At 37.6% G+C, this 208,783-nt stretch overlaps 3 protein-coding genes across 10 annotated transcripts; 2 read left to right on the top strand and 1 right to left on the bottom strand.

Moving 5' to 3' along the window:
* Positions 1–722: 722 nt before the first annotated feature.
* LOC128866637 (uncharacterized) lies at positions 723–44,521 on the top strand. Of its 5 annotated transcripts, XM_054107527.1 has the most exons (5): positions 723–941; positions 1,057–1,107; positions 2,192–2,263; positions 40,410–41,185; positions 41,255–44,521. In XM_054107527.1, exons 4-5 carry the CDS (start codon positions 40,568–40,570, stop codon positions 42,353–42,355), a joined length of 1,719 nt encoding a protein of 572 aa, XP_053963502.1. In that variant the 5' UTR covers positions 723–941; positions 1,057–1,107; positions 2,192–2,263; positions 40,410–40,567; the 3' UTR covers positions 42,356–44,521. The 5 variants fall into 5 exon arrangements, with proteins under 5 accessions (XP_053963502.1, XP_053963503.1, XP_053963501.1 ...); XM_054107528.1 differs by lacking the exon at positions 1,057–1,107; XM_054107526.1 differs by having other exon boundaries at positions 723–1,107.
* Positions 44,522–63,968: 19,447 nt separating this feature from the next.
* Positions 63,969–68,009, bottom strand: LOC128865992 (uncharacterized protein K02A2.6-like). The gene has a single exon (XM_054106442.1). The coding sequence runs from the start codon at positions 68,007–68,009 to the stop codon at positions 63,969–63,971; it is 4,041 nt and encodes a 1,346-aa protein (XP_053962417.1).
* Positions 68,010–85,977: 17,968 nt separating this feature from the next.
* Positions 85,978–207,663, top strand: LOC128866636 (uncharacterized). Of its 4 annotated transcripts, none has more exons than XM_054107523.1 (24): positions 85,978–87,011; positions 91,221–92,329; positions 145,123–145,214; positions 167,110–167,177; positions 170,735–170,870; positions 172,964–173,035; positions 175,430–175,574; positions 177,832–177,887; positions 177,966–178,217; positions 178,290–179,840; positions 185,545–186,753; positions 186,838–187,104; positions 187,173–187,294; positions 188,108–188,213; positions 188,294–188,439; positions 190,207–190,326; positions 194,732–194,847; positions 195,122–195,241; positions 196,236–196,303; positions 196,370–196,733; positions 198,638–199,055; positions 199,152–199,226; positions 202,674–202,787; positions 203,769–207,663. In XM_054107523.1, exons 2-24 carry the CDS (start codon positions 91,477–91,479, stop codon positions 203,872–203,874), a joined length of 6,576 nt encoding a protein of 2,191 aa, XP_053963498.1. In that variant the 5' UTR covers positions 85,978–87,011; positions 91,221–91,476; the 3' UTR covers positions 203,875–207,663. The 4 variants fall into 4 exon arrangements, with proteins under 4 accessions (XP_053963498.1, XP_053963499.1, XP_053963497.1 ...); XM_054107524.1 differs by lacking the exon at positions 85,978–87,011 and having other exon boundaries at positions 90,680–91,621; positions 91,715–92,329; XM_054107522.1 differs by lacking the exon at positions 85,978–87,011 and having other exon boundaries at positions 90,680–92,329.
* Positions 207,664–208,783: the final 1,120 nt, after the last annotated feature.

The raw sequence follows: 208,783 nt of genomic DNA, 5'->3' as shown, positions 1-208,783 counted from the left end.
AGAACGGGTAGCCGCCAACCCGTTACCCGCTGTCCCCTCACTCGTCGATGTCCATATGAGGACGTTGTGTAATTGGGGAATTACCACTTTTAGTTGTTGTTTTAATATTATACTCACGTTAAGCAATTCCTTAATGACAATACACTTTTAATGACATAATTATGATTAAATATATAAATTACTTTTCATTTCACTTCAAGAGTCACAAGCTTCTTAAATGAAATCAAATTTAACCAGAGAAATTTAACAAATACCGCTGCCCTCGAGTTCAAATTTCTTTTGACATATAGTAGTTGCAGGGTGTTTCAGATGTTTTATATATGTAGTGTGTTTGCGATTTTTTTGCGAGGTAAATTTTAAAACGTTTCTTGTGCGCCTACTGATATCACTTCACCAATATTGTATTTAATTTACAATACTATGTTTATCAGTTAAATGATAAATGCATGCCTTGGTTTATAAACTTTATTGCCGATAAGAATTTAAGTAAAAAAAATGCGGAATATCATGTTTTTGTAGCATTTCTAAAGCGTTTCAAGCAGTGTGGCAATACCAGTGAGCACAGAAATCTAATATATAAACCATTTGCTTAAAGCATTCTTGTAGATGTCGCCTTTATCGCTTTTTCCATCATTGCTTTTCGCTACTCTTTCTTCCACTCCTCAACAGCCACTGTTCGCTTAATTTACGCTTTTCACATGTTCATCCACAACAAATGTCAACAGCGCTCAGCTGTCAACTTCCAAACGAAATCAATAATCGCCTTTCAAAGTTGTTAATTCGATTTCAGTAATTTTCTGATGCGAAAAAATAAATTTTCCAATTTGAAAGAACTCTTTTCCAACTAAATAAGTGGCCGGGTAGCGGGCGAAAATCGTGCGCACGCCGGGCGCCGTGTGAAACGTGAAATATTGTGGAGTTTTGTGCGGTGTTGTGTTTAAGTGAGGAAGAGTAAAAATTGTTTACATTTTTTTTTTGTTGTTCAGCTGCATTCAAAAGGATTTAACACAAATAGCTTGATTAGTAAATCGTATGCTTGTTGGCTTTAATTTTCAGATGTTTCATCGTTACAAGAATAACTCTTGAAATGCACATTTACAACAGCAGGTAGGAAAAATATTTGGCATTCACACAGTTGCTACAAATGCATACGAGGTGGTTGTATTGGCAGTGTGTAATGGGTATGAGGGCGCAGCAGCAGCACCAGTAGTTAATAGTTTTAATTAGCCTATACAAGGTACGCGCAACCGCCAGTCTAACCATTAATTACACAGCCTAGTGGTACCGACCATAAAAGTTACCTTGCATATTTTCACGCAGCTTGTCAAGTTACTGTGCGGACGGAGTTGGTCCGCAAAGGTGAGCTGTAGCCGTTCCCCATATTTTGGACCTGGTCGACAACAAGCGGTCGTGAGTGTATGCAACTAATACAATCTGCGCTAAGAATTAAAAGTTCCAATTTCATAAAGTAGGATCAGTGTAAGGCGGCGAGTAGTCCAGGTGGCGCCATAGTTGCTGTTATTTTCGTTCTGCCACTAGGCCACCTGCGTTCTTCATGGTTGGACTGCTTCATTTTCGTAAATATTTACAATGCCAGGGAGCGCCGCGGTAAAAGGAGGGGAGAATCTAAATACCACGGATAGCTAAGTAATACAGATATGGTTATGTGTGTGTGCTCCGAAATATGTCGAACAGTTCGCCAACCGCTAAAGCGAGCAGCTGCTGTTTGATTTCGTATGCGTATAGGTGATTGTGTGGCGAAATGGTCTCATCATGTACTAAATTTAAAATGTGTTCTTATTTTTGCACAACACCACACATCCCCGCCTCGTGCGACCCTACAGCGCTGCTTGCGCCCGAAATGGCACGTTGCGGCGTCGCACAGCCAGTCAGCTGTACGCTATGCTGTGCAGTGCAATAAGATGAGTGCAAAGTATGCTGCAAGCGGAACGATATCGTATTTACATACTTACGTACATATGTATATAATATGTGTGTGTGTTCGTATGAAATTTGTTGTTTTTTTAGTGTAGTTTGCTATTATTTTATTAATTTAGCTAAACATTACACGCCAACACCCCTTTAACCTCGTCTCGTCTCTGCTATATTGAATTTTACGCTCATTACTTGCCCCGATGTGTACATTTATGACTTTCATTAGCAATCGCTTTTGTTCTATTTATCTTTGCAGAATCATCATGTCTATCGGCATCAACGCATGATGTGCACACCGGCACCCAACTATTGTCTGAGTCTGAAATAAGTAAGTGTCACCTATGTATGTATGTGTATGTATGTCGCACAATCTGACGCATGACAAACGCAATACAATTCAAACGAACCCAACCAATACCCGAAAATCTAACAAACCCACATTTGACGTATCAATTGGCATAGCAGACGATCGCATAGTGAATTATTTTCTTAATATTTGACATAAATTTTAATAAATGGCGAAAAGCTGCTTCTGCTAAAGCTTGCATCGTGGCTTTTTATGGTTATAAGGAAATATATATTATTAAATATGGCAACTATGGTTAAATGCAGCTAAGGCTTTCATGGGGTGCAAACGATGAGCAGGGAAATCCAAAGATGGATTTACACCATTATAATTAGGCCAACGATACTGTTAAAACAACAAACAACAACAAAGCCAACGATAACGCCGATAACGTTTCCACGACAGTCGGTTCTACGTTACCGAAACGGCCCGGATTTATATCCGGCCAAGGACTGTCACTCCAGCAGCATTCCCCGTAAGTATGGGGAATGTTTATGCTGCTACAACAACAACAACATAACGCCGACGAGATCCAGGACAAAACGAACAGACACCTCCTGGACCAGCCAGTGTTTAGACAGCCATTAAACGACATTCACCGGCAGACCATCACCACCTTCTTAAGCTCCCGACCTTCGAATGCACGCATCGGAGTCCAACCACCACATACGGCAGATGAAGAGCTCCAGCTGCCTCGCGAGACCCTCGAAATTCTGGCCCAATTGCCTCCTGGCTACTGTAGCAGGTTAAACTCCTTCTTATCTAGAATTAACCCCGACAACCAAACATATGTCCAGCATGTGAAGGCACCCCGCACAACACTAACCACCAACGTTCCCACGACAGTCGGTTCTACGTAACCGAAACGACCAGGATTTATATCCGGCCAAAGACTGTCACTTCAGCAGCATTCCTCGTATATCCACGGGAAATGTTTATGCTGCTACAACAACAACAACACTAACCACCTTTTCACATGCCCCATCAAACCCACTCATCTAACACCCCTCTCCCTCTGGACCCAACCTGGCGAAACACCAAGTTTCCTCGGCCTACCTTTAGCTGAGTTAGATGAAGACGACCGGTGATATATACTATACTGACAGGGCTTGGGCTTGTATTACTGCTACAACAACAACAACAACAATCAACGATAACCGCTCTATCGACACTGCGGGTAGGTCTGACTAAGCTTCAGCGACCAGGCTGTGTATGAAGCATGGCGCCAATGCGAATCTGCCCAAGAGCTGCATTTGAGATGGTTCTCGAGTTAGCACCGCTTCATATAGTAGTTTTCAGCGGTCAGCCAAGCGTTCCTTATTTAACATGACTGGCAAAGAATTTGGCAAATGGTGCGTGATGCCATCCAGAATGTTGTCCTGGAACCGTTCAGGCTGTAGCCCCCACTTGCCCAACTCTGCTAAGATGTTGCCACAAATGTTATAAATTTGAGTACTGGCTCAGCGTTGAACTGACCATTAAGCCAAATTGCAGTACACCTGTCTTTGAAAAGAAACTCCAAGAGTGCACTGAGCCTTTCTCGCTTTTTCACTCCGGAGAATCTCAAGTTTCGTCCACTAAATCCACGGCGTCTGTCTCTTCCACCTAGACGAAGGAAGTCAAACTACAGTTAGAGGTAAAAAATGATAACTCATCTATACCGTCAGTAAACAATCCCAAAATTTTGGCAGTCACCTTGGATAGTTTGCTCTCCTTTTCTGTGCACACAATCGCAGCTGCTACGAAGGTCCAAAACTGCAAACAAGGTCCTCAAATCGCTGGTCGGCACCTGATTCCAAAACGCTCTTTTATGTAACTTGGTTGCAACAAAAATTATTAAATGGCATAGAAAATCGTATCAAAAAGTCTAAAAAATTGCTTACAAATTTAAATACTTCTTAATAAAAAAAATGTATTATAGCTAACAAAACTATTAAAAATATTAGTTAGTGTAAATTTTCCAAGATATTATTTTCTATTTTTTTGTCGAAATTCTATTGTTTTAATGTTACCACAAAAATTCTAATATGGCATAGCAACCCCGCTAAAACGCTTAAGCAAAAAAGACCAAGCACTCACACCATCCCACGCTTGACTGCCTGTCAAACTCACGCCAAGAGTGCTTGTCAAAAATTAAGAAGAAGAAGAGTGCTTTTACTAATATTTCTGTACAATGTACATGCCCCCGGTTACGACAGCCAATCAGCTGTTGCTTTCAAATTGGCTGAGAGCCGGTGAAAGATCTTATATTGATCACACCTTCGGAATCTTTTTTACCATGTACAGAAACGAAATTTACTAGGAGTGTACAATCGCACCAGGATCATACTTGTGACCACTTGTGAATACCTGGAAATGAGGCAGCTGGTACACTGGCTGTGGCCTCGCTACTAATAGGACTCCAGCTCTTCTTTGTCTACCATAAACATTGTATACATCCCCTCTCTCTATCCTTTCTACTGTAATATATCCGAGTGTAGTACAATGGCCTTCCTGACAGAGTGCTTGGACTTGTCCAACCCCCACAAATCTAATCTGATCTGATATAATCAAGAAATAGCTTAGCTAAAGAGCTAAGAGCTAAGCTAAGCCTACGCCAAACCGGCCGGCACCAAACCATGAGGATAAATATTTATTGGGGAGCACAATTAAAAAAAATTTAGACATCTGCATTAGCCGAGTACTCCAATACACCTTCTCGAATCCCCTGCCATATTGAAAAGAACGAGTAGACATCTTGACCTGGTACGATCAGAAGAAAGGCACATACATACACTCAGCATCACCCAGTTCCACTTTAGGTTTACTGAGGGAACTGGGTTTGGATGAGGCATTGTTATATGAAAGACTTTAAGGTCGAAGTGCAAACCTTCAATTATTCTGATTCTAATTCTATGGTTAATATTAGGTTGCTCAATAAGTGTTACGGTTTGATAAGAGAGGGCGTTGCAACTAGCCACAGTTTTTTTGTTATGCTGGTGCACTCTTCATATGAACGTAGGTGAAGTTTCATTTCAATCTGTTAATTCCTGCCTTGTTTACAAGCCATTTAGTGTCGGCGTGTCACAGTATTTTCTACAATGGACAAAACCCAAGTTTCGTGCAGTGATTGAATATTTATTTTTGGAAGGCTTAAAAGTAATAGAAATTTATGAACGAAGCCTGAAAGTAGATAAGAACTTTTCGCCATCAATTCTCTTTTCTTAGCTTCACAGCCCGTGGTGGACCATAGCTTCATCAACCATTTTTCTCCACTTTATTCTATCCATGGCTTCATCTCTCCAGTTGTGTACGTGCATTTCCTTAAGCTCAGATTCGACGTCATCTAACCACCTCCTTCACAGGTACCCTCTTTTTCGTTCGCCATAAATTAGTACAGTAGAAAACTGGGTTACTCAAAACGTGGTCGTACAAGCCTTGAAGACGATCCACGTCAAGAACGTCCAACAGGATGTGAACAACAACACACCAGAAATCGTAGAAAAAATACTGGAAATCATATTGGAAAATCCTCGAGTGACTGAAAGAGGTTTAGTAGAAGCCCTAGGCAGCTCATTGGGCAGTGTAAGCAATATTTTGACTTAAGTATTGGGTTTCAGAAAGCTGTGTGCACAAAGGGTGCCGCATTCGCTAACAATGGCACAAAAACTGTGACTTTCTCAGCAACATTAAGGCGATTTCGAAAGGACAAAGTGGGTATTGTGCGTCGATTCATCGCTATGGATGAGACTTGTGTCTATCACCATGATCCTAAATCAAAACAAAAAGCTAAAGAGTGGCGTGAGCCTGGTTTTTCGGCTCCGAAACGAGTTCGTATTCAGAAATCGTCCAAGAAGGTGTTAGCATCAGTTTTTTGGGATGCGAAGAAATTTTGTTTGTGGATTACTTGTAAACTGGTAAAAAAATAAATTCTGAATATTATTGAAACCTTTTAGACCAGCTGAAGGACCAAATTCGGGGGAAAAAAAAACACAGTTTGCGAAAGAAAAAAATTCTGCTTCATCAGGACAAAGCACCGCGTCACAATCGCATTTCCACAGTGGCTAAAATCCATGAATTAAAGTTCGAATCGTTGGAGCATCCACTGTATTCACTAGATATGGCGCTTAGCGAGTTCCATCTGTGACCACACCTAAAAAAATGCATGCGGGAAAAGCGTTTTTCATCAAATGATGAGGTCATTGGCGAGATATGGAAACGCATTTTGCAGCCCTTACAGATTCTCACTGCCGGGCTGAAATTCATAAATTGGAATCTGTATTGATGTTCAGGGAGTCTACAGGGGAGTCACTTTTTTGTCGGTATGTAAACGCTGAATAACTTCGGCATTTACCAACCGATCGACTTCACGCATACATGTTTTCGATACGTCAATTCAGTACAACATCAACCATGGATCGCTTTACACCGACACAACGCGCTGAAATAGTGACGCTAAACATCGAAAATAGTCGTTCTATTGTTCTAACTCAACGCGCATATCGCAAAAAGTATCGCCGCAAACAGGCACCTTCTGACAATACTATTCGTCGTTTGGTGTCGAATTTTTTTGAGCACGGGACGGTAGGAGATCGTCAACATGCCGTTCATCAACGACCAAGACGTACCAATGAACTTGTTGAAGAAGTGAGGCAGAGCGTTGCCCAGTAACCAACAGTGCCGTATCGTCGTCGCGCTCAGCATTTTGGCGTCAGTGAAACCACATTTTAAAGGATGATTTCATTGATTTGTTTCCGTATAAAGTGCAATTGACACACAAAGAATATTTTCCGACAGTCCATTCACGTCGCTTGGAATACGGCCAAACAATCGCTCGAATAGTTGACACTGAACCCGATTTTTGGAAGCAAATTTTAATGACTGACGAGGCACATTTTAATGAGTGAAAAAACAAAATTGCCGCATTTGGGGAACTGGGAATCTACACGAGATCCATGAAACGCCATTGCATGACCGGGAAGTAACTGTTTGGGTGGGTCGAAACCATCATTGGGCCATATTTAAACCGAGAAAACGAAACGGCCGATGAAAACCGATATCGATGGATGTTGGCTCATTATGTCTGCCCGCAAATGCGTGAGAAAAGTTTAGGCGGTTACTGGTTTCAGCAAGACGGTGCGCCATGCCACACTGCGAATGCAGCAATTGAGCTTCTGCATCGAAAATTCCCGGGACGTCTAGTGTCAGAAAGAAGCGACATCGACTGGCCCCCCAGATCCCCTGACTTAACCCCTGGACTTCTTTTTGTGGGGTTATCTGCAAAGTAAGGTTTACGCCAACAAACCGCAGACTATCGACCAGCTTAAGGCAAACATTCGAGCCGAAATCGACGCTATAAAACCCGAAATGCTTGACAAGGCGATGAAAAACTCAGAAAAAAATCGCAATTTGTGATTGTGAAGGCGACCACTTGATTGATACGAGTATTGTATTAAAAAAATAGTTTTAATAAGTTGTAAATAACCAAACGAAGTAAAAATACTTCACTTATACAAATCAGCCTTTTTTTCAAAGTTAATCAATGTTTTCATACCGACATAAATGATGGCGCACCCTGTATACTAGGGTGGGTCGATTTAAAAATCGCTCATTGATCTGTGAAAATTGTATTCTAGGGATCAAAATAAGAAACTTTGCCGAAGGAACCATACCTCTAAAACGAATTCTGATGTCCCCCAATTTGGCTCGAACGAAAAATCCCCCTTTGACCCATTTAGAGTGCTCCAATCGAGTCCAAATGTATGACCGACCCCCACTTACTTTAGACGGCCGATCCACCCATGCCAGTGGCACACCTCCTGGAACTCCCCTGGGGGGTTCCCCATACAATCATTTCAAAATATCACCATTTTTGGCCTTTACATGAGAAAAGAAACTAAAAAGTTCGACCCAAATTGGGGGACATCAGAATTCGTTTTAGACGAATGGTTCCTTCGGCGAAGTTTCTTATTTTGATCCCTAGAATATGATTTTCACAGAGCAATGGGCGATTTTTTTGCCTCCCCACAAATCGACCCGGCCTACTGTATACTGAATACAAAAGTGTATTTCAAACCATAAAACTGTGTTTTTTTTTCTTATCAAACCACAAAACTTATTGAACAACCTAGTAATGGGTATAACACATGTATAATACCTATTTCAGTTTTTTTTCTGTCTGGGAAACCGTCAAGTGATTGCTATCTGAAGTGCGGGATTTACATATCTTTATGCGGCCACAGACTGTAGACGCAACAGAATTCGCCAAATATCGCTCGAATAACTAGTTTTGTGTACATGTTTCACAAAATCGCACACTGTTTCCCATTCGTACGCTGCAATGCCACAGCTAATCTAATATTTTAGTGCTAATTCTCGCCTAAAGGTAGCGAAAACAGCAAGAAGCCAATCCCTATACCCATACATATGCACGTATGTATGTATGCACATAAATACAAACAAAAATGTGCAAGAGTACAAACACATACACACACACATTTGTACAAAATCGAACGTAAATATTGTTTAGAACAGAATAATCAGCTCGCCTGTACATTATCAAAGCGAAATAATTGAAGAAGAAATTAAATAAAATATGCTATGGCAAGTGGGAGAAGGTGTGAAGGTGTTGTTGTTAGCAAACGATTGTTTTATGGTTTTTCTAGAGCAACACACAATCACACAAACCTACTTGTTTATATACACCCAGTCGAACGGGTGGCGCTGTGCTGATATGAATCACTTGAAACGCATTGTGATCGAGTACGCGCAGAGGTGAATACGTGCCGATATCGACGCGGAAATCAACTAACGCGCTTAGATAGCCGCTAAGGATAATAGCGCCATAAACCGTTATCGGTGGAAGGCTTTAAAAACCGATCCAACGCGTAAACTGAATTTTGTAGATTTTTTTTTGAATGTAAATAAGTTTTTTTCGGTGTTAAGAAACTTGCAAGTGCATTAATGACACAAGAAGTTTATTGAAAGGTATCGGCAAATAGTTTATTGTTTAATTGAAGTTGAGTGAAGTGAGAAAACAAAACACGTAGTTTCCATATGTCAATGTGTATGAAAAGCTCTGAAATTCCACGCGCGCTCTGAGGTAAATACTGTGAGGGCAAGTACTTGTATATAACTTATAAAAAAAAAAAAAAAAGGCACAAAAAACAAAATCAAAAAAAATTCTAAACAAAGGTTAAATTTGCAAAGGTTTATTATTAAGCTCGCGCGCATGAGGCTTCCAAGTGCGGCTTATGCTGCCACTGCTTATTGATAAGAAACTAGAGGTGTTCAACTGAACGTCTAAATTTACAAAACTGTGAGAATTAAGCTTTTACGCAATTATGGTTAAACTCTGAAAATGAGCCCGGCAAACACTGTTTTCGTATTTTCACGGATGGCTCCAATACCGTGCACGGTTCCGGCTCTGGTGTCTCCAGCGTGGAATCCAGCGGGACAAAACTACACTTTGCTCTTGGAATGTACGCATCTGTGTTTCAAGCGGAGGTCTATGCTGTTCAAGAAGCAATGAACTTTGTTGTGGAAAACAGAGGTGGAGAGGCGGATCTGTACAGGGTTGCCAATTTTCGACGGACCCATCTCGCAACCCTGTATCTTTTAACAGAGACGTCAGATCGCCTAATGACATACCGCGTTGGAAGCGTCAGTCCAAGCAGATTTTTACGATGGAACAGTACACGCCACGCGAAGTGAAATTTACATTCAACAAAAGAAGTCAATTGTGAAAACTCAACGTGCGTATAAAAAATTAAATAATGTGAAAAGTGCGCCTTGTAAGCACACCATTAAACGTTTGTACGAAAGGTTTTCGACTGGTGATGCTCTTTCTAATCTTCCTCCTATTTGTGGCCTGCGTCTTGATGTTGTTTCGCAAATAGAGGGACCTACAGTTCCAAGCCGACCCCGAACGGCAAATATTTTTTATGAGGAGCTTTTTCATGGCAGAAATACACCCGGAGGTTTGCATTGCCTGCCGAGGGGCGACCGTAGTTAGAAAAATGTTTTTCTTAATTTTGGTGTTTTCACCGAGATTCGAACCTACATTCTTTTTTGATTCCGAATGGTACTCATGCACCAACCCTAGCAGAAATTGTTTGCTATGCATTTGCTGTACTCCTTGGACGGCAGCATAGCGGCCTCGTTGTGAAGGTGCTGCAGGGGGACATCAGAAGACATCCCGTGCAGTATTTTGTCAGGTCTGGAGGTTTGTCCACTGCGTATGACTGGTGCCAGACGGCCAGACGGGCGCTGCATAACTCATTGCTTATACGGCATTTTACTTGTATTCAAAAATTTGTGTTTTTAAATATTTTTTGTTTTATTTTAATTTTTTTTTTTATTTGTTATTTTTTATTATAATTTTTAAATTTTTTTTATTTATTTTTATTTTATTTTTATTTTTTTTTTTTTTATTTATTTATTTTTTTTTTATTTTTTATTTTTATTATAAATCCAGCGACCAGACGGGCGTTGCGTAATTCAGAACCGACCGGCCAAATGCTTAAAATGTGCTTTGCTTATGCATTTTACTTGTATTCAAAAATTTGTGTTTTTTAATATTTTTTTTTATTTTTTTTAATTTTTATTTATTTATTAAAATTTGTTTTTTTTGTAATTTTTATTCATTTTTATTATTTTTTTTATTTATTTATATTTTTTTATTTATTTTATTATTTTTGATTTATTTTTTTAATTTATTTTATATTTTTTTAATTTTTTAACATTTTTTAAAACATTTTTTTACATTTTTTTTTTAATTTTTTTCTTGCGTTTTTTAATTTGTTTATTTTTGTTTTATATTTGTATTGTTTCTTTTATTTTTTTTTTATTTAATATATTTATTTTTTTTTATTTTTATTTATTTATTTTTTCTTTTTGTTTTTATTATAAATCTCTGTCAGTGCGATACAGTTACCGCTCGTCTTCGTCTAACTCATCTAACGGCAAACTTTCTCTGTCTGCGGTTATTTCTATGGCTTTTTAATTAAACTATATATTTTTTTTTCATGTAATAAATAAATTTTATTAAAGTTCTACTAAGAAAAAAAAACAGATCATTGCACTTGTATTCGAAAATTTTGTTTTTAAATATTTTAATTTTTTTTTTTATTTATTTATTTTTGTATTTTTTGTAATTTTTATTACCATTTTTTTATTTATTTATATTATTGTATTTTTTTATATTTTTATATTTTTGTATTTACTTCATTATTTTTTATTTATTTTTTTTATTTATTGTTTTTATTTTTTTTATTTAGTTGTTTTTAATTTGTTTATTTTTTTATATTTTTATTTTTTTTAAATTATTTTTTTTTTATTTTTATTTATTGTTTTTACTTTTTTTACTTTTTTTTTATTTATTTTTATTTGTTTTTTTTTATTTTTATACATTTTTTTGTTTTTATTATAAATCCCGGTCAGTGCGTTGCAGTTACCGATCGTCTTCGTCCAAATCATCTAGCGGCGAAATTTCTTTGTCTGTGGTTATTTTTATCGCTTTTGAATTATACGAAAAAAATTTTTTTTCATGTTATCAATCAAGTTTTTGAAAGTTCTACTAAGACACAAAAAAGCAGATGATTCCATATTTAAATTCTCACCCTTACCTGTTCATCCCACGAACTTTTTGACCCACCCTCGGATGCCATTATATCTGTACATTAAGCGCACTCGATTTTGCCGATTATTTCAAACTTTTTGTTTTTTCATTTCTATATTTTTTGTACAATATTTTTAAGCTGGTTGCTTTTAATCTTCAGTAATCTCCGTTGCAACTTTCTAGCGAACGTTTTTGTGCAACAAATGAATCCTAATTCTTAATTACCCCATTCGAAAAGAGCTATTTTACGAAAATGATGTACCCAACATGCCCTTCCAGCGTTTTCGAGTCGCTCTACTTTTCCCGTCTAAATCCATCTAAATTCGTTACCTTCGTAATCCATAAAAACTTAAAATAATTGCACATAATTTTTCATTTACAAAATATCAACAAATAAAATATTGCAAAAATGCAAATTCTGTGAAACATTAAACACAGAAATTATTTACAATCGCTGTGCGCTACTCAAAGTGATGCATAACCATCACACCTCGCAGCCATCGCTGCCGAGCGTAGCCGTAAAAACATCGATGCATTGTTTATAGAACTGCGTCTGTCTGCGATGTTCGTGGCGCATTTCTCCATAAAATGCCAACCGCACGCTGCAACAGGTAGTATGTGGGATAAGATCAAGGGCAAACAATGCACAATTCTTTGCGCTGGCACAAAGGAGAACCCACACACACCACATCACTATATAGTGCACACACATACACACGTGTCCATATGCTGCTACATGCATGTAAACACATGAAATGTTTGCTCAATAGCTTTCTGCTTGCATTAGCAGGCTGTGGCACCACCCACATGGAAATACTGTTACTGAATTCACAATAAATGCGCTCGCATGAAGGCCCATTCAAGTTGTGGCCACACAAAGCTCGTTGCAATGCCGACAATACATTTATGTAATTTGTTTACCTGTTTATACGAAATGAGTTTACTGGAAAATGACTTTTATTGCCGTTGCCGTCGACCTTAAGCAATGGAATCTTGAAATCTTGAAATATGGAAATCTTGTGGAATTTGAGTTAAGAAACTCAAATGAAATATATTTTGAGCTCAAGGAAAGCAGTTGAATTATGAAAGCGTAATTTCATTGTATTTAGTTTATGGAGAGTGGAAGGCCGATTGTATAGAGATGTGAGTTTGGCGGGGAAATAAAATCCATAATTTTCTCGGTAGCTGGCTGTAGTGATCGATATCTCGTAAAGTAGCGATCAAGGAGTTTAAAGTTTATGCTCGTTGTCAAGGTGACATTGCACACTAGAAAAAATTCTTTTGCTGTTTTTTGTTTTTTTCCATTCAGTTGTGAGTTGTAGGGCGTTAACAATGGACAACAACAAAGAGAAAATTCGGTAAATTTTACATTGTTTTTTTGATAAATGGGGAAATGCAAGTCAAGCTGCCGAAATTTTGAATGATGTTTATGATGTCGATACTGTAAAAACTTCTTCTTTCTTCTTCCTTGGCATGACAATCCTGGGTGCACCACTGCTTCTGCGATACTATAAGAACTAATGTAAGAACTACTTGAGGCCCGTCATTAGATGCTCTGGTTGGTCTACCACCACTTGATGCTTTCATCCAAGGAGAGGCCTTGAAGGCCATCTGCAGGCTGAAACACAATGAGAATTGGTACGGCCCCTGTCCGGCATTGGAAAACAGAGAAGGCATGGACTTCGATCCAACGATTCTCTCCATGCCATCCAGAGTTGTGTTTGAAACGAGGTACAGTATGGTGCTCCCAGAGGCTCAATTGCGGTGAAACTCTGAAAATGAGCCCGGCAAACACTGTTTTCGCATTTTCACGGACGGCTCCAGGACCGAGCACGGCTCCGGCTCTGCGGTCTACGTGGAATCCAGTGGGACAAAACTACACTTTGCTTTTGGAATGCATGCATCTGTGTTTCATGCGGAGGCGTATGCAGCTCAAGAAGCGATGAACTTTGTTGTGGAGAACAGAGGTGGAGAGGCAGATCTGTATGTGTCTGCAGCGACAGCTAAGTTGCGCTTATGGCCTTAGACAGGACCCCAACCACATCAGGGATAGTCGAGGCCTGTAAATCCAGGATGAACTATGTCGGTAGACATAATAGGCTGATGCTAACATGGGTCCCGGGTTGCTAACGTGGGTATCGTGGATAACGAGACCTTTGACTCCTTAGCTAAGATGGGCTCTGGGCCAAAAAAGCCGTTCTGCCACTCCCTTCTGCAGCCATCAAAGCCACGGTTAGCAAATGGGTTACTACAACCCACAAGCGAGCTTGGCAGGCTGAGAGAGGCTGCAGATGTACTAAACTGATTTTACATGTCATGTCCGACCGACTGTCGCAAATCCTCCTTCTGTCATTAAGCAGAAGAGACTGCAGATAGCTGGTTGGACTGATGACGTACCACTTTCTGGAGGGCGAAGCACATGGAAGAGGTAGGCATCTCAGACAGAGCACTCTGCCCAGCACATGGAGAAGAGGATGAGACGGCGGACCACTTTCTGTGCGTCTGCCCCACCTTCGCTCGAATCAGGCTTGAGGTCTTTGGCACTGATGTGTTAAGAAGCGACCATCTTGGCTCCTTGGCACCAAAAGATCTACTCAGATTGCTTCGGAGGTGGGGTAGATTTAAAGAAAATTAAAAAAGGAACCCGAGGGCAGTACAATGGGCTTAATTGTGTCTGAGTGGTGTACTTGCTAGTTGTTCCGACAAAACAAAACAAAAAAGAAATGAAAGAACTAATTACGTGCAATTTTGGCTTCGTCGATTCCGTTCGTTCATTTTTGATGTTAAAGAAAATGTTGAAAATAAAATCACAGAAATAAACGAAGTTGACCTGCATTTTAGTAGTCGCAGTAGCATCGCATCACAATACGCCAAATCTTGGAAAAGACCCATGAAAGGAGAATCGACACACACCATCTTTTCGTCGACTTCAAAGCTGCATTCGACAGTACGGAAAGGAGTTACCTGTATGCCGCTATGTCTGAATTTGGTATCCCCGCAAAACTAATACGGCTATGTAAGATGACGTTGCTCAACACCAGCAGCGCCGTCAGAATTGGGAAGGACCTCTCCGAGCCGTTTGATACCAAACGAGGTTTCAGACAGGGTGACTCGCTGTCGTGTGACTTCTTTAACCTGATGTTGGAGAGCATCGTACGAGCCGCAGAACTTAATCGCTCAGGCACAATATTTTATAAGAGCGTACAATTGTTGGCGTATGCCGATGATATTGATATCATCAGCCTTAACAACCGCGCTGTTAGTTCTGCCTTCTCCAAACTGGATAAAGAGGCAAAGCGAATGGGTTTGGTGGTGAACGAGGACAAAACGAAGTACCTCCTGTCTTCAAACAAACAGTCGGCGCACTCGCGTATCGGCACCCACGTCACTGTTGACAGTTATAATTTTGAGGTCGTAAAAGACTTCGTGTATTTAGGAACCAGCATTAACACCGATAACAATGTCAGCCTTGAAATCCAACGTAGAATCTCGCTTGCCAACAAGTGCTACTTTGGACTAAGTAGGCAATTGAGCAGTAAAGTCCTCTCTCGACGAACAAAATTAACACTCTACAAGACTCTCATCATGCCCGTCCTAACGTATGGCGCAGAAGCTTGGACGATGACAACATCCGATGAAGCGACGCTTGGAGTGTTCGAGAGAAAGATTCTGCGTAAGATTTTTGGACCTTTGCACGTTGGCAACGGCGAATATCGCAGACGATGGAACGATGAGCTGTATGAGCTTTACGACGACATAGGCATAGCGCAGCGAATAAAGATCCAGCGGCTTCGTTGGCTGGGTCATGTCGTCCGAATGGATACAAACGCTCCGCCTTTGAAAGTATTCGATGCGGTACCAGCTGGTGGTAGCAGAGGAAGAGGAAGGCCTCCTCTGCGTTGGAAAGATCAGGTGGAGAAGGACTTGGCTTCACTTGGTGTGTCCAATTGGCGCCGGTTAGTACGAGAAAGAAACGACTGGCGCGCTTTGTTAATCTCGGCCAAAATCGCGTAAGCGGTTATCGCGCCAATTAAGAAGAGAAGAAGTAGCATCGCCCAGAAACTAAAGATCGACCATAAAACAGTTTTAAACCTTTTACGCAAAAATAATGGATTTCTTTTTCCCCAAACCATATTAGCGGTCGCTAAGAGTCCTTTTTCTTCCTCTGCCACCACCAACTGGCACCGCCTGGAACACTTTCAGAACCGGGGCGGTTGTATCCATTCGGACGACATGATCCAGCCAACGTAGTCGCTAGAACTTTGATCGCTGCGCTATTTCTATGCCGTCGTAAAGCTCATCGTTCCATCGCCTGCGATATTCGCCGCTGCCAACGTGCAAAGGTTCAAAAATTTTCCGCAGAATCTTTCTCTCAAACATCCCAAGGGACGCCTCATCGGATGTTGTCATCATCCATGCTTCTGCGGCATACGATAGGAGGGGCATGATGAGAGTCTTGTAGAGTGTTAGTTTTGTTCATCGAGAGAGGACTTCACCACTCAATTGCCTACTTAGTCCAAAGTAGCACTTGTTGGTAAGAGAGATTCTCCGTTGGATTTCAAGGCTCACATTATTATCCACTAGAGAAACTTAAAACAGTCAATTCTTAGTGGTACGCAACCATTTGTTTGCCTGAAATTTTCGGAGACTTAAGGAAAACCAACCGTCGAAGATAAGACCAATCGAGCTTCACCAGGACAATGCGAGCTCTCACGTATCGGTTCACTCTAGAGAGGTTTTGAGCACTCGAAAGATCGAGTTAATGGCAAGGCTTAGCAGCTAATCATATCTTTTTCTGCCCGAACGTCAAAAATAAAATGCAAGGCCAACGTCTTTTAACGCCTGACGAAGCTGTTGAAGCGTTTAAATAGCCCGTTTGGAAGGTATCCACTTCTGACTGGCAAAAGTGCTTTTGAAAATTCATTCAAGTGAATGCAGAAGTGCATTGACTTCTAAGGGGAATATTTTGGAAAAACAATAAAGCCAAATTCCTTATTATTTTGCTGTGTTTTTAGAAGGCATCCCTCGTACCATTTCTCAGAGTTTAGTTTTATTGGCGCAGCAGTCAGCTCACATATCCCAGGTTATTGGGATACTCTCTAAATTATTACCTAAAATTGTCACCACCCAAATACTTGTCAAGCAATCGGCTAGAACTCGCTTTAAAATTCCAATAAATCAACTAATGACATGCTAATACACTTTTGTAAAAGAAAACAGTAGGCGAAACCAGTGGGGTGCAAGCGAAAGGGTGTGCCGGCTGTTGTGCGAACATCCAACAAAGTGGCGATAGCGGACTGGTCGCTTGGTCTTTCATTGACTTCACTTTATTCAGTGCCCTTTATTGAGTTCATTTTAGATATGCAGAAAGCGATCCTTTGTAGTTAACGGAAAATATTCGCTTGTATGCTTCTGTGTGTGTGTGTGTGTGCTTGAGTGCCTGTGTGCAAGCGTGCAAAGATCCATTTGAAAAGGCGCAAAGCACAACAATGCAATTATGATTTATGTTTGTAATTGCGTTACGCTTTGTGGTCGACTTAATAAAAGTATTTGTAAGTGTGTGCATACTCGCAGAAGTTAGTTCGTATTTGTTCGTAAGTTAATTTCCATTCTTCATATACAGCGCCTTTACATACATACAAGCGTTTTGTTGTAATGTGCCAAGCACATCACACAAACAAATGACCGGAAATTTGATTAGATCTGATAAAAATTTTGTATTAAGTTACTTGAATAAGTTTTATGCCGCGTAAAATGAATATGCATCTAAGTATGTACGTACATATACATACGCAACATTGTGCTTGCTCTGAACTACCTTACCATCAGTTCGCTTGATTCTCGTCCTTTAATTTTTTATTTTCAATGTTAGCAACTGATATTTTTTATATGATGATGTCTCAGGAAATGCCAATGGACGGCCTTTTCATTGACAATAAAGCAGTAAATGAACTGCTCAGCCCCTGCTCTGAACCAGTTACTGAACTAGTTCATAATATCCATAAAAAAATCTAGTTCAATTTGCGGTTAAAGTTGAAAGTTTTAGGCGAATAAATATGTTTATTTATATTTTATATATTTTTTTTCAAAAAATTCTACACAAAAAAATACATATTTTCTCGATTATTTTTTTTTTAAGTATATTTTATCTTAAGCTATTATGAAAAAATAAAAAAAAAAAACAATTAAAAAATTAAAAAAAAAATATTAAAAAATTATAAACCAAAAATTTTAAAATTAAAAGAAAAAAATGAAAAAATTAAAAATAAAAAATTAAAAAAGTAAAAGAAAACAAATTAAAAAATTAAAAAAAAACATAATATCTCACAAAATTTCGCCATATTTTTCAAGATTGAAACAATCTCAAAACTATAAAATTTAAAGCACCAGTTTTCTTAGTTTGCGTTTTTTTTCTTAAAATTTTTCTTATTTTTTTACATATTTGCCCCACAAACAATTGAAAAAATATTTAAAAAATTAAACAAAAAAACCAAGATAAAAAAAATTCTACCATATTTTTTCAACATGAAATAAATCTCAAAATTGTAAAATTTGGTTTAGTTTTTTTTTTAATTTAGTAGGATTTCAAAAAATTTTTTAATAAATAACAAATTGAAAAAAAAAAAATTGAAAAAACTAAAAAAAAAAATTAAAAAATTAAAAAAAAAATTAGAAATTAAAATAAAAAATTAGAAAAAAATTAAAATATTTCACTTATTGTTCAACATTGAATAGATCTCAAGATTATAAAATTTTGTTCAAAATTTTTTATTAGTTTATTTCTCTTTTTATTAATTTTAGTATTTTTTTTTTAAGATATCTTAAAAAGTAAAAAAGAAATTATTAGTTATTATTGTTATTTTTTATTAGTTTGCGCTTGTTTCTTAAAATTTTGATTATTTTTTTACATATTTGACCCACAAACAATTGAAAAAATATTTAAAAAATTAAAAACAAAAAAATAAAAATATTAAAAAAAAAATTAAAAAATTAAAAAAAATGAAATTATTTCAATTCGAAAAATTTTTTCATATTTTTCAACATTGAATAAATCTCAAAATTATAAAATTTTGTTCAAAATTACTTCTTTTTTTATTAATTTTAGTATTGTTTTACATATTTCACCCATAAACAGTTGACAAAATACTTAAAAAATTAAAAAAGAGAAAATAAAAAAAAGTTAAAAAATTAAAAAAAAAAAAATTAAAAAATTAAAAAAAAAAAATCAAATTAAAAAATTAAAAAAAAAAATAAAAATAAAAAAAATGAAAATATTTCACTTCGAAAAATTTTACCATATTTTTCAACTTGAATAAATCTCAAAATTATAAAATTTTGGTAAAAATTGTTTATTAGTTTGCTTCTTTTTCTTAATAATTTTATTATTTAACAATTAAAAAAAAAATTAAAAAAAAGATTTAAAAAAAATGTAAAAAAAGTTAAAAAGAAAATATTTCACTTCGAAAAAGTTTACCATATTTTTCAACATGGAAAAATCTCAAAATTATAAAATTTTAAGTCAAAACTTTTTATTACTTTGCTTCTTTTTTTTAATAATTTTATTGTTGTTTTACATATTTGACCCATGAAGAATTCAAACATACTTAAAAAATAAAAAAAACGAAATTAAAAAAAAAAATTAAAAAAAAAGTAAACAAAATTTAAATATTTCACTTCGAAAAATTTTGGTCAAAATTTTTTATTAGTTTGCTTCTTTTTCTTAATAATTTTATACAAACTATTAAAAACAAAATTAAAAAAAAATTAAAAAAAAAAATAAAAATAAAAAAAAATGAAAATATTTCACTTCGAAAAATTTTACCATATTTTTCAACATTGAATAAGTCTCAAAATTATAAAATTTGGTGAAAAATTTTTATTAGTTTGCTTCTTTTTCTTAATAATTTTATTATTTTTTTACATATTTGACTTATGAACAATTGAAACAAATTAAAAAATTAAAAAAAAAATTAAAAAAACTTAAAAAAAAATTAAAATATTTCACTTAGAAAACTTTTACCTTATTTTTCAACATGGAATAAATCTCAAAATTATAAAATTTTCCTAAATTTTTTTCTTATTTTCCTTCTTCTTTATTAATTTTATTATTTTTTTACAATTGAAAAAAATATTAAAAAAAAACCCAGAAAAAAAAATCGAAATTTTTCATATTTTCATTTCAAAATTATTAAATTAAAGCAATTTTTCTAGTCTATTTCTTATTATACTCAAACCTACAAAGAAAATCAGTTTTTAGATTAATTGACGACAATGCCCAAAATATTGGATTACCTGACATAAGTTCGCTCCACTGTCAAAAAAAAAAAAAAAAAAAAACACTTACCCTGTATTTGCATTTGATAAATAACCTTCTTTGTCATTTTTCATAGACTTGTATCAACTGAATTTGTCACCAGCTCTCGCACCCATTGCACGCAAGTAAAGTAAGTAGTGAACGCGAGCCAATATCCAGCAGCACTCATACGCCCTGTCACACCACACTTGCACCCGTTCGGCTGCATATCAACATCATCGTAAACTGCAGCTGGAACAATTGGGTGGCCACCAGCCACCAGTCTTTTGCTGCTTTCTATTTGAAAAACACAAAAGTGCGCTAGCTAATATTTGTACACTTGCATGTATGCATGTGTGTGTGTGTGTGTGTTTGCATTTGTATGGGCAAGTGACATTTTGTTGCTCATAAAGCAGGTCGTATATTATTTGTCATTGCCATGAAATATGTGCCTACATACACACACAAACACTCGTAGTAATACTTTCCTTTTGATTTGCTACGCACCTCCGAGTACTTCTAAGCGAGTCACTGTGTGCGAAGCGCTTGTAACAGCAATAGATGGAAAAAGGAAAATACTCCATCAAGAAATAAAAGAATAACGAAAAAAACACACAAAAGTACATTAATGGAAGACACATATTTTGTAATGTTCAGCGCGACGGTGATGACCAACAGCTAATTATGGCCCGCACGTTTGTTAGACACTTTGGGCCACACTCCTTCCTCTGGATCCATAGCTCTAGCTAAGGACAGCAGCGCCACTTTTGTGCTTTTTGTCTAAGCTAAAGCGTATCCTTTATGGAATATATCTCGTATTGTCCTTGTAGGTTGGTTTTAGACTCATCCATCTCTTGTTATTTAGTTTTTTGGCAACTCAAATGGCTGTTAGCCTACATACGAGTAGGTAGTAGCTGCTTTTGAGCTCAAGCCTGGCAAAAAGGGTAGAGGCGCAAGTAGCTCTAACAACTACTCGACTGTTAGGTGTTTCGTTGGTTCCGAACTGCCTCACTTCCTCACTTCCTTGCAGCAGCAGCATTTGAATGCACATATTTTTGCTGTTGTTATTGCTCTTTAGTGGCTATTTATAGTTACAGCACAAGCGGTCAGTGTGTTTTGCTGGCGCTCGTCTTTTTGTTTATTACACTTTTGCCATTTAGCCTGTACGAGGCGCCCAAGCGACTTTTGTTTTGAGATGCATGCGCCCATGTGTGCGTGTGCGTGTGTGCGCATGTAGCGACATTTGCTGAGCAGCGCTCGCCGAGACAATAGCACTGAGGCTTTGGCGTGCAGCAACCATGCACAATGCCCACAAAAACAATGTCATGGCATGTTTTACAACAGCAACAGGAAAAAGTTCGGTTTGAGTGGCGCTACAAGCATACTCGTGCATTGTGCCATACGGAGACGCGTAAGTGTGTATGCACTTTTATGGCGCTCGAAATGTGTGACCCCAAGAGGGGCTGTGGTGTCGCCAAAGACATGGCTCATGTAAAATGCAATAAATACGTCGGTCCACTTGATTTAAAGATGGGCTATCTATCGTTGTAGCTGGTCGTCGTAGCCGCGTCTCGACAGCGCCGCCGTTGATGTCGTGCCCGTTAGGGCGAATCGATGGACTTAAAGAAAAACAGGAAAAAACAAATTTTTAATAAAAATATAATATAAATAAAAATTTTGTTTTTAATCAAAATTTTTTTTTATCAGATGGGTTTAATAAAAAGTACAAAAAAAAATTTACCAAAAATTTCAAAAAAAAATTTATGAAAAAAAATGTTGAATCAAAAAAAAAATTTGGATTAAAAACAAAATTTTTATTTTTATTATATTTTAATTAAAAATTTGTTTTTCTTTAAGCTTACCGAGCGTTAGTTTACTTTATTTTTGTATTAAGTAAAAATAGTTTTTTTTTTTATTTAGTAAACATTATAATTTTTTATTTAGTAAAAATCTTTTTTTTTTTATTAAGTAAAAATCATTTTTTTACAGAGTAAAACTTGTTTTATTTAGTAAAAATAATTTGTTTTTATTTAGTAAAAATCTTCTTTTTTTATTAAGTAACAACACATTTTTTTTTTAGTAAAACTCCTTTGTTTGACTTAGTAAAAATAATTTTTTTATTTAGTAAAAATCATTTTTTTGTATTAAGTAAAAATAGGTTTTTTTTATTTAGTAAAAATTATTATTTTGTATTTAGTAAAAATAAATATTTTTTTTATTTAGTAAAAATCAGTTTCTTTATTTATAAAAACCCCGAAGGAGCACCAAAAAACTAAAGTTCACAGGCTCCTTCAATGAGACACGAAAATTGGAGCTTAGATTTTTTTACCATACCTTCTGCGATCTCAAAAGAAGCGCCTTCACAATTCAGAATTAACTTAAAACTAAGCTTAAACTGTACCCTTAATCCGCTGGCGCTAGACGCAGGGTTGGCACTTTCCAGGTCTAAAGCCACACTGATAAGGTCCAATCAGTTGGTTGACGGTGGGCTTCAGCCTTTCACACAATACGCTCGCTAGAACCTTATAGGCGATATTTAGAAGACTAATCCCGCGGTAATTGGCACAGATTGCAGGATCGCGCTTCTTATGGATTGGGCAGAGCACAATTAAATTCCAATCGGCAGGCATGCTTTTATCCGAAACATAGAAGCTGATGCATGCACCTTACGAGCTTCTCGCCGCCATGTTTGAATAGCTCAGCCGGCAGTCCGTCGGCGCCCGCGGCTTCGTTGTCCTTTAGCCGCGTTACTGCTATTCTCATCTTGTCACGGTCGGGTAGCGGAACGTCAATTCCGTCTTCGATGATTGGGGTATCGCGATCTTCACATTCTCTGTGACAGGTGCAGCTATCACTGTTTAACAGGTTCAAGAAGTGTTCTCTCCATAATTTGAAATTGCTCTGTACGTCAGTCACCAGTTCGCCGTCTTTGTTCTTACAGAAAAACGCCCCGGTCTTAAAACCTTCTGTAAGCCGCCGCACTTTCTGGTAGAATTTTCGGGCCTTGTTCCTGTTGGCCAGCATCTCAAGCTCCTCGCACTCACGTATTTCGGCCTCTCGTTTCTTCTTTCGGATAATACGTCTCTCTTCCTTTTTTAGCTCTCTGTAGCGATCCCATATGGCTCGCGTTGCGCCCGATCGCAGCGTGGTTCAGGAGGCAGCATCCTTTATTTCTGCGTAATTACTTAGCGTACGATTTTTTGTGCTTAAAAATAGTTTTCGTGCTTAAGAATTGTTTGTGTTTTTTTTTGTTCTCTTATTTCGAGATGCCCGAGATGGCTTTAAAATGGCTTATGTCCTTTTCGTACTGTTTGCTTTTCGATCCACTCTAATATACATACACACATAAACAAACATAGAAATGCAGTATCCGCTTAACTATGTAAATACTTTTTTTTTTCACCCCTTTATGCATTTTTGCCTTGTAGTATACCTAGTATATCCATATGGCCCGCTCTATTTAGTTCAGCAGCGTCAGTGATAAACTGCTTTCCTCAGTCCGCCTTTTATTGGAAAAATATTTTGCACACAAAGCAAGCGTGAGAGCAGCGGGAGAGTGAGCTAGCGGGATTGATAGTGCGCACGATTGTGTGACGTCTGCTTATGCGAGTAGGTTATGTGTGATGGTGTGCGTAAGTTTTAGTAACAGCACCAGCAAGTACCGCTTGACGTTTGGCCTGTGGCCTCGCTCTTGAACGTTAACTTGTTTGTTTCTCATACCGGCTGTGGTATGCCCGAGTAGTCGTATGTATGCACATACAGATGCGTTGTTTCCGATGGATTCGCCACGCCAATATTCTTAGTTGCAATAAAATGGCAAAACACTTTGCATTTACTGCTTATAACAGGCGAGTGGCGGTGACGAAACCCAGCAAAGTTAAGCGCTCCCATGGAAGGCATCAATTTTGTTTTTCTTGAGGTGCCAGTGTTGAGAAAGTCCGATTGGACTGATAGTAGTTCTTATCTATATTTAGATCACTTGCGATAGCATATGCAGTCCCTGATTCCCTACGATGTTGTGAAGCTCATTCGAGGGCAAATGCTTTGACGATGCAATGAAATGAGCCAATGGATGACCTTTTAGTTAGACCTGCGCGAGTCCATTCCAAGGGATTTAGACATTGCACTAAAATTTTCAGAAAACTGGGTTTTTGTAGGCTCAAGTACCATAAGAAGTAAACTGAATCGATTTTGAAAAAATATAAAAAAATTCAGATTTATTCAAGGATGAAAATTTTGCTCAGAGTATTTTCAAGTGAAATGTCTTCGGTACTTTTCAACAGTTTTATATCGATAAGATAAAATATACTATGTACTTGAAAAATGTTCGTCAGTAGTGACATGGATCCCAATATGCGAATACTTTTCGTCAGGAGGTGCTTTGTTTTGTTTTGATATCGTTTACCGACCCACTTCTTTTGCCTACTTTGCCTAGCTTGAGAAAGATGCGCTGACAACCCCAGCGTGACCCGATTAAGTGAAAAAAAAACAAAATTTTTTTCTCAGTAGCAAAATTGTATGAATTGTGCTATGAACTGCAGCCTCGCTCATCCAAAAAATATGGTTTCTTGCTACCATTTCCTATTTTGAAAAAATGAAAAAATGGAAACTAACAGTTTGATGCAGTTTTGTAAAATGGCAGCAATCAGCGGTTTTTTCGCACGAAAATGTTCCACAGTCGGTTCTTCGTAATCGGAACGATGCGGATTTATATCCGGCCAAGGACTTTCGCATGAGCATCATTTCCCGTATACTCGTATGTATGGATAATCAGATTATCGTATTTTGTTTGGGCTGCAATTGAGAATATGTGATTGCGTTAGTGACCATTAATAAGAGACCAAACGGTTACTACACTTCACCAAGAAAACAGCGAAGTGTGCTTTGCTTCAACGTTCAAACCTGAGAAAAAGTATTGTTAGAAGGTCCCACGAATACTAACGACCGAGCGCACGCAAAAACGAAGAAGACAACCGGCTTCAGTTGCAGAATTTATTCAAGTGATCGCTTAGTTCTAACATTTATTATGTCAACGACTAGATATAGAAAGGTAAAACGGAGGAATCGCAAAGAGAGAGAATTAAAGATGTGTTTGGGTGCAGAGTTGCCAAATCGTCACTATTCAACAAGTATATTAAAGCGCTCCATTGCCTCGCCATTTGCGAAAATCATACATCTTCCGAGAGGGTGATGAATTTGGCCCCACCTTGCAATGCCAGCGACAGTTTATTGACATTCTGAGATAGGTGTCTTCACGGTCACGGTCTTCACGGTTCCAAGATGGCTCTGTTTCCTTAAAATTCTCGAATACAGCTATTGTTTTTCAAGCAGAAGTCTTTGCGATCCTGCAGACATGCAAAGTGCTTAGGGAACGTGGGAGCGAGGGAGATATTATCATTCTTTCCGATTATCAAGCCGCGATCAAGGCTCTGGCGACGCCATGGTTCATAACGAAATTAGTAAACTCCTGTAAGGAGGAGATCAAATCTCTTGGGTGGAGAGGTAACATTTCTCTGATCTGGGTTCCAGGACATAGGAACATAGCGTGAAATTAAATATATCATCAACTTGACAGGAAGGTGACTGAACTGGTTTCAGAGAACTCTTCCGGTTATCGGCATCCCCCTAACTATTGGTAAAGGGGAGTCCCACAACTTATTTCTGAGGAAAGCGCAGTTCCATTTCTTCGTGTGCTATCTCGAAACTCCTGTGGTCCCGGATCTCAGTACAAAAGGCGCAGGACCCTGACATTCCTGAGGACTCCATGTCATTTAATTTCCAAATTCGTAGCTGTGTTTACCGGCCGATCGGCATACACGCAGAAAAGCTAGGTTTACCATTAAACTCCCATTGCAGAAGCTGTGGGGACCTTTCAGAGAAGGAACCTGTTGAGCACTTTCTCTGTAAATGTCCGAGTTTGACAGCTAGGCGACTAAGGTCGCTGGATGCTCCTTTCTTCGGTAGCCTGGGACAGTGCGCCAACCTAAATCCCATTAATCCTTTCCATTATATCAACAGCTCTGGCTGGCTGCAGATATCTGCCTGTTCGAGATCTTGCTTTGGTGTTACTTGGGTACAGCCAGTCTGGTACTTCATTCATTTCACCTGCCTGCCTGAGATAGATCGGTCTCAATGGTGTACTTTAGTTCGAGCATTGTGGGTGACCGACAATTTAGTATTATCGTTTTTAATCTTTAAAAGGGTCACATAAATTCTTTAATCAGGCAGGGTGTCCTTTTTAACAAAACAAAGAACAAGAACAAAATTTAATTATTGCTTTTATTTATCGATATTTCTTACTCAATTAGAAGTTATCTCAAGGAAGTGTTTTTTATGTTTAAACCGGCTTTGAGCTAAAAACACAGGCGATTGCTTTAAAGAGCCAAACAAATTTATTATATTATTTTTTTGAACTGAAACTTCTTAGGCGTCGATGGACGAGCGAGAATGGAGAGTAAAATTTCATGGCCATGCAACGTTTTGGGCATTTTCGTTCCGCGAGAGAGAAAAAAATATAACGTAGAGGAAAAGGAGAGAGAGAGCTATACCTTAGATATACTTTAGGCTATTTTGCTTAAGTTTTTCCTTGTGGTTGCTAATTTCTAGTAAGAAATAACACTGCCTACTTTTTGGCGCTTGTTTGTTGGTGCAAACTTGTAGGAAATATATTTTTGGTGCCTACTTTTTGACGTTATATTTCCTTGGTACCTACTGTTTGGGGTGTTTTTTGGTCCCAGTTTTTATTTTATTTATTTAATATATGGAAAATAACAATAAATTATTATTTTACAAAAAAAAAGGAGCACTAGCTCCCAGCTTTTTTGGTGTTTTGTTTTGTGCTTACTTTTTGGCGCTTATTTCCGTTTCCTGGCTAGTGCTTGTGCGTACTATAAAGTGCTATCCATTCCGGCGTTGGATTTATTGGTATTGCCTTGCGATAATTTGTGCCGTTACTGCGGTCCCGGAATCGCTGCGTTTGTGCGGGTGATAAACGCTCGGAGTAGTGCGCGTTGTTGCCACGGTTTGCGTCCGGCGTTTACCTACACCGGTCAACCCTTCTCCGATTTTTGTAAATTTTGTCTATTTGCTTTCTCTGCAAACGTTGTGAATTTATTTAGATATATATTCTTTCTCTCTCTCTCTCTCTTTCATTCTTTCTCGGGTCTCTCCCTCTTTCTTTGTCTGCCTTGAAAGCTTCACTTCTGTTATGTATACAGTAGATTCTGTTTTTATGCGGTATATACGTTCCGCAAGAAGCAGCATAAAAAAAGCTACCAGTTCTATAGTAAAACTGTAGATACGTTTCAAAAGTGCTAAGAACCGCATAAATCTGAAATAGTTAAATAAAATCGCATAAACAAAGAATTGTATTTTTGAAAATTATATCTTTATTTAAGGGGGAAGTCTACTGTGACAAGGGAAAAAACAGGCTTATTTTCCGGATTTTATTTCTAACAAAATATTGCTCGTACATAAAATCTATTTAAACTCTTATCTTTATTATATATTTAAGTTTTTGAAAAAAAAATTTTAAGTCAAAATATTCAAAATGGCCGCTGTGGCACTTCTGCAAGCGCAGGTCCGCTTTTCTTAGGTGCCTAAACGGTGTACATGAAATCTTACGTTTCGGTGATCTAAAACAAAAAAACAAAATATTGTTATCATATACATAGTATTGACTCTCGTCTGACGTAGGATTATGTCGATAAAAAATTTTGGCGTTGAAAAACAAATTCTTGAAATTTTTTTCTTTTTTTTGCCTAAAATTGATGTTACTATTGTTTATAACAATTTAACAAATAACGATATCAAAAAAATCCTATGTCAGACGAGAGACACTATTACAGAGAATATATAATTAAATTTTTAAGCTGATTCATTTATCAGAACTCGAGATATCATTTACACCGTATACAAAAACTTAGTTTCGAGAAAAATGCGTTTAAAGTTTCAGTATAGCAGGTACGCGCTTTGGAGCGCTTCGGGAAAAGGCCGAAATTTCAACGAAGAAAAATTTAGCCAGCTGTAAAACATATTGTACCTTATTTAAGAGGGTTCAAAGTATTTTTTAAGCTAATAAAAAAAAAATCGATTTTTTGAAAAATTCACAGTAGACTTCCCCCTTAAGAAACGTCAGAGTCGAAAAATAAATTTACATCGTCAGAAATACATAGAATCAGTCAATACCCGCCTTCGTTTAGGTTTTGGCGTAAAATCACATCCTTCACTTGAGGAAATGTATACGCCTGATCTGAATGGTGATGCAGCCGGTTCCATACTTGTAGGGTCAGCATTTTTGAAGTAATCTGTGATGAGTTTTTGCTTAACTGGTTTAGAATCTTGTTCATATGTACAATTCCCGATAGGTCGACATGCATTTTTTAATTTTTTTAAAAACCGCACTATTTCAAAATCGCATAAAAAAAAACCGCATAAAAACAGAATCTACTGTACTACGCTACACGCATTTTTTTATATTTATTTTTTTTATTTTTTTTTTTTTTGTTTTTGTTATTTTTTTGTTTTTTTATTATTTTTTTTTATTATTTGTTTTTTATTAATTTTTTTATTTACAAAATTTTTTTTAATATTGTATATTATTATTTTTTTATTATTTTTTTATTTATTTTTTATTATTTTTTTATTATTTTTTTTATTATTTTTTTTGTTATTTAAAAAAAAAATTTCTTTTTAATATTTTTTATTATTATTATTTTTATTATTAGTTTTGTTTTTATTATTCGTTTTTCTATTATTATTTGTTTTTTTATTATTTTCTTTAATTTATTTTTTTTTTATTTAAAAAATTTTTTTTTTCAAACTAAATATTTAGAGGCCGTTAAAAGTTCTATATGGGCTCGTAGCTAAAAATTACAGCCTTAATATTTATTCACAGTACTTTAGATCGCCTATCCACTAGGTTGTGAGTGACGTTTATGTCATTGTTTTCTTGTTAAATGCCAAAGGAGTGTCAACGCGTACAATCCAACTTCGTGCGTCTCCTTTCTCCCCCGTTAAATTATTCTTGCGCCACTCGCGTGCTGCCTTCGTCCTAATCCTCGCTCGTGTCCTATTGTTGGTATTGTTGCCACCATTGCCACTTGCCGTTGGTGCTGTCTTCGTTGCTGTCAACTGTCTACTGACTATTGTCATGCCATAACGTATTGTCGATTTGTATATTTCCGTGTGCGTGTCATGCATATTCAACTAAATATTTGATGGCATTTGTATGGGTGTGCGTGTATGTATATGTATGACATGTGTAGAAGCACGTTGGTGTGCATGTGGGAGCATAAGGTTGCTTATATGTACACACACAGGCGCACACACACGCGTATATTCATGTGGCTGCATGCGTCCTTCACTGTTTATTGCGCTTTTTGCGTCATTCGACCGCAGCCAGTAAACAGTTGGTCGGTCGCCGGTAGCGACTTGATTTGGTTAGAGCGCGTGAATGCCGTTTTTTGTACATTGGAACAGTGGAGAGTTAGAGCATAGACTACATGTTGGACGATAACAAAAACAAAATAAGAAATTTTGCTGTGAAGCAACAGTAAAAAAGAAAGTTGCCGACAGGCCAAACGTCCACAAATGTTCGCGAGGACAACATGAAGTAATAAATTTCCGGTTAGTGTACGCTTTCAAGTGGTTATCTTTCTTTGTGCGGCTCATGCTTTTGCTTGCGGTCGCTGCTATTGTTGCGCAGTTCGACGTTCAATGCGTGTATACTCACACACACACACACACACACATAGGTGACTGGGTGTGCAACTTTTTATCAACAGTTTGGACAGCAGTGAACAGTTAGAAAGGTTTAAAAAGTGTTTTTTTTTTCCTGTTTTTGAGCTTGTCGCTTTGCATATTGCCAATGTCAATTCAATTTACTCGAAGTGGGCGGAAAACAAGACATTTTTGTACTTAAAGTGATTACAAGTAGCTATATGCGTGTATTTGTAAAGGGTGCAGTGGGTGTGGCAGCGGCCAATGTAAATTTGTCATGTTGGACAAGTTAGTTGTCAACTTGTGGGAGTGTGTGGAGTTGGGGCACCCTTGGTGGCTGAGTTGGTTATATACAGGGTCTTTCGTATGCAAGTTTCAATTTTAAATTAAAATAATTAAACAAACATTTTGAGTGGGAATTTCTTGTATGTGGAGAGTCCATAATTTGTGAATGGCAAATGATATCTTGATGAGATTTAAGGCATAATTGATGCTTTCCTCTAGGTGCGTGACTACAATTCGGAATTCAGAGAGAACGTAGGTTCGAATCTCGGTGAGACACCAAAATGAAGAAAACGTATTTTCTAATAGCGGTCGCCCCTCGCCAGGCCAAGGCAAACCTCGGAGAGTATTTCTGCCATGAAAAAGGCCAAACACCCAGAAAGGGTATACGCGTCAATTATATTTATATATATTGTTGCAGAATTTATACCTTCCGAGAATTTCATTTGCGATCGGGTCGTTCTCTGGATGTACACCATAGTGGTTCTGCCAGTTTACGCGTACGGACGCCTGGTTTGGTGGGAAGCTCTTCAGAAGGGCTATAATGACACTAAACTGGGGAGGAGGTGCAAAGTACTGTTTGTTTTGGCATCACTGAAGCAAGTAAAACTTGTCCCAGTGCAGCCCTTAATGTCGGTAGGCAATCTTTCAAGAGAGATGGAATCATTTTGAACTTCGTACAGATCTCTCTATTCGCAAACTGGAGTTTGAGGGTCGTACCAGATCAATCTTTCTAAGTAGGCAGGATTGGAACGAGGGGAAAATCTGCACCGCAGCTGGCACCTCTGTTGTTGTTATTGTAGCAGCATAGACATTGCCTATACATATGGGGAATGCTGCTGGAGTGATAGTCCTTGGCCGGGTCGTTTCCGTAACGTAAAACCGACTGTCGTGGCATCTCTGTCTTTATTGACGGGTTTTCTCCAAATCAGCGAACTTTTCTATTTCCTTAAAACTGCCGAATACTGCTAATGGTTTTCAGGCAGAAGTCTTTGCATTCCTGCAAGAATAGAAAATGCTTAGCGAACTTCAGAGCAGAGAGAGATATACACATTTTTTCCTATCGCAGTTTATCAAGGCTATGGTGACGTGATGCTGCAGTTCCAAATTACCTATGAGGAGGATATCAAATTTCCTGGGTGTGCAAGAAACATTTCTTTGATCTGGGTTCCAGGACATAGGAACGTAGAGGGCAATAAAATTGCTGACGAGCTTACCAGCAAAGGGACTGAAGAAACCTCCTATCTGGCTATCGGCATCCGCTGACTGTTGTTAAAGGGAAAGCCTGTGCTCGCAGTACAATAGACCCAGGATTTCGAAACTCCTGAGGACTACACGCCATTCAATTTCCAAAGCTGCATTTATCGGCCACTGGACGATCGGCACTCACGCAGAGAAGCTATGCTTACCATTTAAACCCCATTGCAGAAGCTGTGGAGACCTTTCAGGGAAGGAGACTGTTGAGCAGTTTCTCTGTAAATGTCCGGGTTTGGCAGCCAGACGATTAAGGTCACTGGGTGCTTCTTTTTTCGACAGTCTGGGACAGTGCGCCAAACTAAATTCCATCAATCTTCTCCATTACATCAGCAGCTCTGGCTGGCTATAGATATCTGCCTGTTGGAGGTCTCACAATGGCATCAAAATGGCGCTTTGGTGCTACTTTGTGAAGTGCCAGAGTGGTAATTCAACCATTTCACGTGCCTGCACCTACCTATTGCTTGTCTCGTGAAGCTGTGTCGCATGTTCCGCCAACGTGCTAGTGACATCAAATCTGTGCTTGTGTCCAAATCATCAACAATAGACCAAAACAGTGTTGCCTCGATATCGCGATTCTTCTGTGGTAAACGCATTTCGCCGCTGTTATTCAATGTTTTTACGAGCAATTTTTTCTATTGATCGGCCCGCACGAAAGTGCATCAGTATTTGTATGCCTTGCGTAAGTACAAAACCCTAGGACAGAGGCATGCCTTTTTTTCGATTCCTTTCGGAAGAGCGTCAAGTATGCTTCTAAACCTAGATAGACCGGACTTACGTACTCTCACTGCATACTGTACGGGGCATTATAGACTTCTTTGTCATGTCTGGAAATTAGTATTGGTGGAAACGAGCGTCTGCCGTTGTTGCCTGTTGGGCAATGAAACACCAGCTTGCATCCTTTGCGAAAGTGCAGCTCTCACAAGATGGGGTGATGGGGGAGATGGGGTGACTCTAAATTAGTAGTGATGTGGAAGAAAAACCCATACAAGAGCAAATTCAAGATCAAGTTCAGTAAGAGCCTTCAATTATAGGATTGCAGTCAAGCGGAATAGATCACATTAGCGAAGGCAGTGCATTAAAGGCCCAATAAAATTCACTAAGTAAAGAAGCAACCGATTCAAATGTTTCCTTTAAATTTTTAATTCCGATGTATGTTAGGCGGTGAGAAAAACTGCAGGTAAAATGTGTACCTAGTTTCCCAGATCTACAATTTTCGTAGTTGATTTTAATTATTTTTATACTTAATCGAATTCATTTTAGCAAATTGTGGACTTTGACTGTTGTCAACACAAACCGAATTTCAATACTAAAAAAATGCGAAACTTGAAACACCCTGTTAATAAGTGTACATGCATGTCGGACGAGTAATAATATGAAATTTCAAGAATCTAAATGTGTTGAAAGTTGTCTATCTACATAACTAACACACACATATCCATATATATATTAATAAAATAAATAAAAATTCTGAAGGGAGACTATTTTTTAAAGATAGTGTTGAAATTTCTGTTTTTAAGTGAGTGAAAAAAAATTTCCATATTTAAGTATTTATGGGTGAAAGCGACGATAGCGAAGCAAATTGAAAATCAGGTGTGACACAGAAATATATTCCAAAAAAAAGGTGTGGAAGTGGGCTTATTACGCGCTCTGCACGGGAGTTTCATTTTATTTACTTTATTTTATGTTTTAAATTGTAACAAAAATGTGTATAATTTCATTATTCTTACATTTCTCTTATACAGAAAACTATTATTAGGTGGTAGCTACAAAATTATGGACATACCATGGATTTAAAACAATTCACAAAGCGGGAGTAGTGGTCCAAAATTGTCTATAGCAGAGTTGTTGTTAGAGACAACCTAAGAATCATAGGCATCTTGTCAAGTTAGTGAAGAAAAGGAAAAGAATTTTCATACGTTTCAAAAGAGCGAGGAGTAGGTTTTGTATCACTCAATTGATTTGTTGATTTTGTGAGCTTCATACGATTACCACCGGATGCACCTTCTGCTCTTACTGCATCATCAAAAACTTATAAAATGTCTGTGATTCGACGTGTTATCGCTGAGCAGTTCGATGCTTGGCCATTCTGAGTCTACATACCATATTTTGTGTAAATGGTTTAGTTAGAAAAGTTACTGAAAATTTACTCAAGGAACACGAACATTTGGTCAATGTGGCTATCTCGTCGCAGGCCATTGAACAGTCTTGTGCGCGACTATCATTTATTGGGTGCCGGAATCGAAATCGCTTATACATGAAATATCGGATGATAAATGATCGAGGCAGGTAATAAAGAACCTCCGAGTGCATTTTTGCCATGAAACGTTAACGTTCATTAAAATCATCTGACGTTCAGAGGTGGCATAAAATTGTAGGTTACTCCATTTATAGAAGAAAAAAATCAAGGCCCATATCACAAGTTGGAGGATAAATTCGACTAAATGGCTATCAAGAGATGCTGCTACATGTACACCTGCCTTCACCCACATATTGCAAAATTTTGACTATTTTTTTCATAAATTTTTTTTTTCATAAAAATATTTTTTTTTAATAGTTTTTTCATAAAAATTATTTTATTTCATAACTCTTTTTTTATTTTGTTTTTTTAATTTTTTTTTTTAATTTTTTTTTTTAATTTTTTTTCTTATTTTTCGTAAGAACTATGTTTCTCATAAAAATTTTTTTTTTATAAAATTAATGAAAAAAAATATTATAAACATCTTGCTAAGTTTTGACATTTATATACCTATTTGTTATCTCAGTTTTTTTTGTTTATCAAAATAATTTTTTTCACAAAAATATTTTTTTATAAAATTCGTTTTTTTCTTCAAAATAATATTTTCATAAAATTAAAAATATTTTTTAATATTATTATTTACATAGGTTTATTTTTTATAAAAATAATTTCACCACAAAAATGATTTTTGCATAAAATTAATTAAAAAAACAATGTTATAAACATCTTCCAAAGTTTTGACATTTTTTCATTTGTTATTTAAGTATTGGTTTTTTTGTTTTTTATAAAAATTTTATACAAATTATTTTCTTCATAAAAATAGTTTTTTTATGAAAATTGTTTGTTTCATAAATTTTTTTAATATAATTAATTTTTTTTATTTTTCATAAAAATTATTTTTTTTATTCTATAAAAAAGTGTTTGTCATAACAATACTTTTTTTGTCATAAAAATAATATAAACATGTTGCAAAGTTTTGACATTTATTCGTTTGTTATTAAAGTTTTTTTTTAATATATTAAAATAATTTCATTCACAAAAATATTTTTTTTAATAAATTAATTTTTTTCTTAAAAATAATATATTCATAAAATTGATAATATTTTTCAATATTACTATTTTATAGGTTTATTTTTTATAAGAATAATATTTCTCATAAAAATAATTTTTTCATATAATTAATTAAAAAAAGAGGTTGTCTGTAAAGTCGGTTTACTGACGATAATTTAACGTGATAACGTCATAAGAAAATACTGATTGAATGGTTGCATTTTCAAAAGAAAATTTTAATTTTATTTGTTTGATAGATATTTTGTATGGATATAGAGAATGAGTTAACATTAACATAACATAATATAACATAACATAACATAACACAACACAACACAACACAACACAACATAACATAACATAACATAACATAACATAACATAACATAACATAACATAACAAAACATAACATAACATAACATAACATAACATAACATAACAAAACATAACATAACATAACATAACATAACATAACATAACATAACATAACATAACATAACATAACATAACATAACATAACATAACATAACATTACATAACATAACAAATTACCCCGTATTAAAGCACTTATCAACAGCTTTCATTTGATACCCATATTGTACATACACAACCAAAGGTTAGCCGGGTCCACGTTTTGACCTATACCTCGAGACCCCAGTCACGGAGCGGCATGAAAAATACTCTGTACTAAAGCATTCACCAACAGCTTTCATTTGATACCCATATTGTACATACACGTCCGAAGGTTACCCGGGTCCACGTTTTGACCTATATCTTGAGACCCTATCTACCAATAGGTATTCAAACTATACGGAAATCATCTTCAATACCTACTTAACAATGTGTGTAAGTTTGGTTTAATTAGGTTCAAAGACACGGCGGGTCCACGTTTTGGCATATATTTCGAGACCCTAGTCATCAATAGGTATGAAAACTACCCCGTATTAAAGCACTTATCAACAGCTTTCATTTGATACCCATATTGTACATACACAACCAAAGGTTACCCGGGTCCACGTTTTGACCTATATCTCGAGACCCCAGTCAAGGAGCGGCATGAAAAATACTCTGTACTAAAGCATTCACCAACAGCTTCAATTTGATATCCATATTGTACAAACACATTCTAGGGTCCACGTTTTGGTCTCTATCTCGAGACCCTAGTCACGGAGCAGCATGAAAAATACTCTGGACTAAAGCATTCACCAACAGCTTCCATTTGATACCCATATTGTACATACACATCCGAAGGTTACCCGGGTCCACGTTTTGACCTATATCTCGAGCCCTATTTCCAAAATAAAATATAATCCATGTTACTCGTGGATGATGTAGCTTTCGAATGGTGAAAGAATTTTTAAAATCGGTCCAGTAGTTTTGAGCCTATTCATTACAAACAAACAAAGTTTTCCTCTTTATAATATTAGTATAGACAACATATCTTATAAGGTATATGGTAAATATTAAAATACATTTTTTCCTTCATATATAATAAAAAAATTAATAATTATAACATTAAAACAACAGGTATTATTAACAAACTTGGTTTTATGTTAAATTCTTCAAGTGAATCAAATTAATAATAATCAATAAGAAGGCATATGCAAATACAAATACGTGAATTTATATATGTACATTTGCGCATATACATACATACATATATACGCTCACTTAAGTAGGAGAGAGCAGGATGTCGAACGTTGCCGTTCGTTTGCTTTGTTTGCTTTGTCGTTCGTTCCGCCCTTTCGCTTGCAGTTCATTCAATGCAATGAGCAAGGTAACGGCAATGAGCAAGGTAACACTAATATGAGAAAGGTAACACTAATGAGCAAGGTAACTACATATGAGCAAGGTAACGACACATTTTTTCGTGCGTGCAGCCTGTTAAATCGAATTATAAGACGTTATCACGTCAAAAATTAAACAAAGTTTTGACATTTATTCATTTGTTAATAGGACTATGAATAAGTTCGTGCGGTTTTACCACAGATGGCGTAACTTGATTATTATTCCATCGATCCACATTTCCAAACATTCATTGGAGAGCTACTGTCGTAAGGCACAAACGTCAGTATAAGTTTTTTATTTGAAGCGTAAACAACAATATTTTTACCACACTTGAAAATGTCGAATTTCGTGCCAAATAATGTGTTTTTGCGGGGAATTCTTCTTCATTATTTTAATATGAAGAAAAAAGCAGCCGAAAGTCATCGTATCTTGGTGGAAGTTTATGGTGAGCATGCTCTATCTGAGCGAACGTGCCAGAAGTGGTTTGCACGCTTTAAAAGTGGTGATTTTGGCTTGGAAGACGAAGAACGCGAGGGTGCGCCGCCAAAGTTCATGGATACCGAATTGGAGGAATTGCTCGATCAAGATCCGGCTCAAACGCAAGAAGAGGTTGCAAAAACTTTGGGAGTTGATCAATCAACCATTTCCAAACGTTTAAAAGCCATGGGAATGATCCGAAAGGTAGGCCATTGGGTGCCGTATGAATTGAAGCCAAGAGACGTTGAACGCCGTTTTATGGCATGCGAACAACTGCTTCAACGGCACAAAAGAAAGGGTTTTTTGCATCGAATTGTGACTGGCGATGAAAAGTGGGTCCATTACGACAATCCAAAACGTCGGGCAACGTATGGATACCCTGGCCATGCTTCAACATCGACGTCGGCGCAGAATATTCATGGCCTGAAGGTTATGCTGTGTATCTGGTGGGACCAGCTGGGTGTTGTGTATTATGAGCTACTGAAACCGAATGAAACGATTACGGGGGATGTCTACCGACGACAATTGATGCGTTTGAGCCGAGCACTGCGAGAAAAACGGCCGCAATACGCCGATAGACACGACAAAGTTATTTTGCAACATGACAATGCTCGGCCACATGTTGCACAAGTGGTCAAAACATACTTAGAAACGCTCAAATGGGATGTCCTACCCCACCCGCCGTATAGTCCAGACCTTGCGCCATCCGATTACTATCTCTTCCGATCGATGCAACATGGCCTGGCTGACCAGCACTTCCGTAATTACGATGAAGTCAAAAAATGGATCGATTCGTGGATTGCGGCAAAACCGACCGAATTTTTCACAAAGGGAATCCGTGAATTGCCAGAAAGATGGGAAAAAGTAGTAGTAAGCGATGGACAATATTTTGAATATTAAATTTGTAACCATTTTACGTCAATAAAGTTTCAAATTTCGAAAAAAAACCGCACGAACTTATTCATAGTCCTATTATTAAAGTTTTTTTTTGTTTTTTTTTATACAAATTATCTTCTTCATAAAAAAAAAAGGTTTTTTATGAAAATAATTTGTTTCATAAATATTTATTTTTTATATTTCATACAAATTGTTTTTTCGTAAAAATAATATTTGTCATAACAATATTTTTTCATAAAAATAATATAAACATATTGGCCAGTTTTGACATTTATTCATTTGTTATTTCATTGTTTTTTATATATTAAAAATAACTTTTTTCTAAAGATAATGTTTTTGATAAAAATATTTTTTTATAAAATAAATTTTGTTTCTTCAAAATAATGTTTTCATAAAATTAAAGATATTTTTTAATAACATTATATTTATAAGTATATTTTTTATAAAAATAATTTTTTATAATAATAATTTCTCCATAAAAATAATGTTTTTCCAAAAAAGTTATTTTATAGTTATTATTATATTTTGGGCAAATTTTAAGTAGCTTAAGAATCGCGTTGATTCTTAAAACTTCTTTCGCTTGTGCATTTTTTCAATATAAAAGAAATTAGGAAAATTCTCGAAGATTGTATAATACAATAATTTGAAACCATATTAAGGATGCATTTTTAATAAAACAAATTAATAATAAAAATAAGTCTCATAAAATGATTAACTACTCATAATGGAGCGCTATAGAATTGCGTTAAAAATTTGAACTCTTCTGTATGCGGCAACAGTTTGTCAATTATCTTTCCTTTGTATGCCTTTTCTTTCAATCTCGAAGCAGACTTAAATCTGTAAATCAGGCAGAATTGCTTCAGATTGGCTTCATGCTGCCCCTTGACTAAGTGGGATCGTCCTGCCATTTGTATTAGTAGTTTCTCATTGCCAAAGACTCGGGCTTGCGGGATATGCTATCTACATCCATTGGGTTCTCGAAAAGACTTTCAAAGATATGGATGATATTTTGTACTCAGATAATATTTTAACTTTCTCAGTTTATTCAGGGGGGTTTTCACTGATACCAGACGTATTTGGTTGTTACCTTTTCAGCGTATTTAAAAAGTAAATAAAATATAATAAATAAAATAAAGAATTTTTTTAATAGCTTCTCATTATGGAGATAAAAATCCTGGTATTTGAGTCTGCTTCAATCTGGAAATATTGGATTAGAGGTGCATAACATACCTTTTACTTAAGGGGTTATACGCAGTTATGACTTTCAAAAAAATCGATTTTTTTATTGCATTTTTGTAATGTACATATATTCAAAAGTATACGCACGAAATTTGAAGTAGATCTAAGCAATACTTTCGGAGTTATACCTAAATATGTAGAGATGCCTCGGCACGTTTTAAGGTAGGTATTGAAACTTTAAACGTGTTTTTTTCAAAACGGAATTTTTCAAGTCGGTGTACACGATATCTCGAAAACGGCTTGTTTGATCGGTCAATCGTTTTAACTCAATCTTTAAAGATACATTTTCTAGTAATTAATCGTTCCTTTTGTAAATCTGATACTTATTTTCCATTTTATAATCAATTTACGGCCAAATTTTAACGTAAAAATCGAAATCATTTCTTTTAAAAGCTGCCATTTTGTGAAAATTCACTATTTTGATTAGCCGAACGATTAATTACTAGATAATCTAATATATTAACAAAATTTGTTTGGTTTTTTGATTTCAGATAATCCAATCCTGAGTTACGATGTACACCGTAAATCGTCTTTTTTTAAAGGAGGTTCCAGAAATCGTCTGCAGCGCGCTCTATAATCAACATTTTCATAAATAAAAAATTTTCTTACGTTCTTGAAGGATGCTTTTATAACCGCCAAAAATTTTCAAATTAAAATATTCTGAAGTTTCTTCAGGATAAATCCTTGACAACCCGTCTTTTATTTGCTTCATAACTGCGTATAACCCCTTAAATAATAAAAACCGAGCAACGATCGTTCGCCCAGATATTTTGTGCTTCTTACTTGTATACGTGAGAATGGTGAAATGGTTGAAGTGCCTGTCTAGCAATCCTCAAGTATCACTAAAGCTCCGTTTTGACGGGACGTAAGGGTTATATCTTACTGATTCTTTTTTTGTTTTATTTAAGTTTAATTATTTCCGTAAATATTGGATTTCTCAAAATTATTGAAAAACATTGCAGAAGCAGTTGTGTCGAATAAGTTCTGCAAGCTACAACCGAAAAACTAGCTCAGATCTCTTAATCTCCTTATCGAGTCGTTTCCACTTAGGTGGTTAAATACGCTAAGAAAGCTTCTGGATGTGCAGGAAACTAAGCACTTCAAGCAAATCATTAAATCACAAATAAGTTATGTTGCACTAAGTTTGATTTAGTCTAAAACAGTTTGTAACGCCAAACATCAAAATCTATATCTTATTCTTAATGTCACGGCGTTTTAGTCACATTTTGTTAAGTCACTGCATATTCCCCATGGCGTATGAGTAACATTTTGATTTCCTTCTATTTTGCAGAGTCGAATGCCAACTGCGAATCAAGCGACAACAATGTTGCTAGCGCAAAAACAACAAAACCAACTACCACAGCTACAACAACAACTACAAGAACAAAAACAAGAACAACATAAACATAAACAGCAGCCGCAACAACGACCCACAACACTTCCACATCGATGCAGCAGCAACAGCAACAACAACAACAGCTGCTGCAACAACAACACCAACACCAGCAGCAGCTGCAATTGCAGGCGACGCAAAAGCAATCACAGGCGCAGCAGTTAACCAACAACATAATATTGCTGCGCGGCGCACGCAACGAAAACGGCCAGATTGTCATCCAGAACAAGCATGGCATAATAAGCATCTTTAATGAACAACAACAACAGCAGCAGCAGCAGCAACAGAAAATCGATAAGACAAGCGTTGCTGCGACACTGACACAGTTGCCCACAGCCACAACTGTTGCACGCAAATCAATACAAACAACAACAACTACACCAACAAAAACACTAATCGGCAACACCAAAAATGTTGCATATGTTGCCAAAGAGACAGCGACGACAACAACCCAAAGTGTTGTTGGTGCTGGCGCTACAACCGTTACTGGTGGTGGCGTCAGCAGCAGTGGCGGCAACGGCAACGGCGCTGGTGCTGGCAATACAACCAACACAATTCTGCTGCAAACTCCCATCAATGCAAGCCAACTGGAATCGGTGTTGTTGCACACAGCCAATATGAAGAAATCGTCAACCACTGCAACAGCCGCAGATCGTCAGTATCTCTTCAAAACGGTAAGTTTCATAAGCTGCTTGCGGTAATTGTCAGAGTTGAAATTTCTAAGCAACTTTACGTTTTTACAGGCCTCGCGCAGTCTCAGCACCGATAGCAATCGCTTAGGACGCGCCTCCGAAAGTGGCAGCTTGGGCAGCGGCAGTTTGAGCAGCGCCAGCAGCAGCAGCAATAGCATCGCCAGCAAAGCGCCATTTGTGCTGCAAACACTTAAACGATTGGAGAAGTCCCAATCCATACTAGTCATACGCAATCCATCTGCCTCATCGGTGGCTGCACTCACAGCTTCATCTTCCGCCTCCTCACTTTCCACCGTGTCCACGGCAAATAACAACATAGCGCATGTTGCCACATCGACAAGCGTCGATCGTGTAGCCACTGCTGGCTCAGCGCAAGCACTGTTTCCAGCCTCTTCGGCTTCCGCAACCATTGCGGGCTCAACGCTTTCGTTGTCCTCCGCCCATGTGGCCGCACCAACGCAGACGATTAGTGTTAGCACCAATACACAGACGGGCGCCGTGAGCTTCACACGTGTCACGAAAAGTCAACAAACTACAGGCACGGCTGTGGTGTCATCTACAGCTACAACAACAACAAAGCTTGGCAATATCACTGTGAATCGCGCTGGTGGCGCCCCATCAGTTGCAATGACAACGAAGACGGCGCTGCCAGCTGCTGCTGCCGCCGCCACAAATACCACAACTTACTTGCGTTTGGCTAATGCAACAACAGTGTTTGCCAACAATAACGGTACCAATCATAATAGTGCGTCCGTCAATGGTGTGGGTGTGGGCAAAGTGGTGGTTGTCAGTGGTAGTAAAAGCCACAATGCGATTGCGGCAAGTAGCAACAAAAACGTTGGCACGAGCGGCATGAGAATTGTTGACACACAGGCACAACAACAACAACAACACCAGCAAACTCAACTATGTCTGTCCGATGTGCAGTTGAAATTGGATACGCGCGCTGGCGGTGCTGGCGGTAGTGTCGTCATTTCAGCACCACAGCAGCAGCAGCAGCAACAACAAACACAACAACCGCAAACTGTGACGACTGTTGTACATCAACAACAGCTGCAAATACAACAGCAGCAACAAACAGCACAGCAGCAGCACCAGCAAAAAAATTCAGTGTCAAATGCGCCTCGCGGGAGCGGTAAGTCCAACAGCTGATTTTATTTGTTTTACAACGATTTCTATTTTTATTCCCTCCCTGCATTTGTTTTGCTAACAATTTGGGCGGTTTACGGTGTTGGTCAATAACAAACACAACAAAACAAAAATATAATAAATATGACTCCCATACAAGTCGCACCTGCCCGCTCAACTCTGCAACTATACAAAAAAAAAATACCCCTGTCAGCCATTAGAAATGCTTTGTTGTCTATTTGGACAATGAAGTGCCACTTGGGAATTTTCTATTCGCACGTTTGGCTATTTGTTACTGTTCTAGGAGTCCGCTGATTTACACGGGTTCGGTTTACTTCGGGCAAGAACACTTTTTTCTTGTGTTTGCCCTTTTTTTGGTTTCTCTATTATTTACTTCTTTATTAGTGTGATTTTGTGGCTGTAGGTAAGAGATTTGTGTACGAAAGAAAAATGTAAATAAATAGTGGAATTGTGACACCACTTCCCTACTCCGCTCAGACATTTAGCTTTCATTCAGTGACTAGACATTCTTCATTCCTATTCTGCGCTTTCTGAAAACACTCTGCGCTCTACGTGAGCTTTACGTGTTCGGCATACGTGGGTATAATTCAATTAATGCGAATAAACCTTCCCTCAGGCGAAATGATCTAAGCAGCAAGCAATCAGCAGCAAATGCGTCGACATTTTACTTTGAAAAAATGTAGCAGATCCAATTCCAGAAGGTTGGGACTTATGAAGGTTGTTCAAGAATCCCTGCCTAACCACTCAGCCAAGTTTCATTAAGGCCCTCGCCTCATTTGAAATGGTGTTTTTTGGGTGTTTCTTGAAAAGCGTGTAAAACGGAAACGAAAAAAGATTTTTTATTTTTGTTTTCAGTATTGTATTTTTTGGTCCATTGTTAAAAAATAAAAAAAAATTTTGGCCATACGAGTTTCGTTCAAAAAGTTGTCAGCCTTTAAAAAATAGTCTCCCAAAAAAAAAAAAACAAAGGTTTGTCACTGGCGAAACGGATTTCGCGACTCACAGGTGTCTGAAATCGAAAAGACAAAAAGGTTCTTGTTCAATGAATTTCTATCAAAATTTCACGTTTTTGCATCAGAGTATTTAGAAAAATTTCGAGTATACAGGGGTAAAGCCCAAGCAATTTTGTTCGGCTACGATTTTTGACAGTTCTTTTTACTGTTTAGTTTTGTTACCTTTTTGTTTAGTTATCTTTTAGAAAAAAATCGTTATATCAAGTAAATCAACGACACCTGGCATCAGCGTGAACTTGATTATACCGGATTACCGGCGACTCTTTCCGATGCTCTGACACTCTCAGCTGTCTTTATCATTTCTCAAAAATAACTTCCTTTCACACGAATTATGTTTTTGTAATATTTCAATTCCTAACGCAAATCGTATTTGCGTAACATTTTGGCTTTTTCAACTTTTTCGTTGTACTGTCTGATGCTATTGTAAGTAAATTAAGAAGAATTAGAAAGGCATTCCAAAGTTCCATAGAGTCGGTCGGTATGCGTGCAGCTTTTTAATTTCCTAATTCATTACCTATCCACCGTTGATTGTACTCTGAGTGAATTCATTCTGCTTGATGTAGCAACAGAAAAAGTTTTGCTTAAGTGTTTGCGGTTCATTGATATGCAGTTGGTGGTTTCTTGAAAATTTGCTGAGTTCGCTGTTGTGTATTTACACCTCAGGGAACAAATTGCACTTGAGTGGCTGGGAAGCGCAAATTTGTTTCGTTTGCCACTTCCGACATTTGTTAACTGAAGTTCATTGATTTCTTTTTCTATTTTTTCTATTGGAACTGCTAAGTACATAAGTATATATGGAATTATTTGTTTGAAGAGTTTGGATGTGAAAAAATTGAGATGAAGCAGGGCAAGTACTGGAGAATATAAGTGTGCACCTATAATTTTGCCGAAGTGCAGAATGGGATGAGTGTCTCATGAAATGGGTTTCAAAATAAAATGAGATGAAATGAAGTAAAATAAAATAAATTTATGAAAAAATAAAATGAAATGCAGTGAATAGCAAGATATAAAATAAAACATAATTAGATTAATAAAACTTAATAAAATAAAGTGAAGATGAAAAAAATAATTAAGATAAAATACAATAAAAATCAAATTAAATTCAATGAAATTAAATATATTAAATGAAATAAATTAGGATTATTAAAGTAAAATTACAAAATTAAAAAAGACATATACAAAAAAGAACTAAATATAAAAATAAAAATTAAGTGAATTGAGACAAAAAATAGTAAATAAAAAAAACTGAAAAAAGAAAATAAATAAAATAAAGTATATAAATAAAAAGAAGTGAAAAACCAAAATAAATCAATAAATACAAAAAAAAAAATACAAAACAAAAGCTATAAATTAAAAAAATTTTAAAAACAAATAAATAAATAAACAAAATTAAAAAAAAAAAAAAATGAAAATAAATAAAAAAAGTAAATAAGACATACTGAAATTAACAAAACTAAATTATATAAAATAAAGTAAGATGAAATAAAACAAAATAAGATAAATTACCATAAAAATCATATTAAGCAGAATAAAATAGCACAATGTAGAACAAGAATAAAAATAAGCAACAAAAACAAATTAAATACAATAAAAATAGAACAAAATTTACTAAAATAAAAACAAGAAATAAAATTAATAAAAAATAAAAAAGTACAAAAGAATTAAACCAATTAATATAAAATACGATAAGAAATATAACACAAAAACAATAATAATAAAATAAGCAAGAGCGAAAGAATACAATAACGTAAAAACAATCAAAGTTGAACAAGAACTGAATAAACAAAACAAAAAATTATAATCAGAATAAAAATAAAATGAACTGAAAAAACGCAAGAAAATGCAAATAAAAAAACGAAAAAAAGAAAAAATTTTTAAGTGTAAAAATAAAAAATGTTTATAAGTGAAAACTAAAAAAAGTAAATTAAATAAAAAACAAATAGAAATTAAGCGAAAAGGAATTTAAACATATTAAAATTAATTCAATCAAAAATAAAAAAATCAATCTAGAAAAACTATTCGTATCGTAAGTCTGCCGATAATTTCTTTTTTTTTTAACTAATGGGTGACCCAAGTTTTATTCTATCTTCGAAAGCCCGTAAGTGGCATTTATTGCAAAACTTTCGTTTAAGAAATAGACTTGAAGGTGGAGGTGCTTCATTACCTCCAAAGAGGCGAGTGGCAACAATTTTTCTTATATTTTTGACGTTTCAGATAGTTTCGCTCTTACTTCCCATCGACTTTTACGTTATTTTCATTGCTACTCAAAGTGGAATCAGGTTAAAGGAGGTGCGCCTCTGGAGGCAATCTCTCAAGGGATATGATAGTATTAGAACGAGAAGAAATCTGCACCGAAGCTGATGCAGCTATCCCCACTGACGAGAGATGAAATCGGGAATTGGAGCAGGGGTTTTCTCCAAATCGGGCAATTTCCTTAAAACTGCCGAATACTGCTTGTGTTTTGCAGGCATGCAAAATGCTTAGGGAACGGGAGAGCAATGGAGATTTTAACATTTTCTCCGATAGTCAAGCCGCTATCAAGGCTCTGACGACGCCATGGTGCAGATCCAAATTAGTCAACTCCGGTAAGGATAACCCCAGTGCAATAGACGGAGAACTCAGAAAGTCCTGGAGACTCCACACCATTCAATTCAAACTCGGTCATTAGACGATCGGCACACACTCGATAAAGCTAGGTTTACCATTTAATCGCCAATGCAGAAGCTGTGGGGACCTTTCAGAGAAGGATACCGTTGAGCTCTTTCCCTGTAAATACCCAGGTTTGGCAGCTAGATGAGGTGTCTCACTGGGTGCTCTTTTTTCCAACAGGCTGTGGCAGCGCTCCAACATAAGTCCCATTAATCTTTATGCCGGAGTGGTACTTCAACCATTTCACCTACCTACTGGAACACGAAAGAACAAATTAAGTCCATGTCCCTTATCTTAAGTTATGTTATTTCATGAGTTTTCGAATAATTATTACTTCCTCTTGCTGGATATATATATGTATATATACAATTGGTGCGTACACCCAATGGGGTGTTTGGCCGAGCTCCTCCTATTTGTGGTCTGCATTTCGATGTTGTTCCACAAATGGAGGGACCTACAGTTTGAAGCCGACTTAGAACGGCAGATATTTTGTATGAGGAGCTTTTTCATGGCAGAAATACACTCGGAGGTTTGCCATTGCCTGCTGATGGGCGACCGCTATTAGAAAAAACTTTTCCTGCATTTTGGTCTTTCACCGAGATTCGAACCAACGTTCTCTCTCTGAAATATGAAATGAAATATAATAAAATAAAATAATATTTATTAAGCGAAGCGAAATAAAAATAAAATATCTAGCCGACGTCCCTGGCAGCCAGTACTTCAGGTTTACGTATAGCAATTATTTATAATTGTTTGTCCTTAAATAAATAAAAAAATTAAAAATAAAACAAAAATGGAAATAACATCAAACAGAACTAATTAAATTAAATGCGATGAAAATAAATTGGTTCGGTTTTAATTAATTTAATTATTTTATTTAAACTAATTTTTTAAATTTTCCTTTTTCATTGCATTACATTTTTAATTTTTTAATTAATTTCTTATAGTTTTTTACATGTTTTTTACTTTAGTTGCGCAATTTGTTTCATTCTTTAACTCGAACGTTAACCACTTTATTTGCACTTCTGCCGCCACACTTAAGCACCAAAATCTGTGCTTGGAAATGCAAATTGTGACTTTTAACACCCTCTAAAATATGTTGATGTTAATCTTTCAGCGCATTGTCAGCTCCTTCACGCTTGTATCGAGTTTCAAATTGTCCTTTGGCCATTGGGAATTGGAATCTTTGCAAGGATAATGTGGCATGTTTATTTGCTATGTCCCACACACACACTCACACACACACATAAGCGACAGCAGAGACTCGAACAGGACAGGGCTAAAACCAATTCACATGTGCTCGTGCAAAATTCTTTTGGGGCTTGGCAAGCGCGCATGATGAGACCACCCACTCACAGGGCACAGCTGACAGCAAGCAGACAACAGACGATGTTAGTTTGTTGTTGTTATTGTGTTTGGTTGTATTGGTAGTTTTTCCGATTTGTCGATTTGGCATTTGCGATTACGCTCAATTGACAACTTCACTTGTGCTCGAGTGCAAGTGGCGCAAGTGATGGCGGGAAGGGCGGGTAGGGGTGGACGACTGGCAAACGGCATCAAGAGCCAACTGAGAAGTGTTAAGTGGCAAGTGACAGAAGCGCCTACAGGCGTCATTGAGCAACGTTATGCTGATGCTTTCAGAATTTTCACTTTGTCGTCGTTGTGAAAATTCGACGATCTCGAAGATTTTTGTGCTGACAAGCAATAAAAATGGTGTTGAAAAACGATTGCAAGGAAACGAAATGTGTGAGAGGCAAGTGGCAATGCCACAGAGATTGAGCAGCTGCTTCAGTGAATGCAAGTGGTGGATGGGAAATTCATGAAATGCTTTGAAATCACTTACTAATATCGCTTACTTGAGTATTGCGTCTATAATTCACTGCAAGCGCGTTTGTTGAGTGTACTGCGGAAGGCTCCATGTGTGTGTGTGTGTGAGTATGCGTGTGTGTACATAGGTAAGTGGGTGGGCACCCTTTTGGTGGGTGTTGCAGTTGTAATTTTTGGCTTTGGCACAGCTTGGCGCGATTCTTATCATGCGCTGCTTGTTTTCGCCAAACTCTCTCTCTCCCTGCTCAAGGTAAGTGCAATGTGCTAGGTTGGAGGAGTTTCAAAAAATGCAACATAAAATAAAATTAAATAACTGCTGTTATTGATAAAACACTAACTCTTGTTTAACACGCCGCTGCCTCTCACCGTGCCTTTGACCGTGGCGAATGGTGAATTGTTTTAATTTTTAGACATTTAAAGTTTCCAAGCATTCAAACATACCCGCGTCGTCTATGTATGTATGAATGTCTAAAGCATTTATGTAGATTTCCACTAGCACATATACAGTCATATCTCTAACCTTCAATCGCATATGTTTTGCTGCTGGTAATGCCTGCCTTTATGCATATTTCAAATGTTACGTATACGTACCCGTGCTCGCTAACTCTTTACTCACTACCAACTGCTGCGTGCGTAGTGTTTCACTTTTAATTTTGTTGGTTTTTATTTTTAGTTGCTAAAAGTAGCAGCAAGCAAATGAGTATAAAAATCTAGTTGTATAACTCTCAAATGTTTTATTTATTTGCTTTTTTGTGAGTTATATAAATGCACAAAATTTGGCAGTAGATCAGTTGCATCTAAGAGATATGCAGGCCAGTGCCTGGTAGTGCAATAGGTAAGCATTGACCTCCGTAATTCTCTCATTCACTTATTTGCACGGTGTTGACGAACTAATGCCCGCCCTGTAGGTAAAATAAATGCAAATCACAGAGCCGGTAATGTTACACAGTGCAACAAATTAGAAAAAAAAAAAATTTAAACCTGACGTCTCATAGTACTTTTCTGATATGTTATAGAAAACTAAAATTAATGTGTTTTTCCATATATGTGTATCGATATTTGTTTAAATTTTATCGATATTTTTTTTTAATTTTATCGATATTTTTTTAATTTTATCGATTTAAACTGAGGTCTCGTTGCACTTTCCTGATACTTTAAATAAAACCAAAAGACACGTGTGCTTCCAAATATGTGTATTGATATATTTTTTAATTTAATCGATATTTTAAAATTGTATCTATAATTTTTTTTAGTTTTATTGAATTAAACTGAGGCCTCATTGTACTTTTCTGATATGTTATAGAAGAGTAAAAGGCACGTGTGTTTTCAAAAATGTGTATAGATTTTTTTTTTAATTGTATCGATTTTTTTTAATTTTATCGATATTTGTTAATTTTATCGATTTAAACTGAGGTCTCACTGTATGATACTTTTCTGATATGCTATAGAAAACAAAAATACTCGTGTTTTTCCAAATATGTGTATCGATATTTTTTAATTTTATCGATATTTGTTTTTATTTTTATCGATTTAAACTGAGATCTCATTGTACATTTCTGATATGCTATAGAAAACTAAAATACACGTATTTTTCCAAATATGTGTATCGATATTTCTTTTAATTTGATCGATATTTTATTTTAATTTTATCGATATTTTTTAAAGTTTATCGATATTTTTTTTTTATTTTATCGTTTTATTTTTTTTTTTATTTTGTTTAATTCCACGCCACCTCAAAGTTTACAGTTCTCATCGAAATCTGTTGAATTAAAAAGAAATTTTGGAACTACATATTTCATCCATAAAATTAGTAATCTTCTTAAAGTTTTGCTTATAAAACAAAAATTATTAGGTGGGTTTTCGTGTTCTATAGATCTCAAATTAGAGTTGAATTGGAATTAAATATTTAATCAACATTTCAGCATAAGATTTAAAAAATTTTAAATATTTTCGGATGATTTCAAAAACGGTTGCTGTTCAGAGTTTCAGACGAAATCCGAACTTTAATATTTGAAGTGGCAGAAAATTAAAAAAAATATCGATAAAATTAAAAAAAATATTGATAAAATTAAAGAAATATCGATAAAATTAAAAAAATTATCGATCAAATAAAAAAGTTATCGATCAAAGTAAAAAAATTATCGATATACATAAAAAACACGTGCCTTTAAGTTTTCCATAGCATATGATAAAAGTACTAAGCTACCGATACAAATATTTGGTAAAATACGTCTCTTCTTCTCTACCATAGCCTAACAGAAAAATACTAGGTGACCCCATGGGTTAAATTTTTTGTATTTTGTTATACAGTGTTATTTATATATTTTCGTGCTTTTCATTATTAATTTATTTTATTTGCAAATTAGCAATGCCCAGTGCTCCTAATATCTAAAAGGACTTCAAACTTAAATTTGAAAAAGACGAGCCAAGAAGCATCGAGATATTAGTAACTCCTAAGAAGAAAATCAAGGCTAAAAAACGCATTATATTCAAAGTCCTAGAAAGTAAAAATACTGATAGTCAAGGAGGAAAAGAAAGAAGTGACAGCGAGAAAGAGCAAGGATAGAATAGAGGCAGAGACAGCCAGGCCTTTGGCAAATCGGAAAATGTCCTCCAGTTTGGGAAATATCCTCCAGTTTCTCATGGCATCGGAAGCTAAGATTCGTAGCCTTGCGCAAAGTCAGGACACTCACAGAGAAAGTGCTCAGTGGTATCCGTCTCTTCTAAGCAAGGCAGGGTTCGCAATGATTCCAATGGTGGTCATATCCTGAGCCCACGGATTGTGTCCTGTAATAATACTGGCATCAAGCGAACGCTTATTCTTCCAAGTTTTAGCAGAAAGTTCAACAGTTTTCGTGTCACAAAACACTTTGCAGTTCTGCAGCGTTCTAAACTGGATCATCGCTAGAAGCTATGTAATTTACATACGTAATATGATTCTGATAATAGGCTTTGGTCCTTATGAGGTAATCGCTTGTCCGCAGTTGGCCAATTCAACGGCAATTTTATTGCCTTGCGCACCTCAGTGTCCTGGAATTCATACAAGTACTTGCTTTTTCACTCTTGCAACAAAATGAAGCTGCTTCTTACATTCTTGAACAATATTTAAGGCTTGCTTTGCGTTCGCCAGGGCCTGCAGTGCAGCCTGACTTTTATAAAAATACTCCAATCTGTTTCCCGCACAATCTGCTCTCAATTATCCATTCTGCTCCTATCAGAATGGCAAAAATTTCTGTTTGGAAAACAGTTGCCATTCCTCCCATAACCTAGTTATCCTTATTACTATCGTTTAAGTATCATCTGGCTCCGGAGCCTATTTCATTCTTGGACCCATCGGTAAAGAAAATATCCGTCAAACTTTCAGGGAGGATTGCATTCTGGATTGCTCCATTGTGTGACATCAAATTTCTTTCCAAATGAAACTATGGGTATCAGGTCGTCTTTAGGTGCCAAAAACAGTGGTACTGCTCAGATATCAACTTAAAGATTTCTCTGTGTCGCGAAGTTCCGTTTTCGTACCAGAAACCATATTTATGAAGTCTAAGCATTGCTTTTATTACTTCCTCTAGTATCTTAAGATCCATGGAGAGCAAATCAAGCATAGCATTTAGGGCATCGCCGGTGGTTGTACTCATGGCACCCGTAATGCGTAAACATACACTTCTTTGCAGCCTGTATAGTTCCCGGAGTGTTAAGTCTACACTCTTGAGCTCAAGCTGGCAACTTTTGCAAGGAGGAGATCAAATCGCTTGGGTGTGCAGGTAACATTTCTCTAATCTAGGTTCCAGGACATGGGATCATAGAGAGAAATGAAATCGCTTGTCAGGAAGGGGACTGAATTGGTCTCAAAGACCTCCTACCCGGTCATCGGCACCTCAGGACTGTTGTTAAGGGGGAACTGCACAAACTATTTTTGAGGAAAGCGCAGAAAAGATAGAGTTCCATTTCTTCATGTGCTATTTCGATAACCCTTTAGCGGCAGTACAATAGACCGAAGACTCAAAAAGTCTTGCGGACTCTACGCCATTCCATTTCCAAACTGAAAGCTGTATTTACAGGTCATTAGACGATCAGTAGGCACGCAGAGCAGCTAGGTTTACCATTTAACCCCGATTACAGAAGCTGTGGGGACCTTTCAGAGAAGAAGTCTATTGAGCATTTCCTCTGTAAATGTCTGGGCTTAGCAGCCTGACGATCAAGGTCACTGAATACTTTTTTCTTCGACAGCCTATGGCAGTGTGCCAAGCTGTATCCCATCAATCGTCTACATTACATCAACAGCTCTGGCTGGCTGTAGATAACTGCCTGTTGGAGGCCTCATAATGGTATTTTAGTGCTACTTGGGGAGTGCTCGAGTGGCACTTCAGCCATTTCATCTATCTACCTACCTAGCGTATCTCTGCAAGAGCCTGCGATGGTTGAGTGTGTTCGCGCATGAATACCTTTTGTGGGGTCCGGCTTCGAGGCGTATTGTGAACATGAAATATCAAATGCTGAGATCGAACAGCTAATATCAAATCAAAACAGTGGGGGTTTCGCTAAAGCTCAGCGGCTGAGATGGCCTGAATACTTACTCAGAATGAACGACCGCAGAATTGCGAAAAATACCTTCTACTCTCTTATTATGGACATTAAAAAGCGTAGAAGATCGCCAAGAAGATGGGCAGTCCTATAAATGCTAGGAAAAGCGACGCATTGAACCGAGTCGTATGGCGCGGGCTTGTGAAGGATTCACTGGCTCACTCCAAGCTGATGAATTCAATGCTTCCAAATATTTCTCACTTGGCTTGCGCCCGTTGTTACCTTTGCTATTTTTCGCAGATTTCTTATTGTTTTTATTTTTCATTGTTATTTTCCAAAATCTTTTATTTATATTATTTTGTGTGCCTACAGTTTGCGCTTAACTTATTTTATTAGTTGGCAAAGTGCATAATGGCGTCGCAGGGAGCGCTCCAAAGCGTTGGCGGCGTGCAAAACAACACCACTCGGACGCGCCACACACCCGTATGCGGGCCATGGAATCGCTACGAATTGGTGCTTAATTTGCCAACCATTCGCGTTGAACATTTAGGACAGAGCTAACATTTGAACAACCTTACATTTGTTTCGCTCAACAGTGCAATTTCTACTGCGCTTTGTTTTGCTCTTAATTTGCTTTTGTCTTGTCACTCAGTGGTTGGCGGTCGGCGACGCGCACTGGGTTCGGGGGTTTTGCGAGTTTCGAAACTTTTTAAAGTTTACATAAATGATTTTTTTTTTGCTCGTTTTTATTGCTTGCGCTTTCTTCGTCGACGTTTTGGTATCTTCTGCACTTGATGCACTTTTTAGGCTTGTTGTTGTTTTAGATATTTTTTCTGAATCTTTTTTTTTAATGCTTTTGCGCTTGTAAAAAATCAAAATCTACTTTTGTGTGCATACGACTGAGTGTGTGTGTGTGTGTGTGTCGGACATGTTATTTGGCAAAGTTTTCTCCCTTGTCCGTTTGCAATTCCACGCTCGTTTTTGAGTTGTTTCTGTTTCTTCTTGTTTGTTTTTTTGTTTTGTGCTTTGCTTTGTCCTGTGCGCTTTGCGCTTTGTGTATTTCCGGCGCATCGAAATGGAACAGTTGGCTCCTGGTACTAGGTTACACTTGTCTGCTAATTAGATATCACTCGGCTTAATTTGTAATTTCTCACCCTACCCCCTCCGCACCATTTGCGCTTGTTAGTATTTCTGTGAGTTTTCTTTTTGCAACTATTTCGCTCATCGCTAAAGAATTTGAAATATTTTTTATGTTTGCCTGTACAAACTTAGCGTTCACTAAGCCGCTATGAAAAAAGAAGTAAAAAAATATGACAACATTACACATCAATTACTTACACTGTGTTGCACTGATGTGCATATTAACCTTTCGGAAGAGTTCAAACACACACATACACGCGCACATGGCCTACACCTACACACGTACAATGTGAGCAGTTTGAGCTGTGAACTGTTTACTTTCTTGTTTGCTTTAATCTGTATTTTTATATTCTCTTTTTAATATCGGAATCAGTTGTGAGCCGCCTTCTGACACTTCGAAATAGAGATTTTCACAAGGAGTTGGGCGTTGCCAGCTAATTTACTTCTCTCGTGGCAGGGCGTGTTCCACTTAGTAGTTCACTAAATTGCTTTTCACGTAATGATTGCAATTACAAGTTGGTGTTCTCGCTCTGAAACTTGGCCTGGTTTAATTACGTTTGGATTTTTTTTTTCAACTTTCAACTTTTGGCTCTAAAGTGTGAATAACAAAATTATTAAAATTTTCAATAAATGGCAAGGAATAGTGAAATGAATGGTGGAGTGGTAAAACTGCAAATCCCTGCATTTTGTAGGACACAGATCACGAATTGCAAACGAAACTCGAGCTAACACGTAAGATTGCATACATATACACAATTACAAATACAACTACGTATTGGGTTGGCGAAAAAGGTATGTCGTATTTGTGATCGAAATTTGACGCTTTATTTAACGTACTTAGAATTATCCGATTAAAGTCAAATATGCCCCGTTTTGTTCGCAAACTTGTTGCCATTTAGAAGGCAACTTCATTGTCGGCCCTTTATAAAACCCCCCCTCCTTATTTGCAAAAAACTCAGACAACCAGTTTTCGCAAGCCTCTTTTGAGGCCAACTTGGTATCACCAAGGGCGTTTTGCATGGACTGGAAGAGATGATAGTCACTTGGTGCCAGGTCCGGACTATATGGTGGGTGCGATAGGACATCCCATCCGAGCTCCCGTAGCTTCTGGCGGGTAATGAAAGATGTGTGAGGACGAGCTTTGTCCTGGTGTAATACAACACCATTCCTATTGACCAATTCTGGCCGCTTCTGGTCAATCGCCTGCTTCAAACGGTCAAACCATAGTGGATAATGCCCTTCCAATCGCACCAAACACACAGCAAAACCTTCCTGGCGGTCAATCTGGGCTTGGCGATGGTTTGGGCCGGCTCGCCGGTTCTCGACCACGATCTTTTTCACTTGGCATTGTCGTACGTGATCCACTTTTCATCGCCAGTCATCATCCGCTTCAAAAATGGGTCAAGTTGGTTCCGTTTTAGCAGAGAATCGCAAGCGTTGATTCGGTCCAAGAGATTTTTTTGCGTCAACACGTGTGGTACCCAAACATCCAGCTTTTTTTGGAATCCAATCTTCTGCAAATGGTTCCAAAGGGTTTTGTGGTCTACACCTAGTTCCTGACTAATCGAGCGAATGCTCACATGCCGGTCTCTTTGGATAAATTCAACGATTTTATCAGTCTCTACGTCAATTGGCCTACCAGTACGGGGTGCATCTTCCACATCTACTACACCAGAACGAAACCGATCGAACCAACGCTGTGCTGTGCGAATCGTTAGAGTATCAGGACCATAAACTTCACAAATTTTTGCCGCCGCCTTCGTTGCATTTTAAAATATGACGAGTTTCTTGCTTGGTGGACTCCATCTTTGACGCGCTATAACTTAAGACTGAAACGTACGATCACAACACTGTCAAAGAGACACTTGTAGTACAGATTGTCGTCTTCAAATCCCCGTTTAGTGTGACCCGATGCAATAAGTACAACGCAAGATATGTTTAAATGTCGCGCTCAATTGACAAAATACGACATTACTTTTTCCCCAACCCAATATAAACGACCTGTGTGTACGGTACGTACCTATGAAATGAGACTTTTTTCAAACGTTTATTAACAAAAAAATGGTTACAAATTTAATCTTCAAAATAATTGCCATCGCTAGCGACGCATTTTTCCCATCTTTCAAGCAATTTGTGGATGCCGCGCTAAAAAAATTGGCCGTCTTTGGCCGCAAACCAATCATCGAGCCATTTTTTTGCTTCTTCGTGAGAATTGAAGCGCTGCTCGGAAAGTGCGTGGTCCATCGATGCAAACAAATGATAATCGGAAGGTGCCAAGTCTGGTGAATAAGCCACATGCACCAGCGGTTCCCAATCGTACGTCTCCACTAATTCCCGAGTCGTTCTTGTTCAAGAAAAATTACTTTGTGACACCGATCGGCATATTCTGGGCGTTTTCGGTGTATAGCGCTTCAAATCGGCCATTGTCGATGGTAGGGTGCACCGTCCACTGTTTCACCTGGTTTTAATAGCTCGTACCAAATCATACCCCGTTGATCCCAGAAAACACACAGCATTGCCTTGCGGCCGAAGCGATTTGGTTTGGCCGTTGTTTTTGGCTTGTGGCCGGGCGGACCATACGATCGTTTACGCTTGCGATTGAAAAAAATACACCCATTTTTCATCACCCGTAACGATTCGATGCAAAAAAGACTTCCTTTTGAACCGGGAGAGCAGCATTTCACAAGTGGTTTCGAGATGTCCGCAAATCGTAGTTTGAAGGCACGAAATTCGACATTTTTAAGAGCGACAAAAATGCATTGTTGTATGAAACGTAACAAACAATGAACTGAATACTGTTGACAGATGACAGACGAAAAAAGCAGACATTTGGGAAGGTTTAAATATACTTCTAGCGACATCTATGGACTAATAGCTGAAAGTCTCATTTCATAGGTAGACTGCGTTAAATAATTCTTAATGATTTCTTTTATTTAATTTTAATAAGATTTTAAAGCAAATATAGTTCAATCCCCTACAAAATCCATATAAATCCAAGTGTTAAACTTTGTACAAGTTAAAAAATAAAAATTAAAAAATTCCCATCAAAATTTCACACATTTTTATCAGAATTTTTAGAAACATTTCAAATTTGATGGCTCATTAAATTTTACCGCTTGAAGTGCAAGTTACTTCTTCTTGATTGGGGCGATGACCGCTTAAGCGATTTGGGCCGTATTCGTTTCTCTCTCATGCTAACCGGCGTCAATTAGGGGCACCAAGTGAAGCCAAATCCACTTCCATCTGATATTTCCAATTCAAAGGAGGGGGAGGCCTTCTCTTCCTCTGCTACCAATTGCTGGTGCCGGATTGAATGCATTCAGAGCCGGAGCATTTGTATGCATTCGGACGACATGCCCCAGCCAACGAAGCCGCTGCATCTTTATTCGCCGCAATTTTGTCTAAGTCGCCGTACAGCTCATTGTTTCATTGCCTACGAAATTCGCCGTCACCAAGGTGCAGCATCATTTTCATAGCATCGCAGTTCGAAGTGAATCACTGCTTCCGTTACAATTCACCCCCACGTCACTCAGTCATCAGTCTTTCGTTTGATATCAGATATGCTCATAGCTCTAAAGTCACCTTCGATGACATCTCTCTCTCTCTTTTAGAGTTCTATCGTTGCTCATTCGTAAAATGTGACCGTACCGTCGAATCCTTTGCGCTTTGATGTACCTGATTCCATTTATATATATATATGTATGTGTATCTATAGTTGGGTCGTGCACCCTTTTTGGGTGTTTGGCCGAGCTCCTCCTCCTTTTTGTGGTGTGCGTCTTGATGTTGTTCCACAAGTTTCACAGTTTCAAGCCGGTTTCAGTTTTTTATGGCAGAAATACACTCGGTGGTTTGCCATTGCCTGCCGAGGGGCGACCGCTATTAGAAAAAACGTTTCCTTCTTTTTGGTCTTTCATCTTTCCATTTTCTCTGTGAATTCCGAATGGTAGTTGGCTGATTACATTTGCACCTCTGATAAATGTGACTAACTCGTCGTTGTATCGAATGCGTTAAGTACCGTCTTCAAGTCGTACAGATTCATATATTTTCTCAGAATTTTTCTCTCAAAACTATTTGGAAAACAAGGCGCAAAAGTCGCGAAGTATGCCGCAGAATCTTTTTCTCAATCATTCCAAGCGACCCTTCATCGGATATTGTCATCGTCCACACTTCTGCGCCATACGCTAGGACGGGCATTATCAGAGGCTTGTAGAAAGGCCTACTTAGTCCAAAGTAGCACTTGTTGGCAAGAGAGATTCTCTATTGGATTTGAATGCTGATGCTGGTTCGTTAATAAACGCAGTGTCTTATTTCTTCAATATCATAACTGTCAACTGATTGTTTGATAGGAGATATATTTAGTATTGCGTTTTGTGTTCGTTCACCACCAGACCCATTTGCTTTGCTTTTTCATCCAGGTTAGTAAATGCGGAACTAAAATCCAGGTTACTACTGCCTTGGATGTCAATATCAATCAGCCTTTAAGCTCTGCGGCTTGCACATTCTTTTTCAGCATGAGGTTAAAGGGTCTAGACGACAACGAGTCACCCTATCTGAAATCTCGTTTGGTATCAAATCAAGGCTCGTTTCCCAATTCTGACGGAATGGTTGGTATTGCTTAGCGTCGCTTTGCACTGTCTTATTAGTTTTGTGCGGGTACCAAATACGCAACTCCTTTTCGTGCTGTCGATTGAAACCGTAGATGGTTTTGAAATCGACGAAAAGATGGTGTCTGTCGATTTTCCATTCATAGGTCTATTCCAAGGCTTGGCGTATTGTGAATATTTGATCGATTATGGATATCCATGTCTAAAGCCACACTGATAAGGTCCAAACAGTTGGTTAATGGTGTACTTCAATATTTCCCCCAATACCCGCGCTCGAGCCTTACACGGCGGGCAAAACCAAAAGAGAATTCGTAAAGTTGAAATAACAAAAATCGCTCTATATGAACACGGTCTAATGAAACTCTCTTGGGCGGAATCATTGAAAATATTGAGTTATACCAGTTTTATGAGGTATAACCATACTTGCTAGCAGCGAATATGGCTCGATAAGTTTCTTGTAGCTTTCGCATGCAAAGTTTTCGTCAAGCGAGCAGAGCCCCAACATAGCGAACAGAGAGTAGTGCTTTCGTCATCATCAGAGTGTTGAGTTATCATCCGCGGTTTTGCTTGCGTCTTCATTGGGGAAGGATTTTTAAGTGGTCAAAATCCTCAAACTCGGCGCACAATCAGACATCCTGAACTGTTTCGCCTGCTCACATTCGCGCGCTCTCGAACGGATGTTCGGAAGCTACCCAGAAGGTATTTGGGTGAAGCCCGGAAATTGTGAGCTGCTTGAACCGTCTGTAGAAAAATCGTGCTGGTCACTTTCAGGTGAATGTCAATTAGAGACTTTTTCCACTTGCGAGAACTTGTGTTGCAAACACCCAACAAAAAGATCGCAACAAGATTCGTGCATTTCGTCTTCAAGTGCGTATCTGCCGAAAATATAAAAACGCTATGAACTTATTCGCCAATCCAATAGTTTTTCATTTGATACGCGCTTGTTTTCACCATCGCACGAGAGTAAGCAGTTTTTTTCACTCTCGGCAACATTGGGCCTCGTCATGCGTTGGTTTCGTTAATCTGTTTTGATTTCTGACAGGGTAGCTGATTAGCCTGCCGTTACCAGTCCTAAGTAGTGGGAATGCCCACCTATCGTTGCTTAGGAACAACGCCTTCTTACTGCTTAGAGCGCCATCTGTGTTTCACATTTTTCTGCCAGAAGGAACGCGCAGATGGTTGAGGACTTCGCTAAATTTGGTGTGTCTGCGCTATTACCGCGGTTTCCCGCTTCCTCTTGCTGGCGCCACTGATGCAAAGGATAAGGTTTTGGGTTTGAGGAAAGAGATTTGTTTTTTGTTTAGATGAAAGGAAATTTCCTTTCCAGGTAAATTTGGAAAAGTGCGCGGACCGTGCTTTACGTGGGATTCGAATACACAACCTCTGGGATGGCAGGCTAGTGCTCTTACGCTAGACTACCGAGTGTGAAGTATGCACGTGTCGACCGAAAATGTTGTGCATTTGCTGGATTCAGGAACGGGAATAACAAAAGAGGTCCGCCGGTATGGTGCCTTGAGGGATGCCTGCATTAATTGTCTTGATGTTTGACTGTGCTAGTCCAGGCTATCGATCATTGATAGAGGCTTCTAGTAGAGCTGTAAGCTGCATCGGAAGTATTGTATTGACGCATTTTTTTCTAGAGGTTCTTCTATTGTATGTACTAGTCTATGCTTTTGGTCTATCGTAGAGATATTCTCGCTAAACCCAAACTGGTGGGTAGGTATGGCTTCTTTGAGCGCATAAATTTCTTCTGAGCGGGTGGCAAAAAGCTTACCCTACAATGGAAGTAACGTAACGTAGGGCCGATAAGTGGCTGCATCATTTGCATTTTTTCCTGGTTTGGGAATCATTGTAATTTCCGAGAATTTCCACTGCAGAAAACTCAATGTTTCAGGTCAGTCCATAAGTTCGTGCGTATTTTACCCATAATTTCACTTTTGTTGATATGATAGCTCAGAGGTTAAATTCATCGCATGGAACAGTTCACAGGCACCTGGTTCAGTTGGGAAAGGTTTCAAACCAGGGAAAATGGAATCCGCATAGACTTTCCGTCGCCAATCTTCAGCAGAGAGTGAATGTCTGTTCTCAGCTGCCGCAACGGCTTGAAAATTAAAGTTTTTTGAACCGTATCGTTACTGGTGATGAAAAATGAGTCCTTTACAATAATCCTGTTCGCAAGCGCCAATGGATAGATAAAGATGAAACACCAGAACCGACTACTAGAGATGGCCTTCACCCCACGAAGATTCTCCTGTCTATTTGGTGGGATATGGCCGGTATTGTTTATTATGCACTTCTGGAACCTAGCCAGACGATAACTGCTGATTATTATTCCCATCAGCTATCAAACCTGAATGAGGTTCTTAACAAAAATCGACCGTCTTTAGTGAATGGACGCAAAGTTTTGTTTCACCACGACTACGCAAGACCTCATACCGCAAGGCAAACATTAGGCAAGCTGAACGAGCTCGGATGGGAGCTAATGCCGCAGGCATCATACCTTCCGGATATTGCACCTTGTGATTATCACCTTTTCTGTGGACTTCAATCCCATATGAGTAACAAAAACTACTCCTCAAAAGAGCCTATAAAAAGGGATATCGAAGCGTATTTTGGCTCCAAGGACAAACAATTTATTGAGCAGGGAATTAAAAATTTGCCTAAACGTTGGGAAGACATTGTAAATAATGAAGGGAAGTATATTATTGATCATAGATTGATTGTTGCTGCCACAACAAATCTGCGGAGGGCAGCAGAAAACCTTTGCAAAAACCTTGACGATCAGTGTAAGCGAATGCCCTGAGAATGAAAGGCGTTTTGTGGTCTTAGAGCCACACATTCAAAAGCTGTACTTATTTACACAGCCAAAATGATCATCAGCTGATCATCATGGCGTTAAATTTAGTAGGAACTAACTTGGTACATTTTTTTTATTAGCTTTTTTTTAGATTCTCTCGCCTCTTTAATGCTTTGCACTGAGCGGTAATATAAACAAATTTTAAATAGAATCTAACTCAGTACATTGCTTAATAACGTAGAGCGTTGAATATGCAATCAATCTACCTTAAAAACACCAAGAAACTGAAACTATTTCGAAAATTCTCGATGTGCTTCATTCGAAAAGATCTAATTTATTTACCTACCATTTCATCGAAGCATTAATTTTGTTGGCAATGAAGTGCTATAATCATAATGTAATCATGTGTAATCATCGACATACATATGCACATAGCCGAGCAGGTAATACATTTCCATTATAGTCTTCGTAAATGTTTATTTATGTACCAACATCGATAGTGGCAATCGCAATGCTAATTTTCTGCTGTTGGTAAATTTGCGTTTTTGGCAACTTAATCGACGGCCATTCATTTCACTTCATTAATGATATTGCATTTATAAATTACACTATCAATAAACAATAATCCACTCCAGCAAAAACGAAAAAAAACAAAAAAACGAAAACAAAAAAGAGTTTCCTAACTAAAGGCAGTTCGATGTACCGAAATAGTGTCGATTAGCTTCACCTACCATAAGCAACAACAATTAAGGTTAGCACTTAAATAGGCTTAATACATATTTATAAACATGACGAAATACAAACATACATACACACATACATACATACATACATACACATATACATATATACATACATACACGTATACATACATACATATAAACATAAAAATCCACAGCCTTACACACACTTGCCGCTCGCTGGATATCTGGACTAAAATTACCCAAAACGGCGACCTCATTTTCACATAAAATGCTAAAATAAACAACAACAAATGGCAATTTAATCAAAGCCGTTTTGGCCATAGTCGAAATATTTTCCCATAGTTGTTGTTTTTGCTTTTAGAATTGTTATTTTAGCTATTTGCTAATAAAGTTATTTTCATTTTGTTGTTGCGCTGCATGGAGTTTGTGATTAGTTGTTGACTTTGCTTCTGCTGGCGCGCATAGCTGAAAAGTCATAAAATTAAATCTTTCCTCAATTTACTTTGCATTAAATGTAAACAAAAATTAACAGCAATACACACACATACGCACACATGCACAACTGCTTCTGCACATACAGCAGTCCAATTAGGCACCATCTCATTTTCATAGTCGTACAATACGACACTCGTCGACAAAAAAAAAAAACCACACACACAAGCAACACTTGTGATCATAATTTTGATATGTAAAATTTTTAATTCAATTTTAACTAATTTTTAATTTAAAATTATTTCATTCTTTCATAACATTCTTTCAACAGAGTTTGTGTGAAATTCAGAAAAATTCAGCAAAATTTCCAAGTTTGTCATCAGAAATTGGCATCTAATTTTTCCCATTTAATTCTAACTAATTTTTATTAAAACCCTTATTCATTATTGAACAAAAGCCACATGAATCAAATTTCCAAAGTTTGTGCGAAATTTAGAAAAATCCTTCAAATGTACATTCAAATTTCCAAGTTTTTATTCTAGATATTTAAGAAAAATATTTTATTATGCAGTTTTACAGCTAATTCAATTTTAGTATAATAAAGTGAAAGTTTTAAGGGGTTATACAGTACCAGGCCATTGAATTATGACCGATGATAAAAATTACAAATTTATGGCTTTGAGAGCGAATAAAAAGCAAACGGTTTTAAAGCATTTAAAAAAGTTTACATTTTTGGTTAATGGTAGTAAAGGGTTAAGGTATGGGCCTTTAGCACTGCGTCCATATTGATCTATTGTGCACCCTATGCTGTCTATTGACTGTTAAGTATGCTTATGACTTGTACCAGCTCCTTCTGAGGGAGCGATTGTAGGTCTTCATCTGTAAGCATGAACTTGTTTAAAATCTTTTGCCTTCTATGATGAGATGTTCTATAGACTCCTCATCTTCGCAGCAAAACCTGCAGGTGCTGGTGTTAGTTATGCCTAATTTATGTAAGTGTTTGTTGCTGGTGAAGGGACCCGTGAGGGCGCCTGTGTCTAAGACCCTCTACGTTGTTCCAATGCTGATTTAATAGAGTTTTGGCCCAGTATTTTACTTTTTGTTTTAGGCTTTTTCTGTTAAATCCAAACATGGGACTAGGTCCGATAAAATTTACATCTGCCCCTTTTTTGGCTTGAAAGTCTGCCTTTTCGTTGCCGTCATATCCCTCATGTCCTGGTACCCGAATTAATGAGACATGCCAGGTTATTGAGTGCCTTGTGGCATTCTAAGAGAGTTTTTGAGTTGTAGGTATAGCTATCTAAAGCTTTTAGAACTGATTGGCTGTCCAAGAGTATTCTAATCTTTACTCTCTTGTAGTTTCTACGTTCCATGATGTTTGCTGCTTCCATTATTGCGTATTATTCCGCTTAGAAGATGGTGGTGTCCCTGGTGAGAGTGAATGATTTGTGGATTCTGGGCCCCACTACTCCTGCTCCTACACCATAAGGTGTTTTTGATCCATCAGTGTACCATTTTTGTGAATCATCATTCATCCATTTCGGGTTTGTTTTCCACTCGATCCTCTCAGGAAAGGTAACTGTGTATCCTTATGTGAAACAGGTGGTCTGAGACTTGAGCCATGCGTATGGTGTTTTTGACTTTATTTAGGATACTTAGCTGACCGGTGAGGCTGCCTAATTTGAAATTTTCTTTCATCTGTAGCATGAGTGCTTGCGTAGCTGCTTCCTCTTGGATTGCTATATGAAGTGGTGGGAGATTAAGGAGTGCTTCTGTTATGTATTGAACGTATGATATTTATTAAAAATGAAACTGTATAATTCTTGTATACATATGTATGCAGTGTATGTGTAAAATATTGGAATCCGCGGACAACTTGTTCGGTCGGTGTCTCAATTACGTCTGTCTTTTTCTCATACATGACACCCCTTAACACCCAGAGGCGGAGTAGAATTGTGGGGCCTGTCGCTCGCGCTTCGATCTGCGCGGTTCTTCCGGTGTTGGCGATGACGAGGCGACAGGCTGTAGATTCGTTGATGGTCCTGGCGATTGAGTCTCCACGACGTGACCAGAAGTACTTGAATCAACTTCATCAGATGATTGGATTGTGCTGGCTTCGACGTCTTCGGTTGACAGTATTTCGCAGTCGGAATCTTCTGATGCCACCCGACTACGAAGCTGGTCCTGATGTCGTTTGATGACCCTAGAGTCGTTCAACCGAACCTCATAAGATATAGGCCCAGTCTGATTTTCCACCAGGCCCTCGATCCATCTCGGGCCCGTCGAATGATTACGAACCCATACTGGACTGCCTGAAATAAAAGGTTTAGTACTGACAGGGTCGGTGACCTTACCGTAAACTATTTCTTGAGGTTGAATTTTGTCGAAATAAGTTTTCAGCTCACGATTGAACAGTAGCTCAGCAGGCGAGCGGTTCGTTGTTGAGTGCGGGGTGGTGTGTTGGTTGAACAAATATCTAGCCAGGCTGAGATCGATGTTTATGCCAGGCTCTGCTTTCTTCAAATAATTTTTGGTACTTTGAACCATTCGCTCCGCCTGCCCGTTTGTAGAGGGATGGAACGGTGCAGAACGGATATGTCGAATTAGATTGTTCTTCATAAAGTTCCTAAACTCCTCAGATGTGAAAGCTGTTCCGTTGTCCGACACGAGCTCATCAGGTAGCCCATGCGAGGCGAATATTTGGCGTAACACCTTAATAGCGGCCGCTGAAGTAGTTGAATTAACTACGGCCACTTCAAGCCACTTAGAGTAGGAGTCGATGAGTATGAAGAATAATTTGCCTCGAAAAGGACCTGCGAAATCCACATGCAGGCGGGACCATGGACGTTTTGCAGATTCCCAGTGGTGCGTTGTTGTTTGGGGTTGATCGTTGCGATTTTGTTGACATGAACTGCATTTCTTCACAACGAGTTCGATTTCCGCATCGATGTTCGGCCACCAAACATAACTTCGAGCAACGGCCTTCATTTTGACGATGCCAGGATGTGGTGCATGAAGAGTTTTCAAAATATACCCTCGAAGAGTAGACGGGATTACAGCGCGGTTTCCCCAAACTAGACATCCTCTATTTGCACTGAGTTCAGTTCGACGGCAAAAGTATTGATACAGCTTATCGGAGCGGTTGATTTTGCTGGGCCACCCCCTTAACACCCAGTTGAAAACTTTGGAGAGCTCCGGATCCTTAGAAGTTTGAGAGGCAATCAGCTGCGCGCTGACAACTGGTTTTGCCGATATTTCTACCATGAGAATGTCTTCGGTCGTCGTAGACTCTGCTTCAGACAGCATTGGACAACGGCTCAAAAAGTCTGCATTGCCCATTCTAAGACCAGCGCGGTGTACCAAATTGAAGTTGTACGCGCTGAGAAAAATTGATCGACGAAGCATTGTGTTCGAAATTACGTTGGGGACCGGTTTTGTTGTGGTGAAAATTCCCAAGAGTGGACGGTGATCGGTGACAAGCGTAAAAAATTTGCCATATAAGTAGTTGTGGAATTTCTTCACTCCAGAGACGAGGGCGACTGCTTCCCTATCTATCTGTGCGTAATTTCGTTCTGCCTTCGACAGCGTCCTTGAGTAGAATGCAATGGGTTTCTCCGACCCGTCTGCTAACCGGTGGCTGAGAACTGCTCCGAGTCCGTACGGCGATGCGTCACAAGTGAGCACTAAGGGCAAGTTCTCATTGTAATGGATAAGCACATTATCTGATGCGATCAGCCTTTTAAGCGTATTGAAAGCGGTTTCGTGTTGCTCTTTCCAAGTCCATCGAGCACTTTTGTCGAGCAAGCGGTGAAGCGGCTCAGCGATTGTTGCTTTGTTGGGTAAAAAGGCGTGATAAAAGTTGAGTAAGCCCAGAAACGCTTGGAGTTGCTTCTTGTCCTTTGGCGATGGTGCTTCATGAATGGCCTTGATCTTGTCATGTGAGGGTCGTATACCGAGATTGTCCAGTTTAAACCCCAAAAATTCGATGGATGGCACACTAAACTGGCACTTGTCCTTGCGCAAACGTAGTCCGGCCTTGTCGAAACGTACAAATATTTGTTCCAGTCTGTTTGCGAGCTCATCTTCCGATTTACCCATGACCACGATGTCATCAAAGTACGGCAAGACGCCAGGAATGTTTTGCAAAACGTTTTCGATGCAGCTTTGGAATATACCGGGTGCTGATGAGATGCCAAACTGCAGCCTGGTTACCTTGAATGCGCCTTTATGCGTTGACACGGTTTGCAGGAGTGATGAACGCTCATCAACCACGAGCTGTTGGTATGCCTGTGCCAAATCAATTTTTGCATAAATCGATCCACCTTCAATCGAAGCCAAAAGCGTGCTAACGGCTGGAATTTGATGGCAGTGTGGCTTAATTGCCTTATTCAGCGTCGATTTGTAGTCACCGCATATACAGATGGAACCATCTTTCTTTACCACGGGCACTATTGGCGTTGCCCAATCGGAGTATTCCACAGGCTCCAAAATACCTTGACAACATAAGCGATCGATTTCTTCTTCCACGAGGCCCTTAATGGCGAAGGGTATACGGCGTGGAGGCAGTCTCACGGGCGGCACCGCCGAATCGATTTGTAAAGACACTGGTGGTCCTGTGTAGCGACCAAGATCTGTTGAGAATAAATGATCGTATTTCTTCAGAATGGCTTTGATGCTGAGACCACTGTTGACGGCAAAAACTCCTTCTATACGTATGCCCAGTGCATCGAACCAGTTGCAACCAACAAGATTAGAGCCACCACTGTTTGCGATGATTAGCGGCAAGTTGTCAATTTTACGGCGGTTGTAATAAATTGACACATCGATGATCCCCTTGACTGGGATGTGGTTGCGTTGGTAATCGCTAAGATCCAAATCACACTTGGAAAGATCTGGCCTTCTGTTGGACCAGACGCTATTGAACGTAGATTCCGTCATGATGGTCACAGGCGACCCAGAATCCACTTCAAAAATACATGTGCTGCCATTAATCGTAACTGAGATCGACTTCTTCTGATTGACCAAGGGCGTGATCTGATTGACATTCTCTCGACGAGATGATTTTTTCCGCATTGAAACTGAACGAGCATTTGTTGAGTTGGATGAAGACGCTCTGTGTGAATTGACATTCGACGCGCTGCGGCAGGCTCGCTGCAGATGCCCCTTAACTCCGCATGCGTTGCAAAGTGATTCACGATATGGACACTGCTTACGAGGGTGTGATCCACCACAACCATTGCATGACAGCTGCTGGTTTCTGTTGACGGCGTTTTTTGTTCGTGTACGAAAACGATTGTCGTTGACAACATTAACTGGTTCACTGGGGTGCCTCATAGCCATAGCACTGATGGCTGCTGCCTCATTCGAAAGTGCACGTTCGATAACCTTTTGCACTGTTAGATCCTTTTCTGCCAGTAAGCCTTTCTGCAGTCCTTCGTCCTTCATGCCACATACAAAACGGTCGCGAAGCATGCGGTCGAGTGCCGTACCGAAGTTGGAGTCCACTGCCAATGTGCGCAATGCTGCTATGTAATTACTGACAGACTCGTCCGGATATTGATCACGTTTGTGAAAATGATAATAGGCCGCAATTTCGGATGGACGTGGTGAAAAATGGTTGGTTAGAATCGTTTTTATATCGGGAAGATTCAGATTACTAACCTGCTTTGGTGACGCCAATGATGCCAAGAGGTCGTAGAGTGACGCTCCGGCCAATGTGAGGAATGCTGCCTTTTGACGACCTTCCTCTTGTACATCATTAGCCAGAAGGAACAAATCGAAACGCGCCATATACGTTGACCATTTATTTGGATGATTTAAATCAAATGGTTCCAAATTTCCAACTCCAGCCATGTTGACTCGTTTGACCTCTTGCAAAATAACTCGTTCAGTCTTCACAGTGAATGTGCTGCTATCAGTTGAGGAATGCGAATCACCGCTACTTTTTATTTGTTTTCCGTTACGATCCATGTGCTCTCAACGAGAGCTGACTTGCGACTTTTTTCTGATCCAATTTTTATGACTTCAAAATATTCTTTGCGAATAAGGCGACTTAACACAAGGTTGTGTGAATGTCAGTGCATTTTTGTATTTGCAAACGGTTCCTGCAAATTCAATGTCCTTGTTGTTGTGTGCCGGTAGGTTTTGTCGATATGCTTTGTTTCACTTTTCGAGTGACTTACGCGCAATACGTATGTACATATAGTATATGTGTATGTTGTTTTTATTATATTATGTATTATATTATTGTACACATCCCATCCTCGTCGCCAGTGTTATGTATTGAACGTATGATATTTATTAAAAATGAAACTGTATAATTCTTGTATACATATGTATGCAGTGTATGTGTAAAATATTGGAATCCGCGGACAACTTGTTCGGTCGGTGTCTCAATTACGTCTGTCTTTTTCTCATACATGACAGCTTCCATGCCAGCTGTTGGCGTAGTTCTCATAGCCCCTGTGATGCATAGGCAAGCAAGCCTTTGTACTTTTCCCAGTTTGGTTACCGCTGTTTTTTGAATAGATTTGCTACACCATACTAGTGCCCTACTATAGTATGATTGGTCTAACCACCAGGATCTCCCTAGTAATTTTTGGTTGTCCACAAAGATTTCGGGGCTTTTTTTGTTATATTATTTATATGTGACTCTCAAGTGAGTTTTTTATCTAAGGTTAAACCTAGATACTTGACCTCTGCCTTTAGTTCTATCACTGTTTCATTTATTTCCCATATAGGAAACTCCAACTTTCTTTTTCTTGTGAATGGGATAATTGTGGTTTTGTTAGGGTTGATCGACAGCCCCTCCTTTTTACACCATTCCCATGTTGCGTTCAAGGCATTTTGCATTAAGTCTGTTAGTGCCCTTTCATGGTTGCCTTTTCTTATAACAGATATGTCATCTGCATAACCAATGGTTATAAATCCCTTATTATTTAGGTGCTGCACCAAGTCATCAACCAGTAGGGACCATAGCAGTGGAGAAAGAACTCCTTGCGGACATCCCTTTACTGTTTTTACATTAAGTTCAGCTTGGCCTAACGAGGCTTTAATAATCATCTGATTAAGCATTTGGCTTATCCAATGTGTTAGTATAGGGTTTGCATCTCTTTTCTCGAGTGCTGTTTCCATGGATTTGTCATTTGCGTTATCGAAGGCTCCCTCTATGTCCATAAAGGAACAGAGGGCTTGACCCTTGGAAGCACACAATCTTCAGAATATCGTTCTCCGGCTCTTCTGCGAACAAAATTTGGTGTTTTTGTGACCGCTTCCAATCGGCATTCATCGCTGAAGATGATCTGTAAGAAGAAAAACATAACCACAAAAAAGTGTGATATTCACATCTTCTTACTGCTATTTGACAAAGAAAAAAAATGTTTTTTTAAACTCCCTTTTTTCCAATATTCCACGTTGAAGTCTTTGTGAAGTTGTGCCCAAAGTTTCCGCCGATTTCGCATACATGGTGCCAGTTTTGGCTTTTTTGCTGGTCGTCTGCAAAAAATTCCATTTTCGTATAAGCATCGTCGTAACGTTCTTTCCGAAATATTTGCTCCAGATTCCTGAACCTCTCTTAAAATCATCCGACTTGAAGCATTTCTGTTCCAGACAAGTGTTTGGACGGTTTTGTGATCCTGCCTGGTTGAGGTGATGCGTTCAATTTGCGGCGACAATTTTGGCGATTGTTTGAAGTTACCGCTAAAATGTTGTTGGTATTTTTCAACTTTTTGGCAACATTTACCACAGACGCCTTAGATATTCCAACGGTTCTTGCTATGTCTGCATAGCTCCGTTTCTTCTTGGCTTTCAAAAGAACTGCAATTTGTTGCTTTTGTCCCGATGTCAAATCCGACTTTCAGCCAATTTTCTAAAAAAAAACTGGATAAATTAAAAAAAATTATAATCCACGTGACAAATTCAAAAGATATGTATATTTTGTACTTACTGTTGTTATATTTTAGATATATGAATATTCGCTTTTCAGACGATCTCAATTAGTTTTTTTTATGCTCTTCACACAAGATCGAATTAATTCGCACTGGCACTTGCACTCTTAACTTTTTACATATAAGCAAAAAAACTTATCCTTTTCTAATCGTCGCAGGCCAATTGACCGGAAATTATTAAAAACATCTAAGAACAGGTTAAAACCCCTTAAAACCTTTTTTATTTGGAAAAGCCCAAATTAGATTGAAAATTTTACCTGATATTTGAAGTTTTCAGAAAAAATGCCATCGGTCGTAATTCAATGGCCAGGTACTGTACTTGAATTACTTTGCTATTGCAGAAAGCGGCTCCTTGCCACTTATTCCAATATGACAATGCCTGTATATATTATACGTAAAATTAATTTTTTTATGTATGTGTTAAAGTGTTTTGATAACAAATTCTATGTAAAATCTTGACTGTCACGTTTCTAACGCACAGACCGAACGCATGGAATGGTTTCTTGTCTACTGACCTGTTGATAAGAATATCGATTATTTTTCACCCAATACAAGTTGATGAAGTCTTATCTTCCAGTGCCTACCTATGCCACTGGATCGGCAAAAATACGTTCGCTTCTTTTGGCAGTGGCGATTTTTATTTAAATTGACATTTTCACAGCAATTTTAACATTTTGAATTGGAGAATATTGCCGATTACTACAGCGTACAAAAGGTTCAAATAATCGGTGCGATTGCGTGAAAAATGCGTATGATTGATAGAAATGTGAACATACTTTGAGAAATCTAATAATTTTATTTTTATTTTATATTTTAGAAATTTTTTTTCGGAAGTACACCAAAGAAAAACTCAAACATATTTTTCCAAGCGATAGTACTAACTAAATGTAGGCTCGATACGCGCCAGTGGTGACATCTCTCTGAGACTAGTATACCCTCGTATAAATATTCACTCATAAATAATATTTTCTTCTTCGTTATCTCTACTTTTAAAAGCAAATTAATTATTTTATGGTGAGTATGGTGAATATTGTGAATAATGGTGAATATATATATATACGCGTACACCCTTTTTGGGTGTTTGGCCGAGCTCCTCCTCCTATTTGTAGTGTGCGTCTTGATGTTGTTCCACAAATGGAGGGACCTACAGTTTCAAGCCGACTCCGAACGGCAAATCGTTTCTGTGAGGAGCTTTTTAATGGCAGAAATGCACTCGGAGGTTTGCCATTGCCCGCCGAGGGGCGACCGCTCTTAGCAAAAACGTTTTCTTCATTTTGGTCTTTCACCCAGATTTGAACCTACGTTCTCTCTGCGACTTCCCAATGGTAGTCACGCACCAACCCATCCGTGGTAATTAATTTATATTTAAGAAATGTTATTCGATTGTTATTTAAAAAATAAGCTAATAATAAATAATTATTAAAAACGCTATTTTGTTAAAACAAAGAAAAAAATTTTAACAATTATACAAAAAAAAAAAGATTAAAAAAAAATAATTGAAAAAAGGAGAAAACAATTATAATAACAAAAAAATAAAAAATTGAACAAAAGAAAAATGGTTTTAAATTTTAAAAATTAAAAAAAAAAAATTTTTTTATCGAAAAAAGATTAAATTAAAAACAAAATGACAAAAAAGTTCAATTGAAAAACAAATTGAAAAGTAATAATAATAAAAAAAGCTTTGTGGAGAAGAATATTATTTTAAGCAATCAAAAAAATACAATTTTTAATTAAAAACAAAATTAGCAAAAATAAACGTAAAAAAATTTTGAAATTAAAAAAAAAGTTACAGAACAAAATTAAAAGTTGAGTTGAAAACAAAATTAAAAACAAAATAATAATAAAAAAAATTTTTGCGGAGAGAACAGTGTTTTACATTTTGCAATAAAAAAAAAATTAATTAAAAACAAAATAAAAAAAAACAAATTTAAAAAAATGTGGAAAATAAAAAAAAAATTCTAAAAAAAAAATTTTAATTTTTTTAGGAAAATTCTTTTTTTTAGATTTGTTTTTAAGTTATAATAAAAAAAATCTAAAACATTTTTTTGTAATTTGGTTTTTAATTTAAACTTAAAATAAATTTTGTTATTGATAATGTTTTTAGTTTATAATTAAAAAAATTTTGTTTTTCATTTTGTTTTAATTTAAAATTAAAAGAAATTTTATGTTTCATTTTTCAAACTTAAAAAACAAAAAAAAAGTTTAATTGAAAACAAAATTAAAAAAAAAAAATAATAAAAACAATATTGTGGAGAAGAAAACTTTTTGCAATCAAAAGAAAATAAAATTTTTACATAATTATAAACAAAATTAGAAGAAATGAATGTACAAAAATTTTGACACAAAAAACAAATACAAGAAAAATTAGAATATTTTTAGAAAAATGGTTTTTCATTTTTTTTGGGAATAATGGTTTTTAATTTTTTCATAAACTTGTTTTTAATTCTGAATAAAAAAAAGTAAAGTAAGTAAAGTAAAGTACAAGTAAAAGAATTTTTTCTCTGTTTTTTTTTAATTTAAACGCCTTAAAAAAATTTAAAATTAAAGTTTAATAAATACACAATGAAGAATTAAAAAGAATTGTTTGGGGAAGTATTTATTTAGTTTTTGCTTACGCAACAAATTTAACTAAAATACAATTTTTTTTTTCACCTCAGTTGGACTTTAGTGAGTCACAAACCAGTTTACGCCAGATAGGTGCTTCTGACTTATTCGCATTGCTACTCGCATTGAGCTGATTGATTGCTCTTGCTGCGTAGGGTCCAGTTAAGAAGTTTAATATTTTTTCAATCAATGCAATACAAAATATTTATTTATTTTTTTCAATTAAAACCAAAATTAAAACGCTCCTTTACATTCTCATATACACACATACACGCACATCTACCCACCGTTGTGACCTCGTACTATTTCCTTAAGTGTCAACAGGAGGACATTTGTCCTTGCGCATAAATATTTGCAGTGCAACTTGATTAACATTCCACGGTTGGCTGGTAGGCAGGCAGGCAGGCAGCCAGGTGAGCAGGTATACACGCACGCATATCACACATCTCTGCATAAATATTTATTCAGCATGTGTGTGTGTGTGTGTGTGTGTGTGTGAGGAGGGCACGCAGTTTGCCAAGTGCCATGGAATGCACTTTAAGTGCTGTCAACGAGCATTAACTTGGCGCTACCGCACACATTCCACACGCTCGTGCGGCATTCCACATAAATTCCACTAACGAAAAAAGGCGCGCAAAATGTACTCAAGTGTACGAGGAAGTAAGTGGCAGTATCGCAAGTTGGCTTGCAGTAAACAGAAAAATAAAAACAAACAATCAACGAGAAGGAGTTTGTTTGTCAACAACTTTGCCGCTTGTCACGTGACACTTGTTGTTATTGTCTTACTGCTGGTGGTAGTGGTGGTAGTGGTGCAGCTACTGTTATTTCTCCTGCTAATGCTATCACTGTTGCTTTTATTGTTATTGCCGTGTAATCATTCACTTCCTTGTTGCTTGTTATTGTTATTGTTGCTCCGTTTGTTTGCTATTGCGATTTCTAGTTGTGTAAGCTAGTTGTGGTTGTTGTTGTGGGGAAGGTGGTGCCCAAATGTTGTTGTTAGAATACACTACTGCATGCTTACCATGCAGCAGCAACAACAAATGCGGCCAGTCTACGTTTTGCACGCTGCTCTTGGCCAATGCGCAGGACACTAAAATCAACCCTTCAAAATGTTTAGATTTTACAAAATGTGAATGTGCAAACAAGAACTAAGCGAGTCGAATGAAAAAAGGCGGGAATGGGTTGTCTTAAGCAGCGAACAAAATACATCGTGATACATGGTGTGAAGGTGTGTGTTTTTGGCCCAAAAGGTGTGCGGTAGAGGTGGGGGCGTATGAGTGATTCTTTGGGTTTGAAAATTTAGAAAAATAAATATAAATATAATATTATATTATATCAGAAAAAAAAATAAAAAAAGTTAATATAAATATAATGTAACAAAAAAACCAAAAAAATAAAAAAAGGTAATATAATAAAAAAAAAATAAATATAAATAAAAAAAAAATTATAAAAACAAAAAGTATATCAACTAATTTATATCGATGTTCGATTTTCACGAAATCTGCCAATTTTCAGTGGTTTTTTGTTTTTAGATAAAGTTTTAAAAGTAAAATTAAATGTTCGAGAGCAGTTAAAAAAGTTTGATTCGATTTATGTATAATTTTTTAATATCGTAAAAACGTTTTAGCTAAAATTTAACAATAAAAAAAGTTCCTAGAATAGTAAAATAAATGAAAAGGTCAGTCCATAAGTTCGTGCGTTTTTTAAAGGTGGTTTATAAAATTATTAAATAAGATGTTTAAAGTATTTATTAATCAATAATATCTTTTCCTTCATTATTTACAATGTCTTCCCAACGGTTAGGCAAATTTTTAATTCCCTGCTCAAAAAATTTGTTTTCCTTGCAGCCAAAATACGCTTCGATATCCCTTTTTATAGCTTCTGTTGGGGATTACTTCTTGTTACTCATATGGGATTGAAGTCCACGGAAAAGGTGATAATCACAAGGTGCAATATCCGGAGAGTATGATGGATGCGGCATTAGCTCCCATCCGAGCTCGTTCAGCTCGCCTAATGCTTGCCTTGCGGTATGAGGTCTTGCGTTGTCTTGGTGAAACAAAACTTTGCGTCTATTCACTAAAGACGGTCGATTTTTGTTAAGTGCCTCATTCAGGTTCGATATCTGATGGGAATAATAATCAGCATAATAATAAACGAAATTCTGGTTTGGTTCCAGAAGTTCATAATAAACAATACCGGCCATATCCCACCAAATAGACAGGAGAATCTTCTTGGGGTGAAGGCCATCTCTAGGGATCGGTTCTGGTGTTTCATCTTTATCTAACCATTTTTCATCACCAGTAACGATACATTTCAAAAAACTTTCATTTTCAAGCCGTTGCAACAGCTGAGAACACACATTCACTCTCTGCTGAAGGTTGGCGACGGAAAGTCTATACGGAACCCATTTTCCCCGCTTTGAAACCTTTCCCAATTGAACCAGGTGCCTGTGCACTGTTCCATGCGATGAATGTAACCTGTGAGCTATCATATCGACTGTCAAATTTGGCTCAGCTTCCACGAGTTCGAGCAAGGCGTCGGAGTTAAAGACTTCAGGACGACCAGCGCGCCGGGCATCCTCCACGTCGCAGTTACCACTTCGGAATTTTGAAAACCACTTTTGCGCAGTCCTTACCCTCACGGTATCCTCTCAGTGAACAGTGTTTATTTCTGCAGCAGCAGTGGTTGCATTTTTACCACTTTTATAAAAAAAATACAGAATATGCCTCTTATACGCGTTCGAAGATTACATTTTATTTTTTAAGAACACGTGCTTCTATCCGCTACTAAAATCACTTGTTGGATGCACAAAATATCAAAGAAAATATAAATAGTTCCGTTATATTCCGCGAATAATTTTTTGTTACAAAAATCGTACGGAAGTGAAATTATGGGTAAAATACGCACGAACTTATGGACTGACCTGATATTATTTCTTTTTTTTCATTTTTATATTATTTTCTTTTTTAATTTTTTTTATTTTTATTTCTTTTTTCTTGTTTTATTTATTATTAGTTATTGATTATTTATTACCATAGGTTTTGTTATTATTAAGATTTGTTATTTTAATTTATCAACTGTTAAAATAAGGTTTTGGTATTGAAATTGTACAACACAATTGTACAACACATTTTGACAGCCTGACAAATTCGAAAATTGATTCTATTCTATTCTATTCTATTCTATTCTATTCTATTCTATTCTATTCTATTCTATTCTATTCTATTCTATTCTATTCTATTCTATTCTATTCTATTCTATTCTATTCTATTCTATTTTTTAATGCATTTGATTTTTAATTTAATTTTTTTTTTTTTCAAACTAATTTTTATTTTATTTTTTTTGTTTTTTCTTAAACCTCCATTAATTTCTAAACTAAATACCATTAATCAAATTATGCTTCGCACTTTGGCCAACAAGTATGCAATAATGATGATATGTAATAAGAATAATAATAAAAGGAACTTTAAACCAGCCCCCAAACCACACTAACACGCGCGCAATGCCGTTGCTTCGCATTCCGTTGGTTGGTGTGAAGTTATGTCCTTGCACAACACTAGCGCCATCTCGCTCTGTGCAATCGCAATGCAATCACGAGACGCTTGCACACGTGCTACACGCTGTAAATCTCCGTGTGTGTGTGTGTGTGTGAGAGTGTGGCTGTGGTGTGCCTACACTTGTTTGTTGCAAATTGAACGGCGAATCCTTTCTTGGCTGCCGCTTTGGCGGTTTTAGTTTCTAGACTCTAGCCTCGCATGCAGGACGCTTTGCTGCTGCTCGGCAGGACAACCAATATCGGCGCGTTCGTATGCATGTCGTCGTATTCGTGCGCGAATCGTCAAGCGAATGTAGTAGTAACGGTAAAATGCGAAACACGCTCGGTCACTGTTTGAAATGTTAACGGATTTGAGCATTTGAAATAGCTCAAAAACATGAATTTTCGCAGTTGAAATGAGAAAATATAAATGAAAAAATTATTTCGCCAAGAAACATCAGTGAATTTATAAGTTAATAACTTTGTTGTTAATGCGACGACAGCGCGTAAAAGTGAACTTCATTCAAGTTACTGAAAATGTAGAAAGAAAAAAAAGAAAGCAAATAATTCTAAACTTACGCGCAAAACGCTAAATTCGTAAGCTAAATAAATATTTAAATGTTGTGTTGTAATTCTTTTCCAACTTGATGTGTTTACAACTACTAAATGTTGTTGTTAATATGCTTTCTTAGTTATTGTTGTCTTTCTTGGTGTTAGCATAATAACATACATACATACACACATGCAAATATAGAAATTTTGTTTATAGATGTAAATGTGAAGGCTCTAAGCTCATAAATATTTGTGTCTTTCCATGTCGTTTATCTTTGTTATCAATGTCTCTTGAATAAATATGAAATTCTGAAAATTTTGTAACTCTAATAGCTAAGTTATTTATGTAGAGCTAAGTTATTTATGTAGCCTTCTACACTAGAAACTCAACAAATTACGTGTCTATGTAATTATCAACTTATTTTGTTTTTCTTTTACCTCTGCTCATCAGCATCTGTAAGACAAACACAACTCTGTAGAGGACAAAAAAAAAATAACATTTGCTTAAGGGCTAAAAAAAAAATATTAAGAAATATTACATTAAAAAAAGGAAATAATTTATAAAAAAAATTATTAACTAAATAGGCATACACAGATTGTAGTCACGTTTTTGATACAAAAACTAAAAAACAAGAAAAAAAAATTGTACGGTTAGTAAACAGAAGCAGAAAAATATTTAGCTAAAAGAGATAAGAAAATAATGAGAATAAGAAAAGAAGCATCTTAAATTTATCTTTCTGAAATACGTACAGTATTGCACAAAACTTCAGCAACTTTTTTTTGCGACGCCATAAATGCCTCAGGGCTTCTTCAAATAGTGAACATAACTTTAGGTTGTTTTTTATTTGATTGTTTTTTCTATATTTTTAAATTTTTTGTACGTTTTTTTATAATTTGAAATTTTTTATTGTTTTTATTGTTTTGAATTTTTTTAAATTTTTTTTAATTTTTTTACGTTTTTGTAAAATTGGGAATTTTTAATTTTTATATTGTTTTGAATTTTTTTTAAACAAAATTGCAGCAACTTTTTTTGCAACGCCATAAATGCCTCAGGGCTTCTTCAAACAGTGGATATGTGAACATAACTTTAGGTTTTTATTTTATTGTTTTTCCTATACTTTTTAATTTTTTTATTTTTTTTCGTTTTTTTATAATTGGGAATTTTTAATTTTTTTTTTTTATATTTTTTTTATTGTTTTGAATTTTTTTTAACAAAATTGCAGGAACTTTTTTTTGCGAGACCATAAATGCCTCAGGGCTTCTTCAAATAGTGGATATGTGAACATTGGTTATGGTGATAGTCGCTCTGCACGCCCAACTCACTTAGACCTTACAGGTCCGTATGTGAACATAACTTTAGGTTGTTTTTTATTTTATCGTTTTTATATTGTATATTTTTATTTTTTTCGTTTTTTGTATAATTTTTAATGTTTTTTTTTTTAGTTTTTTTTTAGTTTTTCTTTTAATTTTCTTTTTTATTTTTTCGAATTTGTTTTTTTAAGTTTTTTTGACTTTTTTATTTATTTTTTAATTTTTATATTTTTCTCTTTTTTTCTTTATTTATTTTATTTTCTTAATTAATTTTTTTTATTTATGGTTTTTATTTATTTCTTTTATTTATCGTTTTTCAATTTTTTGTTTTTTTATTTATATTATTTTCTAATTTTTATATTTTTTTAATTTTTTTCTTTATTTATTTAATTTTTTAAATTTTTTGTTTTATTTATTGTTTTTTATTTTTTTATTTCTTTCTAATTTTTGAAGTGAAACTTCTTAGGCGTGAAACTTTTAAGGCCATGCAACGTTTTGGGCATTTTCGTTCCGCGAGAGAGAAAAAAAAAATATATCGAAAAGGAAAAGGAGAGAGAGAGCTACACCTTATATATCTTAGATGTTGGTGCACACTTGTAGGAAATATATTTTTGGTGCCTACTTTTTGGCGTTATATTTCCTTGGATCCCACTGTTTGGGGCGTTTTTTGGTCCCAAATATTTTGGTGTTTTTTGTTTTCTTTTTGTGCCTAGTTTTTGGCTCTTTTCCCCGTTTTCTGGCTAGTGCTTGTGCGTACTACGAGTATAAAGCGATATTCATTCCGGCGGGGGATTTATGGGTATTGCCTTGCGGTAATTTGTGCCGTTGCTGCGGTCCTGTAATCGCTGCGTTTGTGCGGGTGATAAACGCTCGAAGTAGTGCGCGTTGTTGCCACGGTTTGTGTCCGGCGTTTACCTACACCGCTCGACCCTTCTCCGTGTTTTGTAAATGCTGATTCATTATATTGTATATATGTTGAGTTAGTCGCTCTGCGTGAGACTTCCCAAGCATTTAACTACTGTATCAGCTACTGACTCGATTCCCAGATCGCGTTCCAAGTCGTGGGTGTGGCTATGCCATGGTGCGTTAATAGCGTAGCTCAAAATTTTATTATGAAACTTTTGTGTTGTCATAATGTCGCTTGATTTTGAGCCACCCCATAGTTATATGCCGTATATACGGGCCTAAAAACTTGTTTATAGAAGAGCAGCTTGTTGCGAGTTGATAAGGCGGATTGTCTGCCTAATGCATTTGGCGAAGTTTTATTTCCAGTTCCTCTTTTTTCTTTTTCACGTGTTCAGTCCATGCAAGCTTCGCTTGTAGTGCAATTTCAAAGTATTTAGCAGCATTTGAGCAAAGCCGCTGTCTTGTGAGACTCCAGCTTTAATATCTTTGAGTTCAGAAAATGCGCAATCTAGTTTGACACGGAAGAAACGTGCAAACAAGCATGACTTCATTATATAATAATATTCTTTTGGTAGAATTGTGCTGATTTTTCGGAGCAAGCCATCATTACACACCTTATCAAAAGCCTTCGTTACAACCCAAACAAAGACGGCCAAACAAATTTTCTTTTCTTTAAATGCATTTTCGATGATGCGGGTTAACCCGGGCACGGAATCCAAATTGACGTGTGGGTATTATTTTTTTTTTTCAAGGGTGTTATCAATACGCTTTATGAAGTAATGCAGCTTTCTCATGAGTTTTAAGAGCGTTGGTGATAATTAAATTGGGCGTTATGACGTGACATCGTTCGCTAGCCTGCCGGATTTTAAAAACATAATCACTTCAGCTACTTTCCAATAGATCGGGACGAATTTTAATTTCAGAATGGAATTCATTACTGTTTGTTTGTATGGGTTAGTTTTTAAGAGAAGCTGATTTAAAATTTCTGCAGTGATTATTTCCTATTTCCTTGTCCGTTATTAAAAATACCGCAAGTGATCAATGTCTGCGTTTTGTGGTGTATTGTTAGGCGACATAGTATCAGCGAGATTGTGATAAAAAACTTTGCATTTATCGCTGTTTGTTTTAGCCCATGCGTTGCTAGGTGTGTAATTTTCGGAAAGAATTTGTTCTTTGTTGCTATTCAGTTTCTCTTGGAATAATATAATTTTCTTTTACATTTATTTGGCCATGGAATATAAATCAAGACTGAGTCTCGGAAAAAAAATTCAATTCAATTCATTCATATTTTACTTAAACTACACTTGTGTTCACATAATTAAGTCACTTTCTCTTAATTCTTAACTTCGGGTTTATTCAAAATAATCTCCTCTGGCCCCGATACACTGTTTTGTACGATCTAAAAACAGGGTTTCAGGTCATTGACCGGAAAGTCCTTCAGGATGTCGGTACAAGCCTTTTGGATGGCCTCTACAGACGCAAAACGTTTTCCTTTCATGACCAAATGCAATTTTCCGAATAGGTAGAAGTCACAGGGAGCCATATCAGGCGAATATGGAGAGTGATTGATGGTTAAAATGCGATTTCTAGTCAAAAACTCAGTCACAAGAGTGGATCGATAAGGTGGCGCATTATCACCCAATAAGCGCCAGCTTCCTTTTTTGCGGTATTCAGGGCAAATTCGACGAATGCGATCCAACAAACGCTCACAACGGGAAGATAGAAAATTGCATTGACGGTTTGGTCTGTTGGTACGAACTCCTTGTGGACAATTCCTTTGGAATCGTAAAAACAAATGAGCACCGACTTAATTTTTGACTTCTCCAAGACCGATTTTTTGGGTGGTGGCTCGTCTGGGGCCTTCCATTCAGCACTTTAATGCTTTGTTTCAGGTTCACGTTGGAAACGCCACGTTTCATCACCAGTTACATTGTTATAAAGGAAGTTCTCGTCTTTTCTCGCCTCATCAATGAGGTCTTCTAAAAATATAAAAAAAAAATAAAAATTAAAAATATAAAAAAAATAAAATAAACTAAAAATATAAAAAAAAATAAAATATAAACTAAAAATATAAAAAAAATAAAAATTTAAAGTATAAAAAAAATAAAAAAAATATAAAAAAAAATTAAAAATATAAAAAAAATAAAAATATAAAAAAAATAAAAATTAAAAATATAAAAAAAAAAAATTAAAAACATAAACAAAAAAAAAATTTAAAGTAAAAAAAAAAAAACATAAAAACTAAAAATATAAAAAAAAAATAAAAATTAAAAATATATAAAAAACAATTTAAAATGAAAAAAAAGATATTAAAAAAAAATATAAAAAAAATGTTAAATATTTAAAAACACCGTGTCTGGTAGTGCCGTATGCACCTCAAAACCAGTTATCGCTATTGTCAAATAAGTTGCTGAAGTTTTGCACAATAGTGTTTGTGTGTGTGCTTGCTACTTCTTAATTATTCAGGTGAATTTTGTCAGTTTTTGCTGAAACCTAAAAAATTTAAAATACACAGACATTTAAAGTGAAATATTATGTCCATGACTCACCTATTCAAATGTTATGTTTTTATCAATCAAATTCAATCAAACTCCGCACAACCATAACGTCCTTGGTTTTATTGTTATTCGTTTTTGTATTTATATCTTAAATGTTTTAGCCTTTACCGAACTACGCAGTTGTGATCCAATGAGTGTCTTTCCTAATGTGAACCTTCTTGTTTTGATTTCTAAATGTTGTTTATATGTTTATGGCGTTTTTATGTATTTTACGAGGTTGTTTTTTTATATTTTGTGCGCAACAATGAATGATCGGGATATCAAATAATAATGAAAATGGCTTTATTGCTTTTCAAAATATTCTCCTTGGCAGGCAACTTTTGCATTCGCTTGAATAAATTTTTAAATCACTTTTGCCACTTAAAAGTGGATACCTGTAGAAATTTTTAGATCAATAAACTTAAAAGTTTCCTCCGAAAAAATTCTGGAAAATTCGCTTCTTTGTGGCCTTCTAACTGTATATAATCCCTTAAAGGCTTTAAAAGCTTCTTCAGGCATTGAATAACGTGCACCTCGCATTTAATTTTTGATGCTCGGGAATAAAACGAAATCAGTAAGTGCCAAATCAGGACCGTAAGGCAATCTTACCAAAAGTGTAAAATCAGTGCTAATTCGATCTGTTGAATGCTCAAAAACTCTCTTGTTTGAGCCGTTACGTGAAAGTTCGCATTGTCCTGTTGAAGAATGAATCGTTCATTCAACGCAAAAGCGCAAAATATAAAAGGCAACCTTAGTAAATGTTTGTTAATCGTTGTTAAGTGTTTTTAAAGGTTTTTATGCATTTTATATAAATTTTAAGAAAAATCGATGTGAACTTAATGTGTACTTATACCTTATAAGATCTATGTCTATCTATAATATTAGCCCTAAAGTGAAGAAAATATTCCATTTTATATTGAAACAAGTTTTTTTAACCAATTCTGGTTAGTCAATAGTTGTCAATATATTTTATTTATATGTACGTTTCGCTCATCGTGCATCGCTTTATCCTGGAATTTGTTTATGGTGTGCGAATCGGGGAGTTAAATTTTCTACAGATATATATAGCCCGTGCTATAAGCATGTCCGATTCGCAAAGCGCCTACGGACTATAATCACCCCCATCACTCATTTCTGTCAGTTCCCCGCGGGACCCACATTGATGGCGTCCCTTCATAGGGCAGGTGAAAAACAATTGAAATTTGAATTGGTGAGATTTGGTGGTTCCTAACTCACTCAGGCTAAAAAGCCCATTGTATTTAGAGCTCTGAAAAGAGGGTAGATAGTCAAGGGGGAAAGGAGAAAAGTACCAGAGAAAGAGATAGGAAAGAATAGAGACAGAGACAGAGGTAGTTACTCCTGTGAGAATTTTCCAGATTCTTTGGTAAATCTGTAAATATCCTCCAGTTTTAGAGAGCGAATATTATTCATTCTCACGACATCGGAACCCAAAACTCGAAGCCTTACTCTAGCAAATGCGGAACACTCACAGAGAAATTGCTCAGTGCCATCCGCTTCTTCCAAGCAAGACAGGCAAATCAAGTCCTCAATGATTCCAATATTGGTCATATGCTGACCCCATAGGTTGTGTCCTGTAATAATACCGACCATCAACCGAACGTCTTTCCTTCCAAGTTTTAGTAGAAAGTTTGACACTTTTCTGTTCAGACTTGTCACAAAACACTTTGCAGTTCTGCCGCGTTCTAGACCGGACCATCGCTCTTTATCTAAATTGCATACATAATCGCTGAACCAATTCATGATTCCTGCGGAACTGATTCCGATTATTGGTGGGGGAACCGCTTATCCACGATTGGCCAATTCATCGGCAATTTCGTTTCCTTCAACATCGGAGTGCCCTGGAACCCATATAAGTACAAGCCTGTTGTGTCTTGCGACAGAATTATGCTTCTTCTTACATTCTTGAAGAATCTTTGAGGTTTGCTTCGCGTTCTCCAGGGCCTTTAGTGCAGCTTGACTGTCACTGAAAACTTCAATTTGTTTCCTGTTCCTCCTCCTCTCGATTATCCATTCGGCTACTTTCAGGATGGCAAAAATTTCCGTTTGGAAAAAAGTTGCCATTTCTCCCATTGCCATTTTCACCATTACTATCGTTTAAGTACCATCCGGCTCCAGACCCTATTTCAATTTTGGACCCATCGGTAAAGAAAATATCCGTCAAACTTCCCTGAATGCATTCTGGATTGCTCCATTGCGTCACATCAAATTTCCTTTCAAATGAAACTATGGTCCTTATGTGTCAAAAGCAGGTTTTACCAAAGGCTCTTTGCTGAAAAATCCTTAATGCGCGATTCACCGTCAGTGAAACGTGTGTCTCCCAAGTATGCTTCTTATCCGAGATTATTCCTAGATATTTAACTTCATCGAAAATACCAAGGGTCACACCTTTTCGTGTTGGAAGACTAAGTCCATCTAATTTCCGTTTTCTCATGAAGAAGACTATGGTAGCTTTGGTCGGATTGACGGAAAGACCTTGTCTCGTCCACCAGTCATCGATTTTGTCCAGAATTCTCTGCACTTTCGTGCGAAGCCTTCTTAAGGATTTAACAGATGTTAGCGCGCACATATCGTCCGCATATGCTTGGCCATGAAAAACCGAGTCCCTGCAGGTGAATTAACTTTTTGTTACGCCATTGTTACAGTCTTATCATTACTGACTCTATGTAATTGCTTCCAGTTTCCCACTTATCAGGCGAATACAACATTTGTCCAACGAGTTCATATGCGCTCAGTCTGCAAATCTGAAATTATTGAGTGTGTCCATCTTCGGCTTTGTGCAGTGTCCCACTGGCATTGCCATTCATCAATTTGTGTTTCTGTTTGTCTATTCCTAACCCGATTACCCGGCAAAGCCACGAGCTTTAACTTCAATGGTTAGCCACCCAATGAGTGCAGCTGCTGCTTCATTGGAGACTGCACGGTGAGACTTACACACTCTAAGATTGGTTAACCTGTGTGCCCATTTCGGCTTCTGCCAAAATCGAGGTTGTATAGATTATTATCGAATGACTAACTTTTGCAAGTAGTAGCCTTGATGTTTGGTTAGGTTCCTAAAACGTTCGGCATAATTCTGGAAAGGCAGTTACACACCTTGCTTGATGTATTCTTTGTTGTATTCTCTTCGACTACCGAATTCAAATCCCATTCCTTTCGCGTGGGCAACTTTACCTTAAACTCTATTCTGAAGTCTAGAGTAGCGCTGGTAAAATCTAATGAGCTGCTAGTAGGCCTTACGCTGTTTAAGATAACCCTATGACCAAACGTCCTAGCACTCCAAAAACCACCTTCTTCTATTCTGAAGGCGATACTCGTTGCTGTTAGTTGTTGTCTATTGTAAGTCTATTGGTAACAGGTGGAGCATGACAATAAGCGCCTCTGCTTGGCACGATCTCATAGCGCCAGTTATTCCTGCGCAGGTTGCACGTTGAACGCTTGTTAGCCGCCTAACGGTGTACTGTTTGCTTAATGCAGGCCACCATTACCATTGCTCCGTAGGACATAATCGGCCTTACTTTGCCGGTATACATCCAAAGTGCGAGTTTCGGCTTTAAAGCCCAGTTTCTGCGGATAACCTTTTTGCAAGTGTAAAAAGCCACGTAAGCTTTTTCTACTCGCTTTTCTATATTGCGGCTCCAATTAAGCTTCAGAGGTCTAGCACTGCTCCGAGATATGCCGTTATGTCTGTAAGCGGAATTTCAACTCCATTGACTGATGGAAGTCTGAACTGAGAAATATTGTTTTTAGTTGTTTGCTTTTTGCCCGCATTTTGTTTGGGTTAACATTTAGGTCACTGCTCGCAGCCCATCTACTTAGTTTTCCCCAGAGCTTTTTCTCAGTTTCTACGAACCAACACGCAGTCTCAGAGGAAAGGCTATAAGTAAGGATGTTTTAATGAGCATTTCTGAGCATTGCAAAACACAATTTTCTTTATATTTTTATAAATTTGTGTTATTTTAAGCAGTAAAAAATATAGTTTTTAAAAATTTTTTTTTGTGACAAAAAGTGTAATTTTTTTTGTTTGTTTGATTTTTCTGAGCATTGCAAAACATAATTTATATACATATAAATATATTTTTTTTTAATTTTTATAGATTTTTTTTTAATTTTTATTTGTATAAAATATCATTTTTAACAATTTTTTGGGGAGAAAAAATGTATTATAATTTTTGTTTTGTTTTTTTTTTTCTGAACATTGCCAAACAAAATTTTTTTTTATTTTTATGTTTTTTTTATATTTTATATATTTTTTTTATTTTATTTAGTAATTTTATAATTTTTAAAAATTTGTTTCGAGGAAAAAATTTAATTTTTTTTTATCAAAATTTTTGGGGAAACGTGTTTTTTTGTTGTGATTTTTAAAAAATGCCCATCTTAGATGTGTTGTCTGAGCGCTTGAAGAAATCACTCCACTTCTTCGAGCACCAGAAATCTATAAGTCACGTAATATAGGCTTATATTGAACTATCATAAAATGATCTTAGAAATGTCAAAAAAACAAAAAATAATTCAAGAATATCTACTTATTAAGTTATGTATTTATTTTATTATGACTCAGCCTTATAAGCCAAATAGCTTCGTTTGAGCTGAAAATATGCAGTTGGCTGGTTTAAGTACAATCGTCTCACTAAATTTAACAACAGTAGCCCAGTTTGTAAAAACATATTTGTAAACAAGACAAAAGTACCTACATAAATATGTATAATATAATTAAAAACAAAAACGAAAACAGAAGAATAAACAAAATCATTATTAAAACTGAAATGTGTCTACCGGAGCACATGAAGTAGAAACAGTTAAAGTCAATAAACGTACATAAATGTATACATATGTACATTAGCCACCTTTATTATATTTATAAATTAAATAAAATATCTTATTATCTTCATACACACACACACATACTTGCACAAACGTGTGCAAATCGCAAGAAATGAGGTGAGGGCGCAAAAAACGGTTAAGCGATAAGATTTTCCTCTCTTACGTACATTCGAAAGCAGCCGGAATGCGACTGCGACTGTGTCCACCAAAGATTTATGTATCAGATAAAAAGTGCCAACCAATACATACTTACATGTATGTATGTATAATGGGTGTATGTACATAGATACATTTATATTATCAATTTAAGATATGTATGCGAATTTGTTTTTGGTTTTTGTTTTAGCTCAGATAAAGCAATGAATTGTGACGAATGAAAGAAATGTTGGCGCTTCATGGAGTGAATGCCGCTTCACGGCACCACTTAAATTTAGTATTAAATTTAACAACGTCGAAAGCATTGTTTTCGCTGTGATAATTACTTAGTTAATGAAAATTCATATTGAATTAATTGTTGCAAAATAAGTGAACACTGTGAAGATATAACGAATTAAACGAATTCAAAAAAAAAAAAAAAACAAATATTTACATATTTTGCTTAGACATGTCTATTGCAGTCAATAATAGTAATATAATACAAAAATATTAATGCAAATGTAATATAATTAAATGAAAATACACATACACATACATACATCCGAGCGATGGATATGTATGGCGCGTCAATCGAAAGAAAATACAAGTAAATCCCATAAAAGCTCCTTTGTCAGATACAAATATAACAAAAATAAACACAGAGTGCCATAATTTGGGGGTAGTGACAGGCGATTGCGATGGCGGCATGTCTAGGAAGAAGAAGAAAAGGGAATACTGCGTTTCAGTGCGTTTAGAGTTAAAGGGGTCGCGGTATAAACAACTGCGAAGTGGTGGGCGCATTTTAAGCTGCTTTCTCACCTAAAAAAAGTTCTGCTTTTAATTACGTACTAGAAAATAACAAGATTTTTTGAATGTGAAGAAAAAAGCAAAACTCTAGACTCTTTTTTCTAATATGCAAAAAACCACATTGAAATAAATCAGCACTACACCGTACACATCCATCGTCGTACGACCTCTGTGTATTCTACGAAGCTGAGCTGTTAGTTGCGGCCTCAAATTCAGCTCCGATAAAAAGGGACCTGGTGCTATTTAACTACCTTAAAATATAAACCTCCACATTTTAGACTTCCACAACCATGGTTTCCCGCTGTCAGCGGCAGTTAAGTACCTAAGAGTCACACTTGACGCCAAACTCCATTGGAAGCTACACATTGACGGATATCAGTTAAAGAAGGCCTTTTTTGCGTTCTACTCGCATAGCTTTTTAACCCTTGCAAATCCGCCAAAAATGGGCACTCAAGCCACAGGCCGAGCTTTGGATGTGCAACGCAGTGATTCCGCCAGTTTTAACCTATGAATGCCTGGTTTGGTGGGAAGCTCTTCGGAAGTGCTATAATATCACTAAACTGTGGCGGGTGCAAAGGCAAACTGCTTGTATTGGTATTACCGGGACATGCAAAACTTGTCCCAGTGCTGCTCTTAATGTCGTTTTACACTTACTTCCCATCGAATTTCGCGTAATTTCCAGCACTGCTCAAGGTGCAATCAAGTTAAAGAAGGCTGGCCTCCGGCAGCAATCTTTCGAGAGCTAATTCTACCCTGGCACCACAAAAGTATAACATCTGGGTAGAACCGCGTTTATGTCCGAAGACACAACAGGTACCTGCGTCTAAGTTCCTCTCCTGCAGGCATATGAAGCCAATACGGCGTCGATAGTCCCAATTACTCGAACTGTGGCTATAGATGGTTCTAAAGTAAAGGAGACATCGGAAAAGTTGCAGTAGTGTTATATTCAACCACTACCGCCTTGACATCTGTACGATATTGTATTGAGTGTTTCACTCAAAAGCCTGTGCTTGTCGTCGGCTCGTCAGAAAGAGTCCGCCTTCTCTGCTGATGCTGCTGTAACTGTAGCTGCATCGCTTTGCGCTCCCAATCAATATGGCGGAGTTGCGTCATAATCTTACGTGCGAACGTATGGGCTGCCTTCCACTTATTGCTAGTTGCGCACATACTCTCTGAAGCGGTTGCAATAAAAAATCACGTGTTCTGCATTTTCGTCAGTATTCGGTGATAGTCGGTGTGTCACCATGATTTCTTACTAACCACTCATCAACATGTGGTATGAGTTTGTAGGTCCAACGTCCGCTTTGTGACTGAGCCCACCGCTGCTGCCATCGGCCTCCACCGGTCAGAAATCGCTTGGCTGCTTTTTGTACTGATGTGGGCCGTGCTCCTTGCACGTTTTAGAGCCCACTCCTTTCATCTGTTAAGAAGTACAGAGATAGCTTTCTATCTATTACACAGATTGCATCATCAGACACGGTTCTGTATGCGCAAGCGCATGGTAGCACTTTTAGGCAGTTAACAACGTCTTTCCCTGAACTTCGTACGGATCTCTCCATCCGCAAACCAGAGCTTGATGGTCGTGCAAGGGCAATATTTTCAAGTTCGCAGGGGGGAAGATTTGTACCGAAGCTGGCACCTCTGTCTTCACTGACGGCTCCAAGATGGAATCGAGAATCGGAGCAGGGTTTTCTCTAAATCAGCCAATTTTATTGGGTATTTCTTTAAAATTGCCGAATACTGCTAGTGTTTTGCAAGCAAGCAAAATGCGTAGGGAACGTGGGAGCGAAGGAGATCTCAACATTCTTTCCGATAGTCAAGTCGCGATCACGACACCATAGTGCAGATCCAAATTAGTCAACTGCTGTAAGGAGGAGATCAAATCTCTTGAGTGTGCAGCTAACATTTCCTTGATTTGGATCCCAGAACGTGGAAACATAGAGGAAAATGAAGATACTGATGAGCTTGCCAGTAAGGGGTCGACTGAATTAGTCTCAGAGATCTCCCACCCGGCTATCGGCATCTCCCTGACTGTTATTAATGTGTAATTGCAAAACTTACTTCTCAGGCAATCACAGGAAAGCTCCATTTCTTTGTGTGCTATTTCGAAAATCCTTCGGCCCCAGTACAATACCCTGGGGACTTCACCCCATTCAATTCCTAAGCTCATAGCTGTGTAGGAGTTGCACTCACGCATAAAATCTGGGTTTACCTTTTAATCCCCATTGCAGAAGCTGTGAGGACCTTTCAGAGGAGGATTATGGTTTTCATGCGAAGCTTTTTCGTGGAATAAATGCACTGGGACGTTTGCCATTGCCTACAAATTATATTCATTTTATTCGCATGAAAAGAAAATTATTGCAAAATATCGCTACAGAAATTGTTGCTCTATGACGGGCTCCGTGTTAAGGTTGGATATGAGGTTAAGTTAGCTTACGGTGGTTGCCGCTCTCCATGAAAGTGTAGAGCAGTCGACTTAGGCTTGGAAGCCTATTGTGGTATCACTAGTGTGGACTCATATTTCGCCCTAGATTCCCGACGTGATGAAACTACTTCGTATCTGTAATAAACGATGAAATATTGTGGATGGCTGCGTATTTTGGATCTGTCAGACATCCAAAGAAATAAGAGTGTGGACAGTGATGTCACGTTCTGCCAAGAAAAGGATAGTGGCAGGGAAAGTGCTGACCACTCTTACCACGGCCCTCGTTCCGGCAGCTGCGACAGAAATCAATAGATGAAGCTCTCAAACGGCTCTCATGCATTACCATTAGGCGGTGCCCCGTGATGATGCCAACCACTGTGCTAATGGAAGGCCGGTTTAGATTGATGACAGACTTAGTTCTGTGTTCACACCTTTTAGGCTATTTTTCTCGCAATTACACTCTGTAGCCCGTCTACTGTTCGTCTGCGCGATATAGACCGACCTGATCCAGAACTTACTTGAAGGTAATGGAATGCCCACTTACTGGTAGAACGATTTAAGATCAGTTCCTCTCCTAGCTAGAAAATCCGCGATGTCCAGGGACCTAGGCAATGTTCTTGGTGCACCGCTTAGCCAGCTCATTTAGAATAGCTCCACACTCGATTGCCACTTTGGATGAAGTACCCTGACACTGCAGAGGTTTTTTGATAACTTGTCTATCAGAGTAGAGCCCCGGACTCATAACACAACCTCTGTTTTTTGTAGTCACTAACTCGTCTTGAAAGGCGACCGCCGTAGACGAAGGGGTGAGTGCGTGACTATCATTCGGAATTCAGAGAGAAACGTAGGTGTTTTCGAATAGCGATCGCCCCTCGGCAGGCAATGGCAAACCGCCGAGTGTATTTCTGCCATGAAAAAGCTCCTCGTAAAAAATATCTGCCGTTCGGAGTCGGCTTGAAACTTTAGGTCCCTCCATTCGTGGAACAACATCAAGACGCACACCACAAATAGGAGGAGGAGCTCGGCCAAGCACCTAAAAAGGGTGCACGCACTAATTGAAAAGCGCTGCAGTAGTCAGTTAGCCGCAAACTTAGGTTCAGCTGCAGCACTTTTGAGTAGCTGCCACTGCCGACCTTAGCATTTTTCGTTGAGCCATCAGTGCAGATAGCCAATGACCACGATCACGGTTCTTAAGATTATCCTATTCATCTTTTTCTGTGAAACGTGTGAAAGAAGTATTTTGAAAACAGATCTGTGGTACAGTGCAATCTAGCTCCCTATGAGTAAGTTAGGAAAATTGAGTTAGGAAAATTTTTGTGTGCCCAAATCCAAATTTTTCCAGGATGGGCATGCAATTAGGTGGGCAATTAGCCCGGAATGTGCCAAAGATATCCCTTGGGAGATAGTCTAATAGAGTCTCAGGAGCTCTGGTAGAGGTTGAAGGCAGCACGAACCCCATTATTTATTATAAATATTACTCAAATGCCCCCGGGGCAACAACATTCTGGTACGAGACCAGATTATTTATTCTATAATAGAGTTTTTTTTTAAATGAATAAATGAACTTAATAGAATATTTCATAGCTATTTAAAGGAAAAAAATAAGTAAAAAGAGCATCAAAATTATAAATTCGGCTTCAAGTAATACGAAAACGCGTTCGCATCGGAAAGGCATTTCCAAGTTAAGTGCCGCATTGTGAGTACCGCGTAAAACTTGTTTATTAAACAAAAGAAAAACCGCAAATCGCAAAATGTTTCCAAAAGACAACAAATAAGGTATAAAATAAACACAGAGAAATCAAAAAGCAGACATACAACACAACATCCCACCCCACCCCAGATGGCCGGCTATCGCTCGCTCCCGCTAGCACCGGTCACCGCCACCGCTGCTATGGCAGCAGCCACAGTTGCGGCCGCAGCACCGCCGCCCAGCACCGGTCCCACGATGTATCACCATCAGTCGATGACGGCTATGTCGAATAACGGTATTATCTATCAATCGGCGGTACACGCCTCCATACACAGTTTGAATACAGTACAAAATCAACGTTCTACAACCACACATCATCACATTCTAGCTACGGCGACTGCAACGGCAGCAGCGGTAGCGACCACAACAACACGCCAATATGGTGGAGGTGCTGCAGCATTACAAGTGACAGCAGCAACAGCATCGCCACCAACACCACCAGCGGAGCCGCCGTCGTTACCACCTGCGCCACCACCTTCTGCGTCGGCAAGTGGCGGCGCTCAATCGGTGATGTCAATTGGCGCGAGCGCTGGTGCTACAGCTCATCATGCGTTGGCTTTGGCCTTGCCGCAACATCACCCACAAACAGCCCACCTCCACCAACAACAACAGCAGCAACAACAACTCCACCACCCGCTTTCACATCCCCTGGCCCACCATCACCATCTGCACCACCAACAACAGCAACAGCAACAACATTCGCTGCAACAACAGCAAACACATCATTCGATGCAACATCACCTGCACCAGCATGCGTTCAATGCGCAACAGCATCACCATCACCACCACCACCATCATCATCATCAACAGTTGGCGTTGCATCAGAATCATCTGTATTTCAGCGGTGCGGCAGTTGGTGGGCATCATGGACATCCGCATCATCATCATCATCATCGGCAGATCTTCAGTCAGATGCAAGCGGCCATAATGCCACTGAATATTAGTAAGTACCAATGCGCTTCCGAGTAGATGGGTGACGCGTTACCAGGTTCAGCGTAAGCTCCCACACATACATACGCACATATTTTTTTAACTTTTTTAGCACACAAACTAAAAAATATAGAGGCAGGACTCTCCTTAAAACTTTTCGTGTGAGCAGGACCTCAGAATTATCTGTGAAACTGCTTTAACATTTTTTTAAATGCTTTTGCGAAGACTCGCTAAGTTTCTTTTTCTATTTGCATATATTTTCATCTGCAAAGTTTGTTGCTACGTGTCTTCTACGTATGTGTTGTTGTTTTGCTCCTAATGGCTAAAAGTGGATAAGGTTGCAAGAAACAAGTCCTGTAAGACACAATATTTTTTATTTATTGACATTTAAAAGTATTTTTTAGCAAAATAAAATAATTTTAAAATAAGCACATAAATAAACGTCCGGGTGGGTGTGCGTTGTCCATGAGTGCACCTATAATCACGGCTTACTATCGGTTTGGCAAGCACCTACTCTTATTATTTGGCATTGACATAGGTTTTTGTTGGAACGTTACAAATCTCGCCTGTCTAACGAAGTTATTGTTAAGGGGGGGCCTGCTTTAAAGGCTTAAAAAAATCGATTTTTTTTGCATAAATGTCTTCCTAAACTATCCAAGAATGTGTCCTCAAAATTTCAGAAGAAAATTCCAAATATTTTCGGAGTTACAGAAGAAATTGTGAGCAAGCGTCGAGCAGGTATACGAGCGGCCGGATGGCTCGAAGTGCGACTTCTCGGTTTTTTATGTTTACGATTTTTCCTAATTGGCGGGAAAGATAGGGAAAAAGTTAAACATCCTATCGAAACGAGATTACATTGATTGTATTCGGAATTAAATTCTCTTCTAGTTGAACCTAAAAAACCTTAAGAAAGTTATGATTAACCCACTTTTTAAAGAATCTAAAGTGAATTTGTGTTTCCAAAAAAATGATTTTTTTTTAATTAGCGAAAAATTGTTGAATTTCTCACTTTTTGTTTAATTTTCTTGGTTTAACTAGAAGCTATATTATACTAAAATAAAACTCGTTTTGGGTTTTTGGGTTCAGATGAAAATTGCGACCTGCATCTTTCCCGCCGCACGACACATGCACACTCGAGACGCCTCGGCAAAATGCTTGTACCAGGCATAATATGACATATATTTTAATAAAAAAAAAATTTTAGAAGACTGTTGAAATATATAACAATAAAACCTGAAAGTTCCGTTTCAATCGAATATTTCTTTCCTTCCCAAAAAAGTCCACGAAAAAAACGATTTTTTGTAGCCTCTAAAGCAGGCTCCACCCTTAGTTCTACAAAAATTGAAATTAAATAAAAAATCACCTTTTTATTTCATAGCTTGCTTATTTGAAAAAAAAATACAAATTAGAAAAAAAAAAAATATATTAAAATATCAAAAAAATTTGTTTTAAATTAATAAAAAAAAAACTTAAAAATTTGATGTTAAAAAATTTCATAAACAATTTTATATAAAAAACTTTTCATAAAAAAAATTGTATATAAATCACTTTTTATTATTATAAAAAAATCTTAAAAAATTAAAAAAAAAATTTTTTTTTTTAAAGAATTTCATAAAAAGTTTTATATAAAAAACTGCTTTTTATACAAAAATTTTTTATAACAACAATAAATAACGAAGTTTTTTTTTAGAAAATTAAAAAAAAAAGAAAATTTTAAAAAAATTTTAATTATAAAAAATGACGTTTTTATAATAAATGAGGGTACGATCATATCTCATCTGTCTAACGAAGTTATTGTGAGTTCTAAAAAAAATAGAGACACAAAATACCTTTCTATTTCATTGCTTGCTAATTAGAGACTTTTTTTTATCAAAAATAAAAAATAATAGAAAAAAATTAAAAAAATTTGAAAAAAAAGAGCTGCAAAATACCTCGTCATTTGATGAAAAACGCTTTCCACGCATGAATTTTTTAAGTCTGCAAACAGATGGCAGTCGCTAGGAGCCAAATTTGATTAATGCGATGGATGCTCCAACAATTCGAAATTTAATTCATGGAATTCAGCTATTGACAGTGACACGGTGCATTGTCCTGATGAAAAATAATTTTTTTCATTTGCAAACTGTGTATTTTTTCTCAATTTTTTTCCTTCAGCTGGTCTAAAAGTTTACAATAATATTCAAAATTTATTGTTTTACCAGTTTGCAAGTAATCCACGAACTAAATTTCTTTCGCATCCACCAACTGATGATGCTTCCTTAGCCGATTCCTGGACACGAACTCGTTTCGGAACCGAAGAATCAGGTTCACACCACTCTTAAGCTTTTTGTTTTGATTTGCTATTAGTGTCAAGTCTTATCCATAGCGATGAATCGACGCATAAAATCCACTTTATCCTTTCGAAAACGCTCCAAATGCAGCTGAGAAAGTCGCGTTCGAGTGTAGTTGTGTTCTGATCTGCCCAAACTTTTTCTCTCCTCGACAGTTTGTTGACATTTTTTTACCAACTCCTCAGTTGTATTTTTATTCAATTAGTATACAATTTCTGGACATGTGTGCGCCACATTTCACATGTTTCCAAACATCATTTAATTTCTTTTCAAATGTCAGCATTCACTGCTACTTAGAAAGTCAAAATATCTTACAGCAAATTCATTCGTTGATTCCATTAAGTTGTTCCCATCTATTCCAAGCGTTTTCACAGGCCACGCGCCAGAACAATGAGACCCCAACGCCACCAACGACTTGCCACAGCGCACGTCTACACACTTCCGCCATCGCCACCGCGCCACGTAGTTGGGGGAAAAGGCCGTAGATGCACGAGCATTTGCTATATGAATATGTACTTACATGCAAACACACACATACGCACATACATGTGAAAGTACAAATGTGCCTTTGTATTTACTCCGGGCTCATTATGACTACCTCAGGGAGCAACACTTGGCCCAACTTTGTACGTTGCACCAACAATACAGTCGTTGTCCCTTTAGACTATTTTTGATGTCACACTTATTTTGTTTATATACTTACACACACACATACATAGATGCTATAAAGAAAATGTGTATGCCAATTGTTTTTAAACACAATAAAATATGTTGAATGTTGAGTGTTGCTATTGTTGTTGTTAGTTTATTATTATAATTCGTTGTTGCAAGATGTGAATGCGACTGTGATTGTCGATTTTTGCTTTTGGTGTTTGGTAGGTGATTTGCTCCATGACATTTTGTTGCCTGTATGTATATTAAATGTGTTTGTATTTGTTTCATTATAGAGCTTTTGCATAAAGATTTTCCCTATGGTTAAATACTCTCGGAATTAAAACGAATCTGTAGCCGAAATATTTCTTTTTCATTTCCTATAAATTTCATAGCAGCATGGAAATGTGTAAGATATTGGCTGTACAACTAATTAATTTCGTTTTTTTTTTCTTAAAAAAAACCATTTATTTAGGTATAAAAGTAAAAAAATATTTTACTCAAAATATTCTCCATTGGAAGCGGAAACTTTCTCCCATCTTTCAGGCAATTTATGAATTCCATCCGAAAAAAACTTCTCATTTTTTGCGCCGAGAAAGTCATCAAGCCATTTTTTAATACCTTCACCATTGGTGAACCGTATTCCAGTAAGGTGATTCTGCATCAACCGAAACAAGTGGTAAACAGAAGGAGCTATGTCTAGGCTATAAGGCGGGTGAGGTAGAATTTCCCATCCGGCATTTTCCAAATAATTTTTGACCGGTACTGCAACATGTGACCCAGCATTGTTATGATGGAAAATCAATTTCTCGTGTCTGGTCGCCAATTCTGGCCTTTTTCGGCTTTTGCTTGCTTGAAACGTATCAATTGTTGCCTGTATAGCTCTCCCGTGATCGCCTGGCCCGATTTTAACGGCTTATAGTACAGCACACCCTTCTGATCCCACCAAATACAGAGCATTACCTTCCAGCCATGAATATTCGGCTTTGGTGTCGATTTGGCTGGTTGGCCTGGCTTCACATACGATCTTTTACGTTTTGGGTTATCGTAATGCGTCCACTTTTCATAGCCAGTGACAATACGATGCAAAAACGATTTCTTTTTGTGGCGATGAAGCAGCATTTCAGACATGCAAAATCGTCTCTCAACGTCTCTCGGCTTCAATTTGTGGGGCACCCAATTTCCTTGCTTGTGAATGTATCCGGCTGCTTTTAAACGTTTAGAAATGGCTGGATGAGTAACTTCCAATGTTTTTTCAAGTTCTTCTTGAGTTTGAAATAGATCTTGATCGCGTAATGCCTCCAATTCTTTGTCTTCAAACATTTTTGATGGACCTAATCGCTCTTTGTTTTCTGTTTCAAAATCACCACTTTTAAGTCGTGCAAACCACTACTGACATACTCTAACCTCTGGAGCATATTCAGGATAAGCTTCTGAGAGTAAACGATGTGCTTCTGTTGCACTTAGATTTAAATTGAAGAACAAAAGCAAACCTCCCGCAAATGCTGTTTTGTTGGAACGTAATTTGACATTTTGACTGTAGAATCATTTGATCAGTACAATCTGCCATACATTTAATTGTTAAAGTTATAGAGGAGTCCCTATATCAGAAGGAGTTCGCATTGCGCGCCTTGAGGTGGCTTTTAATAATGTCCTCCCGGAGGCAATTGCTAAATCTTTGAATAAACTGGGGATTAGAGCCGATCTTAACAGGTTTATCAACAGAATGCTCAGCAACATAATCGTCGTGTGAGAGTGGGGTGGTGTCTCTCTCCGCCAACAGGCGCGTAGGAGAACTCCACAAGGCAATGTTCGCTCACCATTTCTCTGGGTCGTCGTTCTTAAAAACTTGCTCGAGGACATGGTGAAAAGGGGCAGCAGAGTGATTGCCTACGCGAACGGCGTGGCGGGTATTGTTAGAGGAAAGATTTTAGATACCCTGTACGGTGTGATGCAGGGATATCTGAATGTATGTGTACAGCAGATTGCGGCCTATCCGTGAATCATCTCAAGACTCTAGAAATACAAAATATCCAGAGCTCAACTCTCCTCAATAGAGGTTCTTCATTGGTGTGCAGCGGATTGTGGCCTGTCGGTGAATCATCTCAAGCCTCTAGAAATGCAAAATACCCAGAGCTCAACTCTCCTCAATTGGGGTTCTTCGTTGGTACTTTCTGACAAGGTGAAGTACCTAGAACTAATCCTTGACAGTTAGGTAACGTGGAAGCTCAGCATTGAGGAGAGGATAAGAAAGGCAACAGTAGCCTTCTATGGATGCAAAGGCGCTTTTGGAAAAAGATGGGGCCTCTAGATGATAGAGATGTATTTTGGCTCTATAATACCATTACAATGCCAATTCTGTTGTATGGAGTCGTGGTCTGGTGGAACTCACTGGAAAATATGGCATCGGTGAAGAAGCCAGAGGGAATCCGAAGCCTTCATTGGAATCAGTGGGGTGCTTCGAACTATTCCTACTCAAGCGCTTAATGCAATGCTAAATGTGGTACTTGTAGCCAAAGGTGTAGGCAAAGCTGCGACTACACGAGCCATAATCAGGCCGAGAGGCTTACGCTACACGCTTCACCTCAATTACGGGCACTCAAGTATCCTTAAGAACTTTGGTTTCTTCCTTTTGGCGACTAATCGATGCGCACCTCTGCTTAGTGCGAACGGAAAATTCTCCACGCACATCACATTCAAGGGAAGAGTGGGCGTAGGGAAGAGATGGCTCAAAGTTGGATAGAAGGATTGGCGGAAGAGTATTCTGCAAGGAGTTCCCCAACAGACTCAAGTTCAGATTACCGGACTACGGCAGTGTATTCGAAACAGAGGTAGCGGCATTAAAGAAACAGCTAATTAGCTGCTAACTTGTGTAATAATTGTGACGGCCACACAAGCGCCAATCAAGGCGCTGGGCTCGATGATGGTGCACTCGAAACTGGTTGGGCAATGCCTGACTTCACTTTCGATTGCATCTGAATTCTTCTTCAATATATAGAGCTCGTCTGGGTAACTGGTCATAGCGACTTCACAGGAAACTGCGAGGCAGATGAGCTGGCTAGAGAGGGAACCTGTGAGGTAGTTATCCCGCGAAATGAGAGCTTTGGGATCCCGTTGACTACTACCTGCGATCTGCTCCTGAAGAGGTGGGCTTCGCGCCAATTCAGCGAACGCTGGGAAAGTAAACAAACTTGTAAGGTCGCGAAATCTTTTTGGCCACGAGTAGAACGGAGGTGGGCGAGGGATCTACTGAGGTTAACGAAATCTCAGCTCTCGAATTTCGTGGATGCCCTTACAGGACATTGGCCGCTTGGTATACATACTGTGAGACTCGACATGACTTTGGCGTTATTTTTGCGCCAGTTGCATTAAGGATGAGGTGGAATCATCTCAGCACTTTCTCTTAAACTGCCCTACTTTCGTAGGGCTAAGATTTAAGCATAATGGCTCTCCTGTCTTTGCCACGACTGCTGATATAGCAGTCATTGATATTAACAACCTGATGAATTTCGTCAGCAGTGCGAAGCGGCTAACACCATGTAAATCCCACGACAGTGTGTTCTAGGTTACCGGAACGACCCGGATTTATATCTGGCCAAGGGCTGTCACTTCATTAGTATTCCCGGTGCATGTGTGAGGAATGTTTATGCTGATACAACAACAACAACGGAAATCAGGCGTCGTTCGGTTGTCTTCCTCCTCCGCCATTTCTTTCCAGCCTTCTTATTTTCTTTACAATGGTGGCAGAGAGGATGTATTTTTGATTTTCGTCCAAGTGTGCCCTCTCTATGGGCAACCATTTCAACCTAACTTAAATCAAGTGAAAAATTTTATATTTTCCTTCAGAAAATCGACCACATCTGTGGTAATCCTCAATTTTCACAAATCTAGAACTGCTGAGTTGCTAAGAAAGCCACAAGCAGACATAGTCAGAATGACGTCAACAATAATTGGCCACTGGCCTTTGGGAGACCCTGCCAGGAGGATCGAGTGGCCGTGCAACGATAGATGTAGAAGCTGAAAGACGAAAGAATCTAAAGAAACAGTCTTTGTGTGAGTGCCCAAGTCCGGGTGCTGTACGACATAGATTGCTGGGGGAATTCTCGTTGGTCAACTTGAAAGAAATTGCAGAAAAGAAAATAGACAACATAGGCAGATTCATAGTCAAATCAAGATGGTTCGGCTAATGAAAATGGGAGACCATGCCGGGAGGATCGAGGGGCCGTGTAAAGATAGATGCATAAGCTGAAAGAAGCTAAGGAAACAGTCTTTGTGTGAGTGTCCATGTCCGGGTGCTGTACTCTCGTTGGTCAACTTGGAAGAAATTTCAGAAAAGAAAATAGACAAAATAGGCAGATTCATAGTCAAATCAAGATGGTTCGGCATTTAAAATGGCATCATTTGTGCTAATTGGGTCTGAGTTGTGTCACTCAAACAAGAACTCCAATTTTCTGTTCCATTGTTTTGAAATGCCCCCAGACACATATGAAATAAGCCAGGTATTTTCGGTAGCACGTGAATTACATAATGCAAATTTTTTAGGCTTATTATTTATGCTAAACAACGCAAGAAAGGGCAAGTAATCTATGCTCCCTCTCCACCTGCTCTACCTTTGTTGCGACAATTGTTTTCATATTCCAATCGAGTGTGTGAAAAATGTAGTGTAGAGTATTCACACTGGTCGTAGACGCTTGCAAATACACAAAACTTCACTTGAGCGTTGGAACTTCAATTGACTGAACTGAACTGAGAAAAATGTTAGTTGCGTCCTTTATGCACTAAAAGCGTAACGGAATGTCTGCGAGTTGTATACCGCCGGGTGAAGGTATTCGCATGGCGAGTACACGAATTTGCATACTTACGTACATACATACATACATAAATACATACACATGTATGTGTGTGCTACAAACTCGCATATGTTTTTATTTGGTTCTATAGTGAGTAGCTGAGATTTCACCAAAGCCCCAAACACAAATCCATTCAACAAACCATCCAAAAGTCGTCATCCTCGCCCAAAAACATGAGTGTTAAAGCGTTTCTAAACGCATTTATGAGCCTCATTACAATCGCTTTTTATTGCATTAAAGCGTTTCGAGTGTTGTCTCGTGCACTCGTAATACCCAGTCTGTGTTGTTTGCGTTTTTCTTGTTGTTGGCATATGGCACTTCTAACAACACAATAAAAGTTCTAGTTAGTGCAGAGCTTGAGAGAGTCAGCGGCGCATGGATGGAGGGCAAAACGCGTTCTGAGCGCTCAAAAGTGCATGTCCGAGTGCGCACTTGTGTGGGTAATGTAGTGACGTAGAGACGGGTGACGGAGTGACGGAATGACAAGGGTGTGCGCGGCGTGCGGTGTGTTGTGTGCGGCGTGCGGTGTGCGGTGTGTGGAGAATACGGCTGTTGTGCTGGGGTTGAGGTATGTGCTGATGTGCCGGGTTTTCTGTGTTAGTGTTTTGAAATGCGTTTGGAAAAACGCAACAAGAGGTTAGTGTTGCTGCTACATAGTACTCGTACATGCACACGCACACGCACACATATGAGCGCAATAATGACTATGCTGCTGTTGTTGTCGCTGCTTCTTGCAATTGTTGCAATGACAGCAGCGACACTTTTGTTTTATTTCACATTTCGTACACGATTACCGCCAAGGGGCACAGTTTATATTTTTTAGTGCTTACCTACCAACCTACCTACACACACACACACACACACACGCACACAAAAACATACTTGTATGCAAATAATAAAGCAACAAAGGCAACAGCAACAACAACAACACCCTGAGTTGAGTTGTTTGGCTTTGTTTGTTTGGCTGTTAAGGCTGTTTGGCACGGCTCCGTTGTGGTGCTGTTCTCGGCTGCTTGTCTGTCGGCCACATTCATTTTATTATCCTTATGTAATAATATTTTGTCTCTTCCACGGTCTCGCATGCCCTTTCTCAGATACACACACACCCATAAATGTACAGGCTACACATTTTATTGTATGTTGGTTAGATTTGCATGTGTGCGTGTACTGCTTTTTTTTGCAATAATATTTTATTGTTTTTCGTTAGCTTCGTTTCAAAACAAAACCCGTTCAAAACCAACAGCCAACAATGGCCAACAATTTTTCACCTGTTTTTATATTCTAATGCCACGCGGATTTTGGCCGCGTACCTTAAGGCATTTGGGCCGTTTATTGTGGTAAACATACGGTATTGTTTTGCACAAATAAATCCCCACATATGGATGTGTATTGTATGTTTATAATTATCTACATGTATGTGTGGCTGTGTGACTGTGTGTCGTCGTCGGTCAGAGCGGTCGTAACTATTCATTGTGTGTTCGTTATTGTCCTCAGACGCGTTTTTGTGAGTCTTTTGCGTATACGCTTTCTTATTAGTTACGCTTACCTCTGCCATATCTGTATGTATGTGTGTGTAGGTGTGAATGAGGAAACCTCGAGAGTGCACTATTTTCGAAGTGCTTTCGAATGCATTCAATATGGCGTAGACTTTAAGCTCCATAAGTTGCTTAAAATTTTTCATTCACTCGAATTTTGCATAACTTCATTTTCGATTAAAGCGTAAATTTATTTGAATTATTAGTACAAATAACGTCACACCTCTTCCTCTTCTTCTTGATTGGCACGATAACCGTTTACGCGATTTCGGCCGAGTTTAACATAGCGCGCCATTCGTTCCTTTCTCGTGCTAACCGGCGCCAGTTGGAAACGGCAAGTGAAGCCACGTCCTTATCCATCTGATCTTTCCGACGCAGAGGAGACTTTCCTCTTCCTCTTTCCAGCGCAGAGCGGGACTTCCTCTTCCTTTACTACCATTAGCGGGTAGCGCATCGAATACTTTCAGAGCGTAGCCACTGAATCTTTATTCGCTGCGCTATGTCTATGTATGTCGTAAAGCTCATCCAGCTTATCGTTCCATTGTCTGCCATACTCGCCGTCACCAACGTGCACAGTTCCAAAAACCTTCTACGGAAGCATCCTCTCAAACAGTCCAAGGGACGCCTCAAAGGAAGTTGCCATTGTCCAAGCTTCTGCGCCATTCCATAGGACGGGCATGACGAGAGCCTTGTAGAGTGTTAGTTTTGTTCGTCGAGAGCGAACTTTACTACTAATTGCCTACTTAGTGAAAAAGTAGCACTTGTAGGCAAGAGAGTCTGCGTTGGATTTCATGGTTATAGGTGTGAATGTTGGTTCCTAAATAAACGAAGTCTTTTACAACCTCGAAATTATAACTGTCAACAGTGACATGGGTGCCGATACGCGAGTGCGCCGACTGTTTGTTTGAAGACCGGAGGTACTTCGTTTTGTCCTCGTTCACCACCAGACCCATTCGCTTTGCCTCTTTATCCAGTTTAGAGAAGGTAGAACTAACAGCCTGGTTGTTAAGTCCGGCCGATGTTAATATCAGCGGCATACGCCAAGAATTGTACGCCCTTATAAAAAATTGTGCCGGAGCGATTTAGTTCTGCAGCTCGCATGATCTTTTCCAGCATCAGATTAAAGAAGTCACACGACAGCGAGTCACCCTGTCTGAAACCTCGTTTGGCCTCAAACGGCTCGAAGAGGTCCTTCCCAATTCTGACGGCGCTGCTGGTGTTGAGCAACGTCATCTTGCAAAGTCGTATTAGTTTTGTGGGGATACCAAATTCAGACATCGCGGCATACAACTAACTCCTTTCCGTACTGTCGAATGCAGCTTTGAAGTCGACGAAAAGATGGTGTGTGTTGTTTCGTTGTTTTATGGGTATTTTCCATGATTTGGCGTATCGTAAATATCTGGGCGATTGTGGATTTTATCGCACCTCTCTGCTAAACAAAAAGAGACACAGTCTTAGCACACTGATTTCAGTTTTAACGGGCCACTATCTAATAGGCGGACAAGCCCAGAGGAGGGGAGTGCAAGCACATTTCTTCTGAAGAAGCTATCTAGATAAGGCAGACGAAGATACCATCACGCACGCACCACCTGTGCCATTGTCCTGTTCTATCCAGACGTAAATTTACCAATTTAGGTAGACAATCTTTGAATGAAATAGAAGATCTCAATTCCGCAGAAATCAGTGATCTTCTAAGATTTTTGAAAAGTAAACACTGGATTTAGGAGTAATAAGGAAAAGTTCCCCACGCGGCATCACAATGGGCCATGAGCCTGAGTCTGTCCCACAGTGCACAATTGCTTCAAACTAGCCTAACCGTTGGTGCCACAGCAATTCAGAATATAGTTGAAAAATTGCTCTAATTCTGCCGGGATCAGAAAGTTTATTCGTGTTGTTTTTACCGTCAAAGTACTCCCCACTACCACGCTCTTTTATGTCTGCGCTTAATCCAGCTCTCGAAACCATTCCGAAACTCTATTTTCGGTATAGCCATCAGAGTCTTACATTTTTCAGTTTCTTCCCTTCGGCTGCTAAAACGCTGCACCCGTAGTGTTTTTTCACACGATCCAACAGAAAATACTCTCAGGAAGCCATATCAGAAGAATGGTCATGGATGTGGATGGCGTTCGTTTTGTAGGTAGGTGAAGTATCACTCTGTCACTCCCAATGTAGCATTAAAGCGCAGTTTTGATACCATTGTGAGACCTCCAACGGGCAGATATCTACAGCCAGACAGAGCTTCTGACGTAATGGAGATGATTATGATTGATGGAATTTAGGCTGGCGCACTGCCCCAGGCTGTTGAAGAAATGAGCACCAAGTGACCTTAGTCGTCTAGCTGCGAAACCCGGACATTGACGGAAAAAGTGCTCAATAGTTTTCTTCCCTGAAAGGTCCCCACAGCTTCTACAATGGGGATTAAATGGTAAGCACAGCTTTTCTGCGTGTGTGCCGATCGTATAATGGTCGGCTAGCATAGCTACAAGTTTGGAAATTGAATGGCATATAATCCCCAGAACATTCAGTGTCCTGCGTCTACTGTACTGGGGCCAGCCGATTTTCGAAATAGCACACGAAGAAATGAAGCTCCATTTGATCTGTGCTTTTCTGAGAAATAAGTTGTGCAATTCCTCTTTAAAAAATCAGAGGGATGCCGATGGCCGGGTGGGATATCTCTGATCGCTCAAAGGCGCTACTTAATCGGTCAGCGAAAAACGTGTCTCTGTTAGTTGCTTTCATCACAGGCAACTGTCTCCTAGGTCAGAGATTGCTCAAAGACATGCTCAATGGCTGAAGGTCCCTTCTTGCGATTACCGAAACTGCAAGAATGAGGAGGAGGAAGACTCCAGAACACATCTTCTGCGTTACTGTTCCGCGTGGCATGCCACGAGGTTTAGATACTTTGGCTCATCGTTCTTGAACGATACTGATGACTTTAAGGATATAAGTGAAAGCCAGATCAATGGGGTTGCATTAAAAACAAAATGGTTTAACGAGGAGTACTAGATAAACTGCTGTTGTGGTATCACAATCGATGTGCAACGGTCTAAGTGAGTTGGTTTAGAGACCGACTAGCACTTCTACTCATCTACCTGCCTAGTACCGTCATGATGTATTAGGTTGGGGAATTAGTTCGTAGCGCTTTTATCAAAGAAACAAAAACCAATAATTATATCAATCAGTTAATCAATTATATATTCGCCGTTGCTGTTTACAACCTCCGTTGATGCCCTTCCGCCAAAAAAGCGTCTGGTCTGGTGTCAAAGAAGTTATTGACCCAGTTTAGAAGGACCTCTTTGTTGTCGAAGGTAACGCCTTTCATATGGTTTGACATGGAGCTGGAAGTATGGGAATCAGTCGGTTCAAGGTCCGGAGAATACGGCTGCTGCTGAAGAGCCTCCCATTCGAGCTCTTGGTGAGCGGCTTTGACGACTTGTGCAGAGAGAAGCCTAGTCTTGTCGTGAAGGAGTATAGTTTGACCGCGTGTTGCGTGTTGCTCGATGGCGTGCGAGATGTCGAGAAGCAATTTGAAGGCGACTTTCTTTTCTTTTTTTCGTTGAGCTCGTGAGGTACCCAGACTCCCAATTTTTCGATAAATCCCATTGAATGAAAGTGATTGTGAACGGTTCTTTGATCACAGCTCATTTCTTCCACCAAATTACGACTGGGTTGGCGACTGTTTTCCTTCAAAAGAGATTTGGAACATTCTTCGTCGCATTCAGAAGGCCTTCCGTTGCGGGACGTGTCATCATCGAAGTCAAAGTTGCCATTTGTGAACTTTGAAAACCATTTATGTGCTTTAGACTCGCCTGTGACACCTTCTCCATACACGTCGCAAAATGTCCCGTGCTGCTTCGGCAGCTTTTTGACCGCAATGAAAAGCAAAGAAGAGCAGGTGACGAAAATGTCGATTTTTGCCTCCTGGGTACTCCATTGCTAAGCCTCGAAACTAATAAAAAATTAAAGAACACAAAAATACAATTAACATAGTTTTGTAGAGCAGAAGGAGTTATATCGACTGAATACTTATCCTTTGCCAAACAGCAAACAGGAACTTATTCCCCAGTCCAATACATACGAAGGCTTGGCGGTTCGAAGTAAAATTGTTACAGTAACTTCGGTTTTGCCTTTTATTTCTACATTTCGCTGTCGTTCTACGTTGTTGAATTCTCAGCTTTCGTATGTCATATTCTATTTCTTGTGATTAACTTCGCCGCCTTCGGTCTCTCTTTCTCGCCTCTTTTGATTTCGCTTCAAAAACTTGTTGAGTCATTCGTTGCGCATTCTTAGGACGTGTCCATACCAGCGTAATCTTTGCGACTTTATAAATCGCATTACATTTTGGATCCGCCTTTAAAACACTGAGTTCATGAATTTTTTCGTATATCAACAACAGAATTTCAGTTTTTAGCGACCTCTGTTGGGCGCAAACCGCTGTGTTATGTCAGCAAATCAGCTGATTCTTTCAAAACGGTCTGATGTTGGCGACACCTGCTGAATTCTTCTCAGCTTGTGTATGCTCGTATATCTTCTCAATCACTCTCTCGGCGCTTAGCCTGTGGATTTTTTTAGTTTTTTCTCTTTGCTTTAAAACTTTCCCGCAACAGTTTCTCTCCTTTTGCTTTGCCATCACTTTGTCACAGCTCATTGTCTCCTAAGGAATGTCACACGGTTCCATTCATATTCATCACTAACTTGAAGACGAAATTAATTAAAAATTAATGTTGTAATTTTTCATCTGTGAAAAGCCCAATTCCTTTCATTTCACCCAGACATTTGCCGAAAATGATTTTATGATTGCCTTGAAGGCAATTTGCGGAAGTGCCAAACACACCGGCTAAAGACATGTATGTATGTATGGGTATATAAAAATATACACGAATGTGTGTGTGTGTGTGTATACATATACATATACATATATCCACATTTTGTGCGCGCACGTCACACCATCAAAAAGTTGAGCCGCTGAATAAAGGCACTCGTAGAATAAAAGAAATAATATTTCAAACAACTTCCAACGCTCCGGTGAGACATTCTCTGCTAATAAGTCGCCACTTGGGGACACTAACTCTTCTAGAATTACCTTGACACAGACATGTTCCACTCAGCAGTTGATTTACTTTTGAATAGTTTCGTTTTTCGAGTGAAAACTTTCAGAAGCCACCAATTTGTATATGCATAAGCTTATAGTTAGTTGTTAAATTGGCTGCGAGTGTGCGACCGCCCTTTGGCTGCCACTGCTTACACACACACACATATGCACACATACATATTTAGTATGTTAATGTAGGCGCACATATGCCGTTATTGCTGCAAAAAATCACTTGCTGCTGCCGAATTTTTGTGCTTAGATCTTTAGTCTTTCACACACACACAGGCACATATACACACATGCCTAACTATATATGTATTTTTTTTATTTTTTTCTTCTGCTTATTTCCACTCACTAGGCTGTGTCTTGTGTGTCCAATAAAAAATTCAAAATGGTCACATAAGGACTTGTCAAAGATCACGTACTCAATAAATATTGCTTACTCGCTGGTTGGCTGCTTTCTGCTTGTGATTGTGTTCCACTTCCACTTCCTCTTTGGATTTGGCTAACGTCGTTATTTTTAATGCATTTTCCCTTTTATTACTGTCTCTATAGTCGGGGGGTATCAAAGTACCATCCGTGTAAAATTATCCTTAAATAGTGCCTTTTAATTTTCAAACTGCTACCGCCAGACATAAAGTGTATGAAAATTCTCACGTTCTATTATTTACAAATTACTTTTGGTATACAAGCGAGCACATAATGGTATGTACATACATATGGGCCCATAATTGTGAGAGTGGTCTAAGTCATATATTTCTTGTTTCGAGATATTTAATGAATTGCTTTCGAATGAGTTAAAAAATATTTTTATATTGGGTAGTCGAAAAAGTCTTTTCGTATTTCTAATCAAACTTCAACTCATTTTATTTATATTTATAATGAACTTTATTAAACCAAATGTGTACCATTTTGGTCGACCACCTTTTGCCATTTTTCTTCTAGAGACATTATTCCATCAGTGTAAAACTTGTGTGGTTTCTCGGCGAAAAACTGCGACAAGTAATTTTCACAGGCTTCTCTTGAAGCCAACTTTACTCCATTAAGGCAGTTCTGCATTGCCCGAAACAAATGGTAGTCCGATGGTGCAAGGTCAGGACTATATGGTGGATGCATCAAAACTTCCACGCCAAGCTCTCCCAGTTTTTGCCGAGTCATCAAAGATGTGTGTGGCCTAGCGTTGTCCTGAGGGAAGATGACGCCATTTCTGCTGATCAGTTCTGGCCGTTTTTTTCGATTGCTTGCTTCAATCTCATCAGTTGTTGACAGTAAAGTGTAGAATCAATCGTTCGAGCAGGTTGGACCAGCTCATAGTGAATGATTCCTTTCCAATACCACCAAACACACAGCATAACCTTTCGAGGCGTCAATCCTGGCTTTGCGACCATTTGTCGAGCTTCACGACCCTTGCACCATGATCTTTTTCGCACAATATTGTCGTATTTGATCCACTTTTCGTCTCCTGTTACTCGTACCATTCGCTTCAGAAATGGTTCGATTTCATTTCGTTTCAGCAAAGAATCGCAGATGTTAATTCGGGGCATTAAATTTTTCACAGACAATTCATGTGGTACCCAAACATCGAGCTTCTTTTTGTAACCAGCCTTTTTTAAATGGTCCAAATCCGTTTGATGATGAATGTTTAGTGCCTTGGCGATGTCATGGCAGCTTATGTGACGGTCCTGGTCGAACTTTTCCATAATTTCATCGACTTTTTCAACGATAGGTCGACCGGAGCGAGGTGCATCTTTCACATCGAAATTTCCAGAACGGAAGCGAGCGAACCATTGTTGTGCTACACGAACTGATACAGCATCGTCTCCGTAAACTTCACAAATTTCATTGGAGGATTGTGTGGCATTCTTTCCTTTTTATACAAAAATTTCAAAATATAGCGAATTTCTTCATTATTTTCACTCATTTTTGAACAGCTATAACTTTCTTTCAACTTCTCTGAATTTAATCTTTTTTTTTATTAAATGAATCTTAAAATGTCACCTTTCTAACACCATATGATATGACACAATGTGATTGGTAGCACTGGAGATAGATGACTCCAACGACATCTATTGACAAAATACGAAAAGACTTTTTCGACTACCCAATATTTGCCTTTGCGGTTTACAATCTCTTCCCACCTCTCGACCAATTTGTTGTTGCCGTTCCGCCAAAAATCGTCTGGTCTGGTATCAAAGAAGTTGTTGATCCAGTTTTTATATGCGCGCACCTCTTTGTTATCGAAGTTAGTGCTCTTCATATGGTTTGACAGGGAATGGAAAAGATGGTAACCAGTCGGCGGATGCCGAAGGACCTTCCTCTCGAGCTCTTGGAGTGCGGCTTCGACGACTTGTGCAACGAGAAGTCTGGTCTTGTCGTGAAGGAGTATAGTTTGACCATGTCGATGAAGTCTTTCCAGTCGAATAGTCTCATTCACACGGTGTAACTGGGCAATGTAGAGCTCTTTGTTGCTCTTGTCATTATTTTCGAGCATTTCCCAGTGTACTATGCCCTACCAGACCCACCAAACACATGGATCATTGGATGAAGATCCGGCTTGACTCTCGGCTTTGGCGTATCTTTTGGAGCCACCCACTATTTTCTTTGCTTCATATTAAGCCGCCACCGAAGCTCCTAGAGCTGTGCTTCTAAGACTTTTTCACACTAAATCTGCACCACATCGGGGCGGAATGCTTTCAAGGTATTGTCATGAGACAGGCGCTTTTTGGAATAGTACAGAGCTGCAGCTAAATAACAGGAAAAAATTGATTCACATAACAAATGCATACCGATCGCCAAAGTTTGAATGAATAGCAAAGGACACTTCTGGCTCTCTAGCCTGCTTGCAAGTGAGGGAAGGCCTAACTCTTTGATTCTTAAAATCTTAAATTGCAAAATCTTCTCCTCTTCTTTCCCCTCCTCACAAACACTTTTCCACAAATGTAAATCGGCAGGTGTGTCTGCACAAGTGCGATGCAATTAATCTTTGTCCTGATCGATTGCTTTCCATTTGACAAAATATTGTGGTGATAATTTTTTGTTGTTATGTTGGTCGTCTGCGTGGCTGCACGCCATCCGATGTTAACAAGCCAAACAAACCAGCAGTTGGAGTATTTGCACGTAGCAGCAAGCAACAGAGCTGCTTTTGAATCTTAGGTGTGCAATGATTTGCTGCTTTAGCTGAAGCGTTTCGCTTTGGTCTGTTCAAATGATTGCTACAGCATTCATTTCGTACAAAATAAAGTCAATTTAAGAGCGTTCTTTGGAATCGAAACCAAACTAAATGTAACGAAATTGAACTAACAATTAGGTGACGCAATGACCAGAGAAAATTTTGGCTTTGTTTAGTTGGAGGAATGGTGCAGATGCGGGCTGCATTGATGTAGTAGGTTTGCATGTACATATGCACATTAGTATCAACACACATACATACATAGATACTACATGAATACTAGGTTGTTCAATAAATTTTGCGTTTCGAAAAGGAAGGACGTTGCTAGTGGCTTACATTTTTTTGTGTTATGTTGGCACCCTCTTCATATGAACGTTCAGTGAAGTTTCATATCAATCTGCCAATTCACTCTTTGTTTACAAGCCATTTAGTATCGACGTGACACAGTATTTTTTACAATGGGAAAACCAAGTATCGTCCAGTGATTGGGGTATTTATTTTTGGAATTTTTAAAAGCAAAGGAAAAAGGACCATCGGCCAGACCAGATTTTCACATTACGCCAAATCCTGGAAAAGACCCATGAAAAGCAAGTCGACACCCATCATCTCTTTGTCGATTATAAAGCTGCGTTCGATAGCCCGATAAGGGATTGCCTGTACGCCACCATGTCTGAGTTCGGTATACCAGCGAAGCTCATACGGCTTTGCAGAATGACTTTGAGCAACACAACCAGTTCCGTCAAGGTAAGAAATAACCTCTGCGAGCCATTCAGTACCGTTCGAGGTTTCAGACAAGGCGATCCACTGTCATGCAACCTCTTCAACTTCGTGATGGAAGGGGTGCTCCGAAAAGCAGGTGTTCATCGTAATGGCACTATTTTCTACAAATGTGTCCAGCTCCTTGCGTACGCCGATGACATTGACATTATCGGCCGTTGTAAGCGAGATGTCACGGCTGCGTTTTCTGCTATCGAAAAGGAATCATCACGAGTGGGTCTGGCGGTGAACGAGGGTAAAACGAAGTATATGCTGCCTACAACGCGGAACACACGGCGTGTAGGAACGCACGTCATTGCGGACAACTATATTATACTTTCGAAGTTGTGCCAGAATTTATTTATCTTGGCACCGCCGTTAACAGCAAGAACGATATCAGCCTGGAGATCAAACGGAGAATCACTCTTGCTAATAGGTGTTACTATGGGCTAAGTAAGCAATTGAGTAGTCGAGCCCTCTCTCGCATGACCAAACTGACACTTTACAAGACGCTCATCATACCCGTGTTGCTTTATGGCGCAGAGGCATGGGTAGTGTCACAAAGCGATGCAGCCGCTCTTGGGGTGTTCGGGAGCAAAGTTCTTTGTAAGATCTTCGGTCCTGTGCGCGTTGGCGAAGACTACCGTTCAAGAATGAATGAGCTCTACGCCGACATTGACGTAGTTCAACGCATCGTCATCCAACGCCTGCGTTGGCTAGGGCATGTCGTGCGTATGGATGAGAAGCTCCAGCAAAGAAGGTGTTCGAGGGCGAAGTCCAAGGGAGCCGACGCAGAGGAAGACCATTACTCCGGTGGAAAGACCAGGTGGAAGAAACCCTATACTCGCTTGGTGTACAGAATTGGAGAAGGCGCGCGCGGAGTAGAGGCGCATGGAAAGAGCTAGTGAGGTCGGCCGTAACTCGGTAACGGGTTGTTATGGTCACTTAAGTAAAGGAAAAAGGAAACTTATGAACGAATGTTGAAAGTGTATAAGAACTTTTCCGACTTCATCAACAATTTTTCTCCACTTTATTCTACCCATGACTTCATCTCTCCAGTTGTGTGTACGTGCATTTCCTTAAGATCAGATGCGACGTCCTCTAACCATCCCCTTCGTGGGCGCTCTCTTATTCTTTCGCCATCAATTAGTACAGTAGAAAGCTGGGTTGCTGAATTGAAACGTGGTCGTACAAGCCTTGCAGACGATCCACCACAAGGACGTCCGACAGAATGTGAACAACAAGAAAGCAACAAAATCAGAAATCGTAGAAAAAATACAGGAAATCATATTAAAAAACCTCGAGTGACTGAAAGACATTTAGTAGAAGCCCTCAGCAAATTGTGCCGCCTCATCTGCGTTGGTATAACAGCCGCAATGAAAACATGCCCAACTGACGCATTTGGTGTGTTCCTATGCATACCCTCGCTTTCCATTTTAATTGAGAAAGAAGCACGTTTGAGCGCCTTAACACTAAAAGGCAACTCCGACCTAAAAAGTGGAGATATGAATGGACATCTAAAGGTCTTAGAAGACTTTCGACATACTCGACATATTCTTTATAGGGTGGACACAGTAGCTCCCAAACCTATGCTCCTCGCGAACTTCCAAGTTCTCACGCGCGGCCTGCATACTTATTTCTATCACCTTCGAATCCGGATCCTAGATATGGTACACTGATGGCTCGAAATTAGAAGATGGTAGAAGGAGGGAATGGATCTAAATTCAAAAGATCGATTCCAATGGGACTCTGCCCAACAATCTTCCAGGCAGAAATACATGCCATTGAGATACCGTATGATCAGAAAGAACCGGCAATATTTAAATAAAACAAAGCAGAATTAAATTTCAGGCAAATTTATTTTATCTCATTCAAAATATGACCCGTCTGAGGCAACACAAATATGCCAACGTTTAACCTAGTCTTCCATGCACCCTTGGTAGGCCGACGAAGGGATGACCTTCAGTTCCTTCGACGCATTCTCTTTGATTTCCTCTATCGAATGAAATCTCCTTCCACGAAGTGGTAACTTCAACTTGGAAAACAAAAATAAGTCGCACGGGGTCAATGTCAGGTGAATACGGTGCTTGCACGATGATTGTTTGGCCAAACAATCCAACACAATTTGGGTTCGGTGCGATGACGCGTTATCATCATGCAAAATCCAACAATTGTTTGCCCACATTTCCGGCGGTTGCGACGTTCAGCATCTCTCACACGCTTCAAAACAGATAAATAATAAATTCTTTATTGACTGTCTGGCCCGATGGAAGGTACTCATGGTGCATTACGCTTTGGCAATAGAAGAAAGCATCAACATCACGTTCCAGGTACTTTTTGATCATAGGGAAAGTCTCCGTAGAATTATGCGAGGAGCTTACATTTCCATATTGTCAAATAGTTAGGTGACTTTGAAAGCCCTTCTATCAACTACAATAACCTCACGAATGGTACATGACTGCCTGAATCTTCTTAGTATGCAAGCGAACTTCAACACATTATTACTGCGTTGGGTTCTTGGACCCGAAGTACACGAGGGAAATGAAATGGCGGGCCATCTAGCAAAAAAAAAAATGAATGAAGCAAACATCTCCCTAATTGGTTCTGAACTTTTCTGTGGTCTTTCAAAAGGCCACATCAACGAAATTCCCAGAATTCGTGAAAAAATACACAGTTTGCGAAAGAAACAAATTTTTCTTCATTAGGGCACAAGCGCATTTTGCCAGTGGCTAAAATCCATGAATTAAAGTTTGTATCCTTGGAGCATCCACCGTATTCACCAGATTTGGTCACTAGTGACTTCTATCTGTCTGTTTGCAGACCTAAAAAATATGTGAGCGGAAAGCGTTTTTCATCAAATGATGAGGTCATTGGCGAGATATGGAAACGCCTTTTGCAGCTCTTTCAGATTCTCACTTCAGTGATGGAATTCATGCATTCGAATCTGTTGAACTGATGTTCAGCGAGACTACACGGAATAATAAAGTGCATTTCATACCATAAAATTGTCTTTTTCTTATCGCACCGCAAAACCTATTGAACAACCTAGTATGCACGTAGACAGGTACACGACCGGTTGGCCGGTTCGATTGCTGGTTCGGCTGGCAATTCCAAGCAATTAAATCACTTTGATGGTAATTTGGATTAATATGGTGTTGTCCATTCGAACCATACGAACAATTAGTTTGGCAAATGTGTGCGTGCGTGCGTTCGATACGATTAGGTGAATCTAAAATAGATTTATTAGGCAGTTGCATTGTATACGAGCTGTTATGTTGCAATCGCATGGTCGGATGGCACCTTGCTGCCGCAATTTTGCCTTGCAACACCAGCGCCGGTTGTTATATGTGGCAAACGACTACAAATTAGCCGGCGGCAAAGAGCTGGCGCTTCGGGCGCAAAAGTCAAGCCACGCCGATGCAAACAAGCTTGCTGCATGTGCACCAAATCAATTTGTTATTGTTGTGAATTTTTGAATTTGTCCGAATTTTTGTTTGGAATTGCTCAATTGGTGGTGGTGATGTTGGTCATGGACACACGGACATGGTGTGCGCGTGTGTGCGCGTGTGTGTGAAGTGGCTTCAGGCCGCGGCGGTGGTGGTGGTGGGTCGGCTAATCGGCATGTTGGGGTTATTTATTTGGCTTATGCGTGTTTGTGTACGTTGTTGCTATGCTCGTTGTTGTGCTGGTGGAACGGTCGGCCATCAGCAAACAATTTAGTTGTTATTATGCAATATTATAATTTTTCGGGTGCCAATATTAATTTGTTAGATAAATATTTGTATTTAGTTTAGATTAATGTGCTGATCGGAACTCTATTCAATCGCCATTTGGCTTCACTAAGCGCTCAGCTACAGCAACATTCAGCCTACGCTACTGATTGTTCTGCCACATGCGAGTATTTAGCGAAGTTCATTAATTTAGCATTACCGTTTGCATGCATTTTGAATATATCAAACTAATTTCGAGGACATATTTACATATATTTGTGCAGATAGTGCAGAAGTAGAGGCCTATAAATTTCGTGCACGTTTGCTTAAAAAATAATCGACAGATTTTAATTCTCATTAAAGTGGTTCAAAGACAAAGACCATTGATTTTTATTCCGCAGAGCTTCACCTGCGTGCGTTATGTAGCTTGACTCAAGAAGCAAATTTAAGGGGTTATATACATAGAGTTAGAAGGCTGGAAGAAAGCGAATTTTCCAGAATTTTTTCAGAGAACATTTTTAAATTTATTGATCTAAAAATTTGCGCACAGGGTGGTTGAATTTCAAGGGCCGATATTGAATGGGAACCACACCTAAACGTCAAGTTTTTTTCTGCATTTCATTTGACATTTTTCAATTTCAGACTAACGCAATTTGAAACATGGAAAGATAAACAATCGAGCAACGTGTTAAAGTTATTCAGGCTTATTATGAAAACGGGCGTTCAAATCAAAATGCATATGGCGCACTTCGTGATTTTTTCGGTCGATATAATCGTCCAAATGTGCGTACAATCGGAAAAATTGTGCAAAAGTTTCAGCAAACCGGGTCTGTAGGAGATGTGAAAACATCAGTGCATGCTCGTACAGCTCGTACTGGAGAAAATATTGCTGCTGTTCGCGATAGTGTGGTTGAAGAGCCGTCCGTCCACCTCAACTCGTCGTCGTGCCCAACAATTGCACCTCTCACGCTCGTCGTTGATGAGCATTTACACGCTTACAAGGTGCAATTGACTCAAGCACTAAAGCCTCTTGACCATTTCAAGCGTCGTCAATGCTCAGAATGGTGGCAGGAGATGGCAACAGTGAATGGCCAATCATCTTCAGTGATGAGGCACATTTTCACCTCAGTGGATTCGTCAATAAGCAGAATTGCCGCATTTGGGCGAATGATAATCCAAGAGTGATTGCCGAAAACCAATGCACCCACAAAGAGTGACTATTCGGTGCGGTTTATGGGCCGGCGGCATCATTGGGCCGTATTTTTCCCAAAATGAGGCCGGTCAGGTAGTTACTGTGAATAGTGTTCGCTATCGTGAGATGATAACGAACTTTTTATGGTCGAATTGGAAGATATGGTGGTTTCAACAGGACGGTGCCACTTGTCACAAAGCTAACGAAACAATGGCTCTTTTGCGCGAAAAATTTGATGGCCGAATAATCTCACGTCGTGGCGATGTCAATTGGCCGCCAAGATCATGTGATTTGACACCGTTGGACTTTATTTTAAAGAAAAGGTGTACGTTGATAGGCCAGCAACAATTCAAGAGCTAAAGGATGAGATAATTCGGCATATTAACGGCATAGAACCTCAATTATGCCTCAGCGTCATCGAAAATTTGGACCATCGGATGGAGGTGTGCCGCCAAGGCCGCGGCGGCTATTTTACCGATATTTTGTTCCATGCGTAATTGAGCCATCCCAATATTATTGTAATAAAGGGAAATGACAAAAATTTCCTAAGAAAATTGTATTTGATTCAAAATCAACAGCGGCCCTTGAAACTTAACCACCCGTTATTATGTTATCTTTTAACTGTATTTTAAGACTTAGTATTAGTAAAAATATTTATTTAGAAGATTGCAAAATTAACCACTTTTTCTGCACACAGCGCGTGTGCAACTTTGACCGAATGCTAATAGGGACACGAAATATGGGCACTCATGTCAATGACAGTCTTATGAACCTAAAAAAGATTTTGTCGAAGTTTAATTAAAATTTAAAATTGCACTTTATTTTTTGATCAGCGAGAATTTCTCTAAAATAAATGTTTGCTTACTTAAAGGTTTCGGGATATTTTTTTTATTTTTTTTGTTTACTAAAAATAGATCGCTAAGTAATGAAGATTATATGTGCGCGAAATGATAAATACCAACATTAAAACAAATTATATCTCATCAGCAAAAAAATTGAAATGAAAATAAAAAATGTGTGCATATGCAGCTGGCTGTGCTTCTGTGGCACGACAACTGGAAGGAGGAATGTAAATAGAATTAAAATGAAGGTTCTTAATACAACATTTTTCGCGCTGCCTTTGTATTCCATTTTGGAGTGCATTGTTTTTTTTGTGTTTTTTTTTGTTCTTCTCACGTTACCTTAGTTTAGTGGTCAAAGCGATTTTTTTTTGACGCGCGAAAATCTTCAACCACAAACGCGACCAGGGAATTTACTAACTTACAAGGCGACCGAAAAATAAACACACACATGCACATGCACACAAAACAAACGGTGTATTTATAAAGAAAATGAAAAAAAAAAAATAAAAAATAAAAAAATTACAAAAAAAAAAAAATTTAAAAAATGAAACAAAAAAATTTAAAAAAAATACAAAAAATAAGGTATGAAAAAATATGAAAAAATGTGAGTTACCGAAACACAAGCACAACCCCATAAAAAATGTATAAATGACGTACGTACATACGAGTATATCTCGTCTTTGTGTGGCGGCTCTGTCCATGCTGGTGCGTCAAGGCAGCCTTGCATGTGCAAGAGTAGTAAAAAAAAGTGAATATAGCAAATCAAAAACAAAAACAACTCATAAAAATAGTGAATTTACGATTGAGGAAAAAAATCTAAATACAAAGTGGTAAAAGTGAACTGCGACTGCATATTAATATAATTTTTATACCTTCCCGACATATGTTTCCGCCTCGCATACACATACGCCGCTTAAATGGCTCATATGCATAAGTACATAGTGCGCTGGCGGCTAGGCAACAGGCAAGAATACGAGCAGTAACGGCGGCACAGCAGGCAGTTCATCACCTCAAAATAACATTTCGTCTTTCGTACCTGCCGGCCGCGGCGCTTGAACTGGCATTCCTGCGCTACCCTACTCCACTCTACTCTACTCTGCTCCACTCCACTCTACTCTGCTCCATTCTACTCTGCTCTATTTGAAATCAGCTCAATCCTAATTTTAGGTTCTTACTATTAAGTTTGCCCATTTTTTTGTATGCTGCCATATGCATTTGTGTCGCTCATACGCCCTGTCAGCCATCAGCTTTCCTCTACGCTGCTCTGCTCTGCTCTGCTCATTTCATATGTAATACTTAGTTCGAGTTTTGCTTTTGGGTAAAACTTTAATAAATGCATTAAATAAATTTCATTTCATTTCATTTTATTTCGTCCATCCATCCATTTCTCAACATCCGTGGCGTAGCTTAATGATCCCATTTTGAATTTTTCCAAGTTTTGAATTGTTTAAGCGACTTGGCGCGAAACAGTTGGCATTCCAATGCTATCTTACCACTATACCTGTTGTATAATGCTTTTCATATTCGTCATGTTACATGTTCGTCAACGCTTCAAACGTTGTCCACGTATTGTGAAAAATGAAAATGAATTCCGTATACGAGCACAAGTCCCTATCGCTGTCGCTGGCGGAGTCATATAATTGCATTTCCTTGAGATATTCGGCGGCGACAGGGTTCGCAGAGGGGAGGAGCATACAGATTTGCTCAGGTATTGTGTCTGAGGTTAGTTCGCCGCTGGCATTCGTTTCTCATTATGGCCACCGTGGTTTGGTGTCTGTGTGACTTTACCATTGTTTTTTTTTCTCTTACTGCCATTGTCCTTTGTCTTCAATCGTATTTCATAAACAATTTATGCCATTTCCCTTTCTGCATGCATACCTGTACTTTGTGGGAATTCATTAATCCGTTGATGTTTTTTTTTGGGTTTTTTTTTTGTTTTGTTTTGTCTTTGATTTCAGTCGCAACTATTCTTGTTTTTTAAACACAAACATAAATTTGTTGGCTCCCTGCAGGGAATTCCACTAGTTTGGAACTAAGATCCTTATAGAAATTTAAGCAACTGGTAAATTTTGACCGTCATTATTTCGAGATGTGTCATTTTTCTAATCGCTGCATTTCGGCTTATGACCCGCTGTACAAAAAAACTTCCACTGCTTTTCGTTTCTGTTGATTAGTTAGCTCTGTGAAAGGAAAAAGAAGTCCTGCCATCTTTCTTGACTTCATTGAAACGTTAGTACACTTTGAAGCATTCTTCGTCTTCTACTTTGTCTTTTATTATACAGGGTTTGATTGAAAAGTAATGAGCCTTATTTTTTTTAACCAGTTTTATTAAACCTTTTGGCTTATACAACTAATATTCCTCAAAATAGGACCATCTTGGCCAATGCAGAGGTGCAGAGGAAGGCGGTGTTCGCCGGCGCATTGTCGTGATGAAGGGTCCAATTGTTGACGAGGTCGGGCCGAACCCGGTCGACGCGGTTTCTCAGCCGTAGGAGCACTTCTTTGTAAAATGCCGCATTCACAGTGCTTCCTGGAGGTACAAACTCCTTGTGGACAATGCCTCGAGAGTTGAAAAAGATTGATCGAGTAACGTTACTCCAACGATCGCTGCATTTTCGCCACTGCAAAATCCTAACACACTTTTAAAACAGCTTTCACGCGCAGAGCGATGTTGACTGCACCGCTGTTGCCAGCGAAATGGGACCGGTTTCTGGTGGAAGGGGAAGGTCCAACGATAATTCCCCCCACTCACTTTCCAATGTCGATTTACCATAAGAATGTGCGGGCTTTGAATACCTTGCCCACACTTAAAAAAAGAACAGTCGTAGGTTTTCAAATTGCCGTTACACGCATACTTTTAGGTGCGCTATACTCAAATTCTGTCTCTGAACTTAAAATTTTTTTTTTTTTGTGTGGGAATCGGCTGGCAACACTTTTTCTTTAGCATTACAGAATTCAACAGCGAAGAGTGTAACAGTTCGTTGGTTCAGTTTTCCCTAAAGGTACATTCAAACAAACTCATGTACGTGTGTATGTGTATGTGTGTCTGTATGTGCAAATATACTTTCGTATTCATTGTTTTATTGTACCCATTTGTGGCCTAAGATCTGCTATAGTTGTGGAATTTTGTTGCAATTCCTGTGAATCGCTTTCAGGTAGCTAATTATTGTTTCAGTTAACTTTTGACATGAAGCAACAACAACACCTGAGAATTATGACGCTAATTGTTACTAATGTTTTTTATTGTGAAAACTAAGAAAGGAAGCCAAATTGAAAGCCGTGAAAGTATTATTTGCGCCCATAAAAGAAAATGCCATTGCACTGCAAGTAGCCCAACGTAACCTGAAGGAAGTTGATGCAAAGAAAATGAAGATTAAGCACAAGAAAAGGGTGTTTATGTATAAAAAGAATTCTTGATTTATTATGTTTGTAGAGCTCAATTCATTTTATCAGAGTTGGAAATTGTCTTTTGTAGTCCAAAGATTAGTGCGTTGTGTTCAATTTCTTATGAGCAGTGATTTTGTGCGAGATAGCCTCTCGAGACGCCTTCCTGTATTCCATTAAGCCAGTCAGAGTGTGCATTTTTGCTCTATTTGTATTAGCGCTAAACATCCGAGATTTGAGAAGATATTTAGTAGCTCTATCACTCAACTATCAAAGTATTTCTGGTTGGCCAGCCAGCCTTCAGAAAACCACTGCAAAGAAGTGTGTCAACTTTTAAAGCGATTTATTAGCTTGAGACAGATTTTATCTAAGAAATATGCAATAAAAAAATGTGCAATTTTTCCGATAGTCAAGCCGCAATCAAGGTTTTGGCGTTCCTATGATGCAGATCCAAACTGGTCAACTCCTGTAAGGAGGTGATCAAATCTCTTGGGTGTGCAGCTAACATTTCTCTGATCTGGGATCCAGGACATAGGACCGTCGAGTGAAATGAAATTGCTGATAAGCTTGCCAGTAAAGGGATCGGCTGAATTGGTCTCAGAGATCTTCTGCCCGGTCATGGGCATCCCCCTAGCTCTTATTAAAGCGGAGTCGCACAACTTTTTTGTCAGAAAAGCGCAAAAGAGATGCAGCTCCATTTTTTCACAATGTGGTCGCAGTACAATAGACGCAGACTCTGAAACTCCTGAGGACTTCACGCCATTCAATTACCAAAGCTGTACTTACCGATCATTAGATGATCGGGACACTGGCAGAAAAGCTGTGCTTACCATTTAACACCGGATTGCAGAAGCTGTGGGGACCTTTCGAAGAAGGAGACGGTTCACCACTTTCTCTGTAAATGTACGGCTTTTGCTGCCAGACGACAAGGTCACTGGGTGCTCCTTTCTTCGACAGCCTGGAGCAACAGCCTGGAGCGTTACATCAAAAGCTCCAATTTACTGTAGTTTTCTGTCCGTCGAAATCCTCATAATGGTATTAAGACGGTGCTTTATAGCTACTTGGGGAGTGCCAGAGTGGTACTTCAACCATTGCACCTACCTACCTAACTGAATTTCACATTTTGTCTTTAAGTTGCTTAGATAAATTATCATCTTCTTAATAGGAGTTGTCTATGACCACTAGACGCATTGCCTTTCTCGAAAAAGGGTTTCACTGCTGTCTCGAGAACCTCGACATATGCAACATAATTCTTTTTGCAGAAACATGATAAAGCGGACTACCGTCTCCGTCTTCCCTAATCCGGCTAAGTTTAACAACCTCTGTTCTGCTCTTCAGGCAGTCAGTTCTATGTATCCAGATACATGGTACTGAAAGGGTTGTCGCTTCAACAGCATTCGCTAAAAGTTTATCAGGTTTGTTGTATGCTATTACAACTAAAACAACAGCAGTTTCAGCCCATTAGCAAACGTTTCACTGTTGTGTGAGCTGTATTTTCCGGCGGTTGGTCAGCAGGTCTCTTCCCTCATTCCAATTCATGCTAAAATCCTTGATCGCTGCCTTTGAGCGAAGCTGCTAGTGTGAAAAAGTTATCCTGGTCGGGTAATCCTGCGTTTCCTCGGAACGTTCTGGTAAAGAGTCTCAGCCGATTGGGATCCGTCTATCGTGCTTAGGCGTAATACTTTACGACGAAGGCTAACGGATTTGGTTAACACCTTTATATGTGAGATCCTCTAACTCCTAATTGGGGCATAGGGTGTTAATTACCTGGGACCTTGTCAGAGTATAGTAGGACGGTATGCCTGGCAGGAGATAGAAACTCATCAGAGCCGGTCCATCGTACTTCACTAAGGCAAAGGATTTCAATGTCATATCGCAGCATTTCTCGTTCGACTTGCTGAGATCTCGATTTAGTTGTTGTTTGAGATGTTGTCGTTGTCTCTTAGTGTCTCAATTTACTTTATTAATATTTGACCGAATTTGATGTTGGAAATGCAAGATTTGACAAGTTTTCACACTTCATTTATTTCTCATTTAGTTTTAATGAGTTTTTTTACGAAAATCTGGCTCATTTTACACAATCTTTGTGAACATTCTTTTTATTAAAATTTTTTAATTTATTTTCTTTCTAAAAAAATTTTTGAGCTCAAATAAAATATTTAAATTAAAAAAAAAATTAAACTAAAAACAAAAAAATTTTGAAGGTATTAGGTACGCAACTAAGTTCTCGCTGTTTTTTTTAATGAAAATATAACTTTATTCCGAAAACATGGTTACAAGTGAATCATTGAAGGTATTGCCCATCGCTGGCTCCTACTTTTTCCCATCGCCCATCGCTGGCTACTAAATACTTTCTTTCTGGTAGATCGCGTATAAGTCGCGGTAAAACTGTTCATCTTTTGAATCTATCCCCGGATCAAACCATTTTTTGATGTCTTCACATGAATGGAACTGCTGGTCAGCTCGACCATGTGCCATCGATCGGAACAGGTGATAATCGGACGGCAGTCACCATGACTTTCTTTTCTTTGGATTGCTGTAATGAATCAATTTTTCATCAGCCGTCACGATGCGATGAAGAAACCCCTTCCTGTTTTGCCGCTGTTGTTCACAGGCGAAAAACGTTCAACATCCCTTAGTTTTAACTCATAAAGAACCCAAGTCTCCTGTTTCTGAATCATTCCCAAAGCATGTAATCGCTTGGAAATGGATTGGCGGGTAATTCCTAATACTGAAGCAAGCTCTTCTTGCATTTGATAGGGATCCTCATTGAGCAATGCCTCTAGTTCAGCGACTTCGCAGGTTTTTGGCCTTCCTTCACGCGGACGGTCGTCAACATTAAAATCACCCTCACTTTGAAGCGACGGAACCAATCTCGGCACGTTGTTTCACTGAAAGCAGCATCTCCATAAACTTCTTGTAGCTCTCGATGCGTTTCAGCCGTCGTTTTTTTCGAATGAAAGAGGAAAATCAACACTTCCCGCAATGACGATTATTCGGCACAAAATCAGACATTTTCACAAAACCAAAAGTATCTGATACCAAAACAAAATCTCTAATGTGTCGAAGCAGTTTGTTTCCCATATGTCTAAGGTTGGTTTATGACGTTTTGGTTATGTTAGAATCGACTAGCACTCACTGCTGGTGGCATCTATTGACAAACAGCGGGAACTTAGTTGCGCACCTAATACAAAAGAAAATTTTGGAAGTAAAAAATTTTTGAAATTAAAAAAAATTTGAATGTATAAATTTTTTTCTATACGAGTATATTCTTTTAAATAAAAAAAATTAAAATTTTATTGAAAATTAAAAAGTTGTATTTGGAATTTTTTTTATTTATTTTTATTTAAAAAAATGTTTAATAGAACTTTTTATTTTATAATAAAATAAAATTTTTTTTTATTTAAACAAATTTGTAAACAATTTTTTTTTTTAATTTTATATTAAAAAATTTTATTAAAAATGAAACAGTTGTATTTGTAATTTTTTTTTATTTAAAAAAATTTTGATACAACTTTTTCATTTTTAATAAAATTTTTAAATTTTTTTATTTAATAAAATTTCTAAAGAAAAAAATTTTACAGAAAAAAATTTAATAGAAAATTTTTTTTTTTATTTTTATTTCACAAAGATTGAAATTTGACTTATATGGGTTTTGTAGTAAAATGAATCGTATTTTTGTAAAACATTTATTAAAATTAAATGAGAAAGAAATAAATAGTCAAAACTTGTCACAAATTAATATACGTTTTTTGAAACAGCAAACTCGGTAAAAAAAATAAAAAATTGTGTTTATTAAAATAAAAAAATAAAAAAAAATTCTAAATTAATGATTAAAACGTTTGAAAATTCAAAAAAATTTAAAATTGTATTAAAACTGTTTTTAAATAAAAAAAAATAAAATTTTCCAAATAAAAAAAAAAACAAAAATAAATAAATAAAATTATCTAAATTAGAAAAAAATAATAATTAAGATTTTCTAAATTTAAAGCCCAAAAAGAAAAAGTAAACAAAATTCTAAATTCTAAATAAAAAAAAAAAGTTGTTAATTTGTTACTTTATTTTTTAGAATAAAAAAAAAATTAAATAAAATTTTCTAGATTTGCTATTTTTTTTTTAATTTAGAAAATTTTATTTATTTTTTTTATTTTAAATTTAGAAAATTTTATTTCTTTTTATTGTTTTAAATTTTAGAAAATTTTTATTTAATTTTTTGTTTTAAATTTAGAAAATTTTATTTATTTTTTTTATTTAAAAACCTTTTATTACACTTGTTTATTTGTTTTTTAATTTTCAAACGTTTTAATCAGCTCTTTCAAAATTGTATGCTTCAAGCGACTCAAAAATTGCGTGATGTTTGACATTTTTTTTATATTTTCTTGACAGTGTTGAGTGCTTTCTTCCATATAAAAAATTTCAAGCACTCGTTACTTCGATTATATGAAGAAATGTGCAAAAAAAAACAAAAAGGGAAACAAAAAAAAAAAATGTAGAGAATCAACGCAATTCCATGGGCTATAAAAAAGCGTACACGAAATTTTTCTAAAAATTAAAAATATTTGATGTGAGATTTTATTAAACTTTTATTTTTGATTTATACAAATTTTGAAACTTTATTTCCATGGTATTTGAGGAGAGTGGCCTATATTTTCCAAAAAAAACAAAAAAAAAAAAAAAATTTAGTCCAGGGGTAGGGTATAGTTATAAGTATCTATATTTTATAAAATCTTTAGTTATACTTCAAGTCAAGCTATGAGGTAGACATTTGACCATTCAAGTGCTAAATGCGTTGAGTGCGTCGTTTTTTTTGTCATAGCTAAATTTGTTCTTCATACTAAGCCCTAACCCAGACTCATTTCTTTTAGCTTAACAGATTGTCTTCTTTAGTGAATTTGTATGTTTGGCAATTTTTGGCCATAAATATACACAAATCCGCTTTTTTCATGGGCAAATGTCTTTTGAAAGACAAATAAACGTCGACGCTTTTACGCTTTCCAAAAGTGTTGTGCCATTTTTCTTTCTCAGACTTGTAAGTCTACATTTGTTGCACGTTCATATGCATGTAAGTGTGAACTTGTAGCTAAATTTATGTTTCTAAATATATTGCATGTGATGTATGTTCCAGTCGTAAACAATGGTGAAAGCCATGCAAGTAATTTAAGAGAAATGGTTTGTCTGTGTATTCTTGCACTTTGCAGTTGTCGTGCCGTTTCAGTGCTACGTTTTTTTATTTTTTTATTTTTTTTTATATGTACATATATGTTTGCTTTAGTGCCTAGGGCTGCTTGTCATATAATTAAGTGAAATTTAAATGCATATATTTTTATATTTACTCCAAACTCCATTCGAAGGGTGGTGAGTCGTTTTTATGGTAAGAGCAAAAGCAAGTGGCCGCCGTAGTCGATTGAGTTTGTGTGTGCCTAGCATTTGGTAGATGCTGGTTCGACATTGTTTTCTACTGTAGAGAAAGGGTTAGTTTAAATGACGGTAAGAGCTTTTCCTAATATATTTCGCTCCGCGTAAGGGACTGCAGAACATATGAGTGCATTCCTGTCATGAAATCCAATAAAAAATATCGCTGACATAAACTGTAGACTCATCTTTAATCATCATGTTTAACAAATACATGACAGAGATTTCTCTCATCAATGAAATTCCATGTCCAGAATTGAGTACTTGTTATTTTCCCTAATATCGGCAAGAAATCTGCAGCATTTATTTGTTCTTTCAAGTGGCGAGATCATAGGCTCTTCTTCTGTTTGATTCGCGTGATAACTGCTTACGCGATTTTGGCCGAGTTGCCAGTTGGACACACCAAGTGAAGCCAAGTCCTTCTCCACCTGATCTTTCCAACGCAGAGAAGGCCTTCCCTTTCTTTTGCTACCACCAGCTGGTACCGCATCGAATACTTTCAGAGCTGGGCGTTTGTAACCATTCGGACGGCATTGGCCCAGCCAAAGAAGCGGCCACTCCCACTCTAAGGGACGTCTCGACGGATATTGTCGTCGTCCAAGCTTCTGCACCATATGATAGGACGGGAAAGATGAGAGCCTTAAAAGTGTTAGTTTTTTGTGGATTTTAAAGCTGCATTCGAGAAGGAGTTGCCTATATTCCGCGGTGTCTGTCTAGTTAGACTAGTGTATACAGAAAAAGAAAACAACTTCAAGACATTATCCAAAAATTTCACGAAAAGTTCGTCACAAAAGGGATGTACGAGCTTTCGTCCAAATTTACTTATCTACCCTGGAGCATCTCCTATGCTGCTGTTTGGCTTTCTGAAAAACTAGACTACGCTACATGGGTTCTGTCAGTTTTGAAAGACCAGAATGTTTCCCCGGAGTGGAACTTGAGCGACTCGTATAACTTGCGAACTGTACGCGAGTGATGCATATTTTCGCAAAAAAGGGGCTCTGATCTGGTATTTCTATGTATAAAAATGGTCGCTGCGTGGCTTCGGCCAGCCAGTATAACCTAACCTACTTATTTATTTATTAATTTCAATTATTTTTTTCTTAAATTATGGTTTCATTCTTTAACAAATAATAATAAAAAAAGAAAATTGGTAAAAAGTATGAAATGCATTTCTTTTTTTGCGGCCTGTTACTTCGTGAAATATGGGTCACTAAAGATATTTTGTTGAGAGCTCTCAGAACCTTTTACTTCACCGCTGGTGGTACGAAATGTCTTCTTTCGTCTGGCAACTCTATTCAAATAATTTTTTACAAAATTTCTTTTTATTTGGACTGTTATTTTAGAGTCTCCTAGAGTTCCAGCTGATTTTTGCACAGCTTTGTACCGAATTTATTCCACTCGAAACTTCAGGTTACTCTAACCTTGCTTGCAGGGTGTGCCGAGCTTTTTTCGCATAGTTGCCTTCAGTTCGGCTGATCTCAGCAAGGCCGGGTTGCCTCGTCTCTGGAGTACATCTAGCGTAGTCCAGCAACGTCCAGCTTCGCGTCCTCTGTTGCTAGGGCATCTTTGAGATAGCCTAGATATAATTTAGTGCCTGCGCAACTCAGATTAATCATTTCTTTGGCCTCCCCGAAGATGAAAGTTTGCATTGCAGCCTATTAAGAAGTAGTGATTGCCATTGGGATGACCTCCGTGAATGCTAAAACATCCTCGGAGCCCAATTGATTTACACTTTTCCTCCGTAAAGCAGTCACTTTTCAAGTAGCCGTTTCGGTTCTTCGGAGTTAGTACCTAGCAGTACTGGAGAGCCCAATAGACGCGGCAGTTGAGGTGTGGTTTGCGAACTCGCCCGCTTTAGTGTTTTTTCTGTACTTGTTTGGTCTGTAATAGAATCCCCCGAGTACGGGAGAAAGAAGCTCCGCTATGTCATAGTACTCAGTATCACAGCAAGCCCGCAGTTACTCACTGAGGAGGGCAGGTGTCAGTGAGATGCAACGCTAAAATACAGTAGTGTGAGATTCGACTGCAAACAAGTCCGATGGACATGTGCTATCCCGAAGTTGGGAAAGGGGATGGAGTGGAGATGTTTAGTGACCATCCCAGCCAGTCATGTAGCCATATTCTCAGCATCTCTCCAACATGGGTGGCCCTGATGCCTAAGCAAATATATGTTACATCCCAGCCCTTCATGCATGTATGGAAGCCCAACCACCAGCATCAAGGTATAGGTACCAAGAAAGTGTGTCTTAAGGGTGCCAGGCAGAATTTTCTAAGCAACAGTTCATAAAGCTTTCAAAGCAAATGATTTGTTGCACAATTACCTCAACACCATTCATGAAAAGCTAGTATTTTTTCCACTCTTCTTCCTATAAAATACTTCCCTTGGCATTAAAAAAACCTCCAGGTTGGCCTCTCCACTAAATTTTCACATTGTTTTCCAAAAATGTTTTTATATTAAAATTTATTTTATTTTATTAATATTTTGTCAGCTCTTTTAGCTTTTCACCCATAAATATGTGTCTCAAATACTACAAGGTGGCGCAAAATCAATCACTCTGTTGGAAAATTAATAAGATTTGTAGATGGCGCCGTAAGTCAATTATATTTGTCATTTGTGAACTCAACAGCTGCACTATATAAATAGACAATCAATGGCGCGCGTAAAGGTCAAACTTAAAATTTCCATAACTCAAAATCATTTTTTTATATTCAGCGAAAAAAGTTATTCAAAAACAAGGTAGGTTAATTAATTTTGCGCCACATTATACAAGCCAAACACGTCAAATTCACATTCTGAGTGCTTGAGACGCTGTGCCTGTCTCGTTTTTTTCGGCCTGAACTTTGATTTATTTTTACTAATTAAAATAACGTTGTCCTCAACATTTCTACAAAGGCTGGTTAAGTTTCAAGGGCGGGTGTTGATTTTGAATAAAATTTGTTGTCATTTCCCTGTATTATGATAATACTGGTATGGCTCAATTACGTGTGGAATAAAATATCGGCCAATTTTTTTTTTTATTTTTTTTATATATATTTTTCTAATTTTTTTTTTAATTGTTTTTTTAAGTACCTCAGATTGACCGAATTTTTACTGAGGCTGCAAATACAAGGGGGGCGCGAAACTATGCATCCCATTGTGTTTATGAATATTTTTTTTACTCAATGAAAACAATAATTTGGGTGGGTGATTATTGAAATCTTTATTTTGACCTCTACGCACTCCATTGATTGTCTTTTTGTTTGCTGCAGCTGTCCATAAAATGTTGCAAAAATTATAAATCTTGCGATAGGATGATTAATTTTGCGCCACTTTGTATAAGTGTGATGTCATTTAGGTAGAGTTAGAATGATACAAAATTGATACTCAAATTATCATCCAGCCTGTCGCATTTGCGTGTTTGTATCCTCCAAAGTGCGCAACGAAAAAAAAATTGAAAATCAAAAAATTTATATTAAACTAAAAATCACAAAGCGGTGTTCCATTAATAGATAAAATTAGATAAACAAGAATTGGTTTAAAACACATTGCAAAAGAGCTGCGCACTTACTCTGTTCTGAGTAAAACCTTTATAAATGTAAATACATACATACAAACATACTAAGTACAGCCCATCGCCAAGATAGCAGCAAGAGGACGTATATATTTCTTATCTAGTAAGTCACTTAGTACTCATTAAACAAGTGATAAGCTGCATGTTTCAGCCTCAGTTGAAGACATACATATGTATGTATGTACACGTGTAGGTGCATGCGTGTAAGTAGGTAATTATGTATTTAGTAAATATATTTATTTCTCCCTTGACATTTTTCAAGTGGCGCGCTTTTGAGTAGTTCCCAGAAGCAGGAGCACGCAGATATTACTGTGACGTCTCAAACATGTTTTTTGTTTTCTTCTTTCTTTCGTCTTGCTCTCAGTTGGAAAAACTGTTGTTTTGACTTAGTCACTTTCATTCTCCAAGTTATGCGCTTTCTCGCATTTACGTCGGTAAAAGATAGGAATTGAATTTTTCATCTGCTTGGCTCTCAAGTTGCGCTGCTGTGCTCTTTATTCTCTTTGCAAATTCTTTTCTTTTTCTTGTTTTTTGGCTCCTTAAGAACTTTGCAATTTGACAGATGCTCGCCTTGATTTATATGCTTGCATATGTGTTTGCGTATGTGCAGCTGATAAAAATCATTACTACCCGGTTGTTATTTTTCATGCATTTACGTATTTATTAGTTTTTTTTTTCAAGCATTTTTTTGTGTTTTTTTTTTGGTTCTAGTATTAGTTGGACTCTTCTGTGAACTAAGTACATCCACTTGGTTTCTTACCGGCTTTCTAGCGCAGAAGAAAATTTTTTGGCACAAACGCAAATATTGCGTTACGTCTGTGTTGCTGTCACACCCATTTCACAAAACTCCATAAATGTGGGGGTAATGAACATCCTTGAAGAAATCGAAAAAAAAAAATGTTTAAATTGCCAAAAGTATTTAAATGTGTGCATAATGAATATTCCTTGAAGAAATCGAAAGAAAAATTTTTAATTGCTTAAAATATTTAAATGAAAAAAAAAAAAAAAATGCCGCTGTACAGTATTGCCTCCTCTCAAGTGCTTGTCTAGCGAAATCGTTCACACAATTAACTTGCTCGATGGTGAAGTGATAGTTACGAAAACCAAATTGGTGGGCGGGAATGAGATTCCTTTGCGCAATTATTGGATTTATCCTTTTGAAAAGCAGCTTTTCGAAGAGTTTAGAGGCAACAGGCAATAGACTTATTGGCCTGTAATTAAAGCCCGCGCTCGTTGACTTTTGTAGAAGGATGATTTCAGCAACTTTTCACTGAGTTGGGGAAATACTCTTATCTGATCATCGCGTTAAATATAATGGTGAGGAGTTTGTATCCACATATGAGCAGTTCTTTTAAAACCTTACTAGTTATAAGATCGTAACCTGGCGCCTTTTTGGTTTTAAGAGTTTTGGTTCCTGCGTATTTAACTTCTTTCCAGGTAAATCGTACAGTCGGAAAATCCATTTGAAACGAAGCTGAGAGAAATTCGTTAACTTCTGAGTCTACCTACCTCCGCACTTTGACTCGGAAATGGTTGAAAAACATTTCATAAATGTTTGGCAAACTCTCTTGCTTTTTGTTTATCAGTTTTTGCCCAATCTCCATTACACGTTTTTATCGCTGCGTTGTGAGGCGTTGGTTGTGACAAATGTGTGCGCAATGAATATACCTACTTTGGAGAACTCGAAAAAAAAAAATTTTTTCAGATAAGAAAAGATTTATTAAAAATATATTTAAATTTATTAAATATTCTTTATTCAGTGGATATAAAAAGTTATAATTTTTTCACCTGAAACCAGTCTACATTGCGCATTTTAAGAAAAGAAATGTAAAAGAAAATGTAATAAAAAAAATGTTCTTATAAATTACCGAAATTTTTTTTTGCCATTTCGAACTTGCATTTTATTATACTAAAATTTCATAAGCTATAAAAATGCGTGCCAAAAATCTTTCCAGGAACTCTAATTAAAAATAGCGGGAAATAAATGAAAGATTGCTACAAAGTTTGTTGATTCTTTTTATGGTAATTTATTTTTTAATTTTAAATTTGTGTTTATTTGTTTTGCACTGATTTTTCACTGGTTCGCTTAGTATTTAAATAAAAGTCGAAAAGTTATGGCAATTGAACTATGAAACCTTCAAAAATAACTAAGCATAGCTACGGGATTAAATGAAAAAAAGAGAAACTGAAGGCCCCCCGCATTTTTTTAAAAAGACAAAAAAAATTGTTTCACATGAAGAAATCGCAGTTAAAGAGCAAACCGGATCGAGAGGTTTTGTATTGGATTTGGAGGATTGTGTTTTTAATTCTGTTTTTCTATTTTAGGCTTAAAAATAAGAAAAAACGTTTCTACACAAAGAAAGTAACAAAAAATGAAAAAACAATTTCGTACCATTTGCGAAAAAGTTATATATTTTTATTTATATTTTTTTTTCGAGAGATGCGGGAAAAAAATGAAATTCTTTTTATTTTTAATCTTAAAAATTTTTTTTTCTATTTTTAATGTTTTCTATTTGCTGTTTTATATAGATTTTACGTTTTAGAGACTTAAACATAAGAAAATTTTTTTTTTAAAAAAAAAAAAAAACAAAACAAAAACAACGAAAAAAAATAAAAATTGTTTCATACCCTTTGCGAAAAACATTATATTTCTTTTATTTTAATTTCTTTTTTTTATATTTTCTTTTTTAAGTTTTTTACTATTTAGAGGCTTTTTAAAGACTCAAAAATAAGAAAAAATATGAAGGACAGCTTAATTTCAACAAAAAAAAACACTAAAAAAATAAAAATGGTTTCGTATAAAGAAATCGCAGTTAAAAAGCGAACCGCTTCGAGAGGTCGAATCAGTGGCGAAAAAATTAAATTTTTTCTATTTTTAATCTTAAAAAAACAAATAACAAAAAAAAATTATTTTTAAATTTGTTTTTCTGTTTTATATACAATATTTTACTTTTTAGAGGCTTAAAAATAAGAAAACAATTTTCTACAAAAAAAAAGTAACAAAAAGAGAAAATTTTTTTCGTACCATTTAGGAAAAAGTTAAATTTTTTTATTTCTAATTTTCTGTGTTATATTTTTAACTTTTTAGAGGCTTAAAAATAAGAAAAAAAAATTTCTACACAAAAATAAAAGTAACAAAAAAAAGAAAAAAATGCAAAAAAGTTTAATTTTTTTACTTCCATTTTTTATTTTCTATTTTCTGTTTTATATCGTTTACTTTTTAAAGGCTTAAAAATAAGAAAAACAAAAATAAAAAATTTTTCGTACGAGTTGCGACAAAGTTAAATTTTTTTATTTCTATTTTTTCCATTTTCTGTTGTATGTTTTTTACTTTTTAGAGACTTTTTAAATACTCAAAAAATCTAAAAAATCCGCATTTTTTCAAGGAAGCTGAAAATAAAAATTGTTTCCTATAGAGAAATCGGAGTTGCAGCGAACTGTATCGAGAGGTCGTACCATTGGCGAAAAAAATTAATACTTTTTTATTTTTAATTTTTTTGTATATTTTCTGTTTTATATGTTATACTTTTTAGAAACTTTTTAAAGACTCCAAAATAAGTAAAAATATCAAGAACCACTTAAACAAAAAAAAAAAAAATTGCTTCGCATGAAGAAATCGCAGTTAAAGAGCGAAAGGTATCGAGAGGTTCCACCAGTGGCGAAAAAAGTAAATCTTTTTATTTTAAATTTTTTAAATTAAATTGTTTTATTTTTAATTTTTTAAATGAAATTTTTTTTTTAATTTTTTAAATGAAATTTTTTTATTTTTATTCTTAATTTTTTAAATTAAATTTTTTTATATTTCGTTTTTTAAATTAAATTTTTTTATTTTTAATTTTTTCAATTACATTTTTTTATTATTATTTTTAATTTTTTAAATGAAACTTTTTTATTTTTATTTTTAATGTTTTAGATTAAATTTTTTTAGTTTTAATTTTTTTAATTAAATTTTTTTATATTTATTTTTAATTTTTTTCTATTTGCTGTTTTATATAGTTTTTACTTTTTAGAGAATTAAGAATAAGAAAAAATATCAAGGACCTCTGTTTTCAAAAAAAAAAAAAAAAAAAAAAAAAATTGTTTCGTACCGTTGTTGCGAAAAAAAATTAAATTTTCTTAATTTCTTATTTTTTTTCTAGTTTCTGTTTTATGTTTCTTACTTTTTAGAGACTTTAAAAATACACAAAAAATCTGAAATTCCGCATTTTTTCAAAAAATCAAAAAATAAAAATTGTATCCTATGAAGAAATTGCAGTTGAAGCTAACGGCATCGATAGGTCGTACTACTTGCCGAAATATAATAATAAATTAACATTTTTTTTATGTTTAATTTTTTATATTTTATATTTCATGTTCCTACTTCCTATTTTATGTTGCACTTTTTAGAGATTACTTAAATACTCAAAAATAAGAAAAAATCTGATACCCTCTTTTTTATAAACAATAAAACAAAATTAAAATAATACAAAAAAAATCAAATACACTATTGTTTAAATTTAAGATCTTCCAATTTCACTTCCACTCCCTGTAATAAATCCAAAATTTACTAACTTTGATTCGAGCAAAGTTAAAAAACCTTTATTTATTTATTTTGGTTTTTTTTTGCTGCGCCGCTTGTCTGCCGGAAAAAATATTGTTGCATAGTTTTAGGCGTTGTAGACAGTTTAATGGCATTGTTTAATTGTCAACCTGCAGCTTCGCGCGCGAAGTAGTACAAAGTAATTTCACACTCGTTGCCTTTGCGTGAAATTCGCATTTAACTTTAAATAAAAAGATTTACTTTATAGTTTCCCAGTTAGTACTTTGTTGCTCGTTCCATGCACCACTCGCTGTTGTTGTTGTGGCAATTGTGGTTGCACTTCACCACCAAGATTTAAACAAGTACAGCGAGTGGACAATACATTCTGCAGCAGGCACCAGTCAGGTTGGACGAACTGAATGTGCAGTCCCTGTATGTAAACATACACACACACATACATGTACATATATCTATATGCATGTAATTCACGCTCAGGCATAAGTAATTCACGCTCAAATTTATTAGCTCGTTTTTACAAATTGCGTGTGGCATTTAAAGTGATGTTGCAAGTGGCATACTGTTCGCCATTGCCATTTATTATTTATGCTACATTTAAAAAAACGCTTTGTACTGCTTGCAGAAGTTATGACGACGAGTCAACTAGCGAGCCAACTCAACTCCCAATTCACAGTTACCACTTGTGAGCTCGCAATGCTCGTACTTGGCTCACTTAGCTCACAACTCATAGTTCATCTTGTTTATCCTTTTTCTTTTACTTTTGTTGTTCTTGTGCGAGCGGCTATCCGCGTTCATGTCCGCAGGGATGACTTTAAACCGAAGTTATGAGATTTCGACTATTTTGCTTATTTTCTTTGCGCGATTCTGTGGCTTTTTGCCGTTAGTGGATGTGTTTTTTTTTTGGTGACTATCTCTTTGCATAACATTTATCACAATTAACATGGCTAAATTACCAGTTACACGAGTAATAAAAAAATCCGAAAGGGCGTGTGGGGCAGAAGGACACACCACAAAAAAAAAAAAATAAAAAAAATAAAATAAAATAAAAATGTAAAAATACGCAAAGATTAAAGAGGTGCAAAACTCAACAGTGCAACCATGCGGGTGGCACCTGTTTTACGCGTTATCTCTACCCCTTATGAATTTTTCGCGTCCACGTATATACACCTTCTTTTAAGCTCTTCACAAGCTCTCACTTAGCACCCAGTACCAGCGCCTTCTGAAACTTTTATTCGCACTTTTTCCAACTCGTACTTCGCTGCCTCGATTTGTGCGAGTTTTGGTGGAGTTTAACAAAGCGAAAAACAAAGCCAGCTCAGCAGGATCCCTCAGTCACTCGTAGTGCTGCTCCTGGCGGACAGTTGTAATATTAAGTTGTGAAATAATAAAATCCTTCGCTTCTCCATTGACAGCCAACGCGACGTTGACATGAGAGTTCCCACTTTGTTTGCTCTTTAGTTGAGTTGCTGCTGAGGTGAAGTGGTCCTCTTTTTTTCTGCTGGAAGGGTGTGTGCCGCGTTCCGGTAGGAAATGGGAATTCCTCAGTATAAAATAATCATAAATATAAAATATCATAAATGTCTAGGACAGGAACTTAATCCCAAAATTATACCCTACTTATACCCAAAATCTTAAAAAACCATAATTTTTAATGGATTCAAAAAATGGTCAAAGTGATTCCATGTCAAGCCACCCAAGTATTGTGGAGTATTTGAGCGAAAGTTTCTTTGGAAGATTGTTGGACTTTTGCACGTTAGCAATGGCGAGTTTCGTAGGTAATGGAACAATGAGCTGTATGAGCTTTACGACGACATAGACAGAGCGCAGCGTATAAGAGCCAGCGACTTCGTTGATTGGTCATGCGTATGCCGGCTGAATGGGTACAAACACTCCGGCTCTAGAAGTATGTATTCGATGAGGTACCAGCTGGTGCTGGCAGAGTAGCAGAGGAAGAGCCAGGCCTCCTCTGCGTTGGCCTCGCTTTATGCTACCAACGAAGGGCAAATCGTTCTAATGACATTAAATTGCCACTGCCTACTACCCACCAAAACGGCGCGCAAATGTTCGATGCAGATCACGGGCAGGCAGGGCATGAGACTCGTTGGTAAGTTAGATGTCTCGTCTTAATTTTCTGCAAATCGCGTTGAAACTACAAGCGATCACAGCCACTACTCGAATTTAAGGGAGTGGGTAAAAGCTGCTCTCCAACGGTTATTCATCTTTGAACCTTCCATTGGTGCGCGACGGTGATAGCACTACAGTATTTGGTGACCGTAGAGCATATTCGCTTTCCCATTACCACTGGTTTTTAATTGTGTTTCAGTGACGTCTACGCATGATCCGTAGACTTCGGACTATCGCTGGATCGAAAGGCAGACAACCGACTATCACAGCATAGGAACTACTGCCGGCAAGTTACCCTTAAGCACGCATATATTCCTTTTTTTTATCTTTTTTCAGTGGATGAGGAGGTTTAAAATGCATCATCAAAGCTGCCGTCTCAGCATTGGTGTATTCGGAGACTAAAAAACTACCCCTCGCTTGGAACCATCGCCCGCTCTGTAACCGCATTCGCATTAATTCAGATTGACGTTACATTTTCCTCATTACATGGCCTGTGCTTGTGTGCCTGTGTCCGGTGCCACTTCTTCATCCAGAGAATTCTTTCCGCGAAACTACTGATGATTTCCTAAGTTTGTCCGCTGCTTAGCATCTTGCCGATTACTTTTTCGATAGTTATGTAACCGACTGCATTCTCCAACGTTCGACGTTCTTCTTCCCAACGCACGTATTGGAAGAAAGTGTGTTCAGCGTCAACTTCAGCTTCATCCCCGTATATGCATGTGGGGTGCTCGCTTTTCCTTATTTTCAACAAGTATTTTTTGAAATAACCGTGCCTCGAAAGCATATCTATATTGAATATCTCATCATAACTAATGCTTCACAAGTCGGGACCGAGAATTGATCCTTGTGTCGCTGCGGATGTGACTTATATACAAAGGGAACCCTTTGGGGTTTGGTAGACGAGTTTGCGGTCTCATTTCTCATTATGCGCTGTAGGTATACCGCAAGTTTGGCAACGCCTTTTATTAGCCTGACCGTCCATCTACTGCGTGCTTTCTTTCTCCAGTGGTCTTGCCATAATCTTAGTGTTTCGTCCATTATTCCGCGCGCTGCAAGTTTGCTGACTCCTTTCATTCCTTCTTCCTTTAATGCCCATAACTTTTCCCTCTCGAAGGCTAGTAAGTCAATCGGCATTGAGCTGCTTATCACAACTCGCAGAGCTGCTGTTTGTTGTACCGATGCTGGGCGCTTACACCGTTGATTTGCCTTTAGTGCATTTGCCTACTACTGTTCAGCTCCGTATAAGAGAATGGAGAGCTTGGTAGCCATCACTACTTTACGTTTCCTGTGGTTTGATCCACTTATGTTTGCCTTAAGTCTACTTGGTTAAGTTTTCTGCGAGCTTCTTCAAAGTTGCGTGCTGTGCTGACTGCGGCGATATCATCCGCCTATCCGGTTGGCCGAGCTCCTCCTCCTATTTGTGGTGTGCGAATTGATGTTCGTATACAAATGGAGGAACCTACAGTTTTACGCTGCCTTCTATGAATTGCGGATGGTGTTTTGTATGAGCAACTTTTTCATGACAGAAAACACTCGGAAGTTTGCCATTGTCTGCTGAGGGGCGACTGCTAACTTTTTCCATCAATTGCTGTTTCATGCTCGGGGTTTCGAATCTGTGCATTTCCGAATGTAAGTCATGCATCAACGCACTCGGCCACGGAGTCCGCATGTATGCCAGCCTGCATTTTCTCACTGGGTCTGCAGTGGTTGTAATTTTTGTGGTACCCCGTAAAAAATTAAACAAAACAAAGAAACCACAAATGTTAATGAAATATTTAACATCAGTTAAAAAGTTAAAAGTTTTCTCTTTCAAACCACAGTTATTTGACAATTTCAAAAATGAAATGTGGACGACTGTTTTCTCCTGCCTTGTCATTGTCTCGCATATTCGGTGCCAACCAGTTGGTGAAGTTGGTAGAGCGGCGGCACTTCATTAAGCATTTAAAACGTTTACCTGCCGTCAGAAATGTCAAAGCGTCAAACGGGTGGTGTGGCTTGGTTTGTATGCGTTACGCATAACGGTATATGAATTTCTACTTTTAGATTTTTTTGTGATTGAGCAATTGACAATGACTTGCGTGCTTTCAATTCAACATCACACGAACTGGTGGAGGTGTAGTAAAACCACAAAAGTCAATTCATTGCGGCCCCCTCCACCTGTACTGCCACTACGCTGATCCTTTTATTGGCCCTTTGGAGGAAATGACAAATTAGTCGTGTAATAAAATAAAAAAGTCAACCGGCAACTATTATTGCTGTTGTGAAAAGTTGTTGGCAATTTGTATTATTGTATGTAGTGGTTAGTAGTTACTGTTGTTGTTATTGCTATTGTTGGCAGGCAGTTTTTTATTGCGAAAACTTCATAAATACCACATTGCCACAATAAACGAAGTTATTTACAAGCCAAAAAACGAATACGCACACCAACACACCGACACAAACTCAAATGAATGGAATGGAGTAACAATATATATGTGTGTGTGTGTGTTCTGTGTTCGGGGCAGAGAGACGAGGTGTGAAGAGTGCAGCAGCGAGTACGCACGCACATTCACTTGCTGACATTCGTCCCTTGTCTGCTGTTTCACTGTGTGTCTGTGTGTTTGTGTTGTTGTGTGTCGGGTGTTGGGTAATAAAAATCACGTATACGCTCTGGCTGCCTGCCTGTGATTATCGTGGCTTTTTTCTGCTTACTTCTTCCATGGTAATGATGGTTTTGGTTGTTTATTGAAATTATGTACAATATTTGTGACGTACATCTGAGTATTTCACAAGCTACTGGGCATGTGGCGTATAAATTTGGCATCAATGAGTACATTGAGACGCGCACACTAACCGGTAAGCGGCATACTTACTAATGCTTTTTACTAGACTTTCGAGATGCCGTAAGTGATGTTTATATTTTGCTTGAATCAAATTCAATTTCTCGGTATCGAAGTCAGCTTGAATTCGGGATAATTAATTTAAAGTGGTTGCTAAAAAACTTTTGTGCTTTATGATGCGTGATTAAGATTTTTGGAATGCGATTATTAATGCAATTGAATTAATTGAAGTTGCTGCGGATGGCGAATTCTTTGATGTGTTATTCTTGGAAAGAAAAGAAAATATAATTAAATAAAAGAAAAAAAAAAAAAAAAAAAAAAATAGAAATAAATAAAAGCGAATAGTAATAAATAAAAGAAAATAATAGCTAATAAAATAGAGTCTACGATGATTGGATAGAAATTTTTACCGAAGGGTAATCATTAAAAAACCCGGAACCTCTATTTTAAAACCCTGAAGTCCCGAAATACTTACTTTCTCTCCAATAGCGGTTTATCATTAAAAATTTTACTTTTCCAGAACTTTCTCATTAGAATCCCGCAAACTTTGGGATTGACTAAGCATCAAAATAATGCTCTATCACCGAAAATTTCACATTTACAGAACTTCTTTATGGAAATCCCGCGAATCCCCAAAATTTAGGAATTTTCGAAGAATGCTGGTAAGGCTTTATTATCAAAAATTTTACTTTCCAGAACTTTTTTACCGAAACCCCGTAAATCCCGAAAATGTCGGGATTAACTAAGAATCACAGTAACGCTCTATCATCAAAAATTTTACTTTTCCAGAATTTTCTTACCGAAATCCCGTGAATCCCGAAAATTTAGGAATTTTCGAAGAATGCTGGTAAGGCTTTATTATCAAAAATTTTACTTTTCCAGAATTTTTTTAACGAAATCCCGTAAATCCCGAACATTTCGGGATTAACTAAGAATCACAGTAATGCTCTATCACCAAAAATTTCACGTTTCCAGAACTTTCTTACGGAAATCCGAGAATACCGAAAATTTCGGCATTTAATAAGAGTGAAGGTAATGTTCTATTAACAAAAATTTCATCCCGGCACTTCTTCTTGTGAAACCCTGAAGCCTCGAAACACTTATATATATAATTAGCGCTTACACCCTTTTTTGAAGTATTCGTGGCGTGCGTCTTGATGCTGTTCCACAAATGAAGGAACCTACAGTTTTAAGCCGACTTCGAGCGGCAGATATTTTTTATGACGAGTTTTTTTTTCATGACAGAAATACTCTCGGAGGTTTGCCATTGCCAGCCGAGGGGCGACCGCTATTAGAAAAAAACTTCTTCAATTTGGTGTTTCACCTACTCCGCATGGTGACTCCCGCACCAATCGATTCGGCTACGGCGGCCGATCTTACACCGCCCGAAATACTTACTTACTTGAAAATCCCGAACATTTTGGGATTGCCTAAAAATCACGGTATAGAGCACAAAAATTTCACGTTTCCCGAAATTTTTTACTGAAATCCCGAATGGTACAAAGTGCTCCGGGATTGAGTAGCTCATATGTACCGACAAATACATACATTTCGGGATTTGAAAAATGGTTCTAAATTACACGCGTTACACATACATACATATGGCAATTGCAATATAAATTTGAGTGCAATTTCCAGCTCAAAATTTCAGCCAGAACGATTTGAATGCCTTACCCCGAAACTGGCGGTAATCTCGGGATTTCCAAACAAGTACGGTAATAACTTAGCTCAAAGTAGGTACATACTTGCCAATCGCATTTTAAGTTTGATTGCACTTTTTGAAATATTTCCCCTCATACATATTTACTACCCCCCTCCTTTTGTGTTGGGCTTCGGCACTACGAGTCGAGTTAGCTGCGTGTGGACAAAATGCAATGAATGCCAACCATAAAAATTGATTTGATATATTAGTTTTACTTACGAGCCATCACTACAAAAACAACAACAATAAATATAACTACATCACTCACACTGCATACACACACACATACCTACTCACATACACCCATATCAGCTCAGCTTTGGTGGATTTGGCTTGGGAAGACTATTCGGCGCTGACTCAATAAGTAGTTCGATTCTAAATTACACTTGGCCGAAAGTTGGTCCCAAGACTTATTTACTCTTAACCACATACATACAAACATACATACATGCAATTGAATAAAAATGATTATTATTTTTTGTTGTTGTTTGACATTTTAATAAACTTTGTGGTGGTGTACGTAGTTGTTGGCGACTTAAGTTGTAATGGGTTGCTCTAAGTGCAAGAGGTAATTATTCATTGGGTTCTTTGTGCTGAAAAAGTTGTTTACTGTAAAGAGAGCTCGTAAAATTGTTAATGATGATCTTTATTTGGTATGGCCATAAATTATTTGTGGCGCTGTTGGTGTCAACATAAGAATTATATTTCCGAGAAGTAATACGGCGATATGACTTTGGACTTTGCAAAATATTGTGATTGTTTCGCTGAGGAAATATTACTTGCTAATAAAAATCTGGAGTAAATTCTTCTATGGCATTGCTCGTAAATGATAGTAGTGACTGAGTAGCATTTGAAAGGTGATCAATTTAGAGAAATCGGATTTTAAATGAAATTAAATTGAAATTAAACAATATTTATTATTTTTGCCTAGAACCATTCATAACATTTACTTTTTAGAGATAATCCCTTTCAAATGTTAGCCGCAACTGCGCCTTAATTTGGCCAGCCGTAAAACACAAATTTTTAATGACTCGCTAGAGGACTTCGATCGGTGACTCGTGAATAACTTTAATAATGTTGGCTTCCAATGCCTCAAAGTTGGTTTATCCACAAAGCATTTAGACTGTACATACCCCCACAAATAAAAGTCCAAAGGTATGATATCACACGATCTTGGGAGCCAGTCCACTGGTTCGAGGAATCCCAGTACCATGCTTCTCCGATATTAGAGTTCAAACGCTCACACTTTGGCAGGCAAGATGGAACTCTGAACGGTATGGTAGATGGTCAGCGAGACTAATACCCGATCTAAAAAAGTAGGTAGAAAGAAATCACGGTGAGGTTAACTATTACCTCACACAGTTTTTGTCCGGACATGGATCCTTTCGCAAGTATTTGTGGCGAATGGGAAAAGTGAGCCACCCAACTGCATATATGGAGATACTGAGTATGATGATGCGGAGCACATCTTCTTTAAATGCGAAAGGTGGAACGTAGAGAGAACAGGTCTGCAACGAGCTATTGGTGTATTCACACCTGAATAAATTATCGATAAAAAGATGATAGACGAAGAAAAATGGAATGCCGTGTCAAATTTTGTGGAGGATATTATCAGAAATAAAGATTTTTCATTTTACAACCAAATTCACCCATTTGCCCACAGTAAAAAAAGAAAATATTAATCCTGGCAATCCTAATAAGGATAATGGAAAACTTTTATCAAATTATTGCATTGTCATCGGTCCTTGATAGGTGTGCAAAATTCCAAGTCGATCAGATTTTTAGAAGCCAGTGAAAATTAAGCTCAAAGATTCCGTTACATATATGTAAGAAAGAAGATATTCCTTCTTTCGGTTGAATTTCATAACGTTTATTTATTCAGAACAATATATTTTACAAATGCAGTGTTTTTTAATTAAGAGTTAAAAATAGTTTATGAAAAATAAAGTATGGTTAGCGCACACTACTGATCACTACCGCTTCTTCCTCTTTAATGCCGGTTCGCCGGGGCTGCCTTTTGGATAGAGTTACCACCCTTCACATACATACATACAACCCGAGCTAATAAAAGTGTGTTAAAAAGAAGCGCGAAGTAGAAAATTATGCCGAAGAGCATTGAGCATAGGTTTCTCAAAACAGGCGATGCAGGGTGAGTAAGTAAGTGCCCTTCTTAGGACGTCGTCTTGGCCCTCTACCTCGAAGCAATGCGGAAGCAGTCCCGAGGTGGAGGGAAAAATCCAAGAGAAGAGGAGGGATATTTTTAGTGGAATCACCACACACGTATTAGCGCCGGTTACTATATGGAGCGAAGGCATTTTTAACCCAACCTTCCCGCCGCAAAAAAACAAAAAACAAAAAAAAAATCCACTGGTCCGAGACGAGAGATAGCTTACCGAAACGACAACGCAGTAAATTCATAGTTTCACGGGCTGTATAGCCAGTAGCGCCGTATGCCGTCTGGGAACCGTCTTGACGGCACCTCCTTGTTGTCGAGATCACGGGCTTCTATGTCCCACATCTGACATCAAAAAGTCGTTTAGCATGGCGCGATTCACTGTTACATGGTGCCAGCCGCGTCTTTGAAGAAATATGAGTCTATGATATCTCCAGCCCATAGGCCGTACCAAACGGTTGTTTTCAATAGATGTAATGGCTGTTACTCTTCAGCCTAAATATGGCAATAGGGCTTATTGAGGTAGCCATTGAGCCGAAAATGGGCCTCACGCTGATCACCATAAGTTGGCCTGATGAATACTTCTCACTGAGCCTCGATTTTCGTAATATATTTGTACGATTTGTAAACGTTTTAGAGGTGTGGGAATCTTTCCATGATGAAAAGTCAATGAATTCTGAAAAAAAGAAGTTATTTCGTTTGGCAGTGGTCACGCGTGATCGGTCAAAAATTCCTATTGGAAAAATCATCTCCAATCTGATCGCCTTTTATATATATCTCTCCGGAAATAAGTAAATTTGAAAACCTTATGAATATTAAATTTGATCGCTTAGAACCACGAAGTGGAGGCAGGTAGAATCGTGACTTCAGTCTTACTATTTTTTGTTTTTTTCCTTGATCACTCCTCTCGGGCGCATAGGGCCTCGACAAGACTCTTTCATCGTACACGGTTCTGTGATGTTGTTTTTACACCGTCCCATGAGATGTCGGCATTTGCTAGTTCGCGCAGCATCGACCTTCTCCAGATGTTTTTTGGTCGACCGCGACCTCTACTCCCTTGCGGGTTCCAGTTCAGTATCATTCTCGTGATGCTATCTGGTGGTTTTCTCCATCTCCACTTTCTGCGTGTGATTTGCTTAAGGATGGGTTCTTTATTCGTTATTCTCCACAGTGCGTCGTTACTGATGGTGTTTGCCCAGAATATTCTGCAAATAATGCGGAGGCATTTGTTGAGAAAGGATTGAAGCCTCTGTGTGATGGTGTTAGAGACCAATCATGTTTCGCTTCCGTACAACAATACTGACTTCACGCATGAGCCGAATATTCGTAGTTTAGTTCGCCTGGAGATTTGCGAACTCCCCCATACTGTATGCATTCGCCCAAATGCCACCCTTGCTTTCATTCATATTCATTTGCTCCACCATCTGCCGTGATGATGCATCCGAGGTAGCAGCAGCTTTTTTCGACGAATTTCACCGAGCATCCGCCAACCAATATCTGCCTTGCGTTATTGTGGTTAACTCTTATAGCTTGGTCTTGGCGATGTTGACCTCCAGTCCGACATTGTATGCCAGGATGACTAGTCAGTCCGTCTACACTTGCATGTCAGTGAGTTTGTGCGAGAGGAGACAGTTGTCATCGACGAAGTCCAGGTCCTCGAGATGTTTGGTGAAATTCCACACGATGCCTCTTTTGTGCAATCATGCAATTGGTTCATGACGTCGTCTAGGATGATAGCGAGAAAAAGAGGTGACAGGGGACAGCCTCATCTTACGCCTGCGTTGGTAGTGAATGGGTCACTGATGTCGTTATGAAACACTGCCAGTTCGGAGTTCTCATAAAATACTCTTCTGAGGCGGATTATCTTAGCGGGGACTCATTTTCCACTCACCGACAGCCAGATTACATCTCATTTCTCGTTTGATAGTTTTGAACGCCTTCTTAAAGTCTACGAACAGCATGTGCGGGAGCGTCAATCAACTGATTGTTATACTATAATTCGAAGTGTGTTGGCTTGCTTAGGGCTGGTGGCTTCGGGCTAATCACCTACCATGTCAGAAATCAAATAGATTATCAATGCAAGACAAATCCTCGGATATACGATTTTCTCTATGACGACTTCACTCTTACAGTCTGATACAATAATTTTTCTCAGGCGTCGTCTTTGTAAGCCGAGAATGTTGATTCACTCATATGGCTATATACATACATACACACCCATAGACAGTCGAGTTCAGTTTTAGTAGAAATTTTGCATAGAATTTCAAGAGTAAATGTTTCAGAGAACTAAAATATGATAAATGAAACTAGCAGGCGCCACTTGTATGTATGTGTGTATGTGCATAGGCATCCCATCTCTAAGGGAAAGTTAATATTTTACACTATAAATCAAACTTAATGCACTCACGTATGCATAATAGTTATTTGTAACTGACTGGTGGAGAGAGAATAAAATATTTGAAATTTTGTTTGAGTACCTGTACGTTTTTAATATATACCTGTGAACACACACATACACCTATGCAAGAGCATTCACCATTTTTCAGCGTTTTTTGTCTTAATCTTTCCTATCTTAATATTCCCTATCTTTCCTTTATTTTAGTGTTCTTCCATTTATTGAAGCAGTCAAGTACTAAACTCTCTTCTACTAACCTCTGTTGAGTCTTTTTTAAATTCATGCCCTTTCCGTGCAGCTCCATTAATGTGCGCATTTTCCAAATGAATGCTTCACGTCCACCAAATGCTCGTTGAGCCTTCTCTAAGTGTGCTTTAATGTAAACATTTCGTATTGAATAAATTGATTTTTTTATTACAAATTCTGACGAATGTTTGTTAGTGTTTTCGTATTCTTTATTTACTATTTGATTTTTGATTTTTTTTTGTTTTTTTTTTTTGCTATTTCCCTTACATTTGACTACGTTGCATTTTCTACTCGAAATAACTCATTCCATTTCGGTCATTTTAATTTCCTTTACAGATGGCGAACCTATCAAACTTCCAGACAATTTGGAAAGCTTGCCAAGAGCTGACAGTTTCCCGTCACAGCGACATCGGTGGAATACAAATGAGGTCAGTTTTATTTAGATTTGAATGTACATAAATTTTGTATACCCCAGGCAGTGAAGAAGTTAAAAGTGCAAGCAGCAGTTGTAGCGATAAAATTGATAAAAAAGAAATGTAGGTATGTATGTGTAGCACTTGTGATCGTATTGGTGACAACTAAAACCAATGTAAATGTACTAAGCGCCCCAGTAAACAATTTTGTTGCGGTACGAAATTGAAGTCCCTACAAGTTCGGGTTTATATTTAAGTTTTAATCAGAATAGAAATTCATACAGATTCTTAGTAGAGGATGCAAAATGCAGTTAACTGTCTCTTAAGCGCACAACTCCCATAAGCGGACACTTTGGGAGCCACATTTGAAATTACTCGTATTTTAGTGGGATGCCTAATACTTTTGGCCAAGGCTGTGTATCATCCAACTTTCTTTTTGAGTAACTTTTTTAATAAATCAAGAAAGTGATTTCGAGTGATGCAACTATTTATTTCAACCCTTTCAGTTATTTGTGTTAAGTAGAAAAGACGATATCCGTCAAGTGGTAGTGCGCATTTGTGCCTGTTCTATCGCATTTCCCATGACTTTCCGACAGATTTGCGATGACATTCTTAAGAAGCGAATATTCTGCCTAAGAGCTGCTATTATCTTAGCTTAAGCCTGCGACTTCAAGTAGCCGCAATGAAAGAAGTCTGGGATGGTTAAATCGGTCGATAGAGCGGGCCATGTTAAATCGTCAAAACGTAAGATTTCGCTAGCAGAAAATGCTTTCTTCACAATATCCATTGTTAACAAACATTAACAGACGGTTATCCGGCTCTGTGAGGCTTCGCTTTGTTGTACTGCGTCGAAGTCTATATTTTTCTCCGTAATACACCTTCAACGTATCTTTTAACCGCTTTCTAGTTGACCTCGCGTTCAAGCATCTTGCAGATCAAATTGGTTGGCTCGATGTCGCCAATCTGCTATCGCAGAGTATCTCGTTCAACAAGCCATCTGTCGCAACTAAAGAACGCGTATTCGGCGCAATAGTTCGGTGCTTTGCAGTACATGCACCTGGGGTCACTTACTTCACCCATGCGGGATACGTTTTTCCGGAAGCATCCGTGGCCCGAGAGGAACTAAGTCATGAAATGGCCCACTTTCCCGAAGTCCTTTTGAACCCATTTGCCTATTGTAAGAATCAACTTCGCTGTTCATCTCGATTCAGTGTCCCATCGGCTTTTCCACATCAGCATGGTTTGGCATCTCCGATTTGTAGCGTTAGTGGCGGCTTGTTGTTTCCTAGAATCCCACGCATCCACTCGTTCCCGAGCCGTGAGGTCGATAGGTATCTCCTCGCTGATCACAAAAACTGCTGCGCCTGCGACAGTGCGGTAGGCTGAAGCAACTCTGAGTGCGGCTGTTCGCTGTTCAGCCTCCAGTGCTTTGCGCTTGTTTTACAGTTTAGCACATCCCCCATATTTCGCTGCCGTATAGGAACATGGCGTTTGAGGTCGCCATGATTAGTCTTCTTTTACTATGTGTTGGCTCACCGATGTTCGCTATTAGTCTACTCAGCATGCCCCTCATCTTCGCTACTTTGGTAGCCGTGTGCCATATCTGCGCTCAGAACGTAAGCTTGCAATCGACTTGAATCCCCAAGTATTTCATCGAGTTTTAAGTCTCTACGGACGTGCCGCTTACTTGCTTGCTGACCTCGAGTGGCGGATGACCTCTTATCATCAGGATATTCTGCTAAGTTCTTATGTTTGGCGAGTTCCAGGCCATGGTCTTTAAGCCGAAATTGGGTCCTTAATATGTCTTTGTGCAGCTTCCTTCTAGTGTCCTCGATATCTTACACTAATATGACCGGCGCTACATCGTCCGCATATCCCACGAAATATGTGTCTTCAAGCATTTCTATGCTCAGGAACTCATCGTAGCTCAGATTCCAAAGATCGGGGCCGACAATAGATCCTTGGACTGCTCCAAACGTTACCGTTTTAGTTTTCTGACCGTCTGGTGTATCGTACAGAAGCTCACGCTGGCTCAGATAGCTCTGGAAGATCCTTAGCAGATATGCGGGTATTCTAAAACTTCCTTGCAGTACTTTTATTATGTCTGCCCACCGGAGGCGTTACTGCATAAAGTCCATGGTTTTACGTGTATATGAAATGTGTTCTGGATACAAAAATAAAAAATAAAAATAAATAAAAATAATAAAATAATATTTGTCTCACGGTGATATCTGAAATATACGATTTCAAACACAATTTTTTTTTTTGTTTATTTTTGGAATATGTAAACTAGTCTGATTTGTCGAAAACTGTCACCCTTTTTAATTTTTATATCCGTATCGAGGTAAATATTCAATATTTTTCAGTGAGCTGTACATTTTCTAAAGCATTTGAGCGTTCTTTAGATTCAAATATTTACGAAAATAGCAATAAAATTATTTCAAAGCATCTCCCTTAGTGTTTACTGGGATATTTCTGCGCTGCAATAAAACGCGAAGTTCGAAGCGTAAACAAATTTAAATATTTCAATTCATCATCAGTGACAAGAGAGAGCCCAAGCCATACATAAAAACATATTCCAACTTCAATAATCTATCACACATACACAAATATAACGGTAAACATGCAGCGTATGGCGTTTGTGATACTTCGTTGTAACGGTTTCTTCCACGTCAACTGTCAGTTTGTGGCTCTTCATTCGCATTCTTTGCGACAGCAACCATTCGTTGCGCTGCTCGCGTTGCAGTTACTTAACGGCTGTTTAACATTTCCAGCTGCAATGGCAACAACAAAAAGCTCATCAAAAACTATTTACAGGGGAAGTAGCAGTAGAGCAGCAATGACAGTTGTAAAACAACTAAGTCCTGTAACAAAACAAATAAACAAAAATGAAAAAAGAATGTGAATTAGATAAAAAAACAAAGCCAAAAAGCAGCTTCAACTCAGCGACAACTCAGTTAAGTCGCGCACATCGCACATCGCAGATCTAAAGAAAGACATCAACAGCGCTGACAAGTTGTCACTTTTAAATGGTGTGTTGACATTAAACAGATTTTATGGGATACTCGTAACTTTTTTGTTGTTGGCACGCGCTTGTGGCCAAAGAATCAAGGAATAAGCGCGACTTCCTCACTGACTGCGACTCGCTTAGGTCCGCAGTTGTGGTCAGAGGTGACTGAGAATGAGTTTGAGTTGTAGTTGACTTGATGAGCGAAAGGTTGTGAATGATGAATGTTTTGTTGTTGTTTTTGTAGTTGTTTTTGCTGTTGCAACTGTTTTTGCCACGCTCGTTTAAGTTCTGTTTTTTTCTCGGTTGTTTACTGTGGCAAAACTTTGTGCTTTTTGACGCAACTTGAAGTTATTGTAAATTGTTTGTTTTAGGGCTGCATTTACTTGGGATGTTTGCCTTGTGGTTTACATTTTTTTCGATTGTTTGGTTTGTTAATCCCACTTTATTAACCAAATACCGGAATGTTAACTATTTGACTTGATAATTTGTGACTAAACTAGTTAATAAATGGCAGTGAAATCTCAGCCATATGACCAGGAGAAGATGCTTCCAATTCATCAGTAATTCTGTCCTGAAAATCTGGAAAATTTCACTATAACCTGCACATTTTAAAGAGCATACGAATACATTGTCCTGGCCATACCAAAAACATATGGGCGATGATGCTCCAATGAAGAAGAACAAAGCAGTAGGCCCAAAACTGGTTCTTTGCAGTTCAATAGCTGACTTTTTTCCTGTGTGACTGTACAAACAGTGCCATAAAATAAAAACAACAAATATTATATTTCAAAATTCCCGTCTGTAGTCCGAGGCTCACCTAAATATATTTAATATTTTGTTCAGCCGTCGGGGTTATCTATTATTTGTTGGCACCTTCGAGCACTGAGATAGAACCAAACAGGTAGAAAAAAGTAAGAAAGGGCTTTGGATTAGAGGTGGACCACCAACAGTAGCTAATTACGTTCGCATAACCGCTTGAAGGTACTGATGAATTTCAGCAGATGTGTGATATTTAATGCCGCAATATCCACCGGTGTAACGAAAAGGTGAGAGCTCAGATGTTTAACCTTAAACCTTTGCCCGACGAGAGCAGGGCAGCTGAGAAGAAGGTGCTCTGATTATTCAATCTCATCTTCCAGACAACTTCTGCAGAAAGAACCTGAAGCAATCCCAAATGTCACCGCATGGATACCTAACCGGAAAAATGGCCGGTAAGAATACCTATCAAATTCACGAGCTGCAGCTTTGTTAGCCTCAGAAGTTCCCTCGAGCGCCCCCAATCTACATGTGGCCAGAAAGATCTCGCGACTTTGCACGTTTGCGTACTAGTCCAGCGCGCGTTAAGTTGACGCAAGGCCCATCTTTCCAGGAGTAGATCACAGATTCTCAAGGCAACTCCTATGCTCTCATTTCGCGACGAAACCGTCTTCAAAGTTCACTTTGTTAGCCAGCTCATCAGCCCAGCAGTTTCACTCTATGTCGCTGTGACCGTGAACCCTAATGAGCCCAATATCGAAGTATTCGGATGGAATCGCGAGAGAAGTCAGGCGCTCCCCGACTAATTTCGTGCGCACAACCTTCTAGTCTAAAGCCCTAATTGCCATTTGGCTGTCGGTTTAAATATTTACGTCCCTTACAGTAATTACAGAAGCAAGCTACCAATTCACTGCTTCCTTAATTGTGACTACTTCCGCTTGAAAACCACTCCAGGGTTCCAGAAGTATAAATTTGTGTTTGAAAAGTACCAAAAGTAACAAGAGTACCGCTTGGACCCAACGGGGGTGTACAATGATCCATCACCACGGAGATGGACTCAAAGTTTTTAAGAATACTAGAGTGTCTGTAGCTTAAGTCTTGCTTATGGCCCGAACACCTCATCTTCGAACAAAACTTTGACGTAATTCTAGGTCATATCCCACTGATAAGTCTCTCCAAATGCTTTTAAAAAATTCGTTTCGTGTTATATTTTGAAAATGCATCTTCTTGTTAATACGGGCTTTGGCTCTCTTGAAGCCGCTCTTTACCTGTCTGATGATACCTTTTGCGGCCTTTGTAAGTTGAACAGGAACATATTTAAGCAAAAAATCTATCAACTTAGCTTCGCAGGAAACTTGGTTAAGTAGAGGAACATTTATGCGCAGGCCTTCATGGAAAGTTATATAAGAACTTCAATACTTTGTTTTAGAAGCCTTTGGCAATAAAAATTGGGTGACACCACACATTATGTGTAATGTGCAAATACACTTATTTAGTTTTTCATAGGCGCAACAGTCCATTCATGCCAGCTTTCATCCGACCATCCTCCTCGAGTAATGATAGTAAAATAAAAGCAGTCCAGCTGTCCAACCAAATATGCAAGTCAACTGGTTTATGAGAGGATCGTGCGATCAAAGTTACAACTACATAAATAAATATAAAACCAACTTTATAAACAACATAGCACATGACGTCGTCGGTCATATTGTCTCCGTGACAGGAACTTTTTTTTTCATTTTTGGATTCATGCACTTTTTTTTTTCATTTTCGGCGCGTAAAGTGACAAAAATTTTAAATGAAAATACTCTGTTGTGGTATTTTTATTTTCGTTCGTCGAATTTTTATTTTCATTTTTTCTACTTGTAAATTAAGAGCAACCGCAAATATTCATTTGCCAGTTGGCCAGTAAACTTTAACTGGAATACACTCATCCAGCAAGCGGATACACAGGAAGCTATGCACGAGGCAGCAACAACACCTTTCGCTTTTAACCTCTGTGCCAGTCACACAGTAGAAAGAGTTGGGGAGGGCAGCAGCGAAATCACCTTCCGATTTTACCGACCCAAGAACTGCTAACAAAAAATATTATATGAATGAGTTGGATTGTGAGCTGCAGCAGCAGAGCAGAGGGGAGCAGTTAGTAAGCGAGTGCTTAATGTCACTTCGAGGAGATGCACACGTACGTACATAGATACAGAAATATGTGCATTTGCGCGTGCATATGTTTACTTTAAGTTCGTGTTGTTACAGTATAATAAATGCACACTTGTGTGAACAATAATAGCAGCGGGACATGTTGCAAAGTTTTGACAATTTATTTATATTTTATTAATTTTTTTCAAGTGTTTTTTATTATTATTTATTTTTTGGTTTTGTTATTATCTTTTGTTTGTTTTATTATTATTTCTTTTTGTTTTGACAATTTATTCACCTTTTTTATTAAATGTTTTAAAGTTTTTTTATTTATCATTATTTTTTTCTTATTATTATTTTTTGTTAATTTTTTGTTTTGACAATTTATTTATATTTTATTAATTTTTTTAAGTTTTATTTTGATTATTTTCTTTTTGACAATTTATTTATGTTTTATTAAATACTTTAAAGCTTTTTTTATTTTTTATTTTTTATTATTATTTATTTATATTTTATGAAATACAATATTTACAACTTTTTTATTTATCATTATTTTTTTCTTATTATTATTTTTTGTAAATTTTTTTGTTTTGACAATTTATTTATATTTTATAAAATTTTTTTAAGTTGGTTTTTTATTTTTTTTTCCTTATTATTGTTTTTAAATTTTTTTTTAGTTTTATTTTTATTATTTTCTTTTTGAAATTTTATTTATGTTTTATTAAATATTTTAAAGTTTTTTTTTAATTTTTTTCTGACAATTTATTTATATTTTATTAAATTTTTGTAAGTTTATTTTTGTTATTTTATTATTATTTTTTTATTTTGACAATTTATCTTTATTTGTGTTAAGGTATTTAACGTTTTTATTTTATTTTTTTATTACTAATTTTTTCAAAGCTTTTACTTAATTTTTTATTATTTTTTTTATATTTTTTTTTTATTGTTAATATTTTTATTTTTCATTTTATAAATTTTTTTTTATTTTTTATTATAATTTTTTTTTTGACAATTTATTTATATATTATTAAATTTGATTAAATTTTTTAATTTTTTCTTATTTTTTGTTTTATTATTTTTTATTGGAATTTTTTATTTTCTTTTATTTTGTATTTTTTTTTTTTAATATAGTGCAGTGTACTCTTTCCTAACTGAACCTTTTTTAAGTGGTCACCTCCCATAGACAGACACTTTTTTCAGTACTTACCACAAATCCTTAAGCATTTTTCTCTTGAGCGGTCAACCCTTCCATAATATTTTAATAACTTTTTTACACTTTTCTCATAAGCGGAGAAGTTTTTCCGACCCTTAGGTGGCCGCTTAAAAAATTGGCTCCTACTTTGAGCCATTTCAATTTTGATAACTTGGTGTTTACCGGTGTTGTACATTTTCTTTCATATAACGAATGCTCGAAATTTCTCCTATGTTTGAGATCGCCAGCAAAAAAACAAACAAAAAAAAAAACCAAACAAAAAATAAAATTGTCAAAAATCAACTCGATTTTCCAGCCACTTTAAATTGTCACCTTTTTTTCTTCCTTGTACACTCCACTCGGGAGCATGGGGCCTCGACAAGACTCAGTCTTGCGTTGGTTTCGTTGATCTAGTTTGCTTTTTGGCGGGGTAGGTGATTAGCCTGCTGCTACCAGTCCTGAATGGTGGGAATGCCCTCCTGTCGTTGCTTAGGAACAACGCCTTCTTACTGCTTAGAGCGCCATCTGCGTTTCACATTTTTCTGGCAGAAGGATCGCACAGATGGTTAAGAACTTCGCTAAATGTTGGTGTGTCTGCGCTATGACCACGCTTCCACTTGCTGCCGCCACAATGTGTAACTGCGTGTTTTTCATTATTTTTGCTTGTTTTAGCAGCCCCAATGCAAATAAGGCGCTGACTATTGTGCGGGAGTAAGGATTCGAAGGATAAGGTTTTTGGGGTTGAGGTATGCATTTTTCTGTATTTTTTTTTTTTGTTGGAATTGTCACTTCATTCAATTTAATGGGCTTTAAAACTGCATACTCGAAATTCGGCTAAAAATTCTAAATCAAAATGCCGATGAACATTTTTAAAAAAATTTAAATTTTATACGAAGTTTAAAACTTTAAATTACATGATTTTTGCTTTAACATAAACCAATATTTTGCGCTGCCATTATTGTTCACACAAGTGTATGTACACACACTTGCCAAACAAGCTGACTAAATTAAAAATAAAAGTTTATTAAAACACCAAACAAAAAACGTACAGCAAGCAAGCCAAGTGGCATAACGGTGCGTATGATGAGGCTCTTGTAAATTCCTGGAGCGAACGCGGACGTACATTGTGGCAAGCAGCTTTTCGCTGTAAGCCGCTGGCTACTGGCTACTGGTTACTGGGGCATCGACGTGCATACAAAATGCAATAACATCATCTGCCAAACATAAATAAAATTACGCACGCTTATTTTGCTACGTTTACAACGAAAAGTGCACCAACAACACCAATAACAACAACCTCAGCACAGTTCATACATAAACCAAACGCCACTTTAGCCACCGCAAACATCTCAGGTGTGTGAGTGTGCGTGTGAGTGAGTGTCAACTAGCACTAGCCGCCGTCCAACTTGACCCACGACGTACAGCACAACTCGACCACAACCGGATGCCACCGAGAAACAGCCACAGACTAGGCCGCCAGCCGCTTACCGCTCACATGTCGCTATGCCCGTCCGTTGGTGTTGTGGTTGTGGTGCGGCTTGCCACACGCTTTTAATTTTGTTGCGAATTTAAAACCAAGCGACAGCGCATTTTTCGCCTATAAAACACCTCAACGAGCAGAATGGACAGTGAGATTGCAAAAATAAGAGAAAATGCATGGCTTTTCTGCTCGTAGAAACCTTAAAAGCAAAAAACCAAAAAAACGAGGCGGTGGTGTGGAACGACAAGCGTAAAAATCAAAAAGTTAAATTGTTATTCGCAAACAAATACCTTTGACAAAAAAAAGGCAAACTAGTTACAAAATATGTTAACAACAATGGTAAAAAGTGTCTTTGCCGGCAGCCCGAAAAATTCTGCATAAACAACGGTGAAAAGTTTCAACTTTTAAATTGCGCGTCGCCGTGATTTTTTACGCGTTTTCGTTAATTCTTATTTCCAATAAAAACAGTAAAACCAAAGGATTAATAAAAACAGCAACATTTTTTGGGAAAAAGCGGAACTTACTGCGCTTAGTAAGGGTTAGCTATGTAAAGAAAAAAAATAATAAAGAAAAAAATGAAGCATTCCGCTTGGGTGCGTAAAAATTGCATTGGCTTTAGAAATTTAAAAATACAAGTAATCCAAATGTGTGACGAAACGAGTATACAGCCATTCCATATTAAACGTAACAAAAAGTAGTGATTTTCTGCTGCATAGTCTTCCATTTCGGTAACATTATCTCGCACATGGGCTGAATTCATTCTCCAACTAACGGAGATAGACTTAAAAAATGTTGACATTTTTGCACTCAAATTAAGTAAGGAAAGATCACAAAAGTCTTCAACAAAAGGTACTAAAACCTTAAGTCAGTCAACATTTTCTGATCCGATTTGCAGGCGTTAAATTTTGTTGGTCAGGCTTCGAAACACCAAAAACAAAGAAATAAAACAAATAATAAAATATAAAAAATAATAATATATTAAAAAAAAAAAATAAAAACAAAGAAGTTAAATAAAAAATTAAATAAAAGAAAAAAAAATATATATATATATATAAATAAGAAAATGATCAAAAATTGCAAAAACACACAAAAAATAATCGATGACGTTCATAACTTATAATACAAAAATAAAATAAAATAATAAAAAAATTGAATTAAATACTAATAAATTTGAATTAAATAATAAAAAAATAAAATCAAATAATAAAAAAAGAATAATAAAAAATATAAAAAAATAAAACTAAATAATAAAAAAATAAAATAAAATAAAATAGTAAAAAAATAAAATAAAATAATAAAAGAATTAAATAAAATAATAAAAAAATAATAAAACAACAAAATAAAAAAAACAACAAAATTTAGAAATAGAAAAATTATAAGAAAATTTAAAAATAAAAAAATCCAAAAAAACCAAAATAAATCGATAACGTTCATAACTTATAATAAAAAAATAAAATAAAATAGTAAACAAATAAAAACAAATAATAAAAAAAGAAAATAAAATAATAAAAAAAGGAAATAAAATAATAAAAAAATAAAATAAAATAATAAAACATTAATACAAAAAATAAAAAAACATTAAAAAAAAACAAAAAAAAATTAAAACAAAATTTAAAAATAAAATAATTAAAACAAAATTTAAAAATAAAAAAATTAAAACAAAATTTAAAAACAAAAACATTTCATTTCATTTCATTTATTGCCCAAAATCATTTTAACATAGGAGTTTACAAAGTTATGATAAAATTAGATTATTTAGCATTATCCTAACATACATTTGTATTTATCTAGGAGCTTAAAACTTATTTTTCTTTTGATTATACAATAGGTTATCATTATTATTTGGAATGTCTTTGGCATAATTTTAAAACTTAAAACTTCTCCCAAAAAGGGCTTAAAAAGGAGATAACGTATAATAAACTTCTATAATTTATTTGGCTATGAATTGATCAATGTTATAAACTAAATTTTCATCGCCTATGATAATATATTGCTTTACTATTTTTATGTAACATATTATTATTTTTTAGTATTTTTAAATATATTGGTGATAAATATTTTTCTGTTAGAGGTAATGATATTTCCCTTGCCTTTGACAGATATTTGTTTATCAGTTCATTTTCTATGAATGTCAGTTTATCAACAAATCTTACTGACGATTTCATTAAGAAAAAGTCTATGCGTGATATTTTACATTTTTCATACAAACTTTTATTAGAAACTCTTTTCCGAAAAGTACCACTTCTGTAAGGTTGGCGATTAAGACCGCTACAAATTCTTAAAACATATCGTTCAAATCGTCTGAGTCTCTCCATTTGGCTCGAAGAAATGTTGAACCATATCGAATGAGCATAAGATATGATTGGTCTAATTATTTGTTTGTAAATATTTATTTTAATACAGTTCGATAGTCCACCCTGCCTTCTTAATAAATTACAATAGCTAAAGAACATTTTTTTTGCTTTTGTCAAAATGAAATCTATATGTCTTACAAAGGTGAATTTGCTATCCAAAATTATGCCCAAGTATTTGATTTGTTCTTTGTATTTTATGTTGAATCCATTTATTTTAATTTGAGGCTCATATTTACGAGCATTTGGATATAAGTTTTTACGTATTCCTTTAACAATAGTTGTTTCGCTTTTATTGAAGTTTAGTTTTAGCTTTCATAACTTCAGTGAAAATAATGTCAGACTGTTAGAGTCCATTTCCGTCAGCCTGAGCATGGATTTAGCTCAAGAGCAAAATTTTAGTGAAATCGATTAAAAAGTCGATAACTCTCGAGCAAAATTTTATCGAAATCGATAAAAAATCGATATACTTCATAATTCTGCGAGAAAAATGTCAAACTTTTTTTGAATCCATTTCCGTCAGTCTGAGCATGCACTTTGCTTAAGTGTAAAATTTTAGTGAAATCGATCAAAAAAATTAATACTTCCATAATTTCTGTAGAAAAATAACAAAAATATTTTGAATTCATTTCCGTCAGCCAGAGTATGAATTTAGCTCTTGTGCAAAATTTTAGCGAAATCGATCCAAAAAATCGATAAAGTTCATAATTTCTGCGAAAAAAATGTCAAACTTTTTTTGAATCCATTTCCGTCAGTCTGAGCATGAACTTAGCTTAAGTGTAAAATTTTAGTGAAATCGATCAAAAAAATTAATACTTCCTAACTTCTGTAGAAAAATAACAAAATTGTTTTCAGTTCATTTCTGTCAGTCTGAGGATGAACTTAGCTTAAATTTAAAAGTTTAGTGGAATCGATAAAAAAAGTCGATAACTCTAGTGCAAAATTTTAGCGAAATCGATAGAGAAAAATGTTAAACTTTTGTTAAGTCCATTTCCGTGAATCTGAGCATGTATTTACGCCAAATGCAAAATTTTAGTGAAGTTGATTAAAAAAAAAACAATAAAAAAAATCGATAACTTCTGGAAAAATTAAACATTTTTTTTTAATCGATTTCTGTCAGTCTAACCATTAATTTAGCCCAAGTGTAAAGTCTTAGCGAATTTGAAGGACCTGTTGCAGAAGCTTGTTGCGTTTAATTTGAAATGGCTGCATATATGCACATACAGGTAAGTATGTGTAGTAAGTCTAGTATCTATAGTATGTAGGTACATATCGTTCGGATTTCCTTTTATCATGTGTAAAGAAATCATTACGGCATCTACAGGGTCAACCTTCCAGCGCTTGAAGTTTTATTGCGCTATAGGTAAACGACGAATTAATATTTTTCAATAAGTTTCTTTTTATTGGCAAGAATAAACTTTTGCATGAAAAATCGCGCCGAATTTTATTCAAACGATTCCCACGGTGGGTTTTCCAATAGCCATTCCTCTGCCAAAGCAATTTTTTACTGAACATTTTTCGCGAGTTTCGACGATAATCTCACCAATGGCAACTTTGATTTCATATTTCCACACTTTAATTGCTTTTGGATGGTTCACGTAATATTGAACCTCAACGGTGACCCATAAAAAATAGCCGAATAAGCGACTTCACAAGCAACAAATCGATAGCACTGTTTCGACTGATTGTTCGATTTTAAAATTTCCCAACTTTGGAATCCATTATTTTTACGTAAAATTTAAAACTTTATTTAAGACTTTTCAGATTGTCCCATGTGGGTCAAATATGCACCGTTTTTTTGTATAATTTGTTGCTATTTTAAAGGTAGCTTCATAATACCTCTCTCACAGAAGTATTGGCCCCTACTGGCAAAAAAAAAAAAAAACTATAGTAATCGATTTTCACAATCTTCTCTTGTTACCAAGTTTTTATCACTCAGGAAGTTTTGCAATGAGAGAAAATGGTGGTAGTCGCTTGGTGCCAAGTCCGGACTATATGGTGGATGCATTACTCATCCTTATAAGATTTGTGGGGATACCAAAGTCAGCCATAGAGGCGTGGAGGCAGTTCCTGTTTGTGTTAGTCCGAAAGCAGCTTTGAAATCGGCAAAGAAGTGGTGTGTGTCGATTTGTCGTGCGTGGGTTTTTTCAAGGTCGAGTGGTGTTACGACCATCCTGTCGTCCACGACTGGGGCATCGGACTCAACCTCGTTGTGCACACTGCTACTGCCAACTAAACTCACAGTCCCTTTGAGCAAAACTAAAGTATCGCACTAAGGCGTCACTTTTGTTACAGTCACAGCATTGGGAACAAAGAACTGATCTTCTACAGGGTTCATATATTTATATAAATAAGAATGCATTGGTGAGCGTACGTCAGCACACCAATCACGATGGCATTGCAAATTGTTAAGCAGTTTCCTTTCGTCTCTCACACAAACACACATAAGGGCGCTCGCATCAGGAAGGATACTTGCAACAGCTCGCAAATCATTTCGAAGATAAATTTGAAGGGGTATCCCAAAATTCTATACTTAAATTATTCATAAAACGTCAAGAATGGAAAACAAATTGATAAGTTCGCGTAAACATACAGGAGCAACAACGACAACAACAGCAAGAATGAGCAACATATTTCAAATTCACTGAAAATACATACAAAAGTCAGTATTACATCGTGGGCACTTATAAATAAAAACACAAAAAAAATCGCCAAAGGCAATCGTGTTCAGCTCTCACTCACATTCCACACCAAACGAGTACTTTCGCTGATGGTGACACTTTTTACCCCAGGGTATTCGCAGCATTTTTTGCTAGGCCACTCACAGCCATGCATACTAAACCATGTGAGGCCAGGCAGGCATAAGTTGGTATATCCACATCATTTGATGCGAAGCTGCATATTTATATTTATTTATTATACAAATCACATTCGATCTTTTGCATTTTAGTGAAGGCACTTTGAGTGAAAGGTCGCAGCAGCTAACATCTGGCACTGCAATCGCGTTTTGGCAATTCTCGTTTGACCTCCATGAAATGAGGGGAGAGCCATCGAGAGAATGGGCTGTAGTACGTGCGAATATAAGGAAGCGATTTTATTTATGTATTTTTGTTGTATGCTATTGGCATATGTATGTATGTGCATATTTGGGAACGATTGTGGAAATATTCTATCTATTTTTTTTTGTTTTAATTTTGGCGAAAGGCGAACATCTTTCCATTGCCTCAGACTATTTGGATGATTTATCGCATGCTATATTGTGAAGAATGCACTAATCGATTGAGACATTGCGATGAACAACGATTGCACAACAATTGGCAATATATCAATGATTCAAGGACTCACTGCCTTTAGATAAATGTGAAAATTTGTTGCGAATGCCCGTGCATACTCATTTACTTCGAATTCTTTATTCATAAAGTTCAGTTCAAAGAATTATGCAATAAAAATATACGAATTTATTTGGGCAAGTCGTGTTTGCCTGTAAGAATGCAGCCAGCTGAGCTATTTTCCAATTATTGGGTCGGAGAATAAGTTCACAGCGTTTTTATATTTTCTTTTATTTTAGAACGATTTGTTTGCTGCTTGGCAAAGGGTAAGTATTCATTCGATAGAAATCTTTCTGCTATACAAAACTATGTTAATTACATTTTAGAGTTATTTAATTTTCTATTAGTTTCGAGGCTTAGAAATACCCAGGAGGTCAAAAATCTGATGAAGCAGCATGATATGTGTGTGGAGAAGGGGTCATATTCGAGTTTACAGCACAGATATGGTTTGCAAAGTCCAAAAATGGTTACTTTGATGTCGATGACACGTCCCGCAGCGGAAGGCCTTCTGTATTCGATGAAAAACATCTCAAATCACTTTTGAAGGAGCAGAGGAACGGTCGCCAAACCAGTCTTGAATTGGCAGAAAAAATAAACTGCGATCATGAAACGATTGTCAATCATCTTCATTCAATGGGATTTACCGAGCCTGGGTGTCTCAAACAAAAAAAGTTCGCTTCAAATTGCTTCTCAGCATATCACCCGCCATCGAGCGGTCACTAATAACTCATTTTGTGCCGAATCGTCTCGGGAGATGAGAAATAGTGCCTATACATACATCAATATGAAGCAAACAAACGAGTGGGTGACTCCAGGAGATACGCCAAAGCCAAGAGTCAAGCCGGATCTTCAACCAAAGAAGATCATCATACTTGTTTGGTGGGACTGCTAGGGCATAGTGCACTGGAAAATCTCGAAAATCTCCCAGCTACACCGTGTGAATGAGGTTATTCGACTGAAAATACTTTATGGACATGGTCAAACCATACTCCTTCACGACAACGCCAGGCTCCATGTTGCAGAAGTTATCAAAACCGCACTCCAAGAACTCGAATGGGGGGTCCTTCAGCATCCGCCGTATTCTCCGAACTTTGCACCGACCGATTACAATCTTTTCCGCTCCCTGTCAAACCATATGAAGGGCGTTACCTTCGAGAACAAAGAGGTCCGCACGTCTAAAAATTGGCTCAACAACTTCTTTGACACCAGACCAGGCGATTTTTGGCGGAACGGCATTAATAAATTGGTCGAGAGGTGGGAAGAGGTTGTAGAAAACAACGGCGAATATACAAGGTTCCACCAATTAAAAAGGTCATAACTTTTGTTTGGAAAATTACTTTTATTCAATTCAAAGTAAAGAATTTGTGAAAATAATACAAAACTAAGAATCTATTTACTTTTGCTCGATATGACCACCTTTTGACTTGACCATGGCTTTGAGACGATCCAGAAACGAATAACAGGCTGCTCGAATGTGACTTGCAGGACAATTTCTTTTTCAGCGCCTCGAGACTGGTGAATATTTTAGTTCGGACTTTGCTCTCCAAAATGGCTAAAAGAGAATAATCCATCGCGTCTAGTGAATTTGAGAGCCATTGTCTAGACGTTATGAAGTTCGGAACGTTGTTTTCTAGCCTTTCTTGGTTCACTCAAGCTTTGTGAGACGGTGCCGAGTCCTGTTGAAACGCCCATGGTCTGCCTCCGAAATGTTTGTCTGCCCACGACCTTAAAGCTACCTCCAGAATACTTTCTCGATAGTATTTCGCATTTACCTTGACGCCACGCTCCATGCTCCAAACGATGAGAGAGCGCCCATCTGCGGTTGCAGCGGCCCAAACTATTACCTGTGTCGGGTGTTGTCTCCTGGTGGCCAATCGATGACTCAAATTCTCATATGAACGGTCGGTCAAATAAACCCTATCGTTTTGGGAGTTTACGAATTGCTCAAGTTGAAAAATTTTGTGTTCTCGGACGACAATGTTCGAAAATTGACCGCTTTCGGCCAAGCGAAACAACTCCTTTCCTCTCTCAAGTCTGACTTGTTGCTGCTTTGGTGTGAGATCATGCGCCTTTTGTATCTTGTAAGGATTGACTTTGAGATCATTTTTCAGTATGCAGCGGATGCTACGGTCAGATATTTTCAGTTCTTTCGCCATTTGATTGACACTTCGTCGGAGATTTCGCTCAAGTCGCTTCTTCACTTTTTGCACCATTTCACGTGACGTTGCAGTCTTTTGATGACCACCTCCATGTCCTTTCGCGATTCTACCAGTTCCATTGTAACGAGTAATGGTGCTATAAAAAAACAGTTTATTTACTTTAGGGTGCTCGAGCTCACGAACAGTCGCTGGTTGTGGTTTTCCAGCCAAATATAATGCAATCACTCTATTACGTTTGAAAACCATTACTGATTTCCTTCTTTCGCGTTTACTCTTGGCAAAATGCTTCCGGGCGCTTATAAACAGAGCTCTGGACTGTCATTTAGCCAACTAAGTGCGCGAGCGGTCTGAAGTTGGTTACACTTCAAGTGCCTGACCCTTTATAATTGATGAACTTATTGCTATAATTATTGTATTTTGGTTAAATAAAAGTCTCCGGTAAAAACGATACGAACTTGTTCCCCAAGCTAATATTTCATTCCGCATAGCACGCATTTTAGCACCTCTCAATCGGCTTACCGAGAAGAACAAATATATAGGGTGTTTTTGAAACGCTTGAAAACTTAAAAGGGTTATATAAATCTTTTGAGTTTTTTTTTTTTGTTTTTTTGTTTCTGGTTGTTATTTTTTGTGGTGTTTTGTTTATTTTTGTGTTTTTTATGTTCTGTGTTTTTTGTTTTGTTTGTTTTATTATATTCTAGTAAATAATTTCATGGCATTTATTTTTTGGCTAATATTTGGTGGACCATCGAAAATATAAAAATTTTATAATTCCGTTGGAAAAACCACAACTTTTGTGAGGTACCCTAGTGTACCCACACACGTACAGCACACTTGCATAGGCGCTCTTAAGATGTCAGCGAGCGTGTGCCACAAAATATGATGTATTCGTCGTCAAGCGACTTATTTGAGTGAATGCCATAAAATGTAGAAAATATCAAACGTAACTGGAAAAGTGAAAGGCCGCTTTTCGCAATTCGGTTTACTTATTTTGTAAATCACTTTGTAGCTCAGAGAAAGCGTTCAAGAGTTATGTAAGTGTACCGCGATTGTTGTGGTTTTTTATGTTTGTATGTATGCGTGTGTGTGTGTATGCAGGCGCTTTTATTGCGGCAAATCCGCGTGTCACGTCTAATTCGATCAACGTTGTCCTTGTGCGCGCATTTATCCTTTTAACTAAACATATCTTTCTATGTATATGTGATTGTATGTATTTGCGTATGTATGTATGTTTGTATATAAAATTGGATACTTATGTGTACATACCTACTTCCTATCCATGCACCTCTTTGACTTTGTTTAGCATCCAAACCATTTTTCGTTACTAGTTCGGAAATATTTATGACGTATTTCATATGCAAAACGCATACACACACATTTTTGCCAACTGTACAAGTGGCTTATCTAAAGCTTTTTTTTATTTTGCTTCTTCCACATTAAATATTCATGCGTTTCAGCAATTTCTTCGCTGGCTCCACCATCGAGCCAACTGTCCAGCGTAACTGTCGCAAGCCAAAAATTCTTGTGGTGTCCGCTTTGCGCTGGGTTGGGATGGGCTTAGTGCTCCTGTGCGCCCCTATGTGAGCCTGTGTGTGCGTGTGTGTGTGTGTGGCATATGCCACAACAAATTGCCATGAATACTTGAATGCTAACCCTTTGGATAACTCTTTGATTTGTGCGCGCACTGCTTGAGAATTTCTGAGTGTTCTCGCAGCGAACCTTTTCCCTACTCTTAACTACACCTCTCCGCCCATCCTTGCTTTGGCAGCTGTGACTACTTATCTTGCATTTCTACTTTGTGCTTAGGGGGTCCATACAATGCACTCTTATGTGTGTATGTATGTGTGTGTATATATGAAAAACTTATGCGATGCTTAATTAACTTAAATTTGATTTATAAAACCACTCGCATTCACGTTGGGTGCGCTGTAAAATTTTAGTGGCTTGTTTTGTTTCATGTGACCCTTTGCGTGTAGTGCAATTGAAAGCGTTGAGTGGAAGAAATTTAAATATTTATCAAATAGTTTTGAAATGGCATCCTCGAGGTCAGAAGTTATGCCATAATATTTGTGCTTTATTTGGGAATAAAACTAACGCTCAGTTTATCTTTACTGCTACTGACTTTTCTAAAAAAAAAATTGTATTAAGGGGTAACACCACTGTACACGCTTAAAAAAAACACGATTTTTAAAGAATTTTTTTGTATAGAAGGAAAGGGAAAGCAATCACTCTGATTTGGGAAGTTATTACTTATATACTAAAATACAAAACTACAAAGTTTGATCGAAAAATTTTACTAAATGGCGGCATTGGAGACATTTTTTTAATGTGGTTTCTCTTGAAGGAGCTCCGCGGCACGGAGCACAGAGGGTGCAAATTTTAATCTAGAACAAAGAAACATTTTTTTTCTTAATTTAGATAAGAATAGCAAGCATTTGAAGGAAAAAAACTCTATTATGGACTAAAAAAATGGCACTTAAATAATTATAAGACTATACTTCACAGGAAATAATTATAACAATCGTTTAAATTAATCTATCGAAAATCCCCTACGCTCTTCTCTTAAGAAGGTTATTATACAGACGTTAGGTAGCAGTCACTAAGGCTTGGTTAAAAGCTTAAAATATTTATGAAATAAACTTCGGTAACGTATAAAACTTTTTGTTCTGTATTTTAAAAGGTTCAAAGAATTTTTTAACCTTATAAAAAAAAAATCAATTTTTTGAAATTTCTACAGTGGTGTTACCGCTTAAATGTACTAGAAAAGTAGAAAGGAAAAGTAGTTTCTCAGCCTCGCAGTTTGCGGCTATTTTCTGGCAGAAGATTTCGTTAAAGCAGTTCATCTCGTTTGATAAATGACTGTCAAATATGCCTTTATATATCGGTTATAGTCTATATTTATGTGTGGGAAATGACAGACTCGGCGAATGAACATACAGCAAAAAAAAGAAAAAAATTTTTTTAATGAAAAATAGAATTAAATTAAAATAAAAAAATAGTAAAAAAAATAAAAAAAAAAATTAGAAAGAAAAATTAAAAAAAAAATAATTACAAAAAAATTATAAAAAAATAATAATTAAAAAAAAAAAAATAATAATAAAAAATTAAAAAAAAAAATAATAATAAAAAATTGAAAAAAAAAATTAAAAAAAACAACATAAAAACAAATAATTATTATAAAAAATAATAGTAAAATTAAAAACAAAAAACAATAATAAAAATAATTAAAAAAAAAAAAATTTAATAAAAAGAAAGTAAACTGATTTTTATGTATCCTTTTTTATCTAATTACGAAATTAGTTTTTTTTTATAATGCTATTATTATTTATTGAATCTATTAATTAATCTTAAGGTGACAAATACCTGTGAACGGCCATATTTTCCCTGATTTTCATTAAAATTATTTAAAATGAAGAAGTCAATATATTTTTTTCGAAATTGGCAAATATAAAATTTTTTTTTTTCATTTTTTTTTCATTTACAATGGCGGATGTACACTCAATTCTTCCAGGAAGGCCTCAGCGGGGTTTCTCAATCGACGGGCATTGTAGCATCGGGTTCAGTCACCTGAATACAAAAAACCTAATTTTTTTTGTTTATTAATGTCATATTTTCTATATGAATTAAACACAAATGAAAAAAAAAAATTCGCGGAACCAAAAGCTTAAAAAAATTTTTTAATTTTGGGGCGAATTTTCCTACTATTTTTGCATCGAAAAAATTATTTTTTCGAAAAATTTTCTAATTGTAAATTCAGTAATATCATAAAAAAGATGTGTGCAAAATTTCAGGCAGATCGGTCAATAACTTTTCGAGTTCTCGTGTACGCCAATTCGAAAAATATAGTTTTGAGAAAAACGCATCTAAAGTCGGCTCTCCCAGCGCTCGAACGCAAAGAATAGAGTCGTCACGGTTGACGATGTGGGCCTCAAATATGCGCCACAGGGTTGAAAGGTCAATTCTTCTGAGACGTGACGAATTGACGGTATGCAACAGCGACCGAGCAAATGGATTTCGGTGCAGTCTCAGCCTTTGGTAGTAGTTTGGTTGGATTACTGCTATTTCTACTGCCACTAATGGAACATTTAGGTCTCGATGATATTTTCATTGGTTATGTACCACGGCGCTCAAGTTGCCATTCTTAATATTTTAGATTGCCTTCGTTTTATAATTGCAATATTACCCCACAGTTGTGACGCATACTTCCAGATTGGCTTGATGATTGTATTGTAGAGGAGGACTCTGTGATCAAGACTAAGCCCGGAAAGGGAATTGATTAGCCAATGAAGATCTTTCGTTTTTAGCTTCAACTGTTCACTTTTGGCCGCAATGTGTCTTTTCCCTGTCAGGCACCTGTCCATACAAACATCAAGGTATGTAACTTCTTTAGAATGAGGTATGAGTGTGGAGTTTAGATATACACTGGAGCTGTCGCTTCTATTTAGCGTAAAAGTCACACTTTTGCTCATTCAGTTTGATGCACCAGTCTGCCAACGACTTTACTGAGATGACTGTTGAGTTCACCCCACGCTCTTATTGGCCACTCGGAGTGACATAGGATTGCAGTGTCGTCAGCAAACGTGGATGTTTGTTGAAAGGTCAGTCGTGTAAATTACATATAAAAGCGGACCCAGTACACTGCCTTGTGGTACGTCGGCTTTAATATCGACTTCATCAGTTAGGTAATTTTTATATCTTACCATAAACACTCGATTCTAATATTTTGTGTGAGCTTTGTGGCAGTGTGCGTTGGATTTTGTAGACAAGTCCCTCGTGCCATACTCTGTCGAACGCTTGAGCTACATCAAGAAATATGGCTGAGCAATATTCCCATCGTTCAAAAGTATTTCTTATTTCTGAGCTGATGCTATCTCAATTGATGCTTTCTCAATTGTGCCGTGTTTCTCACGAAAACCGCATTGATGAGCTGGAACAATATTGTTTTGCTGCAGATGCGGCATCAGTTTTCCTTTTAGCAACTTTTCAAATAGTTTGGAGAGATATGGCAGCAGGCTTATAGGTCTGTATGAAGCTGCCTAGGCTTTATTTTTTCCTGACTTCGGGATCATTATAATGGCCGATTTTTCGATTTTTTCCATTGAGAAGGAAAGTGGCCAAGTTGAAGAATTAGTTGAAGTTATTAGTTAAATTGCTATTGTCAACCGCGATAATTTTATTGGCTACGTATTTGACATAGTTCAAGTGTACACTGGCTCAAGCAATTGCGAGCGTGTGAGTATGTGCTACACATTACGTATGAGACATGTGTATCTGTTTGCGTTTCTTCATCGACATACCTACTTGTAAATAGGCGCCTCCCACATCTTTGCACCGCCCTTTATCTTTTTCCCACTCTGACGTCATAGGCTCCGCTAATCGTCGCATGTAATACTTCCATGATAAAGCAAATATTTTCTTTCTTCCACCTTTTGAACTCTAATTTTGTTTGTTTTCGGTATAGGAGTAAAAATTTTATATAACTTATTTCTTTATATTCCAGGAAATCGCAGCAATTCTTATCAGCTTTGATAAACACAATGAGTGGCAGTCCAAGGAAGTCAGAACTCGGTGAGTCATTTGAAAGTAATTGCGTCTTTGTTGAATTTGATAAATTTAAAAATCTCCAAAGGATAGATAAAAAGAGATGTACATAATCACGACTAAATAAAGGGTGATCAATTTAGAGATATCGGATTTTAAATTGAAATAAAACAATGAAAGTTCAAATTGATTCGGCAATCTTTTTTTTTTTTTTGTTGTGTCTTTTTGAAATGTTGGCCGCAACTGCGCCGTAATTCGGCCAGCCGTAAACAGCAATTTTGAATGACACGCTAGAGGACTTCGATCGGTATCTTGTGAATAGCTTTAGTAATGCTGGCTTCCAATGCCTCAAGCGAAGCTGCTTTTTCCACAAAGCGGTTAGATTTTACATAGCGTAATAAATAAAAGTCCAAAAGTTTGATATAAAAACTTCTTAGTGGCCAATCTACTCGTCCGAGATGAGAGATAAATTGCCCACCGAAACGACCGTGGCGTAAATCCATTGTTTCACGCGCTGTATGGCAAGTAGCGCCGTCTGCTGTCTTGTTGGAACCCCCTTGTTGTGAGGATGGCGAGCTTTAATTTCCGGCATACAGCATCAAAAAGTCGTTTATCATGGCGCGAGAGCGTTCGTCATTCACTGGCCAAGATGTTGTTACACAAATGGGGGCACCAGTTTCAAGCCGACTCCAAACGGAAGATTTTTTTTATGAGGACCTTTTTCATGATTCAGAAATACACTCGGAGGTTTGCCATTGCCTGCTGAGAGGCAACCGCTATTAGAAAAATGGTTTTCTTCATTTTGGTGTTTTACCGAGATTCGAATTCCGAATGGTAGTCACGCACCAACCCATACGACTACGGTAGCCGTTCATCTTAATATTGAAGAAAAATTTTTGATAAGTTTTTATTTTTTGAAGACATTTTTTACACAGTAGTACGAGTAGTAATTTAAGCGACTCTTTCTGTAGTATTTTTTTTTTTATGGAGGTGGCAAAAAGCATTGAAAGCCGAAAAGTGTGAGACTTCTCATTCGACTCACCCACTAAAAACTCACCCCAGCTCTGTTTCCCTCCCGCGGGACGCCCGTTAGATAATACTTCATGGGAGGGGGAGCGTCCTATTGCCTCTTCATGAAAATCTGCGCTATTGTTCAGCGCGTCGCAGTTTGGTAATTACTATTCTTGCCATATTACTGAGAGCGGACCAATGTTCTTCTGAGTCAAGCATGATATCTACTAGGTTACTAACCATTATTGGTTTCCCAACCCTATCCCTCAAATCTTCGCTTTCCAGCTCAAAACGAGGGCAGACAAAGAAAACATGCTCTGCATCTTCAACTACACTGCCGCAGTACAGGTCATCTTCATGCTTAAATCTATGCAGTTAAGCATCCATTCCCACTAAATACTAGGATCAGGTAGGAATCTATCTGCCCATGCTTTCGATTTATCCATCTGGTGATATTAATCATATATCAATCGTTATGTCCATCATCCGATCATGGAGTTTCTCCATTCTTCCTGTCACGTACGGATGCTTCGCTCCCGTTCAGTTTTTCGGTTAGTCAGCTGTGCTGGATCCGTTCGATGATTTTTTTATTTCGGCGAATTCGAGTGCAGTTGGTAGCATACCCGCGAGGACTAATATAGCATCCTCCGATACTGTGCGGAATACGCAGAACACCCTGAGGGCACACAACCGGTATACCGATTTAATGCTTGACATGTATGTGCTGCAGCTTGTTGCTCCGACCCAGGCTGGTACCTCAGTATACACGTAGATGTATGAGTGTGAGTAGGCCGGAAGACCATTGAAAAGCCGCGCCTAAATAGTGATTTGTGTAGCGAAAATTGGAGCAAGGAAGGTGATTTTACGCAGTTAACTTCTCTTCCGCTTCCCTGACATCTTCATGAATCTGAGAAGTTCGTCAAGTGATAGGAAATGTAGGTGATCCATTCTCAATACAACTGACCTAAAAGTGTGCAGCCTTAACCATCTTTGAGCGCAACCGCGGCCCCTGTGGACCGGCGCTGATCTTTGCTATGGCCATCTTCGGCCCCTGGGGACCGTCGTTACACTTGTTGTGGGACCGATAGTATTAAAGTTAAACAATAAATGTTACCTGAATGAAGTGTTCCAAGAAAATTGTGGCTGGGATCCACAGATGTAACAAAATGTAACAACTTTTTTTTGTAAAATTTTGGCATTTCTTAAACCCAAAAAATCTTAAATTTTCATCATCACAACCAGATATGTATTTCCGAACTTTATGGATGTCTCCTTTCTTTCTCTGTAATTTATGAACAATTTTTCCTCCGCGAGATGGAATTCGTTCATCTACTCGCTTGTCAGTCCGTTTGCCAATTGTCTCCGAAATTCCGTAACTGATATACTTGTTCGGTTACTTTTTGAACGAGAAACAGGGAGTTATAATATTACATTCTCGCATACTTAGAGAGCCCCGCTTTCTGCCGGCCGCGGAAAAAGGTTAAAAATATCGACGCGTTCATTATAGGGATTGCCGGAAAAAAACTAACGACACCCGTCTGGAGACACATTCATGGTAATGGTTGTACGGGTTGGGCTGAGGTCTTTATGCACTGCGGCCAGACTGAACTATTGTGCGTCCCTATTTATTTAATTATAATTATTTAGTACACCAAGGAATCGAAACAGCTCCTTAGGATGGAGCAATTGTAGGTCTTCTTCCTCTAGTAGTTACGAGCCCAGGATTCTGTGTCTGCTGTGGCCTAATACCTCACAGTTGGTGATTACGTGTTCCATAGACTCCTCTTCATCACAGCAGAACCTGCATGTTCTTGTACTAGATAACCCTATGGCGCTAAAGTGTTTATTACAGGCAAAGTGACCTGTAAGTGCTCCACAGAGTAATCTGAGGCTATTTTTTTTAGGGTTAGATCAGATTTTGCTCTGTTGGCATTGAAGTTCAACAACTTTTTGGAGTGCTTAAGGCGGCTTGGGGTGTTCCAGTGTTCCCTGATATTAGCTTGGATCCATTTTTTGGTTTCCTGTTTTATATTATTTTTGTTAAAGCCGAAAAATTGGGTTGGTTCAATAAATAGCCCTTCTGCCCCTTTTTTGACATAAAAGTCTGACTTCTCGTTTCCTTCGTCTCCCTCATGTCCTGGTACCGAAATCAGTAAAACCTGATTATGAGTGGCCAGTTTGTTGAGCGCATTGTTACACTCTATTAGGACTTTTGACTTGGATGTGAAGCTATTCAAGGCTTAGAAAACGGATTGGCTATCCGAAAGTATTTGAATTTTTACTTTCTTGAACCCTCTTTTGGATACGATTTCCACTGTTTACATTATGGCGAAGAGCTCCGCATGGAAAATCGTGGTATCTGTACTTAGTCTTAGGGATTTGTGTGCTCTAAGCCCCACTATTCCTGCTCCTACTCCTTGGAGCGTTTTGGAACCATCTGTGTACCATAGACACATTCATATTGGGTTATCGAATAATTTTAAAATAGTGATTTTCTCTGTCTTTATTGAACAAAATCGAATTGTTAAAACACTTCTCGTTCGCCTTATCAAAATCTCTCCATCTATTTACAGACCGAAAAGCGGTTCGTTGCTGCTGTATTCGCGTAAAAAGGTGCGCTATCGACGCGATGGCTATTGCTGGAAAAAACGCAAGGATGGCAAAACGACGCGCGAGGATCATATGAAGCTAAAAGTGCAAGGAACAGAGGTAATGTAACCAGATTGTTTGTTGTTTGTGGTTGATATCATAAAGCAAAGCTTTAAGTTGCCATAAAACGTTCACACTTTGTTCTCGCTAATTTCCGCGTGTCATTACCGGTCTGCTTTTGTTTTTCATTTTTTTTTTTTTTTTTTTTTTTTTGTGTTTTTTGCTTGCCGGTCCGGCCGGACAACACTTGCTGTGCAATTAGGCAATTAGAGCCAACTCCATGCGCTTGCTTGTTTAGTTTCCTTCCTGTTTCACAGCTCTTTTGATAACCTTAATTTGTCCCCCATTTTTTTCACATACTCTTCAGTCGGCTGGTTGGCTGCTTTTTTGTTGGTTGGCGGTGTTGGGCATGTTTGGCCACTTAAGATTGGCGTCGTCGTTAGTCAGACGCTGCCATGAAATTAATTTACAAGATAATGAAAACAAAGGCAACTAACTACAAACAGTCACTCGAAGAGTATTTAAGAAAAAGTGCCTGCTCTCTTTTTTGATCGTTTTCTTCTGGCTTCGTGTGCTTTTTTCTTTTCATTTTCTTTGCGCCAATGCTGGTGGCGGTGGCTCATGTGCAGCATACGTTGTGTCTTTGCCCAAGGGTTGCTTGGTTGGTTGGCTGGTTGGCCGGTGTATCCGTGAATTATGATTTCCCGCCGGAAACATACATGGAGTGACTGTTTGGCATTTTTTGCATTTCTGACGCCCTTTGCCTACGCCCAAACTGCTGGATATTTATATTTACTTTTTCGTCGATTTTTCTTTAGTTTGTTTTCGGTTTTTTTTTATCCCACAGTAGTAGATTTTTTTTTTCTGTTTTGGCATGGGTGCTCTAGCACGGGATAAGCTGCTAATGCAATAAGTTAAGGGTTAAGTGTATTTACAAGTCTGAAGTGTATAAACTTGTCGACCCAACAACGAACTCACGACCCTGGCACTTGGCAGGCGGCTTCGCCCGGCTGCGGGTTTCAGCTGATCTCGCGTTGGTTGGGGGAATTGTTGCTGGCGGCTGACTTACTACAATTGGCGGGTTACAAGCAGGAGAAAACAAAAAATTTCATATAATTTAACGCCAATTTTTTTCCGTGTTGTTGTCTTTGTTTTACTGCGCTGTTGCCTGTCGTGATTTTGAATTTGTTACAATTTTTAAATGCCTTTGTTTGTGATTTTCACTGTTGATTTTTTTCCACTCATATCTTTCTACATTTCTTGTTGGTTTCATGTGCAATTGCACACTGCACCGGCAAACGCTTTGCGCTCCTGCCATTCCTAGCAGCTCATCGTTCGTCGTCGAAACAGTATCAAGATTTATGATTTGTTTGAAGACGGAAACGCCAAGACGTTGGCTCTGCCCCAAGCCTCACAAACAAACGCTCTGTCTCTGCTGCTGTCATTGGGAAGCGATAAGCAGTTGTTTTGCCGCTCAAGTGCGCGTTGGCATTACGGAGGATGGGAAGGGGGTCATTGGAAGCGGGAGTTTCGCGTACAATTTTTCGCGTAGTTTATGTTGCCTCAGTTGGCGGCATCAGCCGTCAGTCATCAGCGGGCGGCATTCGGCGCTCAAAAAAAAAAAACAAAGCGCAAAAAACAAAAAAGGAGAGAAATCATATTTATCTTCTGGACATGCGAGCGTAGTAAGACACATGGCAGTCATGTGAGCAGTGGTGGAGAATGAAAAATATTTGGTATTCGAAAAAAAGGGTTGAACTCTTGGCACAAGGCGGCTCAGCTCTTACTCATTTCTAATATTTTTTATTTTTCATTATTATTATTATGACTTTTTTTTGCTCATTGCCCCCCGTTCAAAGCTGTTACATTCATTTTTATTTTCGATCACACAGCATGGCATATCCTTAAGTCAAATGTAATTCAATTTTGCCCATACTTCACATATCTGTGCAATTTTTCCATATTCTAATTAAATGAATTTGTTTTCGCTGATTTCGCTCTGTGATTTTAGTGCATTTTTATGTTTTTGTTTTCCTTTACGAAAAGGTCTTTATCGATTTGCTGCTCTTATGTAGGACTTTGAAGGGGAAAGAGTTTATAAATATACATAAAAAATAATTTTTTTTTTTACTTTTTTTACTACTTTTTTATAGTGCATCTACGGCTGCTATGTGCATTCTGCTATTCTGCCAACGTTTCATCGCAGGTGCTACTGGTTGTTACAGGTGAGTAGGTGACTAAGCGCAGCTGCGTAACTCATTTGCATTTCCTTAGTTTATTTATGTTATTATTTTATATTTTTTGTTTAATCAAAGGAAAGGTCAAAAAGTTCGCGGTTTACTATAAGTGGGAGGAGAATTTCAAATTTATTATAAATTTATTTTCCTCTAGGGTCTTTAGGCATAGAGATTTATTCAATGTAGCAAATTTTGGTATGACGTTTTTTGAAGTGCAATATCTTCTTTTTAGACTTTTTATAATTAAAACAATTTTTTTTTTACTAAAAAATAAAATAATAATAATATGCAAATTTAAAAATTTTTTTTTTGTATATTTTTTAATTAAAAAAAATTTGAAATTTTAAAAGAATTATTAATTAAATTAAAAAAAAAATTAAAACATAATTTATATTAGAAAAAAATAATAACAAGTTATAATTTTTTTTGTGAATTTTTTTAAATTTAATTTTAAGAAAAAGTTAATTTTTATATATACATATATGCGACCTGGTCTACGAAAAGGTACCTTACGTGCGAAAACAAGTTTTCGAGAAAACAGCAGTTAAAGTTTAAACCTTTGTAACTTTTTTAAATATTAAAATTTTTCAATCCGGTTTGGCTTATTTTCTTCAGCATAGATCACAGTATCAATAAAATCAAAGAAGCAGTGAAACACATTTTTTTTTATATATAAATAAATAAGAAAAAGTTAATGCAAATCGCAGAAATCGTTTTAAAAAATAAGTTAGCTTTTGTACCGACATCCATGCCAAAAAAAAACTTATAAGACCCGGTGACAAAAATTTTTCGAAGTACTGAATACGATTCTGGTGTCAAATTTGAAATGGCATATCCAAGATGGCGCTCCAAACATAGAAAAAATAATTTAAGTTTTCCATAGCGATAATAACTACAAATAAGTGACACATGTTTGTAAAGGTTTTTAAAGCCACTGACTACGAATATGATGTCAAATTGACAATTTTACAGTTGACAATTTTACAGTTGACAGCTGCGTTACGTCTCCTTATTCTACTTCGTGGCTTTTCTGTTACTACGTTTATGTAATCATTTCTATTAGTCTTTTGTTCACAACAGATTCGTAATCAGCGACCTCCAAAAGCCCCGAGTGAAAGGTTTCAAGCGGATCTGATGAATTTAAAAAAAATATCTCCGCCATATTGGATCCGCCATATTGAATTTCTGAAATCTGATATCGGATTCGTAATCAGCAACGCCAAAAGCCCCCGTGTATTGAATCTTAAGAGGATCCGTTAAATTTTAAAAAACATCTTCGACATATTGGATCCGCCATTTTGATTTTAAATAATCTCACTTCATATTCATATTCAGCGACCTCGCAAACCCCCGAATAACAGTTTTTAAATATTTTGATGTTGAAACAATGCCACAATTCGTGACAAAAATTTTAACAAATCCTTAAAAACCACCATTTATAAAGTTATGAATACATTTTTTGTAACAAATTTTTTGAAAACAGACTTCAATATCGTATTCATTACACCTCAGACTGTCCAGGAATGGTTCAGTTTTTAATTTGCACAAATTATTGTCTTCGTTACTCTAATTTGTATCATGACAAAAAAATCAGTATTTTTCGTATTTGTACTTTTCTTTTTTTTTACTTTTAACAAACTTTTAAACAAATCATGACTTTCTGAGGTTCACCATTTTAAAGAGCCTTTCACACACTATTCGAATCAACAATAAAGTGAAAAATGATTTTTTGACTCGTAAGGTACATACCTTTTCATAGACCAGGTCACATATATTTTTTTTTAATTATGTTTTTTAGAATTTTTTTGTAAATTTTTTTCAATTTAATTTTAAGAAAAAGCAAATTTTTATATATATATTTTATATTTAAACACAATTTTTTTGAAGAGGGCAGTTTTTATGTTGGCTTTTTGAACAACGACGCTTTAATATCTGTTCAGTTTTTTTAATCGTGTTTATATAAAACTGTTTTTTATATATTATATTAAATTATTAATTTCAAATAAGTTTTTTTAAAAAGGCCATTTAAGTATTGACTTTTTGAACAACGATGCCTAAATTTTTTTTTCCTTTTTAAATTTTAGTAATTTTTTTTTGTTATATTTTTTTTTGTATTCAAAAAAAATTAAAAAAGGCCAGTTTTAATTTCGCTTTTGGAACGGCACTTTAATTTGTTTAAATTTTTAAAATGTTTGTTATTTATTTTTTTATTTTATTTTTAAATTTTTAATTTTTGTTTTAATTTTTATAATATTTTTTTAATTTTTATAATTTTTTTTTTAATTTTTAAATTTTTCAATTCTTCCTCCCTGCTGCAACTTATCCATTCCGCATACTGTTTGACCTCCCCTCATAAATAATTTAAAAATATTTTTTCCTCAGAATCCGGATATTGTTCTGGTTCACTACTTAAACGTTCCTTATCCGGACGATAATAAAATGGCTGTTATTGCGCCGAGCATCACACTTTGGGGCGATAAGAAAGAGTGGACTAAGGACGAGCTTGTTAGCCAACTGAAACCTATGTGTAAGTATACAAAGTATTTAAAAAGTTATGAACTAAGTCAAAGGACAAGAATTCTAACTTAATAAGACCTTATAGACTGCAATCCTTTGGAAACATTCAGATTTAAAAAATTTTTTTTTAGGCTTAAAATTTAGTGCAAACATCGGGAACTCAAACATTCGCAGAAAGTTCGAGTGCGAATCCATGCAGGTAGAAAAATAGTACAGAAAAGTATTTTCTCCACAAACAAAGGCCACCCTCACGTTCTAGTGTGTGGTGGAAAAAAGTTTTCATGATGACTACATCCGAATTACTGCTTTTAGTGCGTTCTTCAGGAAATTTTTCCATTTACCTGTGGTATACAATGATACAATAGAACGATAAGCTGTAAAGAAGCTTAGCTCAGATTCGGCAGGTTTTTCTTTTAAAAAGAGCTAACCCGTTGTCCATAGAGCCTTATTACGATGTCCAGGAAATATTTCCTAAGCCCTATCCGAACATGTGATTAAACCATCCTAATCTCTTAGTTATTATAATTAACCCAGCAAGCCTATTTCTACACTGTCTATATTATCGAAGAGATGGTTGCCTAGAAATCTGAAGCTCCCATGCAAATCATTGTGCAGAACTTTAAGCTGCATTCGTTATTGAGAGCTTCAGCAAGTTTAGTGTTCGTCGTTCATCGAGTGTTGCCGAAAGTAAATACCAGACTCTGCCGATATCCAGATTAGTCCACCTACTAGTCTGCTTCCACATTTCCTAATACAACATTACGTTGGCGAATCCAGTAAAGTTTGTCGCTAAAATTGCTTTGATGTTCAACCAAAATCGCTATTGCGTCAATAAAAAAGATTAGGACTTGAACTAATGAAAGTTTCTTGACTTCTGGACTGTTGTTGTTGTTGAAGCAGCATAAACATTTCCCATTCATGTACGACGAATGCTGCTAAAGTGTCAGTCCTTGGCCGGATATAAATCCGGATCATTCTGGTTACGTAGGACCGACTGTCGTGGGAACATGACTTCTAGACTAGAAGGGGCTTCTTGACTAGGGATACACATAGAACCAAAGTCGCAGTTTTGACGATCCTTACGCCCATAGTTTATGCAGAGACTCTTCAGTACCGCTTCCATATTGCATTACAAAATAAATACTTTTTCTAAGCCTCTGATAATTAAGTGTAGTTCTGGTTGGATTGAAGAGGCTGTCACTCCAACAGAAGCTCAAATTATTACTTTTTAGGTAACCGGGTAGTTTCTTAGCTAAAGCGAGGCAGTAACAGAGGTAATATTCGACACTCTGCACTTCTGTTTTGTCCCTGCAGCTGCGCCAAAGTCTTTGGATGCGAAGTCCCTGCTCTTACCGTGTAGAGCTATTATCTTGAATCTTTGGGGAGACGGCCATAAGAGTTTTTTTCTTTTCTGGGTTCCAGGATCCCTGTACCATTTGGCTTTTAATGGAAGGAATTTTTCATGACTGGATTGGTTTCGTTCCACGCTAGCTGAACTGCGGCGCATTTGCAAGCGCTATCCGTGTGATCAGGACTCATTCTGTAAAAAAAAATTAATTAATTAATTGGCGCGTACACTTCTTTCTATTGATGTTGTTCCATAAAAGGGTTCTACAGTTTTAAGCCGACTCCGAACGGCAAATGGTTTTTATGTGGAGCTTTCTGATGGCAGAAATACACTCGAAGGTTTGTCAGTGCCTGCCGAGAGAGCGACCGCTTTTAGAAAAAAACTTTTTCTATCATTGTGCTATTCCACGCATGGAGGTCCGAGCCTACACAGTCCCGAATGGTAATCTCATTCGGCTACGGCGGCCGCCCATACCAAAGTATACTTTTAGTAAATTGCTCTGCCAGCTCATCCAGGATTCTTCTTCATACAAGGCCTACCTTCGACGAGGCACTGTTGAGTTGATGAGATTTGGTAGCAGACTGAACGTGCCGATACGGGGAATCGTTTGAGTCAAGTAGGGGACTTCTTTATTGTTATAAGTGCAGTTTAAAGGGCACTAAAGTAGTCAGGTTAATTACAGTGGGAGCCTTTTTGATCGAGCTCCACTACCTATCCTTCAGCTTTCAGCCTTCGGCAAGGGTGGCAATGAATTTTGATCATGTCAAACCTCTTTAGCGCCTATTTTCTTTTATGGGACTCAGTTATTTTACCAAACTGCGGTTGCTTTTAAGAATTATTAGCGCCAGCTCCAGTAGTTGGCCTATAAATATTTCTATTTCGACAAACTAAAGCGTATTTGTTTTTCTTTTTTCTGCAGTATCCACAGTTACTTCCGACGATGATTCTGATTCTGGCAACGATATTGAAATATCGGTAAGTAGTGGCATATATATTGACTTTAATATTCTCATTTCGTAGCAAAATTTCTGACAAAAATATTACAACTCAAAGACCGCCGAGACCGTGGAATCGCTAGTGTGTCAATTGATGGAGAAACAGCGTTTGTCGCGTCAAGCTGCTTTGGTCAAGCAGCTGGATTGCGGCTGCGGTGACGCTTCGTGTGCCGATGGCAAAACCTGCTCACATCCAGTTATGCGGCGACCGACTCTGTTGAAATCGGTTAGCGAGAAGCGTCTAAGTCTCGGCGATGGCTATGGTCAGGGAGCGAACGGCGGTACGCCGAATGTTGTAGTTGGACAGAAGGTAGGTCAAGTGGTCGACAAAATGTATATTTATTTCATTTGACACTTATGTGAACTTGTTTGCTTGCGCTAGCTTTACTCGCGTTGGTCGGAGCGTCGTTTGCGCGATGCCAGCGAACAGCAGCCGCTGCATCATCATCAGTATCAGCCAACTCACCATCTACAACAGCAGACTTTGCCGCAGGAGTCGGCGATTAAATTCCAAATCATTCCACCACAACACAACGAACAACAACAACAACAGGCTTCCTATCAGCAGCAACAACAGCACTACCGACAGCTGGCTGCGCGCAACAATATGCTTTTGCAGCAACAGCAGCAACAACAACATCATCAACAGCAACAGCAACAACAACTGCAGCATCAGCAGCAGCAGCAATCGAATTTCAATCAAACCTCATCAACAATTTCCAACAGCAATCATAACAATCAATTAAATTTGCAACGATTTGTAGCTAATCACAGCACCAACCACAATCACAATAGCAACAACAATAACATGAACGGCAGCAACAGCAGTAATAATGTCAGCAATGGCAATAATAATAATTCACATGTAAATCATCGCTTACAAATTGCAAAAACAACAATAACATCCACCTCGGCGGCTGCTGTTGCGGCAGTCATCGAGCAGCAGGGCGGCGGGGGTGGTGGTGTTAGCATGGGTGGCGTGACGGCAGTGAATGAGGGTGAACTAATTGAAATTCCCAACCAAATGTCCACGAATGCTCAACAAAGCAATGCCCATAACACCGTTAACCGCAACAGTAGTAATGGCAGTGTTGGTGGTGGCGGTGGTGGTGGCAGCGGTGGCAATTGCAGTCAATTAGTATTGACACCTCACCAACAGCAGCAACAACAAACACAGAATATAATAAATAATAATAGCAATTACAATTTCAATAAGCATCATCAGCAGCAGCAACAGCAACAACAACAGCAGCACCAGCAAAGTGATGCTTTATCATCTTCCACTTCTTCCACGCAACAGCAAGATTTCTACAACAGACTGCAGCAACAACAACAACAACAACAAAAACAGACAACGAATGACATAAATATGTCCTCCGTCAGCAACCCTGCCTCCCAATCGCAATCGCAACAGCAACACCAGCAAATGCATCACCCTCAAGCGCACTCGCAACCCTCAATGCACACACAACAACCACCACCACAACAACAGCAACAACAACAACATTCACAGCAACAACAACAATCAGCAAGTACAACGACATTGAATATTTCCTCGACGACATTTGCATCGTCATCGCCGCCGTCATCCACGTCGTTGTCGACAGTAGAACCAATGTGCATGTCACCGGAGCATCAGCCTTCGACACCAGTTAGCCCGAACACACTAGGTTTAAGTAGCAATAGCGATCCCTTGCTGCAACACCAACAGCAACACACACAAGCACATGCGGCGTCTTCATCGACGACGGCGTCTGCATCACCCTCGGCCCAGCCGATTATGAATGATAATGTGGGTCATCATAAACAATCGGCCATTGGCGATGCAATGGCTGCCGAGACCGCAAGAGTTGATGAAAATTTAATTGGCGAACATGCAAGTGGACTCAACGAATTAAATGCGGCGACGGTGGAGCATGGCGATGCGGTAGAGGTGAGCTAATTCTGTTGTCTTTTTGACCTAAGTTGCTTGCCACTTCTTGTGCACACTGAAATATCCTCTTAGGCATTCACATTGACGCTCTTGCTTTTATGCCTTGCAATAATCGATTTCTACTTGTAAGCGATTCCATGCCAAGTGATTCAAGTATTTTGGACATTGTCGTCAATCATTCTAAATATTGGCTTATTTGTAGGCTTGCGTCTAATGACAACTAAACCGAAAAAATTTTAAGTAAATTATAATTTTGAAATTTATTCAATGTTGAAAACTATGGAAGACAGCTTTTTGAAGTAAATTATCTTCGGTACTTTGAGCCTTTTTAGAACATTTTTTTTTCTTTAGCTTAAAATACACTTTTTAAAAAAATATTTTTTAAGAAAAATTTTATACATTTTTGTTACAAATTCTTGGAAAATATTTATTTCGTAACTTTTTAAAAAACATCCCACTCCAAACTGTCTCTTGTTTTTTGCAACAACAGCTTAGATTAAGCGTGATACACAAAAATTATAGAGGGGGTTCAATAAGTACCCGTGTTAGAAATGAAGACAGCATTTTTTCATTTTTTCTTTTTTCATTATTCAACATAGCCCCCTTTTAGAAAGATACACTTCCTCCAACGCTCCGACCATTTTTTTAACCTTTCAAAAAAATAGGATTTGTCCAACTCTCCAAAATAAGCCTCTATCTCGGCGATGCCTTCCTCGTTTGAACTAAATGTTTTTCCCGCAAGCCATTTCTTCATGTTAGGGAACAAGAAAAAGTCGCAGGGAGCCAAATAGGGTGAATACGGGGGAAACGGCAGCAATTCATAGTGCAACTCATGCAGTTTGGCGGCCACAACTCCGGATGAATGTGCTGGTCCGTTATCGTGGTGAAACAGCACCTTCTTTTCGTCAAATGCGGCCGTGTCTCCTTCAATTTTTTGTGAAAGCGGTCCAATAACTCACTGTAGTATTGTCCAGTGATTGTTCTTCCTTTTTCTAAATTTACCATGAGGATGACGCCGTTCGCATCCCAAACAATCTTCGCCATGATCTTTCCGGCCGCTGGGACTGTCTTCGCCTTCTTTGGAGCAGATTCACCGGGAGAAATCTCCATTCTTTTGATTGTTGCTTAGTTTCTGGTGTGTAATGATGAATCCAGGTTTCAGCAGCGGTGACAACTCGACGCAAAAATTCTATCGGATATCGGTTAAATTGCTGCAAACACTGTCTCGAAGTTAACAGCCGCATCCGCATCCGCTTGTTGTCCGCCCTGAGCATTCGCGGCAACCATCGGGCTGACAACTTTTTCATCGTCATCTTATCATGTAAAATATTAATTGCCGGTCCAGCCGACACACATTTGGCCTCTGTTACTTCGCGCACTTTCGTTCGTCGATCAGCGAGAGCCATGTCGTGGGCTTTTTGAATGATTTCCTCCGTAACCTGGTAACCACATCTACCGGGCGTCCTGGTCGCTCCTTATTAAAAACGGATGTTCGCCAACGTTTAAATTCGTTGAACCAATATCTAACTGTTGTCAAAGATGGCGAAGCGACCCATAGACAGCATCCCACTTTTCTATCATCTCCTCGCATTTTCTCCATCCAAAAGCACAAAACGAATTTCCGAACATTGTTGCTCTTCTTCCATCTTCGCGAAAATCACGAAACAGGTCTTACTCGAACAGCTGCCACATCCAAACTAACCTATAAATCAGTCTGAAATTTGTTTTGCCGTGTTTGGCAGCACGCGATGCTAACAGTAACTTCCCTCAAGAACGCCCTCTGTCATCAAACACGGGTACTTATTCATCATCATAAATTGCTAGAGTTCCAGTGTGGAACATAAGGCCACAACGAATTTCTTCCATTCGGGTCTGCTTTGCGCCAATCTCTTTCTCATCTTCATTCCAGCTAAGCTGCTTGGCGTGGATTTCTGACTCCAGCAGTCGTCGCCTGGTATTCACTGGTCTTCCACGTCTGCGGCTTCCTTGAGAGTTCCAGTTAATGGCGGCCCTTGTTACTATATATCACCATTTCCTCTGCGTAGGACATGGCCAATCCAGCGCCATTTTATCTTTCGGATCTCTAATAGTATTGGCTTCTGCTGGGCTCGGGCCCATAAGTCAGCATTCGAGATAATATTTGGCAGAATATTTTAAGAATTTTTCGTAACCATCTATTTACAAAAACTTGTAATGAGCCTGTGTCAGCTGACGTTGCATTTGATGTTTCACAACCATAAAATAAAGTCGACTTTACATTGGAGTTAAAAGTTCGCAGTTTTGTGCGCCGTGAAATGTATGATGCATTGCAAATTACTTGCATGGAGCCTAATGCCGCCACAGCTTTTTTATTCGCCTTTAGGGATCGATGTAACGCTGCCTAAATAGTAGAAAGATTGTATATCTTGGAGATCGATACCATCAATACCTATCACAATTTTGTGCAATTCCTCGAATATAAGGCCAGCTACCCATTTGTTGACATTCAGCAAGTCCCGTTCTTAGCCTTGTACTTCTGGGTCGTCGTATTCTTCGTGAATCTTGTGGACTCCTCTCGAGTATCATTTTAGGGATGCCATTATTACCCTTTTGCAAGGTGTGCCCAATCTAATGCCACTTTCGGGCGTTTCATCTTGGCATCAACAGGTTCTGACATTGTTAGTGCTAGGAGATTGTCATTTGTTATAAATCTGGGCCAAAGATTGCTGAGGAATGCCTGGTAGCTCTGAAAGAGATTAGCACCGTTTTCAAGATCAGTTTTACCTACAACCCATTGCAGGACATAGAGACATATTGAAGGAAATCGCAAGGCCGGTGAGATAGCCAGAAAGGGTACTAATCTTCCACTGCTTGAAAACAGAGGCATTATTTGAATTCTTAAGGCAACTTGCAAATGAAGAATAAAAACCATATTTTTATGTTTATTTATTTTTAATTTTGTTTCAATTTTATTTTTCTCTAATTAATTTTATTGATTTTTATTTTTATTTATTTTCGCTTATTTTATTTATTTCCTTTTAATTTGATTTAATTTGTTTTATTTTTGTTATTCTTAGTTACTTTTTTCATATTGCATTTTATTTTTATTTTCATTCTCCTTTTTTTTATTTTTATTGTGTTTTATTTATTTTATTTTATTTTATTTTATTTTATTTTATTAAAATTTTTTTTTTCATCCCAAGATAGGAGTGATTTACATTAATTGGCGACAGCTTTGCTGCAAGCCAATAATTTATAACAGGTACAAAGATTACAATTAAATAAATGTCTATAAATATAGTTAATAATTTTACAAACTAGAAAAACGTTTACTGTAAAAAGTTTCGGACTATATGACAGGAATTGAGTAAAGCTGCTTTCTGCATGTCCAAAATTAAAAATTCTGGAAGTTGAAGAGTCTTCACGTTGTCTGCTAAGTTTTTACGCACTAGTCCGTGGGCTGAGATGATAATTGGTAGTATGTGCACCTTCCGTAGCTTCCACTGGTGTTTGACATCAATGCCTAAGTCAGAATATTTGGATATTTTTTCTGCATATGTTTTTTGCATGATTTCGTTTAGAGGAACAACAATATCAAGTATATATTCAGTCGTTTGAGATTTATCAATCAGGGAAATATCTGGCCTATTGTGGTCTCTTGTGGCATTTGTTAAAATTCTTCGGTCATAATATAGAAGGTAGTTGGAGTCTTCTTGAACAGGTTCTGGGGTGTATCTGAAGTACGGTATTTTGCTTGGATTGAAGTTGTACATCTGCGTCAGTTTTAGGTGGATTAATTTCGCGATGTCATTGTGTCTCTTCAGGTACATAGAGTTTGCCAGTGTGGTGCATCCCGCTAGCACGTGGTCTAATATCTCACTTCGACTATTGCATCTTCGACATCTGTCTGCAGCGGCATTTGGATCTCGCATTACATATTTAATGTAATTTCTTGTTGGAATCACACCATCTTGTATGGCGAAAATGGTACCCTCCGTTCCGCAAATATCGACCTGTTGGTAAGCCATAAGTGCGACAATTTTTGGTCGACATGTGGGCTCAGCAAGTCTTTTCGATATACGCCGTGGACAGCCATTTTTCAGACCATCTTCGGATTTTTTCATCTATTGATTTCCTGATTTCGTAAGATTGATTCATCCGAAGTGGGGTGTAATTATCATACGCATCAATTGCAGCTTTGCGCAGATCGGATTGGGAGCACTTATGTTCGAAGTATGCTCTTATGTTTAAGATAAGTTTGTCATGCAGTGCTCCAACATCAATCTGTCCGCCCGCTTTTCTAGGTAGCATCATTCGAACGACAGAGCCTTTTGGATGGCGTGACTTGTATATAGTCATAAGTGTACGTACGCTGTAGATTTTCTATTTCAATAGATGACCATTTTACAATTCCGAAGCTTTACGATACCACCGGGACGACAAATGTATTAATAGCGTGGATTTGGATTTAGATTCTGCTATCAGATTCTTCCTCATTTGCATCGTATTTATGCTGCTGCTTTGCATAACCCCAAGGTTCTTGTATGCCTCTCCGGGCTCCATTTCTGGTATGTCGAGTCCGCTACTTTCCGCAGTTACATGTCGAGAAACCACTTTAACCTTTAACTATTGTGATCTTTCGGCATTTATCAAGTCCAATAGGCATTTTAATGTCATTGGAGAAGGTTTGGACACATTTTAAAAGCTTATCTAGATGTTTGGAATTGCTGGCGTAGAGTTTCAAATCATCTACGTAAACAAGATGGCTCAGTCGGAATCTTCCAGACAAACCCATGTCCCGTCTCATTCAGAATGTGACTTAAGGGGTTCATGCTGAGAACAAACCAGAGCGGACTCAACGAGTCACCTTGAAAGATGCCATTTCAAATGTTTATTTCGGTTGTGTATTGAGAGCTTTCCGGGTCAGGTATTTTTATTCTTGTTCTCCAGCGTTGCATAACTTTTTCTAGAAAGAGTATGATATTGGGATTGAAGTTGTAAATACGAAGTACTTCAGTAAGCCAAGAGTGTGGAACCGAATCGAATGCTTTCATCCAGTCAATATAAGCTGCATGGAGGTTTCAGTTCTCCTCTTTAGCTTGACCTTGGGCAATAATCAATTGCTCTTTGCTCCTTGTGATGCACATATACATCCTTTCTGCTCTTCTGCAATCAGACTATGAGTTTCGATATGCTCATAAAAGATGTTAGTTATGCACGAAGTGAGTATTTTGTAAATAACTGGCCGACAGGTGATGGGCCTGAATTTTGAAGGGTCGTTGATTTCATCACATTTTGGAATCATATATGTCGTACCAAGCGCTGCAAAATTTGGCAATTCTTCTTCACCGGTTATTATCTTGGTGAAGAGGACTGCAAGTTTGTCGTGTATACATGTGAGCTTTTTGAACCAGTAAGCATGCAAGTTGTCACAACCTAGAGTTTTCCAATTGTGGAGCCTTCGAGCAACTATCCCAACCTCTTCAAGTGTTACGGCTGAGAAACCGAGTATTGGAATTTATTTTATTTCATTTTATTTTTTATTATTCTTATTTATTGTACTTTTTTCGTATTTATTTTTATTTTGTTTTATTTTCTTTTATTTGTTTTATATTATTTTATTTTTGTAGTTTATTTAATTTTTTTCTCCTTTTCTTAATTTAGTTAACTTTTATTTCGAATTTAATAATCTTCTAACCCTCGTACTGTTCAATGTTCCTTGCAGATGTCGTCCGGCAGTGATGTTAAACAAATTACGAATACTTCCAAAAATAACAGCCACAACAATTGTAACGGCAACAATCAAGTAACAGAGTACAACAGCAACAGCACTACAGAAGGTTGTGTAAATATTGGTGCTTCCAACGATGGTGCCACGGTAAACAATGTACAACAACAACAACAGCAACAAGAAAATTGTGAAACAGAACAACAACAGCAACAAACACATGCAATTGACTTCGAATCACTGGAATTGAGCAACAATGGCAATACCGTTAGTAGTCAGCAGCAGCAGCAACAGCAACAACAACGGCAACCAGCTTCACATTCCACACACGATTTAAACGATTCACTGAGCTTCCTTAATGAGACACTCGATCTCTCGCAGGAAGACATACAACGCACGCTCATAGCGAATATGCCTTTCGGTGCGGCGAATCAGAAAATGGCAGCCTCAGCTGCGGCGGCCGCGGCAGCAGCAGCAGCAGCAGCGGCTGTAGAGGCGCAAATGCTAAGTTCCATAGATTTTTTGGGTGGTGATTGCGCAGCTCAGAGTGACGATGAGATACACGTACCCGGCGTTAGTTGCGAGGGGGACGATGAAGATGCTGACGATGTGTTTGCCAATTTGGATGCATTCGATATGTTAGTTGAATTTCCCGAATTGGACCTGGATGACAAAGAAGCGTTATCCAATACTGTGCAGCAGCAGCAGCAGCAACAACACCAGCAACAACTACACGCTCAACAACAGGCTGCTATACACAGTTCGTTAGACTCACAACACAACAGCAGTCAACTCCACTGCAACGCCGACTTGGAGGGTGGCAAAAAGTTACTAAACATTTGTGATTTCAGTCCTGAATGGGCATACACAGAGGGCGGCGTAAAGGTGCTCGTAGCTGGCCCATGGACTGCAAACGCTACCTACACGCTGCTTTTCGATGCGCAACCGGTTCCGACGCAGCTAATACAGGAAGGTGTCTTACGCTGCTACTGTCCACCGCACGAGGCCGGTTTCGCTACGCTGCAGGTGTCCTGCAACAACTATGTGATCTCCGATACGGTGCTGTTCGAGTACAAGACGACGTTGTGCCACGAAATGCCCTTCGATGCGCACACCAACGATTGCCTGTACAAGTTCACGCTGCTCAATCGGTTGGCATTGATAGACGAAAAGATGCAGGTGAAAGCGGAGGCGTCAGTGACCCTGGTGAGTAGGCCACTAGCAAATGTAATGGAATGGAGAATAATTTAATATTTTTCATATCATTTGATTGCTTCCTCCTTTCTATAGTTTGAGCAACAGACACTTTTGCTACATAAGAACTTTGAAGAGCAGTTGGTGAGCTATTGCCAACAGCTCATGAAACGAGCTTGGCTATTGAATGGCAGCAACTGGAGTAGCGGATTCAAAGGCATGACTCTGTTGCATTTGGCCGCGGCGCTTGGCTACTCCAAGCTGGTTTGTGCTTTGCTTAATTGGCGCACCGAGAATCCGAACATCATACTCGAGACGGAGATTGATGCACTGAGTCAGGATGTCTACGGTTATACGCCGCTGGTGAGTGGGCATGGCAATGCTAGTTTTATACTTCTGGTTTGTTTTAAATTTCTATACGTTTTTTACAGGCTTGGGCTTGTGCACGAAATCACGTGGAAATGGCCACCATACTGTACAAGTGGAATCACAATGCTTTGAAGATCAAGGACAATGTTCAGCAAACACCACTGGATATTGCTAACTTCAAGGGGTACGTACGAAAAAAATTGTGTTGGGGAAGGTTCAAACTAAATAAATAAATATATAATTGGCGCTGGCACCCTTTTTGTGTGTTTGACCGAGCTTCTCCTCCTATTTTTGGTGTGATGTTGCCTTGATGTTATTTCAAGCCGACTTGGAGCCGAAAATGCTTGTTATGAGGGGCTTTTTCATGGCAGAAATACACTCGGAGGTTCGCCATTGCCAGCAGAGGGGCGATCGCTATTAGAAAATAACTTTTTCTATCGTTTTGGTGTTTCGTGCACGGATATTCCAACCTACGGATAGCTCAACCAAACACTCAACAGAAGTCTACACACCAATAATTTTTTTTTTATTTTTTTATTAAAAAAAAAAAAAAAAAAAAAAAAAAAAAAAAAAAAAAAAAAAAACATCTTGTCGAATACTTCTAAGGTTAACTTTGGTCTTTCGTATTCGTTAACAAAATCTTTTGCGCGATTTGTGAACAAAAAATTTATTTAGTTTTGTTTAAGAAAAAAAATCACTTCTTTGAGAAAATTTCTGTGCATTCGGGAAGGGAATTTTTTAAGGAAAATTTTCTGAAGAATTACTAATAGAACTTTGAAATAGAAAAACCTACTGAATACTGCTATAAAATTATCTTTGCGTTTGCCAAAACTCCATTCCCCAAATTGAGCTGTGAATTTTTATGTTACCGAATCATCTGGCCGACATACCAGGTTTTGCTGGTCTATAAATATACAAAAATCAATTGTAGCGTTTGCATGATTTTCCACTTTGTATACTCACTATCTACAACAAAAAAAAACTCTTTCTCCCTTAGGCATAAAGCCCTCATTTCGGAAATCTGTCGTCTAGAAGAGGAACGCGTCAAACAAACTAAGAAGAGCACCTTTGGCAATCTATCGCTCAGTCTAAATAAATATTCCGTAAGTTTGAGTTTCCACGAAAAATATATGAAATGAACACAAAGTATCTAAAATAATTTTTGTTTTTGTTTTTGCAACAGCTAACTGATATACACTCAAAATCATTGAACACCAACGAACAATTATACGATGTCAAAGACAACGAACACGTTTTCACTACATTCGACGCCCTGGATATGCAACGCAGTCATGATGGTGTCTTTTTGCGCCCCGTAGCTGTGGCAAGGTGAGTATAGCATTGGGTGCCATGAGTGATTTGCTAGTCCTAAGTGCGTGCGCATATTTAGATGTGGTAGATTTACTCTAATAATTACCAGAGGTTCGCGTGTGTGCCGATCGTCCAACCAATGACCGGTAAACACAACTACGGGTTTGGAAATTGAATGGTTGGTTAAATTGGTCATACATCCAAAATCCAACTAGCGCTTCCGCATCATTTTGTTGCCACATCTTCGCTACCATCTAGTTTAAGGGTGAATTACAGCCTGACTATATCCAGACCGCACCGAGGTTTAAGAACCTAATTAGTTTGCTGACGTCTAACCAGACAGTTGTTCGAGAGTCTCGAACAGTGGTTTGTCCAGGGTTGGCATTCTTTCCTTTCATAGGGCAGGACATTCACAGAGGAAATGGAAAATCGTTTTCTTTTTCTCTGTTTTTATTTTTCAATTGTGACAGTGGGTATTGTGATGGATGATGCCCATTTTGGCTGCATGTTCCCCCACAGACCAAATGCTACTTATGACTGCCGTAAGTCTCCAGGCTTTCCCGCCCTTTCATGTTTATCAATATTGACGTTCAATCATGGCGTGGATTCTCCAGGGTTTTCTGAGTCCGGCGTCTACTGTAGAGGGGCCACAGGGTTCTCGAAATAATGCATGAAGAAATGGAGCTCCATCTCTTCTGCGCTTTCCTGAGAAATAAATTGTGCAATTCCTCTCTAACAACAGTCAGGGGGATGCCGATGACCGGGTAGGAGGCCTCTGAGAGCAATACAGTCCCCTTCCTGGCAAGCAATTTCATTTCCCTTTATGCTTCCATGTCCTGTAACCCAGATCAATGAAATGCTACCTACACACCCAAGATATTTAATCGCCTCCTTACAGGAGTTGATTAGTTTGGATCTGCACCATGGCGTCGTCAGAGCCTTGATCACGGCTTGATTGTCGGAAAAAAATGTCGATATCTCCCTCGCTTCCACGTTTCCTACGCTTTTTGTATGTATTGAGGAGTACTGCTGTATTGGCAGTCCTTGGCTGGATATAAATCCGGGTCGGTCCGGTAACGTAGAACCGAATGTCGTGCGAACGGCACTCATTTGATGAGATGATTCGATTACAAAAAGTTAGCGCCAATAAAGTGTTGGTTTCAAATTTTGTATGACATCTTGGTGTTGTTGCTGTGGTAGAAGATCGCCTAAACTTTTTTAGAGCAGATTGACCACCAGTCTTCCTAGATATTATTTGATGATAGGCCCAGAAGATGAGTTGGTTTGAGGGGGTGAAACCAGAGGGTGAGGAATTTTAGATGACTGGGTCTAAACGAGCGAAGTACCTTCAAATGCCACACATTTTTTTTGAGTATTTCGGGTGTAAGTCTGGATAAAGAAGAGTGCAACCCGCAACAATATTCAGAACATAGAAGTGCCAAAGCAGCACGGATCTCATAAGGCAGTTGAAGATCTTGGTCATTAGCCTCTAATAGCGGCATTCAATTGGCGAAAGTTGGTCACCTTTTTAAAACCTTCGGTTGGCCACCCGGATCTGGCCTTTTTTCGTCCTTTTCGCGGATCTTTTATAAAAGGGTATAACAATAAAAATGAGGTTATGTAGCAACACTGTTTTGCTATATATGAGGTTATGTAGCTTTCGATACATTTTGAGCTGTATTTTGGAAATCTGTTGCCGAACTTTTGAGGCTATAAAATATTTGACTTTTAATATGGACGTATTTAACCACTTAGTCGTAGTTAAATTTAAAATTTTCTTTGCAGCAATCAAAGTCCACCGAATGCCAGTCGCTTTTCGAAACGCTCGTCCGTCGATAGTGGAATCAATATGGATATACGAACAAAGCCGGGCAAATCCTTCAAGGACATAACGCGCCTGCAAAGGTAATTCTTGTATTCTTAATTATTGCTTTTAAAAAATAGGAGCTGCAGAATCAAATCGTAAAAGTCAGAAACTCTGCAATTCAGTAGCTACATAATTTTAATCTTTAACCTTCCTAAACGTGTACATGTATTGAAGAAATACTAGGTTAGATTAGGTGGTGCTAGATGACTAAGATCACTAGACTAGATCCCTAAGACCTCTTGAACAATGGACCCTGTGTTAGCAGTGCTATTATTTTAGGTAATTCTTAGGGCACGTCTTCGCGAGTTTTAGCAAGCCGTTCAGCCTTCTGTCAGCGATATCCTTTCAGGATGAAAAATATTTTGATCTTAAGCACATTTCTTGAGTCCTAGAACTGCAGTGGCAAAGTTGGTGTTCCAAAGCATCCCTAGCATTCGCTTCGTTGCATGCATTACACGCATCGCTCTGAACTAATCGCATTTTGGCAGCGTGATGTGGGGCGAGACAGTGTCCCGTTTCGATGGTGGCCGGTTCTACGTTACCGGAATGACTCGGGTTTTTCCTGAACAAGGGCTGCCGCCCCAGTAAACTAGCCACGTCTAGTGTACTCTAGTGTCCCGTCAATTTTTCAACCAATATTTTGCAGTCTTTCCTAGCGGGTGATAAAATAAAGTTTGCAGTTTTGGTATTCCAAATCCTTAGCAGAATTTCGGTAGTTTTGAGCGAGGTTGAGTGTTGCCAAAGTTGTGATCGACTGCGTTTCCAGCGCTAGTTCCTCCTTCAGTTCCGTTTTCAGAAAGGACGGTGATGAGTACATGTCTGACGTGCTCAATTTCGGCAAGCGAATACTTGGCTTAGCGAGCTCATCGGCTCTCTCATTTCCTTCTATGCCTTTGTGTCCTAGTATTCAATAAATAGTGACTAAAGGGATACAAATATTGATCAGATTTTAATTTTTAAATTTAAAAATTTTTCAGATTATGTCAAATTTGCGAATTTGCAGTGAGTCAGTATTGCGCTGTTCATTCTCTCTAATTGTCCGAATTTTATTTTACATTATTTAGATGTGCAAACTTGGTGGCCAATCCACTGGCCCGAGACGAGTGTCGAGAAATAAACCGCTCACCGAAATGACGAATCAGTAAATTCATTGTTTCACGGGCTGTATGGCAAGTAGCGCCGTCTGCCGTCTTGGAACCGTCTTGAAGGCACCTCTTTGTTGTCGAGATCACGGTTTCAATTTCCGGAATCAGATAGCAAATAGTTGTTTATCATGGTGCAACAGCGTTCGCCATTCACTGTTACGTTGGCACCAGCCTCGTCTTTGAGGAAATATGGGCCGATGATTCCTCCAGTCCATAGGCCGCACCAAATAGTTGTTTTCAATAGACGTAATAGCTGCTCTTGAATGGCTTCGAGTTCCTCTTTAGCACAAATATTTCAATTTTGCTTATTGATGTAGCCAACAAGCCAAAAACGGGTCTCAACGCTGATCACCATAAGTTGGCCTGATGAACACTTTTCACAGAGCCTCGATTCTCGTAATACATTTGTACGATTTGTAAACGTTGTTGAGTCGAAGCGTCTTTCCATGAATACTGAAAAAAATTATGTATTTTGTTTGACAAGAGTCAAGCGTGATCTGTCAAAAAAAAAAAAACCCAATCTGAGCATGCTTTTTTTTCTGGTAGAAGTTCAGACTTTGTTGAATTTTTCCGCAAACAAACTAACTAAATATAATCTTTACTAGTAGACCCAAATGGCTCGACCGTCGTAGCCGAATGAGTTGATGCGTGACTACCATTCGGAGTACGTAGGTTCGAATCTCGGTGAAAGATCAAAATGAAGAAAAAAGTTTTTTCTAATAGCGGCCACCCCTCAACAGGCAAGGGCAAACCTCCAAGTGTGTTTCTGCCATGAAAAAAGTGCGTGTAGCGTAGTATACATGACAGAAGTGAAACTTTCAAGGCAGACAAAGAAAGAAGGAGAGACCCGAGATCGAATGAGAGAGAGACAGAGAGAAAGAATATATATCTAAATAAATTCACAACATTTGCAGAGAATACAAATAGACAAAATTTACAAAAAACGGAGAAGGGTCGACCGGTGTAGGTAAACGCCGAACACAAACCATGGCAACAACACACACTACTCCGAGCATTTATCAGCCGCACAAACGTATCGATTCCAGGACCACAGCAGCGGCACAAATTACCGCAAGGCAATACCAATAAGTCCGACGCCGGAATGGATAGCACTTTATAGTACGCACAAGCACTAGCCAGGAAACGGAAATAAGCGCCAAAAAGTAGGCACCAAAAACACAACGCCAAAAAAAACTGGGACCAGAAAACGCCCCAAACAGTAGGCACCAAAGAAATATAACGCCAAAAAGTAGGCACTAAAAAAAACAAAACGCCAAAAAGAATTGGGAAATTGGGAAATATAACGCCAAAAAGTAGGGCCCAAAAATATATTTCCTACAAGTTTGCACCAACAAACAAGCGCCAAAAAGTAGGCAGCGTTATTTCTCACTAGAAATTAGCAACCACAAGGAAAAACTCAAGAAAATAGCCTAAAGTGTATCTAAGATATATATAAGGTATAGCTCTCTCTTTCCTTCTCCTCTACGTTATATCTTTTTTCTCTCTCGCGGAACGAAAATGCCAAAAACGTTGCATGACCTTGAAATTTTACTCTCTATTCTCGCTCGTCCATCGACGCCTAAGAAGTTTCACTTCAAAAAGCTCCTCATAAGAACTGTAGGTCCCTCCATTTGTGAAACAACATCAAGACGCACACCACAAGTAGGAGGAGGAGCTCGACCAAACACCAAAAAACGGTGTACGCGCCAATTATAAATATATATATATATATATATATCTCTCATTTGCTGCAACGTCGTCATAACTCAAAAATTGTGATTTTACAGGAGACGCATTTTTCAGTTTTTAAATGGTTTTATATTATATATATTAAAATTGTATATGAAAATGGACTTTTTTCTGTAGCTTCAAAAGTACTCCGAGTTTTTCTTATGACGTTGTTGCTGCAAAAATAGGTTTTATGGTCTGACATAATTAAAATTTTGACGTTACTGCAAATATCAAAAAGTTTTATAGCTGAAAACCTATTGCAAATTTTGACTTGTGACTGTATTATATTTGCACCTTACTAAACAATATAAGAGAAAAAAATATGGATATTAAATAAAATTTATTGCATTCATTGCATATTTTATTGTAACATAAAAATTAACATATTACTTCAGGTGCAAAAATAAAGAAACATAAATTCACGTAAAGAATAATATTCATTTTAAATAAAAAAATGAATGGAATAAGGATTACAATTGCTCGTAAAAAGGTCTATAATACTTAGGAATGTGATTTTTCTGTATCAATTCTAGCAGATCTTTTTTTTTGCGGTCCGCTATCTGAGGTTTTGTATAAAATGCTCTTGTCATTGTAGGCTTTTTTTAGTGGACTCGTTAAAATCATCGGAGTTTCGACACCGGTTGTGTTAGTCTCAGAACTGTCGGATGTTGAATTTGTTTCGCAGTGACTGTTACTCTTACTGACAATATCGGGTGGAATGTATGTGGTATCACGAACGGAATGGTCATCATCCTCAGAAAATGAGCTCGAGCTTAATGAGTCTGATTTCATTTCAACAAAATTCACTGTTGATGTGCTTTTTGTCTGGCATTCTTTACCCTTTCCATCTTGCTTTTTTAAAGCCATTCCCACCATTTTGGCGGATCGAGAATTAGTTTCCATTAATTTTTGACTGAAATTGACAACAATACTGACATAAATGGAAATGATTCATAGCAAATAATTTATACTTAAAAATATTTAGTGCAAGAATGTCATAACAGTGAATAGTTCTTTAATACACTATTGCTTCACTAATACATCTTATTTGTAATAGTGTTTTAAGACAAAATAGTACTGAAATAAAAATTATTATTTTCTGGAAAAACGTCATAACACTCAAAAACACTACAGGAACTCACTCAAATTTTTACATGCACAACGTCATATCTTAAAATAAAGCAATATACACGATAGAGAAAGAGATATAAAAGTTAACTTACCTTTTATTAATATTGTCACAAAACGAAATATGACATTTTTCTAGAGAACTTCACGATGTTAACCACACAAAAGCCGACGCACAACTGAGATAATACGTTGTTGCAAATACGACCAAATAGGATATGTAATTAGAGCGAAAGCATCTATCGCGATGCTGCGTGAAATGTTAAAACTTCGGATATAACACTTTGTCAGTTGACCAAACATATAATATTATTTCCGATATATTAGTGATGTTAACTAAAATTTTGCGGTTTTTGAGTTATGACGACGTTGCAGCAAATGAGCGATATGTATATCGTAGATCCAAATATACTGACTAAAATTATGCTTTTTATTGCAGTTTTGATGCACATGACAATTTCAATTTGGCCGTGGAGTCATCTTTGGACACGCTGGCCGCCACAAATACAACGAATTCCTTGCTGTCGCCATCACGCAAAATGGACTTTGCATTGTGTAAGTGTACGGTACAAATAACTGCTGAGTAATTTACTTTTATTGTACAAGCGTTTTTTTTTTCTTTTCTATTTTTCCATATAAAAAATTTAATATGTTTTGTTTTGCAAATTTATTTAAACGTTTTTGGTTTTTTGGTTTGGTTTTTTTTTGTTGTTATTTAAAATAAGTTTCTTTTATTCCAACTCAAATTGTATAAATTTCAATTTATTTCAAAACTATATTTTCTCCAATATTATATGTATGTACCACCCTATATGTGTATGTATATCAGGCGAGGTATCAACTGGCGATTCAAGTCCCTTACCCGACAAAGATCACGATGATACATCAACGATCAATAATGATGATGTAAACGATGTGACTATAAGTAATGAGAACGATGCTATTGTAGGTCAGTTTGTGTGTGCACTCTATGCTCTCTATATGTACTCTATACATACAAACATACATACATTGATATATGTATACTTCACTCTCTCTGTCTCTGTACTGTACAGTACTAAGTGCATTTCTCCTGCAGATCTGCACTCTTTGTTTGTTTACGTTATTACTTAATTGTTGTTGTATAAATTGTTGGCATATATAAGTATTTGATGTATGAGTAATTGTGCTGAACAGCTAACTAACAAACAAATGAACTGGTGTGTAAATATTTATGTATTAATAAATCATGTAAATTTAGTACCTAATGAGTAAAATGAGTAATCGGTAATTGTATATAAAAATGAAAAAAAAGAAGCAGAAATTATGCGAAAATGTATTTCTTAAGTGTGTAAAGAGGAACGTAAACTGAATATTTATTTTTAATACTAAAATCAAAATTCAAAAATCATAATGCGGACAGCTGCTAATAGTTGTGTAAATATGTAATTTCATGCTCTTGCATAAGCGGCTTTTAGTTGTTTGATTTCCTATTATTATTATAATTATTATTATTTTCCATTATTTAATTATTTTATTTTATTTACAACTCTCTGTATTAGTTAAATAATCTGCATGTGAAATTTGTGAAACATTTGGCATTTGAGTGTTCCTGTAGTTGGTGAATTAGTTGAAGGCGTATGGGTACAATTCATTTATTTTGTTTCTGTTACAAATACACTCTCCTAAATGTTTTGATTTGCTTGTGTCAATGTATTAAATACTAAAATCCTCTCATACACGTATACCCCGCATAGGATCTTGAAATTATGCCAAATGAAAATTGATCGAACATTTCATAGATCGCGTGCAGGTATATGTGTATGTATGTGTATATGTGTGCGCATCAGGTTACTGCCAGCTGTAGTCTATGTTCACATTTTTCTGTATTGGGTGTCCGCTAAGCGCATACAAATACGATCGCGCTAACATTTTTTGGTTTTTGTTGTTTCTCCATTTTATAGGGGACTCTGATGCCAAAGTGCTCACCCTGGCAGAACACATCATCGCCGCTATGCCGGAGCGTATAAAGGTAGGCAAGTTTACGCCAGTCTGCTGCGTCTTTAAATTAATGTAACTTCTTTTATTTACACCTCAGAATGAAGCGGATGAGATGATGGTGCTTGGCAGTCCGCTTACTGAACCGCTCAACTCAGATTCGCCCAGCTTAAATAATGGTTTTATGGATCCACTCGATTCGTTGCCGAATACACACTTTGAGAGCTTCGATTTCAATGATCATAGCTACCGTTATCATGATGTTAGCACACCTTGTTCGAGTCTGAGTCCTGCTAGTTCCGGACCATTGCAATCACCAGCCAGTTACTCCATACTGGGCGCGGATCCGTCTGTTAGCTCGCCAAGTCCACCACCCTCAACCAAACAGTTGACCGAATTTTTGCATGCCTCCAGCAGTAGCCAGTATCCGTTTGAGGCAGATTTCTCGAAGCTGACGTTGACAGGTGAGTAGAATGGATATTTAGCTGAAGTTTTTGGACAAATGTCGTACAAAACCAAAAAAAAAAAACAAAAGAGAAGCACAAATACTAGAAACGAAAAATCCGCTTTTATCAGAAGTTACGTATCTAAGAGAGATACTTGACTCCAAACTCCTTTGGAAGCCTCTTCTTCTTCTCCATTAGCGCGATAACCGCTCGGATGAGAACTCGTAGAATGGTGCCGTGTGTAAAAGTCCACCGAAGAGCGGAACGTACCTGATTGCTTTTCACTTGGGAGTGGCCAGGACGTTACTTCTGCACACGGCCCAAGCAGCTCACAGCTTCCGAGCTTCGCCCAAGTATCCTGTGAATAGCTCCCGAATATCCGTTTGAGAGCGAGCTAATATGAAAAGGCGAAGCAACGCAGGATATCTGCGCTGGGTTTGGGACCCGCCACGTAAAAACCCACCTCCAATGAAAATTAAAACAAAGCCATTGGAAGCTACACATTGGAAATCGGTGAAAGAAGGCGAGCATAGCCTTTTACTCATGTAAATCTATGTTCGGGACTCAAGCCGCAGGTCGTTCTCTGGAACGACACTTTAAAGTATAGATGCCTGGTTTGGTAGGAAGCTCTTCGGAAGGGCTATAATATCACTAAACTGGGGCGGGCGCAAAGACTGCTTGTTTTGGCATCACAGGAGCATGTAGAACTTGCCTCAGTGCTGCCTTGAATGCCGTTTTGCAGTTGCTTCTCATCGACTTTCAAGTTATTTCTATCGGTGCTCAAAGTGCAATCAGTTTAAAGGAGGTTGGTCTCTGGAGTCAATTTCTCAAGTGACATGGTAGCATTTTCGGGCAGTTAACACCACATTTCTCCGAACTTCGAACAGATCTCTCTATCCGCAAACTGGAGTTTGAGGGTCGTGCCAGGGCATTCTTTCCAAGTAGGCAGGATTGGAACGAGGGGAAAATCCGCACCAAAGCTGGCACGTCTGTCTTCACTGACGGCTCCAAGATGGAATCGAGAATCAGAGTAGGGGTTTTCTCTAAATCAGCGAATTTATCTACTTCCTTAAAACTGTCGAATACTGCTAGTGCTTTTCAGGCAGAAGTATTTGCGGTTCTGCAGACATACGAAATGCTAGGGAACGTGGAACCGAGGCTGCGATCAAGGCACTGGCGACGCCATGGTACAGATCTAAATTGGCCAACTCCTGTAAGGAGGAGATGAAATCTCTTGGGTGTGCAGCTAACATTTCGCTGATCTGGATTCCAGAATATAGGAGCATTGAGAAAAATGAAATTGTTGATGAACTTGCCAGAAAGGGGTTGACTGAGATGGTCTCAGAGCCCTTCCACCGGATCATCGGCACCCCGGACTGTTGTTGAAGGGGAATTAAACAACTTATTTCTCAGGAAATCGCAGAAAAGATGTAGCTCCATTTCTTCATGTGGTATTTCGAAAATCCTTCGGTCTCATTTTAATAGACGGAGGATTCAGAAAGTCCTTGGGACTCCACGCTATCCAATTTCCAAATTCATAGCTGTATTTACTGCTCACTGTACGATCGGTACATACGCGGTGAAGCTAGGTTTACCATTTAATCCCCATTGCAGAAGCTATGGGGACCTTTCGGAGGAGGAAACTGTTGAGCACTTTCTCTGTAAATGCCCGAGTTTGGCAGCTGTACGATTAAGGTCACTGGGTGCTATTTCCTTCGACAGCCTGAGGCAGAACGCCAAGCTAAATTCCATCAATCTTGTCCATTACATCAACAGCTCCGACTGGCTGTAAATATCTGTCTGTTGGAGGTCTCAACAGTACTTCAATCACTTTAGCTACCTACCTATTAAAAAAATTGATATCTGATTTGATTTTCACTAATTTCACTTTTTCATTTCATTTACCTCTCCCGCCCTCATAGACACCGAGCAACGTGAATTGTATGAGGCTGCCAAATGCATACAGAAAGCATATCGCTCGTACAAGGGCCGCCAGAAGCTAGAGGAGCAGAATAAGGAACGCACTGCCGCTATAGTCATACAGAATTACTATCGTCGTTATAAGCAGTACGCCTACTATCGTCAAATGACCAATGCCGCTCTGGTCATCCAGCACGGCTACCGTTCGTATTGTCGCAATAAACGTTTCAAGAAATCGCAATCATCCTCGATGTCGACGGGCATTGAATTGTCTGCTGGCGATAGTCAGAGCAGTCCCACTTCGCAGTGTTTGTCGAGTTTCTACGATCACTTTCGCAACGATCAGCAGCAGCAGCAACTCAACGAATTCAATTCACAGCCGAGCACACCAAAGGAGACAAGTCCATCCGGTCCATTAAAGTAAGTGGTTCTTTGTTGTTTATTTATTATATTTTTTTTTTTTTTGTAAATGTGTTTGAGGGTTCTTTTTCGATACTACAACCGTTTTATTTACAGACGTACTTACTCACAATCAACGCAAAATCAAGCTGCCAGAAAAATTCAACAGTTCATGAGACAATCACGGATTAAGTAAGTAAACCTAGCGTAATTTGTTTCTAATATTTATATTTACATAGGTATGGGCTTATTCATTGTGGGTTTAGTTATAAATAGTAATCCATCAGTGCGATTCCGATCCAAATCATTTTCTCACTTTCTGTCTTTATAAAACAATTTGATTTATCAGAACTGCATTTAGATCTAGATTTTGTTGGCATCGCGTGAAAGAACGAATGGTGCAAGCAGACTAAAGATCTACAGGGTTGCCCATATTCGACGGACCCATGTGTTTTTTGTTTAATCAAAGAAAAACACAATTTTTTTGATGTTGACGATAATAATGATTTTATTTGGTTCAAGTCGATTTGTTGACATCACTTTTTGAAAATGATATCTCTCAAATGGCCGCCTTGAGCCTGTACGACGTATTGTGCCCGTTTTGCAGCATTTTCCATAGTTTTAGCTAACATTTCGGCTGGAATAGAGGTTATTTCCTCACGGATATTGTTCTTGAGCTCTTCTATGGTCTTTGGCTTATTAATATAAACCTTTGATTTTAAATATCCTCACAAGAAGAAGTCGGTGGCGTTAAATCGGGCGAACGCGGTGGCCAGTCAAAATCGCCATTTTTCGACATCAAACGACGAGGAAACAATTTCTTAAAAAAACCAATTGTGGTGCGACGAATAATTCGACGAATAATTGGCATCAAAAAAGTGGTTATCATATCGCGATAACGCTCCTGATTGACGGTAACAGCTTGACCATCTTCATTTTCGAAGAAAAACGGCCCAATAATCGATTTCGCACTAACGCCGCACCAAACAGTGACTTTTTCGTCGTAAAGAGGTACCTCTTGAATTTCGTGAGGGTTTTCAGTGGCGTAAATACGGTAATTTTGCTTGTTTACCATCCCATTCTATAAGAAATGAGCCTCATCAAACATGATGATTTTGTTCCAAAATTGCTCGTCATCTTCAGCCATTTCGATGACTCTTTGGGCCCATTCCAATCGACGTGGCTTGTCCGCAGGCAACAATCTTTGCGTCAATTGAATCTTATACGGGAATAAGTGCAAATAAGTGCAAATATATGGAATAAATGCGGATAATTCCTTAAAAGTGGTCCGCTCAATGCCCAACTGCTGAGAACGCCGATTTTGGGATGTCCTTGGCGACGTCTCAACACTGGCCCGTACACTGTTGAATGTAAATTTCAACAATTTGGGAGCGCTCGCGTGGAGTGTACTTTTCCATGGTAAAAATCTGCTTGGACTGACGCTTCCAACGCGGTATGTCATTAAGCGATCTGACGTCTCTGTCAAAAGATACAGAGTTGCCAGATGGGTCCGTCGAATATGGGAAACCCTGTACACCTACACCATTTCTAGCCAGAAATTGTGTGCCGGTGTGACTTAAACCTAGCTGTTCTCTCCTAAACTGTTTATCTAGCGGCCTTCCGCATACAACAAAACAATCATATAGTGATCGATATAATCGGTAACTCCCCATTGAAATATTACTAGGGATAAGCTTATCGATGAGTTAAGAAAGGTTTTTTTTAATGATCTCAAGATTCTCAGTAGTTGATATCACCCCCAATCGGAACTATAAACAGATGTAAATATACCAACTTCAGTCATCTTCAGACTGCGACATGTCTAAACTTATTTGAACCCAGAATGACTTTAAGAGCGAACATAAATACATTATAAGAGTATTACCATAGTCTGTCGAGCACGGCAATGGGAAGCTCATTGCTGTTCTCACTAGTAATTCACCTTTCGATTCACTACAACTTTTACTGCAGAAGTAGTGAAGTAAACACGAACTACCAGGTGTATATAGTAGATATGAAAAGAGGCTTTTTTTCAATTTCAAACGTTTATTAACAAAAAATCGTTACAAATTTAATCTTCAAAATAATAGCCATCGCTAGCGACACATCTTTCCCATCTCTCAGGCAATTTGGGGATGCCGCGCCAAAAAAATTGGCCGTCTTTGGCCGCAAACCAATCATTGAGCCATTTTTTGACTTCTTCGTGAGCATTGAAGCGCTGCTCGGAAAGTGCGTGGCCCATCGGATAAATGATAAACGGAAGCCGCCAAGTCTGGTGAGTAAGCCGCATGCACCAGCGGTTCCCAATCGTACGTCTCCACTAATTCTCGGGTCGCTCTTTTTCGATGTGGCATTGTCATCAAGAAAAATTACTTTGTGACGCCGATCGGCATATTGTGGGCGTTTTCGGTGTATAGCGCTGCTCAAATCGGCCAATTGTCGTTGGTAGCGTGCACCGTCAACTGTTTCACCTGGTTTTAATAGCTCGTACCAAATCATACCACGCTGATCTCAGAAAACACACTGCATGGCCTTGCGGCCGAAGCGATTTGGTTTGGCCGTTGTTTTTGGCTTGTGGCCGGGCGGACCATGCGATAGTCCAAAGTAGCACTTGTTGGCAAGAGAGATTCTACGTTGGATTTTAAGGCTGACATTGTTATCGGTGTTAATGCTGGTTCCTAAATAAAAGAAGTCTTTACTACCTCGAAAATATAACTGTCTACAGTGACTTGGGTGCCGATACGCGACTGTGCCGACTGTTTGTTTGATGACAGAATGGTTCCATATGTAGAAGTCCACCTAAGTGGAGAGAGTTACTGATCGCCAATAACTTGGGAGTGGCCAGGACGATTCTTCTACATATGATTCAAGCAGCTGACAACTTTCGGGAGTAGCCCAAATATCCTCTGGGTTGTTTCCGAGTTGGGTTGCTTCGAGAGCGAGCTAACGTGAGAAGGCGAAGCATCCCAGGATACTTGGTTCTGCGCTGGGTTTGAGAACCGATGTAATACTTTAAAATTACAAAAAAAAAAAAAAAATAATAATAATAATTTAAAAAAAAAATTTTTTTAGAAAATAAATTTTCTTTCAAAAAAAAATTAAAAAAAAAAAATTATTGTAAAAAAAAATTTAAAAAAAAATTTAAAAAAAATTTTTTTTAAACACAAATTTTAATTCGCTTTGTAAGCCTAATCATCGCACAATTATTACTTTTCCATCGAAAACGTTGTAAATAGTTATAGCTTACTGTGTAAGCCTTACCTGTTTGATTTCGCCCGTACTTAGATTCTGCTAAATTTCTTTTCATACTTTTTGTAACCTCTACTGAGATATCTTATTTTTCCCATATATCAAGAATTTGTATCTTCTGTTCTAAAATTAAATATTTTTGCCAACGCAAGAGTCATTATTAATGTATATTTGTAAAATATTCCACGCAAGCATTTGGGATGGAAATTTAACAACCTTGGTAAGGTTTTGTACCGGAAAGGAGTCCGTAGTTACTTTTTTATTAAATTATTTATTTATTAATTTTTTTTTATAAAATTAATTTATTTATGCGCAGAAACTTTATTAGTTTTTGTGTCGATTGCATTGATTTATTTTTAATAATTCTCTCTCTCTCTCTCTCTCTATTAGACTGCAGAGAGAACGAGCCGAAAAAGAGAAGCTGGTGCACCAACGCAGGGCGGAATACCTTCAAAGCTTGCAGTTTCAAGGACAACCGGAAATTGTCAGCCCAACCGAAACAAAGTAAGTTAGAAGAATATTTGAAAATACTGCTGCGAGTATAGCAAAAGGTGTAAGTGGAATGCAGTTTATTGAAGACTCAAAAGAAATGTGGTTGTGTCAAGAGTTTTGCCGATGCAGCTCGTTAAAGTTATTCTAACCAACCAACCAGAGTGAATTGAATATTAAAAAAAAAAAAATGGTGTATTTTAAGACATTTGTTGCTCAACAAAGCAACATTGATTTCGCTCTGCTGAAAGATGCTTGAATGTGTTGATAAGCAAAATTAAGTAATCACCACATTTTGGTTTTGATTATCTTTTTTGCTAAAAAAAAATATTTTGAGTGATGAAAATCTTCATTTTTCACCTTTACGCGCTTCATTACTTGTCTGTTTGTGTGTCCAATAATGTAAATTTTCTCAGAGGGTGATTAATTTGGCGCAACCTTGTATATTTCGAGGCCAATAAAATTTAAAAAAATATCAAACCAATGAAGGCATTAATCGCTTGAAGCGAACCGTATTTCTGAAATACTATTTTGCATTAACTGAAACTGATTTGCAAAAACTATAATCTTCCGATAGGGTGATTAGTTTTGCGCCACATAGCGCCATATTTTATGAGCTCTGCATTTATACAGTCCTCACCACCTGACTTGTAGTTTTTCAGCTGCCCGTGAACCACTTGAAATAAATAATTAAATAAAAGGGCTACGCGGAAAAATGAGAGGGCGCTGTTAAGTGGATAGCTTAATAAATTCCTTCGGTATAAGAACGAAGTAAAATTATCGATCTTCGGCTATAATCAATGATTAATACTACATATGTGGCGCAAAACTAATCAACCTATCGGAATATTATAGGTTTTGCAAATCAGTTTCAGTTAATACAAAATAGTTTGATATTTTATTTTATTTTTTTTGGCGCCAATTAATCACGCTTTAATTTTTCAGTAGGCTTTTGCAATCTGTAACTAAAATCTGTAATTTTTTGTTTACTTTTAGTGAAATGGCTGCTGCGTCTACCACAAATGAGCTTGTCAACCACAACAATACCAACAACAACAGTAACAATTGCAGTAATGTTTTTGCCTTCAATTTGAATCTATAACAACAATGTAGAAGCAAATAGGATTAGAATCCAGTGAAAGCACTTTTGACATGCGCAAGCTTAATTCGAATGTGAAAGCGCTTTTCGCTTTTTAAAGTTTGACGCGAGAAACATACATGAAAGTTATTTTTAAATGTGACAGCTCCTTCGACTTATGATAGTTCTTTTTATATGTGGAAGCTCTACTTATTTGTGAAAGCTTCTTTTATTTATGAAAGTTCTTTTTAAATGTGAAAGCTCCTTCGACTTATGATAGTTCTTTTTATATGTGGAAGCTCTACTTATATGTGAAAGCTTCTTTTATTTATGAAAGTTCTTTTTAAATGTGGAAGCTCTACTTATATGTGAAAGCTTCTTTCATTTATGAACGTTCTTTTTAAATGTGGAAGCTCTACTTATATGTGAAAGCTTCTTTCATTTATGAAAGTTCTTTTTAATCGCGAAAGCTCTTTTCACCCATGAAAGTTCCTTTTAAATGTGTATGTTTTTTCACCCATGAAAGTTCTTTTGAAACGTGAAAGCTCTTTTCACATATGAAAGTTCTTTTTAAACGTGAAAACGCTTTTCACCTATAAAAGTTCTTTTTAAATGTGAACGATTTTTCAGCTTTTCAAAGCTATCTGTGTGAAATATATGCGAACGCTTTTTGACTCATCACAATTTTTCACATATGAAAGATTTTTCACCTATGAAAGCTTTTTCGTATCTGAAAGTTCTTTTTAACCGTGAAAGCTCTTTTCACCCCTGAAAGTGCTTTTTAAACGTGAAATCTCTTTTCACGTATGAAAGTTCTTTTTAAACGTGAAAGCTCTTTTCATCTATGAAAGTTCTTTTTAAGTGTGAAAGATCTTTTCGCTTTTTAAAGCTTTTGGAGTGAAATATAAATGAACGATTTTTTATTTATGAAACTTTTTCACATATGAAAGCTTTTCCACCTATAAAAGTTCTTTTTAATCGTCAAAGCTCTTTTTACCTATAACAACTTTTTCGCATATGAAAGTTCTTTTTAAACATGAATGCTCTTTTCACTCATGGAAGTTATTTTTAAATGTGAAAGCTCTTTCATATATGAAAGTTCTTTTGAAACGTGAAAGCTATACTTATATGGGAAATCTCTTTTCACCCATGAAAGTTCTTTTGAAACGTGAAAGCTCTTTTCACCCATGAAAGTTCTTTTTAAACGTGAAAGTTCTTTTCACCCATGAAAGTTCATTTTTCAATGTGAAAGCTCTTTTCACCTATCAAAGCTTTTTGTCACATATGAATGTTCTTTTAAAGCGCGAAAGCTCTTTTCGCATTTGAACGCTGCTTGCGTCGAAGCGCCAGCTAGAATGGCACTTCATCGTTTACAACTGCTACTCAACATTTATCAAAATGTAACAAAATTGAGACGTCACACTAAGGCTTATATACTATACACATGAAAAACATACATATATATATATACTTATATTGGTATTGGTTATATACTCTAATACATAAATAGGTACTTACACATACATTTGAAATAAATGAAGGTATATAACCCACGACTAATTGTAAATCTTTGAATAGCTTTATTAAACTGAGTGAAACTTTCTATTCGAAACTTTTTGAAATAGAATTGTAGTACTTTTAATTTATTGTATTGTACTTTATTACTTCTAAAGAGACAAAGAGACAGTGTACAGTGAATGTACGTGAATTTAATATTTAATTTTGCTATTGCACGATTCTGTAGAAAACTTAGTATTTTCTTCTTTCAAATGCAGTTCCAAACAAAAGTGTAAACGAAAACTTATATTTAAAAGTTCAAACAAAAAGAACGAAAAAACCAGGAGTTAAAGAAGAAGATTGTTTCATATTTAATACAATTTATGCACCCAAACATAAAACTTTTTTGCCTTCTAAATATATTTATATGTAAGGAATTAACTAAACTAACTACTAACTAACTATTAAATCGATTAACTACTTATGTATAACAACAAATATAACAACAAGAACAAAGAACATCAAACACTTTTTACGAATTGTAGGAGTTTTTTCTCTTTTCTAATAATTAAGCAATCAGTCGTTTAAGTACTAAGAAGAATTTTTGAATACGTATATACCTACTTACCCTAAAAGTATGCAGTAAAATTATTGTGCAAAATAGCGATGGTCAATGTTACTTAGTTTCTTTCGATTGTACAAAACTGTACTAGCTATTTTTTCGCTTTTTAATTGTATTGTCCGAAGAAGAAGAAGAAGAAGAGGAAGATAAGTAGAAAAATGTACAAGTAAGGGAGCTACTTGAATTTGAATGAAAATGAAAATGAATTTGAATTTGAAACATAAAATTAATTCGCAAAACTAAGAGAACTTATTAATGAAGCCTTTGAAACTATAAATAAACAAAAACAGAAAACTAAACGAAAAAACTGAAAGAAAAAATTAAATCAACTTAACTGAAACTATTTAGCAGAATTTAAAATAAAAAAAAAAAATTAAAATATATAAATCAATAAAATAAAAGCAAAAATATTAGAGAATTTAGTAAAACACCTTGTAAAGAACTTTTTAAACACTTGCATGCAGTGAACGAGAGCTCTATTTATATTGTACATACATACATATATACAGATATAATTACTTAAGCGTATATGTATGTGTATCATATTTTAAATTAGCAAACAAAAACCAAAAAATTATCCAACTGTAGGCAAAAAGGCACTTTCGAAATGCGTTCATTGCGTTACTTGGCCAAAAAGCGACAGTGCAGATGGAAAAGGGGGAAAAACAAAAATAAATATTGAAAATAGGAAGAATGAAAGTTCGTTTTTAAAAAACAACTACTCTGTACTACAACTAACTACGTAGATAAATAAAAAAATATATATATTTATGCTTTTAAATTTTTCAAAAAAAAAAAAAAAGAAAAATGAGAAAAAAAAGCATAACTCGATAAACTTATACATATATATCTACTATGAAAATCTATAAATATTTTAATGATTACGCCATAAATACTTAGAATTTGAAATGATTTCTAAAATCAAAACCGTAAAACTGAACTTAAATTAAAACTTAAAATTAAAAATTTAAAATATATAGATTTTTGAAAACTTAAACTTCATAAAGTGTTGCCTTGGCAGCCATGTTTGAAACAAAACAAAAAAAAAAAAACAAAAAAGCGAAAAAAACACAACAAAAACCAAGAATGTGCTTACGGAAACGCAAAGGACTTGCACTGAGTGGGCGCGCGGAGCAGAAAATGTAGTTAGAAAAGTTAGGTTTTTGCTGCACGCAGAGCATGGAATTGAGTTGAAATCTATTGAATTGAATTGAAAAGCAAAAGTATTCTTAAAAAACTAAAAAATTTTAAATTTAAAAAATGTTTTTAAACTACGCTAGCAAAAACATTTATTTTTAAATGTGATCATTATATTATGCTCCCCTATTTATTAAATTATATAAAATATTCCTATTACCTTATATGAAAATATAATCAATAAATAAAGTAAAAAAAATAAAAACTTATCAACTTATCTTTATTAAAATCAATAAAAGAAAAAAAAACAACAAACAAATACAGAAATAAACTTTTTATTGCTATTGCTAGTTTATAAGACGTTTTCAAACTCTACTCTCACACGCTATTCTAAACTATTTCAATAACAACAAAAAACAGCAGCAACTAAATAACACATAAACCAGAGTTTACTGTACTATCCTTGAAAATGCATACATAAATAAGGAAAAAATTAAATTTTATATAATTATAATCTTGTAGTTAACATTTTCTACTACTTTTAAATTAAACTTCTGTTTCACTACTAAAAAAAAAAATTATTAAAAAAAAATGTATAAAAAAAAAAAAAATTATTAAAAACAAAGTTTAATTAAAAAAAGATGTAATTAAAAAAAAAAAAAAGAATTTAATTAAAAATAAAAATTTATTAAAAAAACAAAATTTAATTAAAAAAAAAAAATGTTATTAAAAAATTATTTAATTAAAAAAACAATAAACAAAAAAAATATTAAAAACTGCAATACGCGCATACAAGCAAACATAACTTCCAACTAAATCAACAAAATATTATATTTAAGGCTCAAAGCTTAAACTAGACTCGGAAAACTAAACAACTTAACTACATACAAACCTACATATATACATATATACACAGCTATTCAAGTGCTCATAGTTACCAAATATACTTACATGGCTGTTCACTACTCCACTACTCCACTTAAAAACAATGCGAACTGCAGCGCAAATGTAATTGTAAATCGTAACGGCATTGCTGAATAAAGTTGAGCAAAAAATGAGTTGAGCCAAAAGCAGCGGTGATGGCTGAACAACAGGTCAAAAAAATCCACATATAACGGAGAAAGTCGAGAGCAGCATTCGTGAAATGTTTTTGGCGGTGCATTGTACGAATTCGTTGATAGTTTCCATATTGCAGGCAAAGCTAAAATAGAACTGAAACTATGTTAATAAATGAGATGGGCGCAAAAAAGTTTGCAATACCTTTTATTTTTTTTTTTTTTTATTGCTTTTTCAATTTTTATTTTATATATTTTTTTTTAATTAATTTTTTATTTTTATTCTTTTTTGTTTTTTTGATATAAGGGAGTGGCCTTCTCCCCGTTAGTCCATGTTTATTCCATTCGTATTAGCAGAGACATGACCTACTAATACGAGTGGCTTCTCGCCTTCCACCGAAGTGGATATGGGTCACTGCCAGCAATTATGGCAGTTACGGCACGCGTGCAGTAACACTGCACAGCATGTTGTTCCCCCCGTCATAGTTGTTGGTTGACGAGAACTAGGCTGGTTCGCGAGTAGGCTTTTACCAAGGCTATGACCTACTTAACCACAGAAGATAACTGTGGCGTACCCTATCCACCACCTGGGACACGCCGCAATAGGTGCCCAACCAATTAA

This window comes from Anastrepha ludens, chromosome 6 (genome assembly GCF_028408465.1).
Source record: "Anastrepha ludens isolate Willacy chromosome 6, idAnaLude1.1, whole genome shotgun sequence".
In the NCBI taxonomy this organism is placed as follows: domain Eukaryota; kingdom Metazoa; phylum Arthropoda; class Insecta; order Diptera; family Tephritidae; genus Anastrepha; species Anastrepha ludens.
This window is presented reverse-complemented; position numbering and strand designations above follow the sequence as displayed.

Bases quoted from the DNA above. Each gene is read 5' to 3' on its own strand.
- LOC128865992 (XM_054106442.1), bottom strand. From the start codon at position 68,009: ATGGATCGTAACGGAAAACAAATAAAAAGTAGCGGTGATTCGCATTCC.
- LOC128866636 (XM_054107523.1), top strand. From the start codon at position 91,477: ATGGCCGGCTATCGCTCGCTCCCGCTAGCACCGGTCACCGCCACCGCT. The intron at 187,105-187,172 runs GTGAGTGGGCAT...CGTTTTTTACAG, and splicing joins TCTACGGTTATACGCCGCTG to GCTTGGGCTTGTGCACGAAA. The intron at 195,242-196,235 runs GTCAGTTTGTGT...TCCATTTTATAG, and splicing joins TGAGAACGATGCTATTGTAG to GGGACTCTGATGCCAAAGTG.
- LOC128866637 (XM_054107528.1), top strand. From the start codon at position 40,568: ATGCAGCAGCAACAGCAACAACAACAACAGCTGCTGCAACAACAACAC. The intron at 41,186-41,254 runs GTAAGTTTCATA...ACGTTTTTACAG, and splicing joins GTCAGTATCTCTTCAAAACG to GCCTCGCGCAGTCTCAGCAC.